The sequence below is a fragment of the Gasterosteus aculeatus genome, chromosome 3 (genome assembly GCF_964276395.1).
Source record: "Gasterosteus aculeatus chromosome 3, fGasAcu3.hap1.1, whole genome shotgun sequence".
NCBI classification, from domain to species: Eukaryota; Metazoa; Chordata; class Actinopteri; order Perciformes; family Gasterosteidae; genus Gasterosteus; species Gasterosteus aculeatus.
This window is the reverse complement of record NC_135690.1, coordinates 17,285,786-17,507,759: the sequence shown is the minus strand read 5'-3', so window position 1 is coordinate 17,507,759 and position 221,974 is coordinate 17,285,786. Positions and strand designations below refer to the sequence as shown.

Sequence of the window (221,974 nt, the reverse complement as noted above, 5' to 3'; positions counted from 1 at the left end):
CACCTGGGAACCTGAAGCTGTGCAGAGACACACCTGCGCTGACCAGCGAAGGATTCACTCCGAAAGGATGCTGTGAACTTGTCATTAGGGAGAGATGATTCTCATAAACGGATAAATAGTTTAAACATAAGCTATTTGAATAAAAAATCTTGTGATTAAAAGTATTGTTTGGTATTTTTGTTGATTTAAACAACATTACAAATAACAATGAAATGTAATACACAGTTGTTTTAGGGCGATAGTTTAGAGGTCATAATAAAATAATTACAGCTGGTTTTACTGGTTTCTAAGAACAACATTTAATTTCCTCTCAATTTCTTAGAAACAACAAACACGAGCCTCTAAACTTAGAAGGACATAATATGATCAATACTGTCATCCATTTAATGCATTTATATTCCTTGCTGTTATTTTATCAATACCATTTCACACTTTTGTTTTATTACTCCTTGTTTCGTTCTTCTTTTTTGTCTTTGTCATTCATCTAATTCATTGTTACTCTTTTTAAATGCTTTGGGTGTGTTTTATCTTTTGGTGCTGCAGTATTAGCGAATAAACTCCCTGTAAAAGCCTTTTTTCCGATATTAACATTTTAAAATAACGTCCAACAAGAAAGAAGTAACTGTGTCCGCACCGTGCCGTCGGCTGCTCATCTCTCAGTTTGTTTTTCACATCGACTTGTCAGCGGGTTGTAAATCCGAGTCTGTTTAATCCTCCGACTCTGTTTGCTCTTTATATTTATGACCTCATCCATCCTCCATCATCTCTGCGCACTTCCTCATCCCTCAGCACATCGCTTTTACTACCAATAGATCATCAATAGATCATCTCAATAAAGGCACCCGGGGGTGGGGTAGGGAGGGGTGGGGTGGGGTGAGGGTGGGGTGCTCTGTGGCTGATTGGCCGTAGTTTCTATTCCTCTCGCTAGATGGCGCTGTTGTGAGTTGCAGCCGGGCTCTCAGGCCAAAGGCCTCACTGTCCCATAAACACACACACACACACACACACACACACACACACACACACACACACACACACACACACACACACACACACACACACACACACACACACAGACAAATCTACTGGAGCAGCAAAGACTGGAATACACCGAGTGTCGGACAGACGAGGAACGCGTTAGTTTATGCCCCCCCCCCCCTGTCTTCCTGATGTTTTCCCCACTATTCTACCCCCCCCCCCCCCCCCCTCTCGTCTCATCGGCACAGACTTCTGTCTGCGTGTCTCTACAACCTTGCATGCTTGGCCTCTTATCACGTCTGTGCGTCTCTCTGTAAATCATTACATGGGATTCGTCTGCAGCTGGACCGACACGTTGACGTCACACGGAGCAGTATGTACAAAAATACGTATGTTATGAAATAAAGTGGTGCCAGTTTGCCTGTTTTGAATTCAGAATGTGGGACAATACGTCCCACTTAGATGTGGAAAAGAACACGTGGTTTCCCCCAATGGGCAGGTTATCATCAAGCAACACATGTGGGGAGAAAAGATATGACTAGAAATGCTCCTCAGACTCCGTCGTTATATAAAAACATGTTTCTTTATCTTATAATATTGAAATTTCATTGTTTTTTCTGTAACATCCTCACCAAAAGACCTAATTACTAATCTAATTTAACAATAACGATAATCAAAAATGAACCTTACCTTTATTGACTACAATGAAATACTATAAGTAACGTGTCGCTTAAACGTGATGGAAAAACTTTTTATTTTTTTACTGAAGCGTATTTAATTGTCTGCCCCTCACCGACAACACAATGCAAAATACACTTTGGAAAATGATTTGCATACTGGTATTTAAACTGTGAAACTGAACAGAATAGTAACTTCTTCTCCTCCCACACAAACACACACAGCGCTCTTCTCTGACATCCGGGTCCTCCATGCGGTTTAACGTCGGATTGGAATGTGAGCAGTTTAGGTCATTTAAAGCAATCTTGTGAGAATGTGCATGTGAGAGCAAACTTCTCTCCTTCTGGCCGGACACGTTTTCTTCCTCAACATGGTCAGGAAACGCGTCGATTTACATCACCGAGTAAATAAAGGTGGTTGTCAGGGGCTGCGGTTGCTGGGCAACGCATACAAATATTGCGATGATTCAGACTTCAGCATTGACAAACATTTAGTGTTATCTCCTAAAAAAAAACAAAAAAGCCATGACAACAGTACTCGATGGGGCGTTTTCAGAATGAATCAACCCACTTCCTGTTAAATCATTCGAAATCAGCACTATTTAATCCCTCATTTTATGGGTTAAAGTGGATTCCACCTTCGTTTTCATGAATGACGACACGATTTGCAAAATGCATTCAGAGAATTTAATAAATCACCGGATAAAAATAAAAGATTTCAAAAAATACTTGATATTTTTTTGTGTTGACAATAGTCAAGTGTTGCCTAATCACATGGGATGATAAAAATAAAATCCTTAAGTCTAAAGTCTAAACCTTTATTTCCCGGACATGTTAAGCAAACTGAACACACCGACGTGTAGTTTAGTGGAGGGTGAACTTGTGCTGCACTGGGCGTGTTCGGCTGCATGAGGAGGAGGAAGAGGAGGAGGAGGAGGAAGAGGAGGAGGAGGAGGAGGAGGAGGAGAGCTGAGACAGATGTGAATAACGGTCGCAACAGCCTTAAAGCCTAATTTGGTTTGCAGGGCGGGGAGAAGCTCCTCTGAGGCTCTGCTCGAGTGAAGGAGACGAGGAGTCCGCAGCCACGACCCCCGCGCCGCTGCACGTCCCGCCGACACGACGAAGGTAAAACCCGCTTTGCTACTTTTAACCCCCGCGGAAGATGCTGTGAGCTCAAAGGACCTCGTTCGGCTGCAACTTGTTGCGTCTTGTTCCCCTCCATGACAAAGTGATGCAGCGGGTTTATTTGTGTGCACGTTTTAGGAAATGTTTGTTGGTCATCATCGAAATTAGCTTGATAAAAATAAAAAAAGAGTAAAATAAAAATATTTTGTGTTGATTAAAATAAAGTATTTTAGTGGCGAGATTTTCAGACTTTTGAAAACCTCACAATAAGTTCCCTTAATATCCGTGCTCACAAGATGTCCTGAAGGAGAAGACATCTCTTGACATGTATTTGTGTGTGTGTGTGTGTGTGTGTAGGGGCAGGGGGGTGAGGGGGTGAGGGGGGGAGCAGGGTGCGGCAGGCGGCACACCCACCATCACTCCCAATGAATGAACCTCTGCAGGCGCTCAACGCTCTGGAGAAATTTACTAGACTTTTTGAATGTTATTGATTATGTTTCTCACCAACAAACTCCCCTTATTTAAATGCAGAAATGCAGCCAAGTCCGAGAAAAAGAGCCACAGCCCAAAATGAGCCTATATTCTGTGGTGCTTCGACCAACAGGTCTCCTGTAAGTGGATCACGCGTGAAATCGAGTTAGTGACGTTGCGTCATGACAACCAAACCAGGCTCCTCCGCCTGAGACAAACACTGGTTTCCTGAACATCTGTCTGCCTGTGTGTGTGTGTGTGTGTGTGTCCTGCTGTCTGCATGGATGTGACCGTATGGCCGTGGAGCACGATGCTGTCACGTCCTGTTTGCTGTCCCTCGTGTGAACCCGTCGTCTGCTGACCCTCTTCCCCACGTCCACACTCTCGTTTTTGTTTCCCTCTCCCCCCGCTGCCATTTTCCTCCTGACTTCACTCCACAAGCAGCGAAGTGGCGGCGGCGGGATTGATTTTTCCATTACGACCCCCCCCCCCCCCCCCCCCCCCACTCTCCCTCCCCCCTGCGTTTATTTTGAGTGGTTTACACGATACGTAATTGGTGCCCTGACTTTAAAGCCGTGAGACTCTGGGGAGGGAAGAGAGAGAGAGAGGAAAGGAAAGAAGTTGGCAAATGTGACAAAGTTACCAGTTGTTCATCACATCTGGAATTCATCAGCTGGTTGGAAAATCTTACAAGAAATAGGAGGAGGAGGGGGGGGGGGGGGGGGAGGTGGTGGGAGCAAGCGGCCCGGTCGGTGACTCACGCCTCTGCTGTTCCACTCCATCACTGTGTGTAAACTGTCCTTCAGGGACACACAGGGCTTCCCCTGCGCCCCCCCTCCCTCCCCCCTGCCTCTCCCTTTTGGCCTCAAATGAGTCACCCTGTTCTTTTCCATTTCTCTCTCCTTTTTGGGATTCCCCCCCCCCCTCCGTCAGTTTTTCCTACTATTTCTTTAGGTGTTTAATGGAACTAATGTAAACAGGCCGTTCTCCTTGTTTATAACTGAGCTCCTCTGTAATCTGGGGGGGGGTGGGGGTGGGGGGGGGGGGGATGCAGCCAAGTGGGTGGTGGGTTCCAGGAGGGAGGAGGGGGGAGAAACAGGATTTATGGCTGGAAAATGGTGTTTCTTTAAGAGCCGATCAGCTCGTTTCAAGACTTTTTTTCCCCACTTGAAGCAGGAAACACATGTTTGGTGTTCGTCACGACGCCTCGGAATCGGAGAGCAGGAGCTTCTTTACATCACGGACCAACGTTCGTCAGAAATCCATGGCAGAGGCAGAGGAGGAAGAGGATGTCCGTGCTGGTCGCATTAGATCAGTGCATCAAAAGGAGAAGGCGTTGTTTCGGCGTAGAAAAGGCGTAGTTTCGCAGCATTAGTCAAATAATCGATGAGCTCATCAGGAGTCACTTTTGTGGCCGTAGTCACTTTTAAAGTTACAAAGCCTCAAATGTGAGGATGTGGTTTCGTCGTGGTTTTTACGATTGTACATTTACAACCAATTAAAATGACAAAACAATGAAGTATTAAATGAAGAAGTAGCCAACTGACGAATTGAGCTGCATCCAAAACCTTTTCCTCGGACTCGAAAGACATGAACTTTAAAAAGGGCTCAAATTCCTCACCAATTTCACAAACGAGCCGTTCAGCTCGTGAGCAATAAATCACGGCCCGGCTCGGTCCAACAAACCTCTGGTGGGACCGGCAGTGGTTTGCCGACTCCGTGACTCTTTTCCACTTTTCAGCTACTCGTTTACAGACAAATATTTTTGTCTTTCACCAAGTAAAGACTCGACCCGCCATTTGAGAGAAGGAAGGAAGGAAGGAAGGAAGTTTGTCGTCACTTAAAATAAAAACAACAAAACCTTCATTAGTTAAGGTCACGGCACAGTCCCTCGCCAACAGTGTGAATTCTGTTGTCTTTATAGGTTCTGAAACTTGACGTCTAATTCTCTAAATCGAATGAAATATTCTCCTAAATGAAGTGAAAAAAACAAAAAAATCAAGTAGTTATTTAAAGGAGTTTAGTAAGAATCATAAACATTGCACGTCATCTCTTTCCAACCGAGCCCGACACACAGCACAAAAAACGTGAAATAACCCAAACTGCGTTTACTCCGACAAGTAACTCCATCCCTCTTTTTAAGTAAAAACACCAGAACGTAAAACCCGGCACCACTGGATTCAAAGCCTTGTGTGTGTTGTTTTCCCCCCCATACTTTAGATAGCTGAGGTCCCTGAGGGAGTCGGGGTGGAGCGGGTGAAGGGTGGTGGTGGTGGAGGCATGTTTAGAGCACACGATGACGGACAATGTGGGGGTCGGTGGAGGTTGCGGCGCCACTCCCGCCAGAGAACATGGCCGCTGAGGAATGTGAGAGTGCTCCCAGCCCAGAGACGCCGTTGACGGAGGAGTGCGGGGGGGGGGGGGGGGGGAGGGGTTACGCGGCGACCGAAAGTAACGAGGGATAAAAGGAGCAAATGCAGAGCAGATGGTTTGAACTCACGTGAAATGTGCAGCGACCAACATTCAGTTGTAAATAAATCGTGGTTTTGAAGTGCGTTTTCATCATGCACATCATCCAAAGGTCCCGACAAAATCCTGCTAAAACAGTATTTTTTTTTCTTCTCACAGTTTTCTCTCTGTGGCTGATTTGATAAATCCCAGGAAGTGACTCCGAACAGGAAGAGCCTCGTATCTCACAGGAGCCGTTTGATCTTCCCACATCTCCTAATAAATCATGGCGATAGTCCTCCACTCCAGCCCCCTCCTATGGACAAGGGTGGCCGCCATGATCTTCTCCTGCGTGGCCTTCTCCCTGGCCGTGCATGGAGGCCGACTCTTTGGCGGAACCGGAGACTGGTGCATCTTCTGCTGGGCCTTCAGTTTCGCCGGGACTCTGCTCGTCATCCTGGTGGAGCTCTTCGGCCTCCAGGCCAGAGCTCCCGTTTCCTGGAAGAACTTCCCCATCACCTTCGCCTGCTACGCCGCCCTGCTGTGCCTGTCGGCCTCCATCATCTTCCCCCTCTACTTCCTCAAGGGCTCCTCGGGCCACGGTGACATCGGCACCTACCGCATCGTGTCGACCGTCTTCTCCTGCCTGGCCACCATCGCCTACGTGACCGAGGTGAGCATCAGCAAGGCGCGTCCGGGCGAGGTGGCCGGCTACATGGCCACGGCCCCCGGCCTGCTGAAAGTCTGCGAGACCTTTGTGGCCTGCGTCATCTTTGTCTTCATCAGCGACCCCGTGGTGTACGACCGAAACCACGCGCTCAAGTACTGCATGTCCGTCTACTGCATCTGCTTCATCCTGTCGGCGGTCATCATCCTGCTGTGCATCGGCGAGTGCACCGGCTGCCTGCCCTTCCCCTTCGCTCGCTTCCTCTCCGCCTACGCCCTGCTGGCCGTGGTCCTCTACCTGTCGGCGACCATCGTCTGGCCCATCTTCAACTTTGACCCCAAGCACGGCGGCTCGAAAGATCGGCCGAGCCATTGCAACTCCGACATGGGCCTGTGCGGTTGGGACAAGCTGATGGCGGTTGCTGTGCTCACGGGGGTCAACTTCGTCCTCTACCTGGCCGACCTGATCTACTCCTCCCGCCTGGTGTTTGTCAGCGCTTGAGGTCGGGAAAAAAAAAAGGGTGTACGGCCGGCAGATAAAACCCAATCTGGCTGCCTCTCGAACCGCCGTCAAATGTGGCGGTGCTATGAAATGCTATTGTAATCTTGTCAAACGGCCTCCACGTGACGGAGCCCATGGGTCACGATGGTCGCTGGTGTAGTTTACTGTGTGCTTATAATTTAGAAATTTGCATGTTGAAGTATTTGATTTTTCAGAATTGAGCTGGTGCAACACAATAGTAGAAGAAGTACCAGGGACTCAAGCTCTCGCGTAATGGAGTCAAGATCTAACCGGAGTTTTGGCCGGAGTCTCACGGTTCTGCCTCTGCAAACCTGCCAAATTAGCTTTTGTGTAACGCAAACTGCTTTGGACCTCAGCGGGAGAGAGAAGGGGGAGAGGTCGAGGTCAATGGCTGTGTTTAAACGTACAACAATGTTCCCTTAATGTTCTGCCCATGTGATAGAACGGGTCAATGTCCACTCCAATCGGCATTAGACCTCCATGTGATCGCTGGATCTTCTTTTTGTTCGTTAAGCAGATTATTGCCCTTTATCAAATACAAACATAGAAGATGTTCAGTGAGCTATTTAAAGAATCTCAACAAGGACACAAGCTAAGATCCCAAGTACGTGTGCATGTAAACATATCTGTGATGACAAGTGAAGGAAGAACAAAGATATTGGCGGCTTTTCATTGTGTTTTTTTTAAAATCTTTTCAATAATGTTATAAAAAAGACTGCTGATCAGTATTTCTGTGTTTAATTGTTAGAGGACAAAGTGTAGAACATATAATGACTCCATCATTTCATTCATGCAATTGACTGTTTAATCTCCTCAACAGTATAAAGAGCAGCTGATCAGATTGTTTTCTTTATGTCATTTTTAATGTTGTCACATTTACAGATGAGTAAGAGTTTACACATTGATAAGATGATGCCGGCTTGCTTTTTTTGCTCCTGTTATGATAAATGCGTATCTGTATCTGCAAGCTACAATCAATGGGAAGAATATATTTGTGAAAAGAACGTAAGAATGTGGAGTTTAACAAAAACAGAAAATTATATTTAAAGTGCACTTAATATCAGTGTGTATAAATGTCTATTAACACCAAACTCACGCCACTAAATTTATATGTGTTGTCAATTGGCTCCTTTGGTTTTGTACTGCTGTATTAACAACTCAGAGAAAGAGACCACAGGGGTGGTGTTAGTGTTATATTCATCTGCGTTTTTATATTCCACACAGTTTTGACTGTGCGTACCACATCAGTGTTGTATGAAAATAATCCGGTATGTCAATAAAACCACATGTTGAATGTGTGTGTGTGTGTGTGTGATTGGTTGTATTGTTTTAAGTTAAAGGAGAATTCTCTTACGTTCAGACATTTATCGTCAGAAAGAAATCTAACAATAAGATAATTAAAACTATAATATTTACATGTTATATCTGCAGTACACAGTAGAGCCACATGTGTGAGTCTTAATCGTCTTAGTTGTAGCCTATTTTTTAACATTTAACACTTTTTATTTACACAGTATTAACACATATAAAACTAATAACTATGGCTGGTTTACTCATTGAAGATTTACCAAAGTCATAATGTGGTCAGTTCAAAGGGTCATGAACATTAGTTTATGCACAAATTGTCCCTTCTCACAATTTATTTTGTTCGTTCCCATAAAAAAGGTTTGCGATGCGTTTACAGCAAAAACAACCCACCGCTTTGTCACAAAGTGTGCGCTACCTAGCACGGGCGCTAACACGAGCTAATTGTGTGACACTCGGCCCTCACAAGGCCCGCTGATCTTTAATTGTAACCCTAACCCTAACCCTAACCCTAACCCTATATGTAAAAACTTTCCCGAGGGGCATAAATCAATTCGGCGCTGATTGTTTGAACCGAGAGCGCAAATCAGCATCTGCCCCTCTGCACACTATTTATCCTTCCCCGTTCATCTTCCTCCCTCCACAGATCCTCTCGTCTCTCTGCGGGCTCTAAGGCGCCGACGGTTCTACCCCGACCGGCCCGGAGGATCGGCGGCTCGGGACGCGGAGGGAGGAGGAGCGCAGCCCCCCGTGGACATGTGGGTCGGCCGTAAGTCGACGGGCAGGAAAGGAGGCACCCGGTCGTGACACAATGACACGAGGCGAGGGTTTATTTTACTAAGGGAAGGGTTGTGCCCGCTGGCATGTGAACGTGGCCACTGAAACACGTCAGTGTAACCTGGACAGGATGCAGGGACATAAATCACCAGCAGACCTGCTACATACATGCAGTTATATATTAAATAAAACTATTTATACATATTCATCAAATCGTTCAAATCTTAGAAAAAATGGCCTTTAACATGTTGTATGGAAAGTGAGAATGAGAGATGAGGTTGAGGATTAAATATATTTTATATTTTACTTTTACCATGATTAATACCATGTTTGGTTCGATTGATTTACATCTGATTTGTTTTACTTAACACTGAACTGACTTTTTCCATTGGCTTTGTATCTAATGTATTTCTATCTCATAACCTTTTGAGGTGTGACACTTGAACAAAAATAAATAAAACATGCATTCATTCATTCACACAGCTACATTCTATGTGATACAGAATAAACCTGCTCATTTGACTGGGTCTTATTTAAATGTTGAAGCTTATATCATTTAAGGTTCTGTATAGATGACAAACGCCATAAACAATGAATAGCAATAGTGTTGAAAGTATTAACATTTTTTTATAAAGATTATTGACATGCTGCTGAGCTGAAAATGGGGTGAGAAAGTCCGTCTCAATATAAAGTTCCTTCTTTACATCTCATGCCCCACTTTTTCTCCCAGAGAGCTTTGCTTCTGTTATGAACAGCAAACAGTCCTGTGGGGAAACGCGTTCCTCCTCAACTAACCTAATTAATTCTTGGCCTTCCTCCCACTTTGCCCCCATAAAAGGAACAAAGAGAGTGAGTCATCGGCACTACAATAGCGTGATACAATCCTCCAATGTCCACAGAAAGAAGTCTGTTTGAAATGCAGAGTCGCTGCTCGCAACACAACCACGAGACAAGTGTGTAAAAGCGACGACCACGCGGCCTCATGTGACGCATCGCGCACACAGACGGACTGATGGAGCGACACAAAGCTACGCTCTGACCTCGCATTGACCCCCGTCGGTGTCCTGAAAACAAAATGACATTCACCTGTATTTATGAATTGATTTAAACGGATAAAGCAAGCGTTAAGACCACTACTGATACCCGCGTGCTGCCAATGATGGAGCCAGTGGCATCGGGATACGAGTACGAGTCAGTAGCAGCAGTGGTGACACTGCGGCTGCGTTAATGTCGGTATTGTCATGTTGAACCTGTGTGTGTGGAGTCGTGTGTCGAGCAGGCAGCTGCTCTGTGTGATTGACACATTCCTCGGTGGTCCTGGAGGTCCGGTGGTTAAACACCCCATAGTTAGCAAGTCTTCTAGGACCCCTGCTTCCCTGTGCTGTTTTTAGACTTTTTTTCCCCCCCGTGGGCTCTTTATGACCTAATGGCGTTCGTTTAGGCGTCCACAAGCTGTTTCGTGGACCTGTTTGTGTCAGTCAGATGGACCCGGAGCGCTCGTCGGATGTTTGAAATTATACCTCCCCCTGCTGACAGTCTGGGTGACATGAAGACACGGAACAGAAGAAAGGTATCAATGCAGGAAGTTAGAACATTAGAACTATTTGGGCGTCTTCATTTGGGATTTTTTTTATATTTCTTTTACCCTCAGGATTATTTTTATGAAGGTGTGCAAATTAACTTGAAGCCCTCGGGTCCAGGAAACACTTCCTCACTCTTTGGGTGTTTCAGCAGCTTTGATGGTCACGGTGACCTTCTGGTCTGTCGGAAACGTGTTTTTAAAACATTACATTGAGAAACCGGGAAAAAAGAAACCTCATTGCTGCAGATTGTTACAGAGGACCTAAATTAAACCGACCCTGACGAGCCGTCACCAAACTTCAAGTTGCTCAACGTAAAGAAGGGAATTGTATCGTCAGTGGACTGTGACGAAATAAAGGCGAAGTCTGTATTTTTTAACGTTTTACACCAAGTAGCCATGCAAACATTTTAGCGCCAAAGTTTACCAATAAACAGGTTATAGATTAAGTGCATTCATTCTCCTCCCTTCTATCATTTGTAGCCACATTTTACTTCCGGAGCTGCAGAAAAGACAGAAAAGGAAAAGAGCCCCAAAAGCAAATGTCCAGAATGAATTACGGCGTCAGATTCCAACGGTGAGTTGAAAGCCCTGCACCGACTACACCTATCCCTTACCGATAAGGCCCCTTCTGTCTGAAGCTCCCAACATGCCCATCTATGGCTGCACCGAAACATTCACACTCATAAAACTGTCAAGGAAACATATAATGCTACTTTACGGTGCCTTTTGTTAGGTTGGTGCATTTTTACTGCCTTGGCTGCAATTATTTGCAATAATTAAACGCCTTTTGTCCGTCTTCCTTGTAGCCACGATACTTTTAGTGAAGAAAATAGACGGAGCAAAAAAAAAATGTTTAGACCTGTGACAACATTTGCTGATTTATGGCCCGTTGTGGCGTCCCGGGTCCCCGAGCCTTTAACCACAAAGGTGATGTGATGTGTTAACATGAGATTACACCGTCTCAAGGTGATTTAGGTGAAGTCTTTACCACCTTTAGTCACTTTGTCTTCTCCATTTGATAAAACTACTCCTCCTAAATCTGGCAATGTAGAAAAACTAGATTTGAAATAATTGCCGCAGGGTCCTAAATCCTGTCGCCATTAAGATTTCCACCACATCATCTGAGCAGAGAAACTACTGCGGAATGAAGTTTCTGCCGGTGCAATCTTATTAATAATATCTCATTATATTACATTTAGCTGACGCTTTTATCCAAAGCAACTTACGCTACATTTTTGCCCACGGAGCAATTAGGGGTTTTGTGTCTTGCTCAGAGACACGGGGCTCAAACCACCAACCTTGCAGTTCCCAGCACACCCTCTCTACCCACGACGACCCCTGTTTTACAAATTTAAATTTAAATAGTCAGGGGGGGGATTGGCGAAAATACAATATTTTCCAAAATATCTCATTAAGCCATTTTGTTTTCCGTAATGTCTCAGACTTTTTCCTTCAGTCTCTTTATTCGCGCTTCATCCTGTACGAGTCTTTTCCTTTCGCGAGAAAAACACACACGACACAACAAACCTTTGAACTTCCTTGTATAATTTATATGTTGAATTAGTTTCCCTTTATAAAAGCACATAAAACAGTTACCTGTGTCATTTTTATAGACAGTCTCCCGGTAATCGAACCGCTCTGCCGACATCACATGTAACTGGAGCGATGGATCTTAATACCAAAGTGCATAATAGATATGAAACGATGCTGATGACGTCCAACCAGCTGCTCTGAGCTCAGTTTGGCTGATTGTCCATCCGTGAGACCGACTGGAAGGACTGGATGTCTTCCCCGATGTACTCCGTCACTGTGGAGAGAGAAGAGAAAAATCACTCCGTCCCTCGTAAACAGCCCGCTCGGCGTATTTGCAAAGCGGCGAGAAAAAGAACGGGTCATCTCAAAAACGTGTCACCTCCTACGTAAATCTCTGGGCTGTGTTTATTTTCACGGCGGCAGAACAACACACACACGCGTTCACGGCGGATGAAACGCTACTTTTGGCCTGAAAAACAGCTGTTTAAAAAAACTATTTTTGCATCATCGGTCGGCTCGTATCACAGTTCCTCTTGGCTAATTACGCCAATAACATCACATATTTATGGTCTCTTTATTTGCTTTACAAGTCTGCAATGTGGACTAGTTCGTCCTCTCAACATCTGCACGCGTTCAAATGAAGACAAATACGTCCAGCTCACCTTCTTCAAATGTAATGTGGTGCATAGAAGAGCTGGTGAACTCCAGGGGGCAGTCCTGGATCTTGGCATCCCTGTCTCCCCCATGTCCCATCCCGAGCACCCTTCCCTGGGGGTCCCAGCCCTCGTAGTGGGGGTAGGGTGCCGGGTACATGTCCTGATATGGACTGGGGTTGGAGGGAGGTGAGGGACACGCGTCCTGAGGGTAAGCAGAGTACTGGGGGTAAGGGGAGGTTGAGATGGGACTGCCGGCGGGAAACGGGCTGAGAGAGGAGGAGTGGGAGGGAGAGGGCGAGGAGGAAAGGTACGGGGAGTCCAGCCAGGGGGAAGGGGAGGGGGAGGGAGGCTGCGGGCCGCGGGGGTACAAGGGGGGAAGAAGCTCGGTGAAGCCCAGCTCCAGGTTCTCGAAGCTGGGCTGACGGTCGGAGAGGGCCGCCCGGGGCTCCTCCACGGCGGCGTCGCCGTTGGGGCAGTACTCCTCGTGGTAACCCATGGTGGGGCAGGGAGGGGAGTAGGTGGAGGGGTAAGGGGGCAGGTGGAAGCCCCCGTCCATGCCGGGTTGACCCCCCACTGGGCACGCAGTCCCCCCGTCCAGGGGTGGAACGGGGGGCCGGGACAGCAGCGGGTCCTCCTCTTTGAACGTGGCTGTGAGGAGAAACTGTTCCGTTAATGAGTGGACATGATGCTTTAACGTTTTGCATGTTCTTAATTGAACGCCGTTTGATACAGAATGTCTTTATTTTGCTGCTTTTTTAAATTATTATTTGTACGAACTAATTGTTTCTATTATTAATATTAATGTATAATTATTATTGAAGATGTTTTCAAAACAGAACCCCAAAAAAAAACACCTGGGACTAAAGAATAAAGTCATCACCCAAAATGTCTAATCTTTCTTCTAAAAGACATGTAAATATTCTTTTCTTTATTCTAGAAAGACATAAATAAGCATAAATGTATACATGTGACTGCTTAGTAGTAATCTGATTTGTTCCCTTTATGAACTTGAGGGAGAGAAAGTCTAAATACGAACATATAATACGTGTTAGTGACAGCGAAACACACTGAGCATGATGTGGACACTCACTGGGGAGGTACTTGAAGCAGTGAGTGCTGCTCCTCTTCCTCTTCCCGTTGGAGACGTAAAGACTAACGGACATGGGCCGAGTGACGGACAGGTCGCTGTAGGCGGGGACCCTCACGCACAGCAAGCTCTTCAAAGAAAGACCCAGAGTTTAGTTTTATTGACCCACACTGTTGGAGCCGCGTATGTGGCTTCTAGCTATGCGGCATCCGTGACACACATTCTACAGTCATAGAAATGAATAAAGATAATACCTAAAAAAAAGAAAGCACTGCCAGTGGAATAATAATCCATCAAAAAATAGGTAAAAAATAATTTTGTTTCCATCTTCGTTTCCATATTTATTGTACAAACTATTCCAGCAGCTTCAGTTGCAGCTTCTCAATAAAATCAAAGCTCAGTGACTGTTGATCAGATCACACATTCAAAATTACCTCATTGCTGTTGTCACGGTCAACATGAGCCTCCTCCTCCCACTGTAGTTTACCATCTAGAAGATGGAACACGAGGGAGAAGTAAGTGTAACCCAGACACGCACACAAACACAAGGACACGGTCACGTTAACGAGTGGAGCGTTCGGCTCATAAACTCGTCTCCACTGACGCAGAGCTTAACGCCAACTGAGAATATAGAACGGTTGAGCTGGTTGAAAGGAGCTGCATGACCATGAAGAAAAAAGACGTCCAGAAGACTGAATCTACTACTTTCTGGTGACTTTACAAACTCATCTCGCTTCCATGTCTTCACGTTACCTGTCCCTCTCTCCATGAAAAGGACCCGGGAGATTGCCAGGAAGTTCGAGCCGCTCAGCAGAAGCTCCTCTCCGCCCTCCACGGAGCAGGAGGCGAGGCTGACGGACTCGATGACGGGCAGCTCCTGAGCCGAGCGCTGAGCTGAGGCGGGAAGAATGAAGGGAATTAAACCACGGAGCGCGTTCCCGCTTTAAAGCCACCACCAAAGAACTGCTGGGGTTTTTTTTTTTGGCGGCTCGTCGGGTGAGTATTAAGTAACGGCGTGCTCTCTACTCACAGCACTCGATGGCCAAAGAGGCCGCCTGCAGAGCCAGGACGCGACCCGGCGGGGCCGCGGGGGGCGCCAGAGGGAGGTGGGTGCGAAACACCAGACGGACGCGAGTGTTCTTCCTCCCGACGTCCGTCTCCCCTTTCCTCAGCTCGATGTCCGAGTTCCTCAGCTTCAGGATGCCGGCGCAGTCGATGCTGAAAAACCAAGTTGTTTCTAGCCGTCACGCGCTCGGCCCACTAGCACGACCCCCCCCATGCGATGAGAGACGTAGCACGCGTCCGTCCGGTACTCACAGCGCCGTCATGTTGTTCTCGGGGCTGAGGGGGATGTCCAGCACTTTGGTCCCCGCCTGGACGCTCTCGTGACTGGCGGTGCCCACCATCTTCCCCGTCACCCTGAGAGAACAGAGCAAATGGGTTTTTACTAATACAGCTTTTCGTGAAAAGAGAAAAATGTCCGTAACGACGACAAATAGTATGCTGTTGAGATCCAAAAGGTGGCAAAAGACTGAACCGCATTAAACAAGGACGGGGCCGAGCTGCAGCACCCAGTTACATCGAGAAAAACTGATTCCTGCACTAACACGGGAAGCAGCTGTTGCTAAGTTGCGCAATTTTTTTTAAGCCTGCAGCTGTAAGATGGTAAATATACAGAAAGTCAATGCATTCATTGATGTTTGGATTTCTGTGTAGAAATACAGTTCAGTACCTCAGGAATCAGGAATCAGGAAACATTTATTGCCAAAATATGTCAAACATATAAAGGAATTGGTCTTGGCGGTTGGTGCGTGACAGCAGACAGTGTAACAATAGACAACAAGACAACAGTGCACAAGTAATAAAATAAAATAAAATGAATGAAATAATGCAATGGGTTAGTATAAAATAAGAGAATAAAGTTAAAGTTAAAAATTGAAAATATTTTTAAAAATTATAAAAATAAAGTGCACTAGGGAACAAGTGACAAAGTGACGAGTGACGACAAAGTGACAAGTGAAAAATGACAGTTTAAGTGACACGTGCGGTACCTGTGTATCTGATAGAAAGGATGTGGCCTGATTGACCGGTCGTCAGCTGTTCCCACGAAGACTTGCAGGGAGAGCGGCTTCCTCTCCGCGTATCCACACAGCTGTACAGAGACACGCGGCGCGAGGAGACAACATCAAACTGTGACCAGGCCAACGGCAGAGAGCCACAACACGTGTCCCGAGACCTTGGACCGGCGCCGGCGAAAACACAACAAGTTCTACTTTCGGCTGCGACAGAAATGACATTTAATAAAAGTCAACGAGTGCAGTTAAATCACCTGCCGCCACGTTATGAAAATCTGCTTAGTCGGCATTTTTAATCAAAAATCACTGGGCCTTTCAGCGGCCTCCTCGAGCTGCAGCTCTGGGCGTCACCTTGACAACCGGATGTCCCGTTGGCGTGGCCTTGACGGCTCCTCTGCTGCCCTCCGTCTCGTAGTGGGCTCTGTGGTGCGGCCGGGGCTGCACCTCAATACGCAGCTCGTACTGGTCGAACTGGGACGGCAGCGGCCAGTCGAGTGGCGGCAGGGCGTTGGACCTGCCGGTGGGTGGGACGGAATGGGATTAACGATCGATCTTCAGGGGGGGGGTTTCTTTTTTTAGCGCGTGTTCTCGTGTACGTGCGTCGCGGGATTCTTTGCCTGAACAGAGGGCTGTGGGCGCTGGCGCGAGTCCGTCCCCAAGCGAGGGCGGGAGGCACAGAGAGGTAGTCCATTCCCAGCAAAGGGGGATCTCGCCTGCTCTGCTGGCCGTCCGGCGGCGGGCAGGGGGAGCCGTGGCCCGGAGCCGGCTCCTGGTCCACCTCCCTGGACGACAGCTGGGAAGCCAACAGGTTTTTCTATCAGTGGCGGGTCGAGACACTGACGGCTTTGACGGACAGGAAAAAAAACCAAGCCAGCACCCTCACCTGCTCCAACGACGTCTTCCTGGTCTTCTGCGGGATGCTGAGCTCGCAGCCGCCGGGCGGCGCTTGCGACTGTGGGGCGGAGGGGTCTCTGCCCTCGAGGTTACATCCCTGCAGTTCTTCCGAGTAGCTGCCCCTCCGTGAGGTGCAGGGAGAGGCCAGGGGGGAGTTTCTGCGTTTTTTACCCCCGGGGGACGTGGGCCTCGAGGACGGCGAGAGGCCGAAGCTGACCGCGGCCTCGTTCAGCTCCTCCTCCTCCACCAGCAGGGAGTCGCAGCTGGAGGCGGGGCTGAGCCAGCCGCGGGACGAAGGGCTGGAGCCGGGGCTGGGGCTGGGGCTGAGGGAGCCGGGGCACCTCTCGCGGTAGGTGAAAGGGTCCAGGAGGGGGAGGTAGAGGCGCTCTCGGTCCCACCCACCCCCGCCACCCATGTCCCAGTAGCTGGAGATGGGTGGTGCTGGGTCGTCTTCCGGGGAGATGGTGGTTATCTGGATGCTGGGACACTCGACCACACGAGACTCTGACACCTGGAGGAAAGATGAGAGCGAGGAAGAAATATTTAATTTACTCGAATATATAAATCCATCAGTTAGTTTATCCGTTAATACGCCCCATATTTTACAATATTTTATTATGTTCGACTGTTTGAATTGACAAGGTAGGAAATCCACCTGAAAACCCTTTAATGTGATGTTTGGGTTTTGCATCAACAGAACTGAAGAAACCCGTTTGTCTACGTTGACGTTGCATCAACTGAGGCCTTCCGGTGCCATCAGCAGAAACAAGTGGACTTAGGTGGTCAACAGGTTGTCTCACCTGCACAGAGCGTGCCGGCAGGCTCTCATAGGTCCCACTGAAGTCTCTGGCAGCCGCCCTCCGTGGAGGCGGGGAATGCATCCCGGCGCGCTGATTGGCCGACGGCGGCGGGCTCGGGATGCCGATCGAGTGCTCCGTAACTGACGGGAAGAATAATCAGACTGAGTGTTCAAAGGAACCTAACAAACACTGGCACCGAGTCACAATTCGGAGAGTGAAGTGGCAAACATCACAAGTTGAGAGCACAGCGTGAAAACACTGCAGAGCACTCACAGCACGATTCCATCGGCGGCGGCGGAAAAGAAAGTGGGTCTAATCGCTACAACAACACTGATTAAGAAATGCAGAACATGAAGAGTTTACAGTGAGTTCATCTGAACGATATGCACCTTTACTTCAATTCAATGGCTGGTGTTTTCTTTTATTCTGACACACGTCCTTTATCATCACACGTTGCAGGTTTTCCATTGATCCTTTTTTGACGGTCGTGTTTTACATATTTTGTGAGAAAGACTCATTAGGTCCAAATACTGTGAACAGAATTTGCGGTGGGAAGATATTCACTGTTTGTTTTATCATCAACTTCATCTTGATATACTTCTTACTTCATCTTGATCGGTAACATATGTAAAAAATATGCAACTGGTTGACGTGCACGCTCACTTTGAAACAAGTCATTACGTTTAATGCGAAGGAGTAGTTTGACTTTTAGTTTTGTTTCCTGCTGAGAGCGAGATGTGTCCAGAGTCAAGAGACGCTTAGCTTAGCATACCGCTAAGAATGAAAATCGGAAAATTAACAATATTCCACAGAAAATTGTAAATCTCCTCAGTAAAATTAAAAGTTCACACCTTTTTTTTTTTAACTCAACTTTGAGGGTAGAAACTATTTCAATACTTTTTCCCCGAGTCTTATAGTCACAAGTAGTGCAGCGAAGGCTGAAGTGGGTATTGTAACCAAACATTTGACTCACCGATCGGAAAAGAACCGACCCAACTATCAACAGATGATTTGGGGCTGTCAAATATATATTTTCTGGGGACTCTCGGCCAAACCGTCAGCATAAAACCCCTGAAGACAACAGTCCTCGCCACAACATGCGTGCTGTGGTCGTCCTCCGGTCGGAGCCAAACAGTAGTTACTGTGTAATGAGCGAGGCTCCAACTGGTCGTTGTTGAGCTGCAGTGGCGACGGGCCCTGCAGGCAAAGTTTGGGCAACGCAACTGCCAACAAATTAAGACTCGGGGTGAAAAATCTCTTCAAATGTTTCCTGGCAACAGAAATATTTCCAAGTGGTTAAAGCTGCAGTGCCGAGGCGACTTCTCTCTTTTCACGTGAAACGATAATTCCGATGCTTGTGTGCAGACCAACAGGGAGGTTTACGAGCCACGAAAATGTACGTTAACACTTGGGAAACACAATAAAGCTAATCTGAAATAATATTTTAATTCATGTCCTGGGTTGAACCTTTTTACAAAAAGTGAAACAAGAGCCCCACAAGAGGTCGCAGTACGATTATCAGGGCAACAAACAAAACAAGGATATTTTTGCCACACTGGGAACAAACGTTTCCGGTAGTTTTTCAAACTTTCACTGCTTTGTTCTTGTAAAAAAAACACTGTCTTCAGGGGTCTAATACTCAGGAAACAATAATTAACTGTGTTCAGACCAGCAGAGGTTTGTCACTTCAAAATGTACCTCACAGTTATCGTGAAAAACCTCAGCTTAAAGGTGCACTGCCTATTTGGGCGACACCTAGTGGTGGGCTGGCAGATTGCAACCAAGTGAATTTTCTCTTGTGTGCCAAACGTTTAGGAGGATCTAAAAGAACTACCCTGTCTAAGGCCCGTGTTTGTCCCTTCTGGGCTACTGTAGAAACATGGTACCTGTCTCTGTGAAAGGGAACAGCTCTGTATGTAGATAAAAAAAAAGTGTACTCCATTTCAGGTCAGTATATATTCAAGAAAACCTTCTCAGTTCTATTCTTTATTTCTGCCCATGAAATGAAAAACTTTTCAGGTAACATGTTGCCTCATGTTCTTCCCGATTCCAATGGGTTCCATGCAGTGCGTATCGTAAATCTCTTAAAAAGTAGAAGTTGAAATGTACTATTTAACCTCAGAGATCCCTATTTGACGTATCACTAATGAAAACGTGGGATCGGTAAAGCCTAAAGTGTTCAACGTTTCGGTGGGACCGGACGACGACCTCGGGTGGCGAGTTGACTTGAACACCGGCCTTTGCATCCACGGACATGCAGGGCGAGCTGTGCACATTGCATGTGAATGCCAGCTGAGGACACAGTGATGCTCCGAAGATTTTAACTCTTGTCACCTTGCGAAGAACTGAACTCTGGTTTCACCCGCACGTCACTTCCAGGCCCTGGGTCGCGGTAACCCAACAGAACGCCAGTACGGGGGCGGGAAATTAATAGGAGAGTGGATGTGAGGATACAAGGTGTGTGCGTGCGTGTGTCTGCGTGTGTGCAGTAAAAAGTGTGGGGGGGGGGGGACGCAGGGAGGTGTGTATGTGGTGCCTGTTCAGTACACAGAGGTTGAGGTTTCTTTCCCAGATGGCAGCTGTTAACTTTACTCACACGCACAGCTGATTAGAAACACATTGAGTCTGGGGCCGCACGCACGCACCGAACGCACCCGCGAGCAGCGCCGCAGCCGGATATGCACACAAAGCACACAAAACAAACACGCAACAACAATATACTCATGCTCGCATGCTTACACGTAGAGTCACGCACACTGAGCACATTTATGCACGCGGATGACGGCCCTCGGTACCGCACATGCAAGATGCAGCGCCACACGCACACGCACACACACACACACGCGCGCAAACACACGCAAGTTCCCATGCACCAGGCCGCAGAGACCTCCTCTATCTACCGTGTCCCTTTCCTTCAGTACATTAAATCGTCCAGGGAAGGAGTCTAACCAGGGCCGCTGCTGCTGGAGGGCTCCAGGCGCAGCGGCGCGCCCTCGCTCTCCTCCCCGGGAACGGAGCTCCGCGGCTCGGCCGTGCGCGCCGGGGACGGCCGGTGGCTGTGGCGCGGCAGCGGGTCCTCTTCGAACACCAACTTGAACTCGAACTCTCCCTCCTCCCAGCCGGAGCCCGGCGCGGCCCCCATCGACGAGGGGACCGGCGAGAGGGTGCGCGGAGAGCGGCTTTAACGTCCTGCGTGCGCCTCGCGGGTAAAGAAAATAAAAAATAAAAAATAAAAAGTTTCCCGGAGATATTCCCAAAACTTCTTTTAAAAAAGGAAGGCTTTCTCCTACGTGCGCGTCACAGTCGCCATCCTCTCGAGACGTTTGGATGTAAGTTCGGCAACTTTTCCCAGCTGTGTCCACACGATGAGGGCTACTTTTTCAGCCGGGATGCCTTTCGGTCCAAATCAGATCTCCGCTTCGGATATCTCACAATCTTTTCCGGAACGCGTCTCCCACAGAGACCCGGGCCCTTCATTCCAGCTCCATCGCCATCCCTCCGCTCGAGACGGAGAGAAGGGGGAGAAAAAAAAAAAGCTTATCAAATATTTTTTGTCGTCCTTTACCCTTAATTGCCTTTGGGTGGGTTTCCCAGCGCCGGTTGGTCCGTTACTCACTCCCCATAGGACCTTGTGCCTGTCAGTCATGATCCCCCCCCCCCCCCCCCCCCCCCCCCCCCGCCCAAACTCCAGCCTCCCTCCTCTCCCCCCTCCTCACTCCGAGGGTCCTCTTTTACTCAAACTCCCTTCACATTCACTTTAATAAACCCACACACGAACATCTCTGAACAACCTCCTTCTCATGAGCGCCCCCCCCCCCCATACACACCACGCCCCCCCCTCCAAAATTAAGATTATCTCCATATCATCTGGAAAAAAAACAATGATTTTCTCACATTTGACCCCAAAACAGTGTGATGGCTGTTCACATCCGGAGACTCACGGCGGCCGTCATGGCCGTGATGTCGGTTAGAGGACATAAGCGGGCCTATTTCCTGTGGAGAGGAACCAGGCAGCCCCCCCTCCTCCCTCCTTTTCCCCTTTTTCCTTTTTTTTTTCTCCTTTTACCCCACTCCTTCCTCTCCTCTCCCCACCGACTCCTCCTCGTCTCCCCCCTCCTCCCCCAACCCTCTCTTCTCCCCTCCTCCCCCTCCCTCTTTTCCCCTGAAGATCTGTTTCTCATTATCCTCTGTAGTCTGCTCTCTGTCTGAGTCAGGAGACGAAAAACTTGGATAAACACTCTCTCTCTGTCTCCCCCCTCCTCCTCCTCCTCCTCCCCTCCCCCTCTGTCCCTCTCTCTCCTCCTCCCCCCATCTGATTTCTCACAACCATGGCGTACAACGAGGGGGCCCGCTCGGCTCTCGCCGTCAAGCCTCCTGGGGTTGCGTGGGCCGGGCCTTGGGTCGCGATCTCAAGATGCTGCGGACCGTTTGGAGAGAGGAAAAAGAGCTACGAGGAGGGGTTGATGCGATCTTTTTTCGGGAGGGGGGGGGGAGGCAGAGCAGGATAACTCATGCCCCCCCCCCCCCCCGAATCCCTCAGGGGAACCATTGGCAATGATAGCGATATTAGGAAGTGTTCATTTCCAAAACACCAGAAGCAGAAGTGAATCCAAAAGGGGTCTTGAGCGGTTTCTAATTAATAGTTAGAATAAGTAGCTACGCTAACTATTAGCTAGTAATGGATACTGGTCCAAGCGCTGTGTCACAGCCAGCGGCGCCAATGTATCCTCACCGAGGCTGATGTGCCTTGAAAAAGTATTTTTAACGCCCATCAGGGGTCGACTCTTCTGGTTGGAAATCAATCAAATCGTACAGAGGTCTGTGAGAGCGTTCCTTAGGGCGGCCCACCTGGCGGCCCACCTGGCGGCGCTGTCACAGTCCAGAGATCTAGACCTTTTGCCGGTTTGTATTTTGACTTTACTGAAATTGGATTTGATTCGCACCTCCTTCTCGCGTCACTTCTGGTTGCAAAACAAACCCGAGATGGCAACAAGTCTAAATGCAGAACTTAAGAGCATAAAAACGTCCGTCCACAAACCAACCGGGACATCAGGGTACGTCCACTTCTTGTACTCCAGTCTATGGTCCACATGGAGACAAAGTTCAAGCCTGAAACCACATTGTGTTCTCTATTAAAATAATCTTGAGCTTTAAAGGGGGGGGGGGCAGCGTTTCCCCTCTCTCCCTCCGTCCTAAAGTTGCAAATCATCAGTTAAGAAATCACTTTCCTCACGGAGAAAACAACTCAATTGCGTTTAGAGGAAGGACCTTTTTGAAGAGGAGAAGGAGAACTTCAGTTAGCCGAAGGCAAAGATCGTCGTTGGGGTCGAAAATAACCGGAGGCGCCTTCACTGAAGCACGCGACCAGCGTCAATGAAAGATCACCGTTTGTCGGACCCTCTGCCCCTGCGTTCATATGGACTTTATCGTCCAAACTTTGGTGGACAAACAAAATAACTTCCTGGGACAGAATTACAACGCGTCATTCTTCGCTTACGAGGCCCCGACTGCAGCTCCGGGGTCAACCTGCCGTAGAGGCCCCGACTACGCAGAACGTTTCAGACCAAACTCCTGCTGAGATGTCACGTGTTGCACCGGCTGCCTGGTTCTTACACGAGGTCGCGCAGCAACGAATACCGAGCCGACTGTCTGTACGCACACGAGAGCCTCTATATAAGTGGAAAGTTTTTTTCCAAGGGGGGGGGGGGGGGCGGCGGCGGCGGCGGCTGGTAGATTGTTTAAAGGAACGCTGGAAGGAGACGGATGAGTGCGGCGCACAGGAGGAACTGCTGAGTGTCAACTTCATGGGAGGAAAGGAACACGGAGGGAAGGATTCCTGCTGATGTGTTGCCATCATGTGGTGAAAGACGAGAGTCGCCTTCTGTAATCGTCCTAGAACGTCGGCTTCCGCGGCCTGAGGACGAGGATTTGAGATGTGAACACACGGAGGTTCTGAATCAGAGAGATTTATTGACCCATTGACTCAGTGGATTTAATTGCATACAAGCGGATGCGGGAAAACACTCAGTCAAACACTATCGAATTTTGAAATATATGTAAGAAAAACATAAATTCCCTGTAAAGAGAAATATTTAGAACGCTTACGTAATATTCTATTCGGTATTGATCAGCTAGTACAAAGTATTTACACATATGTTAGTATTTGTTCGTATTGATGGGGAAGGGAGGTCAGACAGTCAGTCTATGACATTTAACTGTTTGAAATTGCAGTTTTTACAGTTTAAAAAGGACTGTTTTTATTTAATAGTCCTTTACCCAAATATTGAGATACTTCTGGTCTCCGTGAATTTCTGTTACTGTTTTCTGAAAAAGTGTTAAATACAGAATTTGTACTCACAAGTTCTTGTTACAGCGTTTAAATGACATCACCTCACTTTTGGTGAACAATCATTTCAACAGTTTTTTTTTTAGTTTTAGTGACATCAAACTAGAAATAAAGGAGGATGCATGTTCCCCCTTAAACTCCTTCTGTCACTAAATGTAACCATTCAAGGGATTACAAACATGCAACAGCGTCTCCGTGCTGACGCCGCATTAACCTGATGTCACTCGACATGATCACACCTTCCCCTGCAGGAGGAAGATTTCGAGCCTCGTCCATTTCCATCATTCCTGCCGTTGGGAACCTGTGTGGGCTGGTTGCATGTGTGTGCGGTGCACCGGTAGGCATGTTTGCACTTGTGATTCACCACATTCATGAAGCAGGAGGCTTTTGCAAGAGAGACCCATCCAAACGTCTCCTTTGCTTCAGATTACTCAACCCTTGAGTGAAACGTGCCCCCAGGACGCCCAAATGTGCATCATGACACTAAACCGTCAGCCAGGTCCCCGAGAACAACAGGTGCTAGTTGACCGTTGCACACAACGTTATTGCATGAAAACATTCCAGGAGATTATAGTCATACGTGGGGATGACACAGCAGTGAACACCCCTGGGGGGGGGAGTGAGAGTGAGAGGGAGGACACACCTCTCCCCCCCCCCTGCCTCTCTCCAACCGCAGCATGTTGCAGCCTGAGTGGCCGGATGTGGTTGAGTTCATTATGGGCCGACGGAACCGAGACGGCGTTTAGAGGGCAGCGGCGACGGAGCGACCGGGTAATTCAAGCCGACGTTCGCCGCAGAGAGACGTCGAGGCCTGTGAAGGTTAGTCACGCGGGATCACTGGAAAACTGGATTTTGGACTTGTTATTGTAATTTTCCTTCCATCTAAAAGTGACAACCGTGGCTCGTTTGTTTCTTCAGCGACTCGTAGCGGTACAGTCGTTTTAAAATTCTTTTAGAAATGTTTTCAGGCCTTTCTTTTTTTTAGAGACCAATCAGATAGAAATGGTCAGAAAACACATATTTGCTGTTTGTACTTTGCATCATTTTTATTGGTTTGTCCATTGCAACAGCACGTCCGTGTGATGTGTCTGCTGCAACATTGGGTTATAATTTAAAAATAGTTGTATTTTTACTAAAACTTTCTTGCAGTTTTCTCAAGAAATGAAAAAAAAATGGTATATCTGAGAAATGATGCTTTCACCTAAACGTGTTGTTCAGGTGAAATAAGAGTTTTTAGTGTTCATGCATCGCTGTTCTTTATGGCTGTCGGGGGGAAATAAAGCGTTTGCTTTACTGGGACCAGAGCAGGGAAATTAGGATTTAATCAGGAAACAATTGGACTTGATCTCACAGGGAGAAATGTCATTTTGCAGAGATCTTATCTTTCCTCTTTTTCATCTGCCTGCCTCACGTTTACATTTTCTATTCAGCATATTAGTGTACGATGACAGTCGGGGACGATCAGAGACACACCGTTATGGTTTTTCCTTCAAGGTCAATGCTGTGTGATCTCTGAAGGTCACTGGCATCCCTGCGAAAGAAGAGCGAGAAACTAAGATATAAGAAAAGAAGAAAAAAAAAAAAGGCACAGAGACTGTGTCGAAATCCCGCTGATCCGTGACGCACGAGTGCTATAAAACTCGGCGTGTTTTAGCACGCTGCCTCGGAGTTTGAGCCCCACGATTGGCCACATTGTTTAATGGGAATATTTCAGAGTCTGCATCGGGGGCGCGGGGTTCTGAAAACCGCTTTAGGCACAATCATGTGCAGACGAAAGAGCCAAATCACACTTTCCATCGTTTGTCAATGCGGTTTCATTTCATCCTGCAGATTTAGACAATTTCTCTTTTAAGTTCTTCGTCATTTCACGTTTGTCTGTTGAACTATTTTGGAAAACACATCCCGGTTGGTCTGAAAACACTAAATGAGCAACGTTAGATGAGCATGGAGTCTCATTGGAGTATCAACCACCAACTCTGGGACACAAACAGCTGTGTGTCAGGTTGAAAGTCCTGTGTTTGTTGAACATAAACACCTCTCCTGGAGTGTGAAGAATCTTCTCACTCCCAGAGAGAGTGTGAGCCTGGTGTGTCTCATACAGACGACAAAGGGCCCCTCGTGAGCCGGCATCGTATGAAGCGTTGGTATTCGACTGCTTGTTCAGGTTCCGACTTTGTCTCTTTGTCTCCTCAGGGTCAAAAAACCTCCGTCCAGCATGACCAACTCCGTCAGCTCCTTCCTCACCTCCGCCCCCAATGACACGAACGTGGAAAATGACAGCGTGGTGAGCAACGACTTCTCCACCACCCTGGGCGCCCTCATCCTCGGCTTGGTCTTCCTCGTGGGCGTCCCCGGCAACGTCTTCATCGTCTGGAGCATCCTGGCTCGCACCCGACGACGCTCGGTCACCACCCTCCTCATCCTCAACCTGGCGTTCGCCGACGGCTCGCTCATGGCCATCACCGTCTTCTTCATCGTCTACCTGGCCAAGCAGTCGTGGGTCTTCGGCGACGTCATGTGCAAAGGCCTGTTCTACCTGTGCAACACCAACATGTACGCCTCCATCTTCCTGATCGTGCTGATGAGCGTGCACAGGTTCGTGGCGGTGGTGCTGCCGAGGAGGACGTCCTCCCTCATCACCATGAAGGTCGTGAGGAGGGTGATCGTGGGCACGTGGGTGTTGGTGATGGTCATTTCCATCCCCTCGCTGGTGTTTCGCGACGTCAGGGAGGACCACGACGAGAACAACAAAACAAGACACGTGTGCGCGCCCAATCACACGCTGCCTCGACACGTGAGTGGACCGCGGCGGCGGCTTTCATCGTTAATCAGATCTTTCGTTTTTCAAGCACAGACTCGATTTTAAATACTTCCGTCATGTCCACAGAAGCAGGTGTGATGATTATTCGTGTCCTATCGCCTGCAGGTGAGGTTCCAGTACGCCTTTGAGACGGTGGCGGGATTCATCCTCCCGTACGCCGTCATCATCACGTGCTACGTGCTCATCCTGAGGCGCCTCAGGCAGACCAAGTTCCGCAGAAAGGTGCGCAGCGAGAACCTCATCCTGGCCATCGTGGTGACGTTCGGCCTTTTCTGGCTGCCGTACCACGTCATCAACATGATGCAGGTGCGCCAGGTGTTGCTCCTCACGTTTCTTGTGATGTTTCGTGCGATCTGTTGAATGAACGACGGGTGTGTTTCGGTCCAAGGTGGCGGCTGAGTGGTACGACAAGGATTCTCCCAAAAGACAGAGGTGAGCGACAAGATCACACAAGTTTTCATATTTAGTCCAACGGATTCTGTCAATGCTTCCTGGATTTTACGTTTTTAAATTGGGGGTCTGAGTCGTTTTGGTTTTTCCCGCAGATTGGACCACATCACTCAGTCCAGTCGGGCGGTGACCTCGGCTTTGGCCTTCATCAGCAGCTGCGCCAACCCCATCCTCTACACCTTCGCCGGGAAGTCCTACATCAAGCAGAACGGCTTCGCCTTCATGGCTCGGCTCTTTGAGGGCACGTCGCTGGACCAGGCTGCGACAAAGAAGGGCAAAGACGCCGTTGGACTCACTACCGTTGACTCGACAAGCGGCTCAGGTCCTGGAATCCACATTACGCCCAACGGGAGTTGAGCACTTTGACTTTGTGCACGGGTGAAAAATCTGTAGGAACAGGAGGAGCTTGTAGATCGTTTTAAATGCAAAACCTGAGAAAATATTTTGTAGTTTGTGGATCGTGTTGAAAAGTTGACTGCTGGACAGCTGTACAGGGACAACACATCCGTTTAAAACCTGTACCGTTACCAGGACTGAACTTTGTTCGGTCAGTTACAGAACATTCACTTCTAAAAATGTTTAAGCAATTTGGTCAACTACTTAAATTTGGACTGCTTGAGATTCAAACCAGCTGTACAGATTTCTAAAAAGCAAATGACAAATGAGCAAATTATTTGTAAACTTGAATTTTAAGTTTAGTGTTAGTAGAAATGTTTGTACAAGGCGTCAAGTCTCCATTTTATTTTGTCATGACAGCATTTCACAATGAGTTCAACTGGATTTACCCCAACTTGAATCTGTCGTCAAGCAGCGTTCTTGGGAAAATGGCTTCCAAAGCTGGAAAAGATCCAGCTTTGTTAAATTAAAAGGTTACCTGCTTAGTCTACAGCAGTGGTCCAACCACAGAACGCTTAGATTTCTGGAAAATGTTTTATTTGGAAAAATTACCAGACTTTCGCCTAATTACGTGCGCTCGTCCCTCTGACAGATTCCCCACGGCGTTTTTCTTTTACCGTGCACGGCAGTTTCGCCGACCAGCGAACACAGCACACAACTACTATCCCCCCCCCCCCCCCCCGTCGATCGTTCTGCCACCGCCCGTCGACTGGTCCGTGAGGTAAAGGTTGGGGACCACTGGTCTACAGTAGTTTTTGTAAACCCATGGGTCATCATCCAGACCCCCACCCATAAACGCCCCTTTTAAAAACAGCTGAATGAGAATATCTACAGGCTCGAAATGACAGCAAAACACAATTTAAGTAAATTTGCTTTATTCAGCAGTGAAAAGTAAGTTTCACAACAAAGCTGTTAAAGACATTTGATACACAGCAAACGACAACGTAAACACAAACTCCATAAAGTGGGTGATCCGTGGACTGTTGGGGGAACCTTCCAGTTACCTGTAAACACAAAAAGGGAAGCAGATATGTAAAAAAATAAGTTAAAAACAACCAAAAGTTGTCAGCCAGCGGTGCTTTTCAATCAGAACTAAGTTACGGCAAAGATCACAGACAATAGCTGCAGGAGATAATTTTTCCAAAGCTAAACATTCACTATATTATCAAGTGTCTATACGGTGTATTGTTCTGCTGCACACTTGCGCATTACTAAAATAAAACTGGTTTTGTCTGGCATGCAGAATCAAATAAATCTTTATATGATGCACTAACAGATTAAGGCAATCTGAACAGAGCCACTTGTACGGCAACTGCAAACCCCAAAACATTTTAATGCAGAGATGTGGTTTTTAATTTGCAATTTGACCTACAGAGACCCAGTAAACTGAACGTATTAACATTAGTGTGAATCATTTTACACAAGGAGATACTGACCTCATCGAGACAGCCAGTCGAGGCTTTTCGTTCCTAAAACAAAAAATAATAAAAAAGGTTAGTTTCAGCTTTGAAACCAGTGAGCTTCCTCCCTGCGTCGGTTCTTCAAACCCATCAGTGCAGTGAAAGAGTAATCATGAGTTTCAGCTGAAACACGGACTCACATGCAAATCATCATTGATGTTTGAAGGTTTAAAAGTGGCTTGGAGATGTAAACAAAAGATCAAATTATGCATTACGTTCTAAACGACTACAGTTACCGGTTCATGCGTTAAACTAGAATAGTACCAATGATGCAAGGTTCGGAATAATAAAAACGTACGAGTTTACCCAACTTCATAAACCTTTAACACGTGGACAACGCTGAAGTCTGCATGAATTGCGCTAAAGAAATTCCACAGTTCATGAAAGTTTAACAAAATAAACCAGGATTATCTATAACAGTACGGTTAGATTAATCTCAGAATCAATGAGGGCCAAACTCTGCTCAGAACCACAGACCACGTGGTCGGTTTGGAAACGAACTTACTGAAGCCACAACGCTAACAACAACGACAAAAACTGCCAAGCATCGACTTGACATGACGGTAAGACCAGCAATTCCAAAATGAAATGTAAATGCGTACCAATAGCGAGGGTTTGGGCCTCGGGTTCTGCCTCTCTGCCACGGCCCATCCTTCTCGGTTCACCGCAACGAGGAAGAGAGGCTGGCACAGAGGCTGCGGCGCCTTTTATGTCCTCATCAAAACCACGTGGTCACTGGGCGGGAACAGGCAGCTTCCGGGTGTGACGCGGTGGGCTTAAAAAAAGAGAGCCAGAATTAGAGATTAAAGAACACATGTTTACATAAATGATGAACGGCGTATTGTTTTTAATGCACAGGGCATATCTTCATTACTATTAATAATATTATTTAATAAAATCAACAAGCATTATGTGTTTGAGCAGGGAGCTATATAAATGATTGAATCCTGATATATATTGTATTTTTTGTATTTTTCTCTTTCTCTTTCAACCTTATATTGTGTGTGTGGTGTGTGTGTGTGTGTGTGTGTGTGTGTGTGTGTGTGTGTGTTTTGGTCTTTGGTTATTATTTGCAGCTGATATTTCGTTCTTTTCTTGAAGCCAGTAACCACATGCGTTTACAAATGAGTGTTCCAATAAAAATATTATATTTACACAAAAGTGTATCATAATATTGAATGATTTTAGCAACAAAATATTTAACCCCGTTGTGAACACAAATACATTTTTTCTCATTTTAACTGACCCATATAACTCACATATTTACCAGGATTTAACCACGAGAATCAGAATCAGACACAGAATCCCTGTTATTGCTTGATATGATTATGGTTTTCTTTTTGGTCTCACGTGCATACAATAATAGTAATAATAAATAAGAAAATGAATATTAAAAATGAACAACAAGAACAACAAACGTTGTAAGCGTAAACATTACACAACATTTAACTGTACCAACAATCCTGGAGCTAAAGATCCAAGTAAATTCATTCAACAATCTCCCCAATGTTACATCCACCAGATGTAAACTGTATCAAGGATCTTAATTCTGTTGAGTTAAACTTAAATCAAACTTATGCATTAGCTTGAAGTTGTTATTAACTCATTAACATGTCATCCACCCATCAGTAGGTACATATTAAAATATGTGTGCAATAAGATGAATGAATCCTGTTCTTATTTTTTAAGTTAAATTCTGTTAAACTTCTAAGGGGCGTTTCAGCCTGTCTACGGAAATCCCGTTGGTCCAAAACCAAAAGGCAAGAAAGAATTCCCACAGTCACTATTCATAGTGGTACAGTCATTAGCAAAGGTTCTAACCTGCACCAACGTTACGTTGTTTAATTCAACATCGGACGAAACGCCAACTACCATGAGGGTATTGATAGGTGTGTACGCTATTTATTACTATCAATAAACTTTATTAACATCTTTTTGGAAAGGTCAACGTGACATAACGCTATCAGCTAGCTGCTAGCTACCGTTAGCATTGCAGAGACATTGAACAGCTAAGTTAACGTTAGACATCGGGGAACCTCCCAAGTCAGTTATGTGTTCTTAATGTTCGTACAGACAATGCTAGTTTGCAAAGCGTGCATGTTATATGACTAAATATAGAACTGTCATTGTGTTTATTGTCATCTAAAGCTTGCGAAAGTCCTGTTTTGTAAGCATGCGTAGTACGCATGCGCAGTCAGCACCATTCTGACTCTTGTTACAATACTAAATTGATTGCATCCATTACATTTTACATTGAGTAACTTACACCATAGTGCAGCAACATTAATGACATTATATTAAAAAAAACTTGTTTCCTCTCATCCACGTGCATTAAAACTGGTAACTGAATAATGGATTCCGTCTGCATATTCTGTTCTTCTATTGTCATTATGAGCATTTCTTTACATTTTCTAACTTGCAGGAGGAGGATCTGGCTTTGTGGGCCGTGAGCTGACTCGCCTGCTGAGACACAAAGGTCATGAAGTCACGGTGATATCCCGCCAGCCTGGTCCGGGGAAGATAACATGGGTATGACCTCAGGACCAGGCAGAATTGTAGTGACATCGTGGAACTCCTGATTCATGACGTCATTTATTTGGTTTAAAGCATTTCCCCTTTTTTTTACTGCATTGGAGATAACTGTACTGTATGTAAATCCAGACTCGTTCATAAACTTATTTTCCCTCTGTGCTTCTATACAGGCTGAGTTGGAGTCGCACGGCCTCCCACCGTGCGACGGCGCCGTCAACTTGGCTGGAGAGAATCTGATGAACCCACTGAGATGGTGAGCGTGCAAGTCAGGCCTTCAGCAGGCGACTACTAACTCCTGTTGGTAATATAAATACGTGTCATTTTATTTGGTTTCAGGTGGAATGAAAGCTATAAAAAGGATTTGTTCTCCAGTCGTATCGATACAACAAAATCAATGGCTCAAGCCATTGCTGCTTCCTCCAGTCCTCCTCACTCCTGGGTCCTGGTATCAGGTGTAGGTAAGTGTCCCGATAACACAACTTGTGATCTCCTGCCGGTATTAAGTCGGATAACTTCCACTGTGACACTCATGACCTTCCTCGTTTCACCTGCAGCTTGTTACAAGCCCAGTCTGACAGCGGAGTACACAGAAGACAGTGAATGGACTCCATTCGACGTTCTCTCCCAACTGGTGAAAGAGTGGGAGGCCTCGGCACTTCTTCCTGAGGGTGTGACAAAAAACACCAAACAAGTCGTCATCAGGTCGGGTACGTAAAGACCCACATTTCCCTCGAAAGTCGCGTTAGGAAAAATCCCGTCAATTTAGAGTCCAGTAAATGAAGCGCATCTCACACACAACACGTGTGTTTGTGTCATGATTTGATCCAAAGACAATAACAATGAGAAAGACGGCGCACTTTAACAAAAATGATGCTTTTCTTCTGAATTTGATACTTTTATGTCTTCAATTTATTTTGGAATACATTTACTTGCAGTGTAATAAACATCCTTTTTAACTCCTCGTTATTTTAAACAGAGATTATATACTTTCAATGTACACTGGACTCAAATAAAGAACTTATGTCGACGTACTCTGCGTTAAACCTGATTCCTTCCCTCCACCAGGGGCAGTATTGGGCCGCGATGGTGGCGCCATGAAGCAGATGCTGCTCCCCTTCTGGCTCGGCCTCGGGGGCACCCTGGGGTCAGGAGCGCAGCCGTTTCCCTGGATCCACGTCTCAGACCTGGCGGGCATCATCGCCAAGAGCCTGGAGCCCCCCGCCGCGCCCCCCCCGCCCTCGCCGCAGGTGCTCAACGGGGTCGCCCCCGCGCTGAGCACCAACCTCGAGTTCACCAAAGAACTGGGCCGGGTCCTGAGGAGGCCGACCGTTTTCCCCGTGCCCGGCTTCGTGATGAACGCCGTGATGGGCTCCGAGAGGGCCGTGGTGCTCCTGCAGGGCCAGAAGGTCGTCCCCAAGAGGACTCAAGAGGCCGGATTTGTGTACACGTACCCGGACTTGACCTCGGCCCTGAAGGAGATCGTTGGGAGTTAACAGACGTCGGAAGAACGTGTGCCGACGGCCGAGTTTCTGTAGTTGTGTGTTCATATTTACGGGCTTAGGAGACTTTTAACAAATGTGACGGCCCACATGGATCGTTGAGCAGCTGCAGATATATATATATATTTATATATATATACATATATATATATATATATATAGTAATCGGTCTGAGGAGTGTTTCCCGTTTAGCTGCTTTTGCTCTTTTCTTTCACACAAACTCAAACGAGAGCAAACGTGCAAAACAAGTGGTGCTTTTTTTCAATAAAAGAGATGATATTTATGAACTTTTAAGGCAACAAGAAGGAGGAAATGTCTTATGCTCCGTCTTGTGACTTTTTAAGTATCACATTACAGTCCTGAAGGCAGCATACGTGTTGCAAGAAATGGAAAATCAAAATAAAGCTGGTTAAAGAACTTATGTTCCGACATTTTATTGGAGTGATCAGAGGTTGACAAATTAGTATCTTAACAGTTCTGCTGAATTAAAAACGACGCCGAGTGGGCAGTTTTTACGGCGTCCCAAAAGTCCACATAAATGTCTCTTTATCGTTGAATCGTCACTCTGAATCACTCTGGTCGTCGTCGCCTCTCGGCGCGGTGGGAAGTTGATCTCCCCAGTCGCTGCTCCGGGCGCAGCGGTACACGTCCCTGATGGAAGAAAACAAACGCGCTCAGTCACGCTGAGATCACTGAGCTCATCGGATAATACCTCTAACAATACTAAAATAGGCCGCACATGCATCATAGACGGGGTACGAAACACCTTCTACGCGCTGTAATGCCGCTGAGCTGTTACCGGCTGTGCTTTCGCGCCGTCACCACCAGGTGCTGCAGTCGCCCGTCGGAGCAGCAGGCGCGGCAGTGGACGTGTCGCGTCCTGCGCTGCACCGGTGCGATCAGCCTGGCCCAGTCCGCGCCGTCCGCCTGCGCCGGCCGCGCGCGAGTCAGGATGAGGTAGCTGAACTTCTCCGTCTGCCGCTCCTTGTGCTGGAAAGGAATCATTTAATAAATAAGTGGAACGTGTCCAGGATCTGCTGCCTGTTAGTAGCGGCTCTGTTAGTAACTTCTGCGACGTATCCGGTAATTCCCGTTAACCAGTGAGTCTTACAGAGGAAAGTGAGCAGTGAGTAGTTTGTCTGACAGGTTGGGCTTCTTACCCCCGGTAGAGGCAGAGGGTGGTACATCTGCTGGAAGTTGCAGGGTGCGGTGGGTCCGACGGCCAGTTTAGGACATGACAGGTCGTGAGGACACTGCAGAAAGAAGCCGATTGAGAGAAGAAGAGCGCGACACGGCTGCTAGAAAGTACAATCCTGAAAAGCAGCTGGGATGGAGACGTACCGGAGCGAACACCGACGCTGGCCTGCTGTCATGCACCGTCTTATCTAGTTTCTGGACAAAAGGGCAAGTTATTCGCCTGCTTTCATCGACCGCGTCGAATCGTTTACCCGACAGCACCGGACACAATCCTGCGGTGTTTCCGTACCTTTAATACAGCGTCTCTGGCCTCCATGAGCATCTGGTGGCCTTCTTTGGTCCCATTTTCCACCAGAACCTACACAAAGAAATGCAATTACATGAAACGAGAGGCGACTACAATGGCTAAAAGTAAATGGAAAGAAAGTGCACGACTTCTCTCTGTGATGCTTTGTGCTTTCAACCCACCAGGTACGAGCCCGTCTTTCTCCACAGAGTCAGCACCGCCTCTTCGCGGTCCTTCACGCTCAGGAGCTCCGACAGGGTGAAGGCCGCCGCCACCAAGTCAAACTGCACCTGGAGGGAGAGACGGAGCACCGTCACGGCTGCTCGCCCGCCGAGCTTTGACGAGAAGTCGCTCCTTGGGTACAAAAAGATGTCAGAGAGAAATACGAGCGTAGAGGCTTTTACCTTAGGGGAGACGGGGAGGAACTGTCTGAAATAGACTTGTTTGATGTGAGGTTCAGCTCTTTCTTCATCGCCTGCTCAGCATTAAAAAAAAGACGTTAAGATTCTCCGATAACAATGTTAAAAGTAAAGCGGATTTCCGCATGTTGACCTTTAAGAAGTCGTTCAGCCAGGACGTTCATGGGCCCGGAGCTGTCCACACACACCATCTCCTTCAAAGTGTCGCCCCAGCACGAGTGCGACGCCCTGCGGGAGGAACCCAGAGACTCGGTTCGCGCTGGAGGGATTCACATGCGAGCGATTCAAACGGGGCATCGGTTTGTATTTTCACCAACCAGACAACTGTTCCCAGCCCCGATCCAAAGTCCAGGAGAGACTTGGGGGCAAAAGAGGGATCCCGCTTTTTGATCTGAAACGATGAAACGGATACGTAGGACAAAGTAGGTCGCCTGATGCATTCAGGGTCATAATCCTCAGTAATAAGGACTTTTATTTGGTAATTGGCGTCAGTTAGTCGGAGACCTCCTCCGCTTTGTTCATTACCTCATTTATAGCTCTCCTCACTGCGGCGTAGCCCCCGGCCAGCCGAGCCGCCATGTAGACCACGGCTAACTCTTCATCATACCTGAAACACACACAGAGAGAAAATTAAGTTTCAATCTTCTCCACAAATATCATTTAAATATATATTTCTAGCAAAGAAGGAGATAAAAGTAGCTGTTTACTTCATGGGAGTCCAGTGATATGTCGTTTTTCTCAGCTCTGAAAACACTTTCTTCCTGATGCGTTCTTCCAGTAACTGTTCATCCATATCTGAAACACAAAGCGCATTTTCCTCCAGTTGCTGCTTCGTTTGACGTATTCTTTTGTTCACGCGTCACCCACCTCCTCTCTTCTCCTTGGCTTCATCCCACAGTTCTTTCTCCAGGCTCACAGCTTTCCGCCTCAGCGTCCAATCCTCGACGGCTCTTTTTCTGCTCCACAGGAAGTTGGCGAGGGTTCGCGAGCGGTCGGTCAGCTGAGTCACCGGAGCTCCTACGGGCGGACAGGTGGGAGAGTCCCACGGTGAGGCCACACAGAGACACTCGCCACGACAGCCGACACGACATTCACGGTTCAAGCCTACTGTTGATAATCGTCCGTGCGGCCGCCTGGAGTTCGTCGGGCAGGCGCAGGGTTTTCAGGTTGGTCACACCCGGGTGCTTCCTGTGTGGTTCTCCTCTCAGGAAATCCCCCTGGGACTGTGCGCCTGCCGCCGCGCTCATTCCCTGGGGATGAGGGATAAACGCGAATGTTTATTCACCACCGCTTTAAGCTCTAGTAAGTTAACGGTAACTTCTCTGCATCTGTTCTAATATGCAAAACATAATTATAGCTTCAGAGACAATATTTGGGGATTTGATTTAAATCTGCAGTCAATCCATAATAATAATCGTGTAATACTAATAATAGGCTCATGTGTGAAACATTATGATAAAATCTCATAGTAAGTACATATAAAGTATGTGAGAATAATAGTCAAATCAACAACTAAACACAATCCAGAAAAGCATTAAAAGGAAAAACTCTATTCTCACTCTCTATTCTATCTAACTTATATTCAGAAAGAAACTGCATTAAAACAGGAGCCTCAAGGAATGCGATTAGTAATAATACATGTTATATGTATATGAATACGATCATTTCTCCCCTGTAAACCAAGCTGTGAAGATTAATGAACTCTATTTATTAATCTCAGCCCTGTTCTAATGAGTTGTTCTGTGACCTCCATAGTAAAGATGATGCATTCAATGACACCCGTGAACGCGCTCACCCTGCTGCTTATCTTCACCGCCGCCCTCCTACAGAGGACACACGCGCCAAAGCTCGCGGAAGCCATTTCTTACGTCGCGTCGTCGGGGACTTCTAGCGTGAAAATGGCTTTAATCTTTGCACATTTCGACCCGCACGGAGACACGTTACCGTCGTCTCGTGAATCCTTCAACAAAATAATTCCGACTATCTTTGAGGCGGAACCTTTTGTGCCAGAATTCTGTTCCGCGCGGTGAAGTTGCATACAGGAGTTCTCACTCCGTCGTTGTTTCTGACTTACTTAGGTCACTTTTCCAAAAAAACATATTCACTTTAGCCCAAATAATTGAAAACTAATAATGTTACGGGTACTTATGGACTATTGCTGTGCTATTTTGTGGAGGGTCGACGGTTGTGCGCGCATAGTTGCGACGGCAACGAAATAAGTACGCGCATGCGTCAATCATAGGATTTGGTTTTAAGCGCGAAGTGGCTCATCTTCATGCTAAACGATCTTTGGCGACACCGGCAGGGAAACAGTGGCGGGGAAAGTTTTCCGCCTCCTCTTTGTTGTCACTGCATTATTGTAGCCAAGCTACGTTCCCACCGCTGCTTATTTATCGAAAAACCACCATGAGGCGCACTAGAAGTTCGAGAAATAAAAGTCAGAGTGCACAAGAAACTGAAGAGGTCTTGCCAAAAGCAGGTTGGTGCTTGTTAGCCGTCGGAAGCTAACGCTAGCATGTCCGGCGAGTTGGGGAGTTATTGTCACGCTAAGGCTGTGTTGTTGTTGTTGTTGTTGCGACAACAACACAATGGTTGTGTGGTAAACCACCGAGTTGTTCCTTCTTTACCAGTTACAAGTTGACCATGTTCGCAAAACATGTAAACCCCAACCATTATAGCACAAACCTGAAGGTCTTGGATGAGCATGGATGGGTCTCACAGTTATTACGTCACAACTGGTTATAATCAACTAACGTTACAACGCTCATGCAATACGTCACGCAGGATAATATAATAATAAGTAAATAAGGAGATGTGGGATGTTGATTGTCAGTTTTGGAGGCTGTAGTTTGTGGTGCAGTAGAATCAGCTGATTTGTATTTTTAAGGCATCTCACACTTTAAACATTTGCTTATAATATTTTTATAAAGGGACATATTGTTGGGAAAACATGACTTTATCAGACAAATATCAGTCAATACTTTGGGGAGATGATACCAGACTGTATTGATTTGGTAATACATTTATGCTTCTATTAAAATTCTTCTATGGTTTTGCTCGAGGTTGACGATATTTTTTTTAAATAAAGGACTTTTTCACATATTTTGTTCTTCAAAGGGGCGTTTTTAAATATATCCATATAAACATAGAACATTTTATTTTCATAAATGTTGTCATTCCCAACTTTTTAAAAAATTGATACGGTTGATCTGTTAGTTGTAATCTGTGTGTTGGTTCCTCGCACCGTCATTAGACATTAGAAATGATTTAGTACAAATATCTCTGTTATCCAAACATTAATTTGAAGTTCTATACATCATTGTGTGTGTGTGTGTGTCTCAGTGTGGCAGTGGGAGGGAGATGAAGGACAATGGGAGCCGTACTCGCCTGCACTCTGCGCCTTGTTGGACTCTGCCGTGTCCTCGGGAGACGCCGCTGTCTCTCTGCCTCTGGGCTCCGGGACGAGCTACGAAGTCGACCTGAAGAAGATGGTCCAGATTAATCCCGTCACCAAGTACAAGAGGAAGATTCGCTCTCAGACGGTAAAACCAGGTGTGTGTGTGTGTGAGTCATGGTATATCGGTCTGTAATTTTGCTATCATTGTTCATTATTTAGCATTATGTAAAAAACTTATAGTTATAGTCTTATAGTTTTCTCAGTATCCAACAAAGCTTTTTAATTATGTTTTCACTTCTTAAATCACTGAAGTTATTTATTGTGTTTCTTCCGTCGCCTCCCTTTGTTCAGAAAGTTTGGCCGAGGCAGGTGAGTTGGCTGCTCAAAACAGTTCAGCTCCACTCAAAGAGGAAGAGACGGAGAAGCAGCCTGCAGCCAAGAGGAAGAGAGCGCAGAGCAAGAGTCAGACTAAAACCGAGGAGATGCCCAAAGAAGAAATAAAGAGTGAAGGTAAAGTGGATTTTATTGCCATATGTGTTGCATACGAAACATGAGAAATAGGACTTTAAAGCTGCAGAGTAGCCTTCAAAGCGCAGTAGCTGTGGCAACGTCATCAAGTGGTCTTTTTTTTGGGGGGTGGGTTTATACGTGGTTTTAACTGGGACCTCATTAATGTTTTTTGTCTTGGGATGCTGAACAGAGGTCGTGAGGACGGTGATCATGAAGGGAAAAGCCCCAGTGGACCCTGAATGTAAAGCTAAGCTGGGAAAGGTAAAGTAGACTTGCGTCTTAAAACTGGCTCAAACTCAATATTGTTCTATTACTGTGGTTGTTACATACAGAGCTAATGTGACATGTTGGATTCTCAGTGAGTTTTATTTCAGCAGTTTATCGCTGGTAAATAACAGTGGTATCTAATATGTTCATGTTCTTGCTGTTGTGATTTAATGAGTAATCATTATAAAGGACATGTTCTTATATAAATAATAAACCAGTTTAAGGACAATAAATCACCCTCATTCATATAAGTAACTGTTCATTTTTCTCTTCCAGGCTCATGTCTACAGTGAAGGAAATAATGTTTACGACGTGATGCTCAATCAGGTAAAACATGTTTTTTGCCCAACTCAAAGTTGGAAGTGCTCTTTGTTTGAAAAATGTAAACGCTTCAGTGTCCATTTCTGTAAAAGATGGAAAAACACATGTGATTCTTCACTCTACAACAACTTTCTTTCCCATATTTGATCGGTGGGAAAGTGAACGGATTCCTAAGGCTTTCGCTCTCATTCTTCAGACAAATCTTCAGTTTAACAACAACAAATATTACCTGATCCAGCTGCTGCAGGACGACAGCTCCAAGGCGTACAGCGTGTGGTCGCGATGGGGCCGGGGTGAGTTCACGTGCCCGTGATTCCTAACGTGTGAATGTCTGCATTTCTGCAGCTTGGAACTAACTGGTCTTTATTCTGTTCATGTCGGATTCTTTATTGTTTTGTCCTTAGTGGGAAAAGTGGGTCAGAGCAATCTGGCACCTTGTGGGGGAGACCTGCTGAAAGCCAAAGATGTCTTCAAGAAGAAGTAAGATTGTGCTGATGGAAAAATGTTTCCAAATCTTTGACATTGACGCGAGTTTAGTAAAATTCTTGTTTGTTTCGCCACAGATTTTTAGACAAGACCAAGAACGATTGGGAACACCGAGCGAGTTTTGAGAAAGTACCTGGAAAATATGACATGGTGTTCATGGACTACAGCACGAGCAAAAAGGCAAAGAACCAACAACTTTTTCATCCATTCATCCTCTTCCACAGTTTTTATTGTATTGATATATTTCCGTTATATTATGACGGTTGCAGGAGGAGAACCAGACCGCTGTTGATGCTGCACCCAAAAAGAGGACCTGCAAGCTGGATGTGAAGGTCCAGTCGCTCCTGGAGCTGATCTGTGACATCAAAGCTATGGAGGAGTGTGTGCTGGAGATGAAGTTTGACACCCGGAAAGCTCCTCTCGGTCGGTCCCGCTAAAATATTCCCATTAGTCAACTTCATGGTAACGAGTCTATATACTACCGTTAGTCATTCACATTGCTCTTTTTTTTAATCCAAAAATAAAACCGGACCACGCGAGTACATTCCACAGGTGAGAAACAGGTATTTTTTAAATTTTAAAATATCATATTTGTCCTCTTACTTGCAGGCAAGCTGACCACAGAGCAGATCCGCGCAGGCTACGCGGCGCTGAAGAACATCGAGGAGTGCTTAAAGAAGAAGGGCAACGGTCGGGATCTGCTGGAAGCGTGCAACCAGTTCTACACCCGCATCCCTCACGACTTTGGGTACAGAAAACGTCTCGATGTCTAAAGTGATTTCTCTTTGATCTCTGTCCATGTAACTAAAAGATGTCATTCTCCAGGTTGAAAACGCCTCCAATTATTCACACGGAAGATGAGCTTAAGGAAAAAATTTCACTTTTGGAGGTAAATGGGAACAATTTTTTTATAGTTATTAACTCTGACTACAATTTGTCTGTTTACGTCTTGACTTTTCTACATATATTTGTTGGTCTTATTTCTTCTTCTTTTAGGCTCTGAGTGACATTCAGATAGCTGTGAAAATGGTCCAGTCCAGTAAAGACGGTGACGAACACCCTCTGGACAGACAGTACTGCTCCCTTCAATGCCAGATGCAGCCTCTGGACTCCGGCAGCCACGAGTATAAGGTCCGTGTTTCACTACTCAGAACGGCTGCAGTGATGCTGGGGTGAACATAATGGATGCAGGATTCCTGCGGGGTGTTTAATATTAAGTCCAGCCACAGAAACTGTGTCATAGCAGTCGAGTCAGAGCAGCCGGGACGGAGGGGTTCAAGTCTGTCAAAAGCGCTCCGTTGGCCCCATGGTGTGACATATATCTCACATCAGCATATTCATAACATCCTAACATTATGTTTAACTCATTTTATATGGTTTACACGGTTGACACAGAGCCCTTCAATGTGCACACATGCAATGTGTGTTCAATTCATAATACAGGAATCATTCTACTGTAATGATATAATGTATAATAACACACATACTATTTTAAACTATACTAATTCTACCACTAGTCATGATCCCATATATTATTACAATTAATCGCACGTTTTTAAATTCCTTAATCTCGATTAATGGCGATTAATGAATGTTACAATGTTGTTTATAATGAATGTTTGTTTTTCTTCTAAATATTAAAAATAATGAGTAATCACTTTGGAAAGTGTGTATTTTAGACACTTAGCAGCTAGCTTAACATAGCAGTTCCCTTGGAGTAATGGAGTAATTCCTCTGCACAGTTCTCTGCTGTACGTCACACCACTGTTTTACTTCCAATGCAAAAAGCTCTCTCCACCTTGATGTAAGTGACTGCAGCTGGCGGCCGTTTCGTTTCACCGGTCAACTTCCAGTAACCGGAAGTAAACAAACAAACGTTAACTACGTTAAAATATTTTGTTGCATTAATCTAGGCCACATTAATCGCATAGATTAATGCATTAATGTTGACAGCCCTAATTATAATTTATACCGCTAAGCGGGATTTTCTGCTTGAAAACAGTGTATATGATGGGGAAAAAAACTTTAAAAATAATAGCGTTCTAAATAAAATTGAAATATATATAAAAAAAAATGAATGAATCATTTACAGTAATTCACACAGACGATCCGAGCCCTTGTTTGGGCGTCACCCACAACACAAAACCCTTGCAAGCGATTCAGGCGGTGTGGATTCCTCCTCATTGCTCCTTTCTCCGTTCGAAGGTGATAGAAAAGTATCTCCATTCCACTCACGCCTCCACGCACTGTGACTACACCATGACCCTCCTCGATATCTTCTCAGTGGACCGACAAGGGGAGAGGAACAACTTCCTGTCACAGATGCACAACAGGTACCCCCCCACCCCCCCCTCCTTGTGGCTGTTGCTTTACGAGCTCCATGGTTACAACTTGTGTGTGTGTCCGTCTGTCCACCAGGACTCTGCTGTGGCACGGCTCCCGCCTGTCCAACTGGGTCGGAATCCTCAGCCAGGGGCTCCGAGTGGCCCCCCCCGAGGCCCCCGTCACTGGTTACATGGTACAGTGGGATTCGCTTTGTTCTCCTTCCAGCAGCGCGCGCCTGTGATTCTGACTTCCTTGCTGCTCGTTCGTCTAGTTCGGTAAAGGGATCTACTTCGCTGACATGTCGTCAAAGAGCGCCAACTACTGCTTCGCCAGCCAGAACAACCACGTGGGCCTGCTGCTGCTGTGTGAGGTGGGTCGCTTCACCTGTGCACGTGCTCACATTGACAGCGGGAGAGGGGGGGGGGGCATGTCGCGTGCACGTTTGTTTACCGTGCGCGTGTGGCTGCAGGTCGCCCTGGGAGACTCCAACGAGCTGCTGGACGCCGACTACGAGGCCAACAACCTGCCTGCTGGGAAGCACAGCACCAAAGGGCTGGGACGGACCGGACCCCACCCGCAAACCTCCGTCAATCTGTCAGTGCCTCTCACTCCGCCCAGCCAGCCCATGCAGCTCTCTCTCTCTCTCTCTCTCTCTCTGCTTCACCAAAGATATCGGGATTTTCTTAATGGTTTTTGCAAAGAAAAAAAGCTGCTGAAGAACACAGAAAATAATAATTATAATATACAATAGTGTAATTACGTAATGCACAATGCACTTTTCTGTTTACCTGCAACCTGCTCTGCCAACTGTAACGTTACAGGATTAGAATTATTATATTTTCCTGTTTTTAGAAGGTAAAGGAAATTGGTTAACTTAAGAACTTTCAACTGCCCAAAGTAATAGACGCGCTGTGTATTATTCTGCAGTGGAAGGATTTTTTATCAATCAGTGTTCACAAGGCATCATTTAGACTGTCTGTTTATTTAATAGACATTTAAATAAGACATTAAAGCACACTAACTGTCCAAACTGTTCATTTTTGGGAATGAAAATTTCAAATGGAATGAATGTTTTTCTTGCTAGTTTCAGCCCTTTACCTGCAAAGGAGCTCAAACATTTGAACAATTGATCAGAACTTTGCCGTCATTACCAAAAATCTTCAAATTGCCGCCTCTCCAATGGGAAAATGATTTGTTTTATTTTGTAGCCTAGTCAGCTTTCAATGAATATAATTCACGTGATTTTCTCTTTTTTTCAGATATTAGTACGTTTCATCTCTGCCATCGGGATTCTTCTGTTAATTGTCGTCTCTCTGCTTCTCAGGGACGGCGTCACCGTGCCGATGGGCCCGGCCGTGGAGACGGGCGTGGGTAAAAACCGCTGCTACTCCCTCCTGTACAACGAGTTCATTGTGTACAACCCTGCACAGACTCGCATGCGGTACCTGCTGCGGATCAAGTTCAACTACTCCTCCTTGTGGTGAGACGGAGGTGCTGCGTCTTTTTGAGTCAAATCACTTCTGAAAATGGGTTATAATGTTGTTCATGCTGCTTTGTCTCATCTTCATATCAATGTAAACTGTATCGTGTTCAAGTTCTTCAGGCTGGTGTGACGAGAGCATTTCTACTGAATAATTATCTAAATTGATCTTAATGTGTTTTTTAATTGGCATGAACTGAAATGGAATGTTTTCATGTGTTTTAATTCTCTGTAGTGGTGAACATGCTCTGACAACATCACATACAGTACAAACATTTTTAATGAACTTTATATGTAAGAAGAGAAATGAACAGCAGAAATCATATTTTAGTTAATAGAGGAGTTACAGTGTATAGAAATAATAAAGACATATTAAACGTGACGTGTCGGCCTCCCTTGTGTGTGAATGCACTTTAGTTTCACTTCCTCCCCAGCTGGAAGATGAGGATTGTGTGTAATATTATTCTTATTATAGAATATAACCATCATCGCTGGTAAAACCGTTGCACCTCCGGGTCAAAGGTGACGAGGGAGTAAAAGATGTAGGAACGCAAACGCCACCACGTCCACGGTCAGAGTCATCAGAAGACCGTCCCAAACGTCGTGATGATGAGTCTGTAAGAACACAGAGACACGTTATTCCACATCTCCATTCAGACCTTCTTTGTTTTCTACAACCGTGTTACAAATAAATCCTTTGACTCAGACAACAATAAATTCAAATGAAATGCATCTGAAGTGTTGATGCTTGGATTCACAACGCAGATTCTAAATCAGGAGTTAAACATAACTGTTTAAATTCCAGCCATCAGTGAGACCTTGAGGCCCCGTGGCTTTTGTTGGTACGCTGCATGCAGTGGTGTCCAGCGTGTTCAAACCCAAACAACATCTTACAATGTCTGACCTTTGCAGAGAAGGCAACGATGGCGACAGCAATGACCATCAGTACTCCGACAGTGATGAAGACGTGGTTCAAATCGAGGAAGGAGGCGATGGTTCCCACCATGTGCGACAAGCTCACGGTGACCACGACCTGTGGACACAACTTGTTAAACACCGCCGGCCTCTTCTGGCTTTTATAATTACGTATAATCACATCTGTGTGTGAGACAGTAACGCTGATGTGTAACATTTGGGGTTTTCTGCTCCTGTATGTGTCACCCACCCATCCCACGATGTTCCAGGGGTGACGTCGGCTGAAGGACTTGCAGATGCTGAGGGCGACGGCAAAGCCGCTGAAGGTGAGCAGGGAGCTGACGTAGAGCCACTTGTTGGTCCGTCCCTCCTTCCCTCCGGAGAAGGACGCACACAAGACCCCGAAGGAGAACAACATCTGGAGGGTCAGGACGCAGAACACCTGCTCGGGGAGAGGAAGAGAACATCGGCCACAGCATCGGAGTGTACAGTTTACATGAGCCGTGACCTTTTTATTATGTCTACAGGTAATAAAACGATCCGTTAAATATGGTGGAGCGGTGCATAGAACAGCAACACGACAACCATGAGAGCAAAGAGCAAAGATCAGGACAAAAGCTAGAAGAGGAAAAATCATTCTTTTGTGTCAGAAAGATATAATTGTTCTTCTCTGTTATTCTGTTAATCATCTCGTGCCGTATCTCCTGGTGGAGCTGCTGGTGGTGGTGAGGACACATAACGAGGAGCGTCCTGGGTCCCTTTGGAGACGAGGGGCTCGGATGAGTTGGACATTCTGGAGGAAACTGGGGGACAAACACAGAAGAGCAGTCAGACAACTTCTGTTTTCTGATTGACACGTTGAGCTGAAGTGAGACGTTCCCGGTTTGTACAGGCTGCTTACTTTGGACTTGAAGGGCGTGAACGTTAGAAAGTGAAACTAGAGCCGCGGTGCCGCTTCTTTTATATTCAGTAAACAAGCTTTGAATTCAACGATTAACAACTTAATCTGGTCAAAAACTTTAATCTAAGGTTTAATTTACAGTTTGAAAACACTGCAGAAAATTTAGCAGTGAGACAATGAGCCTGAAATCAGAAAAAGTGATGTTGAAGAACAAGGTTGATGAGCAGGTTGGTTCAGACTATATGATGCTTAACAACCAACGGGTTACTGGCACGATGCCAAGGAGATGGAGGGAAGATGTAGGTGTTGTGACAAGAAGCGACGGGTATCGCACACAAACCAAAGTTCCCTGTGCTGCGTGACCATTGTGGAGTCATTTTAATGAACCACCAGTGGGGTAAAAAGCAAATGAACATTTAAATGAACATTAAATGAACACTTTAATGATGCAGTAAGGTGAGCAGCAGCGGTCGATGGTTTTTAGGGTCACAGGAAGCAGAGTTGTTACAGCAGAGAGCGAGTTGTGTTCTTATTAAATGTCGATTTTTGTGTGGAGGACTGAGGCATTAAAACGTAATGTTGGGTAACGACACCAGTGACGTCGTGTGGATCCACCTTGTTTCACATCACAATGTTTATGAAGATTTAACACTGAATTCATGCGATCAGAGCTGTCGGGTTGCAGTGAAAACTGTCTTCCTCCGTCTAATGAACTCAATGAATACAGAAGCTGTTGTGACCTGAAGGAGCTCCACCCTCAGCAGGTTGTTAACCCTTAATGTCTGTGATCTTGTTAAAAGCCCCGATAAATACGACAGGTGAACAAAAAGCAGAGTGAAAGCAGTTTGCTCACTTTGGAAACAGAGCAAGTTAAGAAGACTTAGTAGAGTCAAGAGAATGTTCTCACCTGTGTGACGGGCTGTGCACCACGCAGTGCTGAGCGAGGACGAGACAACAGGAGTAAAACCTGTGGGTTGGTACCTACATTCATTTGCGTAGCACCCGGTGGAACGATCCACTCCCTGTTGCCAGGAAGTGAAGCAGAGACAATTTATTAGAAACTGTAGTTAATTATAGTCATTTGCTTTTAAGATAAAAAGATCAAACTCTAAATATCTGCGTTTTGGACTGTTGGAGAAAATAAGGTCAACTTATAAAGACGCCACATTTGAATTATGGAAAACTGTATTCAGCACTTTGAAATGTTTACATTTCATAAAAAATATTCAAATTACATTTGTCTGAATGTCTCCATAAAGAAGCCAAACGAATGGAACCACAGTTATGAAGAGAGAGAATTATATCAATCAGCCAGCCAGAGTGAAAGGGAGGATCTGTAGAACAAAACTAGATTATAAGGTACTGCTATTCAAACACAAACATGTTTATTAAACCATTTTATTTAATAAACTTGTATTTCTATTTGTGCTGTTTATTCTTAGTTATATATGCAATATGTGTGTTATTCCAATTATTCCGACGTTACGATGACAAATGTAGCTGTTGCCCAATCAAATACAAAAGAAATGGCAGAAAAAGCAGTGCTTTTACTGTCCATTCGTTGCCTGCTGTCATGCACGCCAGCACGTTATTTCGCTGTACGCGTATAGAGATTACAGAAGAGGTGTGTAAGAACTGACTTCAAAATGAGGGCACTTCAACTGAAAGTCTGTAAATCATATAAAAATGTGATTGTCAAGGATGCGTGGAGGAGGCAGGACTCAAGCGCAGACTTGTCAGGAAACAAAAGACTTGAATTGTCAAAAGGCAAAATCAAAAGGCCACGGGGCAAAAACACACAGGAACCAGGGGGAAAAACAGCAGGCAGGAAACTACGGACATCCACGAAAATCGACAACGACGCGACAAGTGACACAAGAGACACACGGCTTAAATACACAAGGGAGGTGCAGGTGATTGGACACAGGTGGAAACTATTAGACGATCACAGGGGATGACGGGACAAGGCAGCGATTGACCTCCTCCCGGGAACGTCGTCTCCCAGAGGACGACTGTTTTCCCTGTCTGTCCCGGAGACAAAGACCGTGGAGACGTACGTTAACGACCCCGCGGCTGCTGGACTTATTGGACCGTCGTCAGACTAATAGAAGGTGTAAGAGGCTTTAGACACACTGCTGACAGTGAGGACTCCACCCTAAAATAGTTCCAGTAGCCAAGTCAATATGAGGATTAATTGTAAGCCATTGAAAAATCCCAGTCTGACCAGTTATCCAGGTGCATGAAGTATTGACGTGGTGACGAAGTGACGGGCTGTGCACCACGCAGTGCTGAGCGAGGACGAGACAACAGGAGTAAAACCTGTAGGTTGTACATACATTCATTTGCATTTCATACAACACCCGATGTAACGTTTCCCTCCCTGTTGCCAGGAAGTGAAGCAGAGACAAATGATTAGAAACTGTAGTTAATTATAGTCATTTGCTTTCAAGATTAAAAAAAAAAATTCAAACACTAAATATCTGCGTTTTGGACTGTTGGATAAAACAGGTCAACTTATAAAGACGCCACATTTGAATTATGGAAAACTGTATTCAGCACTTTGAAATGTTTACACTTATATTCAAAACACATTTGGCTGAATGTCTCCATAAAGAAGCCAAACAAATGGAACCACGATTATGAAGAGAGAATTATATCAATCAGCCAGTCAGAGTGAAAGGGAGGATCTGTAGAACAAAACTAGATTATAAGGTACTGCTATTCAAATACAAACATGTTTATTAAACCATCTTATTTAATAAACTTGTATTTCAATTTATACTGTTTATTCTTATAGTTAATCAAATACAAAAGAAATGGTAGAATCAGCAGTGCTTTTACTGTCCATTCTTTGCGGACCACAAGCAGAAAACCCATCTTGTGTTCTACAACATGTACGTAAATATGTTATTCCACTAATCATCTACGTTACGTATCAAACATGGACCACTTAAAATCAAGATATCACAGACGCAATGCCTTTGAAGACACTTGTCCTCTGTCCCTCCGCAAATGATGTCACTGGCTTTGTGTCGCTGAGGCAGAGAAGTCGTAAAGGTTTTTTTTCCATGTTCGATGATGTTGCCATCTTGTGGCGGTAGAGCAGTATTGATCAACTAGAAAATGCATTTGGAATGCTTAAAGCTGAAAGCTGAAATGAACTTCAGAAAATTGCTGACAATACAGAAGGTTTAAGGGAATTTAAATACATTTTATTATAGATTATAGATATTAGAAAAGCTGATATTAGTTTGAAATTGCTGAAAATACAGAAATAGGAGAAGCTGAAAGGAATTTCAATAGATTTGCTGAAAAAGCAGAAATGAAAACAGCTGAAATTATTTTGAAAATTTGAAACAAAATACAGAAATGGGAGAAGTTAAATTTCAATAGAATTTATAAAAAATACAGAAGTTACAGGAGCTTAAATGAATTAAAAGAAATACAGAAATAACAAAAGCTGAGATGAATAAAAAGAGGTTTTAAATGGTTTGTAGTAATATTAGTAGTAGTATTAGTTACAGTTTTAATTGTGGTATTCGTAGTACTAGCAGTAGAAGTAGTAATAGTACGTTTAGTATCATTAGCAGCAGAAACAGCTGTAATACAAATACTATTAGTCATAGTAGTATTTGTAGTAACATTAGTAGTAATTGTAGTATTAATACCAGTAGAAATACTAGTAGTACCTTTTCCTAGTAGTGTCAGTTGCAGCTAGTAGAAGTAGTATTTTAGTACTACTACTAGGAGTAATTTTAATAGCCCTAGAAATACTACTAGTAGTAGTGATAGTAATAGTATAATTTGTAGTAGTACTAGTACTTGTAGTAGTAAATGAGTGGTTGTTACAGTATTAATAGCAGTAGAAATACCAGTAGTATTATGTCTGCATGAGTCAGTGCCACAAAGGCAATCAAAGACAGCCTAGCTAGCTGTCTAAAGACATGAGAGATTTTCACTGGCGGTTTTAGCCACTTGTCAGCAGTTTGGTCCTGTTGTTGCTGGTGAAATGCTAGCTAGCGCCATGTTAGCTAGCACAAAACTATAACAGCTATCTAAAAAATAAGAAGTTTGTGAGAGACTCAAGACTCTATCGAACGCAACAAGGTGTTTTTTATGCCTGTCCGGTAATAAATACGGCTCCTGTGGCAGTTAACGAAACGTGTACCTTCTTGTTTTCTTGAGAAATATGTCGGCAGATTTGTATTGGAGCCTATGGGGCTTTTGGCAGAGATTGTGTCACTCTTGGACTCCTGAAGCCAAAACTAAAGAACTCTGGGATTCCATAGCCACATTAATCCAATCAGCACAAGCATGCCATCATTAAACTAAACAACTGAAGTCTCAAAAGTGTATACTTTGGCTGGAAGGACAGAGGTTCCATATTTTTTTAACCAGATTCTGATGCTGCTCTACACTCTAGCCTCGCCAGCTCTCACTCTAACAAACGCAATACACACTCATGTAAAACTCAGAAACGGAACGAAGAACAAGTGAAACTTAATCAGTGATTATGAACGAAGTAGAATAGATATCAACAAGCTGTTTTTCTATAAAATATTTCATAAAATAAATACCATTTACGGTATAATACCGTAAAATGTTTTTTTACACTATGTTACCGTAATATGGATAACAGTAAATTGGCGTGAACTTTACAGTCAATTAACGGAAAAATACTGGCAGAGGATGCGAGTAATTTACTGTTTTTTATGGTACACTGCGCACCGTATAATGGATTACTGTAAATTATCGTAAACTTGAACCAATTTGACTGTGAATAAACTGCAATTTACTGGCAGTCGACGCTAGTAACTTACTGTTTTATTTACAGTGCCCTACTGTAATATACGGTATGTTGCCGTATATTGGATTACAGTTTGTTACCATAGGATTACTGTTTTTGTGTTATAAATACCAGAATGTTACCGTTAACTTATAACCGTATACTTTCGCATTTAATTCCCCACAAATTAAAGAAAGACAACCAACCTCATTTTGGTCATAGTGGTTGGAGTTTATTAGATTAGACATTTGTAACAAAGAGCAAAACATAAAATATGCTGCATGTATACAATAATAAAAAAATGAATCATAAAATGATTAGGAACAAGGTAAACTCACTGCAACAATACGCTATAGAACACTTTCAATTGACCGCAGCAAACGGCTGGCGTCCTTAATCCAGTGCCTCTGTAAAACAAACCAAAATAAAATATTTAGAAACACTGTCATTGGTAAAATATTAAAATTACAAAGATGAGGAAGACAACAAGATGTAAGGAAGGAGAATGTTAATCATGCTAGGCAAATAACACCAACGTTACTTGGAGAGACGATGCAATGAGAAACTCCTCCGATGTTGATCTGCACAGGTGTTCTGGATGAACTGAGACTACGTGTCTGACGTCACTCAAATGACTTTTAGGCAATAAACACTTTGAATAATACAAATATTTATAATCTTCAATCTTCATTCGTCATAATTGTGGTTCCATTTGTCTGGTTTCCTTATTGGCGAAGGAGAAGAAGCTGTAAATCCAAGTAAACATTCCAACAAATAATCACAAGATCTGTAAAATCCTCTTTGTTTACTCTACATAGAAACTCAATGTTGTGTGTACTATGTACCCACCTATTTGGTTAAATAGGCCAATATCACCCAGCCGAGGAGAGAGAGGGAGGATCTGTAAAACACAACAAAAACAACCAGATCAGAAGAGTCTTCCTGGTTTAAATGACGCAGCACAACTGAAAATGTGTCACATGTTCACAGCCTGATGTGCTTCTGACGGACTGAAGTTTGGATTCTGAAAACATCTTTGTAACGTGATCTATAACAAGGAATCGTTTAATTTCTTCAATTAAAACAGAGAATTTAGTTCTACCGACTGTTATAGTCATTAATGGTTGACACTATAAGGTGTTTTTGAGGGGGGGCAGAGGATGCATTATTATCATGAAGTCTTCTCCTCTTTCAGTCTTACCAGCATTTGAGGAGAAAAAATGATCAGCAGGAATCAAGTCCTGAGTCCAGTGAACCTGGTTGCTATGGTTGCAGTTAGCCTGATCAGGCTTTTCGGTTCCACAAAGCAAATTTAGCAAAATCGCCCCAGCAACACATCCAAAAACTTGAACCTGCTGCGGCTGGATTAGTTCCCCACTCCCCCGGAAAAAAAGGGCCGCTGTCTTCCTCATTGGTGAAGGAGCAACATATAAAGTACAACAATATTTCATTTAGATTTTCATTCTTGCAACATTGAGTCGGTCAAACAGGAGCACGTCGTCGTTGTTTGTGTCCATCCGTCTCTCACCGTTGTATATGAGCACCGACGGCGTGACGAGAGCATTTCTACTGGATTCATTTGAATGTGTCTTATCATTGTGAACTGAAACGGAATGCTTTCATGTGTTTAATGATGAGGGAACTGTTCTCTGTACTGGTGAACATGCTCTGAAAAACATCACATAGTGTACAACCATTTCTATATTGAACTTTGTATGAAAACAGAAATCCTCTTTCAGTTATTACAGGAGTCTTTTTTTTTACTCAACTAAAACGTAAAGAGGTGCAGTTAGAGAACATTTCCAGAAGCAAGTGTGACTATTTTGTTGTGATGTAATAGAGGGAAAGAGTTGTATCAACATCTGCATTTAATCAATACACAACTAACAAGACAAATGAATTCAGTATGATTCAAAGACCCGTTGAGATTATTTATTGTCACGAAACAAAGAACTGAACATATATGAACATATATGTAACAAAGAACTGAACATATATGAGGGCTGAAGGCTGCATTTCAAAAGAAGAGAAAATAAATCAAATGAAATTGTGCCTCCCTTGTGTGTGAATGCACTTTATTTTCACTTCCTCCCCAGCTGGAAGATGAGGATCGTGTGTAATATTATTCTTATTATAGAATATAACCATCATCGCTGGTAAAACCGTTGCACCTCCGGGTCAAAGGTGACGAGGGAGTAAAAGATGTAGGAACGCAAACGCCACCACGTCCACGGTCAGAGTCATCAGAAGACCGTCCCAAACGTCGTGATGATGAGTCTGTAAGAACACAGAGACACGTTATTCCACATCTCCAATCAGACCTTCTTGGTTTTCTACAACCGTAGAAGTGTGTCACCCTGAATCCTGAATTTGTAATTGTTTTCTTGTGTTTTTATCACATCTGTGTGTGAGACAGTAACGCTGATGTGTAACATTTGGGGTTTTCTGCTCCTGTATGTGTCACCCACCCATCCCGCGATGTTCCAGGGGTGACGTCGGCTGAAGGACTTGCAGATGCTGAGGCCGGCGGCGAAGCCGCTGACGGTGAGCAGGGAGCTGACGTAGTCCTTCCCGATGGAGAAGGACGCACACAAGACAGCGAAGGAGAACAACATCTGGAGGGTCAGGACCCAGAACACCTGCCCGGGGAGAGGAAGAGAACATCGGCCACAGCATCGGAGTTTACAGTTTACATGAGCCGTGACCTTTTTATTATGTCTACAGGTAATAAAACGATCCGTTAAATACGGTGGAGCGGTGCATAGAACAGCAACACGACAACCATGAGAGCAAAGAGCAAAGATCAGGACAAAAGCTAGAAGAGGAAAAATCATTCTTTTGTGTCAGAAAGATCTAATCGTTCTTCTCCGTCATCTCGTTAAGCATCTCGTGCCGTATTTGAACTTGAGACCTCTGGAGGAAAAGCAGAGTCTGGTGCAGGAAAACGTTCCACGGCGAGTCGTTCAAACCTTTTTAGCAAACGCTCTCCTCGCTTTCTCGTCATCAAAAGAAGACGAGTCCATCAGCAGAGTTGTGTCCGGCGAGGCCTCGGGGTGGAAGTCCAGGAGGGAGCCGTACCCGGCAGCAGGCTGATGGATGCCAGTCATCTCCGTTTTGGACGGAGGGCACGTTGCCGGGGCTGCAGGGTAGAATGGAGATGGAGGTCCTTTGTAGGAGAGGACTGGTGGAGCCGCTGGTGGTGGTGAGGACACATAACGAGGAGCGTCCTGGGTCCCTTTGGAGACGAGGGGCTCGGATGAGTTGGACATTCTGGAGGAAACTGGGGGACAAACACAGAAGAGCAGTCAGACAACTTCTGTTTTCTGATTGACACGTTGAGCTGAAGTGAGACGTTCCCGGTTTGTACAGGCTGCTTACTTTGGACTTGAAGGGCGAGAACGTTAGAAAGTGAAACTAGAGCCGCGGTGCCGCTTCTTTTATTTTCAGTAAACAAGCTTTGAATTCAACGATTAACAACTTAATCTGGTCAAAAACTTTAATCTAAGGTTTAATTTACAGTTTGAAAACACTGCAGAAAATTAAGTAGTGAGACAATGAGCCTGAAATCAGAAAACGTGATGTTGAAGAATGTTGATGAGCAGGTTGGTGCAGAATATAAGGTGCTAATTAAAAAACGGGTTACTGGCACGATGCCAAGGAGATGGAGGGAAGATGTAGGTGTTGTGACAAGAAGCGACGGGTATCGCACACAAACCAAAGTTCCCCGTGCTACGTGACCATTGTGGAGTCATTTTAATGAACCACCAGTGGGGTAAAAAGCAAATGAACATTATATGAACACTTTAATGATGCAGTAAGGTGAGCAGCAGCGGTCGATGGTTTTTAGGGTCACGGGAAGCAGAGTTGTTACAGCAGAGAGCGAGTTGTGTTCTTATTAAATGTCGATTTTTCTTTAAATTCTTTGTTTGGCGTAAATGCAACATCTCCGATTAAAACCAAAGAAGAAGAAAACGCGTTTGTTTACCCTGATAGAAAACAAGTAAACCAAAGTGGAGGACTGAGGCATTAAAACTTAATGTTGGGTAACGACACCAGTGACGTCGTGTGGATCCACCTTGTTTCACATCACAATGTTTATGAAGATTTAACACTGAATTCATGCGATCAGAGCTGTCGGGTTGCAGTGAAAACTGTCTTCCTCCGTCTAATGAACTCAATGAATACAGAAGCTGTTGTGACCTGAAGGAGCTCCACCCTCAGCAGGTTGTTAACCCTTAATGTCTGTGATCTTGTTAAAAGCCCCGATAAATACGACAGGTGAACAAAAAGCAGAGTGAAAGCAGTTTGCTCACTTTGGAAACAGAGCAAGTTAAGAAGACTTAGTAGAGTCAAGAGAATGTTCTCACCTGTGTGACGGGCTGTGCACCACGCAGTGCTGAGCGAGGACGAGACAACAGGAGTAAAACCTGTGGGTTGGTACCTACATTCATTTGCATTTCATACAACACCCGATGTAACGTTTCCCTCCCTGTTGCCAGGAAGTGAAGCAGAGACAAATGATTAGAAACTGTAGTTAATTATAGTCATTTGCTTTCAAGATTAAAAAAAAAAATTCAAACACTAAATATCTGCGTTTTGGACTGTTTGATTAAACAGGTCAACTTATAAAGACGCCACATTTGAATTATGGAAAACTGTATTCAGCACTTTGAAATGTTTACACTTATATTCAAAACACATTTGGCTGAATGTCTCCATAAAGAAGCCAAACAAATGGAACCACGATTATGAAGAGAGAATTATATCAATCAGCCAGTCAGAGTGAAAGGGAGGATCTGTAGAACAAAACTAGATTATAAGGTACTGCTATTCAAATACAAACATGTTTATTAAACCATCTTATTTAATAAACTTGTATTTCAATTTATACTGTTTATTCTTATAGTTAATCAAATACAAAAGAAATGGTAGAATCAGCAGTGCTTTTACTGTCCATTCTTTGCGGACCACAAGCAGAAAACCCATCTTGTGTTCTACAACATGTACGTAAATATGTTATTCCACTAATCATCTACGTTACGTATCAAACATGGACCACTTAAAATCAAGATATCACAGACGCAATGCCTTTGAAGACACTTGTCCTCTGTCCCTCCGCAAATGATGTCACTGGCTTTGTGTCGCTGAGGCAGAGAAGTCGTAAAGGTTTTTTTTCCATGTTCGATGATGTTGCCATCTTGTGGCGGTAGAGCAGTATTGATCAACTAGAAAATGCATTTGGAATGCTTAAAGCTGAAAGCTGAAATGAACTTCAGAAAATTGCTGACAATACAGAAGGTTTAAGGGAATTTAAATACATTTTATTATAGATTATAGATATTAGAAAAGCTGATATTAGTTTGAAATTGCTGAAAATACAGAAATAGGAGAAGCTGAAAGGAATTTCAATAGATTTGCTGAAAAAGCAGAAATGAAAACAGCTGAAATTATTTTGAAAATTTGAAACAAAATACAGAAATGGGAGAAGTTAAATTTCAATAGAATTTATAAAAAATACAGAAGTTACAGGAGCTTAAATGAATTAAAAGAAATACAGAAATAACAAAAGCTGAGATGAATAAAAAGAGGTTTTAAATGGTTTGTAGTAATATTAGTAGTAGTATTAGTTACAGTTTTAATTGTGGTATTCGTAGTACTAGCAGTAGAAGTAGTAATAGTACGTTTAGTATCATTAGCAGCAGAAACAGCTGTAATACAAATACTATTAGTCATAGTAGTATTTGTAGTAACATTAGTAGTAATTGTAGTATTAATACCAGTAGAAATACTAGTAGTACCTTTTCCTAGTAGTGTCAGTTGCAGCTAGTAGAAGTAGTATTTTAGTACTACTACTAGGAGTAATTTTAATAGCCCTAGAAATACTACTAGTAGTAGTGATAGTAATAGTATAATTTGTAGTAGTACTAGTACTTGTAGTAGTAAATGAGTGGTTGTTACAGTATTAATAGCAGTAGAAATACCAGTAGTATTATGTCTGCATGAGTCAGTGCCACAAAGGCAATCAAAGACAGCCTAGCTAGCTGTCTAAAGACATGAGAGATTTTCACTGGCGGTTTTAGCCACTTGTCAGCAGTTTGGTCCTGTTGTTGCTGGTGAAATGCTAGCTAGCGCCATGTTAGCTAGCACAAAACTATAACAGCTATCTAAAAAATAAGAAGTTTGTGAGAGACTCAAGACTCTATCGAACGCAACAAGGTGTTTTTTATGCCTGTCCGGTAATAAATACGGCTCCTGTGGCAGTTAACGAAACGTGTACCTTCTTGTTTTCTTGAGAAATATGTCGGCAGATTTGTATTGGAGCCTATGGGGCTTTTGGCAGAGGTTGTGTCACTCTTGGACTCCTGAAGCCAAAACTAAAGAACTCTGGGATTCCATAGCCACATTAATCCAATCAGCACAAGCATGCCATCATTAAACTAAACAACTGAAGTCTCAAAAGTGTATACTTTGGCTGGAAGGACAGAGGTTCCATATTTTTTTAACCAGATTCTGATGCTGCTCTACACTCTAGCCTCGCCAGCTCTCACTCTAACAAACGCAATACACACTCATGTAAAACTCAGAAACGGAACGGAGAACAAGTGAAACTTAATCAGTGATTATGAACGAAGTAGAATAGATATCAACAAGCTGTTTTTCTATAAAATATTTCATAAAATAAATACCATTTACGGTATAATACCGTAAAATGTTTTTTTACACTATGTTACCGTAATATGGATAACAGTAAATTGGCGTGAACTTTACAGTCAATTAACGGAAAAATACTGGCAGAGGATGCGAGTAATTTACTGTTTTTTATGGTACACTGCGCACCGTATAATGGATTACTGTAAATTATCGTAAACTTGAACCAATTTGACTGTGAATAAACTGCAATTTACTGGCAGTCGACGCTAGTAACTTACTGTTTTATTTACAGTGCCCTACTGTAATATACGGTATGTTGCCGTATATTGGATTACAGTTTGTTACCATAGGATTACTGTTTTTGTGTTATAAATACCAGAATGTTACCGTTAACTTATAACCGTATACTTTCGCATTTAATTCCCCACAAATTAAAGAAAGACAACCAACCTCATTTTGGTCATAGTGGTTGGAGTTTATTAGATTAGACATTTGTAACAAAGAGCAAAACATAAAATATGCTGCATGTATACAATAATAAAAAAATGAATCATAAAATGATTAGGAACAAGGTAAACTCACTGCAACAATATGCTATAGAACACTTTCAATTGACCGCAGCAAACGGCTGGCGTCCTTAATCCAGTGCCTCTGTAAAACAAACCAAAATAAAATATTTAGAAACACTGTCATTGGTAAAATATTAAAATTACAAAGATGAGGAAGACAACAAGATGTAAGGAAGGAGAATGTTAATCATGCTAGGCAAATAACACCAACGTTACTTGGAGAGACGAGGCAATGAGAAACTCCTCCGATGTTGATCTGCACAGGTGTTCTGGATGAACTGAGACTACGTGTCTGACGTCACTCAAATGACTTTTAGGCAATAAACACTTTGAATAATACAAATATTTATAATCTTCAATCTTCATTCGTCATAATTGTGGTTCCATTTGTCTGGTTTCCTTATTGGCGAAGGAGAAGAAGCTGTAAATCCAAGTAAACATTCCAACAAATAATCACAAGATCTGTAAAATCCTCTTTGTTTACTCTACATAGAAACTCAATGTTGTGTGTACTATGTACCCACCTATTTGGTTAAATAGGCCAATATCACCCAGCCGAGGAGAGAGAGGGAGGATCTGTAAAACACAACAAAAACAACCAGATCAGAAGAGTCTTCCTGGTTTAAATGACGCAGCACAACTGAAAATGTGTCACATGTTCACAGCCTGATGTGCTTCTGACGGACTGAAGTTTGGATTCTGAAAACATCTTTGTAATGTGATCTATAACAAGGAATCGTTTAATTTCTTCAATTAAAACAGAGAATTTAGTTCTACCAACTGTCATAGTCATTAATGGTTGACACTATAAGGTGTTTTTGAGGGGGGGCAGAGGATGCATTATTATCATGAAGTCTTCTCCTCTTTCAGTCTTACCAGCATTTGAGGAGAAAAAATGATCAGCAGGAATCAAGTCCTGAGTCCAGTGAACCTGGTTGCTATGGTTGCAGTTAGCCTGATCAGGCTTTTCGGTTCCACAAAGCAAATTTAGCAAAATCGCCCCAGCAACACATCCAAAAACTTGAACCTGCTGCGGCTGGATTAGTTCCCCACTCCCCCGGAAAAAAAGGGCCGCTGTCTTCCTCATTGGTGAAGGAGCAACATATAAAGTACAACAATATTTCATTTAGATTTTCATTCTTGCAACATTGAGTCGGTCAAACAGGAGCACGTCGTCGTTGTTTGTGTCCATCCGTCTCTCACCGTTGTATATGAGCACCGACGGCGTGACGAGAGCATTTCTACTGGATTCATTTGAATGTGTCTTATCATTGTGAACTGAAACGGAATGCTTTCATGTGTTTAATGATGAGGGAACTGTTCTCTGTACTGGTGAACATGCTCTGAAAAACATCACATAGTGTACAACCATTTCTATATTGAACTTTGTATGAAAACAGAAATCCTCTTTCAGTTATTACAGGAGTCTTTTTTTTTACTCAACTAAAACGTAAAGAGGTCCAGTTAGAGAACATTTCCAGAAGCAAGTGTGACTATTTTGTTGTGATGTAATAGAGGGATAGAGTTGTATCAACATCTGCATTTAATCAATACACAACTAACAAGAAAAATGAATTCAGTATGATTCAAAGACCCGTTGAGATTATTTATTGTCACGAAACAAAGAACTGAACATATATGAACATATATGTAACAAAGAACTGAACATATATGAGGGCTGAAGGCTGCATTTCAAAAGAAGAGAAAATAAATCAAATGAAATTGTGCCTCCCTTGTGTGTGAATGCACTTTATTTTCACTTCCTCCCCAGCTGGAAGATGAGGATTGTGTGTAATATTATTCTTATTATAGAATATAACCATCATCGCTGGTAAAACCGTTGCACCTCCGGGTCAAAGGTGACGAGGGAGTAAAAGATGTAGGAACGCAAACGCCACCACGTCCACGGTCAGAGTCATCAGAAGACCGTCCCAAACGTCGTGATGATGAGTCTGTAAGAACACAGAGACACGTTATTCCACATCTCCAATCAGACCTTCTTGGTTTTCTACAACCGTAGAAGTGTGTCACCCTGAATCCTGAATTTGTAATTGTTTTCTTGTGTTTTTATCACATCTGTGTGTGAGACAGTAACGCTGATGTGTAACATTTGGGGTTTTCTGCTCCTGTATGTGTCACCCACCCATCCCGCGATGTTCCAGGGGTGACGTCGGCTGAAGGACTTGCAGATGCTGAGGCCGGCGGCGAAGCCGCTGACGGTGAGCAGGGAGCTGACGTAGTCCTTCCCGATGGAGAAGGACGCACACAAGACAGCGAAGGAGAACAACATCTGGAGGGTCAGGACCCAGAACACCTGCCCGGGGAGAGGAAGAGAACATCGGCCACAGCATCGGAGTTTACAGTTTACATGAGCCGTGACCTTTTTATTATGTCTACAGGTAATAAAACGATCCGTTAAATACGGTGGAGCGGTGCATAGAACAGCAACACGACAACCATGAGAGCAAAGAGCAAAGATCAGGACAAAAGCTAGAAGAGGAAAAATCATTCTTTTGTGTCAGAAAGATCTAATCGTTCTTCTCCGTCATCTCGTTAAGCATCTCGTGCCGTATTTGAACTTGAGACCTCTGGAGGAAAAGCAGAGTCTGGTGCAGGAAAACGTTCCACGGCGAGTCGTTCAAACCTTTTTAGCAAACGCTCTCCTCGCTTTCTCGTCATCAAAAGAAGACGAGTCCATCAGCAGAGTTGTGTCCGGCGAGGCCTCGGGGTGGAAGTCCAGGAGGGAGCCGTACCCGGCAGCAGGCTGATGGATGCCAGTCATCTCCGTTTTGGACGGAGGGCACGTTGCCGGGGCTGCAGGGTAGAATGGAGATGGAGGTCCTTTGTAGGAGAGGACTGGTGGAGCCGCTGGTGGTGGTGAGGACACATAACGAGGAGCGTCCTGGGTCCCTTTGGAGACGAGGGGCTCGGATGAGTTGGACATTCTGGAGGAAACTGGGGGACAAACACAGAAGAGCAGTCAGACAACTTCTGTTTTCTGATTGACACGTTGAGCTGAAGTGAGACGTTCCCGGTTTGTACAGGCTGCTTACTTTGGACTTGAAGGGCGAGAACGTTAGAAAGTGAAACTAGAGCCGCGGTGCCGCTTCTTTTATTTTCAGTAAACAAGCTTTGAATTCAACGATTAACAACTTAATCTGGTCAAAAACTTTAATCTAAGGTTTAATTTACAGTTTGAAAACACTGCAGAAAATTAAGTAGTGAGACAATGAGCCTGAAATCAGAAAACGTGATGTTGAAGAATGTTGATGAGCAGGTTGGTGCAGAATATAAGGTGCTAATTAAAAAACGGGTTACTGGCACGATGCCAAGGAGATGGAGGGAAGATGTAGGTGTTGTGACAAGAAGCGACGGGTATCGCACACAAACCAAAGTTCCCCGTGCTACGTGACCATTGTGGAGTCATTTTAATGAACCACCAGTGGGGTAAAAAGCAAATGAACATTATATGAACACTTTAATGATGCAGTAAGGTGAGCAGCAGCGGTCGATGGTTTTTAGGGTCACGGGAAGCAGAGTTGTTACAGCAGAGAGCGAGTTGTGTTCTTATTAAATGTCGATTTTTCTTTAAATTCTTTGTTTGGCGTAAATGCAACATCTCCGATTAAAACCAAAGAAGAAGAAAACGCGTTTGTTTACCCTGATAGAAAACAAGTAAACCAAAGTGGAGGACTGAGGCATTAAAACTTAATGTTGGGTAACGACACCAGTGACGTCGTGTGGATCCACCTTGTTTCACATCACAATGTTTATGAAGATTTAACACTGAATTCATGCGATCAGAGCTGTCGGGTTGCAGTGAAAACTGTCTTCCTCCGTCTAATGAACTCAATGAATACAGAAGCTGTTGTGACCTGAAGGAGCTCCACCCTCAGCAGGTTGTTAACCCTTAATGTCTGTGATCTTGTTAAAAGCCCCGATAAATACGACAGGTGAACAAAAAGCAGAGTGAAAGCAGTTTGCTCACTTTGGAAACAGAGCAAGTTAAGAAGACTTAGTAGAGTCAAGAGAATGTTCTCACCTGTGTGACGGGCTGTGCACCACGCAGTGCTGAGCGAGGACGAGACAACAGGAGTAAAACCTGTGGGTTGGTACCTACATTCATTTGCATTTCATACAACACCCGATGTAACGTTTCCCTCCCTGTTGCCAGGAAGTGAAGCAGAGACAAATGATTAGAAACTGTAGTTAATTATAGTCATTTGCTTTCAAGATTAAAAAAAAAAATTCAAACACTAAATATCTGCGTTTTGGACTGTTTGATTAAACAGGTCAACTTATAAAGACGCCACATTTGAATTATGGAAAACTGTATTCAGCACTTTGAAATGTTTACACTTATATTCAAAACACATTTGGCTGAATGTCTCCATAAAGAAGCCAAACAAATGGAACCACGATTATGAAGAGAGAATTATATCAATCAGCCAGTCAGAGTGAAAGGGAGGATCTGTAGAACAAAACTAGATTATAAGGTACTGCTATTCAAATACAAACATGTTTATTAAACCATCTTATTTAATAAACTTGTATTTCAATTTATACTGTTTATTCTTATAGTTAATCAAATACAAAAGAAATGGTAGAATCAGCAGTGCTTTTACTGTCCATTCTTTGCGGACCACAAGCAGAAAACCCATCTTGTGTTCTACAACATGTACGTAAATATGTTATTCCACTAATCATCTACGTTACGTATCAAACATGGACCACTTAAAATCAAGATATCACAGACGCAATGCCTTTGAAGACACTTGTCCTCTGTCCCTCCGCAAATGATGTCACTGGCTTTGTGTCGCTGAGGCAGAGAAGTCGTAAAGGTTTTTTTTCCATGTTCGATGATGTTGCCATCTTGTGGCGGTAGAGCAGTATTGATCAACTAGAAAATGCATTTGGAATGCTTAAAGCTGAAAGCTGAAATGAACTTCAGAAAATTGCTGACAATACAGAAGGTTTAAGGGAATTTAAATACATTTTATTATAGATTATAGATATTAGAAAAGCTGATATTAGTTTGAAATTGCTGAAAATACAGAAATAGGAGAAGCTGAAAGGAATTTCAATAGATTTGCTGAAAAAGCAGAAATGAAAACAGCTGAAATTATTTTGAAAATTTGAAACAAAATACAGAAATGGGAGAAGTTAAATTTCAATAGAATTTATAAAAAATACAGAAGTTACAGGAGCTTAAATGAATTAAAAGAAATACAGAAATAACAAAAGCTGAGATGAATAAAAAGAGGTTTTAAATGGTTTGTAGTAATATTAGTAGTAGTATTAGTTACAGTTTTAATTGTGGTATTCGTAGTACTAGCAGTAGAAGTAGTAATAGTACGTTTAGTATCATTAGCAGCAGAAACAGCTGTAATACAAATACTATTAGTCATAGTAGTATTTGTAGTAACATTAGTAGTAATTGTAGTATTAATACCAGTAGAAATACTAGTAGTACCTTTTCCTAGTAGTGTCAGTTGCAGCTAGTAGAAGTAGTATTTTAGTACTACTACTAGGAGTAATTTTAATAGCCCTAGAAATACTACTAGTAGTAGTGATAGTAATAGTATAATTTGTAGTAGTACTAGTACTTGTAGTAGTAAATGAGTGGTTGTTACAGTATTAATAGCAGTAGAAATACCAGTAGTATTATGTCTGCATGAGTCAGTGCCACAAAGGCAATCAAAGACAGCCTAGCTAGCTGTCTAAAGACATGAGAGATTTTCACTGGCGGTTTTAGCCACTTGTCAGCAGTTTGGTCCTGTTGTTGCTGGTGAAATGCTAGCTAGCGCCATGTTAGCTAGCACAAAACTATAACAGCTATCTAAAAAATAAGAAGTTTGTGAGAGACTCAAGACTCTATCGAACGCAACAAGGTGTTTTTTATGCCTGTCCGGTAATAAATACGGCTCCTGTGGCAGTTAACGAAACGTGTACCTTCTTGTTTTCTTGAGAAATATGTCGGCAGATTTGTATTGGAGCCTATGGGGCTTTTGGCAGAGGTTGTGTCACTCTTGGACTCCTGAAGCCAAAACTAAAGAACTCTGGGATTCCATAGCCACATTAATCCAATCAGCACAAGCATGCCATCATTAAACTAAACAACTGAAGTCTCAAAAGTGTATACTTTGGCTGGAAGGACAGAGGTTCCATATTTTTTTAACCAGATTCTGATGCTGCTCTACACTCTAGCCTCGCCAGCTCTCACTCTAACAAACGCAATACACACTCATGTAAAACTCAGAAACGGAACGGAGAACAAGTGAAACTTAATCAGTGATTATGAACGAAGTAGAATAGATATCAACAAGCTGTTTTTCTATAAAATATTTCATAAAATAAATACCATTTACGGTATAATACCGTAAAATGTTTTTTTACACTATGTTACCGTAATATGGATAACAGTAAATTGGCGTGAACTTTACAGTCAATTAACGGAAAAATACTGGCAGAGGATGCGAGTAATTTACTGTTTTTTATGGTACACTGCGCACCGTATAATGGATTACTGTAAATTATCGTAAACTTGAACCAATTTGACTGTGAATAAACTGCAATTTACTGGCAGTCGACGCTAGTAACTTACTGTTTTATTTACAGTGCCCTACTGTAATATACGGTATGTTGCCGTATATTGGATTACAGTTTGTTACCATAGGATTACTGTTTTTGTGTTATAAATACCAGAATGTTACCGTTAACTTATAACCGTATACTTTCGCATTTAATTCCCCACAAATTAAAGAAAGACAACCAACCTCATTTTGGTCATAGTGGTTGGAGTTTATTAGATTAGACATTTGTAACAAAGAGCAAAACATAAAATATGCTGCATGTATACAATAATAAAAAAATGAATCATAAAATGATTAGGAACAAGGTAAACTCACTGCAACAATATGCTATAGAACACTTTCAATTGACCGCAGCAAACGGCTGGCGTCCTTAATCCAGTGCCTCTGTAAAACAAACCAAAATAAAATATTTAGAAACACTGTCATTGGTAAAATATTAAAATTACAAAGATGAGGAAGACAACAAGATGTAAGGAAGGAGAATGTTAATCATGCTAGGAAAATAACACCAACGTTACTTGGAGAGACGATGCAATGAGAAACTCCTCCGATGTTGATCTGCACAGGTGTTCTGGATGAACTGAGACTACGTGTCTGACGTCACTCAAATGACTTTTAGGCAATAAACACTTTGAATAATACAAATATTTATAATCTTCAATCTTCATTCGTCATAATTGTGGTTCCATTTGTCTGGTTTCCTTATTGGCGAAGGAGAAGAAGCTGTAAATCCAAGTAAACATTCCAACAAATAATCACAAGATCTGTAAAATCCTCTTTGTTTACTCAACATAGAAACTCAATGTTGTGTGTACTATGTACCCACCTATTTGGTTAAATAGGCCAATATCACCCAGCCGAGGAGAGAGAGGGAGGATCTGTAAAACACAACAAAAACAACCAGATCAGAAGAGTCTTCCTGGTTTAAATGACGCAGCACAACTGAAAATGTGTCACATGTTCACAGCCTGATGTGCTTCTGACGGACTGAAGTTTGGATTCTGAAAACATCTTTGTAATGTGATCTATAACAAGGAATCGTTTAATTTCTTCAATGGAGGAAGAAAACGCGTTTGTTTACCCTGATAGAAAACAAGTAAACCAAAGTGGAGGACTGAGGCATTAAAACTTAATGTTGGGTAACGACACCAGTGACGTCGTGTGGATCCACCTTGTTTCACATCACAATGTTTATGAAGATTTAACACTGAATTCATGCGATCAGAGCTGTCGGGTTGCAGTGAAAACTGTCTTCCTCCGTCTAATGAACTCAATGAATACAGAAGCTGTTGTGACCTGAAGGAGCTCCACCCTCAGCAGGTTGTTAACCCTTAATGTCTGTGATCTTGTTAAAAGCCCCGATAAATACGACAGGTGAACAAAAAGCAGAGTGAAAGCAGTTTGCTCACTTTGGAAACAGAGCAAGTTAAGAAGACTTAGTAGAGTCAAGAGAATGTTCTCACCTGTGTGACGGGCTGTGCACCACGCAGTGCTGAGCGAGGACGAGACAACAGGAGTAAAACCTGTGGGTTGGTACCTACATTCATTTGCATTTCATACAACACCCGATGTAACGTTTCCCTCCCTGTTGCCAGGAAGTGAAGCAGAGACAAATGATTAGAAACTGTAGTTAATTATAGTCATTTGCTTTCAAGATTAAAAAAAAAAATTCAAACACTAAATATCTGCGTTTTGGACTGTTTGATTAAACAGGTCAACTTATAAAGACGCCACATTTGAATTATGGAAAACTGTATTCAGCACTTTGAAATGTTTACACTTATATTCAAAACACATTTGGCTGAATGTCTCCATAAAGAAGCCAAACAAATGGAACCACGATTATGAAGAGAGAATTATATCAATCAGCCAGTCAGAGTGAAAGGGAGGATCTGTAGAACAAAACTAGATTATAAGGTACTGCTATTCAAATACAAACATGTTTATTAAACCATCTTATTTAATAAACTTGTATTTCAATTTATACTGTTTATTCTTATAGTTAATCAAATACAAAAGAAATGGTAGAATCAGCAGTGCTTTTACTGTCCATTCTTTGCGGACCACAAGCAGAAAACCCATCTTGTGTTCTACAACATGTACGTAAATATGTTATTCCACTAATCATCTACGTTACGTATCAAACATGGACCACTTAAAATCAAGATATCACAGACGCAATGCCTTTGAAGACACTTGTCCTCTGTCCCTCCGCAAATGATGTCACTGGCTTTGTGTCGCTGAGGCAGAGAAGTCGTAAAGGTTTTTTTTCCATGTTCGATGATGTTGCCATCTTGTGGCGGTAGAGCAGTATTGATCAACTAGAAAATGCATTTGGAATGCTTAAAGCTGAAAGCTGAAATGAACTTCAGAAAATTGCTGACAATACAGAAGGTTTAAGGGAATTTAAATACATTTTATTATAGATTATAGATATTAGAAAAGCTGATATTAGTTTGAAATTGCTGAAAATACAGAAATAGGAGAAGCTGAAAGGAATTTCAATAGATTTGCTGAAAAAGCAGAAATGAAAACAGCTGAAATTATTTTGAAAATTTGAAACAAAATACAGAAATGGGAGAAGTTAAATTTCAATAGAATTTATAAAAAATACAGAAGTTACAGGAGCTTAAATGAATTAAAAGAAATACAGAAATAACAAAAGCTGAGATGAATAAAAAGAGGTTTTAAATGGTTTGTAGTAATATTAGTAGTAGTATTAGTTACAGTTTTAATTGTGGTATTCGTAGTACTAGCAGTAGAAGTAGTAATAGTACGTTTAGTATCATTAGCAGCAGAAACAGCTGTAATACAAATACTATTAGTCATAGTAGTATTTGTAGTAACATTAGTAGTAATTGTAGTATTAATACCAGTAGAAATACTAGTAGTACCTTTTCCTAGTAGTGTCAGTTGCAGCTAGTAGAAGTAGTATTTTAGTACTACTACTAGGAGTAATTTTAATAGCCCTAGAAATACTACTAGTAGTAGTGATAGTAATAGTATAATTTGTAGTAGTACTAGTACTTGTAGTAGTAAATGAGTGGTTGTTACAGTATTAATAGCAGTAGAAATACCAGTAGTATTATGTCTGCATGAGTCAGTGCCACAAAGGCAATCAAAGACAGCCTAGCTAGCTGTCTAAAGACATGAGAGATTTTCACTGGCGGTTTTAGCCACTTGTCAGCAGTTTGGTCCTGTTGTTGCTGGTGAAATGCTAGCTAGCGCCATGTTAGCTAGCACAAAACTATAACAGCTATCTAAAAAATAAGAAGTTTGTGAGAGACTCAAGACTCTATCGAACGCAACAAGGTGTTTTTTATGCCTGTCCGGTAATAAATACGGCTCCTGTGGCAGTTAACGAAACGTGTACCTTCTTGTTTTCTTGAGAAATATGTCGGCAGATTTGTATTGGAGCCTATGGGGCTTTTGGCAGAGGTTGTGTCACTCTTGGACTCCTGAAGCCAAAACTAAAGAACTCTGGGATTCCATAGCCACATTAATCCAATCAGCACAAGCATGCCATCATTAAACTAAACAACTGAAGTCTCAAAAGTGTATACTTTGGCTGGAAGGACAGAGGTTCCATATTTTTTTAACCAGATTCTGATGCTGCTCTACACTCTAGCCTCGCCAGCTCTCACTCTAACAAACGCAATACACACTCATGTAAAACTCAGAAACGGAACGGAGAACAAGTGAAACTTAATCAGTGATTATGAACGAAGTAGAATAGATATCAACAAGCTGTTTTTCTATAAAATATTTCATAAAATAAATACCATTTACGGTATAATACCGTAAAATGTTTTTTTACACTATGTTACCGTAATATGGATAACAGTAAATTGGCGTGAACTTTACAGTCAATTAACGGAAAAATACTGGCAGAGGATGCGAGTAATTTACTGTTTTTTATGGTACACTGCGCACCGTATAATGGATTACTGTAAATTATCGTAAACTTGAACCAATTTGACTGTGAATAAACTGCAATTTACTGGCAGTCGACGCTAGTAACTTACTGTTTTATTTACAGTGCCCTACTGTAATATACGGTATGTTGCCGTATATTGGATTACAGTTTGTTACCATAGGATTACTGTTTTTGTGTTATAAATACCAGAATGTTACCGTTAACTTATAACCGTATACTTTCGCATTTAATTCCCCACAAATTAAAGAAAGACAACCAACCTCATTTTGGTCATAGTGGTTGGAGTTTATTAGATTAGACATTTGTAACAAAGAGCAAAACATAAAATATGCTGCATGTATACAATAATAAAAAAATGAATCATAAAATGATTAGGAACAAGGTAAACTCACTGCAACAATATGCTATAGAACACTTTCAATTGACCGCAGCAAACGGCTGGCGTCCTTAATCCAGTGCCTCTGTAAAACAAACCAAAATAAAATATTTAGAAACACTGTCATTGGTAAAATATTAAAATTACAAAGATGAGGAAGACAACAAGATGTAAGGAAGGAGAATGTTAATCATGCTAGGAAAATAACACCAACGTTACTTGGAGAGACGATGCAATGAGAAACTCCTCCGATGTTGATCTGCACAGGTGTTCTGGATGAACTGAGACTACGTGTCTGACGTCACTCAAATGACTTTTAGGCAATAAACACTTTGAATAATACAAATATTTATAATCTTCAATCTTCATTCGTCATAATTGTGGTTCCATTTGTCTGGTTTCCTTATTGGCGAAGGAGAAGAAGCTGTAAATCCAAGTAAACATTCCAACAAATAATCACAAGATCTGTAAAATCCTCTTTGTTTACTCAACATAGAAACTCAATGTTGTGTGTACTATGTACCCACCTATTTGGTTAAATAGGCCAATATCACCCAGCCGAGGAGAGAGAGGGAGGATCTGTAAAACACAACAAAAACAACCAGATCAGAAGAGTCTTCCTGGTTTAAATGACGCAGCACAACTGAAAATGTGTCACATGTTCACAGCCTGATGTGCTTCTGACGGACTGAAGTTTGGATTCTGAAAACATCTTTGTAATGTGATCTATAACAAGGAATCGTTTAATTTCTTCAATTAAAACAGAGAATTTAGTTCTACCGACTGTTATAGTCATTAATGGTTGACACTATAAGGTGTTTTTGAGGGGGGGCAGAGGATGCATTATTATCATGAAGTCTTCTCCTCTTTCAGTCTTACCAGCATTTGAGGAGAAAAAATGATCAGCAGGAATCAAGTCCTGAGTCCAGTGAACCTGGTTGCTATGGTTGCAGTTAGCCTGATCAGGCTTTTCGGTTCCACAAAGCAAATTTAGCAAAATCGGTTCAAAAACTTGAACCTGCTGCGGCTGGATTAGTTCCCCACTCCCCCGGAAAAAAAGGGCCGCTGTCTTCCTCATTGGTGAAGGAGCAACATATAAAGTACAACAATATTTCATTTAGATTTTCATTCTTGCAACATTGAGTCGGTCAAACAGGAGCACGTCGTCGTTGTTTGTGTCCATCCGTCTCTCACCGTTGTATATGAGCACCGACGGCGTGACGAGAGCATTTCTACTGGATTCATTTGAATGTGTCTTATCATTGTGAACTGAAACGGAATGCTTTCATGTGTTTAATGATGAGGGAACTGTTCTCTGTACTGGTGAACATGCTCTGAAAAACATCACATAGTGTACAACCATTTCTATATTGAACTTTGTATGAAAACAGAAATCCTCTTTCAGTTATTACAGGAGTCTTTTTTTTTACTCAACTAAAACGTAAAGAGGTCCAGTTAGAGAACATTTCCAGAAGCAAGTGTGACTATTTTGTTGTGATGTAATAGAGGGATAGAGTTGTATCAACATCTGCATTTAATCAATACACAACTAACAAGACAAATGAATTCAGTATGATTCAAAGACCCGTTGAGATTATTTATTGTCACGAAACAAAGAACTGAACATATATGAACATATATGTAACAAAGAACTGAACATATATGAGGGCTGAAGGCTGCATTTCAAAATAAGAGAAAATAAATCAAATGAAATTGTGCCTCCCTTGTGTGTGAATGCACTTTAGTTTCACTTCCTCCCCAGCTGGAAGATGAGGATCGTGTGTAATATTATTCTTATTATAGAATATAACCATCATCGCTGGTAAAACCGTTGCACCTCCGGGTCAAAGGTGATGAGGGAGTAAAAGATGTAGGAACGCAAACGCCACCACGTCCACGGTCAGAGTCATCAGAAGACCGTCCCAAACGTCGTGATGATGAGTCTGTAAGAACACAGAGACACGTTATTCCACATCTCCAATCAGACCTTCTTTGTTTTCTACAACCGTAGAAGTGTGTCACCCTGAATCCTGAATTTGTAATTGTTTTCTTGTGTTTTTATCACATCTGTGTGTGAGACAGTAACGCTGATGTGTAACATTTGGGGTTTTCTGCTCCTGTATGTGTCACCCACCCATCCCGCGATGTTCCAGGGGTGACGTCGGCTGAAGGACTTGCAGATGCTGAGGCCGGCGGCGAAGCCGCTGACGGTGAGCAGGGAGCTGACGTAGTCCTTCCCGATGGAGAAGGACGCACACAAGACAGCGAAGGAGAACAACATCTGGAGGGTCAGGACCCAGAACACCTGCTCGGGGAGAGGAAGAGAACATCGGCCACAGCATCGGAGTTTACAGTTTACATGAGCTGTGACCTTTTTATTATGTCTACAGGTAATAAAACGATCCGTTAAATACGGTGGAGCGGTGCATAGAACAGCAACACGACAACCATGAGAGCAAAGAGCAAAGATCAGGACAAAAGCTAGAAGAGGAAAAATCATTCTTTTGTGTCAGAAAGATCTAATCGTTCTTCTCCGTCATCTCGTCAAGCATCTCGTGCCGTATTTGAACTTGAGACCTCTGGAGGAAAAGCAGAGTCTGGCGCAGGAAAACGTTCCACGGCGAGTCGTTCAAACCTTTTTAGCAAACGCTCTCCTCGCTTTCTCGTCATCAAAAGAAGACGAGTCCATCAGCAGAGTTGTGTCCGGCGAGGCCTCGGGGTGGAAGTCCAGGAGGGAGCCGTACCCGGCAGCAGGCTGATGGATGCCAGTCATCTCCGTTTTGGACAGAGGGCACATTGCCGGGGCTGCAGGGAAGGATGGAGATGGAGGTCCTTTGCAGGAGAGGACTGGTGAAGCCGCTGGTGGTGGTGAGGACACATAACGAGGAGCGTCCTGGGTCCCTTTGGAGACGAGGGGCTCGGATGAGTTGGACATTCTGGAGGAAACTGGGGGACAAACACAGAAGAGCAGTCAGACAACTTCTGTTTTCTGATTGACACGTTGAGCTGAAGTGAGACGTTCCCGGTTTGTACAGGCTGCTTACTTTGGACTTGAAGGGCGAGAACGTTAGAAAGTGAAACTAGAGCCGCGGTGCCGCTTCTTTTATATTCAGTAAACAAGCTTTGAATTCAACGATTAACAACTTAATCTGGTCAAAAACTTTAAACCACGGTTTTGAAACTTGAAAATACTGCAGCAAGTTTAGTAGTGAGACAATGAGCCTGAAATCGGAAAAGTTCCCATTGAAGACAGTAACAGAACAATAAAGGATGTTGATGAGCAGGTTAGTGCAGCATATATGATGCTGATCAACAAACTGATGCCAAGGAGATGGAGGGAAGATGGAGGTGTTGTGACAAGAAGCGATGGGTATCGCACACAAACCAAAGTTCCCTGTGCTACGTGACCATTGTGGAGTCATTTTAATGAACCACCAGTGGGGTAAAAAGCAAATGAACATTATATGAACACTTTAATGATGCAGTAAGGTGAGCAGCAGCGGTCGATGGTTTTTAGGGTCACGGGAAGCAGAGTTGTTACAGCAGAGAGCGAGTTGTGTTCTTATTAAATGTCGATTTTTGTGTGGAGGACTGAGGCATTAAAACTTAATGTTGGGTAACGACACCAGTGACGTCGTGTGGATCCACCTTGTTTCACATCACAATGTTTATGAAGATTTAACACTGACACTGCACGAAAAGTGAGATTTTCGTCCCCGTAAACGCCCGGAAATCTCCCTAATTTCCGACAATTTGCAACCCGCGCACGTCGCGTTTGTCTGTGCCACAAATTGTCGGAAACGAACCATGACGTAGGCGGAGAGCTGGCGGAGGTGCGAATGGCCCGAACTAGCAAATGAATGCAGCGAAACCGCGGGTGGCCGAGCCGAGCGGGCTTGAATATCCTTACTCCTTATTGGATGAAACCACAACTTACTAACAAATAAAATCACTCGTGATTGACAGCAAAACCACACGTGGGCAGACCAGGCTTGAGTTTCCTTGTTCATGATTGGATGAAACCACAACTTTCAATCACTCGTGATTGGTTGGCCGATCTGTCGCTATTGGTCACCCGCCTCATTTTATTTATATATATTTATATATTCATATTATGCTGTATATTCATTTCATGGTTATCCTATGCGGGCTACTACACTATTATTAGGATACCAACCAGGACATCAATGAATTTATAGAGAAAATGAACATTTGACACGTTTATGTAAAGAAAGAGCTTTATTAACAACACACAAACAACAACTACATACAAAGTGAGGATCTGCCCACACTTGGGTAACGGCGGTTTAAAAACTACAGCTCAGTAAACTGTCCGTTTGCCTCCTCGGGGTTGTAGACCGTCACTGGCGCCGTGTTTTCCGAGGCAGGTCTGTTGTGCAGGCGGCTCGTGTGCGTGTGGCGACCGTACAATCCACCCCGAGACCCCGCCAACAACGCCGTCCCCTCCGCCCGACGCGAGCTCCACGGTGGCGGATCTCCAGAGTTCCACCTCGTCATCAGCCAGCGCACTTTGTCTCGATTCCAGCAGCTGTAAAAACAACAATGAATCAGTACTGTGCGACGCGTACGGACACAACACATCGATCAATGCACCTGAAAAAAGTCAGCAAATAAACTCTGACCCGCTTTCTTCTCGCTCGACTCCGCGCTGAATCCTTCGCAGCTTCCGCCCGCAATGAGTGTTCCGGCTGAACCTGAAGCTCCTGCGTACGTCTCAAAATACGTCTCACAGGCGGCTGGAAAACAATTAAATGAGTGTGGTATGAATACAAAAAAAAAAGTCACAGTAACATTTAACAAGGAAGGAGAAACAGTAAACGGTGTAACTTACACACAATGACGTCGTCTAAATCTGGACTTTTCCCGGAGCAAATACGAGGTCTCGTCTCGGAGGTGTGAAGACTCCGCACCGCTTCCTGTAAACGACACGGCAAAGAAAACACACTTTAATAAAGCTGTTTCTGCTCACTTGTAAGGCTACTATGCTACTCTTAGCTTAGCTTGAGGCTACGCTACTTTTAGCTTAGCTAGCAGTCATCGAACGTATTCTTACCGCTATCTTGGGATTGTGCGCCCGTCTCCTCTCCTTTGAGTCGGTTCCTCTCCTCCATGGACACAAACCCGCAGAGTCCAGAACGCTCCAGTGGAGCGAACCGCTCGTTTATATCGGCGGTTTGTTGTTGGAGTTGACGAGACGATCCACTGAGAGCTTTCAGCAGCTTCTTCTCGTCTGTCTGCGGACTGGCCGAAAGTTGGTGACCGCGGAGAGGAGTTGAAGGCGAGTTGAAGGCGAGACGTCGTCCAGCCATTATTCACGAAGCAGCAAAAACCAAACAAAGGAACTGGAGATACAGTTCTTCTGAATATAGTAACACACGTGTCTGTTTGTATGCTCGTCTTGCAAGTACTGCTGTCTGAGTCGTGCCTATGACCTCACACGTGATTGGACGAGGAGTCTGAGGGTCCTCCAATCACATACGAGGTTATTGTTATACGGAAGGACCAGTATTTTAGGAAGACAAATGGTTGGGACTTTGAAACAGCTGATATGCTTCATGTAAAGCAATGAACGACTTTCCCTATAAAACTGTACAGTGGTGCCTCTTTCTCCATTCCACCAGACAATCTTGAGTCTGACAGACATGCAATGTTGACAATGTATCATCAGATGTACCCTTGTGTCACTGAGGTTGACTGTTTTGCCGTGACTTGTAAACGGGTAACATGTATGAATGTAACTTACTCAAGCGATAGATGCAGAGCATAAAGGTCAGCGTATGTTCATGCTAAGTGGTGTGGAAACACTAACAGTTTTGAGGAACCCGTCCTTGACCCTCTAGCAGAACTACGACCAGCCATTATAAAGCAGTTTATAGTTGTTAATGTTGTGTCAAAGGGTACGGCATTGAAACATGTTCTTGCACAAGTTTCCTGGCTTCATCCCCACCCGGACAGACATTTTTATGGAAAGCCAATAGAAGTTTGGGGCTTGCAGGGAACAGACACGTCATACAGCATCATTTCTGCCAGTTGAGCGCATTGCTAGAAGATGTGTGGTTAATACATCCTCTGTGCATTTAAGAAGACCAGAGAAAAGGTCACTGTAGTCCTGCCACTATGCACTGTAGTTGAGCTCTAGGAGACTGTGATCTCTGCAGACCCCTCATGCTGATTCAAATGTTGTTTGCATGGAATGCTCATTTTGCCTTGATTAAAACTCATCTTTTAAAGAAGTTATTTTGTGTATCTTTTTTACATAACATTTGCCTTTGCTAATGGCGTACACTGTAATCTAGCACATTTGAATTAAATAAATCAATTCAAGCTAAAATGTAAGAGTCTATAATTAGGCTACTGAGCCTGATCTATTTGTACCAGAGATTTTCTTACCTTTTAAAAAAATGTCACCTGGACTAAAACTCCCTCTGCGACCCTGATTTGCATTTGTACAGCTCACAGCATTTTCATTTACATGTCAAAGCCTCCCCTAGAAATAGGAGGAGGGGGGTCATGGGGGGACAACTGCCAAGGGAGGCCCACGTCAATTTCTGACAATTTACGGCAGTTTTCGGCGTTGCCCGCAAACAGCCGCAAACCTGAAATTCCACGACAATTTACAGTGCCGCATACTGCCGAAAATCCCACTTTTCATGCAGTGTGAATTCATGCGATCAGAGCTGTCGGGTTCCAGTGAAAACTGTCTTCCTCCTTCTAATGAACTCAATGAATACAGAAGCTGTTGTGACCTGAAGGAGCACCACCCTCAGCAGGTTGTTAACCCTTAATGTCTGTGATCTTGTTAAAAGCCCCGATAAATACGACAGGTGAACAAAAAGCAGAGTGAAAGCAGTTTGCTCACTTTGGAAACAGAGCAAGTTAAGAAGACTTGGTAGAGTCAAGAGAATGTTCTCACCTGTGTGACGGGCTGTGCACCACGCAGTGCTGAGCGAGGACGAGACAACAGGAGTAAAACCTGTGGGTTGGTACCTACATTCATTTGCGTAGCACCCGGTGGAACGATCCACTCCCTGTTGCCAGGAAGTGAAGCAGAGACAAACGGGAACCTGCAAAGTTCACCATTGTTTCCTTGGTCAGATGTGGAGAAGCACTCGCTCATCCCGACAAGTAACAAACCAAAACACAGAACACGTCAGCGAATTAGCGTTTATCAAAACGGGACCATAATAATGTTTCAGCTTTCATCCAGCAGAAACATGTCAGTTGTTCGTGTTGAGCCCGTTTCCAGATGTCTAAATGTCTGACATCAAGGGAAAGTAAATGGTAACAAGTGTGACGTCATTGTAATCTGCTATTTCAAGTTCAAAATCAATTAAATGTTTTAATTGAAAGTTTACAATTGAAAACAGCTGGTTGAAAGACAGAGGAAGACAATTTGACGGACACCATTTGCGTTGAGGAATCAGGAATCAGGAAACATTTATTTGCCAAAATATGCCAAACATACAAGGAATTTGTCTTGGCGGTTAGTGCGCGACAGTAGACAGACAAGACAACAGCGCACAAGTGAGGTCAACTACGTACAGTAGATGTTTTTGATGTAGATGCACTTTTAAATGATTACATTTAATGAGCAAAACAATGCAGAACACATTTGGCTGAATGTCTGCACACTGAAGCCAAAGTGGCCTTTGACGGATCCAAAGTTTGTACAACTCCCTTTACCTGTGAATTTTTAATTCTAGTAAAAATGTTTATTTATTTTTTTTTTTTTAAACAACCAATTTCTGTATTTTGTGTCCGTCCGTCTGTGTTCTGCTTTCATCTCCTCCCCATCAGGTAGAGGAAGATGAGCATTACGTCCAGGTAGATGGTGAGAGCAGCACTGATGTATTCCTCTGGATCCAGACGGTAGCTCATCGTCCCCATCATCAGCTGACAGTCCACCATCAGGAACTGAGAGACCAGAAGGCGAATAGCACATCGATGACATCTCGCTCCTTTCACATGAGCACGGCTGTAGATAATCAAACAAATGACATCTTTTCGTTCTTTATGTCCTACCCGTACCAGCGAATACAGCAGAGCGCCCAGACACCCGTAGGCCACTTCGCCGACGTGCGAGTAGTAGAAGGTGCAGAAGAACCCGAATATGATCACGTCCGCCAGTAGAACCAGCAGGACACCGCTCCACATCGTGAAGTCGTAACGAGCCTGCGGGCGACACGGTGAAAACAAACACGCACGGATGGAGACGATGGTGAAGAGACGCAGCTCGCTCTGACCTGCGCGGAGAACGCGATGAGGGCCACAGAGATGACCGCCGTGGCCCCCACGGTGATGACGACGGCGGTGGTGTCGTGGAAGGAGGCGACGGTTCCCACCATGTAGGACAAGCTCAGGGTGACCGCGACCTGCGGGCGACAAAATGACAGGAATCGATCTCCTTCTGTCGGCGAAATGCGCGTTTAGATATTTAGGGGTCACTCGTAACCCACCAATCCCACGATGTTCCAGGGGTGACGTCGCCTGAAGGACCTGCAGAAGCTGAGGGCCGCGGCGACCACCAGGAAGACGACGATGGAGCTGACGTAGGGCCACAGGTTGGTCTGCACCGCCTCTTTGACGCGGCTGGAGAAGGTGAACACGCACACCACGCCGAAGGTGAACAGCAGCTGGAGAGTCAGGATGCTGAACACCTGCTCGGGGGGGATGAACGGAGAAGCATTCAGCAGTTTTAACGGCGTGCATGTGTGTGTGTAGAGTCTGAGTAAAAGCCTTTACGAACCTTTCTAACAAACGCTCTTCTCACGGTCGCGTCGTCGAAAGAAGACGAGGCCATCAGCGGAGTGGAGTCCGACGGGAAGTCCCGCAGGGACTCGTACCCGGCGGCAGGCTGGAGGATGCGAGTCGTCTCGCCGTTGGACGGAGGGCACTTCGCCGGGGCAGCGGGGTAGGGTGGAGGTGCGCTGTAGGGTGGAGGTGGCCGTCCTCTGCAGGAGGACACTTCGTAACGAGGAGCGTCCCGGGTCTCCTCGGAGACCAGGAACTCGTGTTCGGACATTCTGGAGGAATCTGAAGATCAACGAGCAAACGCTCTGATGAGGTGAAGCTTTTGCTTATACTGATATAAACAATAGGAAGTAAAACCAGAGCGGTGGAGTCACTTCTCCCAGCTCACATGGCAGGAAATACACGATCGTGTCATTTATTCATGTTAATTACTTTCTAATAATATCAAAGATTGCTCTAGTGTAGTTGAGGTTCTAGTTCCCTGTGCATGAACTTATCGGATCCTTTACTAAAGTGAAAGTGTCAATGCGGGATTTAAAGTACGCTTTAATATTATATTTACATTTTCTGAAAATGTTAGATAAGTAAAAGGAAAGTTATCACGAGCAAAAGAATATTTTTGTATTCAACAGAAAATGTCATTCACTCGAATGAATAGAAAATTAATCTAATCACACAATGTGTTTAGCGATCGAGTGTTTTTTAGCGGGGACTGTAATGACAAATTAATGGGTTTTAATGGCGTCGAGAGGCCATTTAGGGGATTAATAATCCAATCGAAAGTTTGTCAAAAGCACCAGGAACTACTGCGGGCATTTTGCAAATCAATTTCCTCACAGAACAATGGACAAAGCGAATGTTCTCTTACCGTCTCACGCAGCGCCGCGTGGGGAGGAGACCGAAGAGAGCGGCGCCATTTATCCTCCCGACCGGTTACAGGTTTCACTTCCTAACACCATCAAACGTGGACTTCAACATGAAGTCAAAAATGAAAATAAAAAAAAAAACCTGACTGCACAAATAGAAAACTCTACTGTTGCGCTAGTTGGTCAGTGGCTGTCGAAAGTAGGGTGCGGGGACTTCTACTGGTCCTCGGCTTTCGCAATCCAGGGTCCAGCGCAGCATGGGACGCGAGTTCACTTCGAGACCTTTTCAGTTTGAGATTTTGTTGTCAATAAATTGAACTATTATTCTATCTGCCCAGTTTAATATGCAAACGACCTCCTTTTTAATTAGGCAGAGGACAGATACCGTAAGACATTCCACGTTTTTCAATTACAAAAAACGAAAAACAAAGTGCTGTTCTTTTAAACAGTTAAGACATCTGTGAGTTAATGTAATGCAAAGTGGGGATCTGGGTCAATTTGTTGGGTGCACCAAAATGTTTTTTTCCTAACAGCTACAAACAGCAGCCGGGATCGATTGGAGGCGGCGCGTTTTTCGCAGCGTCTGGCTGCTAAGATACGGAATACACACAAGTCAAAACTGTGTGCAGAACCTGTTTTAAATTCTCATTAAAATGACAATGAATGACTTAAGTCATTCATGTCCTGTTTCAGGTCTCACTGAAGGGGACGAAGAAGCACCAGACACTTGAAAGCACAAAACAGACGTTCACGAAAAACATCGCTCACACATATTTATTGTAAAAAATACATATAAAAACAATTTCTGAGACATACAAAAGGTCGAGCTTAGAAACAGTATATTGAACAGACAAGGACCAAGCCATTTTCTTGAAATGCATTACATATTTACAATTTAATAAATTAATTTTGATTTTTATACCAGAGTAAAAGGCAGATTGTCCATATCTCGGGGGTGCAAATGTGTCGACTCTTTGAAAAAACATCCTCTTCTAATACACCGAAAAGCACACGGCGGATGTGTGATCAGTGGCCTGCGATTCAAAACCGAGGATTCGGGGACATTTCTACAAAACACCGTCCTTGGTTCCAGTGAGCGCCGCTAATCATTGAGGTTTGGCACCACGCGGCTCAGATAGTAAGTGAAGAGAACTGTTGGAGTGTTATCTTATCTTTGATTGACAACACACACACACACACACACACACACACACACCTCCCATGCAAAGCATAAAACACCATAACTTTACACCACAGACGTCACACGATGCTCCCAAATTCAGACAGACTTTGGCATTAGTTTTCTTTACTCTCCAATACAAAAATACGTGCACACGTCTGCTCTCTAGTGGCCAGACGAGTCATAGCACCTCCGGGTGCAGAGCACCAGGGACGGGGGGGAGAAAAGGAGGCCGGGGTGAACAAACTAGCCAGAGTGTCAGAGCGCATCATCCCTAGACAAACACAACAAATACCCGCCTGCACAAGAACCCATCACGAGGCAAAGGAACACCACACGGGGAAAATAGACAAAAGAAAAGCTATTGAACAGATTTGGCCAGTGATTATTATGCATTGATACAATATCAAAAAATCCTATCCATTTATTTGTAGAGAAGGGGGCACGGGGCACGAGGCTAGTTTTGTAATAATTCATCATCAGCTGTCCATAGCCTCCAGCGTTGGGGAGAGAAGCAGATGCCACATGGTGCGAACATGCCCCAAAAATACACCCCTCAACCCGTCCGCCCCGTTGTCCCTCCTCAATCTGGCACTAGTGAAACCAGATGGCAAAACTATCGCTGGGGATCCGGCCCAAAAGTCCCCCCCCCCACGTCCCCCAGAGAGTGTTCGAGAATGAGAAGGGCCCAAGTGGGACCAAAGCAACTAAAAGCGGATTGGAACGTGACCGTGTGAGCTGTCGCCATGGCGACGCGTACCGAGGCCACGTGCAGTTAAAAACCAGCATTACAAATTAAAACTGGTGACTCGCTTGACCAGGCAGACGTCTGTGCAATTTACAGTACACACACACACACACACACACACACAACTAGCACACAACTAGCACACACACCTTATGCGAAACAAAAACAAATAAAAAAAAGAATCTGCAAAAGAGGCAAAAGTGCTCATATCGGTGCAAACACTCAGCACGTAGCAGCACATTAAACTCCAACGCCAACTGACCACCTCAAACAGAAAACAATTAGCCCACAAACTTCCCCTGAAATGTTAACCGGTAATATATATATATATATAAAAAAGAAGTCCTCTAGTAACGGCAGCCCCCCCAGTCACCAAAAAGAAGCGCTCGACCTCCGGCTGGTTCACAATAAAGCAATGTGGTTGCAGTTCATGCCTTCGGTGCGAGGGTGGTTCATTTTGGGGGATCGCCGAGGAAAGAAAACACTCATCCGATGGACGACAAGGAACAATACTCGTTCTGCAAAATACTCGATAAAACGACCAAATGCCGCTTGGAGGGAGACAAACTACACGGGAGGGGAGGCGGAGCCATAATTATGCTTTTTTTGTCCTCCTCTCCAAGTTCAAGATCTTTGTGGGATGAAAATGCATTGGGGGAAAAGGATATATCTATATCTATCGATGAATATATTCCTCAGAAACCTTCTCCACTCGTGTTCCAGAGTCTCGACCAGAGGTTAGACGGAGACGGCGCAGCTGTTTTTGTGGTAGTCCGTCGTGAAATGGTCCGGTCCGAGTTCAAAATGGACCAATCCAACGGGGGAGCGTCGCTCACTGGAGCTTCTTCTTTGGATCGCAAGCCCCTCTCCCGCCCTCGAGGATACAAGTCTGTCTGAGGAGGAAAGTGGGCTTTTGTTTGTTCAATTACACATTTTTATTGGGAATTTATTGGGTTTCAGTGAAGTCTCCTGTGAGGGCGGAAAAGGAGAGAGGACGTTAGACAAACTTGTGCATACTGGAGTGATTGTATTAATGTTTATATTAATGATTCCAACAGGCCTTTGCTGCATCGTTGAACTAAATATCACATTAGTGATACTTTCTTTAAACCGTAATTCACTGTAAATCACGTAAAATAGTTAAACAAATGTTCGTTCTACTGTTATTTAGCACATAAAAATAAAACTATTTGATTTTGATCGTTTTTCAGATTTAAGGGTGTGAATATTGGAGTGTTGTTAATATGCATCTCTCTAAAAAGACTTTGTATTATGATATTTAGTTGACAAAAAAAATCAATCGAGAATATTCTGGATTTTAATTGATAATGAAGAATTGTTAGTTGTAGCTCTCGTGTCTTATTTCACATCTGAATTTTTTTGGAAATTTGTTTACATTGGATGTAGTTTGATGAAACAGAAATGGTTGCATTTGGGATCAGCAGCAGAGAGGAAGATATTTCCTACTGAGAACTGTGTTCTTTGGTCGTACGGACTCACACACCTGAGTCGGGTTGGTCGCTGTGCAGAATACGTGTGAAGCCCCCCGTCAGTCGAAGGGATGCTCGGGGCAGCAGGGCTTCACTTTGGACCAGGAATCGATGCAGCTACAGGGAGGAGGACACACAGCAGCGTCATGATCCGCTCGCACCCCAAACGTCACAGCCTTCAAACCGTTGGGCCAACGAAACAAACTATTGAAGGCCTCACGATTTACGGCAATTTTTCATGGACCAAATAATGAATCAACTTATTGTTTTTTTTTAAATATGTTAGTCCGTGCAATATGACATTTTTTAAATTAACATTCTAAAAAATATATATATTTTTTTCTCTCCAAATCTCAGGTGCTGAACGCACGTCTCCATTTAACATGAATGATTCGCAACACAGTTTGGGTTTGCAGACAAAGGTCAATAAGGTATAATAATAATAATAATAATACTGCGTGTTTCTGTGATTAGTTGAACCCTCACTAATTTGCATAAAAATATTCTCTCCTCTTTTGTTTGCATCCGTCCGCCATTCATCTGGATGCAAATAACCAACGGACTTCTTTACCTCTTGTGGTAGACGCAGAGGCAAGGCAGCCTGGCGATGGTCTCTCCCTGTGCCAGATCCTCCAAACAGATGGAGCACTCGCCGCTGTCTTTACAGAGCACGTCCGCTGCGCACGCACACACACACACACACGCACAGGTAAACACACTGCAACCATGAGTTTTGAACACCAGGCCCCGCCTGGGATAGGATACTTACTATTGTACGGCAGCGGAGGAGACGTGAGGCAGCTCAACAGGTGATCCTCGATCCGGCCCCCCGGGAAGGACTTGGAGCAGAAAGGACAGCGGATATCTGCACGGAGAGACAACAGAGCTCGGATTAACACACGGAGACACAAACTCCCAGACGGTGTGGCCATCACGCAGATCACACCATCTAGATTACACAGGCCGACTTGGAGCACAATCGCTCATTCTCATTCCTGGAGATGGCGCGAGTGATGGGACCTCGTGTGCAGCTGACCCCAAAATAGCTTTAAACTGTATTTGACCGTACGCACCACGCGATGCGGGGGATTAAGGCTGGAGGAACGAGGCCGGGAGTGGACGGGACACTGAGCCTCGCGGCCCTCCATCCCCTCCCTCCTCCTCCTCCATCTCAACGCGCTGCGGCCAACCGCGTGACGCCGTGACCCGTTTTTCCCGGCCCTGGGAAACCAAGCAGCCCGTTGGGTTCTGATGTCACGTCGGACCACGTTTTCTCTGCGTGCCTTTTCACTTCCTGATTTAAATGCGGAGGAGGGGGGGGGGGATGTCGTCACCGGATGTTTGCAACTTGCACGCTGCGGGGGTTTGGCCGCCAACGGGCCCCTGGGACGTGACAGGGCTCGTACGTCGCCACGTCCCGTTTTACGCCGCAGCTCCGCGTTGCACAATAAGGTCTCTGATGATTTTTGCCAGTGTGCAAAGCACGGGAAAAGAGATTATCTGTTCAGGAATGTCAACCGATTTCAGGTCCAGACCGGGAAGAATGAGGGCTGCACGGGGAGGAGATGTTTGAATGCAAAATGTATAAAGTGTTGAATGAGACTAAATGTGTGCCTTTTTGTGCAAGATATAAAGTCGTTCTCAACATCTGTTCTGGTGTGATGGATTTAATTTTCTCTGATTTTGTTTACTATTGTAGCGGTTATGGCTATTAAGTTGACAATGACCATGCTTACTTGCTACTTTACCATTATATCCATATTATTATTATTTTTCTCTGACCACAGGGACCCAAACAACATCACATTTATATGCTGAGATTAGTATTAATGATTCAAACCAACGTAAAGTGAAATGTTCAAATTCCGTACAACATACAACAACCACAAACGAGACAATTATTATGGTATTTATGCAGCACAATGAATCAAAAAACTTGCACATAGAAAAGACTAAAGTACAAAACCACTGTGTGCACATGTTTGACTTACTGCCATGCCGGTTGTTAACACGGTACATGCCGATCCAAGCCTCTGACACCGGCCGCTGGTGTGTGCTGCGGACCCGGGCGGACCTTGCCCCTACGCTGCGGGCGGAAGAGTGCCGATTCCCGGGCAGCCGCTCGGAAAAAGTGCGGTGGGGCGTGCGGCCTGTCTCCTCCCCGGCGGGATGCTCCTCCGCCGCCGCAGCAGCTGCTGCCGCTGCGGGGGCCTCCGGGCTCGCGTCCTCTCCGTCCTCCTCGGGCTTCCCCTCGCTGCAGTCGTCGTCCGCGGGGGACGCGGGTCCGACGCTGGAGGGGATGCTGCGATGGTCGCCGGGGCTCCCGTCGGCGCTGGCCCCCTGCTGCCCCGGGTCCGAGTCGCTGCCCTCCTCCGATCGGCTCCGGTGGGCCTCCGCGTCCTCGAAGCTCGCCGAGAATTCGACCATGAGGCTGGTGGGCCTTGCGCAGCGGGGCCGCCGGTAGGAATCCCGCTTCGGGGCATCTTTGCCGTAGGTCGAGGGAACCGGCTCCTCCTGTAGACGACTCGCTCTGGCCCCCATCGCTGGCAAGCTAACAGGCTAACTCAGCTGGCTAGCCGAGCTGCTTCCTCAAAGCGAACCACCACAGCACAACGGGGGAGGGGGGGAGGGAGGGGGGGCAAGTTAACCTCGAAACGACCCTTAAAACTCAAGTATATTCTCAGGGGAAGTTTAAAAATCAACAGCTGCCTGGTGACCGAGCTCACAGAACACGATGTTCGTCACCGGGCGGTCCGTCTCTGGCCTCAGCTCGTTCGAACCGTCCACGTTCGTTCATTCTCTCTCTCTCTCTCTCTCTCTCTTGACGTGCGCGTCTCGCGCTGCTGCAGCGGAAACGGAGCGCGCTCGCTTCCTCCTCTGAGCCGCACTCCAACCGTTACGGTAGCGTCACTGCGTCACCCGAGCAGTTTGCAACATTAGCACAAACACACGCACACACAAACACATTTAAAAAAAGGCAACATCCAGTTTTTGGGCGTATTAATAATCAACCCATTTTACTTCCAAAAGTTATTTGACTTCGTTTTACGTTTTCAGCATGGGCACCGGTACACGCGTAGTTACGGTAATAAAGTACACAGAACACTGACCAATCAGCGCCCTCGACACAGGGGCGTCATCCGCCGCTCGGTTGAGATCATTCACAGTAAATCAGGAAGTAAACTTAAACTGAGCTGCGGAGATTGGAAATAGATGCAAGCACCTCGGCACGCCGGCAGGAGACCTCACTCACGGGGGGGGGACACTTTTGTTTGCGAGTCAAAGCCTTCGTCCGTGGGATTTAAAAGGGTTTCCTTGTTTCCGGTAGGTTCTCCTACGTTCGGCCTCGGCGTCCACAGCCAGGAAAACTCTTGAGTCATCGCAACGCCCGACGGGAACTATGAGACATCTGGACCAATGTTGACTAATGTCTCACTTGTCTTCATTCTGACTGGCGGCCTTGTTGTTAATGCAGTAGAGTATTTTTGTTCATTGTTAATATTGCACTCAATATAACGTAGCTGTTCAAACACGACAATTTAAGAATTTAGAGATTAACTAACTGGACACTTCTTGGCTTACAATTACATTTACTGTCACTCAAGGTTTCTCTTTCTAGCATTTCATCTTTAGTGTCATCTTTAACGCATTTAATTTGACTAAGTTTTGCATTCTATAGTGAAACTGGGAAAAGCCTGTCTGGGCTGATTACATCCAGACTTTGTCCACTTTTTATGGACCCTACCTACGGAGCAGCACACACCCTTCTGCAGTACAATGCTTGTTTAAACATCTACAGTATAAGAATGCTGCTGAGCGGCTTGTCCCCATGTTTGATGCCGTGCAGCTTTGTGTGCTTCTGACAGCCGTTGACACTCTGATTCATGTGTTTCTCTGCAGCGATGAGGGCGTTGTGTCTGCAGAAGGCCAACGTGGCCCAAGCAGACCAGCCGCGGGTCACGTGTGGGAGACGTTTGTCCTCCGACTATGCTCCTCTGTGTCTGGAAAACAAGCTCCTGGCTCAGAGCTCCACGTTGATGCCTCAGCCCGGCTATTCGGCGCCGGCGTCCTCTCTCCAACCCTCCCGCCTCTCGTCCACCTCGTCCTCCCTCCTCGCCGCGTCTCTCACCCCGCTGTGCCGCCCCTCTCCGCTGCTCAGCACGGAGAACCGGCTTCTGACTGACCTTTCGCCCGGCTTCTCCTTCTCCCTCGCCTCCTCTGCGTCCGTCCCAAATGACCCCCCGCTCTTTACGTCCCTGGCCGGCGGTTCCCTGCTTGAGCGCTTCGCTGGCGCCCCTCCCTTCCTCCACCACGCCGTGGGTGGGGAACAGAAGAGTCACGGCGAAGGAGATGAAGGCGGGAAGGAAGTGATGCAGTGCTCTTTTGAAGAAACCGGTGTGGTAGGTGAAATTATTTTATTATTTATTTTTGCAGTAACATAAAATCAAATGATCCATTTTTATTTAAAGTATTGGACATGATGTTTTGATGCTTCCTGTTGGTGGTATAAATGCTTTATTACAACGCCTCCTGCATCAGCAGTACTCTGAGGAAGAAGATATTTTGCCAGAAGATGAAGAGGAGGAGGAGGACGATGATGCACTGGTAGCCATGGAGTTACCTGCCCAGGAGTCGGGCAACGAGGAACTCGAACAAACTACGTTCATCAAACAAGAGGAATTCGCTGAGATTGACAGAGCAAATGAAAATATTGAGGAGGAGCTGCAAGATAAGAAGGTGGGGGGAAGTGTTTTACACTTCATATTTATGTTTTTGGTGCTGGCTTTGTTTCAGCGTTTCTCTGCACCGCCGCCACCTGATCGTTTTCCTGTGTTGCATGAACGCGCCCTTTAGTGTCTCTCTGTCCGTCCGTCCCCCAGTATCTGCTGCTGAACGCCGTGTGCTGCTCCCTCGTCAATAAGAGCACAGCACCGGGACAGAAGGACTGGGACTCGGAGAAGAGCGTTTGGACCAAGGTCATCCGCCTGTCCAGGGACATCTCTGTCCGCGACCCGCAGTTTCTCCTCAAGGTGAGTTTGCAGGTCTGTGTGTGAATCTGGAGACGTTTCTGTTTGTACGTCAAACTCGCTCTTGTGGTTAACGTTTTATCTCTACGAAGGCTTCTACTGAAAAACACCGGCAACCCTGACAAGACACGTTGAGCAAAGCTTTGTATCAAGATTTGTGAATGGACGTCTGCAGTGGAACATGCAAACACTGCACATGCATAAATACATCCCACAAATGAATTGGATTGTTAAATTAGGAGAGAACAAAGTGACCGTACAATATAATAAATAGTGAATATATGCAGACTTTATATTTTAGTTTCCATTCATTTCAGTATAAAACCGGTTACTTGTTTTGGAACTCGTTCCATGTGAGCGACCTACTTTTTTCTTTGTCTGTCAGTAATTCCCTTTAAATGTAAATATTTGTCAATATCAATTCATTGATATGCTATTTTCTTGCAGGATCAGTTTTACACCAATAATTTGTTAAGACGGAGTTTTTTTTTGTCCCCTTGACGTGTCGCATCACAGCTGCTTGGAAGGACGTCTTCTGTAATTGTTAAATTAGGCCCCACGTTACCACGGAGGGTGTTAAAAAGAATCCAGTTAGATGATTGCATTTTGACAAGTTCCCTTGTTTCCTTCCTTGTTCAGCATAAAATCCTTTAGCTGGAGTTAATCATCATCGTCATTTCATCAGTCGTTCTTTCTTTTCTACCATTCAGGTGGCGGTTTACACTCGACAGGAGCTCAACATCCGCATCACAGCAAACTTCTTGTTGGCCCTGGCCGCCAATCTGCCCTCCACCAAGCCACACGTGCGCCGATACTTCTGCGCCGCCGTTCAGCTGCCCTCGGACTGGCTGGAGGTCGTCCGGATCTACAGCGCGGTGAGTCTCGGCGGGTGCATGTGGACGCGTCGGCTCCGTCCCCGTCATGACCCCCCCCCTCCCCTCCCCCCGTGTGTGTGTGTGTGTCTGCAGTGCTTCAGTCGCTCCCTGCCGTCGTGCTTGAAGAAGGCAATGGCCGACAAGTTCAAGCAGTTCAACGAGTATCAGCTGGCCAAGTACAACACGCGCAAACACCGCTGTAAACACAGCCGCAACCGGCCGAAATCCAAGGTACCGAGGCCTCGACTCTGTTTATTTAGTTTAACGTTAAAGACGCGTGTAGATCTTTATAATACTTGCATTACACCTTGCTGATAATCTTTAAATATACTTCTGTTTCTGCACTTTGATCTCCAGAAACCGAGTGACGAGCAGATGAGAAAATGGGCGAACTTGCTCCGATCAGACGAGTCTATTCTGAAGAAGTTTGTAAGTCAGATGTTTCCACATTTTGAGTTATTTTGAATGTTTTCTTCGGTAGATTTAGAAGTGATATTTAGCTGTAGGGCTTATGTGCACAATCATTTCTGCTGTGGTGAAGTACTAACGCGGGTACCACTGGTTTGTGTGTGTGTGTCCGTGTGCGCAGTTGAAGGAAGACGGCAGCAGAGCGGTGGTGGATAAAAAGCAGAAAGAGTTCAGTATGAAGAAGATGATCGAGAAGTTTCACATTAAAGAACCGGCTGAACACGTAATGGCCATCCTGGGAAAAAAGTAAGTCCGAGGAGCGCGTCACCGGGGTTTTGCATCCCCTTTTCTCTTGTCCCGCCTGTCTCACTTGGACGTGACGTTCTTGTGTCGGCCTCAGGTATCCTGCCGACCCGAAGACGTTCACCCGCAGTGGAATAAAGGGCTCGTGGGACAGGGAGAGAGCCGGGCAGCGGATGAAGCTCAAAGAGCCGGAGACGTGGGAGCGGCTGCTCAGCCAGGAGGGCAACAAGGCCGCCACCTGGGAGAAGCTCATAGGTGCGCTCGTAGTGCCAAAGTCCCACAGCAGCCAACACACCTGCGACTATTAAAACATGAACGCTCTCTCTGCCGTGCAGACAATAAGTCTCTTCCCTTCATGGCCATGCTGAGGAACCTGAGGAACATGATCACCAAGGGCATCAGTGGGGCTCATCACAAGAAGATCCTCAGCAGGCTGACCAATAAGGTGAGATGTGACCGCTGCGTCGTCCTTCTTGGAAAGGATGTAAAACGTTGGCTGACTGTGTTTTCGTTGATGCTGCCTACAGAAAGCGGTTGTTCAGAGCCGTCAGTTTCCCACCAGATTCCTCGCTGCCTACAAAGTCATCATGGAGCTCAACGCTTTGGGTGAGACACAAGTTTCTCTTTGGTCCTTTCATGGGATTCCTTGACCATGTCCTCAGAAGGGATTTCAATGACTGGCCAGTTTCCCGTATTAAAGCCAACCACAGAATACAGATGTTGACAAACTACCACATTGTCATCGTCATCGTGCTTGAGGAAGTGTGCCTCTGAATTACGGCAACGCCGATCACACGCAGCTCTCCCCCTCTGTCCTCCAGCCCTCCAGGCGTCGAAGCAGGCGCTGCCCCCCGTTCAGGAGATCCTGAAGGGCATCCTGGGTAAGATTCCCAAGAGCAGACGCTTCAAAAGTCTGGACTGGGAGACGACTCCGAGGAGCCGGATCCGGGTGACCATGGGAGTGCCGTTTATCTATCGCCTCTACAAAGCCAAGAAGACCCAGCTCATGAATGCCAAGTATGGGGGGGGGGGGGGGGTCGACTTCGTCTCCGTTTGTTTTTAGCAACTCAGAAAGGAAGCGTGTTTTGTTTAGATCCGTTAAAAAGACGACAAAGACAATAGTCACGTGGATGTGTAGTATGTGTTGTGTAGACTGCGTCTCTGCACCCCAGTAAGCAGGAGTTCACCGTCGCCCTGCTGGACCGTTACCGCGGCGCTCTGGAGACGGCCGTGCAGCTCTCCTGTCGGTACAACGTGCCTCCGCTGCCCGGACGCACCGTCGTCGTGCTCGCCTGCGAGATGGACAGCAAGGACCCGTGTCAGAAACTGGACTTCTGCCTCCCGCCGGAACCCGGGCAGAAAAACGAGGAGGAGGAGGAGGAGAGCGGAACGAAGCCAGACGACAATCCCACTGTTTCCGTGAGGGCCTGTTTACTTGTTGTTGTTTCAACTGTGATCTTTTCTTTATGCTTTCGAATTACCGTCTTCTCTGCGCGAAGGAGGCGGTGGCTTTGCTGTCGCTGATGATTGCCAGCAGTGCAGAGGACTGTCAGCTCTGCTTGCACAGCTGGAGGAACAGCGAGGAAGTCAAGCTGGAGTCGGACGTCCTTTTGCATAACGTCAGGATCTTGCTGAAGCAAATGAAGGTCAGGGCTCTTTTCTCTCTGTGTCCCGCTTGTGTTTCACATAAGTCGACTTTTCAAAACTCTGCATGCATTTATTTGCGCTTTTATGCAGAGATGCAACTTGCTCAGAAGCGTTTCCTGCTTTAATTAATGGAACCTGTCCCACTCAGGCCTTTTCTGAGATGCCGTATGAAGCGAGGCGCTGCCATTGCCTCACCACAATGCTCAGCAGGTCCAACAAGGTTGGTCGATTTCTTCTTTTTCTATTTCTGAAAATAAAAATAGATCATATCTCATGCTCATCATGTTCAAATATAACAGGCACAAACGTGAGCATATACAATATTCTGGGATTTGCCTCTCAGGTGGACAACATCGTCGTTCTGACCGACCGGTGGCTGAGTCTTGAAATCCAGTGGGCCGTCGAAACCTACAGGACGGACGTAAACGACAAAGCCCTCGTGGTGCAAATCCACATGGAAGACGGGTAATGCTCCACTTTCCTGCCGCAACACTCTCACAGCGCTGAGAAGCTAACGTTGCGCAACGTCGCTCACTTATAACCGCCTTCTTTCAGCAGCGACGGGTTCTTTTTCATCTGCTTGTTTGCAAAAAGGAAGAACAGTTCATTCATAGCAACAAACAGAATTCAGCGGGCTTATGTTTCCTGTCAATGCTAATAATAATAATGCTCGTGAATTTATAGCTACTTCTGTTTATTTGCAGAGAGTCAGAGTTGGTGGATGACCGGAACTGTGTGAAGCTCTACGGCTTCAGTGACCAAATACTGAGGTAAAACCGCTGCTCCCCCATTTTGATCAAACGCAAAAAAGATTTAGATGGGTTGTAAAGCTCACTCCTTTGCTTCCTGGTTATGATATAATTATAATGGTAGAATATTTCACGCCATGATCCCTCTCATATCTGTTAAATATGAGGCCGGAGCCGGCAGCCAGTCGTAGGCTGGACCAGGACCAGTGTCACTGGTTCCTGGGATACTTTAAGGCCAACTTATTACCTCAAGCACTTGTTTGTTTATTCCGTACAAATAATGAAATGGGAAATAGACCAGGAAGTCACAGGTGTTAAATTGTCCTTTTTATACTCCGATTATTGTGCAGATTAAGAAGATTACAGGATAATTATTGAGCTTTGCGTGTTTTGGTTGGTGGATCCGAGCTAGGCTTCACATTTATGACCGACGTCCAACTTCCCGTCTAACTCAAGACGAGGACGAGAACAACGGTTAACGTTTGTCTTTGACTTTGGGACCAGGTTTGTGGCCGAGCGAGGGTCCTCCAGGCTGCTGGACCACGTGGAACATTTAGACAAAGTCTACAACATCCCGCCACCCGAGGGGGCTCGAGCCCCCGAGACCACAAATTGTGTCGCTCCGATACCAGCCAGCCCCAAACTGAGGTCATCTTTGCTCTGCTCCACGTTGAAGAGACCAGGAGACGCCTCCTCTCCCTCTCACGCGCTCACCGGCTCCTCCCTCCGTCCTCAGGTGGCGCAGCGTGCGAGTGTTCGTCTCCTCCACCTTCAGAGACATGCACGCCGAGCGCGACGTCCTGGTGCGCGCCGTGTTCCCGGAGCTGCGGCGTCGCGCCGCCTCCCGCCGCCTCCACCTGCAGGAGGTGGAGCTGCGTTGGGGCGTGACGGAGGAGGAGTCGGGGCGGGCCGCCGAGCTGTGCCTGTCGGAGGTGTGTCGCAGCCAGATGTTGGTGGGGATCCTGGGGGAGAGGTACGGCCTGGTGCCTCCCCGACCGCTCCTCCCGGACCTGCCGCAGCACAGCTGGGTGAGACTTAAAGTTAAATTAATTTAATTAAATTAAAATGAATTTAATTGCATTAGCATTTTACTTTATTTTATTACTTGTGCACTGCTGTCTTGTTGTCTTATTGTTACACTGTCTGCTGTCACGCACCAACCGCCAAGACAAATTCCTTGTATGTTTGACATATTTTGGCAATAAATGTTTCCTCATTCCTGAAATGAGAAAGGTGATTCTCTAAAATATTAGGATAAATAATCCTTTGTTTCTCCGCGTGCAGCTGGCGTCGGCCCCAGCGGGCCTCTCCATCACAGAGATGGAGATCCGTCAGTTCCAGGCTCTTTACCCCGACGCGGCACAACAGCGGATGTTCTGCTACTTCAGAGATCCGAACATCACCAAGTAACCGACGCGCTCGTCTGAGCAGCCACTTTGTTCTGCTGAAGTTGAACAAATGAGTCGCGGGTTGTAGATTTTTTTTTTGTTAGACGTGCGTCTCCGTTCACTTCCCTCTGTTTCTCAGCGCCGTTCCGGTGGCTTGGAGATCTGACTTTGCCCCTGAATCGAAGGAGGCGGAGTCTAAAATGGCGTCACTGAAGAGAAGGATCCGGGCCAGTGACGTCAAGGTCACGGAGAAGTGAGTCATCTCTGTTGCATCTACAGCACCTTTACAATTGTTCTCCTTTAAGACTTTTATTTTGAAAGCGGCCTCAAAGTGCAATGTTTATTGGAAAATTTGGAATATTTTATTCTGAAACGAATCCACCATTTGTGTATTTTCCTGTCACAGTTACTGTTGTGAGTGGGGCGGCGCTGTGGAGGGGAAATCGTATCTGAAACATCTGGAGGTCTTTGGCGAAGCCGTGCTGGAAGACCTGTGGGCGGCCGTGGAAACGCTGTTTGTGGAAGTCAGTCATTTTCATTTCTTTACAAACTCTTTCTTAACCAAACTTGTTTTGAATGTTTTATTGTGATGCATCATTGAGATAAATTAATTTTTAATAAATTGATTATTTTCCATGTAAACAAACATAATGGCTAAAGACGCAGGAAAAAGAAAAGAAAATCCATAAATAAAATAATAATAAACTCACTAACCAAACTTAGCTATGTGAAACCATTGGTAGAATAAGTATTTTAGGTACTTGTAAAGGTGTGTGTCTGTATATATATATATATATATAAACGTATGATCAACAAACAATACTTAGTATTTGTTATGCTTAATAGTTCTTGTCACTGTTGTATTTTTCTGTTATTGGCTCATTATCAATGTTTAAAATTAAATAAATAAAGATAGGTAGGTAGTTTAATTTTTAAGTTTGAGAAAAAGCTACTTATAACGGCTTCATATACTGTTGGATATAATCCATGCTATTACAATGCATATTTTTTAAACTGCACTATATATTTGGTATTTTAAATTACTAATTTATTGAGTAAATGAGTAAATGTTCTCTGTTGTTTTCCTTTGCAGCATTAAACTACTAAAGAAAAAGTATTTGACTTTTTCCGTTTGGACAAAATGAAAAGCACTAAATAGCAATCAAACACCTCCTTGTTCTCTGCGTCCCAGGAGGAGGACGAGGCATCGTCCGACGCGACGGAGCAGGAGGTCCACCAGGAGGCGCTGCGGAGGCAGTTCTCCAGCCGGGCGAAGCTGCTGTCCGGGGCCGTGGAGGTAGCGGAGCAGGCCCGGAGCAAAGGGGGGCTGATGGTGGTGGAGGCCGGACCCGGGGAGGGAAAAACCGTCTTCATGGTACATTTTCATCCCTCAGAGTACTTTTACTATTACCTGTAAGATGTAGTGACTTGGATGGATTTGGATGTGAAATGCCCTGATATGCTTTCTGGATTCATTAATCATCTGCTCGTCCTATAAAATGTCAATTACATTTTTTTCTTATTTTTCTTGAGAAGAGTAAGCATTTAATCCCAAAACCTGCCTTTTAAGGTACGATGTAATGCAGGACTGTAACAGGTTGTGAATCCTCGAAAACGCATGTCTCTCTCTCTCTCTCCACTCAGGCCGCTCTAGCAGACGGCCTCAGGAATGGAGTCAAGTCCAGGACAAACCTCGCCTGTGACATCATCGCCTACTCCACAGCTGCCAGCCAATCGGCACGCTCGGTGGAAAACCTGCTGCGATTCCTCGTTCGCCGGTTGAGAAGGATGAACGACACCAAGGAGGCGTCGCCTCTTCCCCGCTCTTACAAGTAGCTGGATTTTCAAGCATCCTTTGAAAGAACTTGCAGCATGTTTCACGATTCACCAACAGCGTTTCCCTCCAATTTGACTGCTTTTAATTGCAGAGATCTGCTGTTAGAATTTCACTCCTTCTTGAGTGGCGTAAAGAGGGAAAAGGCTGTGGTGCTGCTCATTGATGGAGTGGATCTCCTGCAAGACGGCCGAGGTCAGCTCAACTCTGATTGGATACCACAGCAGCTTCCACAGGTCAGTTACACGCACAGAAAAATGCCTGAAACGGAATCGCGTTTCTTTATCTTCTCTTTATCTTTGACCCGCTTTATTGTCATTGTTCCGAACTGTTCAGTTAAAGTACATTCAAATTAAATGTTATTTTCCGTGCAAAAGCAAAGGATTCTGATTCACGGTTTTGGATGTCGAACAAAAACTGATCTATGGAACTACATTTTTAGGGGTTTCAGATTCTCTGTTTTTTTTTTTTTTCTTGTCAGGGAGTTTGTTTGGTATTGAGCATCACAAGCAAAGCGCCACTGTTACAAACGCTGGCCGAGAAAAGAGGCGCCGTCCTGTTGGCGCTGGGGCCGCTTACCGTGCTGGACCGGAAGGAGATGGTTAAGAAGGAACTGGACTCCTTCGGGAAGAAACTCAGCGACTCCGCATTCAACAACCAGGTTCCTCTCGTGTGCACTTGATCATTTACCCCAAGCTGTCTCAATCCAACGCTGGTCTCAACTGAAACATGTGCCGCGTGCAGCTCCAGACGCTGGTGATGAAGAAGGGAGCAGCGAGTCCTCTCTACCTGCGCCTGGCCTGCGAGGACCTGAGGAACTTTGCCTCCTTTGACAAGGTTTAAACGCGCTTTAGTCGCGACGCGCGCGCACGTTGCCGTTGCTTTCTTCCCCCGCTGGGTGCTCACGGCCCCGTTCCTCCGTGTCTGCAGTTGAAGGAGAGCCTGCAGGACTTGCCTCAGTCTCTGAGCCAGTTGGTGCACCGCAGCCTGGCCCGACTGTGCACGCGGTTCCGAGGCGAGCGGGGGCTCCGCTGGGCCCTGGCCGCTCTCGCCGTCAGCTCCACCGGTACCGCCACTCCAAGTCTTAATCGTTTTTCTGTACTTGCATGGAACACTACAGGCGGGGCAAATCGGTAGCGGGTCGTTTACTGTCTCGACCCGTTTCTCGTCCTCTCCATCGACAGGGCTGAGGGAGAGAGACTTGTACTCTGTGCTGAACACCTGCAGCGACTTGTCCTCGCGGGACGGACGGCTCGCCTGGCAGGACGTGCTGCGTCTGTCCAGGAAGCCCGAGGGGCGACTGCCCATGGCCACCTTCACCCGCATAGCGCAGAGTCTACAAAGGCACATGGGTTACGCCGATTGGGGGGGGGCTTTTACATTTCCTCCACGTTAGAGGACGAAGCGCACGAGGTGCGAGTTAAAAAACCTTCTCGGTTCTCATCCGCAGCCTGATCGGTCCGTCGCAGTGCCGCGACACCGACGACCTGCTGGCTCTAACCAATCCGGAGGTGAGGAGGGCCTTCGAGGACTTCCTCCTCCCAACAGAGAGTGACCGGACCAGAGCTCACCTCGTGCTGGCAGGTAAAGCCCGCGCGGCCTGTTGTTAACGCAGCGCGGGTGTCAAATCCGCGTCACTCACCGGCTCTTTCCGCAGCTCACATGTGGGCGCTGGCCGACCCGCAGGGCACGGACACCTTCCTCCTCTGCGAGGCCAACTCCGTCATGCAGCTGCCCGCGAACCTGGTGAGTCATATTCCATCACTCCAGAAGCACCTTGTTCTCACTTGATCTATTCCTACCCGACCTTATTTTCTCATTGCTCCTCAGTTTAAATAATAATTGGTTTGTCTAACTGGTTTCTCGTGATAAATGCGCTGCCTTTTCCATTTGGCTTTGGTCAGAATCGAAGCGGCCAGGTGGAGGCGCTGCACTCTCTGCTCTCCAGCTACTACTTCCTGTACGCAAACGTGCGCCACGGGCTCCTGCACCACCTCCGGGAGGCCTACAGCCTGTGTGGTGAGCGTGCATTCGGCTGCTTGTTCGACGGTCGTCACTTTGTCGTGCGTGAAAATGAATTTGGGATCGTGAACAAGGTCGTGTTCACTCCTGTCTGAACAAAAGAAAATCCTAATGTTGGTGAAATTCTGCCTCTCGTGTAGATGGCGAGAATACGTCCGCGGCCTCACGTAAGCGCTCAAGAACACACTGCTCCCACAAACCGCCGCCCAGTGTGTTTCTGTTCCTCCTTTAGGAGCTTCTCTCCCTGTGCTCCCAGTTGGCTTCCAGGATCGTCTAGAAGACTGCCGGCGCTTCCTGCGGCGACACGCCCCCCTCCTCTCCTCGTGGCCGGCTCTGTTCCTGCAGCAGGCCCTCAACGAGCCCCCAGAGACCGCTGCTCACATCTGGGCGCGAGGCCTGACGGGCCGCGGGGGGCCGCGGGTCGTCGAGTGGCTGAACAACGACGGCGGCGGCGCCGGCGGGATTCTCCAGGAGACCAAGTGAGAGGGTCTTAAGTTTGTCTCTCTGAACGTTTGATGCCATGTCGAACGAGGCTTTGACGGGGGCGTGTGTCCCGGCGCAGTGAGCTCGTGTCGACTTTCTCTTCCGTTCCGACCTGCTTGGTCGGGAGCTCGGATGGAGAGCTCATGGTGGTCGGCACCGGGCGGGGGATGCTGCACCTCATCAGCACTCGGACCGGACACGTAAGTTCTTCACTCGCAGCTCAATGCACGTCAAATATGATGTTTTCACTTTAAAATCCGTGCATTTTAGCCGCATTTCTTCTACTGATTGTTGACACTAAATCTAGCTGGTTTGAATTGGGTTTCACAGCCCGCGGTTCAAGGTTTAATGTATGACGTTGAAAAGAATTCTGCAGAAGTTGAAATATGTTTTCTCCAGAAATGATTTGTTGGAAGAAAAAAAAGAGGTTGTTCAATTGTCGAGCGCATTGAGATGAAAAAGCACAACAAAAAATGTCTGAAATGAACTCCTACAAACAGGAAGTGAAGTCGTTGGTGAGCAGCTGTGACGGCATCTCGAGCTGCGTCCTCCTGAAGGACGGACGTCTTGCCACCACCTCCTTCGATGGACGGATAGAGATCTGGGACATCGCCAATGGCTGCCGGTGGGAGGACGGTTCGATCCCCTGATATCATTTGATGAAGCTACCGACGTTTGAATGAACCCGTGTTCCTCGTCCTCGCAGGACCGCTCTCATCCAGGGACACGCTAACGTGATAACAGGAAGTGACCTCACCGCAGACAGGAAGCACCTGGTCACTGTATCTCTGGACTTCATGTTAAAGGTCAGTTTCAAAGAAAGGAGGACTGTAAAACCACCGTGTTGCGGTTAAAAGCGAAATACATTTAATAGAACCACACACCTGTAAGTTCTCCGTCTACGTTGTGCTGCTTTTGTCCTTCACAGGTTTGGTCCTCTGCTAAAGGCCACGAGGTGGCGGCCCTGCCCAGCTCCAGCCCTTTGAACTGCGTGACCTTTGACCCCGAGGGTCACCTGCTGGCTGCTGGTTGCTGGAATGGGAACGTGATCGTGTGGAACTGGCTGCAGAACAGAACTCTTGCGGTGAGTTATGAAGCCGGATGATAAGGGGAGTTTAAGCCACCTCTTCAAATGTGATGCCGTTTAAAAAGATGATTTATAAACAGCATTAGACAACGTAGAGACGCTTTTATAGGTGTATAAAACGTATAAAAATAAAAGTGTCTCTAGATGGAGAAATGTACAATATTATAATGACTCAACTGACCAACAGCCTTTTTTAAGAAACGTCAACATGACATCATTTTATAAGAAAGAAACCATCCAAATATATTTAGCTTGTCTCAATCATAGAGCCTGTAACTTCCGGCCGATTTATTGAGTTGCAATGTGGGTCATTTTTTGTCGACAATTTGAACGCGCGTGATGCTGAATGAGTTGCGTTTTTTGTTCCCTCAGTCGCTGACGGGCCACCGGCGCTCGGTGCGCAGCGTCTCCTTCTCCCCGTCCTCCTCCATGCTGTGCTCCGGCTCCATCTCCGGGGAGGTGAGGCTGTGGTCGGTGCCCAGCTCCACCTGCGTGGGGTGTTTCCAGGCTCACCGCGGAGCCGCCGAGGCCCTCGCCTTCCTGGACGGAGGCAGCACGCTGCTCAGCGCCGGCTCCGACCACCTGGTGAGGAGTAACTGCTTCATGTTGAGAGGACAAGAACGTAGGATCGTTGTTGTCGTTGTCGAAACGCTCCGTTTTGTGTTTTTGCTCTCGTGTAAAACAGCTGCAGCTCTGGTCGGGAGGACTCGGGCGTTCGGTCGCCGCATTGAAAAGTGATGACGTAAGCGCCTTGTCTATCTTGCGTTGACTTCCCGCCGTGTGCGTGCGTGCGTGTGTGTGCGTTAACCGCTTGAGAGGGATTGAAAAAACAACGGCTGGCGTTCAGAGAAGTAAAGCTTCCCTCGTGTGGTTTCTCAGGGCGATCCGCAGCCTCCGCTGAAGAAGCTGAAGTCGGCGACGTCCGAGCCGGCCGCCCTGTGCGTCGCTGTGAATGGAGACTGTGCCGCCGTCGGATACCACGGGGACGGCATCAAGCTCTTCAGCCTCGACTCAGGTGTGTTTATGTCATAATTCACATTCAATCGCCGGACGACACCAATACGACGTCGTTGGATATCAAATATTAAACATGAACAAAACTTAATTTAGAATTTGCTAATGAGATTAAGCTGAATTCTATTTCTTGCTCGAATGTCGCACAAAATGAAGCGAGCGGACGATACTGTTTGGAATTGTCCTCTCAGGGAAGAAGACGTGGGACTCGGGGGGCCTGGACGTGTCCACCCTGAGCCTGCTGTGGGTCGCGCGGGACGCCGAGCACAGCCAACCGGAGCTGCTGTTGTCCGCGGGAAGCGACAAGCGCGTGAGGGTCTGGAGGAGAGCGGACGAGGACGCGGGGCTGCTGGCGGGGCTGGAAGAGTGGGGGACGTTCAACGTGCAGCCGGGCGCCGTCCAGGCCATGGCACAGAACGCCACGTACCTGGCCACAGCTTCAGGTGAGCGTCCCTAACGTCCGTTTTTTTTTAAAGGGACAAGCGTCGGATTGAACCGGTCTCCTCGTAACCGTTGGCTCCCCTTCTGTTCTGCCCTGTTGAGTCAGATGAGTCCTCCATTGTCCTGTGCTCGTTGCGTGATCTGGCCCTCGGCCCCTCGCTCCAGCCTCACGCGCTGCTGAGCGGCCACAGTGGAGCGGTCACCTGTCTGGCCTTCAGCCCCGACGGTGGACAGCTGCTCTCCGGTGGAAAAGACAAGGTGCGTCGCTTATTGTGCGCGGTGAAAGTTTTGTAGGAATGATGTATTCAGACTAGGTTCCCTCGACAAAGACAATCACACAAATAACACTCGAGTAAAGGTGATTTTTTTTTTTAATATCTTTTTGAGACAAAAACAAAGTATCGTGGTCTTTGTGTTTTCAGGCCCTGCTGGTGTGGGACGTCAGCTCCTCCCCTGCCGTTCTCTCCAAGTCGCTCCTTCACTGCCACAAAGACTGGATCACCAGCTGCGCTTGGACTCCAGACTGCGCGGTAAATCCTCACCACACGAGTGTCGCCGACCTGAGCCGGTTGAGCCGTCACCCCCGATGTCCACAGCACCTGTGGAGTTCGCGCAAACGTGTCTTCCGTCTGCCTCCCTCGTCTGTCACAGATTAGCTCCTCGAGCGACGGGGCGCTTTGTTCGTGGGATCTGCAGGCGGGCCGCTGCCTCCGAGAAATAAACCTGAGGGATCCGCTCGCGTCCATCTGCTGCCTCGTGAGCAAATGTCCCACATTCATCCGTCGGAGACGATGCGTATAAATGTGAGGTATGTTTTCGTGAGCCGGTGTGTTTTCCGTGTGCAGGGCGGCTATGTGGTGGCCGGCGGAGCCGGGGGGACGCTCCATGTTTGGAACTGGGAGACAAACGTAGAAATCTGCCACGTCGCTGCACACGAGCAGAGTATTCACCACTGCTCGCTCCTGCCACGTGCAGGTAAACTCTCACGCTCGCTGCCTCCTGCTGTCAGGTTAGCCAGCGATCACTTCAACTTCTTTTTGCTTTTTAAGACCAGGGCAAAAAAGTCAAGCCAGAGGAAATTACTGTGTTCACTGCTTCTGAGGACGGCAGCGTGCAGCTCTGGAAACCACTGCAGGTCTGTCATCACATCCACCCGATTTAGTCTTAATAATAAAGTACTAATGGCTCCATAACAGAACACACTCTCTGTATCTTCGCCCTGCAGGTGGAGCACTTTGGCACCTTGCAGGGTCACAGCGGTGCAATATGTGGAGTCGTTCTCGCGGAAGGACTCCCGGAGTTCCTCTCGGTTTCCGAAGATCGCTCTTTGCGACGCTGGAAACGCACAACAGGTGCGACTCTCCCCTCGCCGCGCGTGGCGTTTTTTTACTTTTTTTGTGCGGTTGTGAGGACTGACCCGGTTCGCCTGCGTCTCCTGTTCCACTCAGAGAGGCCTGGCGGTCTGCGAGGGCCGGTCGCTGCGCTGTGCTTCTCTCGGGGAGGCGATCTGCTCCTCGCTGGTTACGAGTCCGGTCTGCTGGAGGTGTGGCGCCGCGGCGCCGCGGTCGGCCGGAAGCAGGTGAGGAACCCGCGCAAAGCCAGCTGGACACGTTTGTGTGTGTGTGTGTGTGTTCTCGTGGCTTTGTCGCTCACGCGCAGTGTGTGTGTGTGTCTTTTTCGTGTGCGCCAGGTGTCGGACGGCACCCTCACAGCCATCTGCTCGATGCCCGGCGAGCGCTTCGCCGTCAGCTACGAGAAGCTCGCCGTGGACGTGTGGAAGGTGGTGTGGGATGGACAACGCCGCCTCGCCAGGTAAAGAGTTGCCGGGACTTTCTGCGTCTTTAGTTTCCTGCCTTTCCACTAGAGACCCGGGGGGGGGACAAAAGATTGGACAGATGTTTATAGCAGCAGTAACCGCGTTTGCTTCGCTCGCAGCCTGGTGAAGGTGAGCACGTACGCGGTGGAAGCCCCCGTGATCCGCCTCAACTACTGCTCCGTCCTGATGGGCGTCTCCGACACCGGGACCATATTTGATGTCACAAAAGACTCCGCCTCATACGGGAGTTACAGCGTCCTGAAGTAATGCTACATCATGTGCTAAAATCTTTTCTTTTCTTAAAATGCTTATTCTAAATATTACAGAACCAAAGCTTATAAATACAATGGTTTGGTTTTTTTAAGTTAGTTTTTTAGTTAAACTATTTCTGTGTGTGTTTTATAATGCAGCTGGAATCAACAATGCCGTATTTTGGGGACGACCCAGAACGACGAGAGAAGCATGTGGCTGCTGGCACACGCAGAAGGACAAATCAGAATTGGTTTCATTGTGAGTGTTTCCAAACTCGTCTCTAAATTAAACAAAGAATATTCCAAGAATGCATCAATTTTCATGGGAACCTGCAGTTTAGTTTGCAACATATTTCATTAATATGTCATATTTCATTCCTCAGTTTGCTATGGGCCCTAAAATTGGTTTCCAGAGCGCTTTCGGCTCAATTAACCTAGAGATTGAGGAGGAGGAGGAGGAGGAGGAAGAGGAGGCGGGGAAGGTGGAGGTGGAGGCGGGGACTGCAGAGGAGGAGAAAGGTAGTCTGCCAACAGCTGGATCGGTGGACAAAGGTACAGACATCTGTTTCCACTGCATCTGTTCCTACAGCCACTGGCGACATACTTCCGCTCCTGCAGACGGCAGCTTATTTGCGTCTTGCGTTTATTGTGTGGCGATCCGACGTGTTTTGCGCTCTTTCAGAATTTGTCGTGTGTGGGGACGCGAATGGCAACATGTGGTTCAACGAGCCTCCAGATGTTTGCTCGTGGAGCAGCAGAAAACCCGTAAGAGATGAGAGACTCTGATACGCAACATCTTTATACACTTTAGACAAATTATTGCAACTTGTTTGATCATTCAATAAGTTGATAAAAAGTCACAAAACGTTCAATAACCGGAAAGATTTTAATTTACAATGAAAGACAAATGGAGAACTGCTTCACATCCTTAGATTTAAGAAGCCGGAACTACCAAATATGGCATTTTTGAATAAATAAATAATTAGATGATTTGTCAGAATTGTTGTTGATAAATCAATATTTAAAAAGAGAAGATTAAACACAACTTTTAACTTTAAACATTCCTTCATTTAAAGCTGGTGCTCTGTGTTTTGGCTAAACATCAGAAATAACTGAGCGTTGCTTCACTGTTTTTGATGATGATGATGATGATGATGTTTCGTCTCCAGGCTCACAGCGACCGGATCAGTGTGCTGAAACTGACCGAGCGGCTCATCATCTCCGCGTCCCACGACGGCACGGTGAAGCTGTGGGACAGAAACACCAAGAAGCAGGTAAAGTCTCGCAGGAACTGTGACGTTTTGGGAAATGCGCTTATTTGCTCTTGAGGCTGGCTGTCGCTCACTTTTTTTTTTTTTCCACGTCTTTGTGCTAAGCTAAGCTAACCATCTGGCTCCGGCGTTATATTTTAATAGAGAGATGTGAGAATGGTTCCGTTCGTCTCGTCAAACTCGGGGATAGAAAGCCGATTAGCTTCAAACTTCTTCCGCCGCATTCATTTTCAGATCATTTCAAATGGTCTTACTTTGCGTTCTGTCCTCTCTCTTTCTCCTCTTCCAGGTCGGTATGTTTGCGTGTGGAGGTCCTGTGTTGCACTTGGAGGTGAACCCTGTTAACCCCAATGAACTGGTTTGTGGTGACGGGCAGGGAAAGATCTACTTTCTCTCCTGGAAAGAATAATCCTCAAGTTGTTGGACACTAAATAAAAATTCAAAAAGATTGATGGTAATTCTTTGCTTGCTTTCTATCTCAATAAATGTAAAAATGCAGCAAATTCTCTGTATGTTTAAAAATTGAAAGTAAAATATTTATCAGGGATAAATATAGATTAGGTTTACATGTGCCTTTTAATTTATATAGCGACAAAAGTTTATGAATATAGAGTTTAGGTTTTGTATGAGCTGAATTAAGTTGTGTTTTTTCTTTCAATGGAAAATGAGGGAACTATAAATTTTTATTTGACAATAAATATATTGTTTGAATCTGCTCTTTGGCTTGATGTATTTTTTCAGAACTAATTCAGAAAATATGGATTGTAATATAGATATTTTCTTCACATGTTTTAGGATTTTTAATCTTGAAAGGAGATATTATGCAAAGTATGGTACTTTTTCATACTTTCATACATAAATATTTAATTTCACTTGGAAGATTTTTTTATTGAAAAATGTAAAGGTAGAAACCAAAAAATGTTTTAAAAAATATTTTTAACCCATTTAATTTAAACGAATTTAACTAACATTACACCGCAGCTCGGCCATTTGTATGATTTTAATTATATTGACAAATACGCGCACACGATTGTTCCTTACATACGTCATTAGACGTTAGAAACGAATTGAAACACGTCCGGACATCACGAAAAGCCAAACTGTAGAAAGAAGTCCGAGCGGCAGCAGAGGGCAGCAGAAACAAACGCGGTCGGCGTGAATATGTGATGGTTGTAACTATTCCGAGCCGCACCTGAAGGCACCACAGCTCTGACCGTCAACGCCCAGGTGAGCCTCGGAGACGCCCTCCACCTGAAGGTCAACTCGGGTCAAAGAAGTCAAAAACCAGAGCCGCCAGTTCGGGGGATGTCTGCTGTTCTTTAAAAAACAAAAAAGAAGCGCAACGGCTCTGAACTCTGCGTCACCGTCACACTTCCATCGGCGCCTTTTTGTTTTCTCTTCTCTTCTCTTGTAATTTTCCCCGGACAAGCGACGGGCATCATCGACCAAATACCCGACCGGTTAAACACGTCGAGTCAGCGACCCTCGAGGGGACCAGACGCGGGGGTGGTCGTCATGGTGAGTGCGCGTTTGAAGCCCCTCTCCGTGTTGTTGTTGTTGTTGTTGTTGTTGTAGCGTCGCGTCGGTTAACGTCAGGTAACTTCGGTTAATTGGAAGCGTCGTTTACCGAACCAACCGGCGTGAGCGTTAACGCGCTGTGCGCGTGTGTGTGTTGGACAGGATCGATACGCGGACCTGGACCTGGACTCCGAGGACGGAGGCGTCGCTGTGAGTAACCTTTAAGTTGTAAAAGGTTCAGCCGGCTGACGTTTGTTGTTCGTTTCACGGCATCTGTTTATTTATAGACGTGTGATATTATCGCTGAACTCATTACAGCTGAACTCCACGTTCCAGGTCGGCGTGACCTTCACATCAACTAAACTAAACGGACCCTAGTGGTCAGATGCAACTACACTCAACTTACTCTTTAATCACAATTTGGACTTAAATTAATTGAGTGTTTGCATATTGTTCTACTTCATACTTCTACCCCGCCACAATTTGGAAGCCCATATTTTATTTTATTTTTTTTCATATTTTTCATAAATTTTAATACATTTAAATAGATTAAGCTTAGCAGCAGGTATGTAAAGTATTTACTGCATCTACAATTCAATAATATGATATTATTCTGAAATGACTCATTCTTAGTAGGATTTATACTTTTGTTTTTATTTTCTTGATGGGATTTGTTGATAACAAATAATAAAGGGAGGTGTGCTGTTTCAGGCATATTTCGTTTAGTATGACCAGACTCAAGGGAGGTTTTTTAAGGGAATTTTAGTTTGTGGATTCGGTCTGTAGATTTGTTTGGGTACTTTACACACATTACATTACATTACATTACAGGTCATTTAGCAGACGCTTTTATCCAAAGCGACGTACATTACACTTTTAACCCATGGCTTTTTCACATTTTTGCCCACAATAAGTTTGGAGACTTGTCTCGGTTGTTTTGGGGAACGGCCATTGTTTGAAAACGTAATTACCGGTCTTTGTTTTTCCTATAGGCAGTACAATATTATTCAGTTCCGTTGTACGGATTTACAGTATCTTACAGTAATCCGTTCTTGTATATTATTGAAGCCTTTATTCTTTGCAAAGGCTATTTTAGATGGAATAACAGACAAGTGACCTTTCACCTGTGACGTGGAACGTGCTCCGCCTGTCCTCCCGTTCCTCCGAGGCAGATTTACGCCGCTGACTCACCGGCCGTGGCAGCGCCTCACGCTCGACCCGTTACTCCACAGAACCGCCTCCTGCTCCTCTCGAGTCTTCCCGACGCATCCGTTTGTTTTCGCGAGCCTCATTTTCCTTTTTGCCTTTTTTTGTTTTTGTCTTTTAACTTTCAGCAAAAAGCGGCGTTGTTCGGTGGGCTGTTCAAGAAGTCCGCTGATCCACTCCCCCGAGCGCAGGTGAGCGTCTCCATTGAGAACTGGGATCAGCCGCCGGTTCACCGAATACAGAACGTTCTGGATGTATTAGAATGTTCTATTTTGTGAAAGAATACGTGTGGACTTCACTGGACAGTTTGTCGCTCAGCAGTGAACTCTCGCAGAGCAGCGACAGTCTGACTGACGGCGGCACCAAGGTGAGCTGAAACGCCGCGAACCCGTCCAGCTACTTTATTCACGTTTCAAAGGCGACAAACAAAGACGGCCGCTTAGTTAAAGACACATTGTTGCCGTATTGTTTTTATTGTTGAAGCGAGTTTTAAAACATTTGCTGGTTCTAAACGTGATGATTTGAGTCAGAAAAGCTATTTTAAGACTTGTGAAATGTTTTGACTAAACTTTTAATTACTCAGTTGAAAGAGTTGATAATAAAATGAATGAAAATAAAATTGAGGTCACTGAAAATTATCAATCAATTAATGTATTTGCACATATTATTCTCATGATATTATTATTTTTTTTTATCCTCTGAAACGTTTTTATTTTACTTTAAATGTCCCTGAGTGACTGAGGGTGTTCCACCTGCCAACATGTCATCACGCCAACATGTCATCATGTCATCACGCCAATATATCATCATGTCATTATGTCATCACGCCAATATGCCATCGTCTCATCACGCCAATATTCCATCATGTCATCACGCCAATATGTCATCATGTCATCACGCCAATATGTCATCATGTCATCATGCCAATATGTCGTCATGTCATCACGGCAATATATCATCATGTCATCATGTCATCACGCCAATATGCCATCATCTCATCACGCCAATATTCCATCATGTCATCACGCCAATATGTCATCATGTCATCACGCCAATATGTCATCATGTCATCACGCCAATATGTCATCATGTCATCATGTCATCACGCCAATATGTCATTATCTCATCACGCCAATATTCCATCATGTCATCACGCCAATATGTCATCATGTCATCACGCCAATATGTCATCATGTCATCACGCCAACATGTCATCATGTCATCACGCCAACATGTCATCATGTCATCACGCCAACATGTCATCATGTCATCACGCCATCATGTCATCACGCCAACATGTCATCATGTCATCACGCCAACATGTCATCACGCCAACATGTCACCATGTCATCACGCCAACATGTCACCATGTCATCACGCCATCATGTCATCACGCCAACATGTCACCATGTCATCACGCCATCATGTCATCACGCCAACATGTCACCATGTCATCACGCCATCATGTCATCACGCCAACATGTCATCATGTCATCACGCCATCATGTCATCACGCCAATATATCATCATGTCATCATGTCATCACTGAACATTTCTCTGCTCTTCTTTCTTCAGCAAAAGTCCGGTGTGTTCGGCGGTCTTCTCAAGCGATCTAAAGCCGGACACGTCCGGAGGCCTTCGCAGGTGAAACATGATCTACAATGACAAGCGTTGTGTTGTTTCAGGAAGAGGCTCGTAACCTCGTGTGTTTTCAGGATCTTTTGGACTCGGAGTTCACGGCGAGCAACGACAGTCTGTCTGAGAACGCCGCAACGAAGGCGAGTCTCGTCAGCCGAGTGATTATTTTATTTTACAAAATGAAAAACTGCAACATCAACAAAATCAACGATGAGTGCAGTACGACAAAAGTAACACTCGTACAAAACTGATACACGAATGTGACACAATACAAAGAATATTGAGTATAATAAATTAACTGAATAGAACGTATTTTAGATTTTTTTTGTCTTCCAATAAATCATTGTAAAAAGATGATTTTTATCCCCCAATATTTGTAAATATTGAAACAAATTCCTAATGTTTGCTTATTTTTGTGTTCTACATAAACTACAATGAAATCGCATGAAAGTATTAGAACATGAATCAAACGTTGTTTAACCCACAGCAGGTGTGTAGCCGTCGCCCCACGGGACGGTGAGTTGTGAGACGGGTGTGCGTTTGTTGTCGCTCTGTGTGCTTTGGAAGCGCATGCTTCGAACCCGCATGCATCAGCGATTCAGGAGCCCCCCCCCCGTCCCCCGCTGACAGCAGCATCGAAACACAAAGCCAACGGGGTCGTTTCACTTCTCACGTGTATAATTATTAGAACTATTTGGCTTTTCCCTCCAGGAGAAAAAAGGGGTGTTCGGCGGGATGTTTAAAAAGTCCAAGCCGTTTGGAGCGAGGCCACAATCACAGGTGAGAGTCGTACGTCTCGCTCTTTTCTCTCACTTTGACCTTTTATTGGAAGACGATGACGGTACGTTTGTGTCTCGCCCTCAGGAGGACGTGTCTGCGTCCCGCGAGCTCTCGGCCAGCAAAGACGACCTCTCTGTGAAGAGCAACACTAAGGTGAAGTGTCTCCTCGCACTAAAGCTGCAGTCACATGACACCACCGTCCCACACGCGGCCATTCGCCTGCTTTCTCTGTTTCAATGCTTTTCTTTTTGCCGGTTGGGCCGGTTGGGCTCCCTTTAGTTTGGATGAGGTCTCTGCATTTAGATGATTAATAAGTAGAAATCACTGCAAGCGGCGCGTTTGGGACACGTTGAGGTTATTCTCATCACTATTTGCATGCGGGGGGATTCTTGAAGTCCCTGCAGGCCCATTTGACCTCAGATCAATTCCTCCACTGTGGATTCATTCTCACGTGCCCTTCTGTCTGCAGGAACCAGGAGGGCTGTTCAACGGCGTGTTTAAAAAGCCCCCCAAGCCTTTCGGAGCGAGGACACAATCTCAGGTGAGAGTTGTGCGTCTCACTTTCCCCCGTGTTGCATTGGAGGTCGACGTGAGGGGATGATAATGAGCGATCGGGGCCGTTTCTTCTTCCTTTTTTAGGAGGATTTGTCGGCACTCAGCGAAGCCTCAGGCAGCAACGACAACCTTTCTGCGAACAGCAACACTAAGGTGAGGCTTTCGAAAACCAGAGACGAGCTCCTCAATTTAAGTTCTACATTCGCCAAAAAAGCATTTGAATGTGTTCCTCCAGGGACCAGGAGGGGTGTTCGGTGGGATGTTTAAAAAGTCCCCAAAGCCTTTCGGAGCGAGGACGCAATCTCAGGTGAGCGCCGTCCACCGTGCCGGGCTGCCGCGAGTCCCCCGGCCCGCCGGGGTCGTTACTGACTGGTTTACCGTGGTCTCCCTCAGGAGGGTTTATCTGAGCCCAGGGAGCTCTCCGGGAGCAGAGACAGCCTGTCGGAGAACGCCGCGGTGAGTTCCGCGGACCGGCTCAAAGGCCGCGACTTCACAGTCAACGCAGTTGACGTTTACGCTTTGGTCCCGTGCCGTTTTTTTTCCCCTCAGGAGAAAGGAGGGTTCTTCGGGGACGTGTTCAAAAAAAAAGGGGCCAAATCGCAGTCGCAGGTGAGGTCAAGGTTGGTCAACGGCGGGCTCTTCCAATCCGAAAGGGAGGTGTGCCGTTTCAGGCATATTTTGTTTAGCATGACGAGACTCAAGGGAGGTTTTTAAGGGAAGTTTAGTTTGTGGATTCGGTCTGTAGATTTGTTTGAAGCCGCCGATACTTTGGCTGTTTATTTTGTGTTTTTTTTAATGTATTTGTCTGTTTAGGATGATTTGTCTGAGGACGGGGAACTCTCCGCCAGCAGCGTCGCGCTCACGGAGAAGTCGTCCCAGGTGAGCGTTCACCTGCGCCGAGCTCACGCTAACACGAATGTGCAGTAGATGAAAATCGGCTTGTAACTCGCACCGCCTTGAATTGTACGTCAGGGTGGAGCTGCAGCGAAGATCCTGAGGAATCCTTTTACCTCCACATCTCGGGTAATTTAACCTCACTCATGCGACATCTGACAAATCACAAGTGCACGACCACGTCATCGTTTTGGAGACGTTAAAGCCTGAACATGTTCTAAACATGAAGTGATGCATGAAGCAAAGAAGATGTAAAAAGCGGTACGTGTATTCGCTCCGTCTGCAGGAGAAGAACTCTGAGTGCGAGCCGGAGGTGCCGGACGGTGGAGAGACTCCGCTCAGCCAGAAACAGGTTTTTTCGCGTGCTCATCAGTGAAGTTTTGATGTTAAACGTCATTTCCGTATTCGCTCCTTACTGACTTACTGGTTTTGTGCTTTCTTGCGTATTCAGAGTAAATTTTCTGAGGCGATGGAAAAGATGAACCCTTTCCGCTCTGCAAACAAAGTAAGGTTTCTATTTTAAAAGTGCTTAAGAATAATTATATAGATAAAAAAAGTTCCATTTACCGTATTTTCCGCACTCCAAGGCGCACTTAAAGGGATTTAATTCCCTCAAAGAAACCACAGTGCCTTATAATCCGGAGCGCCTTATATTAATGGATCAATTGGTTAATCGGTTGATCCATACTGGTTGTACACGGCGCTCAAGGCGCTCTGCCAAACACCCCATTCTTATGCGCCTTATAATCCTACATGTGATAACATGTTCTAACATAGGTCACTCATTGAAGGTGCGCCTTACAGTGCGGAAAATATGTGTGTATGTGTTTTCCAAAGTAACCTCTGTCGTCTCTGCAGCACGAGAAGCCGACGGGCGCCGACGACAAGGAGCGCGATGCGGACAAACAGGTGCTTTGACATTTAGTAAACAGAGAGGGGAGATTTCAACGCGGACGAAGGAGTCGACCTCAGTTGACTTGCCAGGTCTTGTTGAGAAGCGCGTGTCACAGAGAACCGCTTCAAATATCTACAATCAGCTCAAACCCGTTTGGCAAAGAACATGTTTATTACGGTAATCCTTTAGGCTTTTATTTGCTAAGTTCAGTGTAGGGAGGCGAGACCAGGGGCGATGTTGAGCAACCAAACCAAACCCAGCAACAACCTCGGCGGCGCCCCGGGCCTCATAAAACCCAACTAGTAAAATGACATCTGTGGGGAAACGCCTGTGCTCACCTGTCTGTGCTCACGGGTTTCTACTGAGCAGGCTAATCGTGCTAATCGGCACAAACTGTCCCGCCAATAGTGGACATTTTGCAGATAAAAAAATTAGATTTAGAGATCCGACTGAATCCATCCCACTGTGCAGAAGATCAGAAGATCATGATGATGGTGTAAATCTTAGGGATATTTTAAATATCCCTCCACCCGTTTAGTGAAACGTCTAAAAGCTGAAAGTCCTTTATTCGGAAAGACGAGAAGGAGAAACAAGGGGAAGAGAATCCAAAGCTGAGGATTCTATTTTTTCGCATCACTCGTGCGTCATCAGTGGCCGCGCACACTCGCACAAGCTGACCAACTTCTGTCAAAAACGCCCTTTTCTCCTCACGCCCCCCCACCCCCCTCACATTCTGTGCGTGTCCTCGTCAGCTCGAAGGGAACGTGATCCGGCGAGAGGCGAAGGACAGAAGTGAAACTCCGCCGCTTCCGCGCAGACCAGCCGGCGAGGTCTGCGAGCAGCTCGATCCGACAGCGCGCCGTGTGGTCCGAGCTCCTCTGACCTGTGACAGCCGTCCACAGGAGACGAAGACGATGTCCACACACGCCGGCGCCACAGCGGGAGACGCCGTGGAGAATCAGGTACGGCGGATTTCTGGCTGAACATGTGAAGGCGTGTCATGAAAGAAAGCATGTCGTCATGGGAAGGTTTCTCCGTGTGATGAGGAAACATCTCGTTGTGCATCAGCCTTTGAAATGAGCGTGTTCATGAAATTAGATTTTATTTCCTGAAGAAGGGGGAGTAGATTTAAATACAAGAATTTAATTGAGGTAATTCAACCTTTTTAGTGGAGTAAAATATAATAAATTTTATTATTCCAACTTTTTTAAACGCAGCTTAAGTAATCTTCACCAAAGGGACAACAGCTCTGAGGAACCCTGAACAAAGACAGAACCTCCTTTGAATGTAATTCTAATGACATGAGTTTAAATTTGCTGCAGAGCCAAACAGAAGACGAAGGCCTCAAAGAGGAAGACGAGGGGAAACTTCCAGAAACCAAAAGTGTAGGTCAATTTCTTCCCCGTTATTAAACTGCATTTAATAATAATCACAATCCTGTTTTCACCCTCGAGCTCCGACTACTTCTGTTCACACACACGCTGATTGTCATACAATAGAGGCCGACTCATTGACCTTTAGTATGTCTGTGTGTGTGTGTGTGTGTGTGTGTGTGTGTGTGTGTGTGTGTGTTGAACCCACATTTGCCTCACAAACCGCACAAAACCAACACGACAAGTATCGTGCCAGGATTTAATTGTTCTATTTCCTGCTTCCTGCCAATAACTTCAACCCTTAACGTACAGCTTTTAACTGTTATTTTCCCTTCAGAAGCCTTTAAGGTTATGATGACTTATTCAGCTCGCTCTCTTTCTGTCGTCCATCCATCATTTAATCATTTTATTAATTTAAAATTAATTTATTTTTTAAAGCCAAAGATGCAGAGGGGCGAGTATTTGCATGGACCAAACACTAAGAGCTCTAAAGTTTTTCGCTTTGTCACTGTCATGTTTTTGTTTACACAGACCACGGTGAGAAAACAGAAGCACCACAATCCGTTTATGCCACATGCCGGAGCCAAGGTGTGTTCTGGATTTCTACTCTTCATACAAACGAGTCAAACGAGTCGCGAGGACCTTTTTTCATCTTTGCATCTACTTCAACTTGTATAAACTATTGTTGATTCCGTAAAGCCTCAAACGTGTGCGACAAAGGGCTCGCGGTGTTTAAATGTATTTTAAAATCGGGAAAGAGTTCTCGTGCAACCCTGATTTGCTTTGCAGCCTCAGTCCGATGATGAAGGGCTGGAAGAGAAAGAGGCTCCTTCTTCTAAAGAGGACAAGAAAGCGGAAGAGGGACAGGACAAAACGGAGGTAGTTGAACTCCTTTATTTAACTAAATGTTTGTGCGTTGAATGGGTATCATGCAATCAGGAACAACAACTTCCTCTTCCCTCCTGAATTTTGTTTTCAGGCCAAAATCAAGAAGCCAAAGAGACACAATCCCTTCATGCCTCGCGCCAAGGTGACGTGCACAAACCTGTTTGCAACCTGTGGAAAGCATTGTTTCCCCCGATGCTTTATTTAAACCACTCCTGCATCACCTTAACTGCCCTTTGGGTTTGCATAATTAAGGACAACACGCTAGACAAAAGTCAGAATGTGCCGTTGATGATTGAAATGTGTGTCTGTTTCAGGGCAGAGTTGTGCGCAGGAACGCACAGGATGCAGCTGCAGAGGTAGAGTTCATTAAACGCTCATCGATCATCTGAACGAATTCCACTTTTTATCAGTCGGCTCCCAGGAAACGTTTAACACTTTTCCTGTTTAACGTTTAACACTTTAACACTGCCAGCGTGTTTGCAGGCTTACGGGTTCCCAGCGTGCTCATCGTGGTCACAGTCACATGACCCCCGAGAAAACACCCATGTGAAGCAATCGTCGAAGCAATCGTTTTTTCTCCCCCCTCCACTCTCGACATGAAACCCATCCCAACCCCCACGCCGTGTTTCGTGCGGTTCTATGGAAGAGGACATGAGATTAGGTTGCAATGTGTCCCGACCTGTTTTCATGCTTCCTTTTTTGTGTCTATGGAAAATTTTCCCACTTCTGCAAAAAAAAAAAACCCAGCACACTCAGAATGCTTTTTACTGTCACTTCCTCGGCCCCATCCGACCTTTCACAGCGCGAACGGGGTTAAGCGGATTGAAACGAGTGCGTCTGCGTCGTTGCGTCGACGCACTGGTTTCACTTCATGGTTGTAAAAGTCCTGCGTGTGTCGCAGAGCGATTCACCTCCAGAACAACAGGCGGAGTGACGTGTTTCTGTTGAAGACGACCTAGAGAGTCACGTCTATTTATTTATTTGTTTATTTATTTATCATAGACTTTATTGCCCCGTGCATCCACACTGCTGCTTTTCATCGCGGACACATTTGTCCCGTATTTTCCTCCACAACTTTGTTCCCCTCGACCGGCAAACCGGCGTTTGCGGCGATCTCCCTCCGTGAATCAGAGGCCATCCGCGCGTCCTCATAGTCCGCCAATGACTGCTTGTATAAGCGCTCATATTTACACATTTATTCCGACAAAAGTTCTTCAATCTGATCCGTTTCTCTCGTAAACATTCTTGGTTTTAATAATGACGGTATCGGGCTGTGAAAGCGGAAATGTGAGACTCCGTAAAGGACGTAGTCAGCGGACCAATCGCAGCCTGCTGCGCTGCGGGAGGCTGCGTAGCTTTTGACGCTAGTCTAGAAAAATGTCTCGACACACGCAAGGACGCAACGAGGTGTGAAAAGCGACGCAAGGGTCGCTCTGAAAAGGCTCTAGTGAGGATACGGGACACGCGTCGAGTGGATTTAAATTCTTGGCCTTTAGTGTTGTCGTGTTGACGTGAGTGAACACTTATTCCTTTTTTCTGTTGTTTCAGAACGACGGTGGAAATAGATGCTTGTTTGACCGGCTGGAGGACTTCCGCGTGGACCCGTCGCAGGCCGAGGACAGACAGGTTGGTTCCCAAAGCTCACCGGGCCACCGGGTCGCCGTCGTAACATCTCAATCTGATGCCTCGTTATCAACCGTTTGTTTCCCCACCATTGACAAACCGTCCCGTCTCAATCTCGTGGGTTCTTTCAGGATGTGGAGAACCTCATGGAGTGGTGGAACCAAGTGGACTGTAAGTTACAAATAAAAAGTTTTTCACTCTTTTAGATTTTATCTGACAGTAAAAGGCCCGATTTCTTCTTTCTATTTGCACCGCCAAAAGTATGTGGATATCGATGTTTTGGGCCCCTTAGTTCCACTAATTTAGGCAATTATGTTTTAGACAACAATTTCCTGTTTCAGAACAAAGCCCCCCGGTGCTCAACGGCAAATATAAAAAGCTAAATATAAATCGATATTCAAGTTATATCGATGGATTAATGTGCATGTTGATGTCACAACATTTGACTTGACATCATTGTTTCACGTTTTCCCGCCCTCAGCTTGGGAGGACACGCCTCAAGACGATGACATGACCGAAAAGGAAGAGGCCAAGTGAGTGAGGGCTGCGAGAGCCGTTAATATAAAACGTGTATCTCTTATTTCTGGCTTTGAAGACCGCTTCCGTTTTGGGAGATCTCCTAAACCTCGCCCGGTAACGTGTTTGTCTCAGGGCGTTCGCTGTGACGGCCGAGAAGGTGCAGAAAGGAATCCGCGTGTTCAACAAGCTCTTCTCGGAGCGCGCCGAGAGCCTCTGGCAGCACGTCATCGATCTCAACGGCATCGCAGACGGCCTGGACAAGTTCAACAAGAACACCAAGATCGCCCAGATCACCGGCGGCTCTACCAGCGCCATCGGCGGCGTGGCCACCATCACCGGCCTCGCCCTGGCCCCGGTCACCATGGGTATCTCCTTGATCGTGACGGCGGTGGGATTGGGGGTCGCCACGGCGGGCGGCCTGACCTCCGCGGGCGCCGGCATCTCCAACCAGGTCAACAACTCGATGGACCGCAAGAAGGTGGAGAAGATCGTGCAGGACTATCAGGAGAAGATGGTCGACCTGGACAAGTGCCTGAAGTTCATCAAGCGGGGGATCGAGAACCTGAAGAGGTTCGACCTGATCAAGATGAAAAAACACGCCTACAACCGCGACTTCCCCGCGCTCAGCAGCAGTTTCTACGAGGACGGCGCCATGGCGGGAAAGGCCATCCTCATCAACGCCAACGAGATCATGCGCGTGGTGCAGATCGCCAACGTGGCGGGCAGCACCGCGGCCAGGGCGGTCCAGATCGCCAGCATGGCCACGGGCGTGCTCACGGGGCTTTTCGTCGGGATGGACATCTACTTCGTGGCCAAAGACTCCAAGGAGCTCAAGAAAGGCGCCAAGTCAGAGTTTGCCGCCAAGATCCGGGAGGTGGCGACGCAGCTGCACGAGGGCCTGGTGGAGCTCAACGGGATCCGAGAGGAGCTGCAGGCCACCTCGCCGGAGGGCCGCGCGGCCGAGGCTCCGGCCGCTTTGGACGGCGGCGGCGGCAAAGAGACGGAGGACAAAGGGGACGAATCGAGCGAAGATGAGATCGACCGCATCAAGAAAGCCATAAAAAAGGACTACGAGAACCGAGAATACGTTTGAGGAAAGTAGAAGAAAAAGCCTGAAGCTGTGTTTCTGGATGCAAAACGTCGGGTATCTGCTCAAAGCCCAAACGCACGGCTCCGTTGTGGGAGGGAACTTCACACAATGACACGCAGCAGCTTCTAACGCTTCCGATCGTTCGTTCTATGGACCCGACCGCTCGAATCTGCAAATCAGCCCCTGAGAGGAACTATCTGCTCCTTTTGAGGGCGAAGCTGCACGTAGTCTTTGAGAACGAGGTCCTGCAAGATGCAACTGCACCATGTGTGTTTGGGTGGTACAGTTTTAGAAAACATTGTCATCATTTAGACTTTAAAGTGTTGCTGAGAGTTTTATGGGGATTCGTATGCTTAGAGACAGGAGCGTTTTGCTCCAGCCTTTTTATCTTTAAGTTCTCACTAACTTCTACTCGTTTGACTAAATCTGGATCACACAAGTACACTTTAGGAATGTGTCAGCTAGAAAGGCTCCACGCCTGTTAGAAGTCACAAGCTGAATAACTCGTCTGGGCAACAAGTGACTTATTGAAATAGTTTTCTTTATTAAATATGCATTCATAGAGAAATGTGTGTTTTGGAGTTTGTTGTATTTTCCATTGTAGGATGATTGGGAAATATCTGTTAATGCAAACAACTTTATTTAGTTATTACTATTTACTTACATTATTTAACAGGTTTTTAATGTGAGGTTTGTCGACCAAACTTAATATTATCACAGAAACGCCTCCTTTTAAACAAGCTAAGAAGTTGTTACACCTGTCAGTTACTGGGTGTAAATATTCACTTGTTTAATTTGATGTGTAATGTTTTTTTTATTCGTAAAGACTTTGAGCGGCTGGAGAAACATAACCAGGGAACTCAACGGGAAAATATGACGGTCACTTTGTTTCCTTTCACTACTTGAAACTGGTTGAGTTTCTACCACGTCTTCTGTCCTGATGTTTTATTATTGCAAACTTAAGACGAGCGCCGATGTCCGTTCTGTGTTTTGTTTAATTAACCTGATATTTATGTGTCTGGGTGGAGGTGATAGTTCGACACTACATCTTTCTGTGCAATATATTGTAAAACTGTAATAAGTAATGCAATTATTAAAGTAATTAAAAGAAAGATTTCCTTTGTTGCTTTGTAATCTTCAAGCTTTAACGTTGCTCTTGCTGAGCTGCTGTTTGAACAAACCTCTACTCGCTTATCAAAGTCACCTCCGGCACTCTTTACCTTTCTCACTTTCCATGATAAGTGGAATTAAAAACCGGATAGCTGCACCTCGCTCACCCTTTGCACGTTTTGCATTATGAAGAACTTAAATACATCATAAACACAGTGCCACATTTATGCTTCCACACGGTCTTAAGGAGCAACTTAACCACTGGACATCAGGCCAGCACACCCCGCAGTGACGTCACAGATGTACGTTGCTTTTTACAGGTCACCAAATGCGACTAAACCGAACCTGCAGACTCCAGGTGCCGCTTGATATTTCTCCCCCGATCGTCTTTTGACGTGTTTCTGCACCTTGAGAGGAGTCCACCTGTGGCGAATCAAACTGATGGACGGGTTTGTGGGAGAAGACACACCTGCTGATGTAATGACTCGCGACACGTGACGTCACGACCCAAGCAGACTCCGCATTAAGCTCTTCGTAGATATGTAATATTTTTGTAAATTGACTAATCAAATAAAAGCTCTTAATCACCGATGACGATTTCATTCTGCGGCTTGTTTTTCTATTTGCAGGCCGAACCTCCCTCTCAACACGTTGTTATCACCTGTGAATGAGTCAGACTCAGGAAACGCGATTGTTCCACTCCCCGCGGACACAGGTGCTCTCAGGTGAGTGGACCGCCATCACAAAGCCAGAAGGGACACCAGCGGTTTCACATCTCCTCCGACGGCAACCCCCCCCCCCCACAAAAAAAACAAACATACAGGTGAGACGTCAGACTTTCATCCATCGGAGACAAAGGAGATATCGTATCCGAGCTCTTTAGTTCGCCGGGACAACGGGCTCATTGTGCAACAGGTGTTTACTACAATGGGGATTTGAGGCTCTCGGGGCGGGTTCCCGTTTGTTTGCGACGCTTTGTTCTCACCTGTGCGGGTTGTTGGGATTTGGGGTGTTGTCCGAAACGTTTGGATTTCTTCACGTGGCTCTAAATACGCCTGAGAAACGTGTGATGCGCAGGTAAAGTACCTGTACAGCTTTCATCCTCTACCTCTTCGAAGAGGGAGAAGATGGCAGCTGCGACACCTGTGGTGCTGCTGTTTTGGATTGTATCTCCCAAAAATACACATTTCATGCTTTTATTTCACATTCATGAGTCTTTCTTGCATTTTGTGTGTGTTCTCGAATATTAGTTTAAATACAACTGCAAACTATTTGTACATCATCTAAGCAAACGCTGCTTAACAACTGAAAATGTGTCACCAAATAATAGATTAGCATGAGATGACTTTTTGTTAATCTCAAACATAATTTTGTGCCAGAAATTAATGTTGATCGTAAAAATGCATTAAATAAAAAAAGTGCATTACATAAAATACATTTTAAAATGTGAATTGTGCTGCATTAACAAATGTGCAGATAAATTGTGTGGCAACAATTTAATGGCTTTGAGGTGTTTTAGATCCGTAAGGAATCACCGGCACGTTCATATGAGCCGGTGCCGCGTGTGACTGAAGCGCTGTAATCTGGGAGCTTTCCGAGCGGCTCCTGAACGCCTCTTGTGTGCAGATGTTGTTCTGCGGTTGTGACGTTAAAGTCTTAAAAACCGGGAATGTCGTGAAGGAGCTTCTGGTGAAACTCGTTAAGAACTGATTGTGAAGCGTCTCCGGTTTCTATTCTCTCTCCGAATAGTCGGTAGGTGAAACCGTTCAGTTGGACAGCGAACCGATTTAGTTTTTATATATAGTTTTAGTCTTTTTTTTATTTTTTAGACTCACGCCCGTATTTTTGCCGAGCGTGTTTTTAAACCGTCGATGTTAACGTTTGCTCGGCGTTCGGTAATATTTAGTCCCGTTTATTTCGTTTGACTTATCGGAAATGTGTTTTTTGACGGTATTACTTCTCCAAATGAGTCATACAGCGACCACTGTACCAAGTATTTCCTCCTTTATGTTTAAATAAATTCACAGACATTTTCATTTATTTTTTTACGGCTTCAACTAAGTTACATTATTGCTTTCTTGCTTAAATTATATATTTTTATTCAAAAGATGTCATGACCTAAGTAACATTAAAACTTCCCAGAGCCCAAAATGCAGATTTAAAAGTGTTGAGTCATCTAATCAGTCATATGATGGAAGGAACAGATGAGCGTGCAACCGATTTGTTTACCAACAAAAGCCAAACTTTTCACAGTGGTAAACTCGCATGTGTTACTAACAATGATGATTTCACTCCAGGGCCCCAGTGGACCAGAAGAATATCACAGCTGTGTCCAGTCTTATTGTGCACACCGATGCTAAGCTACTTTTAAGTCTACGTGAAATTACACTAAATCTGTGTCAAAAAACGGTGTAGATCAAAAACTCTAAACGCACAACCGGCAAAGATGGAGGCGTGCACGGACAAACCAGAGGTGAAGAAGAAGCCAAAGCCGGTGAGAACCTTTTTAAGTAAAAAATGATGTTGCAAACCCTCCAGTACTGATTGTATATTTATACACACTGTGCAGTAAACGCTTAACGGTTTTCTTCTGTACTCGCAGCCCAAACCTCCCCCGAAGCCCACGGAGGTACTGTAATAGGAATGAAGCTCTCGCCGTGTGCTCAGCGTGCAGTGACCCCTGTAGGATTTGTTTTCAAATGAGCCTTCCAGAATGGCTTCACACCTCCGCCAACTTTCTTTGCAGCCCAAAAGAAACGACCCGGCGAAATGGAAGAAGCCGACTCCTCTGGTGCCCGAGCGGCCTTCTGACGACGTAAGCTCACGCCGCTGTTGGTACAGTTGTTTGTCTCCCGACCTTTCTCCAGCACGCGGCAACGTTTCAGTAAACAAGTTCGTTTTGGTTTAAATTGGAGCGAGTGCTTCTTTTCAATGAGGGTTGATGAATACATAAAATCCATATAGTTCTGGTAACACGATAATCTGCATTTTCTTGTAAGAATTTACAACTCACAAAAAGAAGAAATGTTCTGATGTTCATTTGCGGGTTTTTTTTTTTTCTGTGAAGGAACTGATTCAGACACAATATCGGAAGAAAAGAGCAGCGAACAATGAGGTATTTAACGCATATGTTTTAATTTCCGTTGTTCATAGTTTAGCGGATAGAGAGCGACAGGCGGCGAGGAGATATGTCAAAAGTTAATACATAAGTACTTGTATGATTTTGTGTACTTTAACCGATATTCTGCTCATTGTTGCCTTCGCACGCTTTGTGCATCACGGTCCAGATGGTCGGAAACCATTTAAAAAAAATTAAAAAGTATTTTATCCCCTTTTTTAATTTGAATCAGGCAAATGGGAACAGGATGCAAACTCCTGTGGTTCCACCCAGACCCACAGAAAAGGTACATTACACACAAAATATGTAATGTAAAGTACACCGGCAACGATAACTAGTAATGTGTGAACATGTCTGAATTAAATCATAGTTCATCTTTGAGCCGCTCACAGGTCAAACACGGTGTTTCTGTTACAAACGTCTTTCTCTTTGTGCAGGAATATAAAGACACAACCAGATGCAGCCATCACAAGAGGGTGCAGGCAAAGACACACACAGTTAAACTACACACGCTTGTCTTTGTACATTTCTGAAGGCTTGTTCCTCTTCTCATCAGAGCCAGTCTGAAGTTCCCAGTGATAAAGTCGACTTCAAACAGGTTTGTGCCTTTTTTAAACCGGCCGCTCTGACCTGATTCATGAACGGTTTATTCGACGCCGTCCTCTTTATTGTCGTGTGCTTTGTTGCAGAGCGATCGCTTTGTCCGGACGGGAATCCTCCATCAGAGCCAGAAAGAGAAAACGCCTTCGTTCACCGTGAGAAACGCACCTCATTTGTGTAAAAGTCGACTTGAATGTGTTTGATTTGTACAAACTCTTAAACGTGTTCATGATCAAATCATGTAACGGGCAGCCGGAGGATCAATAACTGACTCTGAAATCCTAAACAAATGAATATGCAGACGAAATCTATCACAAGTCCTACGCTGCCTCATCTGAACGGGTTCCGGTCTGGCAGGTTTGGACACACGACACACGACTGTGGGTTTCGACACACGGGCGTGTGTCTGGGCTTGTGCACACATGACGCATACCTGTGTGTTTTGACACACGGTGGGTGTGTGTGTGTGTGTCAGCTGCTCACACAATGTTGTACAGTGAGACGTTCAATGACTGAGTCAAAAAACTATTCTACGATGGGATCGACGTGATGTGCACGGAAATATACGTTGTTTAAGAGCCGCGCACAAAATACCGTTGTTTTTGTTTCTCAGAGTTACCTGATGCACAAGAAAGCCGAAAAAACGCACAATGTCCCGACCAAACCGACTGCTGGCATCAATCTGGTGCGTGTGTGTGCGTGCGTGCGTGTGTGTGTTTTGTGTATTTGTGTTAACTACATTAGCTTTGTTACAGGAAAAGGGAGGCTTCTTCTCCGGCATCCTCCAAACAACAGACGAGACACCTGCACAGGTGAGAAATGTCTTCCTCCTCCTTAACAGAAAACTGGAAAAACTATTATTCACTATTTTTATGTGGATCTCATTGGTTCTTCAGGACGTCCTCGGTGTCCCCGGCAAACTTTCTGCCAGCAACGACAGTCTGTCTGACAACGGCAACAAAAAGGTGAGACGCCGCACCGGCAGATGTCTCCACTTAGTGGACGCGAAGACGTACAACAAGTGTTTCCTAAGTGAGCGTGCATGTCTTCTGGTGTCTGCATCAGGACAAAGGAGGAATATTCAGCGGGATGTTTAAGAAGAAATCGCCCGACGCTTCTCAAACTGACAAGGTGGCGATTCAGCTGAAAAAAAAAAAAAAGCTCCAATAACGTTCATCTCATTTCAACCGAAGCGGGAAACGTGGCGCCATCGCTTGATGTTGAACCTGCTCATTCTGCCTCTTAGGACCAGCCGTCTCTCCGCGATGATCCAGCCGACGGCGGCGACGGCGGCGACGGCTCACAGGTGAGTCTGCGCGGATGGGTCTTGGCTTTTATGTGACAGTAGTTGGCGCTGTGGGTTAATTCTCTGGAGGTCGACAGGAGAAAGGAGGATTCTTCAGCGGGATCCTGCGAAGGTCTCCCAAGCTTCCCGCGGAGGGAACACCTGAGCAGGTGACGCCTCGATGCTTCTTTTGAGTTTTAACCCCGGAAGAGAAAAACTATTTGAGTGAATAAAAGGACCTGATCTATTTACTACTCATTTTTCTATTATATTCAGTAACAATTGTGACATAATTAGACCATGGAAGCGCGATATAAAGATGTAATTAATGAGTTGTAACACATTGATGAAGTTATTTTTAGATTCAAGGATATTTTCAAGGAAAAAACATTAACCTCATATCAGCTGCATTATCATTAATACAGAATTATCCCACATCAGGATCTTTATTGTAACAAAAGAATATATGAAACCGAAGCAACGGGGCGTTTGAACTGTTCGTGTCTTTTGTTTGTGGATGAAAAGTCGCTGCAAACGGAGCCGAGCGACAGCAACGAGACTCCGTCTGGGGACGACGGTAAAGTAAGTTAGTCTGCTTTGGTTACAACTGAGACTAAACCGCCCGATGTGGAATTTAACAGAATGTCCTGTTTGGGAGGAAATGTGTTAATAACTTCACTAGTTAATAAAGAAACATATTTCTATTTTGCGACAAAATGTATCCGTCGTTTCTTCATGTGGATCTTACAGTAACAGATTAGAATAAAGCTCTTTGTTTGCCTCTGATGGTCCCGTTGCCGTGGTAACCGGGGGGGAAACGCCTTTGATGAGTCTTCTTCTCTTTCCTCACGCAGCAGCAGAAAGGAGGCGTTTTCGGTGGAAGGTTCAAGAAATCTCCCAAACTGTCCGACGGGCCCCGACCGGTCGAGGTGGGACGTTTACGCTCTCAGCGGTCTCGTCTCAAACTGTGAACGTGACGACGTCCCCGATGTATCAAACACAGAAACTAACAAAGTCATTTCCCGTTTTCAGGGGAATCTGTCGGCCCAGAAGAATCTCTCGGCCAGCGATGACAGTCTGTCCGAAGCTGCAAAAGCAAAGGTGGGTTTGGCCGTGAACTTTATTCCCTTTGAGCTGTGAATAAATATATAAATATATAAAGTGTGTGTTTAAACATCTGCTGGTGTCTCAGGAGAAAGGAGGAGCGTTCAGTGGACTCTTCAAGAAGTCCTCCCGTCCTTCAGACAGTCCCCCAGCAGAGGAAGTAAGAAGTCCATTACTGTGATGTCATTATAAAGACGCGTCCGGCTTCCTTACCCATAATGCAACTGGGCCAGCATTTCGGTCCGGGTTTGGGTAAAAGAAGTAGTCTCTCACACACGCGCTCGTACTCCGGTTCTGATCTCTTGTCAGGACTCGCGGGACGATGAGCTCTCGGGCAGCAGCGACGCACTCGACACCAAGGTGAGATTATTCAGTCCCTCGTTCATCCATTTAATGTCGTTCTAGAGCCGTCACTCACTGCCTGACCTTTTAGGAAAAAGGAGGAATATTTGGTGGAATGTTCAAGAAAACTCTCAAACCTGCAGAAGCTGCTCAGGCCGAAGAGGTAAAAGTAAAAACGATGCAAACCGCTTTTCTGTTCATCACGAGTTACAGATTCTCGTAGAAATTGCGATACTACATTTTAAATAACAGTTTAAAAAGATGTTTTCTCCCTCAACTTTTCAACCCTTTTCATAGGATTGTTCTACTCACGGCGAACTTTCAACCTGCATCGAGAATTCACCTGAGAACAAACAGGTCTGTGATATAAAGTCAGAGATTGTTGATCACTTGTCAACAAAACTGCAGAAGCTTTGTAAAGACTTTCAATACCTCAACAAACGTTTCCTGTGTATCTGATCAGGAGAAAGGTGGAGGTCTGTTCAGCGGACTCCTCAAGAAGACCCCCAAATCCCCCAGAGAGAGGACAAAGTCACCGGTGTGTGTGTGTGTGTGTGAGTTCTTAAACCTTCGCCTCGTTCTGGCAGGTTTGATGAATCGAACATTTCCGTGTTTCAGGAACGAGAAGCTCAGAACGAGCCGCCGACCTGCGCCGCCGACGTCCCCGAGGACGTCCCCGCTAAGGTGGGAGTCCGACGCGTCGCACCCGGGAGGTACGAACGTCGTCGCGCGAGCCGCTCGCTGACCAACACGTGTTCTTTTTCCAGGAGAGAAACATTTTCAGCAACATGTTTAAGAAGCCGCAGAGATCGGCCGAGGAACCTGCAGCAGACGATGTGCGTTGGCTTGATGCATTCAGTCCTTGCAGCTATTTATTTATATATTATACATGTATTTGATTTAACAGTTTTCTGGTTTGAATGCAGGAGGGGAACCCAGAGAAGCATTCATCCGGCAGCTGTGAGAATCTGTCAAAGGTACGTCCCTTTGATCAAAGACCGCCGTCCGCCGACAGCCGATCACAGGCCTCACGTCCTGGGAGACGATGTCTTCCTGTGCTGCGTCGAGCTCCTTTCAAAACAAAAGTCATCGCTGTTCTTTTTTGTGTGTTTTTTTAAACGTATAACCCCAAACTGCTTTAGGAGAAAAGAGGCGGCCTGGCCGGAATCTTCAAAAGGTCCGCCAGCATCGACAACCTGTTCGACGAGGTCAGTGAGGTCGGGGGGTTTGAGGCGCCACTCGTGTATCTCACGCAAGGAGTCCCGCGTCGGGTAGAAGGCCGATGGACTGCGTGCTCTGAGACGGCGTCGGGTAAAGTGAGGAAATGTGACTGTTTTTCATCAGGAGAAAGGAGGTCTGTTCGGCGGGCTCCTCAAGAAGACCCCCAAAGACGCTGCACAGGTGAGTGTGGCACAATAAGGTCGAGGACGGAAAACCCCCCTGGAAAGAAAGCGATTGACTCCGAGAGGAGGCCGCTGGAAGGGCACCGTCCTGCGCCGCCGCTACCTCCTTCAACATTATATCATTCATAATGTTCATTTAGGACCGAGACGACCAAGAAGATCCGCTGGCGAGTAACGACGACCTGTTCGAAAACGGCAACAAAAAGGTGCGCTCCAAGATGTAGAAATAACCATTTAAACGCAGATTCCCACCTGTGAATACATCATTTAAATTACAATAAGTGTTTCTGACATATTGTGTTGACGTTCTCAGGAGAAAAGTATTTTCAGCGGCATGTTTAAAAAGGCTCCCAAGCCGGCAGAGGGGACCACAACAGACGAGGTGCCCCCCCCCCCCGACGTTTACACGCCATCGCACCATGTGACTCTGCTTTGTGTTCACGTCTCTTTCTGCCCGTTCAGGAGTCAAGCGATGATAAAACGTTACCGGGCAGTCGAGAGAATCTATCCGAGGGACACGCAGCGAAGGTACAGAAGTCCGATCGCCACCGCGGCGCGTTTCTTCTTCTTCTTCTGTGGTTGAGCATTCCGACGTCACCCGGCGTCTCGTGTGTTTTCAGGGGAAGACCGGAGGACTCGCAGGGATCTTCAAGAAGTCTCCTAAACCGGCTCATCGCTCGGCCGCCTCCAACGTAACCAAATCGCCTTCAGCCTTTTCGATGGTGACGTTCGTAACCAGTAACCAGATTACCCACAAGCCTTTGATTTGTTTTTTTTCTGGTTTTCCAGGATCCGCTCAACGACTCCAAGGACTTGTTTGCCAGCTGCGACAGCCTCGCCGAGGTGAAGCTCCTCCGCCGCTCGCCTGAATCGTTTTTATCTTTTAGATCTTTTCTATTCTACAAAATTGATAATCAGTCATAAGAAATCATTTTTGCTCTTTTTGCTCCATTTTACAGGATATTCCCATAGAAATGTCAACCAGTAATGACAATCTCACTGAAGCAACAAACACCCCAAAAGTGAGCCTCCACGTAGATGTTGCACGAGTTCTTCTACCTGCATGTTTTGCCTTTTTTGGGCCCTGAAATGAAATGATTCTTTTAACAGGAGAAAAAAGTGGGCTTTGCCAGCAAGTTCAAGAAGACGCCCAAAGCGCAACAACAGGTACGATGTTATTTGCAAAGAAGAAAAGCGTGAAATGTTGTGACGTTAAACGGCAAATTAGATGAGCTCATAAAGTCCCGAATAAAGCTGCAGTCGTGTCCGTCTTCATGCGCAGGAGGGCGAGAGCACGGAGGCGCCGGGCGCAGACGGGCCCAGACGCAGGACGACCATCAAGAGGAAGAAACGGGTGAGTCGCTGTGAGAGAAACCTCCATGTGGTTCAGTCTAAGCTGAGCTTTTGAGGTTCCTGCTTGAGCTCTCGACTTTGCCGATTGTCTTTTCCTCGGTGACAAACGCTTATTTTCTGTTTTTTTTTTTTTTTTTTAGGTTGTGTCATTCAGAATCAAGAAAACTCTTCCCAAAATACCCAAACTTAGTCCAAGTTCTCAGGTACGCTCTCCTCTCCTCTGGTTATTGACACTCACTGGTTGGTTATCCTGGTTTAGTGTTTAACACAAGTGTGGTTGATCCTCCTTTTGGATTCATATTTATTTATTATATAAGTCCTTTTATTTGCTTCTGTCTCCACAGGGCTCTGAAACGATGCCTTTGATTGAGGAGACGTTTGAGCTGCAGGAGCTGAACTCCCCACCGGTCAGCATTCGGATATTACTATTATTATAAGATCTACTTTTAAAAAGTCTCATCCGAGACCAACATACACCTCGACACACATTTACTATTATGCAGCTTCATTACGGGTAGTCATTTGTTTATTTGTTTGTTACCGGGGGTTTTCCAGGAGAGCCGAGTGGAGCACCAGCCGGTTGAGATGGCAGCTTATCCCACCGAGGGAAACCCTCTGGAGATCCAACACGTGCGTCTCGGGACACTTTCACACCTTCGGGGTTTTGTTCAGCTAGTCGGCATATTCACAAAGATCTTATTCGTATTAGTAGACTGAGAATTGTTAATAAGTATTGTTTGTATGAATATATGTTTTTATTGAAAATAGGATATTGACGATGATTTGATGGACTGGTGGAACACAGTCAAAGGTCAGTGTGACGATTTGATGGTGTCGTTGTTTTTTTTTTTTTTTTTGTCCGTTATTTAACCGCCTTGTTCCGTTTCCCAGGTTGGGCCGAGTGGAACGAGACGTCACATTTCCAGGAGGGAGACGAGCAGATGTAAGCTTGTATTTGTTTTCGGGGTTTGTCGTTTGCATCTTTCTGTGGTTCATTCTGTTCCTGCGAACTTTTTTAAAACTCCTCTCGTCGTCATGGCGACCATTGCTGATCTCTCCAGGGCGATGGAGCAGGCCGCCGACCGCGTCTACATGGCGGCCCGCCTGTTCGTGCGTTTCTTCAACCGGCGCGGGGCGTCCTTGCAGCATCGCATCCTGGAGCTGCTGGCCCTCGCCGACGCGGCGGATGAATTCCACAAGAAGACGGTGAAGGCCGCCGTGGGCGGAGGCGTGGCCAGCGTGGCGGGCAGCGTGGCCACCATCACCGGGCTCATTCTGGCGCCGTTCACCTTCGGCGCCTCCATCATCGTCACGGCGGTGGGGATCGGCGTGGCGACGGCGGGCAGCATCACCTCGGCGACCGCCAACATCACCGACGCCGTTCACTCCAACATGGACCGCAAGAAGCTGGAGAAGATGATCCAGGACTACCAGGACGAGATCAAAGACATCCGCGAGTGTTTGGACTTCGTGCAGGTGAGGACATAAATTCCAATATTCAGGTTGTTTGAGGAAACATTGTTGCACCGTGAAGGTTTTTGAAAATGTCCTCAAACCAAAGGGATCAATAAAATCAATGGAACCCTTTTATTTTAACGCTGTCCCTACAAATGCATTCATTGAAAAAGATTTCTCCACCTGAGAAGGTTCTCAGCCTCCTCTTCTGTCCCCTGTGCCTCTCGTAGGCGGGCATGGACACGCTGCAGGAGTGGGACTTTGAGAAATACTCAGAAAGCGCCGCCAAAAAGGCGCTGAACCACAACCTCAAGCACGTGATGAAGGAGGGCGGCCGTGCCGGCAAAGCCCTGATGATCAACACGGATAAGCTCATCAGCACCGTGCAGGTGTTGGGCGCTGCGGGCGGCGCCGCCAAAGCCGCCCAGGCCATCAGCGTCACCACGGGGGTCATGTCGGCGCTCTTCCTCGCCCTGGACGTCTTCTTCCTCGCCAAAGACTCCCACGAGCTGCGCAAGGGAGCAAAAACTAAGTTTGCCACCAAGATCAGGGACGTCTGCAAGGAACTTCAGGACGGTCTCCTGGAGCTGAACAAAGTGAAGACGCAGCTGCAGAAGACCATGGATGGCATCGAGGTGGAGGAGTACGAGGAGATCGAGGAGGTGGAGGAGGTGGTGGACGTTGATGAGTACGAGTCGGATCCGAAGAAGCTGGCTGAACTGGAGCAGGAGCTGGACCTCCTGGAGGAGAAACTGGACAAGAAGGTCGAAGAGGGGCTAAAGAGTAAAGAGATGGAGAAGGAAATGTTGATGAGTAAGGAGGAAAGAGGAGAGCCAGAGGAAAAGAAGGACCGAGAGGAGATGGTGGATGCTAAGAACGAGGGAAAGACGGAAAGCAAGAAGCCCAAAAATCAATCTGAGCGCAAGAACCCTGATGAAGAAAAAGAGCAAAAAAATCCAGTGTCCATCAAAGCAGCCAAAGAAGAACAACCTCAGAAAGGAAAGAAGGACAAAGACGCTGAGAACCAAGTCACAGCAGGAAAGGAAAAGCATCAGAGCAAGCGAGACCTGGCAAGAGAAGACCACGGAGCCAATAAGAGAAAAACGGGCGATTCAAAACGAGAGGACCGAGGTGGAAAAACATCGATCAAGACGGGTGGAGAAAGTAAAATGAGTCCGAGCGGCGGGGACGAGGAGAGCGAGATGAAGCCCGAGTGGAGGCCGAGGAACAAAGACGCAGAAGGTTCGAGGCGGAGCAGCGACACGGGCCGACCCCCCAGGACCGAACCGAAGGAAACCGGCAAAAGGAGAGACGGGAAGCAAAGTGACGGGACGCGGAGCTCCAGGGGGACGGAGGAGGCAGGAGGGAAGGACAGGAGGGCCGAGATGGACAGGAGCAGAGAGGAGAGGAAAGGGGGAGGGGACGCGGAGAGGAGGACGGAGGAGAGACATGGGAGCAGGATGGAGAACGCCAGGAGGAGGTTTGAGACTCCGGGGGGTGAGGTGGAGAAGAAGAAGGGTAAGCGAGAAGAGGACAGAGGGACGAGGGGAAGTGACCGAAGATCTCGACCCACCTCGAAGGCGCTGCTGGAAGACGGTCTCAATATTTAGTTTTTAAAGAAGTCATTGGTGGATTTTTAAACACAAATCCGGTTGGGTTTGGATTATTTGTGGATTAAAAGTGTTTTTGGTTTTCCTGCCGAGACAAAGAGGTCATTGAATTAGATTTACGGACTCGCTCGTTTTTAAGATGTCTTTTAGATGTAAATCGCTTCGTGTCAATAAAGGAGAACTTTACATTTCTATGAATATAGCAGCAGAACTTATTCACATATTTGTAGGTTTAGACCGAAGCCTTCACAGAAACTAATGAGAAACGTAGACAATTGTTTATATTCAACATGCAGTGTGAAAAAGGTCGGACTGATTCATGCAAGAAAACTTATTTATCAAAGGTTTTGTGGTTTGAGAGAGAATAGGACAAAGAGAATAAATGAGATTATGTGACAAAGCTTTTTTTTATTTTTATAAAGTTTTCTTTTTATTGAAAAGGAATAAGCTGCATTTATCAACTTATCTGAGACTCTGCTGTACAGCAGGCGTTTAAGAATGCAAGAATTCTCTTTTTTGATGATTAAAGTTTTTTTTTTTATTCTTTATTTTTTTATTTAAACAGATTTCCTGCAAAATCGATGCAAAAAATGTCAAATTGTGAAGGGTGCTACAATGTACTTAATGTCCCATTCTGATGTTGTGATGAAACTTGTGCATTTATATATTTTTTTCCTGTTACGTTCTATTCTGGTGTTAAACTACACACTAGAGACTATATTTGCTTTACCTTGTTTTTCTCATTCAGGTGTTCTATTTCAGGTGATACAAAAATAGCAGCTACATTTTCGTGTTGGTTTTTTCTTTCCTCTATACCTGTTAAACACTTATTTCGCTGTGTGCACTTTAAACTTCTGGAATATTGGGCCGCGCTTCACTTGTTTGTATTTATAACGGGTGGTTGCAGTTGTCTCACAATTGATCTGTTCACTGTACCTTATATTTTTATTTGGGTTAATGTATTATTATATATGGTGCTGGTTTCTTGTTGAACAAATACATTTGTTTCCACAATGTGATGCTGTTTCTGCTTTTTGATATTGCGCAACAACGTTCTTATTTTCACATCCACATAAAAGTACATCAACTCCTGATGTCAATACTTCAAACGCAATACATCGATTCAAAACAAAAGGTAACTATATATATATGTAAATATGTTTTAATACATATACTGTATATATATATATATATCAATATATATATATATCGAGATATATCGATATATATATCTATCCTATATATAGAGAGATATATAGATATCTATATATATAGATCTATAGATACATCTATATATATATCCATAGATATATATATATATATATATATATATGTATATAGATATATGGATATCTATATATAGATATCCATATATATACATAGATATATCTATAGATCTATATATATATAGAGAGAGAGAGAGATAGGATAGATATATCGATATATATATATATATATATATATATATATATATATCAATATATTATATATCAATATATATAATGTATGTATATAAAATGTAAAAAGCCATGGGTTAAAAATGGAATGTAAGTCGCTTTGGATAAAAGCTAAATGACCTGTAATGTAACGTGATCTCTTGGCGGTGCGCTCGGTTCCGCCGCTGACGTCCACCAGGAGGCAGCAGAGCGCTGAACACTGCACGCTGTCAAAGGGGAAACGTGGATAAACTGCTGCGTAACGTCACTAATTTGACCACATTCAAATTCCCATTTGGTTTAAACAAAAGCTTGTTTCATCAGAAGTGAGTTGCGACTCCGTTTGTGAAAGCAGAGCGGTCCAAACAACAACAATGTGTAAATGGTTGTAGCACATTTTCTCCACAACAGAGCTTTTGTTACTTGGTATGTTAAGATTTTCACTACCAAACAGTGATATCGGCGATAACCTAAATGCATTGTTTTGGCAGAATACAAACACCGACAAAGCAATGAAATTAAATGAAAAACAACGTAAAAGTATCACGTAAGAAAAGGATAAAGAAGGAAAACTATATTTACATGTATATTATATTATAACACGGGTAGATGAAACCCAGCGTCCTGATTGGTTGTGAGTGAGTCACGATGGGTACATCATTGCGTGATTATGTACAGTTTCTGTTCCCGGAAACCAAACAACGCCCTCAAACTGTTAAATAAAGTACAGCCCCTCGTACCTTATTGCTTAATTATATATAATTACACATCTATGTAGCCTCAGTTTAACTGAGATACTTTAACATGCTGTTGATGTTCTAAATCACATAAAACGTCAAATGTATTTTTACATTGAGGAATTGTTGCTTACTGCAGTAACACCTTTTGTCAATAAATATTTGGAAAAGCAATGCTTTTAAAAGATATTAACTATATAAAAAGAAAAAGAAAAAGGTTTCAAAGAATAAAAGGAGACATAACAGAGGGTGAGCTGCTCATCAGCTGTTGATCAAACACAACCCGCTCCCTCTTCCACAGATGTGTTACTACTATTCTCCTCTTATTCTAACACGGTGTATTTTTCCTCTCACCAAGAGCTAAACAAGAATATGGGCGAAGTTTTCGGTGTGGCTCTATTTAACAAAGGCGCAGCTGATACAATCTTATCTTATTCCTTATCTTCTCCTTTTATTTGTATCCCAGAACTGCAAATCCAACGACGTTTAGCTTCTGTGGATCGGAAGCCTTTTATTCTCCACCCGTGTTAATACGCGGGAAAGTGTCGCCAAAAGAAGGGAAACGTGAATAAAATAGGAAAACTAATGAGGGACGAAAAGTGTTCTCACAACCTGGTCGTCGGGTTTTGGGCACATTCCTGTCTGCGACGACGATGGTTAGTGATTAAGCGAAAAGGGAGAAAGAACACCGTGTGTGTGTGTGTGTGTGTGTGTGTGTGTGTGTGTGTGTGTGTGTGTGTGTGTGTGTAGCGAGTCCGGTCACACGAGTTTTGTTGAAGCACGGTCACAACACTTTATGGAATGTTCTTTTTTTCACCCCCACCATTCATTCTAGCACATTCTTTACGGGGAAACAGAAAAGCGACAAAAAAAATTCCATTTATTTGTGGAATGAGACACTGATCCATTAATCCATCAACTCATGATGCACTGATATTATCGTGTATCTATTTTATGTCAACCCTTTTCTATAAAAACGCATGCAGGTACTTCTACTTGCCTCTATGTCCCCGTGTTGCTAACATTTAGCTAATGGAAAAGCCTTTAGGGAAATGGGCCTGGAAATGACCCCCGGCCTCCAGGGCGGAAAAGACGAGAACATTTGCCTCTGTTGGCGAAGCCGATTTGCGTCTGGTCATTTGCATCACGCCGCGCTCGCCTGCCTTTGTGCACGACGGAGCCTGTGGAGGCCCATCGGCTACCATCACGAGAGCGTGTGCGTCTGTGTGTGTGTGTGTGTGTGTGTGTGTACACAGCACACAGTGCAAACTCCCTTTGGCTTTAAGGAGAAAGGAGCTCCTGCGGCGGCGATGTGGCCCCCGCTGTGCTTCCTCTGCGCTCGCTGCCTCCTCGCTCCGCTCCAGCGGGCCGCTCTCCGCTAAGTGTTTCAGCCAAAGCGGCCCTGACCTGCTGAACAAACACCCGACCGGGTGATGCCTGTGCGCATGTGATGGATTTGCCCAATGACGACTGATTAAAATGTCCTGAACCAGGTCTCCTCAACGTGTCGTAATGAGGCGACAAGTGTTTGGCTGGATGTTTTCCTCCGGTGTTAAATATGAGGTTAACAGACTTCCAGGAATATGGTTGAGGACAGAATCGTATGACCTTAAGTTGATGAAAGTATTATTGTTATTGTTACATTAATGAAGATTTATTGTTAATCAAAATTGCTCAAGACAACGTTATGCATTTAAAAATGTTTTACTCAGTGAAGACAGAGTTTCATGTGAAACTGCGTTCAAACCTTCAATGTGACGTCAATCGAAGGTTTAAACCTGTTGCACATATTTGCCCTCATTTTTCGCGGCAAATAACGAACCTTCCGCGAAGGTGTGGAGTTGATTACATTCCATACCTCAAGTCAACACACTCTTTGCATATCTCTCTTCTGACGCGTTCAGTTTGTCTGCGATTAAATCTTTAATGAGGCAAAGCGAAGAGGAGTTTTTTTACGAAGCTGCTCGGTGACATTTGTGAGCTCAGATCCTCGTGGAGGATCAAGTGACCCCCAAATGAGGGGATTCCTTCTTCTTTTAAGACATTTTTGCTGCCTTTGATTCAACGTTGAATGTGAAGTAGCGGCATCATCGCGTGGTACTTCAACAGGCTTTTCAGGATCTGTCATTCTGACATTTACCCAACGGCTAATCGGCGGCGTCGCTGTTCGTCGTGATGCTCGTTAAAACTCCACTTTTGTCTCAGCCGGTAGAGATAAGAACTTCTGATTGAGACCCTGTAGTACTCTGTTGCATATACGTAGTACCCAGTACTGTGCCGTGTTGTATTAGGCGCATGCACCAAAGATGTCCTGTGGTTTTAGGAGAAGTTCAACGCTGCTTCTTTCTCATTCCGGTAGTGGCAAAAGAAACTTGACCCGTCTCGAGTCTCAGGGAATGATTTTATAGAACTGTAGTTATATAGTCTTCTCTACTTTGACAGGAGTATAAAACAGACTGCAGTTTCGGTTAATTAAAAAGTCCCATCTGCTGAATGTTGGTTTTTATTCAAAGAAGAATATAAAACTTCACTGTCATTATTAGGTTTCCTTTAACGCTCCATTAAATCAAATCAAAGTTTGTGGATTCATACGCTTGCAACACTGTTGCATTTGTGCCTAAAAGTAAGTTTGTGTAAGTTCATTTCCCTCTAACTGGAAACAGACAACCGGAAACCGTCCACGGTGGTATTTTGGCATCAAACGGAGGAACATTTCTACGTAGTGACGGCTACAGCTCACGAGGGAACACGATGCACAGGACTTTATTCTGAGAAGTCATGACTGACGTCAGTGATCTTCACCAAAAAATCCCCAACATCTCAGCTGGAGGAGAACTATTGTAAAAACACACTTCCTTTTACTTCGTTTGAACACTTCTCTCACAACTATATTTGTGTTCTATTTGATCTTTTTATTTATAATCTAATGCACTTGTTCACAATTCAAATAGGCTCTGGTGTCTGTACAGATACACCGAACCTTGGCGGGAGTTAAATGAAAGCTTAAAACCACTGACTTCATGTTTAACTTGAAATATATTCACTTTGTATTTTGAGATATATCAAACTTTTTAAAGAGGATAAAGGGTCGATGGTTAACGTTTAAACGACGTTGGACCACAGAACTAGTTCATAAAGGATGTGCTTTGTCCGCTTCATTGACTTCCCTCACACCAGGTAAAAATTTTTGAAAAGCCACACCTTCGCCGGGAAGCGGCAGGAAGTCCCTCCCCCTCCTCCTCCGTCAACACCACCTGTGGGCTGTGACCTCGGATTTAAGTCGCCCTGCGGAGATCGAACTCATTCAGACGAGCAGAGACACGGAACCCGCTCACCTCTCACGCCCACAGCGCAGGTGAGTCTCTCTTCCTTCAGCAGCGCCTCATTTATACTTAATTGAGGGTCGGAGGACTTGAAAATCAAATCTATTTTGCTGTATTGATTTTAAAGACTTTTGCATAAAACACGTACGTTTTCCCTTTTTTAAATTTGGCAATTGAAGTATTGATTTTCGATTCTTCGTAATTGTGCTTAATTGAAATGCAAACACTTTGCACGGCTGTGATTGATGTTCCAACTCAAACTACAGTCTGACCAGACATTTTACTACGCGTCCTGTGTTTCCGATTGTTGGTCAGCTTTGTTTGAAGAATGGAACGTGGATTCATCCTGATCGCGGCGCTGGTCCTCTATGCGTCACCGGCTGTCCAAGGAACGAATCATCTGATGTTTTCCAACAACACGCAGGTTGGATATCTTTCACTTTATTCCCCTCTGTGTGAATCATCACAGCTTCTTGACCTTTTTTTTTTTTTTTTTTGCAATTTTAAACAATTTGTTTGAGGGCCAGTTTCCAAATAACACAATTTTTAAAATTAAATTGTGTTCAGAAAAAATAAGTAAGCGTAAAGGTGTTTATCTTTAGCTTCCCCAGAACTTTAAATCACTACTGCGTCACCTGTCAAACTTCCTGTATTTGGACTTTTTGAGGAAGTTTTGTGTTGCACATCGACATTTAGGAAGCAGAAGTCGTCCCGTCGTTCAGTGCACGACTTTGAAAACAAAAACCTTTTAACGAGCCCAATCTGGTTCAGCGACAATTTGGGGCCAGGTTCCTAAACTCTGGATCCTACACTTCCCATCATGCACCTGACATACCAATCCGCCTCAACACTGTTCGTCCAATGAGAGTCGAATTTTCACTGGCGCTCATTTCTGTTTGTGCGTTTTGTCTACCAGGTAAACATCACTCGAACAGGTTGCGGAAGCAACAAACTGTGTCTGTCGGCGCCAGACAGCTGCGACCCCACAGGAACCGGCCCCTGCCTGTTTGGGTCCGCGGCCGCTGTCCTCCCCGTGCTGCCCAATGGCACCACGCTGTCATTCCAACTGCAGGGCGAGTCCGCGGGCTACGTGGCACTGGGCCTGTCCCTGAGCCCCTCAGAGGTAACCAACGCAAAATTACGCCTGTCAGAAATGAATTGTGTGAGTTTCGTTTTAATGGGGCCCTCATTTTTTTTTTCTGCACCGCCCTCAAGCCCCGGTTCCCAGCAGGACGTAAAACCACCTGTAAAATATGACCATGTGGCATTTATTGACTTAACGCAATATTTGTTTGATAAGGACCCGAGTAGTCAAACAGACGGCCGCTGTAAAGAACGTTATGTGTCTTTGCTCATTTGGGGCGACAGACGGCTCCATTTTCTCTCTGCCGTGAATCGGGACGTGTGTGATATAATATTTGTCACACGAGTGCTTAGCGGCTGCTATTATGACTGAAATGATACAGCTTGATACTTAATATTAAAATTTTAAATAATTTGTTTCTTACAATTTTTTTAAGGTCACTGACCTTCGGCTCTCGGAAGGGTTATGAAATGAGAAATTATTCACTGCAACATCTCTAAATGCTTTTTCTAAGCAAAGCGTGCAATGGTTTAACCTTGGATAGTCCCACATGTTCACTAGGGAGGAGGGGTGCAGAAATGCTTCATCGTCGGGAACATTTTACGTGAAACCCAAGAACCGGACTGACGAGTTGGACACCCTTTAGGACCGTTGGATAATTGCCAGCCTTCGAGACGCCGACTGCTGGAGTTTATCTTTGTGGGAACAGTTGCTTTATTGTCTCTTCACCACTTTCTTTGTGTTTCAGGCAGCCACCATGCTTTTCGTTTGCGCTTCTAACGGCACGTCGTTCTTCTTCTTCACGCGGGCGACGAACAACTCCAACGCCAACGCGACGCTCATTCCCATTGAGAGGGTGAGGCCTCCCGGAGAACCGGAAACCAAACCATAGGTTTAGGATTAGTAACTTTGAAATATTTAGACGGACCATTTTCCATCCATTAAAGTGTTGAGTTTAAAATAAATTTAAAAAAAAAAAAAAAAAACGTAATAAATATTTGTCACTCTCTTTATGGGATGAGAACAATTCTTGAATTTGTTCATTATTTTATCATAACCAACTTTCTGTTGACTAACCCTCCCAGAATACAACAAACATCCGTGGCGCGGTGAACGGAACCAGGATCGGGTGTGAGTTTGACGTCCCAAACGTGAGCACCAGCACCACCCTCCGCACCGCACTCACCGTCACCCTCCTGCTCGGGACCGGCACGTTCATCGGGGGTAAGCGGACACGCACCTTCTGCGTTTATTTATGGGTAAATAAGTTGCACGGCATTTGTTTTCCTCCTGAGAATGCCGTTCTCGACCCGTTGGCATCCATTCACATGGCTGTTCGGCGTCTAATGTCAGACACAAGTCTTGGGCTTCTTAGTCCTCGTTGCAGTCCTTTTTTAAAATGAGAAGCATTCTCCTCCCTCGTATTTGTGTGGGAATGTTGTTCCAGGGGACTCGGCCCTCAAACTCACACGTTTTACACTTCGTCTTTTTTAATGTTTTATCTCCCGCATCGTCGTTCAGGTGAGCTCGGCCCCTTCAACATAACCGTGAGGAGAGGCCCTCTGACCTTCGGCAACGTGACCCTGATCAACGGCACGACGGCCTCCCCCACCGGCGGCGCCGGCGCGGTCCAGCCTCACGGTAAACGTGCACTTTGGACTCAAGGTCCCAACGACACATTTGAGAGGAGTCTGGATCGACTCGGCTGATTTTTAAAAGCTTCTTATGCAAATCATGTATATTCACTCTGAATGCACTTTTAAAAACCAGTAAAACCAGCCGTTTCTGGAACGCTGCCAGTTTAGACCTTTTTAAAAAAAAAAAAAAAAAAATGAAGTGTAACAAGTTTCCCCTTTTGTCTCCTCACAGCTGTGCTTCTCCTGCTGAGCGTCCTCGCGCTGTCGGCCGCGCTGAGTGGAAGAAGTTAAATGTAACTTTTATACTTTCACCTGAAAGTATAAAGGTGACTCATTGCTCCCATAATTTTCTGATTTTATTTTTTGCATTCTGACACCAAAGCCTGGTGCAGATTGAAGGACTTGTCTGTTTCTTTGCAGTAATTCCTGACTGTTAAACCTCCCAGGTGTTTTTATTCTTGAATATAAAATGTATCGAGTGAAATGTTTTTGGATAAATGAATAAAAGTTAAATTATAGCTTGTTGGCGATCAATTTTATTTCATTGACTTTCAGAACCATATTTCTCAAATCTATAAAATAGATTTTCAGCCAGCAGCTGCTGCTTTAGGATATAAAATATTTCAACCAGCGGAGAAACTTACTGGAATGCCTCTTTTGAAGAATAACAAGCTGCTTTCACAAAGCGACTCAGCTGGGCATTAGAATGAAACTACAGGAAGTCAGACAAGACTAGATGTCTTGTTACTTTATGCTGTTGGTGTCACTGGTTAGACGATGTGGTTTTCACCCGTCCTCAGTAAACGCGCTCTTTACAACTTGTCTGGTGGTGAGGTTTGAGAGTGGCGCTGGACGATATCGCTGCTCTGGAAAGAAGAATAGCAACAAGAAGGGAGTCTGCTCCGTGGTATAACCCTCAAACACGGAACCTAAAGCAAACTGTGCGGAAACTTGAACGATTATGGCGTTCCACCAAATCAGAAGGATCTAGGCTAGTTTGGCAAGACCGCCTTAAAACGTATAAGAAGGCTCTCCGTAACGCAAGAGCATCTTATTGCTCATCAATAGAGAAAAATAAAAACGACTCCAGGTTTCTCTTCAGCACTGTAGCCAGACTGACAGAGTCACAGCTCTGTCGAGCCGTGTATTCCTTTGGACCTCACTAGTAACGACTTCATGAACTTCTTCAATGATAAGATTCTGACTATCAAAGAGAAAATTGATGGTCTCCTGCCTTCAACCAGTGGCGACCTGTCCTCTGATGTAGGAACCTTGGATGCAGCAGTGGGCCCTGATGCCTGTATGGATGCCTTCTCTTCCATCAACCTTTATCAACTGACTTCTTTATTTTCAAAGTCTAAATCTTCTACTTGTCTCTTGGATCCGATTCCGACCAAACTGCTTAAGGAAGTTTTTCCTTTAGTTAGCACATCCTTATTAGATATTATGAATCTGTCTTTGTTGACAGGACATGTACCACAGTCCTTCAAGGTAGCTGTAATTAAACCTATTCTTAAGAAACCTCTCGCTCCAGAGGTGTTGGCTAACTACAGACCTATCTCTAATCTTCCCTTCCTCTCTAAGATCCTTGAGAAATCCGTCGGTTGCAGATATTACAACATTTAATTGGTATCAAAGGAACTGCACTCAGCTGGTTTAAATCCTACTTATCGGATCGATTGTAAACGGTGAATCCGCAAAGACCACCAATGTTGGTCACGGAGTCCCACAAGGTTCTGTACTTGGACCGATCTTATTCACCCTCTATATGCTTCCTTTGGGCGATCTTATCAGGAAACACCGCATAAACTTCCCTTATTATGCAGACGATACTCAACTGTATCTGTCGATCGAGCCAGAAGAGACGGACCAGCTGGTTAGACTTCAAGAATGTCTTGGAGACATCAAAACTTGGCTGACGGGCAACTTCCTGATGCTAAACTCAGAAAAAACGGAAGTTATCCTGATAGGCCCAGAGCGCCTTCGAAGCCAGCTGTCACGTGATACAGTTTTTATGGATGAATCGCTCTGGTACCCAGCAGCACCGTCAGGAATCTGGGAGTTCTCTTCGACCAGGATATGACCTTCAACTCGCATATAAAGAAGACTTCAAGGACTGCCTATTTTCATCTACGTAACATATCAAAAATCAGGAACGTCCTGTCTCAAAGTGATGCAGAAAAATTAGTTCATGCGTTTGTCACTTCCAGACTGGACTACTGTAATTCTTTGTTATCAGGCTGCTCTTGTAAATCTCTTAAGCCTCTCCAGTTGATTCATAATGCTGCAGCACGTGTATTAACAAGAACTAAGAAAAGGGATCATATCACTCCTGCATTAACTTCTCTGCACTGGCTCCCTGTTAAATCAAGAATAGATTTTAAGGTACTTCTCCTCACCTACAAGGCACTTGCTGGTGAGGCACCGTCGTATCTTCAAGAGCTTGTAACACCGTATTGCCCTACAAGGCAGCTGCGCTCCATAGATGCTGGGTTACTTTGTACCTATGGTTTTAAAAAGTAGGCTGGGGGCCAGAGCCTTCAGTTATCAAGCTCCTCTTTTGTGGAACCAGGTTCCACTTTCAGTCCGGGGGGCAGATTCGGTCAGCTCTTTTAAAGTAAAACTTAAAACGTTCCTCTTTGATTCTGCCTATAGATAGGGCTGGCTCAGGTTAGCCCGGACCAGCCCTTAGTTAAGCTGCTATAGGCTTAGACTGCCGGGGGACTTCTTAGGACACACCGAGCTCCTCTCTCACGCTCTCTTTCTACCATAATTCACATTTTATTAATGCACATCACTAATTCAGCTTCTTTGTGTTCTTTCTAATTCAGTTTTTTGTGCTTTCTCCCCTAGCAGGTCTCCGTAGATCGTGGTTCCTTCTGGACCCTGGTCCTGACGCCTGCTGCGGCCATCATTATTTTAGATATTACTGTACTCATAAACCAACATTACCGTCACCTAAAGTCTTTGAGCTCGGGCATTCCCTCCCCACAGGCTTCTGTGGATGGTGGTTCTATCTGATGGTGGTTGTCCCTGCAGTGGTCCTGCTGTGCGCCTGGCTTACTACTCAGTTACTTGAATCATTTGTCATATAATTGCATGTATTATATATTGTTCATTCTGTACACATGGCATCAATTTGTAGTCTGTCCATTCCGGGAGTGGGATTCCTCCTCTGACGTTCCCACTAAGGTTTCTTCCCTTTTTTCCCCCTCTTGGAAGGGTTTTTTTCATTTTTTGGGGAGTTGTTCCTGTGCCGATGGTGGGTTTCGGGACAGAGGAGTTCGTATGTGTACAGACTGTAAAGCCCTCTGAGGCAAATTTGTAATTTTGGGCTCTACAAAATAAAATGAATTGAATGAGGTTCAGTGTTGACCGTTTTCATGCTAGAAGAAATGTTGAATTGGAAATTAGTAATTGGATACCTAGAAAATTCTTCGGCAGCTCAAACCCACATTTATAATATCCCCTTCCATTAAAACCTCCATGTTGAATGCAAATGGCACTCGCACCAGCAGACCAGTTACAACTGCCCCGAGTTGTAAATGTTTGCTGTAGAAAGAATATAAAGTGGATTCCATTTTAATATTTTATTGCAATTTATTCCTTTACAGTTGTGAATAAAAAAAACTAGACCTTAACATACAGACTCACCAATGAGGAAAACCAAAACGCACTGAAGCTAAAACCGGCCTTTCGTGGCTGCTTTCGTCTCTGAGAACCTTCAGCCTCGTGTTTCCGTCCTCGAGGGCGAGCGACGACGCGGTAAAAACACACAAACCAACAGCAACACTGGACAAAAACAAATCAACAGACAACAGAGTGTGTGTGTGCACCATGCGAGTGTGTTTGCTCTACAACACAAGTGTTAAAACAGGAGTCAGAGTTCCTACTGGAAGCGGGGGGGGGTGGTGTGTGTGTGTGTGTGTGTGTGTCATGCGTTGGCAGGGTCCCGCGTCTATGAGTCGTCTTCGCCGTTAACACTTTCGATATCGTCGTCATCGTCTCCTTCCACGTGCTCCCCTTCCTCCTCCTCATCGTCTTCATCCTCCCTCTCTTGACTCTTCACCTGCAGGTTGAATGAGCGACACAGCGAGGAATTAAGACACATTTAAACTTCTGGCTTCAGAGGCTAGAACCAAATGTTCAGCAAATGTTCAGCTCCATATTTGAATGATGCATTCAAATTTAAACAAATTAAATACATTACAGAAATACATTTACTGATCTATTTCAGCACTAATATCGGACCTCTGTCTCTAAGCTTTAATGATCAAGGTCACAGGTCAAACGGTTTTGAATTTAGATGGTAGAAAACAGCCGCGCAGTCAATCGGTAACAGAAACCTCGTCGTCCTCCAGCAGGTCGGCGTCGTCATCGTCTTCCTCGTCCTCGTCGGAGTCGTTCAGCTCCTGGCACTCCCTGTCCCTCTTCAACGCGTCGTCCTTCTTGCTGCTCGTGTGCGGCGGCGACGTCACTTCGCCCGGCTCAGTTTTTATGCCTTTAGCTTAAAAAAAAAAAAAAAAAAAAAAAAAAAAAAAAAGAAGACAGGCAGGATATCAGATGGCGGCCGCACAGCCACAAACGAGTGCATCCGTTTGTGGCTGAATGGTCGAGAGAAGAGAGTTGGTGGATGCGAGATGTTAAGAACATACTGTGTTTGAGCCCCCTACCCGACTTCTTGCTGTGGTCCTTCTCCATGCGCTCCAGGCTGTCCAGCAGGTCGTCCACTTTGCTTTTGATTTGGGTCAACTCCCGCTTGATGGTCTGCAGCTCGTCCACTTTCACCGAAGAGGAGAAAAGCCCCTCTGTGCGAGCCGGGTGGAGACAAAGTGCTTCATGAATAGTGGAATCAAAACATCAACAAAGATGGCAACCAATGTTTGGATTGAGATTGTTTAGATTGGTTTGAATCAAATATTTAGAAATGAAGCAAACAAAGAAACTAGTGATCCAATAAAAGAGCGCAGCATTGGATCTTCTCACTTGTTTTGGACGAGGACGTCCTCTGGCCGCTCTTGGAGGACGAGGAGAAGCTGCTCTTTGTTCGCCGGCTGCTCCCTCCGCTGAGGCTGACCCGCGGGCGCTTGGACGGGATCACGGCCCTCGACAGGGGGGGAGGAGGTGGGGGGGCGGGGACCCGGGACGGGTACGAGTACATTCTGCGGTCACACGCGGGACAAAGACAGTGATGCACATTTACAGACGGTCTTATTCAACCAGGTAGAAAAAAACCAAAGAGACTCGTTTTACATTCCTGACGCACAGTGAGACACAAAAGTTGATGCGTCACGTTTTACATTCGGAAACTTTTTCCCCTCACCTGTCGTAATAATCTCTCTGGAAGTCATAGTCGAGTTCAAATGAGGAACTGCTGCTAAAAAAGACAAAAGTTGACATTAGGAAATATGAGGAAGTTTCCAGCGTCAGCCGAGGCTTCAGGTTGATGAACAATACTGGTTTTGTTTTTGGTGGTTCACAGCGGTGACGGTGTCAGTACCTGTACATGTCTCCAGCGGAGCGTTTGGAGGTTTTTGACCTGTGTGGTTTGGGTTCGCCGGCCAGGTTGATGTCTGAGGAGGAAACGGAGTGATTCAGAGACCGAGACAGATCCACCGGTGTGGAGCTTGTGAAGACATTTCTACGTAAAAAATCCACTTTGTAATAGTCAAAAGCGGAAACATCTTTAAAGGATTCACTCGTATTGACAGTTTCTCTTGTGAACAGCGCTCATTATGCCTCAGTTTTGACTCACCTCCATCAGGAAAACCCCCCCCATTAAACATAAGCAACTGGTCCTTACGGCCAAGTCCTTACCCAGTACTTGGCCGACGATCATCCTCCCGTCCTCCCCGCTGACGGCGGTCCGGGCGTTCCGCTCGTTGGCGAACTGGACGAAGGCGAAGCCCTTGTGGACGGAGCAGCCCACGATCTTGCCGTATTTGGAGAAGATGGCCTCGACGTCGGCCTTGGTGACCAGCAGGGTGTTGAGGTTCCCGATGAAGACCCGCGAGTTGAGGGAGCGCGGGTCGTTCTTGTTGGTGATGTTGCTGGCCATCAGGGCGGCGGTGGTGGGGGAACGGCTGAGCAGGAAGACAAACAAGCCCCAGATTTAGTGGCAGAATAAATGACATTTACCCCTATGGAATCTTTTTTTATTTTTTTTTTGTTGCCGGGTCGATTCCTTTGCTCTGAGTGTAGCTGCATAAAAATATTCTCCCTAACAGTCTATAAACAACCCAGATTAAAAAAAGGAAATATTTTGATACCCTCACAGAATATCTTGCAGGATTTGGGGCTTCTGGAAACAATATTTGCAGCGTTCGGCGAGTCTGATTCTCACTCAGCACGAGCTGCTGAATCTCGTCACTGAGCTGTAATGGCCAGTTTACGACCACCAGAGGACACACTTCTAGACTTATTTCCCCGTGAGCCACATCTGCATGGATGTTCATTTGATACTGATGATTGTAGTCCATTTGCCAATTGATGATTAACTGATGAGGATGTAGGAGGGAGGGGGGCAGATTGTTAACTAAATGTATGTTAAAAAGTAGTGATTGCTCAAACGTATAGTGCTTCAGAGGGGTTGTGAATCTACTCGAGTGCACAAATTCACTCATCTCACAACTTATGGATTCGCTTGTAAGCTTGAGAAATGTTTTGCCACTTTTATGAACTGTGTACCCAGAGCAAAGGTCTAAAGAACTGAGGGTAGGAAGCCCGTCCTCACGGGGCCTTGTTGTGTGTAGCGGACATGAAAACAGTAGTGGCATCAACAATAACAATCCCCCCGCCCCGCCTCCCCACCCAGGGGGTCCAACATTCATCACTCACTCCATAGCGTCTGTGTGCGGGGCTGCCGTTGTCTGTCTGGTATTTGACGCGGCGGGCTGCGATCAGTTCGGGCTGGTGTCGACCGCCGCGATTTGTACTGAGGTGACAGAAAACACACCTCGGTCAAGCCGAGCGATCTTGCACCAGGGTCTTACCTGGTCGGGGTGTGTACAGTTTAGTGGGGAGCAAACACACCAACACGGCTCGCTTGAGTGACCACAAGCCCAGCGCAATGCATGAGGACAAGTGAGACGACGCTCTACACACTCCACTCTTCATCAGGAACATTTGAAACCAGCCTGAACCATTACAATCACGCCAACCCAGTGGAGAGAATAGTGTGTTGGGTTTGCCCCTAGTTGTGCGTGTTTGTGTAGACTTTATGACAGAAAAGGGTTATATAATGAGGGCGACGCCCGTTTAAAGTTGTGTTAGCAGTCAACTCGTGTAAAACCATAAAAAAATATATTTATTTTTAAAAAAGGGAACAGTCATATTTATCATCATTTTCAAATGACAAAATAGACAAACCTAATCTAATAATAGTAGGGTTCTGCCAAAATATGACTTCCAGTCTAAATAGTGGTTCGTCTCATTTATATTCTCCTTAAAAATGGAGGACTTATAGCAGCTTTATTGTATTGATTAAGCATGTATTGGTGTCTTGTAAAGCCTCAATTTAAACTAGGTGGAGAATATGATGTCAATACAAGTATCACTATCAGCACAACATCACTTCTGGGAATGAGTTTCAACAGTCACTTCAGAAAAAGGGATATCAAAAGTAGAAGCTAGACAGACTTGAACTGAAACGCACACTTAGATGCCACGATGGGTACGAACTTAAGGCATAATCTTATAGGGTTTATCATCAAATTTCACATCATTTGGACCCAAATCTAAAGAATCACTACACGGGGCTTGTGTGTGTATCTGCGCCTCGGGGTGAATGTGAAGGCGTCAACAAACAGCCGTAATACTCATTCAGATCAATACACTTTTAATTAGTTAAATGTTTGTAATGTTATGGAACAAAACTGGGCCAAAAACGGTCCAAAACTGTCAAAATGAGATAAAAACCAGCCTCCTCCAAGGATGTACAAAAAACAAGATCTACGCCAGAGCAAAAAAAAAACCTCTTAGCCAGAAAAGCAAAATCTGTAGAGTAATCGAAAGTACCTAAAACCATCCACAACACACCGTCCTGCACCGCGACAGCGCCACCAACAGGTGAAACACGGGCCCGGTGTTAGCATCGGTGGCTCAATAGCGGCTAGCATGGCTAACGTTAGCCAACCAACAACCGTAAAATACTACCAAAAAACCCCCAGACATGTCAGATCAGTTTCTGTTTGAAAAATACAAAACATGCAAAACTCTGATGTGAGGTTAAAACGCTGTCAATCAATCCCGGATCAGGGCAAAACGGCGACTACAAAAAATAAAAGGCTGACGCGGTTAGCTAGCGTTAGCTTAGCCTGTGAGCTGGGTGAAAAGCGTGCAAAAAGAGCAAACCAGTCCCGTCAAAAGAAAGTAGGCACAATAAAACACTACAAAACCAAAGCTAGACGAACTGGGGGAAATAGACAAAAGTGTAGCTAAGGCGCATCCAAAATCGTCGTGTTTCTAAAAAACAAAAACAAAGAAAAAGAGGACAAGCAACGCTTGTTTTTGAGGAGGCTGAGCGTCAGTTAGCTCAGTGTTAGCTTAACCAGCTAGCCTCGCCCGCACATTAACGTTAGTTACGTTCTGTCCACTTGCAAAATGGAAAAATCATCGTTGAGAAAAATCCAAAAAGAAAAGGCAAAGGATAGAAAAATAAAAAAAATGTCTGGGAACAAAATACTCACCGCGACCGTTAAGAGTAAAATGTCTTGCTTTCGGTAAAATCGGTCAAACGTGTGACTTTAGGTCGTCCTTTTTTTGCGCACAAGCGAGTCAACCCCCCCGAGCAGCGAGCTAGCTTTCTTCTAACCACCAAGCTAGCTTACGTCACCAGCGATGGCGCAGTACTCGGCTGAGGTGCTCGTTTTGTGTCACAGAGCAGTCTGAACGGGCGGCGGAGCTTTCACTAAATGGGAGGCTGCGCAACTTACCGACTCTTTCTATACCGGTGTGACCTGCTAAGTAAAACGCACTCCCCTGGTGTTTTTGAAGAACAGTCCCTCCCAGCCAAATCCTCCAGAGGTTTTTGCTTCGAAATCAGCTTTAAAGATTGTTTTTATGTGGGAGTTTTGATAAGCACACGAATTCATTGAGTAAAAAATCAATCCATGCTCACAATAACCATTATATATGATATTACGAGTGATTAAGAGCCTTATGCTACTTGTATTTCTCTTTCGGAGAGAGAGAGAGAGAGAGAGAGAGAGAGGGGGGAAAAAGTTTTGGTTTTATTTGAAAAAAAAAATCATGCATTATTGAGTAACCTACAGTAATTATGTTTATGGTGTATTTCTAAACCACCTAAACAACCTCTGTCTCCAGAAGATAAAGGGAAATAAACAATTCTTACTCGAATAATTTGGTCGAATCAGGACGATTACTAGTCGTGAATTAATATCAAATTTGTTAATTTTTATCCACACGTCAATTTATTCGCAATATTTATGTATTGCACTTTTGGAAATAAAGACTAATAGAGCAACAGATCTTTGATGTACTACCGCGTGCAACCAGGAAGTGGCGCTGCTTCTATAGAAAAAAAAATGAATGGGGACACCAGGCATATTTTGATAAACATCAAACTAGAATTGTCCTGTCCCATCAAGTTGCTACGTGCAACAGGAAAACCTCACAGTCAGAATAAACGACTGTGGCCGACCTAGAATTTATTGATAACTCGTATTTCCTAAATGTTGTGTGATTTTGGTTTGACTGCAGCGCGGGAGACAGCAAATGACCTGAATTCACTGTCTCAGGTTTCTCATCTAAAGATAGAAGTTTCACATTGGAGTTCAGCAAGACGTTTCCCACTCCTTCTACACCCACACTGGTGTCTTAAGGTAGGACAATTTAATTATAATCTCACTGAATCTCATTTATAGCTATTTAAATTTTAACCTGATGCTAATTTAAATTGGAAAAATTGGATCCATCACATAGAAAATATGGTCAGAAAATGTGCCTTATTTCATCATCCGCATGTTCTGTTTCTAGTTCATTTTAAAGTGGATCAAATGATGTTTCCCTTTAATCAACTTCTTTGCTTAATGATTATATACGATGGATGACATGTAAATGTAAACTTTTTATTCGTATTAGACATTTCGATTTTGCCACAGTATGAAGAGCTCAGGTCTAAATGATGAAGTGAATGAAGGCATTATCTTGTAGCTCCACATTTGGAGTCTCGGTGTTGTGTGTGTTGGCTCACTGTCACATTGTCGTGTTTTACTGGGATGCTTGAAAAGAACGGAGCCTTTATTAATGTTATTATTCACACCTGTGTTTTTTTCCTTAAACGTCTGAATGTCTGCTGGGGGAAAAATAGTCTACTCACACGTCTGAAAGAGTTCATTGCACCTGAGGAGGAAGAGAGAAACGATGTAAAGCTGAAGAGACCAAAACCAGCTGTTTTCTGTATTTAGTTAGACACAATAGCCCTTATTCCCATGGAGAATGTGCTCTTTTGTGAATTGTTTTCGCCCATCTGTTTTTTTGTTTTTTGTTTACTGCTCGGTGCATCATCTCGGGAATCAGAAATACGACTCTGACTTGTAATTTTGCTGTGTAATATGTTTATTCGTGTCATATCTTTGCAGTGCGAGGGATGGACAGGCGTTTGACAGGTTGTCGGCGTGTCTCACGTTCTGATGTGATGAGGTTTTGGGAGGGACTGAGAGTTGAGTGAATTTGAGGTGGGAAAGAATCATCTTGTAGTTAATGCAGAACCGGGGGAGGTTTCACCAGCACATGGTCAGCAGAAGGCAACGCAGACTGGAAATGATCATTACAACACAGTGTATCAGGGTTTGGCAAGTATACATTTGGTTTAAAGCAACTTTCAGTCCCTTTGCACACATTTTGAGGTATTTGAGGTTTAAGGTTTTGATCATAATGAACTAATCACCCAGACGTTACCCAAATGTACCAAACAAGTAACAGGCCCATTGATTCATTCTGCAGGGGAATTAAATAGTGAATGGTTGAAAGTGCCTGGACTTTGAGATAATACATGTATTTGCCACAGAAGAAGGAAGTGTGAAGGTTGCATCCTATTTGATTTAAACGGTGCTTTCTGCGGCAAGAATCTCGATGTCTTTATAATTTAGGCTGTAAACCTTTTGATAATAAAATCCAAGAGTACCAAGCATTTAACCGGAAATATCCCATCAGAGCCACATATATGGATGACGTCACCATAACCTTGTTTTATTTTCGGCAGTTCGTTAATTTAAGCGCTTTACAGAAGCATTCAGGAAGGGGATCAAATGAGCTACTTCGAATCCCCTGTTTACGCCTCTGCGTGCGTGCGTGCGTGCGTGCGTGTGCCCGCGCAGGCTGCGCTGTGAGCGCGCGCTGCAGACGGCGGTGGGAAGCACAATCCGCGTGCAGCCGGCGCGCGCAGACCCACGACGCCGCGAACCTCGACTGGAAGCGCGAAGGTAACGATGCGTCCTCGCCGCGCTGCTCGTGCGTTCCAAACGTAGGCGACATTGTAGCGGCCGCGTTGTCATGGTGACGCGAAGCGCCGCTGGAGACGTTTTTTTCTTCTTCTTCTTCTTCTTTTTTTTTTTAGCGTTGACTTAACTCAGATCACTTCAAAATTCTTTTGCCAATGATCACGATGTAAAGCGATGAGAAGGAATGAGGAGACATCGCTGTGAGCGTTGCCCGCGCGTAAAGTCACGCACTGAGCCATTGTTTGGTGGATTTAGAGTTTAGGATAAATGGGGGAAAACGTCCCTAAATAGAGGAAACACGTTTCATGCTGTGTGTGTTGTTCTCATGTCTAATTGTACCTCTCCGGGTTACACAATAACTTGTTTTGATTGTGCAACGAGGAGCCGAGGAAGGCAATTAATAGTTATGCTAAACTAGTGAACCTTTACCCAAATGTGATCTTCTTTCCCTCTTATTACTTATGGGACTCTTCCTTTCCAGTGCAGTGCACTGATTTATGTAATGTTGCTGGAATGAAAAGTGCTGCGCAGGGGGTGGAAATCTGTTTTTCTGGAAGCCAAACAGATGAGGAGGCTTGTTTTAATCATTAGTCTCATGGTATCCCTGACATGGAGCTTGTGCTGGGGAATCGTACTTTATGCTCACGGGGCCCCTGCCAGCGGCCCCCAGTGCACAGAGGTGTGTAAAGTGAGCGCCGAGGCACAGCTCATTTCATCATTTAATTAATATGTGGCAATTAAAGGGACGAAGGATACGATCTGTAGCTCAAACGGTCCGTAGGAAACCTTTGGGAGGTTGATTGGTTTGTTGATCAATACTCAGCGACTATTTCACCAGATGCTCAGATTGTTTGTTCGAGTTGTTTTCCGTGGAGCGCGGCGCTACGAGCGGGGAGAGACAGCAGCCAGCCATCATCAGTTTCGCCCCCAAAAGTGTTTGTTTGCCCTGGCGGGGCATGTTGGGCTTCATTGCACGCCAGGGAGAGAAAATCACCAAATCATTTTTTAAACTTTAGAGGATGCTGACTCTCTGAAAATGTAAACAAACGGTGTTGAAACGTTTAGTCGGTTCGCGAGTGAAAGTACGAAGACCGAAAAGCAAAAATCACTGATTCTGCAACAGAGTTGTGAGGTTACTGATCATGATTAGTCTTATTAAGGGCGGCAGCGGGTAGAAATTAGCCAAACTAGTTCTTGTGTTCTCTCTCCTTTAAGGCATTTCATCACACTTTCTCTTTGCACTTGAAAGGCACTTCATCACGTTCTCTCTACATCTCCATCGTTAGATCCTTAGAAGGCACTTTGTCATGTTTTCTCCACAGGAAGACCTGCAAGTGGACACGTTGACACAATCCATTTAAGATAAACATCAGAATATCAAAACAAAGTGTTTTCTTTTAACATTTGCCTTAAAAAAAGAGTTTAATTGAATAATACATTACTTTTACATAACTACTACTACACCTGTTGAGACACAGCTTCTTTTACTTTAAGTTAATCTGATTAAAATTTGAGCAATATTTGGATGGACAGGACTTATTACTGCGATTCCCCCCGCGGAGGCCAACAGGTCATTTATAGTCAGAGTTCCTACTAACGCCCCTTCAATGCTGGTGTTTACAAAGATGACCTAATGTATTTTATTAAGTGTTCAAAGTCACAGAGAGGCTCCGATCAGATGGCATTTATTAGTGTAAGGCAAGAAACCAATTTGCTTTCTCTTACATAAATATTTGCCAGCGAAAAAAAAAAAAGCCTGCAGTCTGAATTAGTCACATCGTCTCCTCGCGCTGGTTCATGACGTCGGTGGCCGTGTTCACGCTGATGAAACGGTTCGCCACTTGCTTTTTCTCGGCTGCATTCCCCCCTTTTCACGGACATTAACGGCGATTGCCCTTCAAGCGCAGCTCGTTTTTAGTGCTGTTCAGAAATATTATTCCTGGCTGAGGGGGCGCGGGCTTTTTTCAATTTTTTTTTATGCAACACCCAAAGGTGACACAGCTGGGTAATTCGACCCGCTGCAAGCATCCGAGGTAACTGTTTCAACATTGTTCCCGGTGTGTATTAACTGCAGGCCAATGCCTCTTTAACTCTTTGTCCCGAAATGTTTCTCCTCGCCACGGCCCGTCAATTATCGGGATTATAAAAGGTTGCAGACCCTTGCTTTGGGTTGCTCTAACGGTACTTTAATCAAAATCAAATGTATAGAGATGTGTGTGTGTGTGTGTGTGTGTGTGTGTGTGTGTGTGTGTGTGTGTGTGTGTGTGCATCTGGCCTCTTTGTTTAAATTTGATTATAAACTGAGCTGAAGGAAAATCCGTCAAATCCTTTAATACAAATTTGCATTACCACAATTTAAAATGACTCCATTACAAGTTGATACGCTGCATTTAAAGGCAGTCAAAATAGTGTGAAATACAAACACAGGGCAGACAGCGTCACTTCAACTTCAAATCAACACGTAAAAACAAACATTACATAAATACATTTTAGAAGAAAAAAGGCAACATTCTCTGTGTGTGTGTTTGTGGTACAATAATACTCGTTACATGCGCAGCTGCTGCTGTTGTTGACATATAATACATATGTAGTATATATAACAGTTTCACCTCCTCCGTCCACCTCCTGAAGTAGCTGGGATTGTTTTTCTGTTCTTGTAAAGTTTACATTTTGGAGAAGACACGGTGCTTTTATAAAGGGTAACACAATAAAGCTAATTTGTTTATCGCCCCCGAGGTCCTCGGTGGGAGACCCGCGTTGCAGCAGCTGAACAGCGAGAGAGCTTCATTAATCACCAGCACGGCATGCAACTAACTATATCACAGCGTGCACGATGTTAAATGCACCCAACAACCAGCAGAAGTGCTCTCATTGAACGAGAACATCACACGGAATTTCAGCCACAGCCGGTAGCAACGTAGTGTACTGTTTTTACATGAATTAGCGTTTGGCCATGTTCACGTAGCAGATGACCGTGTAGAGGGATCTGTTGCAGTAAAGTTTAAATATTATTACTGGGAGCCACCGAAAACCAACATACAAGCATAACAAACAGAGCGGTTCGGAGATCTGTGAAGATCAGGGACGCCTCGCAGAATCGGCGGAGAAGACGCACACGTAGCTTTTCCTCGTGTCATCCGCTTCCAGAGGAAATAGGAATTTACATTTCAAAGTTTTAGTACCAAAAAAAAAAAAGGAAAATGGAATCAAAGAGCAGTCTGCAGAGGATGCAGAGGCCCAGCTGGACGCACAGGGGTCCAGTTGGAACAAAAATGTGAAATTGTGAAGAAACGGCGTCTTAAAAGCTTTAAACCGCTTTTCTCTTGCATGTGTTGCGCAACAGTGGAGAACGCAGGAAGCTGAGACTCCATATAAGGCGATCGGGGACGCGAGGTAGGAAATCAGATGGGGGGGAATGTACTGATGACGGAGGGACGACGTAGGACACATGGGGGGGCTTTTCCAGAAACGGCCCTCCAGTGGGATTCCCTTTATAGCGGACCGGTCTCAGTCTGTTGGGTGGCCAACTTCAGGTCTCTACTCAATCGAATATTATTTTAGTGATTTCAGGTTGTGACGTCGTTACGAATAAATATATTTAGATTTTAACTCAACCATCAATTCGGCCATTATTTTGACAGCGGACCTCCGGATAGGGGTCCGCGTCCCGAGGCCTCACCAGGCGGACGTTAATAATTCAATGTTTAGTAATTTAATAAGCGCTTGTTTATTTTCTTCTTGCCACACTCTCTCAGCTTCATTCCTTCCCGTCTGTTCCCAAATATATTTTGCAATATGCCTCAAAACCCCTGACTGTCCTTTTGCAGAGAGCCATTGTTATCTGCTAGCAGCGGTCTGGCACAAAAACCAAGGCCTCACATGTGCAGCCCCCCCCCCCCCCCCCCCCTCCGTAAGCTGCTCCACATCTTTAACACGTCCTGCTCAAAGGCACTTTAGTAGCCATCTAATGATCTTCAGCAACGTGAGAAGTTTGTCTCCTTAAACTGAAGGTAGTGCTGCTTCGTTCATCAGCAGGCCGGCTACGATGGCGTTAGCTAGTTAGCCGTTGCTACCTGCCGCTATCAAACCACGCCGTTGGGCAATTTGTCAAAAGGTAAAAGAAAATGACGTTTATTAAGTCTAGATTGGCCATGAGTGGATCGCGGGGCTGAGATGAACCACCTCACATTCACACACAGTCACCAGTTATCCGAGTCCCCGTCGCATGTCCTCAGGCATGAGACAGAGGACGTCTTCTGTCCTCTGGGAGGAAGCCAGAAGCCTCCCAGGGAGAACATGCAAACTCCACGCAGAACCCAGGGCCTCCTCGCTGCGCGGCGAATAGTAAACCGTCCGCTCAGCCGTCAGCAATAGTTCATTTATCAGGCTAATAATATAACATTTTCATTACAGTCTTTAAGTCACTATAAACTCCGCTGATCCGTTCACCGCTACGCGGCTGTAGAAGTTGTTTAAAACGACCTCAAGGGAAGCAGCGCAGCGCGGAGAGCTGGGACGCATTGCTTGATACGGCCTGACGCATTGGCACTGAACGCAGCTATAAAACGTCGCTAGATGCAAAACATAATCTATTTTCATAAGGCTTCTCTGACAGAATACCACCCAAAACCAGTTCTGGAAGCCGCTGCAGCCCGGCAGTACCCACCACACCAGACCCCGTCCATATTAGAAGAGTTTTAACAGACGTCTCGCGACGCTGCTCCTATTTCAAGAAGCTGGCAGGCCGGAGCGTCCAAGTTTAGTCCACGAGCTTCGCTGCTGCTGTATCTGGTTCAAGGGCTCTGCTCGCACTGTCTTGTGGTTTGGACCGAATCGCTGTCATTTGACAGGAATTTCCTGCCATCTGCGTTCCGTCAAAGTTTCTCACAGACCCACACCTGCGTGTAAACGCCGAGGGATGGGTGGGCACCGATGGGGGAAGACGGAGAGATCCGAGCCCCTACCCGGGCTCCGTTTGGGAATAGTGGAGCTCCAACGTGCTTTGTCGGCGGATGGAAAGCTGATTTGAGTGGACGACGAGACTTTGAGAATTAAAAAAATAATAATATTGATACCAGTCATGTCTCTGAGGTAAATACGATGCTATGGACCGTTAGCTTAGCTTGTGTGTCACAGCACCTACATGCATGGTGTGTGTGTGTGTGTGTTCACAGGGAACGGATTTCTCCTCTGAGGTTCTATAGGAGCATTAAAGCGCGCTCACAATATATACAGCCACCGCGTCCGCGCCAACATAGATGCAACCGCGCAGTGCGAGCTGTAAACACACCCACGGCCTCCACCAGCAGCGCCGGGCAGCTGCTCACAGCCGGGGGTTCACATGCTTTACGTGATTTAAAGCTGGACCGAAACACTCGCCGCTCCTTTCAGGGGAAGGCAAAATCCCAAGAATCCGCCTCACTGGGCTCCGTGGTACTTAAATATTAAAGTAAAAAAAAGGACAACGCTCACCAGGCAAAACAAATGGCTCCTTAAACTGTCTTATTATAATAAAAAATATAATGGGCTTATTATTTCTGATGCATTGATGTGTATGTGTACGCGGTGGTCCAGGTGAAGTCAGTTTTAACCACTTTATGTACATGTTTTAATAGCTTCCATTCATTTACACCAATTCATCATATTTTAAAAGACCGTCATATATATTTAGGGAAAATGTTGATCATATCAAGCAACTATGGCTGTGAAATAAATGAGGCACAAAATGTACTATAATAATAACTAGAACTAGAATAAAGTGGAATAAAGTAGCTCAGGACTGTACTCAAGTACAGAATCTCCTTAAATGTACTTTTTCTTCTTCATCCGTGTGTCACATGCACCGACGTGGAGGATCGGATCAAAGCTCACTCGTTTGGAGAGAAAAGAAAAGGCCTTCATGTGAAAACTGAAAACCGAACATCCAGTAAAAATAAACAGTGAAGAAAAAAAAATTTGAAGAAGAAGAAAAAAGATTTTACATTTTTGGAGCATTCCCCGTCCCCCCATATAGAGCCCGGGGGGGGGGGGGGGGTCGCCGTGTCAAAAGTTAACGGCGATTCAAGCAGGACACGCACGAATGGTGATTCAATAACACATTCTTATTTTGTGCAACACGAGCCCGTGTTTTTCACCTGCTCCCACCGGGTTCACTCCGACCCAAACCGCCTCTCCGCGGCCAAAGGTTCCTCCGGGCCCCAAAACAAAGCGTCCTGCGCTATGATGGAAGGAGGAATGTTAACACACCGAACGTTACCAACCAGCACGTTCATCAGCGTTTGGGTTTAACAATCGCGTGTCCACAGCGAACGCGCCTCGGCGGCTCGTGTGGATCGCCGTGACACGTGATGAATATGACATGCAAGGGACATCCGAGGGACAACTTGTCTCCTTGCTTTGCGGGTAAACGCCGAGGACGTGGATTTGTCTTTTACTTTCCGCAAAACGCCGTCGTCGGCAACTTTGACCCCCCCGGTTTGCGCTCGAGAGCGACATAAAAGCTTTGTTTGTGCAGCCAACCCTTTCATCACGGGGGGGCCTAACAGGTCCCTTCATGCTAACATCTGTCCCCGGTGTGGACTTTGTCCCTCCAGACCGACGTCCCTCCTTTGCTCCCAAGCAGCGAGCGCCTTAATGGTTTTTGGCCATTTGCTGAAAATGTTCATGTGATGCCGTCAGACTTTTATGGGTCTTTTACGTTGGACGTACGCTGATTAACGAGGCAATAGAACTTGTACACTTTTCTGTGTTATTTATGTTCTTGGACGACATAAATCGGTGCTGCACAAAAACATTTCCCCATGAAAAAAAGTTGAGGAAATAATAAAATAAATTCACTGTCAATTCCCAGGTGTGCTATTGACTATTGGTCCTCACTATCACTACTGGCATTAACAGCACTCGTCTTCTCCAAATGAATTTCCTCAAGTGTCAATTATATAACGTCCCTTTTAATGACGTTTGTTTTCCACTTTTATTCCTCCGCTTCTCACTACGGCAGTTTATTTGATCTCATTTATCTAATTCAAACGTAATTGTAGCACTTAAATTGTAGTTGTAACGTCACTCATCTATAGCAAATTGTAAATTGGCTTATTTGAGGAAATTGCACTTTCTTGTTTCTTGTTCTCCTGAGTTTGTACCCTACGGTTGAAATGCACTTATTGTACGTCGCTTTGGATAAAAGCGTCAGCTAAATGACATGTAATGTAACGTAACGTAATTCACACGAATCGCTTTGCACTCGGTTCAGTTATTTGGCGGGGAAAAAAAAGGGCGTCGATCACCTGTAATCGAACGGCCCGCAGGTCGGGCCTCTTCCCTCAGGGTGGATAAATGCTTCAATGTTCGTACAGTCTGTTTTTAGAAACAACTCCTCTGCGTTTGCTGTTTGTACTGCGCCTTTATTCCGAACAGAAACTCCAGCTGTTGGTCCCTTGGCGGGATCGTGCTCCCGACTCAGCCGTGTGTTTGATCTGGATGGAAGACATTCATGTAGGATTTGCAGCACACGGGTTCGCGTTCAATGGGGAGGACGTGCGCGTTCGCTCCGTGTCCGTCTGATGGAGGAAAGGTGGAGTAAACTGGGCGGTGGTCAAAACGCGCGGTGCTGTGATAAAGAGGAGGTGGTGGATGAGTGAGAACATCAGCCGGACAATCAGAGCCACTTTAAAGCGAGTTGCCGTCGTAGGAGGAAACAGACGGAGCTTCGCTTCTTTAAAAAAAAATCCTTATTATGTGATTAATAGTGTGCGACGCAGCTTCAGTGGCCCGATGTGTGTAGACGATTGTAATTTTATTACTTTATTATACTGTTTTCCACAAAAACTCCTCTGTTTAATCTTTAAAACCGCGCAGTGATTCGCCCCCGGTAGAAAACTGCAGTCTTCCTGCAAGTTTCCGAGGTGTGAATGTGTGTGAGTGTGAGAAAGTGAAGCAGGCCGCTGTGCTCACTCAATTTCCTCTGAATAAACAAAGGATAATAGCCAGAAAGTAGTCAATTTTGATTTATTGGAACACTCGTAGCCCACAAAGTGGTTGCACAGGATTAACCTATTTTGAAAATGAATGCCTGCAGGCAACAACTTATTTAGAGAAGCATAAACTCTCCTGCCGGCCAACTCGCCCTGTTCCTGGGATTAAAAACACAAGCGACAGTTGTGAAACGAGTTTTGCAATTCACAGCTTTCCTTTCATGGTCGGCCAGCCACATTCATGAGAGTTTGTTCATCCTGCAAACACGTTGTCCCGGGGCTGAGACGCGCTGCCGCCGCGGGGATTTCTACCTATAAAATGGGGTTGGCATACGTCACGTTCATTTTAAACCAGCAGCATTTACGACACTTATTTTCCCTCTCAAGCACACAGGACGCATACGGAATGACAATGGCACATTTTCCCGATGCCTTTGCACACATTTGATGAGCCGATGAAAAGAATGAGATTCCGTTGGAGACTATTTGGGAAAAGACGAATAAACTGTGATTTCGTCTACGCTCACGTTTCGCTTGAACCAAAAAGCACCAAAAAAAGTTTGTAATTCAAGAAGCGAAGCGCTTATTGTTGAGACGAGTCCACATTCGCTTGTCCCAAAATGCCACAGCTGTGTTTAGCTAACCTCAGCGAGTGAGTCTTGAAGGACGCCACGTGGGATGAGCCAGCTATTCCACACAGCCCGCTGCCCGGTCCCGGCTTTGTGGGACACTTCTCTTGGTTTTACTGCCTGACTCGTCGTTCTGGATTAGCACCAGTTCTTTGTGTGCAGACAATGCTGAAGTAAATCCCCCTTTTTGGTGAATGTTGCTGCTCGATTTCACTCCGTCGCAGTTGATGACGACACGTGGTTCGTTTATAGAAAAATCTGTATATAGTGATTATTCGCATTTTGTCTTTCTAATCCCTCAAAACAAACGGGTCGCAAAAATCATGTTTCAGAAATAGCCGAGACTCATCGGTGCTGTTTCGCTTGTTGACACACAGACACGTCGCAACCTCTCTAATTAAAACTCCGCCACAGGCCTCATGGCTTTACGGGAAAAGTCCCAAAACTGTAAACCAGACGATACCAGGAAACTTTGGCCGTGAACCTACACTTAGCGACTCCTTTGTCGGCTAATATAACTACAGAAGAAGAACTTACTCATCGCGTCGTAAAATAACGATCCCATTAAATCCGTCTGATGACTGACTGCACTGTGTGTGTGTGTGTGTGTGTGTGTGTGGCAGCTTCTGTTTGACCTCTCCTGCAGCACCGGAGACGTTGTCCATTACTCGTCCTCTGTCACCAGGCATCTGGACCAGGTTTCCGGGGCAATCGGCTGCCACAACGACTGGCTGTCGGCCGCAGAGGGGAGGCCTTAATGCCCGCTGCAATGAATCAGCCCTGACTTTTACAGCAGCTCAAAAGTGTGTGTGTGTGTGTGTGGGGGGGGGGGGACTAAATATACACCCGCTGCAGCGTCGCAACGCGGGCCGCTCGCTGGAAGCCCGCGGGGCCAGAAGGTCGGGAATGAGGCCGTGTGCTTTTGGTTTCCCTTCTCGTCCGGGACCGTCCCCCGATGGTCACCTCCGCTGGTCCATCGGCCCCCGTCGGGGGGGGGGGGGGCCCGACGGGTGGAAGTGAGGCAGTAACTTTCGGAGGATGACCCCATTTTTCGGGGTGTTGGGTTTCAAACCAACGGGCTCGGAGAGCAGTCGCAGCAGCTGAGTCATTGCTTTGCAACGCGGCAATAAAAAAAAAAAAAAAAACGAAATCCCGCGTGAGCGCTGGAATGTGAAATGTGCATTTACTCAAGCACTGTACTTGAAGGGGTATTTTAAACATCGGACCGTTAACGGGCTCGTGGGGAGCACAACTGGACGTCTGAAATAAATGTTGTTTATTTGCTGCAGAGGCTGGAAAAAGTCCCAAGATCCTTTACTTTGTGGGAGTCGCCTCGATATGCATTTTGTCTTTGCTGTGGATGTAATGTCTTTGAGTTTTGGACGAAACAAGAACCCAACTTTGAAATAATCAGATGTTGCTCCGTTGGTGCAGTTGAAGTATTTTTAATACAATGAACGTTTGTATCTTTTCAGCATTGGTATATTTCCTTCGGGAAAGGATCCAGTTACTTCTCCCCCCCGCTGGTTTCCAGAGCTGTTGTGTGGTGTGTTGCAGAACGTGCGTTGCCTGTGCCCCGTGTGTTATCTGCTCGTCGCTCAGATGACTCATCCAGGTTTGGTTTCTGTCTCCCGCAGTGCAGCTGGAGAGATGACAGCTGACCACTCAGCAGTTTGGAACAAGTGAGCGCAGGTTACACTCGCTGAACACGAGGCGATGCCGACCGCTGGAATCGGACCTGATTCCATTACGCCCGAGAAGTGAAAGACGCCGGTCGGTGGTTTTACCACAAATGGGCTCCTAAAGAGTCTGTCGGATAATCAGCATCATCGATTCCACTCAGAAGATCCCTTGGACGTCAGCGAGAAGGGGGCCGAGATGTGGCCCCCCGACCTCGGCCCTCCGGACGTCCAGCTCACCCTCCCCGGCTTCGGAAGTGTGTTCGAGGACGCCGAGGACCCTCAGGCGCCGCTGTCCTCCGGTGGCTTCTGTCAGCCCCCGGTACACTCAAGCGGCCCGGGGGTCTGCTGTCTCCCGCGGACTTCCCTGTCCCTGTCCTCGCTGGGCCGCGACCTCAGCGCCCTGCTGGGCTGCAAGACGGCGGAGGACTTCACTGCGCACGCAGATCCCAAAAGCAGCGCTCACAGGTCCCTCCCTCTACCCTACCTGCTCACCGGCTGTGCCACATCGCCCCCTTTCGCCTCCCCGCCCTCCTCTCTCTCCTCCTCCGCCTCGTCCTCGTCTTTATTTTTTGCATCCTCTCTCCCCGTTTGCGATGCGCCTGGCGGCGGCAAGACCCCTCACCTCCAGAGCAAGATGCAGGCGGAGTTCAACCCGGTGAAACGGGAGCCCGCCGACGACTTCTCGCCATGCGAGGGCGAGCCGTTTCAATCCGGCAGCCAGCAGGCGGCGCTGTTCCCGCTTCAGTTCCCGAGGCCCGGCGGGCCCGCGGGCCGGGACCCCAGCGCGGACCAGCGGGACCAGCCGTGCCACTGGATCGACTGCAGCGCCGCCTACGGCAGCCAGGAGGAGCTGGTGAGGCACATCGAGAAGGTGCACATCGACCAGCGCAAAGGGGAGGAGTTCTCCTGCTTCTGGGCCGGCTGCGTGCGGCGCCACAAGCCCTTCAACGCCCGCTACAAGCTGCTCATCCACATGAGGGTCCACTCTGGAGAGAAACCCAACAAGTGCATGGTGAGAGGGGGGGGGGGGTGCGTTCAGCCCGATAAAACGGATACGTTAACGTTGTAATTTCACAGCAATTCACACATAAAAACAGATAAATAAAGTCATTGTTGCTCAGTAAGAGGTTTCTTCAAAAGACATGCAGAAAAATCCCATTTGTTCATTTGTTCGGGAAACAATATTTAGAAATAATTCATCCTGCGAGGTTTTGACCTATTTTCAATAACTGAGGAGTTTACCGAGTTTACCGGACCACGAGATGCTGTCGAGCCCACACACAACCCCATTAATTAATTATTATTATTAATTATTAATTAAAAAAAACCCTCACTGCTTAAGTGAATTAGCTCATTGAATGAGCTGATCCGCTGCCAGATTTTAAATATATTTAAAGAGTCGCCGGCCCCCAGATTAATAAAGTTAAATCAACAGCAACACACGCAAAAAAAGTCACACTCACAACGCAAATAACGTCATTTTATTTTGGTAAGGCGCTCACGCCAAATAATGTAAATTAAGTCATTCGTCGTGCAGCAATGGAAAAGTGGATCTCTCTATGAATGTGCTCAGTGTGTTTGAATGAATTCAGCCTCATTTAGCAGCTCGTTATGTCCCGGATCAGACAAGTGTTACTCAGACTGTAAACACCAGCTGCTAACGCTCTTTACAACCCACAATAGATGGCACAGACGTGTCCTTCATGTGTAGATGCCTTTAGGTCTCCTTAGTCAAACATGATGAATATCTTCATTGACGTCTCAGATCAAACATTTATTTCCATCAATGAGAAGGAGACGGACGAGCCGGAGAGGACTCGGATCCTCCGGCAGGAAGTCAGAAAGTGCCGACGTCATCGATTTGGACCTTTCGATGCCGTTTCATCTTTCACGTACACGCGTTCATTTTATTTTGTTATTGTTGTTTTCATGACGAAGTCTTTAAAACGCACACAAACCGTATCAGAACTTTGATAAAGTTGTGCTCTGACTTTTATTCCCTCAAAGAATTCATGAATCTGTTTCTTTGTCGGGGGACAAACAATGTTGTTACTATTGCGTTGAATCAACAAACCAGAATAAAAGGGCAATGAATCTTTTCTCCTTTCAAGTTCGTCAGCTCCGCTCACGTGACGTGCCTGACTTTTTAATGTATATTTTATATACTTTCATCGGCCCGTTTTTTTAATTTTTTTATGAGTCTTTTAATTCCTGTTTTTGTTTTTTGTGAAAACGATTTCAAGTCTTGGTTTAATTTCACCCCGATGTAGTATTTTTTTATGCACGGACTTATTAAAGTAAACGAGGTCACTGACATTTAGTGACTCATTAGCGAGACCTTATAAAAGCCCCCCGGAATGATCATGGGGAAGGAAAAGAACGTTTCCATACACACCCGGATTAGTTCAATGAAACGCTGTTTTCTCGTATTTGACTTCAAGCGTCAGAACGTGGAGCTTATTGCTAAACAGTTTAATCCTTTTCGGAAAGAAAACCCTCACTTCATTATTTTAATTTACCTCGTAAGCACATTTGTTTTTCCTCTTGTTGGTCTTTTATATAAACAGACATTAAAACATTGAACACATTCCAAATGTGTTGATTCCGCCAAATAGTTTATAATCATTTAAAATCATCTTTTCATTTCTTTTTCTTTGGAATGTTCTCGCTAACTCGAGAAAATCCAGAAGGTTTTGATCAGAATTTTTTTAATTTGGACTTGAAAGAATCAACAGTATTCATGATTTTCAGTCTTTTTAGATTGAATGTGAGACAGTTTCTATTCTGTCAGTTAACAGCTGACGAAGTGCAGTTTGTAGCGTGTGTGTGTGTGTGTGTGTGTGTGTGTGTGTGTGTCCTCCTCGTGGTCCTGTTCCAACTTGCTTTTTGGGAAACAGCCCATTACCTGAAGTTTATGATTCAATAACCCCAAATGTATGAATTTACGACGGGATCTATCGCCGCGCTGCAAGTCGTTTTTGTTGGACGAGACTTGAACATCACTCATCTGTCATGCGAGAAAGGGGTTTTTATCACGAGACCTACATTTAAAAGGTACACGGGATTTGTATATACTGTAATTTGTAGGAGGGGATGAACATTTTCAAAAAGAACTTAAATCTGTTTTGTCACCGCAAGCGAGTTTAATGGATGATTTACACCCGCAGCTCTGTGAATATAAAAGACTTAAACGTCCCAATGAGGTTCAGGCTGCGTGTACTCCCATTCATCACTGTGTATCAAATATGTGTCAAACCTTTATAAAGTTATAAACACAGTAAAATGTGTATCCATCCCGCTGGAGGCCCCGGCGTTAAGTTGTCAGTTGGTTTCTTTGTGCTTTATCGACTGTTTTATATTAAATATGACGTCACCGGTGTTTGTTCCGCGTTGTGCTGGTCAGTTCGAGGGCTGCTGCAAGGCCTTCTCCCGCCTGGAGAACCTGAAGATCCACCTGAGGAGCCACACGGGAGAGAAACCCTACATCTGCCAGCACCCTGGATGCCTCAAAGCCTTCAGCAACTCCAGCGACCGGGCCAAACACCAGCGCACACATCTGGACACGGTCAGTGACCTCACAGATCGCACGCCGCATTTAAAAAGCACCTCGTCCTGGGACCTGGGAGCGGATTTCAAGTTGTCTCCACCTTTTTATACTTGCGTTGATGATACGTTACTGGTTATTTATGTCAACTGCTGGTGGGGGAATATCACGATAACCCAGGCAGCCGATTTCTCCACCGTCACAGCCGTAAATCATGACACGGATGGGAGAAGGTATCAGCCGGGGGAGAGGGGGGGGCGGGCGCGATTGACGAGTTAAGGATTCTGTGCCAAAAGATGTTATGAAATCCACCACTGATGCAACATGAGAGGAACCCCCGAGGAGACTCGTTTCTTCGAAATGCAAACTAGCCGCTGCTCCCTCGCGTGCACAAGGTAACAAAACATGTCGTGCAAGTGTTGCGACTCTTTCCCATTTGGTCCTTTTAACGTCCACGGGGGAAAGTAAGTAAGTAAGTACTGTGCTCAGTACAACTTTCAGCTTCTTGTATTCCTAATGATGTTGTAAACATTGAACTTTATGTACCTGACAGCTGCAGTAATGTGTTCCTGTTAGCGATGCGTTGTCAGCGGTTGCGTTGCACTGTGGGTAATGCAGGTGCCGTGTTTCGACCTTGCGGAACACCTACGTGACGTGTGCGCATGTGGTGTTAGTTTGCAATCAGGGGTCGTCTTCACCCGAAGTGCCACTCCGTCCCTCCCGCGTGCACGGAACATTCTCTGGGATCGCGAAACTACATACCTGCTGTGGATTTACTCTGTAAACCACAGTTATTTTTACTCCTGCTGACAAGGGACGAGGACTTAGCGGTAATCCGGCGAAATCAGATCTCTTATTTCACGGGTGAGAGCGAGCCGCGCGTTGCGCTCTCGTGTTATTGCAACAGAAGGAGAAAGTTATTCTCTCCCTTTTGCGGTTTCACGCTGGCTAATAGCGGCTTTCGCGTCTTGCGCCACAAATCAAGGATCAGACACATCTGGCGCCATCACTGAGCCCCCCCCCCCCCTCCTCCCCCCCCAGATGTGTCCCAGAACTGTCTGAATGTAAATAATTGCTGAATATAGTGCAACAACCAGCCGAGAAAAGACTGGTGTCAATACAAGTTTTTTCAACTTGGACTGGATGTCTTGTATTGTGTTACTAATGATATAAATACTACTGTGTTACCAGATATTTGTTTCCAAAATGAGGCGTCTCATGCAAACGTGTCTCGACTGAAAATGCTCACCTCACTTACCCTGCTTAGTTTCTGTTACCTGCCGTGTTTTAAAGACTTCGGCTTCGGCAAATGTTGAAATCAAAGGCGGATCCAGAAAAAACAGCAAAACTCTGAATATTGAGTTGAGTTGTTCTCTTTGTGACGTCGGCGACTCGCATTTCAGTCAAAAAGGGGAACGTTAACCCTCGCACACCGACACGTGTGTTCGCTCATTCACCTCCTCGTTTTAAGCAGTTAAATGAAGTTTAACACTTCATTATCCTTTTTAGCCTCCGGGGGAATATTATTCACAAACAGGTTTCTTAGAGAAAGATTTGGCTCCATGTTTGACAGCACGCGGAGTCACATCTGCACACGTATTCGTTTCTGCCTTTAAACGAGTGCTACACCTTTGCTCATGTCGTCCCTTTTCATAGAAATGCAGTTTGGGTTTTATTTTTATTACTTGACCGTACGTTTGTCAAGAGAGCTGCTTTTCCCTTTTCAAAAGAGTTCCGGGTTTGTGCCGTTTAAAAAGCCTGCCAACTCTCTGGATGTCAGAAAGGTTTCTTCCATTAATTCAACTTGATGATGTACACGTGTGTGTCTCTTCGCGAAGAACTTAATTCGCTCCACCTGGTGAAAGTTTCATTAATGGCAAAACAACTGTAATGAATTAAGGTCGCTGGAAGCGGCCAAAGGTCACCGTGACCTCACTAAACACACTTTTGGCATTAAAGCAAGAATAACACGCAAATCATAACGTTCTAACAAGAATCCGATGGGACGTAACGATGAAGTGATGACATCTTGGACGGACGTGGATGTAAACTGCGACTCGACTGCCCTGAAAGGTTTCCTCCATCCACGAACCATCTGCTGGAATCAATCGTCCTTTGTTTCCACAGTGATTGCAGGTGTGATTATCTGACGTTTAGTTGATCGCCGAATGAGTTGAGCGGGAGGAATCGTGTGCGGGCTTAACTCTTCTCTCTCTCCCTCCCTCCCTTCGAGCCTGCAGACGGACGGTAAATATTCCCTCCGAGTTCGTCTTCGTGTCCTCTCCGTCTCCGTTGGTGCAAATGCCGCGTTGGTCCTACGCGTTTGTGTAGGACTACTGCACATCTGTAAACCATCTGGACGTGACTCATTTTAAAATTCTGCTGCCGTTCGTGAACACCCATCATATTTTTGCGCGACATCGTGTTCACAAACCATGTGGCGGCGGTGGATGTCGTGGCCTGATTCACAAAGTCCGGTATTTGTGTGATTACCTGAAGTCGGCACCTTTTTGTCCGTTGGCGGGAAGAAACTAAGCACACATTCCTAAATGAGAAATCTGAGCGCTTCTTCCGCCGTCAACCTGAAATAAGCGAATGACCTTTCGCGTATTTCGGGGGGGTCTACGTGGGCATTCGGTGTCGTGTTAAGTGTCTGGCACGAGTATTCTGAAGCGTTGCCTTCTCGATCCCCTCACAGTTTTCTCTCCTTCTCCCTCTTTTTTTTTCTTCTTTTCCACCTCTGACTCGGCGGGATGGCGGTTTCGCCCGCAGAAGCCGTACGCCTGTCAGATCCCAGGATGCACCAAGCGGTACACGGACCCCAGCTCGTTACGAAAGCACGTCAAGGCTCACTCGGCCAAAGGCCTTCAGGAGAGGGAGGTCCAGGTAACCACTGCAATCATCTTCTCACGTGTTGGACATTTAGGGGGTTTGCTGCTCTGGTCGCCGACGGATTTCATAAAACCCTGCTGTGTTTCTGAAAGACGCATTAGGTTGGATCAGATGGGGCGGGCTATCAATAAAACGGGTTATTGCTACTTGTGGGATTCATCAAGTTTTCATTGGACAGAAATTGGAGATTGATATACGACCAAAGCAAACCGCTGGACTGGGACCAGTGGCTTGGCGGCTACGTGGTCAGCCAGCGACCGCAGAGCCTCCATATGCGATTTCCTTATAACCTCCTTGACCTCAAAAGCAGACAAATTCCGTTAACTTACATTGGAATTTGATTTTGCATTCAAATGCGCTGCGTGTCCGTCTAGTGGTTAACCCTAATCTTTGTAATGTTGGTTTCTGTGCAGTTTTAAAATGATGCAAAAATGCTGACTTTTTACTCAAGAATAACATTAAACTTAAAAACCACAATTCACGACTGTGAAAGATAGATACACGTTTTAAAAACTTCAATATCCCAAACTGATATTTGAGGCGCAGAAGCATCGTCAAATAATAACAGACTGTATTTCTATTCAATATAATTGTGTTGCTTTACAAAGAAGGAAAAAGTGCAAACATGCAATATCAATAAATGAAGATCCAGAACGCCAAGAGTATCAGTAACAAAGATAACAGTAAGAATCACAAGTGCACACGAAGAACAACATTTAGCCTCTTATCGCCTTTTTGGCTCCGTCCGAAAACGTGGAAGTTTGTTCCCCCCCCGATCGGAGGACGAGGTTGGAGCGCGTAAGGTGTGCGAGGCGGTTCCTTCCTCTCGAGGAGCCTCGTGGTTCTGGGAGATCCGTAAAAGAGTCGAAATGAAAAAACAAGGACGTACGCACGCGAATCGGGAGCCTATTGTTCGCCGCTGACTGGGCCTTGTTTGTTCTCTACGGACACCGCGGCCTCGTGCGCGCGTGCCCGTGTGCTTTAAACAGAAACACGTGTGCGCGCGTGTCTGTTGTGACACGGCCGACACGCCCATCGCTGCGTCGAACCCTGTGGAGCTGAAGAGGACTTTTAATACCAAACATGCACTTGGTTGTACATTTCCTCCCCCCTTGGGCGAAGTCAGCGTCGCCATGACGACGGTTTGGTGGTTCACGGGTGGCCTTCGAGTTATTCCCGATGCCTTCTGGTCCCCGGGGGGGATCCTCTGTTAACGATGATGAAGTAAATTGTCCTGCTTCAACCTTGGTTAGTACATCTTGGGATAAGATTGCCTCACAAGATCTCTGGATATCGAGGAGCTGGATCGCCGGACGAAACGCGAAACCGGGCCTCTGGTTCAAGCGTCTTTGTTCTTCAACAAATGAAGCTGCGCGCGGAAAATCGTCCAATTCCGCTTTTAGAGATAATTACTCCCCGACCCCCCCCCCTGCATGCGCCAAAATTGACATCCACGCACCAGCGGCGGTGAACTTGTGCTTGGTTTGTTCAGCAGGTGCACGCGATGCTGGAATCGGACGCGCTGAGCGACTGCCTGGCGAGGCAGCATCTGCACCAAGGGAGCGGCTCCCCTCTGCCCGGCTTAGACGAGTACGCAGGTACGGACGCACACCGGCGGAGGCCCCGGGGGACGAGGCCCAGACACACCCGTCTCTCCTTCTCCTCCCGTGGCCTCCTTCGCTCCCGTTCCCTCCCTCCCTCCCCCGCCGCCGCCGCCCCGCCTCCCTCCTCGCCCCGCTCCTTTCGACGGTGGCTTCATCACGCCAGTGTTTACCTTGTCCAATTACCGGGCACCGACCGCGGGCGTGCTCTCCCCTCCCCCTCCCTCTCTCCCCCCTCTCTCTCCCCCCGCTCGTCCCTCAGCTTCTCCAAACCTGCTTTTCCAGCCAAGCGCTTTTTCTTTCCCTTTCAATGGCTGAGCCGGGATCAAGAAGCTGTCGGGTACGCTGAGGCTCACTTGGCAGGAGAGGGGGAGAGTGTCCAGGAGAGCTGTCCGTGTCTATTACTTCAGACTACTCGCAGCTTTACCCAGAAGACTTTGAGGCAAAAGCCTCAAACGGCAACACTACCCGCTTTGTTTATTCGGGGTGAAACAGGCATGTCAGTGTTTCATTTTGAATAAGAGAAAAGGCCCTCAGAGGGTTTTCTCCTTATCAGAAACGGCCCAACGTTTCTCTCTATATCGGATTTATGGCGACGCCGGCTGTCGTCATCGGGCCAAGTGGCTTTCTCTCTTCTTTAAATGAAGGCCGCCGCTAAGCGATGTTCCCCGTGCCGTGGTTATTTGCAGCGAGGAGGAGCTGTGCGTCCAAAGGCAAACGCTGCTTGTAGAAGTTGCTTGTTAGCTGCGTAATTGTAATAATTCAAATGTGATGAATTCACAACGCTTCATATTCGGCTATTAATTGATAAAGGAATCGCAAATCACAAAGGAGCGACCTTGACCTTTTTTCCGCCTTCCAGGTGTGTATTCGGACTGCGGCTCCGTCCACGACGGAGCAACCCCCGGGTTCCCGCCTCCATCAGCGGACCCGTCGTCCGGGTACCGGGGCCTGGAGGGGAGCCGCCCCACGAAGCCGCTGACGAGCGCCGGGAGCATGAGAGACGGGCGAGTGGGAGATCAACGCAGGTAGATCAGTTATGTACTTGTTGAGTGAAGAGTGAACACGCGGACGTGGCCGTCTGCTCCCGGTGGTCAGGAGTGCTGGTCAACAGCACGCCGGGTTCATTATTTGTCTCATTGAGTCGGCATTAAGAAAAACATCCTTTTGGTTCCTTTTTCGCTGCTGCCGTGGAAATGATGTTTCTACGGACAAACTTAAATGGACAGTTCATCCAAGTCACCCAATACGAAAAGAACATTTTCCCTTCTTCCCCCTGCTGAGTTATCGGCTGCAGGAACTTCTGCTGCCAATCCGATACAATGGAGCTGAAAGAGATTCAATTCGCATTTGGCAGTTTTCATCCGGAGCCGTTTTCCACGAAAGATAAAAATAGGGGAAACTGACCGCAGTTTTTCTCTTCTGCGTAAAACCTTCATTCGTTTGACATATCTGGTAAGCACGAGCAACATTTTAAAGCAGCTTAAGCTTTCCTCAATATGTCAAACCTCCTTTTCTCTGTGTGAAGCGGCAGGAGCTCAGAAACCGGGGGGATTGATAATAAAGCAGAGATGCAGTTGTGGGCGTGTGGCTGCGCCGATTGTGTAGTCGCAGGCCACAGAACTCATGTGCATGTGGAGACAAGGTTTGTCTAGCCCGGTATAAAAGTAGACAAAAAGAGACACTACGGCCTCAAATCATTGGCCGTTGAGTTTGACTTTCATTAGCGCAACAATTCAGGCCGTCCATTAAATGTCGGCGAGGGCCAGAGTAACATTTTTCTGATTCTCCGAGTGATACAAACGCTCCATCCCTCGTCCTCCATCCTCCTCAGCGTTTCCATGACGCGCCGCACAATCCGTCCATTGACGGTCTCCGTACGGACACCGAGGATGTCGTAGAATCCCACAGGTGACGGCGGCGCACGACGCCGGGCTGCCAAGGGCAACACCAGACCGCCGCTTGTTTTCTTTCCCCCCCCCCCCCCGAAACGACCTAACGAGACGTGAGAGTAAATCATCTGCGCTCCGCGGCTTCGGCCTCTGACCTCATAGGCGGGCGCGTGTTTACTCTGGCGGCGACGGGCCCTTTCGACTTCTCTTTAATTATCTAATGCTTGAGGGATTGAGGCTCGTCCGTCGGCAGCCCGGGACGGCACTCGCACAGAAACACTTATTATCCGAACTGTGGCGGAAAGGAGGAGCGATGACGTTCGCTCTGCGGCGGCGGCCCCCGTCTGACATCGGATCCAAATCGCCGGTTGGACAGAAATGTTTCGACATCACGTGTGTCGTCTCCTCGGAATGCAACAAGCGGGCTCTAGTGTCCGAGCAAGATTCCTCTCATCCGGGATCCGAGGAGGGCGGCGGAGGGGTTTGGCGGAGGGTTGTGATGACAGACGCAGACGAGTGAGGGGGAGGGGGGGGGACTCATGGCTCAGACATCCCAGCTATGTTGTTGCAGCGTCGCAAGAATGTGAGTTTCGAGGTAAGGTCAGTGCCGTCGGAGGGGTTTGCAGCATTCTCGGGGCTCCGCGTCGTGATGCAGCATTCATTTCTACGGTCGTTCGATATCAAAGCCCACTTGGTTTACATTCTCCTGTAGGACGCCTGGTCTTTATTACCTCGTGAGGCCGCAGCCATCTGTAACTTATATCAGTTTGGGTCTCAGAAAGGCCCTCTGATTACTTTTGGCTTTTATTGTGTGGGCTGTTACATTAAACGTAATAGCATTTGACATGGGAAATGGGTAATAAAGAGACCTGGGGATGGTAAATGGCAGATACGTAGCGAAATCTCCAAACATTTCCTTTTCATTGTAGCTGGTCAGATAGAAAACATAGACGGCGCTTTGGGCCGGCGGCCAATCGGCATCCCTGACGAGGCCCCGGCCTGTTTATGAAGCCCACTGAAGCCCTTCCAGCAGGAAACGAAGGCCACTTGTCTCTCTGGGGACCGATCTGGTCCCGTACATCTTCAAGGCCTGAGAGACATATCACCATATCACCTCATTGGAAGGGGGGGGATGGGGGGCGAAGACACTTACCTCCTCGCAGAGATGTGTGCTCGCTCTTCTTGTCCACTTGGCTCCGCTGACTCGTTCGTTCCGCGTCGAGTCACGGGTGTTTGTGCACAGTCAGCACATTCTTGCAGCGTAGCGATGGATACGGAGCCCGACTGCGTTCCCCGCACTCAAGGTGGAAGCGCTTCCCTGTGTAAACGCCGCTGCTTATACAAGAGTTTGAAGTATTTGCGCAATAACACAGCTGCTGCCGCGGTAAAGAGGCACGAGGGGGTTTTGATTGGGTCAGAGGTGTTTGTGTTAAACTATAAGTACAAAAATAAATGTCTTAACCTGTCGCTGGGTTTGAACTGAGCTGAACGAGATTGATGATTTCTCTCGGTTTACCCGCACGAATGAAAAAAAACCCAATAAGTAAGAGATGTTGATGATGGCGTTGGCGTTGTGTTGCCAACAGAAACGGGCCGACGCCGCTGTTCATGTCCGCCGACGTCAGCCCAGTGAGCTCCTCGTCGGACGTCCAGCTGCAGGGATACCACAAGACCTACCACCCCCAGCAGGTGTTCCCCCAGCAGCAAGGTACGCGACCTCCGCGAGACGCTCGCCGCTTTCTTTCCCCCCCTGCTGTTGGGTTGAAGTTCCCTCCGTGCTTTTCTCCCAGGGTGCCTCTACGCAGAGGGGAAGGCGGGACAACCAGACGGCGACGGAGGCTTCGAACCCGCCGGCTACTTCGCGGCCTCCTCCGCCTCTTACCCCACAGGTGAGACGGCGGCGCGAGGGCGCCCCTGCGCTGTGATTGGCCGGATGGGTGGCGGGGAGGTCTTCTCTCTCTCTCTCCGGGTTCTTTTTTTGTCTCTGTGCTCAGGCTGTTGAAATAAAAACCTGAGAAGAAAAAGTGAAACATTTACGGAGGAAACAACTGTAAAATATTGGCTTCGGTGTGTTGAATAAAAACAAAAGGCGAGAAGAAATAACAGAAACACACTTTGATAATAAATCATAACGTACTCTTTCCCCCTGAGACTTAAACATCTACTGGAGAGAAAAATGGCCTCAAAATATCTTTGTGGATCAACGAGGAGACTTTAACATTCCTCAAGAAGTTGATTTGTTAGTTGTTTTCTTGATTGTTTTCATTACATCATCGCGTTGCCCCCTCTTCTTCTGCAGTAGTTTAACTGCACACAATAACTCATCTCCATGGAGGGAAACACATTAACACACGTTAACCCTCTGAATGATCCTTGCATTGCTCTTCTTTCAGGCTTCGACCTGCTGCAGGAGCTGCAGGCTCAGACTGGGGGGGGTTACTCCATGTCGCCCTGCTCCGACGACAGCTTCCTCTTCCAGGCGGGAGGCGTCGACCGCTGCCTCAACCAGATCTACTCCATCTACCTGGACTCGTGATGGGCCTCCCAGAACCAACGAACCCCAATCAGCAGTCGCCTGGTTTCCATGAGGGCAGAATGCGTCAGACAATCGAACTCTATATTGTTCATTCAACTATCTGGTGTTCTGGACATAAAGTATGTCGGCGGGAGTATTAACGGTACAAAGAAAAGCGGGAATTGGCTAAAGGCAGAGAGGAAATCTGGTTGTATTGTAAATGTCAAATTCAGCGATGTGCCTTTGTGGTCTGGATGGAAGCAGCTGTGAGCTTTTTATGTGCTAGTTCGATCTGTTGAAATGTATCTGGCTCCGCGGCTCAAACACTGATATCTAGTGAGGTTCATACTGCCTCCAGGAAATGTTAACACAATGTTGTTTGACAGAATGGGATCTTATAATGCGCTCGTAAAGATATCGGTTTGTTTGGAATGGCAGTTAAGAAGAAACCAAAGAAGAAACAAACACAGTTTTAAAAGGAAACATCTGAATTATTAGAAGACACTAACACTCAAATGGTTTAACTCTATTACGCTTATAGATGCATGTAATACGTCGTAATGGCTTTAAAGCAGGTTCATTTTAAGGAGTTATGAGACAAAACATCATGTTATGATCGATCAGGCATGTCGATCAGCATCTAAACCATACAGATATATATACGGATATACAGATATAGATATTCCACACATACAGTCTGTTGTGGATCAGTGTGGGTGACTCCTGGGACTTAAAACTGACACACAAAAACAACAAAAACTGCACTAAAATGCATCGTCTGTGATTTTTCTCATGGACAAATACGCTTTGAATATGTATAATCTAACAACAATCAAGACCGGAGCATAATCTCCGTTTTTATTATTACCGTCTCTTCTGTACCTTTCCATGTTTGTTGTATCAGTGTTGTATTCAGTGAGAGGGAGGTGTGCAGTGTTTACAGGAAGTTCTCTGCACTCTTTTCTGTCTCGTGAACAAACCAGAAAAAAATGTTTACACTGATTTTGTAGCAATTCAGAGATTTTCTTATTCTTGTCATTGAACAGTGTATATACTGTAAAAAAAAACTGCCTTTTATATCTAAATAAATAAATCTATATGTTTGTCAATTTGACGGCCCTTAACTAACGCTCACGTTCACAAACAATTAATCTCCCAAATCGCTCGTTATAATTTCGCTGAGCTAGAAATTAGATTTCCCCTTTTGACAGATTATAAAAATGTTTCTTTGCTATCATGCATTAAAAGTTGCACAGCCTCACATTTTAGAATCTCAGAACAGTGCATCTGAAATGAGTCGATAATAAAAAAACAACTCAATTATCTCATTGAACGTTCATCTTTAATTTCGGTTGATGAGCGGGTTCAGTACTGGTTAACACTGCCACCTGCTGGTCGCACAAAAAAACTCAAAATATGCAAAATAAATTAAAAAAAATAAAAATAAAATTGGCTGATAATAAAAATCTCCATTATTCACATTTCTGGTATATACATGAATGCGTGAATGACGTCTCCTCGGTGCTGCGGTGTGGCGAGAGCGCGGGCTCGGCCGCCAGGGGGCGCGCTGCGGCCGCTAAACGCAACCTCACACGCACTTTTAACCGAACAGCGGGTGTGAGAAAAAAAAAAAGAAGAAAAAAAAAATGAATTAACACCCTTCCCCGTGCGTGCGCGTGCGTGCGCGCACACGCACACCCGCCGTGAAGGCTGTATTTCCACATTCCGCTGTCGGCGGGAGACGCGCCCTCGGGGACCCGGGGGAGGAGCAGAGGTTCGGCGGGCCGCTGGACGCGAGGCGCGCGGCGCGAGGACGGCAGAGGACCTGCCGCTCACAGGTAAGACGACACGCTTTGATCCTCCGCTGAGCTTCCCGCGTGGCTTGGCTCTTTGCTTTTGTTTGTTTTTGCATATCATTAGACGCTTTAATCAACCACGCGGGGTGTAGTTGGAGTTAACCGTGGAATTGGGATGTTGTGGTGACAGATTAGGGGTCAGGGGTCAAAATAATGGTAGCAACTTTCCTCAAAAACATAAACAGGAAAATTGTCTTAAACATTTTTCTAATTTGTATCGATTAAATCAACTGTTATTAGTTATAAAGGTTATAGTTGTATAAAGTTGCACTCTGATTAAATTAGTCCTGGATATCATTTCTTTATTTGTCTTTACCTCATTTTACTACATTCCAATGATATTAACTGTAAAAAATGAAATAATTAGCCTTTTAAAACAACGAAACATTCAGTTAACTGAAACTAAACTCCCCCAAATACCCTCCTGCGTCCTTTGCGCTGCTGCAGCCCTGATTTCTAACGTATAAGGACAGTTTTTGATGCGGGACAGAAGAGAGGAGACCGTTACTCCAGAGGAAGCCAGTGAGGGCGCAGCAGCTCACATTGTTGTAAAGTGAGATCACCCACCTTCCCCAGATTGAAAGCCCGGCTCTTCACACCCGGAGAGCAGACCGAGGTCCCTCTGTTTGCATGAAGAGACCCGAAGGCTCACTGAGTGTCTCCAAAATCCAAAGATCAACTCCCACGTCAATGTTCAGAGTGCCGGCTCGACTCAGACGAGCAAATCTCGCTGCGCCGTCAGATTGGAATTGACTCGATTACCTTTAGAATGCTGGTGTTATCAGGCTGAGATGGGAGTTTATCTCCAGTGGTCAACGCATGGAACCGGCAACAGATACAAACGTCCTACTTCATCCGAACCTTTGCTTGTGCACGGTGTCGACTCTGGGAGCTTTGAATATGTCCCGCGGCGATGGCTATCTGACAGAACAAAAGGCTTCTTACATTGCTGCGCGCCATGCAAATAATGAGGGAGCGAGATGATAAGAGATGATTATGAGATGATATGAGATGCCGGACACTAACAGGAGGCTCACTTCACAGTTTGAGGATTAAAGTTGGGAGATTAAAAGCAAACGTAAACTGTGCAAATCAGAAAATTCCTTTGTTTTTGATCACATGTTCACCCGTCCCAAGTGATTTTTAATGGTCTACTAATATATTTCACCAGACAAGGCCTCGCTGAAGGAAAGAACTGCCTTTCTCCATTTTCTGGAGGAGCATTTGGCCGCTAAAGAGACAGATATTTCCCGCTGGAGGTGGTGGAGACCAAAAGCAGAGCTAAAAGGAAAGCCAATATTGGACATAGATTCATCGGGTGGACAATAACACACTTTTGCTCGGTAGCTTCGATCCAACCTTCAAACAGAGCGAGTTTCTCTTACTGCTTTGCCCCAATGTTTCCTGAAACATATTTTAGTGTGTCGTAAAGCGAGAAGCGTTTTCATCTGCCGATGGCTCAAGTCTTTTCAAAAACATTCCCCATTTCACAGCTCAAAGGTCAAAATGTCTCTGAGAAATGCAGAAACAGGGTCTTGGTTCATAGTTTGACTTTTTGACCAGACTCCAGAGGTTGGCAGCTGCATGACAGGCTGCTCGGCTCGGATTGGTTGTTTTCTTCTGGCGTGGCGGAATCTGGTAAATAGAGCTTGGAGCACTGAAAGGAGGCAGAGGAATCAGATTTGTTTCACACGTTACCCGTCTCACGTACTGTCTGAACACGGATGATGAAAGGTTGGTTTATTTAAATTACTGCATCGTTAATCTGAAGGATCCTCGTTGCTGTCACCGTGCAGTGGTGGAATAAGTACTCAGGTCTAAAGAAAATAAGTAAAAGTAGCTCGAAACGCTTTCGTACTTCATCCTCATTGTACTTAACTGCAATACTTAAATGTACTCGGTGGCATTTGCTTAATAATCACAGATCGGTTTAAATAAACGTGGGAAACCTTCTGCACTCAGGCAGAGTCTCCTGTTTGGAAACATGACATCACCCTCCTTTCCTTTGACGCTCACTTCCTGCGTTTGTTTCACTATATTCTCCGTTCTTTCAGTCGAAAGACATTCAGTTTCCCGTTTATGGGAGACCGAGAAAAGAAGTAAATCTCCATTGTGGGGGAGTAGACGAGGTCTGCTCGGGGGAGAAGACCCCCGAATATGATGTCTGGTTCCTCGGTCGCCCCGGAGCTGCTTCTCACCAGCGGGTGTGGCGAGGCGTCCTGGTGGCTGAGGGGGGGGGGGGGGTTCTCGTGGTCTCGGGCGGACCGCCGCGGTCCTCGTGAGTCCCCCGCTGTCTGAGTTGTGCGTGCGTGAGGAAGTCCAACGTCACGACCGCACACACACACACACACACACACTGTCGCTCCCTCTGCAGGCTTCACGGAGGCCTTCTGCTTGAGTCGACCACACATTCTTTCTTTCATGTTCAGGCGGCGTCACCGAGTACACGGGAGTTTTAGAAGGTGACCGGCAATTAGTTTATTTTTATGTGTCCAATAGCAGGGTTTTCCCCGAAAGTCGTCATGGTCCTCTCAGCGAAACCTGAGATTAAAGTACAGGCTTAATTTCTTCTACATGAAATTACAGTGGAATTAAGAAGCTTCACAGTATTTAAGGACTTTCTATAACCTCGTTTGGGCATGTTTGTTCCTTTTCATTGTCCCGTCAAACGGTTGCTGCTCTGCACTTTGGTTAACGAGTTTATTCTTTAAGGAACTCATTGAATGGAGTCTGATCTACTATTTATTCTAGACCAGACTTGATAGGCCTCCCGGTCCAGACAAACCAGATAACCTGCTTGTTGGCTGCAGCTTCCGCGTGATGTGTTTGCGCAACTTTCATCCGTCAATTAACGCCGCGGCGGCATCTGTTTCCTCTGCGGCAGCCTGGACTCCTGATCCCGAGCGAGCCGCGTCACCATGCCGACTCCCGCCATCCTCACGGCAACCGGGAGCCCTCCGAGGAGTCGCTAGGGCTGCGGGCCCTGCCGGTCTGCGCAGAGAGGATCCCTCCCAGAGTTGAGAGAGACCCGGAGGCAGGTGAGGCGGCGCGTGGGAGAGGCGGGGCCGCGGGGCCTTCGTGGTAGCAACGCGGCACCGGCAAGTAAAGTCTGTGTTTTGGGTTTTTTCTCTCACAGAGATGGTTTACCAGCTTGGTGCCCTGCTGATTCTCACCTTGGCGGTGGAGACGGGGCTCGCGGGCGGGTGTGCGTGTCCGGCCGCCGAGGTTTTGCCCCAGTTCCCCTCCCAGGTTCCGGCCGACGTCTGCTGCTTGAACTACTCCGGCTCCTCTTTCAGCCACGTGCGCTGGTCTGTCCTCACAAACGGGACCAACGCGGAGACGCTGGATCTCTCCTTCTGCAACATCAGTCACGTTCACGCGGGTGGCGGAGGCGCGTCCGCCCTGCGGAGGGTTCGCTTGGCTCACAACAGACTGACGGCGCTGCCGAGGGACTTTCTGGCCGGCCAGCCCAACCTGACGGAGGTGGACCTGAGCGGGAACCTGATCGGGGAACTTCCCGAGGGTTTTCTCCGGGGCTCGGACAACCTCCGGACGCTGCGTCTGCAGCAGAACCGGCTGCGCCTCCTCCCGGGCTCTCTGCTGCAGAAGACCGGTCTGCAAAGGCTGGAGCTGGATGGAAACCCCTGGGACTGCTCCTGCTTGTTTCTGCAAGGCCTGGAGGAAGGCAGGAGGGTCAACAGCACCACTGCGCCGCAGGACCTGTCGGGGAACCTGACCTGCGCCTCCCCCCGCCACCTGGCCGGCCGGGCCGTGCGGTCGGTGAGCCTCGGCGACGCGTGCCGCCCCGCCGGCCTCACGGCGCTCTTCATCGCGCTGCCTCTCCTCGTCCTCTCCGCCTTGGTGCTCTGCTGGTGCTGCGGGGGGAAGAGGAAAGAAGCGCCCGTGAGCGGCTCAAAGAGGAGAGCCGCCGGCGCCGGCTGCAACGGCCAGAAGCACCGCGGCAAGCAGAAGGCCGGGAGCTGCGGCGGCGAGGGCGTCGCCAAGAACCAGCTGCCGCTGCGCCCGGCCTCCACCCTCCTGGGCAGCACCAGGGACATCTACGAAGAGGTGGAGATTAAGCTGGGCTCGGTGGAGTCCCTTCCACCGCAGCGACCGTCCTCCGGCGGTTCGGGCTCCGCGGAGGGGAAGCGCGGCGCCCGGGGCCCCGACGCGCCCGCTAAGGCGGACCTGGACTCGGTGAGCGTGACCGAGGTGATGAAAGACTCGGCCGACAGGGAGAAGGCGTACCTGACCCAGTCGACGGAGTACTACAGCCTGGTGCCGGGCATCGAGCTGGAGGACTCGGACCACGGCGAGTACGAGGACGTCAGCCTCTCGTGACGCCGCGTCGGAGGAACGACAAATAGATCATTTCTTTTCTTAATCTGCTCCTAAATGTTAATAATGAGGTTGTTTTACCGTTTTAGTTCATGTAGATTTAGATTTTTTTTTTTCTCTGCTCTTCTCGCTGGTTTGTTTAATTTTTACCTAAACTACAGTATATATATATATATATATATATATATATATATATATATATATATACAAGGATGTTCTTTTACTCAAATTGTTACTCTTTATTTAATCTTAAATGTTAAAATTGTATCGAGGTACTTGACCTCTGAAACTGCGCTTCACAGGCTTTAAGTACTACAGAGCTGTTGCTCAGTTAGCTTAGCTTAGCATAAAAACTGGAATGATTTGGAAACGCTTAACGACTTATCCCATTAGAAAGCTACTGCAGAAGGGTGAGCTAATGCTAGTTTAGCTAGCACTAATAGTTACTCAGTATCGCTGAGCTTCAACTATTTTCTGGTTGTCTGAACTTTTCACCTACAGATCAGTTTTTCTAATGTCTTTCTCTTTACATATTGATGTCTCCACCGTATAATTTTTTTTATATCAAGAAAATATAACCCTGAGAACACTGAGATGACACCAAAACGGGGATAGCCTTTATGCTAAGCTACGCTAAAACAATCCAGTTTCTGGCTCCTCACAGAACTCACAAACAAGTTGCATCAATCTTTGCCTCAAAATATCAAATTGCTCCTTTAAACACACCAAAGAGAGACGCTGTGTGTGATCTGCCGGCACAGAGAGAGAGCGGTCCGACCACGTCGCTATCACAACGTAGAGGAAGTGATTTAATCAGGAGCTTTTCCTGTGGGACCTGAGGAACGCAGTGACGCTTTCAGACAGAGGCCCACTTTTTTTTTTTTCCCACTCCGGAACAAACTTAAGACATTTATTGTATTTAATGTTGCAGCGCTGATGTGCAATTAACAAAGAACGGCGCTTGTCTTCAATGCTTAGTCCTTCTAACTCAAGCAAACTTTTACCTCACCTCATTTCCTTTTTGGCTTGTTACACGACACGCTGCTTGCAGGATTTTTCTGCGCGTAGATTCTGCACAGTGACTAATACCGTTGTCCTGCTTAATTCATTATGACGTGTGGAATGTAAAGCTTGGGCGAGAAGTCTAAATTTATACGTGTTGCAGGGATGAAGAGTTTTACATCACATACCAAAATGTGCACACGTGTTGGAAAATGTCAGGGCGGTCAGCCGCAAATGCAGGTGGTGTAAGATCGAGATCTCTTCGGTGCCGCTTCAGCGGGTCGGGATGCGGAGCGTTTTTTTTGCGGAACGACGCTGGAGACACAAAGGAGCAGCGCGGGACGTCAGGGTCGTCCTGGAGGAGGATTTCTAAGACCACTCAGACCAACGCTTGGCCTTTATGTTGAGCCAGTTAGGGGCAGAAAGAGGGAGGCAGCGGGTGCAGCTGTGGAACTGGCACAGAAAACAACGCAGGTGTGTTTTGCAGGTGGTTTTTTTAAGGTATTTTCCATCAAAGCTTAATTCTTTATTCGTCGTCATTGTAAAGTTTACTGACTGATGCCCCGAAGACAAATGAGTCAATGCCTCTATTTTGTGCAAAGAGAGATAACACGACATTGCTAACGCAGCTTCTGTTCACCGAGGTCCTCTGTATTTTATTTTATTTTTTAACTTAGGGCAAAAAACTGTTTTAACAACCTGTTGGTGACCTTATATGTGTTTTAGCTGATCTTCTTTTTTACTGTATTTTAATTTCACTATACTTGAAAGCCATAAATATTACATAGTAACATAGTAACAGTAAGTTCAAAACCTCATGTTAAGAAATAAAAATTTACAGAAATGATATTTGATTGTTTACTGAATAAGAACACAACATTCTGTAAAAGCCTCTGAGCGGGATGAGCTCACGAGATGCCGTGATTGTGTTTGAGTTTCATATGTTCGTACTTGCAAATCTTAACTGTAATAAAAATAATAAAAAAATAAATGTTTTTCTCAAGATTTCCACCTGACGACTGTGAGCGATGTGAGAGCATTTTCTGACAGTGTGCTGCAGACGTCTTCTCTCTCGCCCGGCGGCTCTTTCTGCCCCGACGTTGCCTCAGGTCGGCCCCGGCTACCCGAAATCCCACTTTTCCACTGAGCTCTGATTTCACTTGCCATGGGAAGTTGAAATTGCAGCATTGGGTTACTCAATATAATCAGTCTGTCCCGTTGTCAGAAGTCTGAGCCCCCGACCAGTGGATCCAGCAGCTGAGCTCAGCAAATGACTGGTAAGATAACAGTGTTGGGAGTATCCATGGGGGCTAGTGGGAGATTCTAAATAAACATTCTGCCCTGGTGTGTTGAATATGTCAGATGTTTGTTTTCTGTCAGTAATGGAGCCTTTATGCGTCTGTGTTTTATGAGATAAATACAGACAGCGAGGCCTCTCGGCTGCCATCTACTTATCGGCCACTCAAGACACGCTGAGGGCCCTTTTATTGAGAAGAAGGCATTGATCTATTGGTGGTAAAAGCGATGTGAGGCTCACAGCGTCTGCTGCAGCTGAGGAATCAGGAAGTCCACAGAGATGATGGAGGATGGATGAGGTCATAAATATCCCGTCAGGGGAGAGCAAACACAGTCAGAGGATTAAACAGCCTCGGATTTACAACAGGCTGCTTTAACGATGTGAAAAACCAACGAGTGAGCAGAGCAGCCGATGATAAAAGGCTGAGCGATGTGTGGGACGGACCCACCTGGCACAGCACTTAAATACCATTGCATGCCCACTGAACCTCCATAAATCCTCTCTACAGTTCAGCAATGTCATTTACTTTAATTTACTGAGGGCAAAGTACTGACGCCACTGCCGTTTACACTAGCTTTGTGGATTTATAAAGTTGCAGTTATTTACTAGGTTGTAAGTCTTTGATGTGGTGCCCATTTGGGGATTTTAATTATTCGTCATGGCCTGTTTATGTATTTCTAGTGTGTGTGTTTTTTGGACAGCTGTTCATTATGTTTCAAATATACACCGCATTCATGAAAAACCTGAATTTACTTTTAACTAGCAAGTGATTCATATGAATTACTAAATAATGGGTTGGAAAAACAATGGCACGATTGAACTTAGCTGGAAAGAGTGTTTTGAATGTTCGCCCTCCAGCTTCCTGCACGGTTCAATTCAATTCACAGTGTGGATTTAAATGAGCAGAATGTGAGTTAGACAGACTATTGCCTTTCATTTTGGAGACGTTTACTGGATGAATATAATACAAAAGTCTACTACTGCAACAACATTTTAATATTTGGAATACTGTTATTTCACTTCCCCCGGTGTCCCGGGTCCCGTCGTTCCCTCCGTCGCCACCAGGTGGCGCCACCTTCCAGTTACAGGCCCTCGGGAATGACGTAGTAGTTTCTGCGACATTTTTTCCTCCCCGACAGAAACGTCAGTTGCCGGAGACCTCGCTCGCTCGCTCGGCGCTGCCCGGTGGGTGTTTGGAGAAGGCAACATCATGGCGTCGGGAACAGGGGACTCGTCCAGCGGACACGATGCGGAATTGGACGAATTGTTGGACAGTAAGCGTTTGACATCGAGTCGGACTTTAGCAACGTGAGGACGGTTTGTTGCGGCCGTTCGAACGGCCGTGATTGGGCCGAGACCCCCCCTCCTCTCTCTGGGGTTAAGTTAGCTTGGTGGGACCTCCCGCTTGGGTCCTTCAGACTGCATTAATAATTAGCTGGATGTATCACTGACCGGGCCGGTCGTTGTTTTATTGTTAGAATCCAAAACGACCAAATAAAACTCCCATGTGCGAGTTGTTTTGCGGTGCAGCACTTTGCTAATGCTAGCTAACTCCACTAGCTGTGACCCTGATTGACCGACTTTAGCCGGGTCGCTGTTCCTCTGCAGCGTGAAGAACTTCCTTCGTTTGTCCTTTAAAACGCGTCCGAGCTTGATTTGTTTTTGCTTTAACAAACCGAGGTTTTGTTTGTAAGCTTGTAAAGTGTTGACGAGTTTGTTTATGTACCAAAGTGTTGTTGTTTTGGATGTAGTATGATCTTAACATAGTGAATAGCTTATGATGAATCGGTTGTTTGGTTGCACATGTTCATGTGTCTCAGCCCTTTTTTAGAGACTGTGTTTACATGTTCAGTACTAATGACTAGTTAATTGTGTAGTGGTCGGCTGTATTTAGTAATACTATTATAGTATAATAATAGTTTTACTAAGAAACAACCACAGTATTCTACTTAACTTTCATTCATCATTAAATCTTTTCTGCCTCAGTTTACATCAGTCAAATGTTACATTTACAGTTTATTTGGTACCTTCTGTTAAAATGAATAGTGTCTAATAAAATAGACCTGCAAACAAGCTGAACCTCTCATTAAAGCTGTCAAGGTCAAATCATTGACAGTGAAACTGTGTGAAAGGTTCATTCAACCTTTTTTTGTTTTAGAGGTTTCGTTTCATGGGACTTATTATTTGCACGGCAACACTAAGACCATAATGTTTAACATATTTCAGTTATAATACAACGGATCAGCTGAATATTCGCATGACACAGTACGGTTCCCACAGCACCACAAACTGTCATTGGTTTGCGATAGTTGTACCTGTTAAACCTGAACTGACTGTTTCATGGTCCTTTTGCGTTATGAAAAGTTGTAATATCGGTAGCTACTCATCTTCTATCACTTAGTACATCAAAGAGCTGTTGTTCAAACTGTATTTATAGTGTTAAAGATGACAGTTGTGTCGCTTAAAACACGCAAGTTCACATTATGCAGCATTACCGAGGAAAACACAAGATCAGACAAATCTTCAGGAATTCACTGCAGGAGCTGTTTGGAGATTGCTGCTCCAGTCCCTTACCAGCTTAAACTGGTAAAACGATGTTTCTAACATTGTCTTCCTCCTTAAGGTGCGCTGGATGACTTTGACAAGACACCGGCCCCTCCAGCCCCTGAACCTGCCGCCGCCGCCTCAGCCGCCAGCGGTGCAGAGAAGGTTTGTTCTTCTTGTAATGACGAAGCCGTCTTAGGATCCACCTCTTGTTAAACTCTGACAGATACAGATGGAAGCCTCTGCGTGTCTGTTTTCTATCTCTATCTTTATAACCAGTCGACCTTTGCTGCTGTCAAGTTGTTGCATTCGGCCTCTTGTGCAACATAACGTTTACAAAGTTCAAGTCCCGCCCCATCAGGGATGACTTTCTCTGATGCAACGACGGTTTTCTGGGCCAGTAACTGTGGCTAAAGAACCAACAGTTTAACAGAAATTGTCAGCGATGGTAAAGCTGTATTTTGTATAAAAATAAACAAAAAACTATTTAAAATGTTGTCTGATACAATGGAACTTTGCGTGTGTTTTATTCACCTTCGCAGCCCCCTCTGCTTGAAGACAGCAAACTCTTTGAGACTCTCTTTGAGGGGGACATGGCTACCCAAGCCAGGGAGGAGTGGGAGAAGGCCATGAGCGAGTTGGCCCACGAGGAGCCCGAGTTACTGCAGCACTTCCATAAGCTGTCCGAGGCTGCAGGCAAAGTTGGTACGGTCTAAAAGCTGCTTCCTTGTCTTTTTTTTTATCCTAGTTCCCGTTGCCTAAACGTTCCGTGTATTCTGAACAGGCACCGACACCGCCTCCCAGCAAGAATTCACTTCCTGTCTTAAAGACACCCTGCGTGGCCTCGCCAAAAATGCAGATAACCTGCAGGTGGGTGAATCCCGAAGGACCAATTGCTGCGAGTCTGACGATGGAGACGCAGGCATGGAAGAGTTTACCGACGATTGCTTGTGTTGTCTCTCAGTCCTCGGGGCTTGCCGGGGACGACCTGGTCAAGGCGCTGGAAGGCCTGGGATTGGAGGAGGGGGGCGAAGGAGGAGGCGGCGGCGATGACGGGAACATCCTCCCGGTCATGCAGTCCATCATGCAGAATCTCCTCTCCAAAGAAGTGCTCTACCCCTCCCTCAAAGAGATCACCGCCAAGGTGTGCATTTGTGTCCCTGGCTGATCGCTGACGTCCGTAGGGCCGTTACTCCCGGTCACTCGTGATTCACCAACGTCTCTCCATCTCACAGTACCCAGAGTGGTTGGAGGCCAACAAGCCGAGCCTCAGCCCGGAGGACTACCAGCGCTACGAGCAGCAGGCCAACATCATGGGAGAAATCTGCAAGAGCTTTGAGAACGAGGAACAGGGGGCGGAAGATAAAGAAGGAACGTTCGAGAGCATCATGGAGCTGATGCAGAAGGTAAACACGCCGCGCATCGGACCGTTTGGTTTATGGAATGTTAATGAAGCTGAGATGTTACAATGTCTTTAGTTTAAGAATTCTTGAATATTTGGATTGTTAATCAGCAATCAACCTTTACTGTGACTGATTAAAGTGGCACAGCTCAAATAGTTCCTGCTGTTCATTACCGGTAGCGGTGGGGGAGGGGAGGGCACCGTTTACAAGCGGTTGTGTTGTTTACTTTAATTTGAAGAGCGAATGAAACTCATTCACGGATTATAACGCTTTTACTTGCAGCTTCAAGACCTGGGCCAGCCGCCCAAAGAGCTCGCCGGCGACGCGGTAAGTTTCCGCTGAGCAAAAGAGAAAATGTGCTAGCTGCTCGTGGGCGTTCCATAGCAACCACGGTTCCATAGCAACCACGGTTCCATAGCAACTGCCTCTGTATGTAGGCAGCCTGACAAAAAAGGTTATTTATTCTGAACTCTCATTAGTTTTTGGAGAAAGCAACGTTTTGAATTGGAACATTTCTAAAATAATTAAACAAATGAAATACTTTACAAACAGAGGACCTTATGAAAAGTATGCAAAAAAGTCTAAATCTGAACATCTGCTCCTCTGTCTTTCAGCCTCCAGGCTTCAACTTTGACATGGAGTCCCTCAACCTCCCAGGAGGCCCCGGGGCCGGCGAGCAGTGCTCCATCATGTGATGAGGCGGCGGTGCGGCCCAATCAGAAGCACCGGGGTCCCTCCGTGTGCGCCGGCGACAAGCAGGGAGGGCGGTTGGGGGTTGTGAGGCGAAGTTCGGGCAGGAGGGCGACCGGAGCGCTCGACACCGATCTCCCTCAGGGAGACTGTGTGGATGCAGAATCATCAGGGACCGCGCACACACACACACACACGCCGAGCACGCCGTCTCCTGTCTATAATCAGCGGAACGTTTCTGAATCGGTCCTTCACGGTTTAGTTTTAACAGCATTTCTGTAAAAAGAAAAAAACACAGCTGTTCTTCGTGTTTGTTTTTTCACTAAACTGTTTGGCCTCATGGTGAAATCTATCAAACCGCCTCACAGGTATTAACAGTGCCTTTGCAAAATGACTAAGTTATTATTATTGACCTGGTTGAATTGGTTTTGCCGTCATTCAACTAAGCGCTTAAGATTATAGTTTTAGTGGTGTGAATTCTGCAATATCATCCCATTGTCACGCCAAGTAAGCAATAATTCTTTGGTACTTCATTAACAACGAGCCTTTGTTCCTGTGCAGGTTGTAACTCAACGAGTTAATTAATTATTAACGTTTAAGGAAACGGGAAGAAAAGTAATGTACATTTTGTTAATTATTTAAATGCTAAAAAAAAACTGGAGGATTGAACACCTCATGAGAAGTTTCCAGCGGGGATTGTAATTCAAACAACTGATTTAAAAAGCCCCTCTAAGATAATTACTCCAGTTTGCCTTTGCTGTGGTGAGAGTTTCTGTGCAAAGTGATTCCCGGTGTTTGTCATGTGCAGAGTGATGTTTTGTCTGCTCCCGGCTTGGAAAGACATTCAGGGGCGTTTACCACTGAGTACTTTTTGTCCTTTACCTTCCATTGACAGTACATCGTGTTCTTTCCAGAGGTGTGTCACGCGAGGAGGGGAAACCTTTATACAGATGCACTGTTGGGTGAAACATCGGGGGCCTGATGACACGCTGGCTTTGCTCGGTGGGTTTGTTTACTCCAGCAGGGCCACTTTTCACCAGCGGACTCATCGCACCTCGGTGACCGTAGAGAGAGGACGAGAAGTCACACGGCCGTCGACTCAGCAATTACTGCTCAATAAAGGATTCAGTCAGCCGAGTGGTGAATTTACACTAAACGCGGCTGAGGGGAGGCTGCTGTGGAGGTCCGGGGGGGGGGGGGGGGAGATCTATCCAACACTCAGGGCCGATGCACACATGCCCACAGCAATGTTAAAAAAAAAAAAAAGATAAGCCTTCTCCTATTTGACCGTCTTGTTTTGTAAATATGAAATAAAATGGTATGCAAACTAATTGTGTATGTTGTGAATTATTAGTCATAGTAGCTTTTGGCAATTTTAGCAAGTGAAAATATAAACATTCAGGCAGTGTTGTTAGTTTATACTTAACTATTTTATGTGTATTTATTGCTTAAGTAGGATCCAAAATAGGTAAACACTTGACCGAAGTGTTTTCCATTTACTGAACATGGACGAAACGTCCTAAAGTGCTGTGAAGATGGCCCAAAGCTCCAGAACGGCTGGAGAAATGGACCCTGTATTTTCCTTAAAACTATAGAAGCAGACTGTAGAAATAGTCCGTGTAGATCAGCTGTAATGGCATAACCAGTCAGTTCGGTTCTATGTGTTGTGGATCTATCTGCCGCCGTCGTGGAGCTTTCTGCGTCAAATCTTCCGCGCACAACTTTATTGTTCAAAACCGGAAGACAAAGCGGGCTACGTGTCAGGAAACAGGCAGCTCGGCTGAACGGGCGACGGCGAACTAACAGCCCGAGTTCACCTTTCTGGAATATTCGAGTTATTGTTATTGTTCCCGCAGAGTTACATCGTTCCGCAACATTAAGACTGGTGTTGTTATCAAAAGACGATGTTGACAAAATTTGAAACCAAGTCGGCCCGTGTCAAAGGTAAGATCCTTCCAGCGGCGGTTAGCTTAAGCGCTAACGATAGCTCGTCGACGTTATCCCGATCAATTATTGATTATTCTTAATGCACGTTATGCCTATAAATAAGGCATTCGATTGTGTTTCTACATCACTAATTGAAATTATTTGTCATGTCTTGTGTTTAAATGTGGCTTTGTCGAAAACACAAACTAGGCTACGTGTCTCAGCTAGTTCAACTTAGCTAACTTACAGCTAACGTTAAACTTGTGCTTGTGAATAACGTCTGTGTGTGTAGACGTGGGAAATAAAGCAAGCCGTCCTTCCATTGACTATAATTATATTCATATACATGTTTTGATTGACACCGTGCGATAGTGTTGATGAACTGTTTTATATATTTCAGGCCTGAGTTTCCATCCCAAGAGGCCGTGGGTTCTGGCGAGTTTGCACAACGGAGTCATCCAGCTGTGGGACTATCGGATGTGCACACTGATCGACAAGTTTGACGAGCACGATGGTGAGACAGCGGTGTGGTCGATGAAGTCTTATTTATCACACGGATGTTTGATGTAATTCGTGTGTTTCTTTTGGCCGCAGGTCCCGTCAGAGGAATTGATTTCCACAAGCAGCAGCCCCTGTTTGTGTCCGGAGGAGATGATTACAAAATCAAGGTGAGACTGATTTGACCAAATAAGATGCATTTTGTTTGTATTTTATGCTTTCTTGAGTTATTTATTGTGAAGCGGATTCTATCAAAAGTTTAAATCAGATCTGAGAGATCTGATGTTTATTGGCATTTTGGATTAAGCATCATGTCATCCTATTACATGTAATTATTACAATATGTCAAAATGATGTACATGCTGAGTAAATATTCCTATTTTATTCAGGTGTGGAACTACAAACTGAGGCGCTGCCTCTTCACCCTCCTTGGACACCTTGACTACATCAGAACTACCTTCTTCCACCATGTGAGTTGTGTTGATACTTTAAAATACAACAGATTTTAAGGTACAGAGTGAGAAATATTCTATCTTGCTGTCCATGCAAATCTGAAATGAGTTCCATTACTGCAGGAGTACCCCTGGATTCTGAGCGCCTCAGATGATCAGACTATTCGGATCTGGAACTGGCAGTCAAGGACCTGCGTCTGGTAATACACACTTACGTTGCAGAGAAAGAGAAACACAATTTATAACATGAGTTATTGTTTAGTTATAAATATTGAAACGTTGGGCCTTTTACTTAATATCATCATCATTTCATCCAACCTACCCAACCAATTTTTCCCAAAAAAAAAAGGCATCATAGCGATTGAAGTTTTTTTTTTTTACACGCAAAGAAAAGATTTCCTGTCCTCTAATTCTGACTCCCCTTTTCCTTCCTCATCCGCAGTGTGCTGACCGGCCACAATCACTACGTGATGTGCGCCCAGTTCCACCCATCTGAGGACCTGGTGGTGTCGGCCAGTCTGGACCAGACCGTGCGAGTGTGGGATATCTCCGGTGAGCGCCTGGGGACGGCTGAGCAGTGGACAGCGGGCTGGGTTGACGGGGGGGTGGGTAGAGTGGTTTGAAGGAAACGAGGAAGGAATGGGACAGATTTAACGTCCTGTACCACCTCTTCTTCCTGTCTTACTTGTAGAGGACAAATCTCTATGGGCTGTTTGCAGAAACATCTCTCCTTCCAGGAAAGTCTGACAGGGAAAATATGTGGAATTTTTAGGGTGCCATTTCAAAACCAAGCTGTCCTGAAAGAGTTTACCGGTCAGACAGTAAAATGTAGTGGAAAAAAAGGAAAGGGGAGGTGTTTCTGTGCCTCTGCATGCTCTTAATCTATGCTTGTTTATTGTATTTCCTGCTTCCTCCTTCTCTCCTCATTAACTAAACCATTAATTGTCTTGCATCTACTCTCACTTTCTTACCTGCCAAACGCTTATGATGTGACCCATAACTCTTCTATCCTGGGGTTAAATTTGTGTCTACATTCTCTAGCAAAGAGCATGGTTTCATTAATGCATTCAGCTTTTATTATCTCCCATATCATAGCGGGGTGAAGAAATTGCACGCTTGACTCACCATGTTACATTCACGGCATCCATTTACCTCAAAGGGGAGGCTTACTTACGTTAATTATAGGAAGAACTACTTCTCCCCATCCTGTTATTTTACCATTTTTGCATTCATATAAAATGCATCAAGAAAATGAACCATAACAACTAACTAGTTTGAAAGCATTTATCTTATAAACCTTCAACCATTTGATTTTGACTCCTCCTGGCATGACATTTGCACGACTAGCTTTACTACTCAACATATAACCGTAAATATACAACAGTGTTTATATTTGTGTACTAAAAGTTTCCCAATTCTGAGCCAACTTAATTTCTAACCTATAACTCAGTTGCATTGTATTAACTGCATGTTACAGTGCAGAAACGTGCATGAGACTAAAAAACAGCTTCTCGTATTCCTGTCATCCAACGCCCCATCAGAGCACGTCTTTTACAACGCCAAGCACCACCACCACCACCCATCCACCCACATCAGCCGGGTCTGCGCACTCCCTGTGACCTCCTTATCCCATGCTCTCCCTGGAAACATCCACACCTGCACACACCCCCCCCCCCCCCCCCTTGTCATCTCTCTGGTGCTGTTGAACCATCTGTTCACCGCGTCTCTTTCATCGGCAGGAATCATTAATGCAAGCTGTGTTTTCTCATTCGTTTTTTGTCTCTGATCTCACTTGAGTCTGAAAGCTAATCTGTATCTTTCACTGCAAATCAACCAGCATTACATGATTGACTTTTCTTCTGTGTGTGTGTTTTTATTAACCAAATCAAAACCGCTTACAGACTCAAGATGTCAGGGACTGAGAGAGCAAAGCTTGTTTTGGTGTATTTTGGCTGTTTGTGTGTGTTCAGTGGTCCAACAGTTCTCCCTCCTTCTTTATGATTTAAGCTCCGCCCCTCTCCTTTTTATATTGCTTAATATTTCATTATTTTAAGCATTTGTACCTCGGTTTGTTCCTCCCCTGTATTTCGGTGGGCCTTGTGTAACGTGAACATGGCTCCTTCCTTGCACGCGATGCCCTGAATGTTGGTTCCAGGTCTGAGGAAGAAGAACCTGTCACCCGGCGCCGTGGAGACGGACGTGCGCGGCCTCTCTGGTGTCGACTTGTTCGGCGCCTCTGATGCCGTTGTTAAGCACGTCCTTGAGGTGAGCAGCCAGTTTCACATGTATGACGTCTCCAGCTGTCGTTTGACTGAATCTACCTTTAACTTTGGAAACCTTGGTGTGTCCTTTATATGAAAGTTATAAAAAATGTAGCCTCAACACTTTAGTTTGAGATTAGTGGAACTTGACTGTGTCTGTCTGCAGGGTCACGACCGGGGGGTCAACTGGGCCGCCTTCCACCCCACCATGCCGCTCATCGTGTCCGGAGCCGACGACAGGCAGGTCAAGATCTGGAGAATGAACGGTATGCGATGGAGGTCACCCACACGTTGGAGCTGAATCCCTCCTGACATTCTATGCATTTATTTATGCTTTCTGTTTTTTCTGTCACGTTCCAGAATCCAAGGCGTGGGAGCTGGATACGTGCCGCGGTCACTACAACAACGTGTCCTGTGCCGTCTTCCACCCGCGCCAGGAGCTCATCCTGTCCAACTCTGAGGACAAGAGCATCCGGGTGTGGGACATGTCCAAGAGGACCGGAGTGCAGACCTTCCGCCGGGACCACGATCGCTTCTGGGTGCTCGGTGCTCACCCGAACCTCAACCTGTTTGCTGCCGGTAGGCGACTCTGCTCGGCACTCGTACACATTTTTACCAATTCCCTTACGCGCTCTGCGTGTGACTTTGCGTTACAAGCGAAAGACGTCCGTCTGTCCTCCAGGTCACGACAGCGGCATGATCGTGTTCAAGCTGGAGCGCGAGCGTCCGGCGTACGCCGTGCACGGCAACATGCTGTACTACGTCAAGGACCGCTTCCTCCGCCAGCTGGATTTCAACAGCAGCAAGGACACGGCCGTGATGCAGCTGCGCAGGTCGGTCGGCTGCTTCTGACCCGCTTCACAGGTGTTGGTTGAAATATTTGGGTAGAAGTGGGTGAAACGTGACGTTTGATATGAATTCTTCTCCTAGTGGGTCCAAGTTCCCGGTGTTCAGCATGTCGTACAACCCCGCTGAGAACGCAGTCCTGCTCTGCACCGTAAGAATCATTCCTTTTAGAAAAAATAAAATGCAGATGTTAATCCCGGGCTGGTAGCTACAGCTGATGTTTTCCACATGTTTAATACAATGCTCTTTACCGCCTGCAGAGGGCGACCAACCTGGAGAACAGCACCTATGACCTGTACTCTATTCCCAAAGAGAGCGATTCTCAGAACCCGGATGGTAAAAAAGTTTTTCTCTACGCTTTGCTTTCATTATTTCTGTTGCTTTGAACTGTAAGTTGTTGATTGGATTGAATCCCTTTTTTTTCTCAGCACCGGAGGGGAAGAGGTCGTCTGGTCTGACGGCGGTCTGGGTGGCCAGGAACAGGTTTGCTGTCTTGGACCGGATGCACTCTGTAAGTCCTTTTTCCAGATCTAGAAAGTATAAAAAATAATTTGCAATAGAATAAAGTAATAACTTAACATGCATTTGTCTGGAATATATATATATATATATATATATATAATCTGGAAAAGTTGGGGAATTTTTAGCAAATAATTGAGGCAGACAAGGACATTTAAATTTACCTTTTGACTATTTCATTTAAAGCTTGTTTATGATTTTTACAAACCAAAGTAGCCCAATAGTAAAGATTTTTATTTTCGTATTTATTAAAATCCCACATTTAATTTTATGATTTGTATCAATATCAACTAACCATTTAAGTAATAATGATGTGCTATTATTTTAAAGATATCATTTTTTTAAATGTAGTTAATTGCTCGCTATATTTATTATTGAATATATATGCGTTGGTTATTTGTATTTTTTTTTTTGCCTTCGCAGCTGCTGATCAAGAACCTGAAGAATGAAATTGTGAAGAAGGTCCAGGTGCCGAGCTGCGAGGAAATCTTCTACGCCGGGACGGGCTCGCTGCTGCTGCGAGACGCCGACGGCGTCACGCTGTTCGACGTGCAGCAGAAACGCTCTCTGGCCACGGTGAAGATCGCCAAGGTGAAGTACGTGGTGTGGAGCGCCGACACCAGCCACGTGGCTCTGCTGGCCAAGCACGGTGGGTGGATGAGGGGATTGTTTGCGTCAAAATGTTGCACAGTGAGATTTTTTAGGCTTTAGTGAACTTACACACATTTGAATATGATGTTCAAACCTGATGTTTATTTCCAGTGATTCTTTACAAAAGATGTAAAGCATAAATCTCCTTTCTTTGTCACTCAGCCATCATGATCTGCAACCGCAAGCTGGAGAGTCTTTGCAACATTCACGAGAACATCAGAGTGAAGAGTGGAGCCTGGGACGAGAGCGGGGTCTTCATCTACACCACCTCCAACCACATCAAATACGCCCTCACCTCCGGGTAAGCGCCGCTTAGTACAGCAGAAGACAAGTCGGTTGAACGGGCTCCAGCGACGACTTCCAACACTCACCTGTAGGTTTTGCAGCCTCTAACGTGGCGCTCTCGCTGTGTTTCCCTGTAGTGATCACGGCATCATCAGGACGCTGGACCTGCCCATCTACGTGACCCGCGTGAGGGGGAGCAGCGTTTACTGCCTGGACAGGGAGTGCAGGCCGCGCGTCCTCACCATCGACCCCACAGAGTACCGCTTCAAACTGGCCCTGGTCAACCGCAAATATGATGAGGTGAGTCAAATATCGAAGCCTACGGCGCCCGCTTCTTTGCAGTATCGTACTCGACGGGCAACAACGTGGGAAGGTTTTTGTGGATTTTAATGCATCGCCTACTAAACCTATGACACATTCTGGTTCAAGACGTGACCCCTTTCATCGTTGTCGCTCCAGGTCCTGCACATGGTGCGTAACGCCAAACTGGTGGGCCAGTCCATCATTGCCTACCTGCAGAAGAAGGGCTACCCGGAGGTGGCGCTTCACTTTGTGAAAGATGAGAAGACCCGCTTCAGTCTGGCTCTGGAGTGTGGAAACATCGAGGTGAGCTGCTGCGAAATGGGATTAATAGCGATTTGAGGGGGACGGCGCTGTAGTTTGAAGTCTCCCTCCTCCTCTTGGATCGTTTTCGCACACGTCAGGTCGCTCTGGAGGCAGCCAAGGCTTTGGACGAGCGCAGCTGCTGGGAGCGTCTGGGTGAGGCAGCACTGCTGCAGGGTCACCACCAGGTCGTGGAAATGTGCTACCAGAGGACCAAGAACTTCGACAAGCTCACCTTCCTCTACCTCATCACCGGCAACCTGGCCAAGCTGCGCAAGATGATGAAGATCGGTGAGCGCTGGAGACTGAATGAACAAAGATGCGCTGGTGTCTTGTTATGTCACTGAACTTGCATCCAATACTCTTTGTTCTGTAGCGGAGATCAGGAAGGACATGAGCGGTCACTACCAGGCCGCTCTCTACCTGGGAGATGTCAGTGAGCGGGTCCGCATCCTCAAGAACTGTGGACAGAGTGAGTTTTAGTGTCATCTTCGTCTCGTATTAATTCATAACTCCCCCGTTTTGGGCCCAATCCACCTGGTGCCTGCATACCTTCGCTGCTGCGTCCAGCTCATTGTTTCCTGTGTGTTTCCAGAGTCTCTGGCCTACCTGACCGCGGCCACTCATGGGCTGAATGAAGAGGCCGAGGCGCTGAAGGAGACCTTCGACCCAGAAAAAGAGACGGTGTGCTTTAATGAAAAAAACATTCTCTGTACACGGATTGTCCATGTGGCAGGAATCCATAATCTCACTGAAACAATGGTGGGTCTTTTGTCCTGTAGGTGCCGGAGGTTGATCCCGATGCACAGCTGCTGCAGCCTTCTCCACCCATCAACCCTCTGGACACCAACTGGCCTCTGCTCACGGTGTCAAAGGGCTTCTTCGAGGGAGCCATCGCGGCAAAGGGTCCGTCCTAACTGCAAGAGTCAAAATGACATTACGTGGACATGTTGTGGCAGCTTGTTTTGCCGGAGTGAGAACCGTGTTTTTCTGCTTCAGGGAAAGCAGGTCAGATGGCTGCCGACCTGGACATGGAGGCCCCGGGGGGAGAGGGCTGGGGAGACGATGCCGAGCTTCAGCTGGATGAAGGTAAATTCATTGCCACTCAAAGCACTTTTATTTCATATTTTGAAACCGTGGCCTTAAAGTAAGCGGACTGGACTTCATTGTCTGCGCTGCACCTTTTTGTATGAAATACATTCTTCTGTCCCTCAGACGGTTTCATGGATGCCCAGGACGGATCCGGGGAAGAAGGTGGCGTGAAAGAGGAAGGAGGAGGCTGGGAGGTGGAGGAAGACCTGGACCTCCCTCCAGAGCTGGTGAGTGAAATCCCACCAATGACAAAACACCCGAGTCGGCACAGGAACCGCGTCGATAGTTTACACACGCTTTGAGATGACCGGCCACTTTTTATACTTAACGTCTCAGAAGAACGACACCGCCGTTACTTGACAGGATCTTTCTCTCCATCCGTCAGGACATATCGGGTGGTGCAGGTGGAGGAGCAGAAGACGGCTTCTTCGTCCCACCGACCAAAGGAATGAGCCCCACACAGATGTGGTGCAACAACTCCCAGCTGCCGGTGGACCACGTCCTAGCTGGCTCCTTCGAAACGGCTATGAGAGTATGTGTGTGTTTTTTTTTTTTTTATCATTGTACCTGAGCACAGACGGACGTGTTTTTTTTTTTTTTGTTCCCTCATTATTCTGACGTTCATTGTTCCCCTCGTGTCCCACAGCTGCTCCACGACCAGGTGGGAGTCGTGAGCTTCGAGCCCTACAAGTCGCTGTTCATGCAGACGCTGTCCAGGGGCCGCACCTGTTACCTGGGGCTTCCCTCGCTGCCCTGCCTGCGTGGTCAGCCGCAGAGAAACTGGAAGGTACAGCTTCTTTTTTTTTTTATCGTCGCCTCTTCATAAGAATCACAGCACGTTCTCAAAGGTGCATCCACGTGGACGTTATTCAAATGATTTAATTGACGTGTACTTTAAAGTTGATACACTGATATTGTCCGTAGGACTGCGGCGCGAAGCAGGGATTGCCCGCCGTGGGCCTGCGCCTCTCCGACCTCATCGCCCGCCTGCAGCAGTGCTACCAGCTGACCACGTCCGGGCGCTTTGAGGAAGCCGTCGAGCGCTTCAGGGTCATCCTGCTGTCGGTTCCGCTGCTGGTGGTCGATAACAAGCAGGAGATCGCGGAGGTGAGCGCCGAGCCGGCGGGGAGTTGAAACTTCAATCATGGCAAAGTAGTTTTGTTCTTTTTCCCCAAACCCTTCTGGGTGCCTACACGCCTGAATCTATAAGCGTGTGACGCGTTTCAGGCTCAGCAGCTGATCACCATCTGCAGAGAGTACATTGTGGGTCTGACCATGGAGACGGAGAGGAAGAAGTTGCCTAAAGACACCCTGGATCAGCAGAAGAGGCTGTGTGAGGTAAACGGCGTGGCGTTCATGCGTCGCCTTCGTCGACAGCGCTGCCGTTGTAGAGCGACCACCTAACGCGCCCGTGTTTCCCCTTCAGATGGCTGCTTATTTCACCCACTGTAACCTGCAGCCGGTCCACATGGTGCTGGTGCTGCGCACCGCTCTGAACCTCTTCTTCAAGCTGCGCAACTTCAAGACGGCCGCTAGTTTCGCTCGGCGCCTCCTCGAGCTGGGGCCGAAGCCGGATGTGGCGCAGCAGGTCGGTTCGGCGACATCCGCGGCTTCATTTTGTGATTTCCAGTTTGACGATGTCTGGATGTTGTCTTTTTGTAGGCAATTGGTTCCCTTGTAGGGGGCAAAAAAGACAACCAGGGTTTTAAATGGATTTTGTATTATTGCAGGAAATAATCTTAACATTTGCACATTTAAAGTTTTTGTTCAGCGAGATGAACGTCCCCACATCTTAACACCACTTTCAGGATTATATTTTAAAATCCTAAATGCAATCGGTCGGATTAAGTACTCTGGCGTCTTCTCATCTCTTACACGTCATCCTGCTAAATGTCTCCCCACCATTCAGACTCGCAAGATTTTGGCGGCCTGTGAGAAGACCCTGACCGACGCCCACCAGCTGAACTACGACCCCCACAACCCATTCGACCTGTGCGCCGCCTCTTTCGTCCCCCTGTACCGCGGACGTCCCGTTGAGAAGTGCCCCCTGTCGGGGGCCTGCTACTGCCCGACGTACAAAGGGCAGATCTGCAGGGTCACACAGGTACGTCGGGACTCGGGCGTCCGTTCACATTAACAACGATGACAATGGGTTGCAACGATGTTCTATTTTATAAAACCAAACATTTGAGACTAAAAGGGTCATGAAAGCGATGGAAAATAATGTCAATGGTAGTGAATGTTGCTGAGTTAATGATGTTCCTTTTTAAATATGCAAAATAGTATCTGTCACTTTCCCTAAAAATAGAGCTTAGTGAAGAATTACTGTTTTAAAATATAATTTCCCCTGTAACCTTTTAATTTCCCGTTTTTATCTTCTAGGCGACTGAAATCGGCAAGGATGTGATCGGCCTGCGTGTGAGTCCACTTCAGTTCCGTTAGGAGGAGACCGTGAAGAAAAGACAAACTCATCCACACTAACGGGAGAAATAATACTGATATCTACACGGGAAATAAAAGCAGAGATGTGCGTTTGCTCACAGTGATGTAAAACCTTTTAACTATCATATCCTCTTATCTTATTCCACGCGCCACCTTTTCTGCTAAATGCTCCGACTTGTATGAGCTGCTGTGTGTATCTCTGTGCTGTGGCTTTAAACTTACCTGTTTTCTCTTTACTGTCGTGGATGAGATTAATAATTAAGTGAGCAGCAATGCTCTGTGTATCGAGGCAAAATGAAAATAAATAAATAAATAAAGGATCTGGAGCGTTTGTGCTTTGTATGGTTGTGGTATCTGGCCACAGCTTTGTGGACCGTGACGGTGGTGGGTTTTATGGCATGTGTATAAATGCATATTATCCAAAGATCACCACAGAGCTGAGTCATGAAAGTAACGACAGCACAGAGGTGAAGGCCTCTACTTGACATTTAAATTCCAACAAGTCAAGTGTTTGAAGACATGGATTCATTATTAAAGCTGATAATTATTTTAAATAAATGTACATTATCACAGCCGTTACATCGAAAGATTTACAAGTGTGTGTGTGTATATTTATATATATGATGGGCTGCCATTTTGAATGAGTCCGTCTCCTCGGGGGAGCGGAACCAAAGAGCGGAACCCGGACGCTTTCCATGTACGCACCTCCTGTTTGTGTTCCTCTGCTTTCACAAACCAGGAAGATGGATTCGCCATCGATCAGATGTTCGTTTCACCTGCTTGTTTGTTGGCTCTTCGTCGGTAAGTCGCGGTCAAACGGTCCCCCGCCTCCGTGCGCGCGGATCCGTTCGTCCGCCGAGTGCGTTTGCGCGTGAGTGCGGTTAGCTCGGTGGACGTCTTTGTTGTGGGAGCTAGCCGGATGCTAAGCTAGCGAGCTGTTAGCCGGGAGCTGCCCCGTCGGTCTCACACAAGTTTTACGCGGAGCTTCGCTCGTACACGTTCCCCGCCGGTCAGAAATAACTCTGCTGCTGGTTTTTATTGTATAGTGAGTCTTTCCCGACTCTTCGCTCCGGCTGTCTCGGATTTGTTTCCGCCCGGTTCACTCGTGATTCGCCGATGACGCCGCCCGATGCTCCCGGCGATCGAACGCTCGACCGCCGCGCCAGATTACAGCGACGCTTTCGCCGTTTAGTGCTGAACGGGCTTTTCGCGAAGCAGTTAAAGCTCAAACTGACTTGTTTTACAATCTTCAGGGTGCCCAGGTAAATTCGGCACGCAGGTGATCGACCTAAACAAATCACCCTTTATTAAAACTTTAAAAAAAAGAGTGCCAGCAAAGTGAATCTAAATATCTGTCTGACTTGTAGAGGAAACGTCATCCGCTCACGTGTGTCCATACGCAAGCCTTCAGTCATGTGACTTACATCTGAGCTTTTATGAATCATTTTGACCCACTCTGCTTTGCCTCGGTGTGATGCTGAAGTGCTTCTTCCCCCTGCAGGTGTCGGCTGTAGTTCCGTGGAAAAGAAGATTTATGTGCATCTCAATTACACTTTGCCGTGTGTGCGGCTGCTGAATGCAACCCATCAAATAGGCTGCCAGTGTGAGTAAAGCGATGGAATAAAGTGATACTTTTGTGCTTTTCCCCAGAACCCAGCGTGCATCCGGGGAGTTAAACAGATGTGCTCGCTCTTTGGCTCGTAGTAAAATGCTTACTTCTCTTTTTTTCAAATCATTTTCTGTGCGGTTGCTCCAGACCGAAACCAACAAATGAATTCTATGGTTTTGAGATTCAGTCTCCCTTTGATTTTTAAAAGAGAAGCCAGCCAATTGTCTCTGATTAATATGTGACTTAATATGTGAATCTTATGCTGTAATGTCATACTGCAAAAAACCTTTCCCGTAATGTGAAATCGGCCTGCTGGACTCATCTGGGTCAGAGAATCTTGTATCTCATCACTGATGCTGGAGCTCCACTTGTCACCCTCTGATTTTAGCCCATTTGTCGGGTAATGTGGGCGTCCTGCACGTGCTGGAGTCAGAAGAAAACCTGGACTGGGTCCTGCGTTCTGGTCTCAACCCTCCTTACCTGGTGATCCTGGACTCGCCGCTCTTTACCAGGTACAGTTGACGCGTGACGCCCTGTAATGAGACAAACGTCGGTGGTGTACTTCAATATACTTGTTCTCAACGACGATACATAGATTAAACTATAGTGAAAGTACGTGTTCTAAGTTCAATAAGGTCAAAGCACTCAGTTTCAAATATGAAATTCCTTTTTTCTCTTAGTGAAGCGTTGTTAGGATAAATTGTGACATCATCGTGCAGGACGTTTTAAACCTGTGTTTGTACCCGTGTCGTCTCCACCGCCCCGCCAGGTCCATCATGATGAAGCTGAAGAACGGCTCCAGCAGAGTGGCGGGCGTCGCTGTTGTGGCGCCGAGCACCAACCCGCCCGATGGCGTCTCCCCGCACACCAACTGTCCCAACGAGAACACAGGTTCGCCCGCTGACACTTGACACTTTGAAGTTTGCGATTTAATACCCCGTTGTCCAGTGCTGTATACAGTGGGTTGAAATGGGGTTTGCAAAGTGAAATATCGGATCTAATGTCAAATGTTTGTCAGAGGTTGTATTTTGTCCATCAGTTTGACTGACAGCTACTTTACCCACGAGCTTCAGCCACCGCTGCGATGGAGAATAAGTCAGTCACATCTGTGGCGCGTTCAAAAGGCCGTCTCTCCTTATTTCTAAACAAAACCCGTCGCCACAGCTGCTAGAATACAAAACGGTTCATTTAAGCTGCTTTTTCTTCCTGTTATTTTTCGCGCATTTAAAGAATTTTAAGCTGGCACATTTAATATTTCACGGTGAAATGCACTTGCTAAAGTTTATGTGCAGAACGGAATCAGATGTTTTTCTAATTCAGTTGATCCACCCGTCTGATATTCATGCTCCTGGTACCAATTGTTTTATGGACAAAGTTCCTTTTACTCCCAGAACCGTTTTTTTGTGGATGTGTAGACGCCGACCAAAGATGCTGGAATGAATAAATTCCTTTTAAAAGTCAGTCCTCTCTTCACGAGGACCTGCTTTGGTATCAAAGCATGTGTATTTTCCCCTCAGGCGTGTACACGGAGAAATACGACCCCGCCTTGGCCCACTGTAACGTGACGGTGTGGAACCCTTTGGGAAGCGGCTTGTCGTACGAGGAGTTCGACTTCCCCATCTTCTCTCTGAAAGATGACAACGACACCAAAGTCATACGACAGGTAACGAGACGGTGGAAAAGCTGAAGAAAAAACGTGCAGTTCCAACAAATCCAATGTAAAGGGCTCCCTGTAGTGGTTCAGATCTGACGTTACGTCAATAAAGTTCAAGCAGCACATAAGATCTTCTTTGGGGAGTCAACACGTTTGTTGGGTTTTCTTATATTATATAAAACCCTTATATACTAAGAGTACACTCTGGTGCAAGCGTCTCGTCTCGGTGATTTCTTTTGGATCCTGAAAACATTGTAATGACTTTTCATCACGAGGCAGAATTCGTGCTGCAGTTTATTTCCATGATTTCTACGGTTCCTCCCGTCTCAGATGCGGTGGCCACACGAGGGAAACTGGCTATGAGGTTTAGAGGAATAAATTGAGCTCTAAAACATTGCTGTGTGTCTATCCTGCACGTTTGCCCCCTGAGCACATGTTCCAACCTGTTGCACGGGATCGCACACTAAACAAGTCCGGTATCATTTGTAAGACAGCAGAACCGGTTCCTTACGCGCGTGCTTCTCCCTGTTGGCAGTGCTACATGGACCATAACCGCGCCGTGAACGGCAGCGCCCCTCAGCACCCGCTGTGCGCCATGCAGCTCCTCTCCCACATGTCCGCCGTCACCGACACGGCCACCTGCATGAGGAGGAGCGACCTCAGCGCCTTCAGCCTCAGCCCAGGTATTCTTCGACCTGCAACCGCTGCATGAAAATATCCAGCAATCCTGTTTCTAGACCGATCCGCACCGAACGGCGTACTCTTCTTCTTCTTCTTCTTCTGCGTCTCCTCAGGTCTCGACACGGTTTGCGACCCGTTGGCTGACTTCAACGTTTGGGCCTCCACCAGGCCTCTGAACAACACCGCCAAGGGGCACAAGGAGGGCGAGAGCGTGGTCGTAGCGGCGGCCAGGGTGAGCCACTGACCTTTTTAGACCCACGTTTGTTGGTTAGCTGGTTAGCTGTTCGTGGACGTCGTTAACATTTCTACAGCCGCCGTCTGCAGTGATCTCCCTCTGTCCAAAAGCCTCCAGGCGTAAAGACGCACGTGACGTAGCACCAAGAACAGAATAGTCAAGTCAGAATAGTCAAGTGAGAAATAGTCAAGAACAGAAGCCATGAATGGGAGTAATGAGACGCTGGCAGAGGCATTTATGACTTCCTCATCCTCGTCGTTTGAGGTCAAAGAATAAAATATTTAAAAAACGGGTCATTGCAAATTGACCCGAGCTTTTTACCCAAACCAGCCGTCTCCTGTCCTCCCTGCAGCTGGACAGCAGGTCCTTCTTCTTCGACGTCGCTCCCGGGGCGGAGAGCAGCGTCTCCGGGTTCGTCGCTCTGCTGGCGGCGGCGCACGCTCTCCGCAGCGTCACCCAGGAGGCTCCGCCCCCACGCAACATCCTCTACGCCTTCTTCCAGGGGGTCGGTAATGGACGCTTGGCGGCGGGCGGGTGGAATTCGGCGTGGCGACCGGCCTCACGTGTGGTTGTGCTCTTTCGTTCGGCCCCCAGGAGACCTTCGACTACATCGGCAGTTCGCGGATGGTGTACGACATGGAGAAGAAGCATTTCGTCGTGGACCTGGACAACATCCACTCGCTGCTGGAGATCGGACAGGTTTGTGTACTCTCCTCTTCCGTGAGCATCGACCTGCTCCAGTGAAAGTACACTATATGTGTGTGGGATTAGTACCTGAAATGAACAATTACGCAACAATCAGTCGTTGAATTTGTTCACCACAGGTTGGACTGCGGGGGAACTCCTCGCTGTGGCTTCACTCGGACCCCGTGTCCAGGAAGAACAGCAGTGTGGACGGAGAGGTCTGTGTACTTGTCAGCATCACGGGACGTGTACAAATATCATTCAAATTGAGACTGTAATGAACCAGAGGTGTGACAGCAGCACTGTACACATCATGTGCACACAATGAGATGCAACTAAGCACATTGCAAGCATGCACTGTAAATAAAGACGTTAAAATAAGGTGCTGTATTCCACATATAGTTAACAGTAGTGTACAGTTGAATCCTACATTTAGTAATACCATAGCTGAACAGTTAGTATAATATAGTATTGAAAGTGTAATAGTGTTTCTATTAAAATCCTGAAACAATAAAAGCTGTGTGTGTGTGTGTGTGTGTGTGTGTGTGTGTGTGTGTGTGTGTGTGTGTGTGTGTGTGTGTGTGTGTGTGTGTGTGTGTGTGTGTGTGCATATATAAAAGTGTACAGTTGAGTCCTACATTTAGTGTGTTGTATAATCGTGCAGGTGAAGAAGCTCCTGGAAAGCCTCCGGGCCGGCGCCGCGGGTCTGAACGTCTCGCTGGCGGAGCCGTCTTTCTCGCAGCCCCTCCCGCCCTCCTCCTTCCAGCGCTTCCTGCGCGCTCGCCCAATCCCGGGCGTCGTTATCCAGGATCACCAGTCGTCTTTCACCAACAGGTGATTGGCCGCCGCCGCGCCGGACGCAGTGGAGTTGCGGCGATGGGATCTGGGATGTTAATTTGTTTTTGTGCAGGTTCTACGAGAGCATGTACGATAACGCCGGGTACCTGGACATCTCTTACCCACCCGACCTGACGCCGGAGCAGCAGCTCCAGTTCGTCACCGACACCGCCACGGTAACGCCCACCAATCATTCCACCATAACTGCCGTATTACGTTACAGGTTCCCAGGTGTGTAACCGAAGCCTCTTGCCGGTTCTTGCCGTCTGTCCTCAGTGGGGGCGAGTCCAAACTCGTCGGGCAATATTTTAAGCTGTCAGGATGTTGCCGTCTCATTTTGCCCGTGAGAACTTCCCCCTCCGATGTTGTTGTTTCTAAGTGGGGCGTTTCCTGTGCTCCTCTTGATGCACCTCAGGCTCTGACGGAGGTGGCCACCGTGGTCGCCCGCTCCCTGTACGCGCAGGCGGGAGGAGATCAGGCCCGGCTCAGCAGCATCAACGCCGACCCTCAGATGGTACGTTGTGTTTGTCCAGATCTCATCGACAAGTTCTCTGTTTCTACGCGTCTGTCCTTTGTCGACACCTGGATCGTACGAGCTTTATAAATCCATAAATCCAAAGTCCACGTCTAGTAAACCGTAAAATTGGTGTTTTCATATCGTGATCAAAGTTGAAGTAAAGTATTACTTTATTCATTAGTTTCTAAATTGATGCCGGAAATGCAGATTATCTTCTGATTTTAAATAGTTAGTGTTTTTTTCCTGAGCTTTTCTGGATTCATTTCTTGGCAAAGACGCACGTTTCCTGCTGCTTGTTTGTGACCGACCCGGTTTGACTGTTTTCCCTCAGGTGACCCAGATGCTGTACGGATTCCTTGTTCGGTCCAATAACTCCTGGTTCCAGCAGCTCGTCCCCTCTAACCTCATGAGCTTCCTGGGTGCGTTGACACACAAGTTTATTCATTATTGAACGCTTTTATTTTGAAGCAGACGGAGCAGAGGAGAACGTAAATGAGCTGTGTTGAACCCGTCCAGAGGTGACACCACAGCTGGCTCCATTGTTTCCAGGCGGGAGGCTTAATGTCTTCTGTCCTCCGTCCATCAGCCGACAGGCCCACCAACCTCTACGTCGGCGTGTTGAATCAACACAGCGAACTGACCATGCTGGTCCAGCACCTGCTGGCTAACCTGACCGGTACCACCGTTAACATCACGCAGGAGAACTGCAACTACCAGAGGGAGGACGAGCAGGACAAGGCGAACAAACACGTGAGACCTTCTGTTTTTATTCTAGGACAAATGATTAAAAATAAATCAACTGTATTACAAAAGGTCGAGATGTGTGTCTCAGATCAGGCTGCAACTAACTAGACAATACTAAAGAAGAAAAAATTCAAATGAATAAACTGAATTTGTTGTTAGAAACAGAAGCAGCATGACTTCTGTCTGTCAGTCACCAGAACGCTTGCAGGTTTTCTCCCTTCAGGCACATCACACATTCTACTGGGCGCCTTTTGACTGCTGCTTCAATAAGGGAATACCGATGCACTAACTTCCCCCTCTGGCCGCCGCAGATGTTCTTCTACGTGTGGGTTCAAGGAGCGGCGCCTCCCAACGCCACGGAGAGGGAGGGGTTCTGCACGCGCTCCACGGTCCGCCTCACCTCAGCGCTGTCGCCGGCCTTCGACCTGCAGGAGTACACCTCCAAAGATTACTCCACGTGGACCGAGTCCCGCTGGAAGTCCATCAGTGGACGCATATTCCTGGTGGCGGGCCACGAACTGGAGGTAAACCGGCGCTCCCACGTGGGGGTTGATAAATAGTGCGATGGTTGGCTTGTGACCTGATCGAATTGGTTATTAAAGCGCCGTCCTCCCAGGTTATAACGCTGACCGTAGCAGCGACGCAGCGAGGAGGTTTTGCTCATTTGAACAGTATATGAAAATCTGCTGGCTGGGGCGTGGTTGAGGGGATCCGCCCCCCCCCGAGGAAGACAAAATGCCCACCAGGGGTTCTGTGGAATCGTCTTTCTTGGGCCGACGAGTGCCGTTTGAAATTAAACGCTCTTTAATGCAGGGATTTCCAAATGCACATGATCTTTCTCGGATATAATCCATGTTGCTTATCGTTGGGCTTCTTGCGTGTACGCGGGGTTTCCAGACGGGCAGCAATGAGCTCCGGCAAAAACCACAAAGCCGACTTAACGCTGACGGCTCCGATGCGGCTCACGTCCCGGACAAGTTCATTTCAACATCCGGCTGGAATGAACGAAACCGTACACCTTTTATCTCCGTCACGCCGCCATTCAAAGCCGCGACGTGCGGCTCTTGTTTCAGAGCGCAGGTCTGAAAACCGGTGCGTTCGAAGGTGCCTTCAGCGCGGTTCAGATGTGGAGCCGCTAAATATCTTTACCTGCGGGAGAGCTGCAGCCAATGCGGTCTGGGGGGAGGGAAAACCAGAGGGGAGGTTCCTTCTCCTCAAACCGATTTGGGACTTCTCACGTAGAGTTGAGCGTAGCTGCGGGCATCGGCGTCTGCCACCAGGGGGCGCCATAGTCCCCTCTGTTAAAACGTTTACACCAACCACGTAAGGAAGGAGCGCGCGTAGTGTGAGCGGGTCGTCTTTGTTCATCTGAACCTTTCTCTCCCCCCAGATGTTGACGCTGGGCGTGGGGCTCGGCGTGCTGATAACGTCGCTGCTGCTGACGTACGCCATGAGCGCGAAGGCCGACATCCTCTTCAGCTCGGGGAGGGAGCCCGTCAACGCCACCTACTAATCCAGAGCGCGGCGGCGCGGGCCAAGACCACTACTGCTCCTACTACTACTACTACTATCCCAACCAGACATGGACAGACAAGCCGCGAGTAGGTACACCGGTTAGACACAGCAGCAGAGGTTTATTATTGTTATTGTTATTGTTTTTAAGAAGACGACCACTCCATGTTTATGGACTCCCATCGGTGAGGCGTGACACGGGAACCGGACTCAAAACGCTGGTCAGGCCGCGTCAGTGGAAGAGATGTTTATATTTCTTTTGTTCGTCCTCTCTTACTATCGTCAAAGAATGTTTTTGATTGCGGTGCCACGGGATAGGCACCCAACATCAGCATCCGTTATGAACATGTAAATGAGACTGTGAGTGTGAGATCAACTGTGTGCGTTTGTGTCTGAGCTTTGTATGAGGATTGCTGTGGTATGTGGAACGCTGCTGCGGCTGTCGTCCCGCTCGATGGAGTTAACTTATCAAGCCGCTCTGAGAAGGAAAAAAAACAAACAAAAAAAACACTTTTCAGTTGGTGAACAATTAGTTAAATTTATGCTTTTGCAAAATCTGAACACGTGAAGTATTTTGATAAGCTTTAGTGTTCTGGGATGTTGACAACAGTCCTGAATATTTATATTTTTCACTCGCAGTGCGCACACAACTGCACGTGCATGTAGTGGCTGAGCCGCTGCGATGTCACGTGTGGTGATAATTGTGTGTGCGAGGGGAGGAATTCCCCCGAGGAGCCTCGGCGTGGCAGACAAACACTTTATTCCATATCGACCAGCTGCTTAAAGGAACCGTCAAATCCAGTCCAAAAATCCCGTGTTTTGCCACAGAAAAAGGCGCTGGTACTGTGGCTGTGCGCTAAAAAACTTTTTTTTTTTTTTTTTTCAAAGGGTTCGTTTCTATGGTGACTTTTAGTTTAAAAAGTGCATTTTAATTGTGTCGACACTCACAAAAGGTTTTGAGTTCTGTTGTAATTTTAGTGGCTGGAATCGAAGACCAGTTGTGATGCCTTGATGAAGAAATAAACATTGCTTCAATTTCCAGTTTTTCTTTCATTGTCGACAAGATCTTCCTGGTCCAGAAAACACGAACATCAGCACTCAGAAAACAAAACATTTACATTTTTAACATTTAACAAATACTGTGGCCTCAGATTACCATTTTATTTCTGTGCTTACACATTAAAAATTCATCCGTGTTTACTTACCAAAGCACCTAAGGAGTGATGTCATTGTTCTTTGAGAATTATTCCAGGGTTTGTAATGAAGTGCTACAGAATAATATGGATGAGATAAATACTTTTATTTATTTGAATTAGTTTGTTTTTTTTTAGTTCCACACACATTTGACCTTCTTTGTCACTTAAGTACAGCTGCTAGAGTGAGAAATCCCAGTTGTGTCTCTTTAGATACGTGACACTGGTTCTCCGCCGTTTGACCTTTTGACCCCTTCAACAAAGTAAGTCAATGAGTTGTGAGCAGCTAATTAGACATCTAGAGAAGTAAGCTTAGATCTAAAGAAACATCTAAAGAACTCTGTAGAACTTATATTTTAGTCATCTTGTGACTGCTTGCATCTTTAAAATAATTTTATGCTATTTTCATATTTTAACCTGCAGGTTTGTTCCTGCAGTGATAAAACAACCAGATGATAAAATTCAATAATCATGTCAGGTACATTTTATTTATTTTTATTTTCCAAAGAAATGGCAAAATTGGAATTCCAACATGAGGAAAATTACTATATTAGGTCAAATGAACACTTGCATTTATTATGAAAATACTGAATTGTGAATGGATGGATGGATGATTTTTATACTCCATTCATTTGGGAAAATTTGTGATTTCATGTCAATAAATTAAAAACAATGGTTTTAATTATTGTAATGAAACTTGCGAGCGCTCTGAAAGTCATCACAAGATTTAACCTAATGAAGAAGAAAAAAAAAGTAAAATGTTTGTTGTCTCTTAAATACACAACAAATTGTGAAACAAACAATTAAATCTCAAATAAATACAAAACAGACCTTGACTTTTCTATTTCGTGTTTTTATATATAGACACATTATAGTGCCAACTGAGTGCACTCATCAGCGCGCTTGTGTGCGCGATAATGGCTGTTTCGTGGTCGAACACGCACACAAAAGCGCACATATGGTTTCACAGGAGGAGGCGGAGCCTATGCGGGGCGGAGGCGGAGCCTATGCGGGGCGGAGGCGGAGCCTATGCGGGGCGGAGGCGGGGCATAAGTGCAGGCGGAGGCGGGGCCCGCGGCGCTACGGTTGACTGGAAAGAAAGTGGAAAGTGAGAAAATACCTTGAATGGAGCAACCGGAATAAGTAAGTCGTCTTTCTGCGTGTTAAATGTTGTCGTAACGCCGCTGCTGGTGATGGTGTGCGCCGCTTTAACGAAGGGGGGGGGGAGGACGGAGGACTCGCGGCTCCGCGGGTCTCCGGTTTCCCCCAAACAATAGTCCAACGGACGCGATGGTCGCCTTCTTTTTTTGGGTGGGGGGGGGGTTGAAAACCCGCAGCGGAGCCTCGGACCCTCGTCGCCCCGTTTGTTGTCCTCGTCGCTCCGCGGAGACGATGGACGGGGGAGTGGGTCGTGTTTTCAAACGGTTGCGGAGAAGCGTTCAGGGAGCCGAGGACTCCCGCCTGTAGGCCGGGGGGGGTTTTCTGGACGCTTCTTCCCGCTGCAGGTCCGCGAGGACGGTCTCGAGAGTCCGTTCGTGCGCAGCCAGCCTCGGGGCAGCGAGGGCGGAAGAGCGGGCGGGGGGGTGTGGTGGGTAATTCGGGCATCGGGACGCGGCCGGCGGGGCCTGGGAGGCTCCCATTGTCCTTCCGAACCGCAACACCCTCCCTTTTCTTTTTTTCTCGACCCGGCGCTTCACGTGCGTGCGCGCCCCCCCCCCGCAGTAAGTCGGCCTCCTCGCGGCCCCTCGTGCGTGCGGGATCCCGTTGATCCCGTTGAATGATCCGCGCCGCTTCACGCCGGAACCCACGTTACCGCACCGGGAAGCTAACGAACAGGCCCCGGACTCCCGATTTACCTGTTGGCCCCTTTTATTTGCTGCACATTTTAATGCTATAAAAGAGAAGCACCGGACCGGGGGGGGGGGGGTGTTATGGTAATAAAGGAGCCCATAATAAGACATAACAATAATAAAAACACCATCAGATGGTAAAATCACAGCATTGAAACGGCAGGTAGGAATCACTGTGGCGTTTGTACACGTATTATAATGACCGTTGGGGCTTAACTATTTTTTATTTTATTCAATAAGTCAATTTAAATTAAATGAAAGAGTGAGGCTTTGGTCTTAAACCCAAAGATACTTTATTGTAGCTATAAGAAACATGACATTTAAGAAGCTTGAACCAGCAGAGGTTTCACATTTCTGCTTGATGCAACGACCTAAAGCATTAAAATATATTATTAACATGAACCGTCGTTCATCCTCAACTCACTCCGCTAATTGTTTCCATTCTCTTCTGTTTTCATGTTTCAAAAGAAGGGGGAACGTTGCCCACTTGACTGAACTGTCCCATCTGTCCACCGTCTGGGCCGGTCCTCAGAGGCAGCTCGTTGTTGAGGTCTTCAGATGCTCGCTGGACCACAGGTTGAGTGGCACTCGGGAACCCGCGAAGGGACGTCCCGGACGCCCGGCTACTTTTTGACCCAGAATATGTAAAAGCTGCAGCGTGGTAACTTCTGTAGACCAGCGGCGTGCTGAGGAACCACGTTAAAGGGTTAACGTTGTTTATGGCTTTGTGCTAATGGACCAGAGGGCCCCCATCGCAACCCTCATCCAGCCGCTTCCTGTTCCCTAAATACTTTGTTTGGAGATAAAGACGCGGGGGGGGGGGTCTCTGCCACACAGCGCTGACCAGAGGACAGGCCTGTTGATTCAACCACACACACACACACACACCTGCTCCGGTTTGCTGGCCATGTGTGCATGGGGGCTGACAGTAGCAGTTGTCTTGTTGTCTGGTTTTATCTGATGTCGTTGCGGTGGGTGGTGGTCTGGCCCCTGTGTGTGTGTGTGTGTGTGGTTTGGGCGGGGGTCTGGTGCAGTGATGAGCCTCTTGCTCTGCTGGGCGTGTGCTCGCTTATTTTCACAGTTGGCTTATCGGGCCCCAAATGGCTCCTGAGCGGCGCTGGTGATCTTGGGGCCGGCGTGGATGGCGTTCCAGACCGTTTGGCGAAAGCTGGTTTTCTTCATTTCCTTCGGCCTCCTGACGTCTGCTGGTTTTAAACCGTGACGGTAGTTTTCACAGCAAAATTTTCTTCCTTTTAAACTGCAGTTGGAGAGATTTACTGCAGATTTAAACTTTCTTATTCAACATCTTCACTTTCTCGAGCTCAACTTAAGTGGAGTTTATTTCTTTTATTGAACCAAAACAAAAAAAAAACATCTACGTCACTTTTCCTTCAGAAAGTCTTTTCTTGTTTAAAAGAAGAAGCCGGTTTATTCTTAAATACCTCAGCGTTTGATTTAGCAGCCAAGTAATAACTTAAGTAAAATAAAACATGACATTAAAAGAGAGATGTACTTTACACCACCTGACCTGTCTGATTTAATATTATATGTTATACACACATTTGGGGAAAGTTCTCCATAAATTGAGCAGCGTGAGGGAAGCAAAGGTCGTTTTTCTTTTTCCATTTTTGTTTTTTAGAAGCTGGACTTGGACCTTGAGGCCATGTTGTGAGAAAGGAACAAGTTAAATATCCCGAGGAAACGCCACCGACCCCTCGAGTTCACAGATCGAAGGCCGCTGACGACGTCGGGGCGTCACTTTGACGCTCGGCGCTTTTTAATTTAACTTTAACGTCCCGTTGCTGACGGGAAGGATCCCGCTGCGGCTCAATAAGTCGGACGTGTAACGAACCAAACCGGCCTTCGTGGACTGAAGCGCTTCGAGGGAACGTGATGAGCGGACGGACCAACGCGGTCCGCGCTTGCGACGTGGGTTTTGGGTTGTGTCCTCCTGCCCCGGTCACCAGCGTGCACGGCTAAGATTACAAACCGGTTTCTTTTCTCCATTCAAGCGTTTGTCTCCTATTGAAAGACGCAGTTTCATGTAGAATCTGCTTTGAACCCCCCCCGCCCCTCGCAACCGCTTCTCACACCACCTGTGTCTCATTATGTGGCAAGAGCGTCGTGACGTCATGTTGAAACGGAGGTGAAAGGTCACTCCGGGGGAACTTCCTTGTGAAGCCTCTTTTTTTTAATTCAGCTTTCACTGAAACGCAGCAGTCAAGCAGAGACTGAAACGTGCTGCAGGACACGCCGACGAATGCTGGCAGTGAAGTCGTTGAAGATGTTCTGGGGATTCATCTCGCGCCTCCATCACCAACGGAAACAATCGTTTTGCTTTCGGCGGCTGCATCGACGTTGCCTGTTGCTCCACCGTCGGGCTGAAACTTCCAGTTCTAAGCAGAAACCAAACAAAATTCTGTGGCTCCTTGTTGTTCTATTTAAGAGGTGGCGGGGGAAACATCATGAGGCCAAGTGATGAGTTCACGTTGTTATTTGGGCCGAGGTTCCTCCGCCGGGGAGAGCACGTCCCATCCGAACTCCCAACAGCCGCTAGACCCCGAATCCGCTTCTCCACACGGCGCCGAAGGACGGAGCTTCGTTCTCGCACTGGGCTGCGTGGCAGTTGGGAGAATCCCGCGGTCTGTGTGTGGCACGAAGGCCCCGACTGTGCACGAGATGCTCACCACTGGAGATGGAAGCTCATGATGCACTGGGAGGAGGCTGCTGCTCGTCTCACTCCAGTGGTTTGGAGGATTTCAGATCTTCTCTCGTCTGTTAGGACTTAGTGGTTTTTTTTGGGGGGGGGGCCCAGTCGTGCACGAGCAACACGAGGACAAGCTGGAGTCACCGTGTTTGGCTGCAGTGAAAAGCCACCGATGCAGCAGAAACCAGCACATTAAGTGAAATGTGGGTTTTGAGACGATGGCGGCAGCAGACGTCCCTCAAGTTCCCCCAGAGGTCCAGTGAGACGAGGGGGGGGCGCCGGCTTTATCAGCTAACCAGCATACGACAGCCCAACATCCGTCATGCCAACACTTTTATTGCACCGATTGCGAACAGAGCGACACAGGGCGGCGTAAGGTCGGGTTTCCACAGCAACTGTCAACCTCCGATCCCCCTCCAGCCGAACACCTTCTTTCATCGCCATGGCAGCGGAGAGGCCCCGTTTCCCAGGGGACGGGGGGGAGTGTGGGAGGGAATGTGAGACGGCCGCGGGCAGAGAGAGGGCAAACAAGTTTGGTGAAAACACAGTAATGCAATATGGCCGCCATTGTGTCCGGGGGCCGACGGAGGGCGACGCCGGCGTCTCGGCGAGGGGAGGAAGTCGACGTGATGATTAACCTCGGCGAGACGCGGCCCGAAACCGAAGCCTCGGCTCGGTGGCTTCAGTGCGTGTCGGCGTGAGGAGATCTTAACGCGCTCAACGAGCACTTAACGCTTAAAACGCCTTTAATATCACGTGTACGGCACGTGTATCGAGGTGCTGAACCTTTTACACACATGTTTAATAATAATAATGTGTGTAAAGAGGAGGAACCTCCGATGATGGACGTGTCTGGACAACGTCTAATAAAACGCTGACTTCAGCCCCGTTTATTGACAAATGAACATAAGCCCTAAAACTGTGTTTACAAAGCTTTAAGTTAAGTGTGTTTCTGACGTCATCGGCACATAAATCAGTCACTGAAAGGGGCCTTTGTACTGTCTCTATTTGTTATGGGCAAATCTTTTTTTTATTTCTTCTTTTTAGTATTTAATATAAATTCCGCCTGTTTTTGTTGCTGCGTTGAACCATCGCGGGAGTTTTAAACCAAAACATTACTGACTAAACCGTTTCTAAAGGTGCCGTTTTAATGCCAGAGTGTTTCCAATCAAACACCAGGTCAAAGCCTATAATAGAATCTAGATGCTCTGGTGGGAGAACCTCTGGAAACACTGGGGCAGGAAGTCAGGACCTCCTCCGTTTGACCTCTGACTTAAACGTCTCTCTCTCTCTTTCAGATCACGTCGCCTCAGCTCTCCCCTGCTGCGACTCTCCTGCCCGCCGTCCTCCCCCCGCCTCTCCCCCTCCCCTCCCCTTGCTCTCCCTTCTCCGGCTCCCTCCCCGTCGGCCTCCAAGATAGATTCCCTCAGGAGCAAGGTTGACCTGCTCAAGCTGCCCCTGGCCCTCACCACCAAGTCCATCGCCGAGCGCAAGAGCCAGCTGGGAGGAGTCGGCGAGCAGCGGGGCACGGGGGGCGGAGGAGGAGGAGGGGGAGGAGGGGTTGGCAAAGCCCGCTCGCCGCCGACCCGAGACATGGACAACGAGTCGCAGTACTCGGGCTACTCGTACAAGTCCTCCCACTCCCGAAGCTCCCGCAAGCACAGGTCTGTGAGACCCCCGTGGCACGATGTCCCCGATCTCGCCTCATTTCACCGATTTCCTGCACTATTAAAGCATTCAAGCTATAATTCTTAGTTTACTAATCATTCAACCCGAGGATGGAATACACGCAGATAAAATCCCTCTTTTTTTTTTTTTTTTTTTTCCTCCCTTCCAGGGATCGGAGGGATCGCCACCGCTCCAAGAGCCGGGACAGCAGCAGTCGTGGAGACAAATCCGTCACCATCCAGACGCCCGGGGAGCCGCTGCTCGATGCCGAGTCGACCCGGGGGGACGAGCGGGTCGGTCCCGCTGCTTTCTGCCGCTTACTAGACCCACGCGTCTGCTATTTGTTGGGATTACAGAGCTCGTTGTGTTACTGTAGTTTACTGTCGTCTGCTGGTCTTAAAATACCAAAGACGTGTTGAGTTAAGTTTTAAATGTCATGCGTCCTCAGAGGGACTGAGGAGGTTTGTTTCTTTCTGGAGTTTAATTATTTTAACTGTTCAATCTGCTTTCTGACCAGTCTTCTTTTTTACGTACACAACAACACACATTTTCTAGAAGCATCTTCGGTTCCTGCCTTGTTGTTTAATTAAGAACTCGACTGTTTAAACGCTGGTGAATCCTGACATCCGTCCCTGCGTCTGCCAGGATGACAACTGGGGCGAGACCACCACGGTGGTCACCGGCACCTCGGAGCACAGCGTCTCCAACGAGGACCTGACCCGCGTCACCAAAGACCTGGAGGAGTCCACGCCGCTGGAGTGCAAGCGCTTCGTGGGCCCGGCCGTGGGCGGCTGCCTGAGCTTCTTCGCGCTGGTCACGCCGTTGGCCTTCCTCGTCCTGCCGCAGGTCCTGTGGCGGGAGTCCCTGGACCCCTGCGGCACGCCCTGCGAGGGCCTCTACGTCTCGCTGGCCTTCAAGCTCCTGGTGCTGCTCATCTCCTCCTGGGCGCTGTTCCTGCGGCCGCCGCGCGCCACGCTGCCGCGCTTCTTCGTCTTCCGCTGCCTGCTGATGGTGCTGGTGTTCCTGTTCGTAGCGTCCTACTGGCTGTTCTACGGCGTGCGCGTGCTGGAGCCCAGGGAGCGCGACTACAGGGGCATCGTGGAGTACGCCGCCTCGCTGGTGGACGCCCTCCTCTTCATCCAGTACCTGGCGCTCGTGCTGCTGGAGGTGCGACACCTGCAGCCGGCCTTCTGCCTGAAGGTGGTGCGGAGCACCGACGGAGCCAGCAAGTTCTACAACGTGGGCCACCTGAGGTCAGTGAGACGAGGACCGAATATTCTCTTAAAGCTTCCTTAGTCCGCTCAGCTGCCGCGGCCCCATTAACGGGATTGTTGGCGGCTTAAATGAGGCTGTTGGACACCAGTGTGATGAAACGCACGGACGCCTTGATACATAAGATGATAGTTTGTGTGTCTGTATTTTGAACAGAGGTTATTCACATTCGCTGTTACAGGAGTGACCTCCTTTGTGTCCTCGTGCAGACAGACACGTGATGTTTGACACGCTGTGTTTCAGTATCCAGCGGGCGGCCGTCTGGGTGTTGGACCGTTATTACAGCGACTTCTCCGTCTACAACCCGGCGCTGCTCAACCTGCCCAAGTCCATCCTGTCCAAGAAGATGACCGGCTTCAAGGTCTACTCCCTGGACGGTAATCGCATGTTTCTAGATCCATAAACTGTTACCAGGTTCATCCTCAAAGCAGCCGAGGGTCTGAACGTGAGCTCACTCCCCTCTTCCCTCGCGCGCGTCTTCTAGAAAGCACCACCAACAACTCGACGGGCCAGTCGCGGGCCATGATCGCAGCCGCTGCCCGGAGACGAGACAACTCCCACAACGAGTTCTACTACGAGGAGGCCGAGATGGACCGCCGGCTCCGCAAGCGCAAGGCCAGGTCAGATGGATGTTCCTCCCCTGACGGCGGCAATGTGGCGCCGGGGGGTCACGTCGAGCTCATTTTAGAATCAACCGTTTGCCGGTGTTAAATCACCGAAGATCGAAGATGCTCTTCTGTGTGAGTCGAGACTCCGCTGAGCTTTTGCCCCCCCCCCCCCCCCCCCCCCTCCCTGCAGGTTGGTCGTGGCGGTGGAAGAGGCCTTCACGCACATCAAGCGCCTCCACGAGGACGAGGTGGCCTCGTCCCCCAAACACCCTCGCGAGGTGATGGATCCTCGGGAGGCGGCTCAGGCCATCTTCGCCCCGATGGCGCGAGCGATGCAGAAATACCTGAGAACCACCCGGCAGCAGGCCTTCCACAGCATGGAGAGCATCCTCACGCACCTGCAGTTCTGCATCACGCACAACATGACGCCAAAGGTAACGAACGAGCAGCGAAAACGCCCGACTTTGAAAAAAAGCGTTTCCACGGTTACTGACGGCCTGCGTCCCCTCCGCCTCAGGCCTTCCTGGAGCGATACCTCTCCCCCGGGCCCACCATGCAGTACCAGCAGCAGACCGGCGGGGGGCGCCAGTGGACCCTGGTGAGCGAGGCGCCGGTGACCTCGGCGCTGCGGCAGGGCCTCGTCTTCTCGCTGCGGCGCCTCGACTTCTCGCTGGTGGTCACGGTGACGCCGCTCCCGTTCCTGCGTCTCGGGGAGGAGTTCATCGACCCGAAGAGCCACAAGTTCGTCATGAGGCTGCAGTCGGAGACCTCGGTGTAAAGAGAGTCGTCGCGCGCGCGCACACACACACACACACACACACACACACACACACACACACACACACACTCACACGCCCCAAACCTGCCGCGCCGGAATCACTGATGCAGCGGGACGTGCAGAGAACGTGTGGTTCACTTCCCATCTATTCCCTCTTGGGACGAAATAAACTATTGACTCCTCCCCCGGTTTTTGTGGTCGTCACAGTCGCTCTGATATCAAACTGTGATCCACTCGCCGATCGATCGAACCTGGATTTAAACGGATGCCTTGACTCCTTCTTTGTCTTTTACAATAATAAAGGGGGCTTTTTTTCTCCTCTCTTTGCCGTGACCACTGGACTACTTTACTGTGCTGACTCGGCACATGACCACCAGGAGGATGGAGATGGAGGAGGAGGAGGAGGAGGAGGAGGATTACATCACTTTTGTCACTTCCTCTGTCTTGTTGGCCTCTCGTTACAAACAGACTAACTGACGGAGACGTCGGCGTATCGCTGCCTTTCTTCAAGATGCCAACGACTGTTTTTTTTTTTTACATTAAAGGTTGTGACATTTATCTTTTTGTTTTTATACTACACAGAATGTAGCATTATGTACTTTATTAATTATTTTTAACACACGGCTTTCTGTTCTTTTGCAGCCTTAAGGTCAAACTTTCTTTTTTTAAATTTTTTTTTATCTGACTAAAGAAAAATAGAGGAACACGGCTCAGTTCCTCCAGACTCTCTCTGCTCTTCAAGTGGGTTCTATCTCTATCCTACACTGCCATTTGTACTATTCATTTTACAAAAAGACTAAACAAAGACCCCATCGGTGCCTGTTTTTATCACGCAATCTTAATCGGCTTATTTAACGATAAGGATTTCAAAGTAAAAGCCTGCTGTTATTCCGAACGATGTGTTGCAATACTTTCTGACTTCACAAACATGGTGTAATTCAATGCGCTGCAGTAAAGACAGCAGCTACTGGGGTCCCTATTTGAAGCGAGTGACTAATACGCGCCGCCAGGCTGACATTGACATGTCACATATGTCAGTGCTGCAACGGTAGTTTCACATCAGGCTTTAGTCACACAAATAATACTGTTTATGGAAGATTAGCTCATTTCTTGTTTCGATCTATTCGTGGGATTCAATAAGGTTGAGACGTACGTAGATTGCGTGTCCGGACTCGTCAGACTTCTTTTTATTCAATTGCATTGTGATTGGATTTGTGTATGCAATTTGTAACATTGAAAACGCACAAACAGGAGAAGAGGCCTCAGATGTGAACGTGGCTGTAACATTTATCCCCATGACAACCGAGCAACACGGCAACATCATGTACAGTTGTCTACTTCTACATCTATTAATATATTCTGATATAACGTATTCATAGCGGAAACCTTTTTCTTTTACGGATTTAAATGCCAATCACAAATTTTTCGGAGGTCAATTTTCATATTCATGTCCAATCACAATGCAGCCAAAAAGCCCAGCGGTTAACGCCAGGAGTTGACCTGTGATCAGATGTCAGATCCCCACCAGTTGGGTCTGTTTTCATTTTTATTTTTTATTACAGGCCGCTGTAATAAAACTTATTTTTTTTCTTCTTTTAATCCTTTGCAAAATAATATCCCAAACCAGACGTGTGATTGTAACTCCTCCGTCAGCTTCACCGCGCCTTGTGCCTCCATCCGACAGCCTTGCTCCTCCCAGATGTGGAGGAGCAGCGACGGGGGGGGGGGCACATCTGTCCCCAGCCGGACTCCTGCGGGTCCCAAAACTCGCCTGATGTGGAGACTCCAGCCGATCTGCTGCATCCGCTTTACACGACCAACTCTTTTTATTCTTTTCAGTGAAAAAATGGTTTAAAAAAAAAAGACCAACCAGCAGGTCCGTGTTAATAGAGGTGCATGTCGAATTTATTCTGGGTTCCAAACCTTTTAAAAATAATAACTTGTTTTCTACCATTTGAAAGGTGCCTAAGTTATTACGATGCAGACGTCCAATGTTTTTACTCTTTGGAAAACAAGTGGCTTGTAAAAACCTTTTCGTAGATTTGTCCTGTGTTTCGCTGCGTTTGGTAACTGTAGCTGGTGTCGTGTTGCTCAGCTTCCATCATTAAACCATTTATTGCTCACCAGGTCTCCGTCCCGTGTTGTGTAACCGGAGGCCGAAGCCCACAAAACAACACACATTCTGCTTTCTGTTTAAAATGTCGTCCTTTTCTTATTAGACGTTTTTGAAAGTGTATCTGTCACTGGAGAACATTTCACTCTGGGGGAGGGATGGGGGGGGGGGGGGGGGGGAGGGGGGTGTTTCGCAATAGTTTTAGAGGAACTTCTGTGGAGGGGGGCTGGCAGTTCGGTAGGCGTGTGGTTTTAACAGCTTAAGAAGAAAAAAAAAAAACCACCAACACGGACAGAGAGCCCCGGACTTCCTGTTCGCTCACTGAGTTTCACTTCAGAGGATCCATCGAGAGATCGACGCAGGCCGCCGAGACAGACGCCAACCCTCCGCCCCTGAGGCCGCCCCCCCCCCCCCACAAGACTCAGCGGGAATCGACCCCACCTGCACCTGAGAGGACGAAGATTCTTCGCTAAACAGTCGCTGGATACAACGACGAAGAGGCGCTTTCCTGCTGCAGGTGATGTTGATGATGAGGAGGAGGAGGAGGATGATGATGAGGAAGAGGAGGAGGAGGATGATGATGATGATGATCTGCTGTCTGTGTGTTGCAGTGGTGGCTGGAGACATGGACGTGTGTTTCATCTTGGATGGGGTCCTCATCCTTTACGGGATTGTTCTCACCGTTTTGTACTGCAGGCTGAGGGTGAGACAAACAGGAACAACGCACACACGCACACACACACGGCAGCATGATGCGTGTGAGAAAGTGCACGACTGTCCCTTCAAGGTTGTGTTGGCGTTCTTCAGAATTCTACTGCTGACAGAAATGTGTTCATTATCTGCATAGAAGAAACGTACAGAAGTGTAGATTATTGTGCGATTATGTGTTTGTATGTATTTCTTTGTGTGTATTTTGCTTTCGTGCTTATTGTCGCAGTGTGTATCAGACAGCTGTTCTCCTCCGTCGTCTCATTTTAAAAGACATCTTGAGATTAGGTTTATTAATCTTAATAATTTATTCTAATCAGTTAAATCTCACACGTTGGAGTTTTTAATTCACACCTGATAAACATTACGTGAATCTCTGGATCATTTGTGCTTTTCGATTTGTCTTTGACAGATGACTCCGACCAACAAGAAGCCGGCCAAAGCCCCTCAGGTGAAGTTAAACTTCTGTGTTGTTCTGGAGAGAAGAACGCGTCAGACGCAGGAGTCATTTCACAAAACGTACCGCGAAATGTTTGATTTTTTTATGTTGGTATTTGCTCCTCAAAAACACGAGTTCTGCTCTACAGCCCAACCTGGTCCGTTTCCTGTGAGCTCGACCACCGACCGACGTTATTTATATTCACACACAGTCACAGTGTCCACCGGCTCTTCACACCAGCTTCCTGCATTAAAAGTGCCCTTGAATCTTGATCCTAAAAGAAGAAAGACGCACTTTTAATAATTCCTCCCGTTTCTTTTGTCCCGCAGAAGCAGACCGACGAGGGAGGCATCTATGAGGTGAGACCCCCTCATGCAAATGATTAAAAAGACATTTAAAAAGCCACGTGACGGACAGGTGACATCTTAAGGCAGAGGTCTTGACGCGTTAACGTGACGCATTGAGCTTCTCACTGGTCTGACGTTTGTGTCCTGCAGGGTCTGGCCGTTCAAAGCACCGACGTCTACGAGACCATCAAAATGGACAAAAGTCCCGCCAGATGAGGGATGGCGGCTCGTTGCAAAGATGGCGGCTCGTTGCAGAGATGGCGGCTCGTTGCAGAGATGGCGGCTCGTTGCAGAGATCGCGGCGCGTCGCCGGCCTCAGAGCTTTATACTGTATATCAAGAGTTTCTATGCGGGACTTTTCTACCCTTTTTCTTTTTGTTGCAAAAACGCTTGTGTGCGAACTGTTCCCAAGAAAACAGAAGTTTAACTTATCGCTCTTTAACTGATCGTGTTCCCGTTTTCTAGTGTTTTTTACTTCACTGTGAGAAGAGAAGCACATAATTCGTTAACTTTAGAAGAAGGGCCTCAACTAATGATCATTTTTACTGTCATAATTCTTTGTGTAAAATGCTAAAATGCTATCTTCTAACGTCTTTCTTAAGCCCAAATACTCCGTTTCCAATGATAAGTCTGAAATATTAGCCAAGTTTCTTGTGTCGGATAAAAGCTGATTCATATTCTGATTCCAAACAGAAATTATGGAGATTCTCACAATTAACAAGATGGAAGTGTAGATTCTTTGTCTTAACATTTCATTAGTCCTGAACAATGAATGATGAAACGCCCCGTAAATACGCTTGGGCTCATTCTTTTAAGTTTCACGTCGCTGTCGTGCAGCGTGTGGAGTCCAGCTCACTTATTTACAGAGAAAACAGTTGTTGATGTGTTTACAGCAGCCGGTGCTCAGCTCGCAACTTCACAACTACACAAGAAACGCACTCATCCAGACTCCTGTTGCAACACAAAACACTCAAGTTGTGCGACGTTTGAATAACATTTTTTTTTTTTATCAGGCTACACGTTTGTGTTTATTGAGTTTCAATGTTTTCCTTTCTGCAAAAAGACAATAAATGTATTGAATCAGTTCCAATATGTTTCTTTGTGTGTTTTATTCTGCTGCTTTAAAAAGTTTCCACTCTTGGATTTGATGATCCTAACAGATGTTTTGTTCGGGGTTTCACTTCCATAGAATCTGTATTTTGGGGAGAGAATTGGAGAAGTAAGTGTGTCTGTCTGCTGTTGTAGCTGCGGGTCATTAGATCTTCTTCCTGTCTGAGAAGAACCGTCAGGTTTTTTGGGGGAAAAACTGGATAATTTGACATTTCGCACATATTCGTGTTGAGTTCAGGTCTCCTGGGAACTTCAAGCTTCTACAGGTGAGACTTGTTGGTACCACACGCTGCGTGAAGAAAGAACATTTAAAACACAGAAACCTTTTTTAAAGAAAGTTTTGTTGTGGTTTAACAACTCACACGAACAACTGCAGAGGAACTTAGAAGTTTCCCTCTGTTGTTTTGGGCCATTGAAGCAACGACAAACGATTTTCTGAAGGACACCTCAACGCCGCACCGAAGTGGGCGTGTCCAGGTGTCGCGGGGGGGGGGTGGGGCCGGACGCAGACAGGTGTAGAGGCTCGAACCTGTGCTGTAGTTGCGTCTCCCTGTGCTTGACAGACAAGTAGATGTCTGTTTGGTCAGTACCCGCTTTACTCTCTTTATCTGATACAATTACACGCGTTTACCTCCGTGCGTGTACTTGTACCTCGTGACGCTCCAGGCCGCAGCAGGACCTTTTCGCCGTTCAGGACTCAGCGGTATCACACCGGAGGACAGCGCGTGCAGCGATCCGTATTTTGATTTGACTTCCGATGACGTCCTGAAGCAGAAATCGACCACGAGCGCCCGATAGGAGACAGGAAGGAGATTCCCAGCTTTTATTTTGGTACTTAAGATGGAGACGAAGGGGCACCGACTGGCGGTGCTTTTACTTCTTGGTGAGTTTTCTTTATATTTTACGTAAAAAATTCAGGCAGTTTTTTTTTTAATGACTTGTTCAAAAGTGTCAAACAAATGTGTTGCTTATTGTCTTCTAAATGTTATTGTGATCTGTAATCTATCATGTTTGTGAACAAGAAGATCACTCTGTATAGTATAATACTATAATATAGTATAGTATTTCTGTGCATGTACTGTGTAAATCCTCACTGTTCATTTAATTAAAATGTCCTCTGATGCAGTAGTTTAGTTCTCGTGGGGGTTACGTACTCCCAGTGGAGGGGAATCTAAAATCAAACTGAGATGGTCTCTTTCGGTTCGGTGCCTCCGTCCTTGGACCCCCCCCCCCCCCCCCCCCACCCTGACCTCCTCGGATCGCTCCCTAAGCCGCTCGACTCTGAGAAGCATCGTGGCAGAATGCGGCTCGCTCACATTCTTACTTAAAGCCGAATCCCAAGTCATTGCTCAACGTGCATCGTCCTGCTCTCATATTTCTGGTGATTAGCGCTTTGGCCGGATGGCTGCTCTCCTTTGCCTCCTCGGCCGCGGTTGATTTCAGGCCGTTCTGCTCCAGTTAAAAGGGCCGATGCGCCTCTTAGACCTGTTTTCTCCTTTTGAGCCTGCGGCCGAAGGTGTGATAAACATTCTGCCGTGCAGGAGGGGGAACAGGAAAAGCTTGCGTGGCTGCTTGTGAACCTGTGTTTGTCTACTTTGTGTGTGCGCCTGACTCCTTTTCAGTCGCTGGTTTATCTCTGTTGACTTTCACCACATGCGTTGATTCCTCGTCGCCGTCCTCTGAGCTCGGTCCCGGGTCCCATGAGGCTCTCTTGCAACTCTTGTTCTTTTCTCTCTCTCTCTCTCCGCTCCTCAAACGGGTCACTGAGGTTTCTTTGTTGGGCGAATTTTAAACTTTCAGCGCGAGGAGGCCCGTGTGTCCTGCGTGGGAATCGATCTGTGAGAGGCCTCCCCGTCCCACGTCGGCCTGCGCTGTAATCATTAATGCAGCTCGGGAATCAGTAACTACAAAAACAGAAAAGTGGCTTCACCCCACAAATCAAAGGGCAAACTGTTGAGTTTTTTTTTAAACCTTTTTCGAGGTGTCGACGCTCTCTCACGCCCTCTCTCACTCGGTCCCACGCCTCCGCCGAGACTCGACCCAGGTGTGATTAAAGCACAGTCAATCTTAGTCATCAGTCGGGCCCCGGTGACGGCTTCCATTGTGCAACGCCTCCCTGATACGAGGCTCCGCGGGCCGCAGGCAGCGCTGCTAAACGCGACGGGCGCTTTGTCGGAAATGTCTTTTGAAATCATTCGATTTTTAGTGCAAAGGAAGCCAAGTAGATGATCGAACGCAAAGGAACAATAGAAAACAACTGAAAGTACAAAAAGGAACATCGGATATAATAAGACATCAGGTGGGTAATGGAAAGAACCATGAGGTTTATCACTAATCGACAGGTAAAATAGAGGTCAGGTGGTCAGACATTAACCAATCTCATATGTTTGACCTTTAAAATTGAACAATTGATCAAGAGAACTTCAAACAGCCGGACGCTCCTTCTGCTCGAGGCTCTTCACACACACACGAGGACCCATAGAAGCACTTTTGTTGCTCCTTCCGCCTGCTTTGTGCGCGGCCGCTAACTGACGGGCGGGTCCGGTGACCCGCCGGAGGCCCGTAGGTGTGTTCTGTCTGCGCACTAAGCTGCCGGGGGCCCGCTCTTCACCTCCTGAAGCAATGCATCGTGGGAGGAGGTCACGGCCTCGTGCTCGGGAAGTGAAATAGATGGGGTTGTTTCTCGCGATGAATGCGTTGACCGCGTTAAGAAGGAAAGCCGGTTTTCACTCAGTTCATGTTCGATCAGATAATAAAATACCACAAATACGGCGACGCACTCGTCTGTGGAGCCTCTCCTGAAGTTTCTGACATGGTCTCTGCTCAGCGGCGTGCGCGCAGGCGGACTTCGAGGAGCCCCCTCAGCCCGTCTCCTCCCTGCGCTCCTTCGCCGAGGGCGAGACCCGGCTGCCCTGCCGCTACCGGGCGGAGGGGGAGGAGAAGGTGGTGCAGGTCACATGGTACAAGGAGCTCCCGGACGGCAGCAAGGACCAGATCATCACCGCCCACTTCACAGACGGCCAAACGGGTAAGCAGCAGCGGGGGCGG

At 46.2% G+C, this 221,974-nt stretch overlaps 24 protein-coding genes and 5 long non-coding RNA genes across 71 annotated transcripts in view; 17 read left to right on the top strand and 12 right to left on the bottom strand.

The window, feature by feature from the left end:
• The first annotated feature begins 2,422 nt into the window (after positions 1-2,422).
• Positions 2,423-8,186, top strand: myadmb (myeloid associated differentiation marker b). The gene is made up of 2 exons (XM_040171676.2): positions 2,423-2,780; positions 5,880-8,186. The coding sequence occupies exon 2, from the start codon at positions 5,986-5,988 to the stop codon at positions 6,865-6,867; it is 882 nt and encodes a 293-aa protein (XP_040027610.1). The 5' UTR covers positions 2,423-2,780; positions 5,880-5,985; the 3' UTR covers positions 6,868-8,186.
• Positions 8,187-12,080: 3,894 nt separating this feature from the next.
• nfatc4 (nuclear factor of activated T cells 4) lies at positions 12,081-21,319 on the bottom strand. 2 transcript variants are annotated; one of them, XM_040171933.2, is made up of 13 exons: positions 20,547-21,319; positions 17,598-17,737; positions 16,787-17,308; positions 16,521-16,696; positions 16,255-16,417; positions 15,880-15,980; positions 15,146-15,247; positions 14,859-15,046; positions 14,582-14,722; positions 14,263-14,318; positions 13,832-13,958; positions 12,748-13,389; positions 12,081-12,359 (listed from the first exon to the last, which is right to left on the bottom strand). In XM_040171933.2, exons 1-13 carry the CDS (start codon positions 20,737-20,739, stop codon positions 12,289-12,291), a joined length of 2,622 nt encoding a protein of 873 aa, XP_040027867.2. In that variant the 5' UTR covers positions 20,740-21,319; the 3' UTR covers positions 12,081-12,288. The 2 variants fall into 2 exon arrangements, with proteins under 2 accessions (XP_040027867.2, XP_040027868.2); XM_040171934.2 differs by having other exon boundaries at positions 20,498-21,106.
• A 3,083-nt stretch (positions 21,320-24,402) lies between these two features.
• Positions 24,403-28,128, top strand: ltb4r2b (leukotriene B4 receptor 2b). Its single transcript, XM_040171931.2, has 5 exons — positions 24,403-24,762; positions 26,137-26,737; positions 26,870-27,070; positions 27,153-27,196; positions 27,310-28,128. The coding sequence occupies exons 2-5, from the start codon at positions 26,159-26,161 to the stop codon at positions 27,569-27,571; spliced, it is 1,086 nt and encodes a 361-aa protein (XP_040027865.2). The 5' UTR covers positions 24,403-24,762; positions 26,137-26,158; the 3' UTR covers positions 27,572-28,128.
• A 340-nt stretch (positions 28,129-28,468) lies between these two features.
• LOC120816377 (uncharacterized) lies at positions 28,469-29,755 on the bottom strand. The gene is made up of 3 exons (XR_005711832.2): positions 29,673-29,755; positions 29,047-29,079; positions 28,469-28,614 (listed from the first exon to the last, which is right to left on the bottom strand). It is a non-coding gene; the product is annotated as an uncharacterized LOC120816377 (long non-coding RNA).
• A 1,061-nt stretch (positions 29,756-30,816) lies between these two features.
• On the top strand, positions 30,817-33,522 carry sdr39u1 (short chain dehydrogenase/reductase family 39U, member 1). Its single transcript, XM_040172133.2, has 6 exons — positions 30,817-30,959; positions 31,493-31,599; positions 31,773-31,855; positions 31,939-32,060; positions 32,157-32,309; positions 32,668-33,522. The coding sequence occupies exons 1-6, from the start codon at positions 30,944-30,946 to the stop codon at positions 33,093-33,095; spliced, it is 909 nt and encodes a 302-aa protein (XP_040028067.2). The 5' UTR covers positions 30,817-30,943; the 3' UTR covers positions 33,096-33,522.
• mettl17 (methyltransferase like 17) lies at positions 33,508-37,237 on the bottom strand. 3 transcript variants are annotated; one of them, XR_013467224.1, is made up of 14 exons: positions 36,799-36,988; positions 36,112-36,253; positions 35,871-36,020; positions 35,711-35,798; positions 35,529-35,610; positions 35,321-35,394; positions 35,137-35,231; positions 34,989-35,059; positions 34,767-34,874; positions 34,588-34,656; positions 34,443-34,493; positions 34,262-34,354; positions 33,841-34,091; positions 33,508-33,752 (listed from the first exon to the last, which is right to left on the bottom strand). XR_013467224.1 is itself a non-coding variant. In XM_040172130.2 (14 exons), exons 1-14 carry the CDS (start codon positions 36,862-36,864, stop codon positions 33,662-33,664), a joined length of 1,371 nt encoding a protein of 456 aa, XP_040028064.2. In that variant the 5' UTR covers positions 36,865-37,237; the 3' UTR covers positions 33,508-33,661. The 3 variants fall into 3 exon arrangements, 2 of the variants coding, with proteins under 2 accessions (XP_040028064.2, XP_040028065.2); XM_040172130.2 differs by having other exon boundaries at positions 33,901-34,091; positions 36,799-37,237; XM_040172131.2 differs by having other exon boundaries at positions 33,868-34,091.
• parp2 (poly (ADP-ribose) polymerase 2) lies at positions 37,227-44,171 on the top strand. The gene is made up of 17 exons (XM_040172128.2): positions 37,227-37,482; positions 38,346-38,555; positions 38,752-38,910; positions 39,101-39,171; positions 39,454-39,504; positions 39,695-39,791; positions 39,903-39,978; positions 40,062-40,164; positions 40,254-40,407; positions 40,594-40,732; positions 40,810-40,873; positions 40,981-41,115; positions 42,190-42,317; positions 42,403-42,502; positions 42,581-42,679; positions 42,779-42,903; positions 43,634-44,171. The coding sequence occupies exons 1-17, from the start codon at positions 37,410-37,412 to the stop codon at positions 43,791-43,793; spliced, it is 1,944 nt and encodes a 647-aa protein (XP_040028062.1). The 5' UTR covers positions 37,227-37,409; the 3' UTR covers positions 43,794-44,171.
• LOC144383020 (protein lifeguard 1-like) lies at positions 44,054-54,892 on the bottom strand. 2 transcript variants are annotated; one of them, XM_078099871.1, is made up of 6 exons: positions 46,841-46,934; positions 46,513-46,627; positions 45,401-45,507; positions 44,955-45,146; positions 44,694-44,822; positions 44,054-44,404 (listed from the first exon to the last, which is right to left on the bottom strand). In XM_078099871.1, exons 3-6 carry the CDS (start codon positions 45,494-45,496, stop codon positions 44,306-44,308), a joined length of 516 nt encoding a protein of 171 aa, XP_077955997.1. In that variant the 5' UTR covers positions 45,497-45,507; positions 46,513-46,627; positions 46,841-46,934; the 3' UTR covers positions 44,054-44,305. The 2 variants fall into 2 exon arrangements, with proteins under 2 accessions (XP_077955997.1, XP_077955996.1); XM_078099870.1 differs by lacking the exons at positions 45,401-45,507; positions 46,513-46,627; positions 46,841-46,934 and adding exons at positions 53,361-53,671; positions 54,759-54,892.
• LOC144405570 (uncharacterized) lies at positions 51,001-51,666 on the bottom strand. Its single transcript, XR_013467225.1, has 3 exons — positions 51,593-51,666; positions 51,241-51,292; positions 51,001-51,137 (listed from the first exon to the last, which is right to left on the bottom strand). It is a non-coding gene; the product is annotated as an uncharacterized LOC144405570 (long non-coding RNA).
• Positions 54,893-59,203: 4,311 nt separating the features above from the next.
• Positions 59,204-62,026, bottom strand: LOC144405440 (uncharacterized). Its single transcript, XM_078098544.1, has 4 exons — positions 61,654-62,026; positions 60,256-60,566; positions 59,755-59,925; positions 59,204-59,563 (listed from the first exon to the last, which is right to left on the bottom strand). Exons 2-4 carry the CDS (start codon positions 60,553-60,555, stop codon positions 59,465-59,467), a joined length of 570 nt encoding a protein of 189 aa, XP_077954670.1. The 5' UTR covers positions 60,556-60,566; positions 61,654-62,026; the 3' UTR covers positions 59,204-59,464.
• An 8,074-nt stretch (positions 62,027-70,100) lies between these two features.
• LOC120816497 (uncharacterized) lies at positions 70,101-75,586 on the bottom strand. Its single transcript, XM_078099869.1, has 4 exons — positions 75,452-75,586; positions 71,153-71,463; positions 70,652-70,822; positions 70,101-70,460 (listed from the first exon to the last, which is right to left on the bottom strand). The coding sequence occupies exons 2-4, from the start codon at positions 71,450-71,452 to the stop codon at positions 70,362-70,364; spliced, it is 570 nt and encodes a 189-aa protein (XP_077955995.1). The 5' UTR covers positions 71,453-71,463; positions 75,452-75,586; the 3' UTR covers positions 70,101-70,361.
• LOC144405459 (uncharacterized) lies at positions 72,738-73,454 on the bottom strand. Its single transcript, XR_013467055.1, has 3 exons — positions 73,370-73,454; positions 73,161-73,274; positions 72,738-73,066 (listed from the first exon to the last, which is right to left on the bottom strand). It is a non-coding gene; the product is annotated as an uncharacterized LOC144405459 (long non-coding RNA).
• Positions 75,587-75,947: 361 nt separating the features above from the next.
• Positions 75,948-78,568, bottom strand: LOC120816495 (protein lifeguard 1). 2 transcript variants are annotated; one of them, XM_078099867.1, is made up of 6 exons: positions 78,158-78,568; positions 77,285-77,571; positions 76,995-77,195; positions 76,782-76,910; positions 76,561-76,710; positions 75,948-76,452 (listed from the first exon to the last, which is right to left on the bottom strand). In XM_078099867.1, exons 2-6 carry the CDS (start codon positions 77,558-77,560, stop codon positions 76,318-76,320), a joined length of 891 nt encoding a protein of 296 aa, XP_077955993.1. In that variant the 5' UTR covers positions 77,561-77,571; positions 78,158-78,568; the 3' UTR covers positions 75,948-76,317. The 2 variants fall into 2 exon arrangements, with proteins under 2 accessions (XP_077955993.1, XP_077955994.1); XM_078099868.1 differs by having other exon boundaries at positions 76,567-76,710.
• A 346-nt stretch (positions 78,569-78,914) lies between these two features.
• LOC120816496 (uncharacterized) lies at positions 78,915-84,598 on the bottom strand. The gene is made up of 5 exons (XM_040172137.2): positions 83,565-84,598; positions 82,343-82,438; positions 82,145-82,250; positions 81,588-81,690; positions 78,915-81,052 (listed from the first exon to the last, which is right to left on the bottom strand). The coding sequence occupies exons 1-4, from the start codon at positions 84,112-84,114 to the stop codon at positions 81,633-81,635; spliced, it is 810 nt and encodes a 269-aa protein (XP_040028071.2). The 5' UTR covers positions 84,115-84,598; the 3' UTR covers positions 78,915-81,052; positions 81,588-81,632.
• Positions 84,599-84,700: 102 nt separating this feature from the next.
• On the top strand, positions 84,701-102,904 carry tep1 (telomerase-associated protein 1). Of its 5 annotated transcripts, none has more exons than XM_040172126.2 (56): positions 84,701-84,897; positions 85,474-85,973; positions 86,116-86,310; positions 86,454-86,603; positions 87,311-87,475; positions 87,569-87,706; positions 87,833-87,904; positions 88,065-88,189; positions 88,284-88,441; positions 88,522-88,631; positions 88,714-88,792; positions 89,008-89,203; positions 89,359-89,605; positions 89,686-89,832; positions 89,982-90,053; positions 90,177-90,298; positions 90,538-90,603; positions 91,087-91,230; positions 91,319-91,610; positions 91,867-91,988; positions 92,110-92,223; positions 92,377-92,494; positions 93,163-93,345; positions 93,615-93,802; positions 93,899-94,040; positions 94,286-94,465; positions 94,549-94,641; positions 94,735-94,870; positions 94,989-95,148; positions 95,255-95,388; positions 95,462-95,550; positions 95,709-95,823; positions 95,967-95,993; positions 96,083-96,305; positions 96,389-96,509; positions 96,810-96,934; positions 97,016-97,115; positions 97,238-97,393; positions 97,769-97,981; positions 98,082-98,138; positions 98,276-98,411; positions 98,602-98,853; positions 98,958-99,109; positions 99,274-99,381; positions 99,503-99,607; positions 99,697-99,826; positions 99,901-99,986; positions 100,077-100,203; positions 100,300-100,430; positions 100,542-100,663; positions 100,787-100,930; positions 101,078-101,177; positions 101,302-101,470; positions 101,601-101,683; positions 102,088-102,192; positions 102,479-102,904. In XM_040172126.2, exons 2-56 carry the CDS (start codon positions 85,476-85,478, stop codon positions 102,596-102,598), a joined length of 7,842 nt encoding a protein of 2,613 aa, XP_040028060.2. In that variant the 5' UTR covers positions 84,701-84,897; positions 85,474-85,475; the 3' UTR covers positions 102,599-102,904. The 5 variants fall into 5 exon arrangements, 3 of the variants coding, with proteins under 3 accessions (XP_040028060.2, XP_040028059.2, XP_077955983.1); XR_013467221.1 differs by having other exon boundaries at positions 84,733-84,897; positions 86,113-86,310; positions 99,503-99,654; XM_040172125.2 differs by having other exon boundaries at positions 84,733-84,897; positions 86,113-86,310.
• A 387-nt stretch (positions 102,905-103,291) lies between these two features.
• apol1 (apolipoprotein L, 1) lies at positions 103,292-116,280 on the top strand. Of its 5 annotated transcripts, XM_078099862.1 has the most exons (28): positions 103,292-103,707; positions 103,870-103,917; positions 105,042-105,105; positions 105,216-105,280; positions 106,489-106,557; positions 106,629-106,691; positions 107,263-107,331; positions 107,416-107,484; positions 107,801-107,872; positions 107,971-108,039; positions 108,122-108,193; positions 108,280-108,342; positions 108,436-108,495; positions 108,700-108,765; positions 108,859-108,909; positions 109,067-109,132; positions 109,232-109,285; positions 109,639-109,689; positions 110,428-110,637; positions 110,998-111,060; positions 111,580-111,636; positions 111,838-111,927; positions 112,028-112,078; positions 112,251-112,292; positions 113,485-113,562; positions 113,691-113,730; positions 114,041-114,092; positions 114,211-116,280. In XM_078099862.1, exons 1-28 carry the CDS (start codon positions 103,705-103,707, stop codon positions 115,169-115,171), a joined length of 2,718 nt encoding a protein of 905 aa, XP_077955988.1. In that variant the 5' UTR covers positions 103,292-103,704; the 3' UTR covers positions 115,172-116,280. The 5 variants fall into 5 exon arrangements, with proteins under 5 accessions (XP_077955988.1, XP_077955991.1, XP_077955990.1 ...); XM_078099865.1 differs by lacking the exon at positions 106,629-106,691; XM_078099864.1 differs by lacking the exon at positions 111,580-111,636.
• Positions 116,281-116,598: 318 nt separating this feature from the next.
• Positions 116,599-117,094, top strand: LOC144405569 (uncharacterized). The gene is made up of 2 exons (XR_013467223.1): positions 116,599-116,820; positions 116,908-117,094. It is a non-coding gene; the product is annotated as an uncharacterized LOC144405569 (long non-coding RNA).
• A 780-nt stretch (positions 117,095-117,874) lies between these two features.
• Positions 117,875-129,567, top strand: apold1a (apolipoprotein L domain containing 1a). 7 transcript variants are annotated; one of them, XM_078099859.1, is made up of 43 exons: positions 117,875-118,030; positions 118,576-118,772; positions 118,881-118,907; positions 119,025-119,093; positions 119,346-119,393; positions 119,629-119,682; positions 119,834-119,872; positions 119,953-119,994; positions 120,086-120,151; positions 120,610-120,681; positions 120,752-120,808; positions 120,893-120,961; positions 121,062-121,127; positions 121,243-121,302; positions 121,380-121,451; positions 121,807-121,863; positions 122,139-122,210; positions 122,314-122,382; positions 122,474-122,545; positions 122,695-122,745; positions 122,819-122,890; positions 123,025-123,084; positions 123,191-123,265; positions 123,346-123,411; positions 123,495-123,563; positions 123,654-123,704; positions 123,870-123,935; positions 124,072-124,128; positions 124,271-124,336; positions 124,444-124,512; positions 124,593-124,658; positions 124,751-124,822; positions 124,920-124,973; positions 125,090-125,152; positions 125,241-125,297; positions 125,413-125,484; positions 125,624-125,686; positions 125,828-125,890; positions 126,039-126,113; positions 126,252-126,294; positions 126,375-126,426; positions 126,545-126,959; positions 127,169-129,567. In XM_078099859.1, exons 2-43 carry the CDS (start codon positions 118,725-118,727, stop codon positions 128,546-128,548), a joined length of 4,236 nt encoding a protein of 1,411 aa, XP_077955985.1. In that variant the 5' UTR covers positions 117,875-118,030; positions 118,576-118,724; the 3' UTR covers positions 128,549-129,567. The 7 variants fall into 7 exon arrangements, with proteins under 7 accessions (XP_077955985.1, XP_040027894.2, XP_077955986.1 ...); XM_040171960.2 differs by having other exon boundaries at positions 122,136-122,210; XM_078099858.1 differs by having other exon boundaries at positions 117,904-118,030; positions 118,694-118,772; positions 122,136-122,210.
• Positions 129,568-133,881: 4,314 nt separating this feature from the next.
• LOC120816573 (putative ferric-chelate reductase 1) lies at positions 133,882-137,283 on the top strand. Its single transcript, XM_040172283.2, has 7 exons — positions 133,882-134,076; positions 134,360-134,468; positions 134,961-135,167; positions 135,877-135,984; positions 136,214-136,352; positions 136,650-136,769; positions 136,998-137,283. Exons 2-7 carry the CDS (start codon positions 134,373-134,375, stop codon positions 137,054-137,056), a joined length of 729 nt encoding a protein of 242 aa, XP_040028217.2. The 5' UTR covers positions 133,882-134,076; positions 134,360-134,372; the 3' UTR covers positions 137,057-137,283.
• A 3,057-nt stretch (positions 137,284-140,340) lies between these two features.
• hnrnpca (heterogeneous nuclear ribonucleoprotein C a) lies at positions 140,341-145,724 on the bottom strand. Of its 8 annotated transcripts, none has more exons than XM_040171454.2 (9): positions 145,453-145,724; positions 143,603-143,699; positions 142,583-142,848; positions 142,266-142,338; positions 142,089-142,139; positions 141,752-141,927; positions 141,439-141,573; positions 141,112-141,272; positions 140,341-140,834 (listed from the first exon to the last, which is right to left on the bottom strand). In XM_040171454.2, the coding sequence occupies exons 2-9, from the start codon at positions 143,605-143,607 to the stop codon at positions 140,724-140,726; spliced, it is 978 nt and encodes a 325-aa protein (XP_040027388.1). In that variant the 5' UTR covers positions 143,608-143,699; positions 145,453-145,724; the 3' UTR covers positions 140,341-140,723. The 8 variants fall into 8 exon arrangements, with proteins under 8 accessions (XP_040027388.1, XP_040027387.1, XP_040027385.1 ...); XM_040171453.2 differs by having other exon boundaries at positions 142,089-142,142; positions 145,453-145,619; XM_040171451.2 differs by having other exon boundaries at positions 141,421-141,573; positions 142,089-142,142; positions 145,453-145,614.
• Positions 145,725-146,364: 640 nt separating this feature from the next.
• On the top strand, positions 146,365-172,064 carry LOC120816296 (zinc finger protein GLIS1). 5 transcript variants are annotated; one of them, XM_078099847.1, is made up of 9 exons: positions 146,365-146,607; positions 158,472-159,523; positions 161,915-162,076; positions 164,828-164,941; positions 166,440-166,545; positions 167,411-167,576; positions 170,027-170,148; positions 170,231-170,329; positions 170,834-172,064. In XM_078099847.1, exons 2-9 carry the CDS (start codon positions 158,708-158,710, stop codon positions 170,974-170,976), a joined length of 1,728 nt encoding a protein of 575 aa, XP_077955973.1. In that variant the 5' UTR covers positions 146,365-146,607; positions 158,472-158,707; the 3' UTR covers positions 170,977-172,064. The 5 variants fall into 5 exon arrangements, with proteins under 5 accessions (XP_077955973.1, XP_077955975.1, XP_040027761.2 ...); XM_078099849.1 differs by lacking the exon at positions 146,365-146,607 and adding an exon at positions 148,091-148,209 and having other exon boundaries at positions 158,467-159,523; positions 166,443-166,545; XM_040171827.2 differs by lacking the exon at positions 146,365-146,607 and adding an exon at positions 148,091-148,209 and having other exon boundaries at positions 158,467-159,523.
• Positions 172,065-172,515: 451 nt separating this feature from the next.
• On the top strand, positions 172,516-179,152 carry LOC120816297 (uncharacterized). Of its 2 annotated transcripts, none has more exons than XM_040171829.2 (3): positions 172,516-172,793; positions 175,696-175,849; positions 175,948-179,152. In XM_040171829.2, exon 3 carries the CDS (start codon positions 175,950-175,952, stop codon positions 177,150-177,152), a length of 1,203 nt encoding a protein of 400 aa, XP_040027763.2. In that variant the 5' UTR covers positions 172,516-172,793; positions 175,696-175,849; positions 175,948-175,949; the 3' UTR covers positions 177,153-179,152. The 2 variants fall into 2 exon arrangements, with proteins under 2 accessions (XP_040027763.2, XP_077955977.1); XM_078099851.1 differs by lacking the exon at positions 172,516-172,793 and adding an exon at positions 174,287-174,449.
• A 1,355-nt stretch (positions 179,153-180,507) lies between these two features.
• On the top strand, positions 180,508-185,416 carry pex19 (peroxisomal biogenesis factor 19). The gene is made up of 8 exons (XM_040171826.2): positions 180,508-180,722; positions 182,072-182,157; positions 182,535-182,697; positions 182,777-182,862; positions 182,957-183,136; positions 183,228-183,398; positions 183,678-183,722; positions 184,010-185,416. Exons 1-8 carry the CDS (start codon positions 180,659-180,661, stop codon positions 184,088-184,090), a joined length of 876 nt encoding a protein of 291 aa, XP_040027760.2. The 5' UTR covers positions 180,508-180,658; the 3' UTR covers positions 184,091-185,416.
• A 357-nt stretch (positions 185,417-185,773) lies between these two features.
• On the top strand, positions 185,774-195,977 carry copa (COPI coat complex subunit alpha). Its single transcript, XM_040170380.2, has 30 exons — positions 185,774-186,029; positions 186,412-186,525; positions 186,606-186,679; positions 186,899-186,979; positions 187,085-187,161; positions 187,404-187,513; positions 189,117-189,226; positions 189,389-189,488; positions 189,583-189,801; positions 189,905-190,055; positions 190,153-190,219; positions 190,329-190,404; positions 190,497-190,579; positions 191,011-191,236; positions 191,401-191,539; positions 191,661-191,823; positions 191,983-192,129; positions 192,228-192,417; positions 192,503-192,598; positions 192,722-192,810; positions 192,909-193,032; positions 193,126-193,215; positions 193,342-193,445; positions 193,604-193,750; positions 193,865-194,005; positions 194,143-194,325; positions 194,446-194,556; positions 194,645-194,806; positions 195,128-195,322; positions 195,601-195,977. The coding sequence occupies exons 1-30, from the start codon at positions 185,990-185,992 to the stop codon at positions 195,658-195,660; spliced, it is 3,669 nt and encodes a 1,222-aa protein (XP_040026314.2). The 5' UTR covers positions 185,774-185,989; the 3' UTR covers positions 195,661-195,977.
• Positions 194,362-196,801, bottom strand: LOC144405568 (uncharacterized). Its single transcript, XR_013467220.1, has 2 exons — positions 196,366-196,801; positions 194,362-194,892 (listed from the first exon to the last, which is right to left on the bottom strand). It is a non-coding gene; the product is annotated as an uncharacterized LOC144405568 (long non-coding RNA).
• ncstn (nicastrin) lies at positions 196,265-205,174 on the top strand. The gene is made up of 17 exons (XM_040170381.2): positions 196,265-196,461; positions 197,162-197,263; positions 197,658-197,781; positions 198,039-198,160; positions 198,787-198,932; positions 199,459-199,606; positions 199,718-199,836; positions 200,192-200,344; positions 200,434-200,538; positions 200,664-200,741; positions 201,188-201,357; positions 201,434-201,536; positions 201,776-201,874; positions 202,209-202,296; positions 202,464-202,627; positions 202,933-203,145; positions 204,012-205,174. The coding sequence occupies exons 1-17, from the start codon at positions 196,356-196,358 to the stop codon at positions 204,132-204,134; spliced, it is 2,163 nt and encodes a 720-aa protein (XP_040026315.2). The 5' UTR covers positions 196,265-196,355; the 3' UTR covers positions 204,135-205,174.
• Positions 205,175-206,339: 1,165 nt separating this feature from the next.
• Positions 206,340-216,332, top strand: LOC120815596 (vang-like protein 2). Of its 5 annotated transcripts, XM_078099841.1 has the most exons (9): positions 206,379-206,469; positions 207,645-207,752; positions 211,182-211,547; positions 211,721-211,844; positions 212,197-212,804; positions 213,067-213,200; positions 213,308-213,443; positions 213,622-213,865; positions 213,949-216,332. In XM_078099841.1, the coding sequence occupies exons 3-9, from the start codon at positions 211,477-211,479 to the stop codon at positions 214,207-214,209; spliced, it is 1,578 nt and encodes a 525-aa protein (XP_077955967.1). In that variant the 5' UTR covers positions 206,379-206,469; positions 207,645-207,752; positions 211,182-211,476; the 3' UTR covers positions 214,210-216,332. The 5 variants fall into 5 exon arrangements, with proteins under 5 accessions (XP_040026327.1, XP_077955967.1, XP_077955966.1 ...); XM_040170393.2 differs by lacking the exon at positions 207,645-207,752 and having other exon boundaries at positions 206,340-206,469; XM_078099840.1 differs by lacking the exon at positions 206,379-206,469 and having other exon boundaries at positions 207,391-207,752.
• A 519-nt stretch (positions 216,333-216,851) lies between these two features.
• On the top strand, positions 216,852-218,906 carry fcer1gl (Fc receptor, IgE, high affinity I, gamma polypeptide like). The gene is made up of 4 exons (XM_040171908.2): positions 216,852-217,025; positions 217,443-217,481; positions 217,799-217,828; positions 217,967-218,906. The coding sequence occupies exons 1-4, from the start codon at positions 216,852-216,854 to the stop codon at positions 218,030-218,032; spliced, it is 309 nt and encodes a 102-aa protein (XP_040027842.2). The 3' UTR covers positions 218,033-218,906.
• A 485-nt stretch (positions 218,907-219,391) lies between these two features.
• The window catches only part of nectin4b (nectin cell adhesion molecule 4b), an 11,441-nt gene continuing 8,858 nt past the window's right edge, over positions 219,392-221,974 (top strand). For 4 of the 8 annotated variants that reach the window (XM_040170385.2, XM_078099846.1, XM_040170389.2 and 1 more), the window contains exons 1-2: positions 219,446-219,809; positions 221,754-221,954. In XM_040170385.2, the coding sequence (XP_040026319.2) occupies positions 219,767-219,809; positions 221,754-221,954 (244 nt within the window). In that variant the 5' untranslated portion in view covers positions 219,446-219,766. Of the gene's footprint in view, positions 219,810-221,753; positions 221,955-221,974 lie in introns of all 8 variants that reach the window. The other 4 variants (XM_078099843.1, XM_040170387.2, XM_078099845.1 and 1 more) reach the window with 4 other exon arrangements.

Coding starts and splice junctions, on each gene's coding strand:
- LOC120816296 (XM_078099847.1), top strand. CDS start 158,708: ATGTGGCCCCCCGACCTCGGCCCTCCGGACGTCCAGCTCACCCTCCCC. Junction 159,524..161,914: donor AGAAACCCAACAAGTGCATG/GTGAGAGGGGGG, acceptor TGTGCTGGTCAG/TTCGAGGGCTGCTGCAAGGC. Junction 162,077..164,827: donor AGCGCACACATCTGGACACG/GTCAGTGACCTC, acceptor TTTCGCCCGCAG/AAGCCGTACGCCTGTCAGAT.
- ltb4r2b (XM_040171931.2), top strand. CDS start 26,159: ATGACCAACTCCGTCAGCTCCTTCCTCACCTCCGCCCCCAATGACACG. Junction 27,071..27,152: donor ACGTCATCAACATGATGCAG/GTGCGCCAGGTG, acceptor TTTCGGTCCAAG/GTGGCGGCTGAGTGGTACGA. Junction 27,197..27,309: donor GATTCTCCCAAAAGACAGAG/GTGAGCGACAAG, acceptor TTTTTCCCGCAG/ATTGGACCACATCACTCAGT.
- sdr39u1 (XM_040172133.2), top strand. Junction 31,600..31,772: donor GTCCGGGGAAGATAACATGG/GTATGACCTCAG, acceptor GCTTCTATACAG/GCTGAGTTGGAGTCGCACGG. Junction 32,310..32,667: donor ACAAGTCGTCATCAGGTCGG/GTACGTAAAGAC, acceptor TCCCTCCACCAG/GGGCAGTATTGGGCCGCGAT.
- apol1 (XM_078099862.1), top strand. Junction 105,106..105,215: donor TCCACTCCCCCGAGCGCAGG/TGAGCGTCTCCA, acceptor GGACTTCACTGG/ACAGTTTGTCGCTCAGCAGT. Junction 106,692..107,262: donor CTGAGAACGCCGCAACGAAG/GCGAGTCTCGTC, acceptor TTTTCCCTCCAG/GAGAAAAAAGGGGTGTTCGG.
- mettl17 (XM_040172130.2), bottom strand. CDS start 36,864: ATGGCTTCCGCGAGCTTTGGCGCGTGTGTCCTCTGTAGGAGGGCGGCG. Junction 35,232..35,320: donor GGGCTGGGAACAGTTGTCTG/GTTGGTGAAAAT, acceptor TTCCTCCCGCAG/GGCGTCGCACTCGTGCTGGG. Junction 34,494..34,587: donor CCAGAGACGCTGTATTAAAG/GTACGGAAACAC, acceptor CCTTTTGTCCAG/AAACTAGATAAGACGGTGCA.
- ncstn (XM_040170381.2), top strand. CDS start 196,356: ATGTACGCACCTCCTGTTTGTGTTCCTCTGCTTTCACAAACCAGGAAG. Junction 198,161..198,786: donor CTGTCCCAACGAGAACACAG/GTTCGCCCGCTG, acceptor TTTTCCCCTCAG/GCGTGTACACGGAGAAATAC. Junction 201,875..202,208: donor TCAACGCCGACCCTCAGATG/GTACGTTGTGTT, acceptor GTTTTCCCTCAG/GTGACCCAGATGCTGTACGG.
- nfatc4 (XM_040171933.2), bottom strand. CDS start 20,739: ATGGGGGCCGCGCCGGGCTCCGGCTGGGAGGAGGGAGAGTTCGAGTTC. Junction 17,309..17,597: donor TGCCGGCACGCTCTGTGCAG/GTGAGACAACCT, acceptor TCTTTCCTCCAG/GTGTCAGAGTCTCGTGTGGT. Junction 13,959..14,262: donor ACCGTGACAACAGCAATGAG/GTAATTTTGAAT, acceptor CTTTCTTTGAAG/AGCTTGCTGTGCGTGAGGGT.
- myadmb (XM_040171676.2), top strand. CDS start 5,986: ATGGCGATAGTCCTCCACTCCAGCCCCCTCCTATGGACAAGGGTGGCC.
- fcer1gl (XM_040171908.2), top strand. CDS start 216,852: ATGAGGAGGAGGAGGAGGATGATGATGAGGAAGAGGAGGAGGAGGATG. Junction 217,482..217,798: donor AGCCGGCCAAAGCCCCTCAG/GTGAAGTTAAAC, acceptor TTTGTCCCGCAG/AAGCAGACCGACGAGGGAGG. Junction 217,829..217,966: donor ACGAGGGAGGCATCTATGAG/GTGAGACCCCCT, acceptor TGTGTCCTGCAG/GGTCTGGCCGTTCAAAGCAC.
- LOC120815596 (XM_078099840.1), top strand. CDS start 207,490: ATGACATTTAAGAAGCTTGAACCAGCAGAGGTTTCACATTTCTGCTTG. Junction 207,753..211,181: donor AGATGCTCGCTGGACCACAG/GTTGAGTGGCAC, acceptor TCTCTCTTTCAG/ATCACGTCGCCTCAGCTCTC. Junction 212,805..213,066: donor TACAACGTGGGCCACCTGAG/GTCAGTGAGACG, acceptor GCTGTGTTTCAG/TATCCAGCGGGCGGCCGTCT.
- pex19 (XM_040171826.2), top strand. CDS start 180,659: ATGGCGTCGGGAACAGGGGACTCGTCCAGCGGACACGATGCGGAATTG. Junction 182,698..182,776: donor CGAGGCTGCAGGCAAAGTTG/GTACGGTCTAAA, acceptor TATTCTGAACAG/GCACCGACACCGCCTCCCAG. Junction 183,723..184,009: donor AAGAGCTCGCCGGCGACGCG/GTAAGTTTCCGC, acceptor TCTGTCTTTCAG/CCTCCAGGCTTCAACTTTGA.
- parp2 (XM_040172128.2), top strand. CDS start 37,410: ATGAGGCGCACTAGAAGTTCGAGAAATAAAAGTCAGAGTGCACAAGAA. Junction 39,505..39,694: donor ACGACGTGATGCTCAATCAG/GTAAAACATGTT, acceptor CTCATTCTTCAG/ACAAATCTTCAGTTTAACAA. Junction 39,792..39,902: donor GTGGTCGCGATGGGGCCGGG/GTGAGTTCACGT, acceptor TTTTGTCCTTAG/TGGGAAAAGTGGGTCAGAGC.
- apold1a (XM_040171960.2), top strand. CDS start 118,725: ATGGAGGCGTGCACGGACAAACCAGAGGTGAAGAAGAAGCCAAAGCCG. Junction 124,337..124,443: donor TCGAAAACGGCAACAAAAAG/GTGCGCTCCAAG, acceptor TGACGTTCTCAG/GAGAAAAGTATTTTCAGCGG. Junction 124,823..124,919: donor ATCGCTCGGCCGCCTCCAAC/GTAACCAAATCG, acceptor CTGGTTTTCCAG/GATCCGCTCAACGACTCCAA.
- LOC120816297 (XM_078099851.1), top strand. CDS start 174,396: ATGACAGGCTGCTCGGCTCGGATTGGTTGTTTTCTTCTGGCGTGGCGG. Junction 174,450..175,695: donor TTCTGGCGTGGCGGAATCTG/GTAAATAGAGCT, acceptor CCTCTGCGGCAG/CCTGGACTCCTGATCCCGAG. Junction 175,850..175,947: donor TGAGAGAGACCCGGAGGCAG/GTGAGGCGGCGC, acceptor TTTCTCTCACAG/AGATGGTTTACCAGCTTGGT.
- LOC120816495 (XM_078099867.1), bottom strand. CDS start 77,560: ATGTCCGAACACGAGTTCCTGGTCTCCGAGGAGACCCGGGACGCTCCT. Junction 76,911..76,994: donor CCTGGAACATCGTGGGATTG/GTGGGTTACGAG, acceptor TGTCGCCCGCAG/GTCGCGGTCACCCTGAGCTT. Junction 76,711..76,781: donor TCATCGCGTTCTCCGCGCAG/GTCAGAGCGAGC, acceptor TGTCGCCCGCAG/GCTCGTTACGACTTCACGAT.
- LOC120816496 (XM_040172137.2), bottom strand. CDS start 84,114: ATGGGGGCCAGAGCGAGTCGTCTACAGGAGGAGCCGGTTCCCTCGACC. Junction 82,439..83,564: donor TGTTAACAACCGGCATGGCA/GTAAGTCAAACA, acceptor CTCTCCGTGCAG/ATATCCGCTGTCCTTTCTGC. Junction 82,251..82,342: donor TCCTCCGCTGCCGTACAATA/GTAAGTATCCTA, acceptor GTGCGTGCGCAG/CGGACGTGCTCTGTAAAGAC.
- LOC120816573 (XM_040172283.2), top strand. CDS start 134,373: ATGGAACGTGGATTCATCCTGATCGCGGCGCTGGTCCTCTATGCGTCA. Junction 135,168..135,876: donor TGTCCCTGAGCCCCTCAGAG/GTAACCAACGCA, acceptor TTTGTGTTTCAG/GCAGCCACCATGCTTTTCGT. Junction 136,770..136,997: donor CGGCGCGGTCCAGCCTCACG/GTAAACGTGCAC, acceptor GTCTCCTCACAG/CTGTGCTTCTCCTGCTGAGC.
- LOC144405440 (XM_078098544.1), bottom strand. CDS start 60,555: ATGTCCAACTCATCCGAGCCCCTCGTCTCCAAAGGGACCCAGGACGCT. Junction 59,926..60,255: donor GGAGAGCGTTTGCTAAAAAG/GTTTGAACGACT, acceptor CTCCCCGGGCAG/GTGTTCTGGGTCCTGACCCT. Junction 59,564..59,754: donor CCTGGAACATCGCGGGATGG/GTGGGTGACACA, acceptor GTGTTCTTACAG/ACTCATCATCACGACGTTTG.
- LOC144383020 (XM_078099870.1), bottom strand. CDS start 53,660: ATGTCCAACTCATCCGAGCCCCTCGTCTCCAAAGGGACCCAGGACGCT. Junction 44,823..44,954: donor CCTGGAACATCGTGGGATGG/GTGGGTGACACA, acceptor TTGTGTCCACAG/GTCGTGGTCACCGTGAGCTT. Junction 44,405..44,693: donor TCGTTGCCTTCTCTGCAAAG/GTCAGACATTGT, acceptor GTGTTCTTACAG/ACTCATCATCACGACGTTTG.
- hnrnpca (XM_040171451.2), bottom strand. Junction 142,339..142,582: donor GATCGTCGGCCAAGTACTGG/GTAAGGACTTGG, acceptor TTTCCTCCTCAG/ACATCAACCTGGCCGGCGAA. Junction 141,928..142,088: donor CAGAGAGATTATTACGACAG/GTGAGGGGAAAA, acceptor GTGTGACCGCAG/AATGTACTCGTACCCGTCCC.
- LOC120816497 (XM_078099869.1), bottom strand. CDS start 71,452: ATGTCCAACTCATCCGAGCCCCTCGTCTCCAAAGGGACCCAGGACGCT. Junction 70,823..71,152: donor GGAGAGCGTTTGCTAAAAAG/GTTTGAACGACT, acceptor CTCCCCGAGCAG/GTGTTCTGGGTCCTGACCCT. Junction 70,461..70,651: donor CCTGGAACATCGCGGGATGG/GTGGGTGACACA, acceptor GTGTTCTTACAG/ACTCATCATCACGACGTTTG.
- tep1 (XM_040172125.2), top strand. CDS start 85,476: ATGAGGGCGTTGTGTCTGCAGAAGGCCAACGTGGCCCAAGCAGACCAG. Junction 100,664..100,786: donor GGACAACGCCGCCTCGCCAG/GTAAAGAGTTGC, acceptor CTTCGCTCGCAG/CCTGGTGAAGGTGAGCACGT. Junction 101,684..102,087: donor CGTGGAGCAGCAGAAAACCC/GTAAGAGATGAG, acceptor TTTCGTCTCCAG/GCTCACAGCGACCGGATCAG.
- copa (XM_040170380.2), top strand. CDS start 185,990: ATGTTGACAAAATTTGAAACCAAGTCGGCCCGTGTCAAAG. Junction 194,006..194,142: donor AGCCGCAGAGAAACTGGAAG/GTACAGCTTCTT, acceptor TATTGTCCGTAG/GACTGCGGCGCGAAGCAGGG. Junction 195,323..195,600: donor AGATCTGCAGGGTCACACAG/GTACGTCGGGAC, acceptor TTTATCTTCTAG/GCGACTGAAATCGGCAAGGA.